The sequence below is a fragment of the Copadichromis virginalis genome, linkage group LG1, assembly GCF_057382275.1.
Source record: "Copadichromis virginalis isolate Kocher_CV1m ecotype Utaka linkage group LG1, C_Virginalis_male_GT1.1, whole genome shotgun sequence".
Taxonomy (NCBI): domain Eukaryota; kingdom Metazoa; phylum Chordata; class Actinopteri; order Cichliformes; family Cichlidae; genus Copadichromis; species Copadichromis virginalis.
In genome coordinates this window covers 3,512,443-3,778,477 of record NC_140618.1, presented here as the reverse complement: position 1 = coordinate 3,778,477, position 266,035 = coordinate 3,512,443, and the positions used below count along the sequence as shown (strand labels likewise).

General features: G+C 43.5%; 6 protein-coding genes, 1 long non-coding RNA gene, 1 other non-coding gene and 1 pseudogene across 16 annotated transcripts; 2 read left to right on the top strand and 7 right to left on the bottom strand.

Annotated features, from left to right (window-relative positions):
• Positions 1-2,882: 2,882 nt before the first annotated feature.
• On the bottom strand, positions 2,883-2,954 carry trnaq-cug (transfer RNA glutamine (anticodon CUG)). The gene has a single exon. It is a non-coding gene; the product is annotated as a tRNA-Gln (tRNA).
• Positions 2,955-6,014: 3,060 nt separating this feature from the next.
• LOC146718155 (calcium and integrin-binding family member 2-like) lies at positions 6,015-12,960 on the bottom strand. Of its 5 annotated transcripts, none has more exons than XR_014923898.1 (7): positions 12,735-12,960; positions 11,158-11,457; positions 10,855-10,889; positions 9,376-9,487; positions 9,104-9,251; positions 7,123-8,501; positions 6,015-6,581 (listed from the first exon to the last, which is right to left on the bottom strand). XR_014923898.1 is itself a non-coding variant. In XM_085478954.1 (7 exons), exons 2-7 carry the CDS (start codon positions 11,206-11,208, stop codon positions 6,560-6,562), a joined length of 564 nt encoding a protein of 187 aa, XP_085335080.1. In that variant the 5' UTR covers positions 11,209-11,457; positions 12,735-12,959; the 3' UTR covers positions 6,015-6,559. The 5 variants fall into 5 exon arrangements, 4 of the variants coding, with proteins under 4 accessions (XP_085335080.1, XP_085334883.1, XP_085334936.1 ...); XM_085478954.1 differs by having other exon boundaries at positions 8,306-8,501; positions 12,735-12,959; XM_085478757.1 differs by having other exon boundaries at positions 6,015-8,501.
• On the top strand, positions 12,444-21,122 carry LOC146718153 (isocitrate dehydrogenase [NAD] subunit alpha, mitochondrial-like). The gene is made up of 11 exons (XM_085478621.1): positions 12,444-12,586; positions 13,710-13,775; positions 13,955-14,038; positions 14,628-14,742; positions 14,835-15,022; positions 17,461-17,594; positions 18,265-18,367; positions 18,661-18,725; positions 18,810-18,894; positions 19,671-19,823; positions 20,669-21,122. Exons 1-11 carry the CDS (start codon positions 12,560-12,562, stop codon positions 20,750-20,752), a joined length of 1,104 nt encoding a protein of 367 aa, XP_085334747.1. The 5' UTR covers positions 12,444-12,559; the 3' UTR covers positions 20,753-21,122.
• Positions 13,710-13,960, bottom strand: LOC146718154 (uncharacterized). Its single transcript, XR_014914811.1, has 2 exons — positions 13,892-13,960; positions 13,710-13,799 (listed from the first exon to the last, which is right to left on the bottom strand). It is a non-coding gene; the product is annotated as an uncharacterized LOC146718154 (long non-coding RNA).
• Positions 21,123-23,158: 2,036 nt separating the features above from the next.
• LOC146718152 (ras-related protein Rab-8B) lies at positions 23,159-38,363 on the top strand. Its single transcript, XM_085478682.1, has 8 exons — positions 23,159-23,479; positions 31,841-31,901; positions 32,037-32,097; positions 32,644-32,721; positions 34,091-34,180; positions 34,457-34,522; positions 34,607-34,657; positions 34,878-38,363. Exons 1-8 carry the CDS (start codon positions 23,356-23,358, stop codon positions 34,965-34,967), a joined length of 621 nt encoding a protein of 206 aa, XP_085334808.1. The 5' UTR covers positions 23,159-23,355; the 3' UTR covers positions 34,968-38,363.
• A 2,001-nt stretch (positions 38,364-40,364) lies between these two features.
• plekhg4 (pleckstrin homology and RhoGEF domain containing G4) lies at positions 40,365-84,952 on the bottom strand. 2 transcript variants are annotated; one of them, XM_085477577.1, is made up of 24 exons: positions 84,852-84,952; positions 63,907-64,104; positions 59,380-62,260; positions 57,177-57,344; positions 56,870-56,993; positions 56,700-56,793; positions 55,431-55,517; positions 55,230-55,346; positions 54,580-54,678; positions 53,583-53,870; positions 52,554-52,676; positions 52,258-52,449; positions 44,248-45,137; positions 43,872-44,121; positions 43,691-43,780; positions 43,375-43,599; positions 42,480-42,650; positions 42,216-42,396; positions 42,026-42,142; positions 41,798-41,939; positions 41,626-41,726; positions 41,348-41,502; positions 41,141-41,203; positions 40,365-40,634 (listed from the first exon to the last, which is right to left on the bottom strand). In XM_085477577.1, the coding sequence occupies exons 1-23, from the start codon at positions 84,852-84,854 to the stop codon at positions 41,165-41,167; spliced, it is 6,735 nt and encodes a 2,244-aa protein (XP_085333703.1). In that variant the 5' UTR covers positions 84,855-84,952; the 3' UTR covers positions 40,365-40,634; positions 41,141-41,164. The 2 variants fall into 2 exon arrangements, with proteins under 2 accessions (XP_085333703.1, XP_085333792.1); XM_085477666.1 differs by having other exon boundaries at positions 61,306-62,260; positions 84,852-84,949.
• A 39,860-nt stretch (positions 84,953-124,812) lies between these two features.
• slc9a5 (solute carrier family 9 member A5) lies at positions 124,813-148,132 on the bottom strand. The gene is made up of 16 exons (XM_085478330.1): positions 147,652-148,132; positions 141,755-142,057; positions 140,636-140,799; positions 138,393-138,471; positions 138,141-138,318; positions 137,703-137,923; positions 137,092-137,294; positions 135,351-135,440; positions 135,200-135,270; positions 134,979-135,105; positions 132,693-132,784; positions 132,417-132,543; positions 132,071-132,220; positions 130,273-130,342; positions 129,982-130,107; positions 124,813-129,213 (listed from the first exon to the last, which is right to left on the bottom strand). The coding sequence occupies exons 1-16, from the start codon at positions 148,004-148,006 to the stop codon at positions 128,597-128,599; spliced, it is 2,973 nt and encodes a 990-aa protein (XP_085334456.1). The 5' UTR covers positions 148,007-148,132; the 3' UTR covers positions 124,813-128,596.
• Positions 148,133-151,000: 2,868 nt separating this feature from the next.
• fhod1 (formin homology 2 domain containing 1) lies at positions 151,001-201,184 on the bottom strand. Of its 3 annotated transcripts, XM_085477790.1 has the most exons (28): positions 200,958-201,184; positions 190,946-191,052; positions 188,118-188,182; positions 173,671-173,738; positions 171,125-171,230; positions 170,118-170,212; positions 169,931-170,042; positions 169,648-169,742; positions 169,427-169,570; positions 168,498-168,967; positions 167,063-167,170; positions 166,387-166,476; positions 165,581-165,607; positions 165,064-165,114; positions 162,424-162,581; positions 162,210-162,266; positions 161,963-162,100; positions 161,675-161,841; positions 160,429-161,025; positions 159,723-159,878; positions 159,441-159,623; positions 159,175-159,294; positions 157,279-157,440; positions 157,009-157,199; positions 156,711-156,903; positions 155,866-156,043; positions 154,937-155,113; positions 151,001-153,442 (listed from the first exon to the last, which is right to left on the bottom strand). In XM_085477790.1, exons 1-28 carry the CDS (start codon positions 201,126-201,128, stop codon positions 153,357-153,359), a joined length of 4,272 nt encoding a protein of 1,423 aa, XP_085333916.1. In that variant the 5' UTR covers positions 201,129-201,184; the 3' UTR covers positions 151,001-153,356. The 3 variants fall into 3 exon arrangements, with proteins under 3 accessions (XP_085333916.1, XP_085334087.1, XP_085334005.1); XM_085477961.1 differs by lacking the exon at positions 167,063-167,170; XM_085477879.1 differs by lacking the exons at positions 165,064-165,114; positions 165,581-165,607.
• Positions 201,185-203,140: 1,956 nt separating this feature from the next.
• Positions 203,141-211,686, bottom strand: LOC146718148 (NACHT, LRR and PYD domains-containing protein 14-like; annotated as a pseudogene). The gene is made up of 8 exons (XR_014921569.1): positions 211,605-211,686; positions 210,695-210,922; positions 208,804-210,586; positions 207,782-207,955; positions 206,932-207,105; positions 205,071-205,396; positions 204,676-204,849; positions 203,141-203,562 (listed from the first exon to the last, which is right to left on the bottom strand). The product of XR_014921569.1 is annotated as an NACHT, LRR and PYD domains-containing protein 14-like (transcript).
• Between the last annotated feature and the right edge of the window lie 54,349 nt (positions 211,687-266,035).

The window sequence follows — 266,035 nt, the reverse complement described above, 5'->3', positions numbered from 1 at the left end:
GAAACTCAACAACACCAAAAGTCCTCAGATGTACATGGGGATGTACAATAGCTGATAATGGGCCCAAGACATTTCTTATGAGACTAACAGTCTTAGTCGCTAAAAATGATAATGTCAAGTTTGTCATGGTTTAGTTTGAGAAAGTTCAAAGACATCCAGCAATTAATATTGTTAAGAAAATCTGAACCTTTCTGCAATGTGCTATCAGCACATGGTTTTAGACAGAGGTAGAACTGTGTATCATCTGCATAAGAGTGATAGGAAATTTGGTGTTTCTGAAAAATAGAGCCTAATGGGAGCATGTATAAGGAGAATAAGACGGGGCCCAGAATAGAGCCCTGAGGTATTCCACAAGTAAGTGTAGCAGGGGAAGAGTTTTGTTGCCCTGCATCAAGGAGTTCTGCTCTCTAAGTAAGAGGCAAACCATTTTAGCAGAACCTTGGATGCCGACGCACGTCTTCAAACGGTTTCATAGGATTGTGTGATCAACAGTGCTGCACTCAGGTCTAAAAGAATTAAAACAGTACTTTTCCAGAGTCAGCAGGGTAAAGGTCCTTTCGCACATAAAAATTAGATGTAAAGGATTTGTAAACAGCTGAATTCTGTCATTATTAACATTTTACACAACCTCCTAATTTTTTTTCATCCATGGTGAAAGATCTACCGTGACATCAAACGAACCCTGGTACGTGTTTGACGGCGCTGACAGTAATATTTGTCTAACTTTTCTGCGCCGTGTTAACACCTCAGCCCAGTCCAACACATCGGTGATGATCCAAATCCAGGTTTTTTGCAAAGAATCACTGCTGCAGATTTATGATCTGCTGGAAGCACCGAAGCCAGCAGAGCCCAGACTGTAAGAGCAGCACACATGTTCAAACACATGAAGTGAGAATGAGCAATGTCTAGATTTTTGGTTTCTTGTAAACGACAGAAGAAGAAGGAGTCGGGCTCAGGTTTGTGAGTCTCAAAGCTTTGTCCCTCGAAGCTGTAGCCACATTTCACTTTGTACTTCTGATATTCATCCCTTACGTTACATTTTTTTTAGCTTTTACACTGCACACATTAAACCGTCTCCTTTTGCATACCAGGGAAACCATATGCTCTGCACTGTGCACTCTTTTTATTTATTTTTGCCAAACGGCTCTTTTGTAAGCTCATTATGACCTCCTCAGTCTGACCTGCAGCTCTATTAAATAGGCCTTTCTCTCCTCTAGGCTGATAAGGTGATTTCGCTTCAGCTCTTAGACTGCTGACAGACTGCTGAGAGCGGACGGTTTGTCCAGTTAGAACTGATTTCCTGCTGATAAATCCAGAGCATGAACTCCTGCATAAATCACCGATGAGGTAACATCAAGGTTGTGTTCAGGTCAGGTTGACCTTGTCCATCCATTCTGCCAGGACTGCAACCCTCTGTGTCATTCCTGCTTTGTTTCCACTAATGAAGGCGATTTAATGAGGACAAACAGAGAGGATCACCCACAGTCTGGCTCAATCTAGACCTCCAAACGTCTGACTGGTGGCCCGAATCCTCACCACTATACAAAGTGAGGGGTCATGTTCAGTTTAAGGGGCAAATTAGGGACAGCAGCTTGAGACATCACTGCTTCTCATTTACAATGTTTAAAATAATGAGCCGTTAACCATGAGAGACATGTGGAACATCAAACATCCCTGCTTTGTTTCTGTGCACATTCTCTTACATTTGTCTTTGTGCATGACTATGAAATGTATGTGATTACTCAAGCTAATCACCTGATCTTAAAAGTTAAAGAAGTGAAGTACTGTGTAAAACTCTTGAGCCACACTTCACTTCTTTATCTTTTGCTTCCAAGGAGCCAGACCCGTCAACAGTTTGGACACACCTTCTCATTTTGTTTATTTTTGTGTTTATTTTTATTGCTTTCTACATTGTAGATACATACTGATGATATCAAATATATGAAGCAAGAATTATGTAGCAAAGAAAAAACTGATAAATAACTCTAAATAAGTCTTTTAGATTCCTGAACCACCCTTAGCTTTGTTGACAGCGCTGCAAACCCTTGGCCTTTTCTCAATGAGCTCCATGATGTAGTCACCTGAAATGGTTCTCACTTCACAGACGCCTTATCACCCACTCACATCCTGGGCCTTTTGACCTCAGTAAATCACACGGCAGGGTGGGACTAGGTTTCACAATGGGTTCACCCGAAACCTTGTCTGATTGTGACCGACACCCATTTTCACACCTTGGCTTGGGTGATTAGGCAGAGGAACAGTGGGGGTCCATGATCCTCTTGGAGACACTCCCATAGGGCTTAAAATCTGGGACTCTCCACCAATTGCTTTTAGGACTGAAGGAGCTTCTCAGATGATCCACCATGCAACATCATCTGGAAAAACCTGACAGAAAACAACTTCTTTTTTTTTAACCATTTTTCAGTGTTTGGGACAAGGACTCCAAACACAGTGCCAGTGCAGTAAAAGCATTCTTGGATATAAAAACAGACAATGGAACATTATCAGCCATGGATTAGCCTCCCCAGAACCTGAAGCTCAACATTATCAAAGCAGTGCGGGATTCAACAAGCCTGTAAATCTATTCCTGAATAAGATTTTTTTTAAATGCTTAACAGAGTTAAGGTTGTGTTGAAGAATAAAGATGGTCATAGAAACCGGACTGCTGCATTTACATTTATATTTGCTCTTTTCAATAAACCACTGCATGTATTTCTTGTATTTCATATCAAAAAGTAAAGATATGAGGTATGAATGTCACCTGGTCCTATGACACTTGCGCACAGGGCTGCGCTTCTACTAACTGCTGTGACTTTATTCAGTCAATTTTATTTTTTATACTTGATGGATTTATTCCTGTGTATCAGGAGAAAAATGAGGGCAGGTTCCACCGAGATTTGAACTCGGATCGCTGGATTCAGAGTCCAGAGTGCTAACCATTACACCATGGAACCACGTGCTTACATCGTCGGAAATTTCATTATTTAAAAGTCGAACAGACATGACCTCCCCGATATGATTTATGTAAGCTGTTGGGAGGATTTTTTTTCGCTGTACAACGATCCGTTTATTTACATACGAATCGTCTATAGATTTCATGTTAAAACCTCAAATCTAGCATCGCCTCTGACGTCACATCCCCCGGATTTTGGACGTAAAGGTTGTATATACAACTGTGAAACGTATTAGTTCCCGGGTCCATCAGCACGGTGGATAAAATCTGACAAAACAAACGAACGAACATGGTTTTGCGACCACACCGGTCACTAATAGTTCGGTCAGTGCTTATTTAATCGTTTTACTGTTTCAGTACAGAAACGTTTGTCAGTAAATCCACCACTCGCCACCAGGTGTCAGTGTAACACAGCAGAACAACTACCTGCAAACAATAAACGGCACAACACAGCCAGCACGGTGTGGAAGGTATCTGTTAGTCATCATTTTTCTTCTTCTTTATATTATTATGTTGTTGATCCGTGGAGTATTTTATTTTATTGCAAATTATTTTTGTCACTTTCTGAGGATGAATTCAACTCCATGTGTTCACTGCTGATTGCACACACGTGATTGCTAAAAACTAGAAGCACTGCTGGATGAATTGTTCTGTGGATGAATTGTGAGTTGGATGTGAAGCGCAGCTCCTGCTAAAATTCTACTGACCTCAGATCAACACTGGTCTCATGTTTCTGTCAGTGAAAACAGGTCGATGTTGTTGCTATCTGCTGATCATCAGCTGCTGTTTCATCCTGCCAACACGTCGATGCTCCTCAGCTTCAGTTACACAACAATCTAATATCACACACTCTCCTCTGTGGTTATTTAAAGTCTGGCAGCGTGTAGTCTGCAGACTTTACCTGCTTCACCTCCAGCATAGACACCACATGGACAACAAAAGCACCTTACTGGTGATAATCCATGTGTATGCGTCCTGTTAGTTTTGAGGTATACTTACAGACTCGGTTTGATTTCAGATGAGTACAGTGATTAGAACTGCGACCTCAGAGCAAGATGGTTCTTTGCTCTCAGGTCCTGGTACCTGCTCTCCGTCTGTTCTCCCACAGTCCTGGCACACCTTCACGGGTTTTTCAAAAGGGAAAAAAAAATCACACTGATAACAAAGAAGTCTTAAGTTGTCTGACCTTGGTGTGAATTTGCTGAGACGTCCACTCCTTTGTGATTGTGTTAATGCACAACGGCAAAATGTCAAAACCTCTGCTTTTATAGAGTTGCTCTAATTTATAGATGATCAGCTAAGTGCATTTGATTAGCAGCATCTTAATTCCAATGGAAGCAGTATGTTTGCTTAGTTTTACACATGACTGCATAGAGTCCTGTTAAAACGTGCCTTTTCACAGGACTGTACTATAAAATAGAAATAAATTCATGTTGTCTCAGCAGGTTGTATTGAAAAACATGATGACAATTTACCCACAAAAATGTTCCTTTGATTTTTTAATGTTTTGTTTTTTAAGTGTTTGAGTTCAAATTAGTTGTTAGTCTGAGGGCATCGGTCAACGATTCAAATTAGAGTGCTACTAAAGTGCTACTACTGCAGCTCCACCTGCTGACACACTAACATTACTGACTTCCTGTTTATTGTTGTTGTGACTCTTCTGACTCAGTATGCTAACCTCACGTTTCTCCACCATCACTGCAGAGAGAGAAACCTCGTTTGGCAAAAATCGACATTTAATCTTTTTGTTATTCTGGTTGAGATTAGCATATGCTGCATAGATCATTACAGACTGGTGGCCTTGCGGGGTGCTCATCCTGCCCTGCGTGCAGTGTGCTGTACCTGTAAATGTCAGGTGTGTCTTGGTGGAGGTTGTGTAATCCAGCAGATGAAGGCTGCTGTGCTGCAGCAGCAGGAACGCCGTGTCTTCACCACAGTTGGCTGCTCATGATAATCAGGACGGATGTGCCTCTGCAGCCTGAACTGAACAGCAGCTGCAGGAGGAGGCGCTTCAGCTTATTCACACCACCCAGAGTTCAAACTCACAGCCAGCTGACTGTACTGTGAAGGAGAGGTGAACTCATCTTGTACCTTCTAGTTTCCCAGTAATTCCAGGCCTCTTAGTACAGACGGATGTCTGAAGCTCCGTCTTTACACATCTATTTCTTATTACTTGAATCACTACAGCCGACTCTGACCCCACAGTTTACAGGAGACCACTAGCAGCTACGCTAACTGATCTGTAGACTGGATCACGTCTCTAGAGGTTAGAACAGGAGTAGTCATTCCTCTATTGTTAGACATGACTGGGTACAGATAATGCAAATGATTCCAGCCAGTAATTCCTCTTGGCTGCTTTTCTGCAGTCCTCGTTCAGAATTTTAGGGGAAAAATCTTTTGAAGACATTTGAGCTGGGTGAACTAGAAGGAAAGTTATAAATAGATTTGTGATAAAATGATTTTTGTGGGGTTTGAATCTTTCGGTGGATTAGCAGAGTATTTAAATCAAAAGTGATAAGTTTGAGATAACGTGTTATCTGCAGGCTCTAAAAGTGTAACGACTGAACGGCCCATCCAAACTGCAGCTCCTCCACCTCCTCCCCCAGCATGACAGTGCTCCCTGTAACCAACAGCCCAGTGAGAGTCCTACTAGGTGAAACTATGCAGTATTGTAAATCATTTCTCATATAAATTGTGCATTAAGAGAAAGGCTTACAGTGAAAGGTGCTTTGAAGTGTCTTCCTGTAGCAGAGCAAACCTTCAGACCTTCAAAGCTGCAGACCAACAGCATTCCTGGACCTCCTCCTGTTCTTCCTCTAGACACTTGATGGTACAAACCAATGTTAAGACCTGATGTGTTTAGCTGCAGGATGAGGAACAGCTCGCGCCCTCGCCTGAACCTGGATCGGTTTTCTCAGACAAGAAGCCTCGTGAAGCATCGAGTGACAGAACAACCTTTTATTTGATTCTAGCCATAAAATATTTTGTCTTGAAAGAGTGAAAGCTGTCATATCAAGTTAGTAGGAGGCAGGAAAAAGTTTTATCAAAGCCAGGAGTGAGATGACAGAGAGAGCCCTTCCATCAACTGAGCTACAGTTTACTATGATTGTCGTTATGCACCAGAATGCTTCACTAAACCAGATGTACAAATTCACCAGCTAGAAGCAATTTACAACATGCACTTTATGGAGAAAGATTGCATAGCTCCTCACTGTTTTGCCCTTTAAAGATGTGCTTTTAAAAAGAATCCAGTTTTGGATGAGGCCTTTCTGAAAAGCACTAAATTCAGAAAAGCCCTGTTCTGTATCCACTGCGGCGCCGTCCTCACAGATGTTTCTCAGAAAATCGGAAACGTCCACAGGGGAGAAGAAAGTCAGCCCTGTCTAAGCTGAGTTCAAACTCCATCCCAGAGAGAGGCTTCATGCAGTAACCGTATCCCCTCTGGAATGACTGCGTGATCGAGACAGTCCAGGTCTCAGGATCTTTCAGGAAAGAAGACTCCCCGCCGGCAGTAGAAAGGACAGGCACTGAGTCGAGCTGGGTCCGAGGTTCAGGTGGAATCGGGGTCGAAGAGAGACGTCTTTCCTCTGCAGGATCTCAGCTGCCTCATATTCGTATGTGGAAATTGCTGAAGACACAAAGCAAGCAGATGTGGGTGACTTCTAGGACTGACTGAATCATCATTAACTGTTTGAACCTCTCAGGCTGTAACTGGATGAAACTGTGAAATTTAGCCTCGTTGTATCAACTGCAGGATGGTAATGGTGCATCTCAGTTGCTGTCAGGAGTCTGTTTTTACTCTTTAAATTAAAACTCTGACAATTATCTTTGCATGTAATGTTTCATAGGATTCACCTCCAGGGCAGAGCGACTGGAAAACATGCTCATGGAAAACATGCTCACTTTGAGCTGCCTCAAACTACTTTACAATGTCGGGTAAATACCCCACAGTGCTACAGAGAAAACTTCCACAATTAGACGACCCCCTATGAGCAAGTACTTGGTGACAATGGGAAGGAAAAAGTCCCTTTTAACAAGAAGAAAACTCTAGCAGAACCGGGCTCAGGGAGGGCCGGCCGGTTGGGGGTCCGCAGCAGGTGCTGCAGAGTCTGTTGTAAGCAGACATAAATGACTGGACGAGCGTAAATGCTGCTATCTGTGCGCCGCACCTTGCAGACGCGCGTTCACGCCGACGTTTATGACAGTCGAGCTGCTCGGCTTTGTGACGTCAGATTAACTGGCCGACCGTAACCAGGGTGACGCGGGAGGTGATGTACCTGCTAGTAAAAACATAATGGCTTTCCAGCTTTCTCTTTTTACAGTTTAACTGCTTCTGTTGCCATAGTAACACCAACCCTTGAGCCCAGTTTCCAGCTATTATCTCTGAGCGGCGGTGCAGTGTGATAGACAAATTAATGACTGAACTCAATGACTTGATAAATGCACCCTCCTCCTCCTCACTCTACTCTTCTTCCCCTTGTCTCTCCCTTCACCCCTCCTCTGTGCTCACTGTGGGACACTGTGATGGATTGCCAGCAGTAAAACTCGTGGGTTTTATCTCTGCAGCTTTATGCAGAGCAGCAGAAGACTCAGCAGCCTGAGTGAGAAACACTCACAGCCAGGATCAGGACCTGGATCAGGACCTGGATCAGGACCTGGATCACAACCATCCTCTGTCCTTTCAGGAGACATCCCACCGGCAGCTTCACGGTGAAGCTTCTCATTGATTTGATGCTGTCCCTTCATGCAGCCCCTCAGTTCAGCCTCAATCGTGAAACAACTGATGTGTGTTGAGCAGCAGATCAAACAAGAACTACAAATATCTTCCAGCGCACAGTAAGACTCATTTAGTAAGTTTGACACCGCTGCATTAGTGGGAGGATCATACTGAGCCGCAGCACAGTCTGTACGGCTGACTGTGAATTAAAAGGCTAAAATAGTGTGTGCCTTTGTGGTGGATGGATGAAAACTGTTGATAACCCTGCAGATCATCGTGTTTTAGTGATACTGCCAGCAGAACAGAAGAAAACTGACCCTAAAGCATATTTTCCTCCAAAAAATGCTGCTTCAAGAGCAGAGAGCACAGAGCTGATGTGTTATGTGACATTATTGTGATGAGCTGGCAACAGCACCCCATGACAGCCTGGAGGGGAAATATAAGAAACAGTCAGACAACAGTCTGAGCAGCAAAAAACACTTTGGACCAATTCCAAACACAGAAATTAAGGATTAAAAAACCAATCACATACTTTTCTAACTTCGCGCTGTCACTGTGGAGGTTTGTGGGAGAGGAGCAGCCACGTCTCTGCCTTACTTTAAAAAATGAACACATAACAGAAGAGATGACGGTACCTCAGAAAGTCAGGAGCCTTGGAGATCATGTTCTCAAAGTCGGCGAATGAGAGCTTGTTGTCTCCGTCGAGGTCGGCCTCCTCGATGGCTTTGTCACACACCAGCGTGACCTCCTCGGGCGTCAGCTCCCCTTTGGTCAGCTTGTTCAGGGTCTTCTCCAGGTCCTCCTTACAGATGAAGTTGTCCCTGTTAAAGTCTGGACCAGATCCCCAACGAGACGACTCAGTACTGGGCTGCCACAAAAACCTGAACTTATTCTACGAATAATCTCCATGTAATCAACAGTAATAACTGCAAATAATGAAATCATTTTGTAAACTATACATTTTCTTAGACTTTATTTAGATTTTTCATATATTATTTTGAGACCATTTAAATCTATTTAGACATTTAATGTTAATTTAGTGACATTTAATTAATATTTAGAAGAATAATTTTTAGACTAATAATAATTATTTAAATTTTTTGATTATTTTGAATGATAATTCTTTTATTCACATATTTTTGGCCATTTTATTTACATTTAGGAGAGATTTGTGTATATTAAATTTTTAGTTTCTTTTAATATTTTTAGAAATTATAATAATCATTTTCCAGGAATTAATAATTTTCTCTTAATTATATACTTACGAAGTTGAAATAATTAATTAAAATAATCTTTTATATAGTCATGCTATTTTTGTTTAAATCGGGAAAACAGCACTTATTCTGAAGCGAGTACTCGCCGAGGCACATTGCTGCCACAGGTGTGTCATCTCAGACCCACCCCGAGCTTCTCCACCTGAAGGCGCACGTTACCGTATATCTTGAAGGCGTAAATGGTCTTGAGCTCTCTGGGTGAAGCTTCGCAGAGGGCAGAAAACATATCGATGAAGTCGCTGAAGCTCAGGTTCCCCTGTCCGTCCTCGGAGAACGTCTCCACGATTCTCTCTCTAAACGGGTTTTCCTGTCAGCACAGACGCAAAACATCACACAGTTGAACATAACGGCCAACAAAAACCGGGATGTGAGACACATTTGTTTTAAAGTCTTGCATCAGCCAGCAGAATTTTGACCTGTACAAACTGTACCTTCAGTTCAGGCATGGTGACGATGAGCGTCATCGGGACTTTGATGTCGGGGTTGTTGGTGTAGTCCAGCGGCACTAAATGTGGCGCCAGCTCACGATATCGAGCGTGTAACCTGCAGCACATTAGAGCAAAGTCAGCAGTTTACACAGGAGTCTAATACATTCACTTTAATAACATTTTACATTCAGGATCCCAAATTTCAGACTGATGAGAGAAAAGCAACAAGTTTCCATCAGTCAGTCAGTGATCAAAGCCTTCCTAACAAAATGATGCAACCTTAAGATAAAAGCTGCTGGAACAAGGAAGGAGAATCTGAAACACGCCGACGCTGTCCGTCTGTAGCTGTAAAGTGTTTGTCTGAGCGACTCCAATCTGCTCATTTCCACCTCTAGAGTTTCAGTCTTGACCTTTATTTATCCCACCCAGGGACTGTTTCTTGAAGGTCACCCCCTCTCATGCCATTTTCTTCTGATTGGTCAACTCGCAGAAGCCTGCTGAAGGGCAGCATCCAGACTTTTTTAGCTTTACTGGCACCAAATGATGGAATCAAAGCATTCAGAGCAATCTGAAGTTTGAGTGTTTGGCTCACAGGGATTTCCTTTAGATACGTTTACTCATTATTTTTCTAAACTGTGCAGGTTTAATATGAAGGTCTAACTCTGGGTCATGTGACAGGAAATACAGGAACGGTGAATCAGCCTACGTTACAAGTCATCTTAAAATAAGTTAAAAAATCCAGTTTTGATGTTTGAAATCAGCTCAGTTAATCTCACTTCAGTCTACTGAACAGTTTCACCTCATACTATGAAAACAGGTGGAGCTGCAGGTCCTGGAGGTGCATAGGTGTGGGTGGAAATTTTGCACAAATTTTTTTCCCAGCATTTTTGTTTCTTCACAACGTCATGACTACACGAGATCTTTCCAGTGCTGAAAAACTCATTTAAGCTCTGTTTAAAGCATGCAACCCAAATCCACTTTAAGCCCACTCAAGTGTCACAATCTGAAGCTAAAATGTGTTTTTTGTTTGGTACAATTCTTCCTGTAACCTTTTCTGAGCATTGGTAACATCCACTTTGATGTAGAGGAACAGAAATACCATCTGTACCATGGATGTTTGATCTGTTTCTAATTACTTATTGGAGAAAACTTCAAAAAGTGCATTTTGAGTAAACTTTGAAGGGTCGTATCACCATGCAGGACAGGTGTGTGAAGCATATAAAGTGTTTCCTTTTGTGCTTCGTTAAAATGAGTCAATCAGCTATTAAAATATACTCCAAGCGCGCTGCGTTCAGTGTGAGTTTAGTAGATCCCAGTACAGTAAAGCCAATCATCAAAACCATTGTGTAAACACATCGCGCCTACAATACACAGCAGGAAAAATAGCCGAGCTGCAGTCGTTCCTCTCCCTCAGTGAGTGATGAAGGTGTAGATTCAAAAAGAAAAGAAGACCAGCAGACTTTCGCCGTGCGCCACACTCACCGCAGGATTTCCTTCCGGGTGAAGAAGGTGCAGTCCTGGGAACAAACAGAGAGACGAAGAAAGTGAGTCAGAGCGGCCAGTCCTCAGGGAGGATCTGCTTTCACCATCAGTCAGCATCTTCACCACTACCACCACCACCATCATCATCATCATCCAGTGCAGCAGGATGCAGAGCCAATCAGCAGCAGGAGGCAGATCTGATGTGGTCTGCGTTCTGCTGAGCCATGAAGGCAGACACCTCTCCACCTTTCACGCCTCTCTGAAGGACATCCAGCTGTCCGCCTCCATCCTGCCCCCCCTCACCTGATACGCCTCCAGCTGTTCCTCGGTGAAGGTTGTCTGCTTGTTGCCCATCTTGGCCGGCGGATCCTCCCATCACACAGCTGCATCACACTCTGAGCTGGCTTTGCATCCGGCAGCAGGTCTGCGCACAGCCGGGACATCCACTCTTCTGATCCGGGTCTCAGTCTGCGAGCCTGATGCTGCTGCTGCTGCTGCTGGTCCCAACGCGGAGGAAAACAGGATTGTGACGCCTCAGAGGACAGGAGGAGGAGGTGCAGGCATCACAGTGCTGCTTTCAGCTGCTGCTTGGAAAACCATGAACTGTAAATGCAGGAAGAAATTCTGGAATTACATCATTAGATTAGTCTGTACGATGACTTTATCAGAATGTTTGTTTATTTTTTGTTTTGTTTATTTTTATGTTAAATAAATTACTTTTTATAACTTTACATCCATCTTTCTTTATTTCAACCACACATTTCTTCGATCTGCTTTCCAGCTTGGGTTCAATCAGCGTAAAAGTTGTAAAACCCATTTTCTTTTTCAACTGATTTTTCATGTATTGTTTGTTTCTTTTCCTTTTATAATAATAAAGTTATGCTAAAATAAATACAGAAATGTATGTTTGCAGATTTTCTTTCTCGAGATGAATGTTAGACTGGCTGTTCTGTGCCATCAGATCTCAGACATCATTTGAACACTAAGCCACAGCTCTGAGCTTAGAGCCACAGGTTCTAAGCTCACAGTAAACAAAGTAAAGTCAATAACAAAAGTGCACGCACACGAGTCTGAGTGTTTTTTTTGCATGCAGGTCTAGAAATTAAAGCTCTGACAGTGGACATCAAGTGTTGGGTAGAGCAGGAGCAGTGGCTCTTTCTCAAAATATAAACCTCAGAATCAAAAAACTACTCAGACACCAGGGGGTAAGTGATGTACACAGGTGTATTTTTCAAATGACATAAATCAAATTCTCTTGTTTCACACAAACATACATTTTGTCCAATAAATAAGTAAAGAAATAAAACTAAGTGAGCAACAAAAAAAAGATATAATAAATAGACATGGCAACCACTAAAAAAAACCAGCCTAATTACAGCAAATAAAAAAACAAAAAAGAAGTGAACAAACTTTTAATATGTTCTAATCACGGTGATGACTGTAGAGTAGCGCCCTTTTGCCTTGTTTGTGTAGATTCGGATCTTCCTAATTGCTCCTGAAGGCAGCACTAATTCTGATGGTGGTGCAGCGTCCAGCAGGTGGCGCCAAAAACAGCCTGTGGCGCCAATGACTCGTACAGCCACAAAACTCTCTCTGAGTGAGTCATCTTGCTCGCACAGGATCTTTATCCCGGCTGGTTTTCGGCAGCAGCTCGGAGTGAGTCATCTCTTCCACAGACGATCTCGGAGAGCTCTTCCTGTGCAGAATGGCAGGCAACGCGTGGAGGTCACTGGTAAGAAGCACCGTGTTTATTCCCGGTTTTAGACCACCAAAGCTCTGTGTGTTACAGATGAACGGGGCTGTGTGTGTGTCCTGAAGCCTGTGTTTGTGACTTTGTCTGTCTTTACGCGCTCTCCGCGTGTTTTTTCGGGCTGATGTACCTTGGTTAGCTCTTAGCCAGGAACCCACGTCCTTCACGTGAACGGAAGCTTCTGGAGCTGACGGAGACGTTTACCCTCGTCTCACCTGTCTAATACAACTTTGACTTTACATATTCCCCTCCGCCAACCTCAATCTGGTTACCTTGACAATACGTCGACCTGTCCCGCTCTTTCTGCTCTTTAGTTCTCTGTGATCCCCAAATCCATACTAGAGTGACGGAGAAACCAACGTCAGCCTCCGTTTAAATTTGCACGAATTTAAGCTCAGTTTAGAGTTTAGATGGAATCATTAGATCGTAGAAGTTAGTTGAAAACATTTCACGAAAAGTGGATATCCTCTGATAACTTCTGCATACATGAAATTCAACATGTAGCTAGTTCATGGTAGACTCAAACTAGGTGTGGCTGCTGAGAAATGTTTGCTTTAACTAATGTGGAGACGAACACCAGACTCCCTTTTTAAATAAAGCAATTTACCTTAAACTCGTACTATGATTAAATTCCAGGTCCCGTTTTAACTGACGGAAAAGATGTCAAATAATGTGAGGCTCCTGAGATAAACTCGGCATTGAAAAAAGTCACCGTAATGTAATAGGCAGTAAAAAATGTGAGAGATATACTACATTATCCAAAAATAATCAGCATACAAAGGATCTACAAAACAGAACAGCGGAAGTGGTGGTAATAATTTTCTCCCTTCTTGTAATTTGTTACTGATGCTTGAATTTAGCCCTAGAACTTAAAGTTTGTACATATAAGCTCCTCAAGTCATTTTTAAATGTTATAATATGAATTATTAGGAGTGTTTCAAGCCTCAGCAGCAAATAATCAAGGTGATTCTTTGCAGTTTTGTTTTACACATCAACAGCAAGTGTTTTCAAACAGCTGAACACAGACTAACCATCATGATCAGGTTGTTTTTGAGCTGCTTTGGTGTGTTTTGTGTTGAGTTGACCTTTACGTCGTCTCTTCCAGCTGACCCAGGCAGTGGGGGTGGCGGTCAGAAAACCGGCTCTGGCTTCAGCCTCCTTTTCAAGAGGGGTGAGTAGATCCACCTCTGCCTTCCTGGGATGCAATCAAAGAGATGCTTTTCGCTTCACAACTCCCAGAAAATCCATTTATAAATAACAGGAAATGTTTTACATGAAAGCAGACACCTTGATCTCGGCTGGACTGTGATCTGCTCCAGCTGTCTGAGTTGTGTCTCTCTGTCTCTGCAGGTGAAGACAGTCACCATGATTCCCGGTGATGGAATCGGTCCAGAGATCTCCGCTGCTGTCATGAAGATCTTTGAAGCAGCAAAGGCAAGTTTGATCAGACTTTAGAGGCCAAATCTGGAAAATGATCTCACCTGAGTCCTCTCAGAGTCAGTGGATTTTTGGAACAGTAACTTTAACATATTTAATAAAGCCATGAAAAAATGTACTTTAATGCTGTGGGTATTTTCTGAGTTATAAGCACCTCGAAGTACATAGCTGGTGCGTTCTAATTTGCCTTGTTTTTTCCACCATTTTTCATCTCTCGTAACTTCTTTAGTTCTTTGTACCCTTCAAGGGTTACCCAAAATACACTTTTTATTTAAGTTTTCTCGAGTAAATGATCAGAATATAGAGCAAACCTTCAGGGGATCCATGCACTTTTCTGTTCCTCTGTGTCGAAGTCCAGGTCTCGAGGCCTGGACTTTGACACCCCTGCGTTAGAGCATTTTGATAAATCTTTAGTGTGTTTTCAGCCCTGAAAATTTCATGTGATATCACCTTTTCTTATAAAGTTATGTGAGCTCAACGTGCTGGAAATAAATAAATACAAAGCACTGCTGGCTATTCTAAGAGGGTCAGGTGGGAGGCACTGATTGGTTTTGGATCAGTTTCTAAATAGAATTTTCCTCTGAAGGCTCCAATCACGTGGGAGGAGAGGAACGTGACGGCGATAAAGGGACCTGGCGGCAGATGGATGATCCCTCCTGACGCCAAAGAGTCCATGGACCGGAGCAAGATCGGTCTGAAAGGTCTGCACGTGTCCGTTACCTTTAGACAGATTTCCTGGAAGATTCCTGCTCGTCAGTGTTTTTTGTTTTTTACATTTTTTTTTCTCCATCAGGACCCCTGAAGACACCCATCGCTGCAGGTCACCCCTCCATGAACCTGCTGCTCAGGAAGACCTTTGACCTGTACGCAAACGTGAGGCCCTGTGTCTCCATCGAGGGCTACAAGACTCCGTACACCGATGTCAACCTGGTCACCATCCGGGAGAACACGGAGGGCGAGTACAGCGGCATCGAACACATGGTGAGTGAACGGAGGCCGAGTGTGCGACAGCTCCAAGCTGAGAGGGTTACAGCGGGCTGTCCTGAGTAATCCTGACAGCTGTGTGAAAGCAGCCGTCACAGGCGATGCACAAACTGCAGACAGAGAGGAGTTCTGCTTAATTTTCTGACACAGTATGTGAAACGTTTGGTAGTGCATTTGTTTAAAGTGCTTCATTTTGTTCTGTTTTTATTTGTGGACTGTGCCAGAGCAGCTTTGCATGATTCACATTTCAAAATAAGCCTCACTTATTCTACACAGTGGCCCTTGCTGCTGCTGTGGTTCATGGAAACAAGCTGTTTTAGCTCCTCCCCTTGTAAGTCAGCTTCCTTCCGATTGGTTGCCCCTCAAAAACAGTGTTTGAACAACAGGTGGGTGGGGCTTCTTTGCCTCAGATAACCATATTAGGGATTTCCTCTGTTGCTGACATCATTCAGAGCCAGGAGTAGAAAAAACTGTGTGAGTTCTTTTGGATCACGGGGGTTACTGTAGGTACACTGAGCTCATTATTAGAAGCTTTGGCCGTTTTTAAGGTGAACATCCACCACTGTTCATCAACAGCTAGCAAGTTTACACTTATTAAGGCTGTGCACCCTGCCAGGATTATCCACACCTGTTCATTTAGGAGCTGCATGGCATCCTTTTGTCCTTCAGCCTGTCAGGGTTTTTTTCTGTATTCAAACAAAAATAATCACCAATGAGCAAATGTGTGCAGGAATCTGTCACAGTGACTGTTGTCCAGTTCTTTAGCGTGTGAGTCAGGATGCTGCTGGAAGCTGTTAGCAGGTGTTGTTATCTGTGTTAACTGGTTGGTCTACCTGCCTCCTCACCTGTTCCCTGCAGGTCAGCTAGCAGCTGCAGGCAGGACGCTCTGCTCCTGTTCGTCTCTCCTGGTAAGAAGGAGGAAGCGGCGCCAGAGTCGTATTCACAGAGCACCTCGTTCCACCTCTGATAGATTCACTTTCATCCCAAAGACACAAACTAAGGACCTGAGACTGTTTCACATTCTGCTCACTGTGCTGCAGACATGATGAGCATGCTAACTATCATCCTGCACTGAGCAGCTCCCTTATTCAGACTGTGGATCCAGGTCTTTAATTCTCTGGACTCCTGATTGGACAGTTAGTTTCTTATGCTGATTAGATCCTTTGATATTTGTTATCAACTCAAGTTTAAAGCACAATCCTCTGAACCTTCAAATATTTCTGCTTCGTTTCAGCCTGTTCTGCTCTCCTTCACCTTTGTAAACATTTGGGCATAGACACACCATAGACAGGTGAATGGAAAGCACAGCAGGCTGAAATAAAGCGGAATGGTCCTTTAAATCTTCTTGGTGCTTCTGGATGTTTTGTGAATACGGCAGAACCACTGCCAGCTTCCTGAAGCTCACCTGTTCACCCACACATTCCCGACGTGGATCCGTCTGCATTCACACTGTCAGCTCAGATCTGGAGACGGTGTTAGCACGAAGCCCAGCAGCAGGGAGAACCTGTTAGCATGAACGCTGGTGTCCGTGTTCAAAGAACGAGGCATCCGAGCAGATCTTCCAGCTGGCAGTGAACGTGTGTGTGTGTGTAAAGTCTCACATCCATCCCCTGGGAACCTCCACCTGTTCTCCGTCTGGTGATTCGTGTCGCCCCTCCTCCTTGTCTCAACTTTTACCCACAGCTGACCTCAGGATGGACTAATAACTGCAGCAGCTGAAACTCTGTAAGGTCAAACCTTATTTGAGAACAAGTTTAACTTGGTAAAGACCTCGAATCTCATGGAAAAGATGTTTGCTAGTGTCCTAGAGGTCTGAAACCTCCCCTTGTATATATCTGATTAATTATGTCCCCAAAACGATGCTTTTATATCTTTGAAAGATTAGGCCTCCCCTCCCTGTGTGCGTCACATACCTCTTGTTTCCTAATCTGGAAACTGTTCCATGTATTTCCACAGAAAAGCTGTGGAGAAGCTTTTTCTGCACCGGCACGGCACCGAAACCTTGACTGAGCACAAAGGTTGAAGCAGCACAGGCTGCAGTTACAGGCTGCAGGAGGGTCTGTTACACTAATTTTCCTCTGCCTGAATTGCAGGGTCTCCTCGACTTCCTGTTTTAAAACGCAGCGTTTAAATCGATCGAACCAGCTGTAACCTTCTATTTTTTGCTCCGTTACCTGTTGGCTAACGCAGCAGACACGCTTCCTGTTGCGTGCATGTGTGTGGAGGCAGGAGGATCCACTATTAGAATTACCCCGTTTTCCACTGATTTCCACTAGTTTGCCAGATGTGTATTCAGCCACATCCATCTTTTCCTTCTGTGTTTCTGGTAATAGGTGCAGTCTCTTGCGTCCCTCCACAGTTTGATTGTTGATTCGATTGTGTTCTGTCCAGCTGTGAGTAACTTCAGTGCGTTTCTTATCTTTTTGTTGCCGTAGATCGTCGACGGTGTTGTTCAGAGCATCAAACTGATCACCGAGAACGCTAGCAGACGCATCGCTGAGTACGCCTTCGAGTACGCCAGGAACAACAAAAGAACGAGCGTGACCGCCGTCCACAAAGCCAACATCATGTGAGTGCAGCCCATCGCCCTGTGTGTCAGTCAGTGAGACCGGAATGTTTAGTCCTCGTGTGCCGAGGAAGAACAAATTCAGAAAACTGATCAGGCAACTCATTTATTCACCAGTGTAAGGTTTGACTTCCTAATCATCAGTAACTGCCAACAAAAGCACTTTATTAGCAGGAAAGAAATGGAGGTGAGGTAGATTCATCCAGTCGGAGGCCCATGGGAGATGGACCAAACCCAAAGTCCATCTCACATGGACAGTGGGCAGCCTGCCTCCAGCGAGGGTTACCACCTGTTGATAGTCAGTCCACAGGTTACTGAGTTTCAGCTTTTAGGACGGGGCACAAGTGCACCTCTGTAAAGGAAAGGGGTCGATTAGAGATAACATACAGAAAGAAGGAGAGTGGAAATAAATGAACAAAGAATAGTTGTTGAAAGCCAAAATCCAAGTAATCACTCCACCTTAGCTTGCACGTCTGAGGGAGAGGAGTGATTAGAGGACTTATTTAATCGAATTACTTCAAACAGTTTGGGGGTTATTATTTATGTTTCCTTTAAATAAAATGTCACCCATGTTTTGTCACTCACACACTCAGACTCTGTCCCTGTCAGGCGTCGTGTTCCCCCGCAGTGCAGATGTTGTGTTGCTGTTGTGTAACTCCGACTCTGTTTGCAGGCGGATGTCAGACGGTCTCTTTCTGAGAAAGTGCCGCGAGGTGGCTGAAAACTACAAAGACATCAAGTTTACCGAGATGTACCTCGACACAGTGTGCCTCAATGTGAGTCCGCCAAACAGTTCAGCAGCCAGATGTTCTGCAGCTGTTTCACAGTCTGCATTTAATGTGTTTACCTCATTAATCCAGACAGTGAAATAATTATGTTTAATGAGTGTGTTCAGAGCTGGATGGACGTGGGGGTTAATTTCAGTATTCAGTAGTATTGCTTTTCCAGAATTCTGACTTTTTTCTCAGAAAGAAAGAAAGATGTGCCCACTTTTTGTTTAGTTTTGTTTCCAGTGGCCCTTATCCTCTTCCGTACTTTCCTGACATGTCCCGATGCTTGTGTTTTCCAGATGGTCCAGGATCCAACCCAGTTTGACGTCCTGGTGATGCCCAACCTGTACGGAGACATCCTGAGGTCAGTGAATTATTCGCTCTGAAACCTGTGTTGCCAATCAGAGGCTGTGATTGGAAGTGCTGAGGTCATGTGACTGTGTTTCAGCGATCTGTGCGCTGGTCTGATCGGAGGCCTCGGCGTCACTCCCAGCGGGAACATCGGCGCCAACGGAGTCGCCATATTCGAATCGGTTTGTATGGCGTTGTCTTTTTTAGTGCCGTGCAGCTTCATCTGAGTTATGATACTTCATCTGTTTTTATTGTGCTTCATACACTGAGTACTTTACTCTTCATGCTGTAGTTTTACTGCACTTGCTTGTTGTTCTGCACAAAAAGCATGTACAATCTTTAAAAGCAGATGCTTTAAAAAGATTAAATATTCTTTTCTGATCTTCTGTAATTTGTTATATGATGTCAGGTGTTCTTAGTCTTTCAACCAATGAGGCAAATGACTCCCTGGGAACAAAAGCTCCATTCCTAGGGATTCATTTACTGCTGGTAGAAGTAGAAATTTAGGGAGGGGGCTCTCACCCCAGAGATGTCACTGTGGTCATTTGGGAATGAGTTTGAGAGTCTGTGCAGTTGCCGGAGTTGTAACCTTACTGTGGACACACACAGTCGTGTCCTTAAAGAGACAGGAGCTACTGAAAATGTCAGTAAAGGGATGAATAAGGATTTAATCTGAACTGTGAATTATGCAGAGCTGCTCCGGTCGAGCCCTGGGGTGAAGTAATGTTGAGCTCCACCTCGACCTGGTACACAGAAAAATCCCATCAGTAAAACTCTTTAAAAGATATTTTTCCCACAAAACTGAATGCTTGGATTGAACTTGTAACAGGCAGTTTTACAGTGTAATTATCTGAGTGTTAACCAGTCCTGTAATCCTGTGACCAAACGTCTGTAATCAGGAGACCTGCAGATTTATTGTTGTTTTGCTGACAAACTAAAATGAATGTTTGTGCTGCAGGTCCACGGCACCGCCCCTGACATCGCCGGCATGGACCTGGCGAACCCCACTGCCCTGTTACTGAGTGCTGTCATGATGCTGCGTCACATGGGTCTGCATGACCATGCCGACAAGATCCAGACGGCCTGTTTTGACACCATCAGAGACAAGAAGGTGAGGCTGAAGTCTCTCCTTGGAGGGCTCCAGTATTTTTGTTCCTTTAAGTCGAAGTTTCAAACAATGAAAGCAGCGTGTCTGTAACTCATTGTGCCAAAAGCTCCGACTGATCCAAACACTGAATTTTTACTCTTGGTTTTGGATGATGACAAAGAAAGGGGAGTGTCTTAGCAGCCCCACCCACCTACCTTCTATTTATGACGGGCAGCCAATCACGAGCAAGGTGGCCTGAAAAGCTCGAGAGAAAGCAGAGAAGCTTAAACAGCATGTATCAGGCGATCTGGTTGGTTTCATCGACGCCCAGAATAAATAGGATTATTTTCAGTTGTGAATCGTCCAAAGCCACTCTAGTGGAGTCTGAGAACCTCTGCTAATGTCATTAATAACAGCTGGAATGATATTGAGGACACCTGAAATGCTCTCAGAGAGAAGCTGCAGTTACTCCAGGACCGCCAGGAAAAAATCTTACACTTACTTTCAGTTGTGCATTCTGGAGGACGACCTCCTTAAAATCACACTTTGTATGATCTTTTTTCTAATGGTTTGTCACACTCCTGTATCTTGGAGCGAAGCAGACGGGAAACATGACACTCTGCTGACAGGACTGCTTTTAATCTGAGTGGAGGCTGCTGGATACTTCCTGTTGAGCTCTTCTGAGATGACAGTTGATACATTGTTACGCCTTAGGAGGCTTATTCAACAGAAGTCAGTTTGAGCACCACCCAGTGGCTGTGGATGGGTCTGCACTTTAGTCCAGGCTGGCTGTCAGCAGCACCACCTGCTGGTTGGAGCAGATTCCTGTGAAATAAGAGCTGCTGCTCACTGATGTGTTTGTGTTTCAGGTTCTGACGAAGGACCTGGGAGGAAGTGCAAAGTGCTCTGAGTTCACAGCTGAGATCTGCCGTCGTGTCCAGGATCTGGGCTGAAGCTGCAGGGGAGAGGCCGCTGTTGGAGGCTCCCCCCCCCCCCCGCCCGCCCACCTATCCTGCTGACTCGTCATATCTCTCTGGAGCTGCTGGCTGTGGAGGGGTGGGGCTTCTGCAGCAAGATCTTGAGTCCTTAACATTCACAGCAAGCGTAACGCACAAGTTTCACCAAGAAGCATGAGATGAGCGTTTCTTACTGTAATATCAGATGAATGACGGTATCAGTGCTTCGTTCCATTCGCATATTCTTTATCGTATTTTTGTAACAGTAGTACTGCGGGTAAAAGGTCCTCTTATTTATTGTTTCCACTTCCTGTTACTGCTTTATTCACTTCTACTCACCCGGATATATAAAAATTCTACAAAGAAAGGTCTCTCCTCTGTTTTGTTTTTCTTTTGCACCTCAGACACTTGGACTCAAACATGCAGCTTTAATGCTTCAAGTTTAGCATCTGCTCTTAACACTCGTTTTTATTTGAAATTATTCAGAAACAGTTTAGCGTATCCTGTTAAAGTCAGAGTGGAACACTGAGCAAACCATCAGGAAACATGGCAGCACCAGAGAGAGGTTCTACTTAACTTCAATAAAGGTGCTTTTTGTAATTACTCTCAATTGGGCTAAATTTCCTAAAGAGGCTTTCTCCCAAGGCCATCACTGCAAACAAGAATGTCCTCATTATGACCTTGTTAAATCAATGCTATGTTGAGTCATTACGACATCTTGTCGTTCAAACTGGGATTATACATTTTAGCATTATTATTACCCAGAGTTGAGATCATTTAATAACCTTGCCCAATTAACCTAAATGAATTGTAAGAGAAATGGCTATAACTCGGTATGTATTGACCTTTTAAACAATACCAGTTTAAGGGGGGGGGGGGGGGGCAGGATCAGCAGCAGCATCAAGAAACTGTTTATTTAAAAACAGAAACCTGTCTTCACTCTTTTCCATACTTTGACCACTTTGTTAGGTACACGTTCTACAGTCTTAATATCCCAGTCCCTGGATTTCTACCAAAAATACTGCTGTCATCGCTCTAAACCAAAGTTGCTGGGCCCCAAATAAGGACAGAAGGGTTACTGCTAAAAATCCAGCTGTGATGAATCGCCATCGCTCCACTGAGACTGTTTCTGATGAGACTTTATCAGAAACAGTATGTGGATCAACTGGAGGGCCAGATGGCTCAAGACTTTTGCAGAGTGGGTGGAGCAGCTTTAATCCAACAACAGGAAGAAACTGAAACTGAACAGAAATAAGTCATGAACATGAAAATGAAACAAGACCTAACCTTGTGATGGAGTCAGTCTGAAAGTCCAGAGACGTTAGAATCATGATCCCTTAGCAAGCACATAATTCATGTTTATAATAATAAACTAAACAGAAACCAATATAAATAACAATATTTATAATTATCACCCTTTCCCTCCCTGCAAATTACGTCATGTGACCCCGCCCCTATTTCCTGGCTGCGTCAAATTGCGGCATACAAACGGGAAAAAGAGCAGTTTTACTTTCAAAATATTATTTGTTTTTACCTGCAGAGCGCAGTGATCGAAATGAAAACTAAACTTTTGAAAACAAAATATAAAAATGTAGATAATTGTGAGTTATTTAATTTAAAACACGAATAACAGAAACATGTTGGAGATTATGTTAAAAAAGGAGCTCAAAACCACTGTATAAAGTCACGGTAAATAATGAATAAAATTAATTAAATAATAAATATCAAACTGAAAAAGAAACAATTTACACATATAATATTTTTATATTTTTCATAAATATTCATAATTTGTTTTTAGAAATCCATAAATATAGAGATCAAAATAAACTTTTATATTCGCTGAATTTCAAGGGTAGTCTTTCACATGGAGCTGTTACACGCATCGTAAATGTTTTTGTGTTAGTACAATGCACACTGCAGATTTGCTTTATTATTATACTCATTTAATTATGTCACAGTCAACACTTAAAAACATTTTTATTACTTAGTTGTAAAGCACATACAAATTGTGAGGCAGAGGGATACAAACGAAAAAAAAATTAAATAGCAAAAATACTTACTATATTATTATTATATAATATTCGGATGAGAGGTGAAACGTCTTCAAGCAACTTAAAGAAGTCCAGACGCTTTTCTTTGCAAGCTCCTTTGATTACTATATTAATTCATTACATTTAGAATAAAGAAATAAATAACCATTACTCTATTTTACTATCATAAACCCCTGCACACACCTATTTGCAAACTACTACTACTACTAAATAATAATAATAATAATAATAATAATTACCTATGATGTTGTTTCTGTTCCAGACTTTATACGTGTGAAATGTTATAATTACTAACGATCATCAATAACGGAGCACGCTGGGAGAGGTTTGCCTTATTGTGAAAAAAAGGGACCGGATGTGGGCGGGGTAGATTCAGGCTAGCTTGCAGCCGGAGCGCTTCCTGCTGCTTGTCGCTGCTCTCAGAGTGGAACCAACACGAAACCAGCGCTCCCAGTGAAGCCAGTCCGCCCAGCAGAAAGGGAGCAGGCCGCAGGTTCCCCGTGAACTCACCGGGACACACGGACGGACCGACGGACGAACGGCGGGAAAATGGCGAAGACGTACGACTACCTGTTCAAGCTGCTGCTCATCGGGGACAGCGGCGTCGGCAAGACCTGCCTGCTGTTCCGGTTCAGCGAGGACGCCTTCAACACCACCTTCATCTCCACCATCGGTGAGTCTTCTCCTCATCACCCTCTTCCCGGTGTACCGGCCGAACGGAGGGCTAGCTCCAGGCCACAAGCTAGCTGACCGGAAAAGTGAAAGTGTTCGGGTGGGGTGGTGTGGAGCATGTGACCTCTGACCCCTCAGAAACATACAGTAGTTGTGAAGTGATGTATCTGTTAACTAATTAGTGATCGAGTATCACTTAATGGAGCATTCCCACGGTTTTTCCCATCCAGTTACTAATACTTATTATCATCAATATCATAAGCAATACTGTCATCAATAATATCAGCGCACGTGTCTAACAAACTCACAATCAGTGTGGTTAAAAACAACTTTATTTAACTTTAGAAAAGAAAAGAAACTCAGATGTTACGAAACGTGTTCTAAATCAAAGGGATTTTTAAGAAGATCCACTAGAATTTTTGTTTGTTTGTTTGTTTTTAAAATGTGGACAAACTTCTAATAGAGTCCGCCTCAGTTTGCTTTGGTTAATCATTTTGTATGACCTTACTGAACAATTTTAAAGGAAAAATAATAATAATAATAACACAAATAGAGAGAACATTTTACCAAACAAAATGAAACTAGTAAACTGACTGAGACCAAACCAAGTGGAGAAATAAAGTAAATACAATTTGAAAATATGAAACTACAAAATTATAATAACTCTGGTTGGACCTATTTTTCATTTACTTTTTTAACATATTGTAAAAAGTAATCATCGCCTACGAAACCAAACTGAAGCTGACGAAAATTTATTTTTTTTGTGATGAGCCCAGAGAAGTACGTCTTTTGTCCACTTATACAAAGTTTTTGATTTCTTTCAATAAACCCCAACTTTACTTTGAGGGGAAAAAATGTTTTGTTTCACTGACAGAAATCACAGCTCATACTTCATGAATCTGATTATTAATTAGACAAAATTTTGCTTTCATAAATCTTCATTTTCAAACAGACATTTTTAGATGAAGTCTAACAGTACTATTTTTTTTTTTTTTTTGAGTAATGCCAAAATCAGAGAGTAAAAGAATAAACGATTCAAAATATTTTTACAGAGTGTAGTTATCCTAAGAATTGTACTTTTAGTTTCCTTTTTGTATACACTATGTGCAGATACCACTGCATTGGGCTCTACGTTTTAGAGCTGATGATGTACATCTGAATGTACAATCATAAAAAGAGTCAAAAATGTACAAAATAGTCATGATTTATTTACGTTTTTTGTAATTATTGTCATTATTTTAATAATTGTCTGTTCTGTCTCCAAAAAATAATAGAAGTAGAATATGTGCCTTTGGGCTCTACATCCTGGGATGAACAGCTGGATAAAATAACAGCTGGACAAAGCAGATCCATGCGATGCTCTCAGATATCTCGGCTTCGGTTTGAAACTTGATGCCACTGGCAGAAAGGCTGCTTCACAGAGAAGAGCGTGCAGTTTGAAACATTAGAAAGATGGCACTGAGTTGCATCATGGGAAATGTAGGCTCCCCTTTTTGTGGTCTAACAGTGAGGATGTGTCCAGCTGTGTTGCTCAGATATAAACCTTCCTGTAGTTAATCTCACAGCAGAGAGTCGGAAACGACAGCAGGAATTGTGACGATCAAATGTGGATGAAAACACGACGGAAACGTCTGTTAATTTATTAGTTTTGTCGATTTTTTTTTTTAATGGAACTTTTATGAGAAAGATTACTAACTTGTAATTCCCTGTTGTTGTGTTTGATTTATTTATATTACTTTTTAGATTTCTTCTTCATATAATGGCAGTAATAAAGCTCCTTTTTTAAATTTGGAGATGGTCGTGAAAAGCAGGTGGATGGAAACAGATCAGCTGCAGCTTTACTGATTTCCTGATCTTTAGTGAAGCAGTGGAGCTAATTAACATCAAAAAGTCCATCGATAAATTGCAGTAAGCAGCTGCATCAGGAAGCAGCTGTGCTGACGTTTATCTGGAGGAAGATGTTCTTACATGAGGCAGGTCAAAGGTCATATGAGGCCCTGGTGACGTCTCACATTGAGCAGGATGCAGTTTAGGCCTTCTGTCTTTGTGTGGACCCTCGGTGGTCCGTGACCGGGACCCTGAATCCTAAAGGTCCTCACAGAGATAGAGAAGCAAGACTGTGTGTGTGTGTGTGTGTGTGTGTGTGTGTGTGTGTGTGTGTGTGTGTGTGTGTGTGTGTTTCCGGTGCGTCAGCGGAGTGTGTCGCTCTGCTGTCTTCCTGGTGGAAACAGGAAGTGGGAGCTGTCTTCTTCTATCTGTCGGCGAGTGTTTAAGTAGTAGGGGGTGTGTTTGTGTCTTTGGTATCACAGTGAGGACATTTTTGGTGGTTCTTCAGGCTCTCCCCACAAGGTCTGAGGATTCAGAGTAAAATCAAATATAAGTGAGTGGTTATACAGAGGCTTAAGAACGTGTGTGCGTGCGCGCGCGTGTGTGTGGGATGGGAGACTGAACTGATAGAAGCTTTTATTTTGGGGGAAAAAAGAAACAAAAGATTGAGGTCATCAAACTGGCTAAAGAGTTAGGTTATTGCTACTCCTATTTATTACTGATTATTTCCTTAACTTGTTTGGTTATTAAACTGCCAGAAAAAGTCTATGTGACGACTTTACATCCCTCAAAACCTCAAAGATTTTCAGCGGACACTCAAAGAGAGCAGCAAAAATGTGTCACGACAGAAGCAGGAAGTTCCTGAGGCCAGAAATATGACGCAGGATTTGGCGAGGTGACGTCGGGTTTAAGTGTGTTGGAGATGGTTCATTAGTGGGTGATGATGTCACATTTTTACTTTGTCCTGGTGGATCTGCACTGACCTGACTTCACCTGTTCGTCTTTAACTTGGAAGTAATAAACATTAAACGGCAGGTAATTTGCTTCATAGCTGACTGAGTGGATGCACAGCTCCGGATCTCTACAATTAAAGTATTTTTACATTATGGTAAATGGTAAATGGTAAATGGTCTGTATTTATATAGCGCTTTTCTTTTATGTCAAAGTATTTGCTGCATTAGCAAAATGAGATACAATTACAGCCGAATCTGATTACCGCATTTATCAGGGTGTCAAATACATGGCTGGGGGCCAGAGCTGGATCGTCAAAAGCTCCGATTGGGCCCCTTGGATGGCTGTGGAAAGTGTGAAACTGGAAGGAGGGCATAAATTTGGCCACAGCTGATGAGGTGTGAGCCTCTGCAGGTCACTGTGTTTAAAGCTGTAGGATGAGTCAGGTGTTACTGGTTTGAATTCTGGTTTTATTTTTGTTCTTTTATTTTTTTGCTCCCTGACAGTTTAACATCAGTCACATTTTAACACAGCTTTCCTTCAAGGCTTTAAATAAACTTTATTTATACAGCCTGTTTCCTGTCACGCTGAGCACTGAAAGATATTTGCTCTGCAGGCCAGCTTCTCAGATTCATAAAGCAGTTTATCTCTCACGCTCTTTGTTATGTGTTTCATTACAGTTTTGTCATCGGCCGCTCTGCTGCCAGTAGACCTGTCCATGTTTCTGATTGGTCAGAATTGGTTAGATTGTTGAAGTCTAGGCTGATTCATCGAGCTGGTAACATCTTTAGCCTGATTGCTGATCTCAGGTTGCTTCATAGTGCGGGCATTCGATTGGTTAGCTATTATCTGAACAGCTGATTGGTGGGTGGACTCTCCTCACAGCTGAGCGTGAGCTGCTGAGCTCTCTGCCGTCTCATTATCTCGGTGTCGCCCTGATTTATTTATTTGATTTGTAAACTGAGGGGTTATTGTCTGTAAATTTCAGGCTTTCCACACAGCGACAACCCTGGTTTTTACAGTGGCACCTGAAGGTGTCATCTTCCTCTCACGGCGCTCCACTCTCTGCTGGGTTGTTCCCAGTTCATTTGCCGGAGCTGCATGAATGTTACATGAGCTCCCACAATCCTCTGCTGCGGCGTTTGGACAGAGGACGCTCTGTGGCTGCTCTGTCAGAGGTCTCGTGAGAGTCAGCTGACCTCTGAGCATGTGTGAGTGTATCTGGCTCTGTGAGGGCCACTTTTGAGGAAGTTGCATTAAAGAGCTGTTTTGAGGGGTCCAGACCTGGTACTAGAGCTCATAGGTCAAAGGTCACCTGCTGCTGCATACAGCAGCTACTCTTTGTGGGATTGCCAGTTACAGTCTTGGATCAATATATAGTTACTGCCTGTATCACAAATTTGACATCACATCCTTTTTCAGGCTGCATTGAGGTGAATTTTAATTGGCTGGAAACGTCATGTGACCACGCTGTAAACTGGTTAAACACAGAAAGTTTTTTTATTAATGCATCTGAAGACTGAACAATAAAAAGTGCACAGAGTGATTGATGATCAGCACTGCCAAAATAACAAAGAAGAAGAAATGAAAACTGTTATTATAGTGATGGAGTCTGGTACAGCCAGTGTGCTTGTCTGTGATGTAAATATGAAGTAGGAGCAGTAAAAACAGGTACGAGCAGAAGCACAAAGGGGGGTTTATGGTGATATTTAGAAGTATTGCTCACTATGATGTGGAGGATTGTCATGTGTGTGTACATACGTTTTTCATCATGCACACAGGAAGGCAGGAAGAAGGTATTAAATGTTATAAAAGGCAGTGATGTTGTGTTTAAGTGCTGCTTTGTGCTGAGTATTTAAACACTGACACTGAGTTACTGGTTTCCTCAGCTCTGATGCAGGCTGTGTGTGTTTGTGCGTGTGCATTCTTCGTGTTGTGTGGACATAAGACTTTACATGTTCTCACCGTGAGGACTTACTTTCCTACTGAGGACACAAAATAAAACCACCACGATGTAAATGTGAGCGCAAATGCTTAGAGTAGGAGCAGGAAATGAACGTGAGTCAACGTGATGTGTGTGTGTGTGTGTGTGTGTGTGTGTGTGTGTGTGTGTGTGTGTGTGTGTGTGTGTTCGTGTGGTATTCATCTTCCTGTTTTTATTTCAGTGAGTGAGCGGTCGCAGACTTCTATAAAGCTCAAACAATGAGCTGATTGTCAGGTTGGTTAGTTAATTGACAAAAACACTCTGAGTTTGTTCTGTAGTTGTTGTGTTTGAGGCAGAAACTTTGCTTCTCATTGTTTTAAAAGGTAATTTTTAACCTCTCTGTCAGAATCGAAGGCATGTGGGCCAAATCCAGACATTCACAAGTTTGAGTCACTTTAGGTTTCTTAAACCCGGCTGTAGGTGCGACTGGCACAGGGATGCAACCGAACTGAGCGAGCTGGCTAACAGCAGGCAGGCTGAAGCTGTGACGGCAGCCTACATGTTTTAGTCAGCAGACAGAAAAGTTTTAAAGTCACAGACGAGAAACTGAAGCTTCAGAAAGCAGCTGAACTGAAAAGAGTCACAACAGAATTGTACCTTCGCTTAAGCTAAAGCTCCACTTTGCAGAGCGTTAAAGGCAAGTTTCAGGGCGGAAGGCCCGGCTGTTTGAAAAACTACGGGGTCAAAGGTCTTTCACTTTTCTTAATTAAATGTTACAAAGGCTAAGGAGCTATTTTGGACTAGTTGAGAGTTTCATGTGTTTCTAAAGCAGCACACAGAGCTTTTCGATTAAATTTAAGCATGTCTGTAAAATATATTTGTCTGAATGTTTTTGCTGGTCGTCTTCTGCTCTTTGGCGAGTTTGTATATTTCAGTGTTTGTCTCTTTTCTGGAGTTTTTGTCCTTTTCTTTGATCATTTTGTGTCTTTTGTAACTTTGGCCATTTTGCATCTTTTTTTCTGGTTTTGTTTCACTCTTAGACAGTTTTGTCTTTTTGCAGTTTCCTTTTTTATTTGGCAGTTCTTCATTATTTTGGGGGTTTTGTTAAAGCTTTAAATACATGTTAATTCTTACTTCCAAAGAAATAAACAGTCTGTAATTCTTCTGGTAGTTTCATTTTAATGGACAGACTTGAAAGATATAAATTGATTTGCATGTCATATTGAGTGAAATAAGTAGTTGATCCCCTACACACCAGCCAGAACTCTGGCTCCTACAACCAATCAATCAGTCACTCAATCACAGACACTCCTGATCTCGTTATGGATATAAACTACACCACCGCGGGCGAGAGCTGTCAAAGGACGTCAGGTACAGGATTGTAGATCTAAACAAGGCTGTAATGCGCTCGGGGAGAAGATGACAGCTGTTGGTGCAATTATTTGTAAATGGTAGAAATATAAAATGACCGTCAGTTGTCCTCAGGAGCTCTATGCGAGGTCTTGCCTCATTGGGTCAGGATGATTATGAGAAAAGTGGTGGATCAGCCCAAAACTACAGGAGCAGCTTGTTAATGCTCTGAAAGCAGTTTGGACCACAGACACCAAGAGCACCATTGATAACACTCTCTGCCATAATGGAGTGAAATGGATGTTTGTCAGAGAACGTAAATGATTCAGAGAAGGGTTGGAGAAAGTGCTGTGGTCGGGTGAAACCAAGGTTGAGCTCTTTGGAATCGGCTGCATCCGCCGTGTTGGAGGAAGAGAAATGCTGAGTACGACCTTTCCCTCTCCTCTCCTTCCCTCAGCCACAACACTGAGGATGGGTTGTTGGTGGGTCTTCCAGCATGACAATGATTCAAAACACACCACCAAGGCAACACAGGAGTTAACAGCATGGAGTGGGCTAACACGAGCCCACTCTAAAGTCTCATCTGACAATGATCAGCTGATGCCTGGGGGACTGTGACATTACTGTTTTGCTTCTTAAAGCAGAATGCTCGATTTATCAGCAGCAGACGAAACTGTTAGCTGCAGCATTATGTTGTGGGTGGAGATGGCGGAGGTCAGTGACCTCGTCCGCTGCATGTTTCCGTAACAGGCAGCAGAAAATGTTTCACTTCCTGGTGAGAGAATAGAAAGAGCTGCTGAAGAATGGAGGGAAGAGGAGAGGTTTAGTCTGAGCCGAAGAAGAGAAGCAAAGAGGAAATCAGCTGACTCATTTTCTGCCTTTGCTCACATTAAATTCAGTTCTCTACTTCCTACATCAGTGGATTCATAAGAGGAGAGATTGAGAAAGACGGCACATGGAGGCATCACTTTGATGGTTGATCATGTTGTAAGCACAGCCACAGCTCCAGCGCTAACATCCCAAAATAAGAAAAGTTGACACCTTTATAAACAGTTAATGTGCCGATGTGTTGCCTTTACGACGCATGGCAACGAAACAAAACACAGCATACACCAAAACCACAACAGGAAGAACTGATGAGTTACAACCTAATAACAGACTCTTCTAGTGTGCCACGATAAAAGAATGTAACACTCTAATAATCAGGCCCGTTGTGACCAGCGACGATACTCAGCGCAGAGAATAAACGTGAGCCGTGTGAGTCTTTACAAAGTGTTGAAACCTGCCCGTGTTCTTCTTCTCTAAAAGGAAACAGAGTAGCGTTTCATTTTTCTGTTTTTGGGGGGAGGGTGGGAGCTTTATTTTGGCGGGTCTGTGCTGCTCTCTTGAATGTTTGGCTCCTCGGTCGTGCGCCTCCTGTTGGTGGCTTTGTGCCACTCTTTGCTGGATTTCTTTGTATTTTATTGGTGGGGTTTTTTTGTTGCTCTTTGGTTGTCTTTTGAGACAATGAAGTCATTAATTGAGAATGTGATGAAAGTTCACTTCTAGCAGGGCTCAGTCCTATCAGTCCAAGACAAAGTTAGTAATTTAACAGTGGGGGAAATAAAAATATTACCTGCTCTCTGCTTAAATCAGCACATCCTTCAAACATGAGACACTTAACCATAGAACGGGTCCATAAGAGCCAGGATGGTTTCATCAGTCATTCACTTCTTGTGTCATTAGTTGTAAGATCAATGGATGAATGAATGAAATCAGTTGCAGCTGATGGTGAAGTGGCGTGAGGAGGGAGGGGTTTGGTTAGAGCTGTAGCCCAGGGATTTGAACCAGCAGCCCAAACAGCTGTGAGCAGGAGGAACCCGAGCTGTCAGGGCTTCACATCCGCAGCTTCTTGGAAGCATTTCTTCTGCTCAGGCAGGAAGAAGTGTTTTTAAAAATATCTTCGACTTCCTCTTTGACCAGGCAGGCACAAACCCAGTCAGCTGACAGATTTAAGACGCAGAAGAGAAACAAACACGCCTCAGCGTTTGTTTTAACCACATGGCCCTGCTAGCAGGGCTTCCTCTGCATCAGACCGCAGTTTTTAAAAGCATAAAACTCCTGCACTCACTGACAGCCGCTTTTATCTTAACTGTTCATTATTCCATCAGTCCTGCTTTTCTGAGTCTGTCGTTGGGCAGAGAATAAGACGGAGTGAGCCCGAGCGCTCTCTGCGTCTGCTCGTGATCGTTGCTATGACGCTTTGGCGTCTCTGGAGCTGTAAATATGTTTGTGTCCGGAGCTTGAAGCTGACCGTTGTTTCTCTTTCAGGAATCGACTTCAAAATCCGAACAATCGAGTTGGATGGAAAGAAAATCAAACTGCAGATCTGGTGAGTGCCACTCTCTGCTCCAACGTCCGTGTGTGAGCTTTGAGAGGAGATGAACCTGAAATCAGGTGTTTTGTTGTGTGGATATTTTTAATGAGCCTCTCAGTGCGGGTGTGTAACAGTGGCTTCTTCCTGCAGGGACACAGCAGGTCAGGAGAGGTTCAGGACCATCACAACGGCCTATTATAGAGGAGCCATGGTAAGACACACCCCCTTCCTGTTACCCCTCTGCTGATGCACAGGTAACGTGTCGGTCACCAGTGAAACAAGCAAGAAAACCTTTATTTATACAGCAAATTTTATTCCAGCTGAAGCACAAACAAACAAAAGGCAATGATAACAGGAAAGACACATTCAAGCTAATCCATAAAGAAATAGAAACCAACAATAGATGAGTAAAACAATAAAAACATGACACCAATAGAAATAAAATGGAAAAACTTGTGAAGCTCAGCATTAGTCCAAATTAAAACCTAAAGTTTAAAACCATTAGAAAAGAAATAACATGATAACTGAGACCATGACTCAATTATCTACTTTAGTTGGATTTAAACTCTGATAATGTGGGAGCACACCTGTACACCTGATTTGCTTCAGTGCCAGGTGATTGGTTGAGACCAGCCACAACCAGGAGGCCTGAGCTGGTTCACATCATGCAGGGCCTTGTTAAAACAAGCTGGTCCTGACCTCAGAAATCAGCTTGCACTTCCTGTGCTGATGTCATTTCCTGTCTTGTGTTCATTAGGGCATCATGCTGGTGTATGACATCACCAACGAGAAGTCCTTCGACAACATCAAGAACTGGATTCGCAATATCGAGGAGGTAGGCCACGCCCCTTTGATGTCACGTGACTTTTGTTATTTTCAGAGCTCACATTGTTCAGTTGGATTTGAAGAGGTCTTCAGGTGAACTCCACACCTGCTCCCGAAGAAATGCTTGTATGACGTCATCACAGAGTCATGTGATCTGTTATATAATGAGACAGATGCTCTCCATCAGATCCGGCTGAGCTTGAGCTGTTTTTGCAACAAAGAATGGGGGAAAATTTCAGTCTCTAGATGCACACCCCAAAAGACTTGCAGCTGTGATTGCAGCGAAAGATGGCTCTACAAAGTAAGGACTCAGGGGAGCTGAATACAGATGCCACACTTTTCAGATTTTTATTTGCTTAAAATTTTGAAAACCATGTTATATTTGTACCACTTCACAATTATGTGCTGCTTTGTGTTGGTTTATCATAGAAAATCTCACCACGTTTGTGGATGTAAGATGACAAAAGAGTATGAATACTTTTTCAAGGCACTGCATAAAGGTTAGGGTGTAATTATATGGAAGCCCGTTTCCGCCACTAAATAAAAACAAAACAGCTAGTATCCATAACTTCGACTTATTAACTCGAAATTTCGAGTTAATAAGTTGAAATTTAGTAAGTAGTTTAGTAAGTACGCCATCCTTTAAGATGGTTGGAAGATGTGACATCCTCATGACTCATTTCTGGACATCAGACCTGCTGAGCTCTCGTTCCTTATGATGTGTGACAGAAGATAAGATCGGTGTTAGTACCGTTACTCGCGCTCACTCTGCAGGGTGACGGAATACGACCGTGTGCGTTCACTTCCACATTACACATCAATTCCAGCTGTAATCAATACTCAGTAATCAGATATTGAGATCCGTGATGAACAGCTGCAGTTATCTCCTGTTTGAGAGGCTGTGGTGTAGGCCCTCCTCACAAACACAGCACACAGAAATGCTCTAAATCCATCAGTTTGCTTTGAGTGTATGTGGTAGAAATGTGCAAACCTGACACGTGTTCAATTTCCATCACTTATCGAGGTCTTTGTGGCAGAGATGCCAAGACCTCCGTCTCCCCGGTCGCCTCCTGCAGCTCTTCTGGGGGGACACCGAGGCGTCCCAACCAGCAGAGAGATGTGATCTGTTTTCTATCCAGTGAATTCTTCTCAGAAAAACAAGAATTCACATTTTTGAGATCACACTTTTTTTTTTTGTTCAAGGATGCAACTAAATAACTTTAATTTATAAATAAAAATTTATTTTCTTGTAAAGCAGTACATTTGAAAATTGAAGGATAACAACAATAATAATTATACTTTAGCGTTAAAAACATGGTGGATTAATCCGTGTGTGTGTGTGTGTGTGTGTGTGTGTGTGTGTGTGTGTGTGTTTTCAGCATGCCTCTGCAGACGTGGAGAAAATGGTTCTGGGAAACAAGTGCGACATGAACGACAAGAGACAAGTGTCCAAGGAGAGAGGAGAGAAGGTCTGAGCCGATCCCTGCAGAGAGCAGGACTCATTCGATCAAACTGAGTGAAAGCAGGAAACCTCCAGGAGATGATATCATCTTATTATTATGCATTTAGGAGCAGACGAGATTTTTACTCTTTGCTTTGCTTCAGGGATTCATTTGCTGACAGTTAGAAACGCTTCACACTGATTTCAGCCTTAATGAGAGAAAACGCTTCTGAACTTATGCTTTAAATGTCACTTCAACCTTTTCTTCTACCTGGGTGTAATCCCTTTCTCTTTGGTTTTCCAGCTCGCCATCGACTACGGGATCAAGTTCCTGGAAACAAGTGCCAAGTCCAGTATCAACGTGGAGGAGGTGAGTCCTGATCCCGATCCGCCGTCTCCTCCGTCAGTCCCGCGCACACGAGGCGACTAATTTCTGTCCCGTTTCCCTTCACAGGGCTTCTACACGCTCGCCCGAGACATCATGGCCAGGCTCAACAGGAAAATGGTGAGTTGAGCAGATTGAGGTCTGCGGAGGCGGCGCTCCGACTCGAGCAGCTGGCTCCAGATATGTAAATGACTTTATCAGCTGAACATGCAGGGGATGAACGTGCCGCTAAAATTAAAGACGGAGTTGGTCACCGTGAGCAGGAGATTGTTAATCGCCATAATCAGCCCCGCTGTGTTCTTATAACTGATGTGACCTTTGACCTCCTTTCTTCCTGCAGAACGACAACAACCCGTCAGGTGGAGGTGGGCCCGTCAAGATCACGGAGCCCCGCTCCAAGAAGAGCCTGTTCAGGTGTTCGCTGCTGTAGGCGGAGCCTCAGCTCAGACCTCCTCCTCCTGCAGCAGGAGCTGAGGAACAACCTGTGGACAGTTTAGAAGCCTGCTGTGACTCCTCCTCCTTTTCTTCTTCTTCTTCTGTTTTCTTGTTGTCTGCTGTCAGCTCAGCAGTTGGAGGCTGAGCCAACGCAGCATCTCAGTGTTTGTTGCAGCGAGAACACGGAGGCGACGATGATGATGATGGCGATGAAGGACAAGGCCGATGACTGTTTGTACCAAAGTGGGTGGGGCTGTGGCTCCGCCCTCTCCTCTGATTTTACGCGTTGAGGATGAAGCATTTAAGGATCAGACATGTAGCAGACTCTTGCAGAGGCTTCAGTCCGACTCTTACAGCAACTGACCAATCACAGACCAGCGGCCTGGACTACGAAGCAGGTAACCAAGGATACGAGGTGCGATTAAAGAGTTCAGCCAGGCGGTAACATTCAGTCCTGAGTCAGTGGGAGTCTAAGAGGTCAGGCGTGGACATCAGCAGCTCCACAATCACCCGCGATGACGGCTGGATCTCGCTCGGGTCTCTGTTCTGTCGGCATCTACAAATCCATCCGTCAGGCTCTCACTTCCTGCCTCCCTCACTCATGAACACACTTCTCCGATGGGGCAGCAACTCATTCCCAAAGAGTCTTCGACCAAATTCAAATCAGAATCAATGTTTTCCATTTTTTAATTTTTATTTTTTTTAATAAACACCGTAACTGAACTTTCCGATCGCACCTCGTATGTCTCATCTTGATCTAATCGTGAAAAGTGGGAACACGGTGGTTGTGAAGCCAAACCAGGTTTTCTGAATCTCTGTGCACAGGTTTACAGCCTCGTGCACCGCCGTCACAAACCCCAAAACCTGGTTAAACCTGAGGTCTCTAAGCCCAGGTCCTGCTTCGTGGTTCAGGCCTGTGTCAGATCGCTTCAGCTAATCTCCTGCACGCCGCCTAAAAATAAGCTGAACTACAGGAACTTACCTGATGTTGGTTATCAGAGGCAAACTGTGCAGGACCTTTGAAAACATCCTGAAATGTGCAGCTTTGTATTTTAGGAAACTTTGCAGGAAATCAGCTGAAAAAATTAAAATAAATATATATAAAAAATATAAATATATATAAAAATGTATAAAATCATTTTCATTTCAATCTTGAATTTCCAACTCAAACATAGGAAGTAAAAGCCCAGTAAGATCGGCGGGCTTCGAACAGACGAGTGGAAATCATAAAAATATTATCGAGTTTTAAATTTTGTGTTCACTAAAATGTCTTAACCTTCATGTGACCTCCAGCCTTCATTTCCTTTCAGAGTTTATTTTAACTAAACAGAACTAATAGTTTTATATTTTATCTTTTTTTTAATGCATCTTTAGTTAATTCTGTTCCTTTAAAACGTCTCTGTGATAAATATGTATGAAAGCAGAGAAAGTCCCTGCGAAGCAGCTTTTTCTTCTCTGTTCAAAGACGCGAAGAAGCTTCTGTTTTTACTTTTGATGCTTTTCTGTGTTTTTGTATTTAGTCGTTTAATAGCACACGTGCTACTTTTATTTTGTACGTTTTCAAAGGAACTGTACAACCTGCGCTTTTATTTTGAAGTGTTTTATTTTCATGTGCAGCTGCTGGTGTTAGATTTCCTCTTTCTGACTCCCGATCGGTTCATTGGCTGAAACTATATATTTATTGTGATTGACAACAACGATTGATTAAATTCGATGAGCACGGCGTGGAAACGTAAAGTCAAACTTTTAGTTTCCTGCAGTTTTCTCTGAAAAGCTGTTTCCGCGGAAGGAGCTCGAGCTCTTAAATTTTTGCAGCCGATATTCTGCGATAACTTTGACCGTCACGACTATCCCAAAACACCCCAAACAACGGCGGGAAGCAAGATGGAAACACGGGATATAAACTGAAGCTACTTTCAGCTTTTTGGAAAGTCCTCGAATTCATATAATCCCTCCTGACTGTTTCCGTGAAGGCAGAGTGAAAACGGAAAGATTTTGTGACGTCTGTCCTGAGCCCGCCAAAAACGAGTGAGGCGCGTTGCCGTTGGTCGTTTTTGTCTGGCTTTAGATGGGTTTCTAGTTTTACAAATATCGTGAAGTATATCAGAAGCAGTGTGTTTTTTATATATTCAAGTACTTCATAAAGACCCTACAATAACAGAAAGCGCCCGTGTGCAAGTGGTGACAGTGGGAAGGAAAAACATCTTTTTAACAGGAAGTACCCTCCAGCAGAACCAGGCTGAGAAAAGACAGCCACCGGTGCCGGTTTAAGTGATTAAATATCCCATTTTTGTCTGAAATATGTCTGTACTCGTTTTTACTGGAGCCTGGTGAGATGCAAGGTGGTATCAGCAAACTTGGCTTACCCCCCTGAGCACTTCCTGCCCAGCTCAAAGCCTGCAGGATCTGTTCCTCCAGTTCCTTCGGAGGAAAAATACTTTCAGTGATTTAGCTTCTGGAAAATTCCTAAAAATTGAATTTTGGCTTGATCCCGAGTTCAGCGGGAACAGACGTTCAGCAGCTGCAGATGAAGCCCGTGTGCAGAAATCAGTGTTACAGCACGTTTGTTTACAGCAGTGCTTTTATTTTACTCCGCTCGGCTTCCTGTCACAGCCACAGACTGTAAATAAAGATGGATGACATGCCGCCTCTTCCTCAGAGTATCCGCCATTCTGGTTTAATGCGGAATAATTCTGACCTCAATCAGAGAAGCTGCCAATCACGGCCACAGACATCAGTTTAAAGCACGCAATCAAAAAACAGTAAGAATGTACTTGGAGGGGGCGGGGTTTGTGACCTGTGTACCACGTTTCCTCACTTCCTGTCATCCATCTTTATGTCCAGTCCGAACGTCTTAAAGATTAATGAAGAGCTGAAGGAGGCGTGCTCGACGTGTTTTTGTACTTTTCAGCACTTTGTAATTCGCTATGCAAAAACCACTTTTTCCTTTTATCAGGAGTTTGTGTTACTGTGCTCTGATTGGTCACACAGGTCGTCAGACGCATCGATGTGTTTGTCAGAGGTCATACTTTTAGTAGGAAACGAGTTTATTTTAAATGTGACTTTCAGATTAAAAGCCTTGTCACTTCAGCACATGGAAAGACGGATGGTTTTAATAAAGTTTTATATTTGGGACTTTGGTGTCGGCTGGGATTGAAAGTTACTGATGAGGGTGAAACAGATGAAGGCTCTGAGGAGGAGCTGGATGTTTTCTTTTTTTAATCTGAATCAAAGAAAAGGGCTGCAGACCAGAGGCTCTTAATGTGAAATTCACAAGACTGATTCAGTAGGTTTCGGTGACCTCTGACCCCATCAGTGTCTTCCGTTTGCTCTGAGATGATTGGAGCGTCGTCGCTGCTTCAGCTGATGAACAATAAACAACTTTCTACCATCTGGTTTGTTTTTCATCTTTAATCGCTCAGCTGCTGCAGCGAGGAGAGGATGCCTCGGGTTCACTGAGGTGATCCGGGCTGAGGCTGAAATGATTTCTCCTACAGCTGTTTGAAACACTCGCCTGACCTCAACGTGTGCAGGACATGTTGGGTTATGTGATGATGAAACTTTGGTGATGCTTATTTAAAATGAGTTTTTACACTACATGTGTAACAGGTACAGTAATTTACTTTTACAGGTGGTAAATGAGATCCTATAGGTGTAACTCTGCATGTCACAGTACGATCAGAAGAGAGGTGCTGTATGATTCTTAAAGTTCACTGGAAAAACAAAAGTCGACATCATCATGAGCTGCCTGATGAGGCTGTTGTGCTGTTGTCTCCGTATTATTCCGTAAAACCTAAAAAGAAATGAATGTGTTTGGCTCCAGGGGCCCGTTCTTCGTACGTCGCTTACTACATCCAAGATCAAATGACACATCCAAGATCAAATCATCGCACTAACCGTGAGCTCGCTAATCCGGTTCCCCGAACACACCTGCTGTTGACGATTACTACAGCTGGACGCAGGAATGTGACATCACTGGGTGTCGTAAAAGGGGCTACGCATCGATAGTAGAAACATTGATCGGCAACCCGCTGATTGGTCGGCGAAAATGTCGAAGGGGCGTGCTCGGTATGTTCCGGCAGCAGGCCAAGAACTCATGAGTGAGGGATTACAGGAGTTTCAGAGTTTAATTAAAACGCAAGAGAACACTGCAAAGGCTGCAAAAGCAAGGAGAGAGGGCTGGCAGAAAGTTGCTGACAAATCAAACTCGTAGGTAATTTAATAATAATAATAATAATAATGGATTGGATTTATATAGCGCTTTCCAAGGCACCCAAAGCGCTTTACGATACCACTATTCATTCACTCCCACATTCACACACTGGTGGAGGCAGCTACGGTTGTAGCCAGGCTGCCATATCGCGCCATCGGCCCCTCTGGCCAACACCAGTAGGCGGTAGGGTAGATCTATCATATGACACTATATTGTCCAATATCATATGGCATTATATTATATTATAATATGTTATATTATATCCCCTTTCACATTAGAGCCACAACAGGACCCACAAGAACATGGGAACAAGTAAAAGTGGAATACAGGAGTATTCTACAGAATGGTAATATTTATCTCTTAGATTGCTTTGCGTCTCTTGGCAAGGTAATACTGGCCTGTAATACTCTGTTAGTTTGTTCATAACAGCAACCAAGAAAAGGGCAGAGGAAAAAAAGACAGGTGGTGGTCCTGCACCCCCTCGTCAACAAGTTGGTTAAGTAAATAATACCCTCACGGGAATATCGATATCTCTCTATGAGCACACTGTCGCGCTGAGCTAAAGGATCCTGTCTGTCCCGCAATATACGCTGAATTCTGAGGACTCTCCTTATCAATCTTGCACCTTCCGCAATGGGTTGGTCGCGTATACGGACAGGACATGGCTGCGACAGACTTCCCGAATCCACCTTCGCTTTTATAGCCGTGGTCTCTCATCTTGATTACACGAAGTAATTTACAATTACTACTCTGAAATATGAATTACATCTGTAATAATCACATACATGTAATAGAATGTTAATAGTTCATTTCCCTTTTTTAGGAAATGACCTGTATGTATCTGTAAAAGGATCAAGTGCTGCATTATCTTTAGTTACATTGATAATATTTATTTATGGTGAAACAGTGGTAAAATATCGCTGTTGCTTTCGTATAAATGAAGCGGACATACCTGCGTGGCCGCGATCTAATCCTGTTTACATAAAGTAAACCTGCTCCCGAGCAGGTTTACGCTTACGGCTCTGTTGCTATGACAGCAAGTCCCGGATGAGCTTCGGGGAACCGACTGATCCAGGATCACGCGAAATCGTCAACAATCTAATCCGGCTAACCTACTTAGCGAGGTACGAAGAACGGGCCCCAGGTCAGCTGATCTCCGAGAGAACACAGAACAGGAAGCATGTGAACAAACTCAGTTTATTATTCAAGTAAAAAGTGGCAGCAGACGCTCAGCTGAGGGTTTATTTACACACATGTACAGACACAAACCTGCCATCCTCACAGCACGCCGGCCCGCCCGCAGACTGACCCTGGGTCAGCATGACAAACGGACGCGGCGGCGAGGAGACGAACTCAAACTGTCCTTATTTACAACACAAATGAAAGCAGCTGTCCGACGTCCGGGTCAAACAGGAGGAAACGCAGAACTGCAGCAGGAAGCAGATGAACCTGCGCACACACACAGACGGATTTAAGGTATGTATGGAGGTCTCGCGCATCACCTCAGAGACATGAGACTGGGGTCATCAGACCAAACAGAGACCAGTCGGTGACCTCCAGCAGACGCTGAAATCGTGTTGTACTCGTTTATATTTTTACCTGGTGATCAGTGTTTTCTTGGGGGCGGGGCTTAGATTAATGCAGATTACTTAAAGGTGACCATCCTGAGCTCACTTAGTCTCTGATCTGTTGCGAACTCATTGTTATAGCTTTTGCTTCATGTGTCAGCCTTTACGTCTGCCTGCATGTCTTTAGAAAGACTCGCATGGTTAAAGTTATCATTAACAGTTTGCTCGGGTTGTATGCCTTTTTTTCTTTTGTTTCCCTTTTTGATTTTTATTCTCATACTTTGCTTTCCCGCTTATTTTCTGCAATAACCCAAAAAGCCGTCAGGGTTTACCCATTTCCAGTTTTCCCCCCAAACACAATCCCTCTGTGAGGACCTGCAGACTTACAGGAACGTCATTCAGGCGAGCTGATCACACGATGGTTGCCGGGCTGATGACTGCAGCTGCTTTCTGAGGACAGACGGAGAACACCATCAACCAAACATTTATAAACTCAGAGAAATTCCCAGAGAATCACCGAGCCGCTCGGAGAGATGACAAACATATTTAAAAATGCTCTAACTCCGCCTCCTTCATGGCGCTGTCTGCACTCACAGCTGAAATGTATGGGCTGTTGAGGTGCTGTTTGCTGGGGGAAGAGGGGGAGGGCTCCTCGGGCAGCGCTTCCTGGAGGTGGGAGGACACGCAGCCGCTGTCGGAGCCAGTAGAGCCGGAGAGGCAGCGAGACGACGAACCTGAACTCTCAGTGGCTGAAGACAGAAAAAAGAAAAAGAAACTGCAGTCAGGCGTTAAAGTGAAGAGGCTGGAGGATTGGGACGAAGATTACTCAAACCTAATCTGAGACTCATGAGTTTAGGTGTGTGCTGACGTACTCATGGAGGGCTGGCTGCTGGTCTCGTGCTCCTGCTCGTCTTCCTCGATGCACGAAGCGCTGAAGGAGCTCTGAGTGGTGGGAGGAGGGGGGATGCTCTGACTGCAGGAGGGAGAGGAGGATGTTATAAAACCAGCACAAGAACCTTTGACAGCAGGACAGGTAAGTCTCACCTGTACATGTGCAGATTGAGCGGTCCCAGCAGGCTGGCTGAAGACGGGCCTAATGCTGCAGGGTCAGAGGTCACCGTTCCCCTTTTAAAAGGATTCGAATGGTCGAAGACGGAGACGGCGATGGACGCCCGCGTTCTGGCACCTGAAGGACCCAATCACCGTTTTACTTTTTGATCATCAGTAACTAACGAGCTAATTGGTGAATTCTAGTGAAAGTCTGAGCGGCACCTCTGCTCTTCATCATGTAGTGAACGGCTCGGTCGCTGATGGCCGCGTCGCTCGGCTGGATGTCCAAGAACGGTTTGTTGCCCACGCCCATCGACACCATCTCCTTCAAACGCATCTCTGCTGGCAGAAAGACAAACGGGTGAGTTGATCTCCGACACCGACGCTCTCCTGAACGCTCCGCCATCCGCACCTTTGTTCCTCGTGGCCTGGGTCCACAGGATTCGGGCGATGTCGTTTGTCCAGGCGTGTTTTGCGTCCGTCGTTGTCGCCTGAAGGATGAAGGTCTGATTCTTGGATGTCCTCCTCCTGAACCAGATCTCAAACTTCAGCCCGCTGTCCCCCGTCGACTCTGTCAGACCAACGTCCGCCGTCTGCAGCACAGGCACACGTTTTCTGCTCAGAAAATTCCTCGCCTCACGGTTGGCGTGGGCTCGCCTGCTCTTGGAGAGCTTACCTTGAAGGAGTGTTTGTAGATGAAGACGTCCAGCCCTCCCTCCATCTTCTTAGGTTTACTGAAGAGGACGAGCTCCTCGAACAGGAAGATGCGACGCTGACATTTCCTCCTCCCACTCCAGACAGTGAACTCGTCCTGCCGGATCAGCTGACCCTGCTCCTTCAGGTTCACCTGCAGGCAGAAGAAGAGCTGATTGGGTTTAATTCCTAAGAGTAGCCGATTTAATTATGTTCATAAGGTCCATCGAAACTTAATTTAAGACGTTGTAGACTTGGGCACGAACGATGACGCTAAAACAGGATTATAAGAAAGTAAAAGACCGTAAAAGCGGCTCTGCTGAGGCTCATGGGACACAGCCCTTAGTTTGGTAATCTGAACACAAAGGAATGGCTGGTCAGGCTTTTTGGAGGCTACCCCCAGCCTCACAGGGAGCTGCAGTCTGCTGGAGGAAGCCTCTGAACTGGCTTCTGGAGTATTTCACAGCATATATGGAAAATAGTTTCTGATACTGTTACGCTGTTTAACTTAAAAGAGCAGAAAACACAAAGAGGGAGCTTTTAACGACACGGTCCGATTTAAACGTCTCACCTTGAGCTCTGTCTTTATCATGAAACCCACAAACACAAACCTCCCATCTTACTGTGGTAATCATGTCCATCAAGGCGGTCGTGTGATTGGTTTTTAGTTGGACTACTAAAAAAGTTTTTCAGGATTTTGGATCCAGAAATTTTTAGGAGACCATCATCAAGGATTTTGAAACAAGTGATCAGTTCCAGAAGTTCTGCTCCTTGAATTTGATTCATGTGTGATGTGGAGGGGACTTTCACCTCAGATCAATATTTCTGGTGAGTCTAGAACACGAGTTTCACCTGAGCTCAGATCAGGCTACACTTACGTCACAGTCTCGAATGGCGTCCATGGCCAACAGGTCGTTTCCATGGCGAAGCTGGAACTTGACCATATTGGTGGCAGACTGCAGTGCCGTAAGCTCCGCCTCTTGTGCCACGCCCACCTCCTTCATGAGGTCAGTGAGGAGCAGCGCGTATTTGCTCATCCTCTGAACGGGCTTCAGCAGGTAGGAGGACAGGTCCATCTTATCGCCCAGCTCCAGCTGCTTCCTCTGCAGGAACGAGGGGGGCAGGGGTTAGTGCGAGTACAAATATGAGGTCACATGAAGGTCAAAGGTCAGAGGTGGTGGTTGTAGTTCTCACTCTGAAGAAGGAGTGTCCGTGATTCGCCAGAAGAGCGTCAGACTTGGGTTTGTTCTTGCTGTAAAGAGCGTACAGACCGAACTGCTCCTGCTGTTCAACACAAACAACAAACACATTCACACAGAGTACATATGAAGTAAGTGTGTGTGTGTGTGTGTGTGTGTGTGTGTCCGTCCCCTACGTGTCTGAGGAAGCAGTGTGGCACTCTGAGCGGATGCTTCGAGCAGGCCTCCAGCTCCTTCAGGAAAAACTGGCTGTGGAAGTCGAGGAGTTTCTCCAGGTTGCCGAAGACGACAGTGCGTTTCCCCCTGAGATCCTGCGGGAGGTCTGCTCGGTCCATCTCAGGGAAGTAGTGATGTATGATGTAACGCAGTGAGCGGACGTACTCGCGCTCCGTGTTCACCATCTCCTCCACAATGTGACGCAGCTTGCTGCGCACGCGCGCACACACACACACACACACACACACACACACACACACACACACACACACACACACAGATGTCAGCAGAGAAGTGTCAGTCTACAAATTCAGTCTGAGAACCAGGATTACCCACCTGCTCCTGGGTCGGGGTTCTCCGGTGGGTGTGCTGGGTGTCCCGGGGCTATGTGGCCCCTGTCCTCCCCAGCTGTGAGAAGGCGTCCTGGGGCAGAGCGTGCGGTCTGCTGCCTCAGTGCTGCTGACCTCCAGACCACGGATGAACACACCCGTGTTTCCTCTGCGCACTGGCTCGCTGAGGGCGCGAGCAGACGGGCTGTAGCGCGACGTCTCCGGGGTGGCGGGGCAGTCGAAACTCTGAGTCTTCCTGAGCTGCTGTCCTCTGCAGGAGAAGGAAGAGGAGGAAGAGGAGAGGGAGAAGGAAGACGACGATGGAGTGAAGCAGGGAGAAGAATCCAGGCGGGGGAGTCTGGGACTGCAGGAAGTGATATCCACACGGTCTGAGGACTCGTCTGAGGAGGAGCTGCGAAAAAGTCGCCGGAGGAGCGGCGTGTGCTGCGGGGTGGGAGGGGAGGCGGAGCCAGCAGGGGTGGAGGTAATGGAAAGAACCGAGGAGGCATTTGTTTTCTCCTCTGGCAGGCGGGAGGAGAGCCAGAGTCCTGACAGAGACTTCCTGGAGGAGATGGAACTCCTGCTGGTGGCAGAGTCAGAGCGGCGCCTGTGGGCGGAGTCACGCGTCTTGAGTGCTGCCTCCATCTTCCTGTCAAACATCTTCTTGGTCTCTTGACACTTTGACCAAGCGAAGCTCCACTGACGAAGGCCTCGCTCGCCCCGCAGTTCACCCGCAGCCACCTTCATTTCCTGAAAACAGGCGTCTGAGATTGGTGGGTGCAGACGCTGGTAGTCCTCCAGGCAGCCAATCACAGCTTGGCATTTGTCTGGCAGTGTGCAGTCCTCCATACTGATCCCAGCTAGGTGACGCATACCCTGCAGCGCCCAGCCATAAGCCTGCAGAGAGAGAGGGGAGAGTCACATGGAAAGGCGCCATTCCACTTCCTGTTAAAATGACTGCAGTTTAGCTGAAGTACAGCAGGGGGCGCTCAGGAGAAAGTCAGACAGCATCAAAAATCTGTCAGAAATTAAATAAGACGACTAACTAAAAACAAAAAAACCCAAACAATCAGCAGTCACGCTGTAGTGCGTGCTCATTGGTTGGTTAAGGACAATAGAAAACACTCTCAGTGGCACCCTGTTCAAAATGATAACTAAACATCAGAACCAGAGCTAAAGCCCAGCAGGAACTTTGTGTCCAGCTGGTTGTGATGGATGAAGGAAACGCTCTCTGAGGCTGCTGCTCGCCCGACGCTTCAAATCAACATTTACAGACGCTGTGACACCCCAGCGCTCAGAGGTGTTTTACTATAACATGAAAAACAATCTGAAACTCAAATATCATCGTTTAAAAAATTCAAAGAGCAGAAGATCTATTTTGTCCAGATGACATGACCTTTGACCCTAGACAGCAGCCCACTGAAGAAATGTTTTTTTTTCTTCGTTTTAATAAATTCAAAAGCAAAAAGACTGAAAAAAGAAAAAGGCAGGAAGTGATGGGGTTACTTTAGCTGGTTATGATGGGAACATTTTAAGTTTCCCCAATCAAGTTGAACACCCACCTTTTCCCCGCCCACTTTTTTTTTTGCGCTAGGGTCACACACAAAGATGCCATGGTGCAGGTCCTCTTCTCACATGGAGGAGGTCCTAAAGGGCCCGCACTAAAACAGCTGATGTAACATGTAAACTTTTAAACCATCTCTCTGAGAAGACGTTTTCCTCGTTTGTTTTCAAAGTGATGATGTTTCCTGGTCCAAGCCGTTCCAGCTTTTCCTTTAAAGCGAGCAGAACTCGGACCCGACACTGAAACATTCAGGGCGTCTCCGTTTTTTCTGTCTGTTCAGACAAACAACAAGAACAGACCGACAATGACGTCACTCTGCAAGTGTGTAGTCAGAGAGCTTTGAAGTGTGAGCTCGTGTTTGTGTGCGCACCACGAAGGAGTCGACCGCCAATCTCCTTTTTGCTGAAGGCTGGAGGGGGAGGAGAGTGTGTGTGTGTGTGTGTGGTAAATTAAAGACCAGAGGCCTCCTGCTTCTCCACTGAAGAATGACTGAATGAGTCTTTACCTTCCTGACATGCAGCTAACATATTACTTCACCACTAAAACAGCAGGAGACACACACGCACACAAGGTCATGTGCAGGTTATTCCAAACTTTTCAAGGCCTGGAGAGGGAAAGTTCAGCAGCACTGACAGCGGGTTGGGTTTGGGCAGGGTGTGGCCAGCAGAGGGCGCTGGAAGCACAGCAGGGTGAGGGTTCACTGTGAGGGTGCAGACACCCTCTTCAGTGCCTGCTGAAAGAAAACAACCCACCAGCATCGCAGAACACTGAGGAGCAGCTCTGACACTTCAGTCTCGGCTGATTTGGTGACAGCGGCGATGGTTTGAGTCTAAACGTGCAAAGCACAGAGGTTTGTGGCACAACAATCATCTGCTGCACGCCTGCCTGAGAAGGTGGAGGTGTGCTCCAACATCTATCTCTACCTACACCAACTCTTCAATCAGTCTTCCCAGAAAGGCTCAAAGAGGAGAAAGTGGTCCAAAAACAGACGGATGTGTCAGTTAATATTTCATTAGATAAGGTCTAATAATAATTCATTCAGACGTCTTCATGAGGTCGACGTAAACAACCAAGGCGGTGACACAGATATGATCCGACAGGACGTGCTAACAATGAAACCATATGGACATCGATGTGGCAGGAGGCTACCGGGTCAGCGCTCTCCAGACCGATTAGCTGCTGATGTGTCCTGATCGCTGCAGCCGCTCACTTCCCACATGCACAAAGGTGTGTGTGTGTGTGTGTGTGTGTGAGAGAGAGGATCGTCACAGCAGTCCTTTATTGTAACTGTACTCTTTATCTTCGATTCTACAACACAACAACTGTGGGTACATTTTAGTTGTCAGCCAGGTTTAATCATTTTATTAAGATCTGATTGGACCACTTTAAATGAAGATGACTTGGGGTGTTTTCAGAGGACCTTTTTATAATGAATAGTTTACCTGCAGAGACCGTGGCAGACAGTGGTTGGACTGTGGAAATGACCAATGTAGATCTCAATATTCTGACTGTATAAAAAGCTTTTCATGAACCCAGATGCTGTGTGTCTTTGGACTATTTCAGCAGCAACAGGCTGGAATGTCTTCCACATGTAGCACACAGCAGGCGCTACTCTGTGGTTTAGGTAGAGAAACACCTGGTCGAGCGTGCAGGAGGCAGCACACATGATGGCCGGCCGTTAGCAGTGATTGTCTGGGACGGTTAGCATTAGCTGCCAGGTTAAAGACTGGAGAATTAACGGTTGGAAACTTGAACACGCGCAGCTTCTTTGGACCAAGTTGTGGGCTGCTGTGCATGTACCATTATTACCAAAGGCTGACCCTCCCTCTACTGGAGGTCTCTTCCTGTTAAAAGAGTGTTCTTCCTCCCTATCATCACCAAGTACTGCTCACAGAGCCCAGTGATCACATGAGCCTCTCTAATATTTAGGATCTTTACACTTCAATATGAAGGTCCTTCAGATAAGTGTTGTAAACTGTTCATATAATAATATGAGGAACAGATTGTTCCTTTGTTTTCGTCTACTTTCATTATTTTAGCATCGTTCACATCGATTTATAAAGTAAGGCTGAAGAAATGTACTGCTTTCCAAGTAAGGAAGCTTTGGATCCAGCGTTACTGGACCATTTCCACTTCACAAACCTGACAACATTTGCTTTTAATCTATTTTCAGGCCTCCGACAATCAATGATCAGAACAGATGCCGATTACGTTTCCGTCGATCAATAAATTGATTATTCGGCCGATTGTTTCAGCTCGCCTCTGGATGTTTCCAAACAAGAGAGGGAGTGAAAACGTGGGGCAGAGAAGAGGAGGACTCTAATTAAAATAACATGTGGTTGTTATGGTGCTGCAGAGGGGGGAGGCAGGAGGGGGAGGAGGGATAAACAGGAGCACACGGGCTGTGGTTTTGGGGACAGTGGCCCTGCAGGACTCCAGGCCTGGAGCCAGTCAACCAAAGAGGAGGAGGGGAAACAGAGGGAGGGCGGAGGAGGCCAAAACCCTCCAAACCATATAAAAGGAGGGGGTAGGGCTCCTTTCCTCCTCCTTCAGAGGAGTAGTGGTGAACCTACTTCAAACGGTTCTGCGGTTCCTGGAGGAGAGCGTTTTGTCTTCAAACTCTTGTTGATGTGAAAGAAGTCTTTTGTTTCACTTTGTTTCTTCACTCTTTGCTCCGTTTCTATATTCTGTGCTTTAATTCTGAAGTCTTCATATAAAAGGAAGAAATGTCAAACAAGGCAGAATCCTCCAATACCAGTGTTTTTATGCCCCGACGTCAGAAACAGCTGTGCCCAGAGCTGTCGTGTTTTCAGGTGTCCATTTGTCCCATTCTTGAGATACTTAAACATGGCAAAAAAAATTACTTGAACTCGAAGATGGAGGGTAAGATTTTCATGGTCAAAGGTCACTGTGAGCTCACAATATTCAAGAATTCAGACACTACCTGACAAACTGTCACACATCGTTTTCGGTGCAAAACGGAAAACTTAAAAACATAAAACTGACAGATGCTGTATCCTGTCCAGATCAGAGGAAACTGATCTCCTTCCTTTCAATATAAAATCACTTATTATAAAAACACATCTACATGCTAGCATGTCATAGCTGACAGAAGGGAACTGCTGCCAGAACGCAGTCGGAGGAACTGATCCGAGGAGGTGTCGACGGTTTGGATCACAGCAGGTACCGACGAGGTTCAGAATGAACCCAATACTGTGTTCGAGTGGTGCGTATTAAATAAATGAGCTGACACATGACCAGATCTGGTGTATCGCCATCCGAGAAGAAACTAGGCAACGTGGTGAAACTATTCTGAAAACGAGCCCACGTGGAGCTGCTAGCGCCTGGCCAAACCTCGCTGCTGTGCTAAAAGCTGTTATTTTTAAAGATTCTTAAAGAGGTAACGGGTGAACTGGAAATGGATCAAAATTATAGAATTCATTATTTTTCCCCAATATCTAATCACGATTAAGTGATTTTACCAAAAATATTTAAAAATAAGTAAATACAAGAAAAAACAAATGTTTTCTCCGAATGCTGCTCATCCCCTCTGAAGAGAAAAGTTGGTATGAATCAAACTGATTTTGGAGACTGAGCTCTGATAGCTGTGGTGGAGCAGCTGGTTTACTGACTGGAAGGTTAAAGTTTCTTTACTGGCTCCTTGAAATGAAATGACAGTGTGTGTAGGTACAGCAGAATAAACCCGTAGCCTGAGATTGCTCCCTTTATCGTCCACCTATGAGCACAGAGCGCTCTGCCAGCTGTTGGAGTTTTTTCCTGCCACTCAGCTGTGAACAATGTGGACACGACAAAGCGGAAAAGGGAACGATGCTGCCGCTGTGACTGCTGTGAAATGGAGCAGACAGCCAGTTTTGTATTTGCTAATACCCATTTCCTTTCCTTTCCTGCAGACTCTAGCTGGAGTCTCCGTCCCCAAAACGCATGACAAGCAAAATTACCTCCGACACACCATCATCGAAACAGACAGCAACCCTGTGTTGCTTTATATGCAAAAAACACGAGTCAGGGTGGGAATGTCACTGAGCCGCAGCAACATGACAACATGCGTGATCTGGAAACGACACGATAACATCTGCAGCAGGTAAACTGGTAACACACACACACGCGCGCAGAAAGAGAGCGAGCAACAAGCAGCGAGAGCAGCTTCAAAGATCTCTCTGCAGTCAAAGTGACGCCAAGTTAACATCAAACGGCTGAAAAACTGCCACACACACACACACGTGCTGATAAAACTTCTCCAAAGCAAACCTCAGCTGTGTGTGTGTTTTTAAAAAACAACAACAAAAAACAGTAAGAAGTGTGTATCGTACCTGTGTGTTCAGCTGAAGCTCTGAAGCCTGAGTGATTCGCGCAGAGAGCAGCATCCTGACCACACACACACACACACACACACACACACACACACACACACACACACAGTGACCCCCCCAAACTTCATCAATGGGCTGAATGGCAGATGGGCGGTCCCAGGAGGAGAGGAGGGGGGGCATCACCACGGCGACAAAGACTTTGTGGTGAAAGGAATGAAAGGGGGATGGAAAGAAAACTTGGCACCGGAGTGATACCTGGACCGACCACACACACACACACACACACGCACACACGCTTCATTCCTGTCTGTGTGTGTCAGGTCAGTACTGCCTGCTTAGTGTATCAGAGAGGAAACTTCAGCACACTGTGTTGTGCAGAATTTGGTGGCGTGACTAAAGCATCCGAACAAACTTCACTGGTGAAAGTTTAAACATCGGTCTGAAACACGTGCCTGCCGACCGGCCGAGCCCACCACTGAGTGAGGCGGCTCGGATCCCCACAGGCTGATGTTTTCACCCACAGAGCAGACATGTCAGGACAGGACAGGAAGTGAGGCTTGAAAAGACTTCCACACAATGAAAAATAATCTTCTTGTCATCGCAATTTCAATTTTTGTTTTCCCCAAATAGAAATCTTCTATGTCTATGTTGCATTTCAACAGAGAGGCTGTTTCTCTCCTTTGGTTTAGTTCAACTTTGCAGCAAACCGAGCGAGTAAAAATGTGTCGGTCCGTCATGTTCATTCGCACGAGCTTATGAGCTATAGCAAAAACCATAATTACTTTGTTGGTAATTGTACGCTTGATTTCTGTACCAACTTATCATGAAGTGTCTTTTTACAGGGAATTTGGGATCATCCTTTCGAAAAACAAATGAAACAAATGAAATGAAAGACAAAGGTCTACGGACGCGCGAGGTCGTCAGAAGGGACTTTGGATGAGCGGCTGTTTTTTTTGAAGAGGCAGCAGGAGGCCCAGCAGCTGCTGCACCTCGGGAGATGATATAGAAAATATAGTTTGTTGCAGGAATGTGGACCATGTAACTTCTTCGGGCTAAGTGTGGCTGGGACCCAATGTGTGTGTGTGTGTGTGTGTGTGTGTGTGTGTGTGTGTGTGTGTGTGTGTGTGTGTGTGTGTGTGTGTGTTGGGATCTGGACAGATCAACTGGATTCTTGATTTTTCAGTTGTCACAGGACTTGTTGCCGCCCCACGTGGAGGAGTTTAAGTATCTCAGGGTCTTTTTCACGAGTGAGAGACTGACAGACTAGATTGGGGTGGTGTCTGTAGTGATGTGGACGCTGTACCGATCTGTTGTGGAGAAGAGGGTAAAAGCAAAGCTGTCGATTTACCGGTCGATCTACGGCCCTGTCCTCATCCTACGCTGTGTACGTCCTAATATGACACGAGTCTGAATCTTTTCTGAAAGAAAACCGAAAGTGCGCCGGAGTTCACACCGTGTCGCTCTTGGTTATGATGTGAACAACGATGGAAGAAACTTTTGTGGTCGGTGCGTTTGTTTTTATAGGATGTCTGAGGGACAACTTCAACTATTTCATGACTGAATTTCAAGAATCTGCACATTATAAAAATATCAGCATGACATAAAAACACACAAACAAACCTACAAGACAGACTCATGTGGACAAAGACCATCACCCCCCTCACACCCCTTTACAAAGAGTCCAGTACACAAAGCAATATTGACACTCTCTCCCCCCTCTTCATCCTCCTGGCCTCAATACAAGCTGTCAGTTTCACTGCAGGGAGACGATATGAGGAGGAGAAGGAGGAGGAGAGACACGACAAACCAGCTGCTCCGATCCACATTCAGCTGTTTTACATGCAGCTAAAATTAGATTTCTGAAGATGGATTAGAAGCTGCTCAGACAGAGCTGACAGGCTTCTCAGATGGTTTAAACCGAGAGACAGTAAAACATGAAAAATCAGAGCACAGCTGGAGCTATAATCAGAAAGAGCAGCAAGTACTGTTCACAACACTGAAATTCACTTTAGCTAATCTCAGAAAGCACCAGATTAAATATAGATTTACACATTTAGATGACTGTGAGGCTCAAACTGCCATTAAAAACCGATCCGATGAGCCACAGCCTCAGTGACTGTACCTGATCTAAGAAGCCGTAGAGTCGGACGGCCCGCTCGATGTTCTGCCCGGTACTGCTGACCCGCTGAGTGAAATCCTGCAGCTGAGCCCAGAAGGAGTGAACTTTGTCCTCGTAAATGTGGAGGTCAGCGGACGGCACATCGTCCCGGCGCTCCAGCCGAGACAGCAGCTCCTTCCCTCGTTTACACTGGTCCTGCACACAGAGGAAACAGACCTCATCCTCTGTGGGGACCAGTGCTAAAAGAAATGTTTGAACGAGTGAGAGAGAGTGTGTGTGTGTGTGTGTGTGTGTCGTACGTATGCCGTTGTGCAGAAGTCCTTGTAGTCCTGCTGTTTTTCATTCAGAAGCACCAGAGAGTCTGCCGGCTCTTCCAGACTCTTCAGACGAACTTCACCAACCTCCTGTAGCCACGTCTTCACCTGACACACACACACACACACACACACACACACACACACACACACACACACACTTCTTAAAAAACCAAACAGAACTCCAGTCGACACTTTTTTTTATGGTTACGAAGTCAAAGAATGACAGAAAAACAAAAAATAAGGCTAAGAAAGGAAAAAGAGAACCAATCAATGCTGCAGCTCTGTCAGCTCGTCTATGCCTGAGGGCCAAATGTCTGACAGTTCATCCACACCCACAAGCAGCAAATCACTCACATATGGATCTACTTTAACCTGAATTACCCATTTATGAAATCCATATATCATCTAATGTTTATTCATTTTCCTAATCATTCATTTGTGAGTGTGCTCAGGGAGGGAAGTGTTTCATCCTGTCAAAGCTTCAGAAGACGAACTCGTTCCAGTTTAACTCCAAACACATAATTGGTGTTTTTCTGTTGATGGTTATTGATCTGATATTAATCTGATGTTATCAGGTAATAATTCGATTGCTTACAGCTTAGAGCGCATATTTCCAAACATGCCTCCATTTCACAAAAAAGATGTAGTAAGTTAAAACCTCCCTACATCTGACAACCACAACTCCACTTTAGTTTTTTCCTCCTACTGACAAGATACAAGACACCAGAGTTCAGGTTAAAAAAAAGAAAAACATCTGAAAATTATATTTTTTTAATGTATTTATTGTGCATTACTTCTTTTGGCCTACTTGCAGTACCTTCACAGCACACCAGGGGGCTGCTGTCCACACTTTGATCACTGGCTAAGAGCGTAACCAAGGAAACAAAGGAGGTGGGAGTGTCTCAGTGTCACTTAGAGTCACGGTTCATCATGAAGTCAACTCCTCACATTAAGACGACACTGATGTAAATGTCAGTATGAACGATGCATACTGAGCGTGCTCAGACTGACCTCGCTGAAACCTTGCTCCAGGTTCCTGAAGTCTGCGATGAAGTTCAGCTCCTGCGTTTTGGAGTTGGACAGCATCACCAGGCGGTGGAGCAGCTCGTCCACCTGCTCGTACAGAGCCGACACTGACTCCACCGCCGCCCGCTGGTCCACCGCCACGCCGACGCTGCTCTCCTCCCTGCGCAGCCACGCCAGCGAGGCGCCGCCCTCCTGCTGGAGCTGCACCAATCGGCTGTCTGCGAGGATGCTGCACATCACTGCCCTGTAGCGGGACAGCAGCAGCTCGGCATCCTGGCAAAGACAGAGAGGTTTGAGCTGGTGTCTGAACCTTTATGTGAGAACAGAGCAAAACCACAAACTGTTCAAGTGAATAAAAACACGCAGAGTGGATTTTAATACTTGTGAAGGGATCAACAGCCTCCTGTTGAAACTGTTCATGTTTTCAATGAGCCCAACTTTTAGACCTCATTTCCAGTTTTATATTAAACCCAATTTGTATAACATAAGAACAGGAAATGATAAACTTTACAAAAGTTTTGAAAAAGTTCTGGAATAGCACCGTGAATTTGGTCAGAGTGCCATTTGCCCAGAAAGGATTAGGAGCACGAGACAGTCTTTCAGTCATCCAATCAGATATCTTAAAAAGACGACTGTATCTCAAACTCCAAGCAGGGAAGATGGTTCAGAGTTCAACTGACTGAGTTGTAGTCCTTAGCTCTCCTAAAGACTACAACCTCCCCCCGATTGTTCTTATATAACTAACAAATTTGTTGTTAATTGGACAGATTTAGGTTCCTAAAGTAAAAATACTGGCTACCCCTCAGCAGACACACCTATGGTATCAATTTGAAGCTCCTCTGCTGCCTCACTCTCGCATGTACAAACTAAGGTGTCCACGCGCGCCCGGCTGGCGGGGTAATCACAGTACCCCGTCGGCCTTTTACAGGTGAGGAGTAGACACAGATCTAGCACTCTCTTTCCATGCCGTATGTGTTTTTACCTCAGCGGTGTTCGGTAAAGGTGTGGATTGCAGCGCGTTGATGCTCTTCTGCAGCAGGCTGATGACGTCCTCACACTGACGGGTCAGCTGCTCCAGTCTCTGAGGGACAAACACACATTTTCATTGTGTGAATCGTTTCCAAAGCCGCACACTTAAACTCACTTATGAAAGAAGAAAAGAAGCTTTAAATAGTCAACTGGAAGGTGAATAAAACCTTCCACTCTACAATACAAACCTCATGTCATTAGCACCCCAGGAATGTGGGACAACCTGTCCAATTATTTTTTAATGAAGCATGCAACGTTTCAGCTGCAGAAAAGCAAAGAGGAGCTGTGAAAGTCCAGAATCAGACATGCCTCACCTGCACCAGCGAGCAGGGATTAACCTGTGCTGACTGATTTGGGTTTGTCGTGACACTGAGACGTCTGTCCAACACGCATCAGTACAAACATGGAATAATAGTCTGAGTCTTATACTCATGTAGGTGAAACAGTTTTCTGATGACTACAAATCATCGAAACACTTAAGAAAGGTTTGACATTGTTCTAACAAACAGACTTCACCGCGTTCGTGTGTTTCACTGTTACACGTCTGCCTTGTTGTTTCTTTTTGACTGTTCATTTTAATCTGTGTGCGAGTTTTACACTGACCAATCTGAAGCTGACCCAGCTGCTCTGACTGAAGATGAAGGATCCTCCAAACTCCACGGGAAGCTGTCGGAGCTCCACGTGTTTCTGGACAGACTTTGGAGAGCTCAGCACCTCCACCTGCACAACAGAAACATCAACGCACACTTTAAAACATACATTCACACAAAGGTGTTTGTGAGCAGCTGCGGTGTAAAGTGTTACCTGTGTAGCTGCAGGTTTGTCCACACGCAGAGATGAGTCCTTGTTAGCAAGGATCAAAACACCGTGGATGGAGACTGGTGTGTCCTCCTGCGCACACGCACACGCACACACACGCACACACACACACACACACACACACGCACACACACACACAAGTTGTTCATGTATTTAGAACAAGAACCAATTGACCACATTTTCAGAGAAAACCACTAAAAACAGAATTAAACTAATAAAATACATCAGGAAACAAAACCGTTCTTAAAACGGGGCTAAAAACTGGAGTCTGGTTGATTTTCAGGTTGTTAGTCTGCTGGGGGTCGAGCTTTTCAGATGTTCTGCTTTCAGGATTTAAAGTTTGATTAATGCTAATAAATTCAGATAGAAATAGCCTGTGAGTCACTGAACCCATATATTAAAGAAAAGCACTGGTAGACAAAGAGTGCTGTTGTTGATGCGTTATACTCACGACCTCTGACCTCTCTGGGTTCAGTCTGTCAGTGAAACCAGCTGACTGGAACTATACAAAGCTGTGTGTGGACTTGTTTCTAATCCATAAACGATAAATTTCAAAAGCAGCAGCAGAGCAGTCCTCCAACCACCGCAGTTTGTAACTAACGCCCCCTGTTGGTCACTGACCAATCAGAGCACATCATTAAGGAGCTCAGTTGGCCTCTGTAACCACACTTCTCTCTTCCTAAGTTTTCCAGTGAGGTGGAGATAAAGTTTACGGGAAAAAAAACTTCTTTTTTTTTAAACTAACTGACTGTCCCCTCGTTCCTGAAGGTCACTGACGATGTTCAGACCTGGATGCCAGAGGGGAGGACAGAGTAAGGATCCATAATCCATTTCCTGTTTGACCAGAAACTAAAAAACTGTGGCTGCACAGAAACCTACAGCTTCAACTTTGATACTTTAAACAGAAACAAGAAATCATGATTGAAAATGTAAAAAACATTCTCAGATTCATGGTCGATCAGAGATAAGAAGGACGACATATTCTGCTCTCTACAAATGTTTCTCCACTATTCACGTTCTGCATGTATTCCTCATCAGGAGCAGCTGCATCATTGTTTTAATAGGAGCTGAGATGCTGTCTCTCACGAGTGCATGTTTCTCTAAATGACTCCTGGAGAATAAAACGACTCTGAGGGGCTGAAACATGAGAGAGACTCCAGAATTAGTAAAGCCACCTTTTCTCGCACGCGCTCAGTCTGCAGCTCCACAGCACAGAGCTCCTGTCTCCAGGTAGCTCAATCATAACCAACTCACCTGCAGCGACCTGAGGGCGGAGTACAGGGCGGGAGAGGGAGCAGCTCCACGGGCATCCACCAACACCGTCAGCCCCGAAGCTAGCACCTCCTTCCTGTTCCATGAAAGAAGTGATATCAGAGGGTGGACAGCACAGAGACCTGGGTAACAACAGTAACAGAGGAGTGTACCTGAGGGTGGAGGTGTAGTAAAGGAGGAGGCGGGGCAGCTCAGTGCTGTCACAGTCCAGGTGGGACCACACGGGGCTCGTGGTGGAGACGGTAAGCAGCGCTCGCCCACCTTTGTCTCTGGTTCCTGCAGGAAGACGCAGCAACTTCATTTACACACAGAAACAATGACTCCAACTCTGAAGTTCAGTCTCTGCTCCACCTGCCCAACTTTATAAACCTCAGGCTGGAGCTTCTGACTGCCCTGATCTTAGTCTAGTCGGGTCTGAGGCCTGAAACTGGTTGGTACATGACGTTTGTGTTTTCTCACCAGGCAGACAAACAGCTCCAGACCTCAGCAGCATACTGTACAGTCTGGACTGGGAGGACTGGGTGACAGGCTGGACTACCCTTGGAACAGCTGCTGGTTGTTCTGTCGGATTCGAACCAGCAGCCAGAGCAACCTCTGACTGGGCAGGACGCAGCTCACTGCAGAGGCCTGTGAAGAGATGCCGAAATGAACCTGTGTTACTTACAGTGTACTGACACAGCAGGCCTGTGAGGCCCAGTTTTCATGTATGACACAGATAATGGACATGTTCTCACAACTAGAAATACTGTGCTGCTGGGGTTCTCTCACAGATGCAAAAAAAAGAAAGAAAGACCATTTATAGTCCAATCTGGCCATCAAGGACATTTTCATTCTGAGATTCAGCTCCGCCGGGTCATGCCTGCTAAATTTCAGGGCTGCGGTTAATGTAGTTAATGAAGAACTTTAACCGTTAACCTCAAAGTGGCAAAACAGCTAAGAACCAGACAAAAGTGTCCTCACTGTCAAGGTCTCCACGTCTGAGGACACAAATACAACAGTGCACGCACGCACGCACGCACGCACACACACTGCCTGAAGACTTTAAACCACGAGTGTCAAACTCCTTCACCGTCCACAAAGAGCTGAATTTGATCTCAAGCACAACCAAAATCATTCCCTTCTTCAGTTTTCAGTTTTTTGTTCACTTAAGTCAAGATGTTGTAAATAAGCTGAAACTGAAGTGACGTACGCCCCTCACCTCACTCCTTTAACATTTAACAGAAGGTATCATCTCTTTTTTTTTCTCTTTTTTCTCATTTAGTGAACTCGAAGAAAAGCAGATGATAAACAGTCTGTAACATCTTAAGATAAACAACAAACTCCAGCAGCAGATCTCAGTTTTTCCACACTACTGGACAGGCATGGAGGCTTCACCTGTAGAGTTTCTAAATCCACAAAACTAGAAATGCCTTCATCTTTCATAGACTATCGCTGGCGTCACTGCAACAGGAACAGCAGGGGATTTTATTGACCAATAAAGTAATTCATAATTTTACACTTTTTTTAAAGCCATCTATTAGGTCCCACTGGATGATATAATTTTGATTTTAAATAAAGAGAGAATGTTTTCAGTTAATTCTCAGAGTCCAAGGCTTCATCAGGGTTTCACAAAGTGCAAGTCAGTCGCAGGTGGGAAACAACCCCTGTGCTGTGGGGTATAACCCACAGGGGGTGCTATAATGAAAAGCAGAAAAGTGTACAAATATTAAAAGTGTGGAAAAACTTAAGTACAATAATATAAATATAAATAAATCATGCAGCTACTAAACAAAACAAAACAAAGTTTTCATGACGTTCATGTCTGAACTAACCAAATTGACCAAACTCAAATTACAAAACAAAATAGTTACGTGCTGATACACACAGACAACGTAGACTCCCTGACACGCACTCTCACCAAACCTAACATGAAGACAGAGGATCTCAGCAGTTCCTGTGGTTATGCTTCCTCTGCATGAGATCTATCCAGGCTTCCGTGATTTTGTTCAGTAAACAAATATATCACCTGTGCATCCTTACTCAGTATGTTACTGTCAAGTGTTGGAGCCTATAAGGCAGCGCTCAGGGCAGCAGAAACTGACCTCTTACTGTTTTAGGTATTCTGGGTGATTTGTTTACATTACGATGCACAGAGTCGTTTTTTAGTTCAAAAGCTTGAGGTCATCAAGACTCTGCTGCATCTGAACACATCGTGATAAATCTGCATATTTTACTATTTGTTAAACAACCGGAGGGATGAGACGTTCAGCTTTCTCTGAACTGAAAGACACTGCAGAGAATTCCCCTTAATGGAGCCTGGAGCGAGAGCACAAGGCACACAACTTCCTGTCTGCTCTTTGGTAACAGAGGCAGAGCAGGCCGAAAAAAAAAGTGAATGGTCCTTTAAATGATCAACGCAGTCGTGTGAAATGTGAGATTTTATAGAAAAAACTGAAAACCTGACACAGACTCGTTCACAAGCTGCTCCTGCAGCCACACAGGTGAGTTAAAACAGGAGGTGAAGTCGAGGGTAGTTTTAGTGAAAGAGATGCAAAGGAAGAACCACTCAGCCAATGAGGAGGAGGAGGATGTGATAAAGGAGGAGAAAGAGTGAGTCTGATGGTCTGTGGGAGGAAAAGCAGGAGAGGAAAATGTACTGAGGAGGAGAAACTGGTTCATGTACCTTCAGTGTGACACTCTGAAGCTCCAGCAGCCTCCTCACAGCTCCACCGCTCCTCTTCTTTTTGGACTTCCTGTCCACTGTTGGACTCCTCAGCTTTTGTCGGAAGCAAGTTTTGATGTGCTGCTGGTGTGGAGACACAGTGCAGTGTTTTACACTCCTCCGCATTATTTTCACCAGTACTGGATTGATCAGATTCTTCTGTGGGTCCCTGAAGTGCACTGCTTTCAGAATAAAAGTCATCGCAATGTGCTTTGTTTTTAGAATAAGAGTCCCCAGGGTCAGGTGTACTTTCAGAATATGTGCTTGCTAAGTGAGAGTCTTCTGTATTATTTTCAGAAGAGCTCTGAGGTTGTGTTTCTTTTTCAGAATTAAAAGTTCCTTGATGTGTTTGCAGTGTGTTGCTTTCACAATAAGAGTCCCTGTGTTGTGTTAGATGTGTGCTGTTTTCAGAAAACAAATCCTTGATCTGCTTGTATCCTGTGCTGGGCCCTTCAGAGCATGTGTGCCGTGTCTGTTTTTCAGAATAAGAGTCCTTGTAATATGGTTCTGTTGCTGTTTTTTCAAAATAACAGCACTCAGTGTGACGCTGTTTATTTTTTTCTGAGTCAGCGTGTCGTTCTCTCGCTGTACTTTCAGAATAATAGTCCGCAAAGTGCGTTTCTGGTGCTGTGTTTTCAGAATACGAGCCCTCAGTGTCTGTTTCTTTTATGTTGCTTTCACAATAAGAGTCTCTTGCCATCTCTTGCTTGTTATTTTCAGAATTAAAGTCACTGGAGTCTGTCTGTTTAGTGTCACTTTCAGAATAAGAGTCTTTGTAATGTGCTTCTCGTACTGTGTTTTCAGAATGAGAGTCCACCGAGTATGTTTCTAGTACTGTGTTTTCAGAATAAGAGTCCTGAATGTGTGGTTGTTTGTTATTTTCAGGATAACAGTCCTCGCAACGTGACTCTGTAGCTATGTTTTCAAAATAAGACTGCTCAGATTTACTTTGTGGTTTGTTGCTTTCAAAATAAGAGTCAACAGCGTGTGCACGCTGTGTGGCATTTTCAGGATATAAGGTTTCTGAGTCTACGTTTTTTATGTTTTCCGAATAGTCCACAGAGTGCGTTTCTGGTGCTGTGTTTTCAGAATAAGAGTGCTCAGTGTGTAGTGGTTGTTTGTTATTTTCAGGATAACAGTCCTTGCAATATGATTCTGTAGCTATTCTTTCAGAATAAGATTCCTCAGAATGTATTTGTGTTTTGCAATTTTCAAAGCAAGAGTTACTGGAGTGCGATTGCTGTGCATCACTTTCAGAATTTGAGGTTTTCACTGGTTTTATGTTTTCAGAATAAGACTCCTCGTAGTATGGTTCTGTAGTTTTGCTTTCAGAATAAGAGCCCTGCCAGTGTTTCTGTTTTGTGTTATTTTCAGAATAAGAGTCTTTATAATCTGTTTCTGTTACCGAGTCGATGGAGTGTGCTTGTTGTGTGTTATTTTTTAAATAAAAGTTTTCAGATTGCTTTTGTTGTGCGTTACTTTCAAAATAAGAGTCTTTATCTGTGTGAACCTCTCCACATCCCTTTTCTTCTTCTGTCTCTCCTCCTCTTGCATCTTCTGTCACCATTTCCTCATCCTCATTTCTTTCTTTACTTTGTTGCACAATCACAACCTGTATCTCCTCCTCGACCTCTACTTCCTCTGGGCCTTCTTCTACCTCATCTTCTCCATCTTCATTCAACTCGTCTTCTCCATCTCCCTCTGTATCTTCACTTTCAGCTTCCTCCTCATCACTTGGGAACTCTTCCTCCTTTGGCACCTCCTCTTCTTCCTCAGCAGCTGAAATTACAGCTTCCTCCTTGTTACTTTGCTCCTCCCCCCCCTCCTCCACGCTCATTTCTGTGCAGGTTTCAGGTTTAGTGTTCAGATTTGTGCCTGTGTCAGTACCTTTTGTTTCTTCCGATTCACAGATGGATGTTCCTGTGACTTCAGGAGGGGCAGAGGAGGAGAAAGGGGTCGGGACCACAGCTTCACGGTGGTCCTGGTGGATGCTCTCTTCCATGAGCCTGCAGGTTGCATCCTCACAGGGCTGCGGGAAGTTGCTGTGTGCGTGAGCAGTGAGTGTGGAAGCAGCAGAGTGTATGTTGGTGGTTTGAGGAGTGTGTGCGGTAGCAGCAGACAGTGTGTGTGTGGTGGTATGTGTACTTGTCCTGGCTCGGTGCTGCAGGCTGATGGACTGGGTTAAAGAGCCTTTCTGTGGGGAGAAGCGAGGAAGCGGGAGCTCCGTCAGCTCCACGTACTCCCCCTCCGAGTCCTCGCCCCCGCTATTTGCTGGTGATTGGTCGGTTTTAGGCGAAGATGGGAGGTGCTTCACATCACTTGAAGAGGTTGCTTCTCTGTTGTTGTCAGATGATGTCTTGATTGCCACATCTTTGCCCTTAATGGAGGGGTCCTGGTCCTCCTTCGGAGCAGCACAGGGCCGACTGATGAATTGTGGGTAGACCAGATCCTCCCAGGGGACCCTAAAGACGTCTCCGTGGGCGGAGAGGAGGCAGCGCTCCAACCTGGATGCTCCGCGCTGCTCCCTCTCCCTGTTGACGGAGTCTAACCAGGCCATGCTAAAGAGCGACTGCAGAGCTACGCCAGACACCTCCTGCTGCTCCACATGATGGCTGCCGGCCGACTTGCTGCACAGGAGCAGGCGCGGTTTTAACGGGATGTCGCCCCTCCAGGAGGCCCTGTGTGCTCGAGGAGGGGGTGGGGCTGCAGAAGGAGAAACCAGCAGGTAGAAGTCTCCTGGACGGAGGAGGCGTGGGTCCAGATGACTGAGCTGAACGACTACCTTCTCGTGGATGCACAAAGGCCAGCCTTCATGACGAAACAGGAAACCACAGTACTGCAGCTGAGGAGAGAAGAGAGCATCCCAGTCAAGACAGAGCGTCATTAAAATCCTGGTTCTGAAGAATATCATCTGTATGGGTGCAAACTAACACCTTCTCCAAATATTGGAACAGAGCAACCACAGAGATTCAATTAAATCTGAGTAAAGTTCCCACCTGATCCCCTCAGAATCAGCTGATTTATCTCTTACAATAACTTTAATCTCTTTAAAGAAATCATGCAAAAGTTTACCTTCATTGTCAAATAACTTGCCCTAAAAGCACACGGGTATAAGTTGCCACTACATCTCTCCATGTGTAACAATGCAAAGCTAAAATCTTGCTAACTTTCAGCATCAGTATCACAGGATACATCATAGTTTTAATAGCAAAACCTGCACTAATTTAACATCTATGGCATAGAGCAGGGGTGTCCAACATGAGGAGCACAGACTCCAACCTGTCCCACTGGAGCATGTTGGAAAAGGTGAAGAAGAGGATAAATTTTGGAATTTCTTTCTTTAATGAAGCGAAATTCCTTTAACAGGTAGAAAAACACATAATTCTGAAATTGCAATGTGTAGTCAAACGTCTTTTCACTGCCACACACAAGAGATTCACTGATCCGACCCACTTAAGATGAAAGTGGGCTCCATGTGGCCCAGGTTGTAAAATCAACTGGACATCCCTGGCACGGAGGAACAGAAACGAGCACTGGAGCACGGAGGGCAGGTGGCTGGTCAAAACACTCCAACAGCTCCATTTTAAAACTTGTGAATTTCACTGTGAAATGAAGAAACCACACTGTTGTATATAACAGTCTCAACATGATGATCAAACAACTTTAGGCCCTGAAGATTTTCAAAGTTCGTGAAGGACACAGAGGATCCACGGATGATCTGTCTGCAGGTTGTTGCACCATCTCCTGTTCAGCTTGTGACAATTTTCTCTGGCGTAAGATTGCCACGTCCCTTTTATTTGGTTTACTAAACTTTAGAGGGGAAACTAAAAGTTCTGCATCTTCATCCGCTATTCAGATCATGCAGTGATCCTGAGACTTCCTTTAAACCCACTCCTCTGTATTCTGAGGGCCTGTGACTTGGAACATTTTGCATAGCCTCATTAACAAAAGTGAAAAAATACAAAAAGTGAAAAAACACAAAAGCTTATTTTGAAGGGCAGGTACTGGTTGATCTGTCATTAATATTTTTTAACAAGAGAACAGTGCTTAAAAGTCCATGTTTGGCAGCTGTGGCACATCTGTATCCACTTAGGCTGCTGTAGCTGCTCAGTTAATGAGTCCCTCAAACAGTCTGACATCTTTCTGTTCATTTACAGTCAAAAGTTGCATCACGAAGAAAAACACGCAAACTAGAGAGCAGCAGAGCCTCCCCAAATCTGACGGGACGTGAACGCCCAGCAGCGAGCACGTGAGCTTTGGAGTCGAACACGTACGACAGGCAGGAACAGACACGAATATTCTGTGAGTCGTTTGATTCAGAAACAGTGATAATCTGTGAGAGATTCCTGTCTGTTCTTGTGTTCACCATCCAAGCTGATGTAACAACAGACTACAGCAGAGGGAATCCACAACAAACAGACACTGAGCGTAAGTTAAGGACGCTTAAAGGTGTGACGAGATTACTCGGGGAAATGCAGAGATACTCACACAGGCATCCTGCTGGAGGTTTTGTAAGAACTGCTTTGCCGGCAGCAGGAAGTGGAGGAGGTAGCGGAGGCCGTCTCCTCGGTAACAGCGCTCCACAACGCTGAGGACCTGACAGAGGACAGTTGGGGATGTGGCTTGGAAGGGTGGGTAGAGGGCTGCCAGAGCCGACTGGATGCACCGGTCCAAAGATTCAGAGTCCTGCAAAGAGTATGAGACGTTTTACTTCAAAGGTAATTTATTTCAGCTGGCAAATCTAAGAGCTCTGCTACACTTTAACAGATGCCACAAATGAGAGTTTCACATTTTCAGATCCCAAAAAAAATCAGACACACTACAGAAGAACCTTTAAACACACAAGGTTTCAATCTTCTTTAATCTGAGCTTCAGACGACACGATAACATCTCAACTGTGGATTGAAGTTGAGAGCTGGTAACAAATTGTCATCACCATCTGAATTTTATGCCTCTGTGCTTATCAAACAATCAATGCTGGCATGTTTTCCTGAAAGGTGGAGATTGCAAAACAGCAATGTCAAACTCACTACCCTGCGTTAAGAGACGGATAATAAAACAGTTGCGCTGACGCTGAAAACAATGTGCAGGCCTAATTCTTTCCAAGTTTACTTTTACTGTGCGCTGTACAGTACAGTATCTGATGCAGACTGACTGTTTTGTTTATTTGTTAGTTTAAGGAAGTCCTCTCTGGCTCCTCTGTCCTGATTTTATCATACTGCTGATAAAAGACGTCTCTCAACCAAATCACTCTATAATGAGCCGCTCAGACCAACAAAAGGTGCTTTCATGGTATTAAAGAATAATCAGTTTCAGCTCATGTGGCCTTAATGCTGGGCTGTGTGTCACAATCAGCAGTAGAACAGCCCAAACTGCAGAGGATACAGGAGAGAACATGTGAGTGTGTGTCTGCAGAACATCCAGCTGTTGTCTTTAAAAACGCCACACCTCTGCATCACATTCCAGAACAGACAACAGCTCCTCTGTTCCCATCTGTTCAGACTGATCAAAGGGACTGATCGGATCGCCTCGGAGACCACAGCAGCTTCCTCTCCCGCTATGACCACACGTCATGCGAGTGTGCTGCACCTCCACAGTCAGCTGTCGTGTGTCCGTAAAGCTGCTCTCACACTCATGTGCTTCCAATTGACACATTTGATTAATGTTTAAGGCCAAGCACAGAAGGCAGGCCCTGGAGGTGTGGCTGGGAGGCCCCGTCTGCAGCGGTAACTGGATCCACTGGTCTGGAAGTAGCGGCGACTGGTCAGGTAAAAATATCCGCACCCCGTCTGGCTCCAGACAGCCCTCTGAGGTGCGTGCGTCCATGCCTCCTCTTTAATTCAACATGTCTAACATTCCAGGCAGAAGCACACTGACTGGCAGCTCCACCCTCAGCGTCGGCTTCACTCACACAGACAAATAAGCTCAGTTTTCCTCCTTTTCCTGTCGTTAACGATCCAGGAGCAGCAGGTCGCCGCTGTGCAGCACCTGAGAAGCACCTGCAGCTACAAACCAGCAAGGAAGCGATAAGAAAATCTAATTTTCAACCAACTCTTCACCGTGAAGAGGAAGTAACACAACAGAGACCATTAAAGATCTGCAGTGGACAGTTATCGGCATTCAGTTTTAAATATTAAAAAAGAAAACCCTTTTCATATTTTCCTGTGTTTTTAGCACCGCCAGGAAGGACGTTTCTATGGAAATAAAGGTGACGCTAACACAGCTCAACACACCAGGGTAAAGTGTGGTGGGATGGAGTGCCAAGTGTCAGAAAAATAAAGGAAAAAGAGGTTTTGGCATGAGTTGAATGAAACCTGCCACGGCCTCTCTTTTTTTTCTTCTTTTAATTGTTTCATGTCAAATGTCTTGCTTTCATAGTCGCTGGAAACCAGGATTGTAACCAAGATTACATTTTGATGAATTGCACAACTATACAGAACTATGCACAGCGTCACTGGAGAGTGGTTTGGGGTGGAGCGCGTTCTTGAATGAACAGTGTAATAGTTCCAGATAGCTGAAATGCCCATCCCTGATAATTAACTGTATTTATAATGAAGTTAAAAACAGGTTTACCAAGTGCTTTACAGCTATACATCCAAGCAAAGTTAAACAAACGCAGCACATTATAAAACAGAAAATACAGAAACTCAGTAATCGAGACTGATACATAACTTGTCGTAAAATACATAAAAAGCTGTTTTATAAGCTTTAAAAGTGGATACGAGGGCAGCTCGTGTGATTATCAGCTGAAGCTTGAAGTGGAGTCTGTCTGTCGCCTGGCCTTCGGGACCAAAGGCAACAGCTGGTCCGAGTCTACAAGGAGGCATGCGAGTTTAATATAAGACTGGGGTTGGGCAACTAATTTTAATGTCATGAGCGATTTTGGCATCCGATGGTTATGAAAACAAGATAATTGCTACAAAAGCTCTCCCTCTCCGGTTTATTTTTGGCATTTTAAGTCTTTATTTGACAGCATTGTGTAGCGAGAGGAAGATACAGAGAGAGGGGGAGGGGCAGCCCGGTGCTGCCCAAGTCCAGTCCAAACCCACGTCCAAAACCATCCTCACCTCCATCCATCCTTATCCTGTCTGAGCAGGACGTTCCAGATATCTCCTCCCAATAATGTTTTCCAGTTCTTCCCAGGGCATCCAAGTTGCTCCCAGACTAGACAAGATATGTAATCTCTCATGAATTGAAGGTCAATCCCGTTGTTTACTCCCAGTTGGGGTTGTTTGGAAAATTTAAGGCTGAGCTCAGTTTGGCTGCTTTTGTCCACCACAGCTCACGAGCACAGTTGAAGGCCGGAACAAAGATCAACTGGCTCCACTTTCTCTTCCCCACAACAGTCTGGTACAATGCCTCATGCTACCTCTACTTACCCATGTCATGCTCCACCATCTCTAGAGATATCTGCACTCCCTTGGTTGGTGCAGCAACGTTCCTCGATTCCCAGAAGGAGCAATCCACCATTTTCCAAGAGAGAAATGTGGCCTCTGACTGAGAGGTGCTGACCCTTATAGCAGTCACTTCTCACTTTGCTACAAACCGCCACATTGCAAGATCAAAGTCACATCCTGATGAACACGTCTTTCATTCACATTTCACTTAAAGTTCTAAATGCTTCGTGTAAAACACGTTCTTAAGTGAAAGCTGCTTCTTGTTTAAGTTTGTGAATACTCAGATTCAAGTACTGACCCAAATAAGCGCATGACTCCTGCTGTAATCAAGCAGTTTTAACATAAATCAGTTGAGATCGTCTCTGGTAGCAGTGCAGGGAGGGGGAAAATGGGAGACATGCTCGCCGTTCTCAGCTGCACACTTCGGCACATTCTGTTGATGATTTCTGGGACCGTTACAGAAATCCAGATCACTGCAGATAACAGCATGACAGAGTTTGTGCATCATCCATGGTCTCTGTGATAAAGGACGCCTTCAGTGTGTCTTCATACTAAACTGATACCATCAGTCACACCGAGTTGCGAAAGAAAATCTACCTTCATTTGTCCTCCAGAGGGCAGAACTCACGAGGCAGGTGCCTTCAGGCGCCAGCATTAAACGACTGGAGACTTACAGGTGACAGTTGTTTAAGTCACAAAAGCTTATGTCATGATTTTTAATGCACCAGCATCTTTTTCTATTGAATGTAAGCACAACATCAGCAGTGAACTCAAGTCCAAGTTCAGTTTAAAGACAACCAGTGTTGACTAAATCATGGATATAATCCTGACAACATAGGTTATTCCTAATTTGCTAATAAATTCATAATAGTTTAATCAGAAAGATGTAAAAACTACAAATATGACAGAATGTGTAACTGAGTGTTTGTGTTTTCTTTTTCACAGCGCAGACAGATGGTGATGTAAGACAGCACCACGATCAACATCAGAGTCTTATTTATCTGCTGTATGAGTCTCAGATGCAGAGATTACGTCACTGCATCACAGCAAAAAAATAAATAAAATAAATTGAACATTATTTTCTGTTTTTCTAAGCAGCTTCTTTAGCGTTTAAATTCTCCTTATTTGACTTTGTCCTGACTGTAAAGTTTGACGCTTCTGTTTATCGCTGTATTTGCGCCGTATTCAAAGCGCCCACAGACCTGTTGAACTGACCCTGCGGTGATGTCACTAACAGTTTCCAGTTGTGTCGTCCTGCTCAGCCAGCGTTCCCCTTCAGCCTCGGCTGAATATTCTGGATGTGAATCAGGCGACAACTGGCAGCCAAATGCAACACTGAGGCCAATATTAGCAGCAGGATATCAGATGACAGCTGGTGCAGGGGGACAGGGGACCGGGGGGGGATTTTTGTGCTGCTGAAAAGCACCGCGGCAGGTTGTGGACGATCATGAGTTTAAAGTGCTGATGCAAACAGAGACCGATCGTAAACACAGCAGCGCTCCAAAAGTTACAACCGGAGTGAAAATAAATGGGCACTGATGGACGTCTCTGCTGACGTGACACTGACACAAAGCTGGCAGCTTCATCAACGACAGAAATTTACAGATTCATCGCTGCACCGCCAAACTTCAGATCGTTTTGTAAACCGTGGACAGTTCGTATTTACGACATTCATATCTTATACTGTCTATGGCCTACAAGTAAGAAAGCACTGTGAAAATACAGCATGCATATGTAAGAGCTATTTGAAAATGTGAAATATAGACATTCTTAACTCATCATAATAAGGCCAGTATGTTAACGTATGTTTAGATCATCTTCTCTGAGGTGCGATGAGCTAATGGTCTCTCCTTTTCTGCATTAGGACTCTTAATATGCATTAATACGTGTTTCAAGAACCAGAAAACCTCAGTGACACAGTCCAGGAGGAGTAAACCCATTAAACATACTTCACATCTTTTATGTTGCGGATATAAACTGTAAACCTACTCTGTTGTGTAACGGCATGAAAAGACTGTAGGAATCACGATGTATATAAAAGCGAGGATTACAGTATTAAGACTGCAGCTCAGGCTTGCTTTGAGAGGGTGAGGAGGATGATGGGAGGGGGCCGCATCAAAGCAGGCTGAGAGAGGTTCCCATGGGAGAAAGAGAGAGGCCACCCACTCTGAATAATAACTTCATTATCCTCAACACACCAGAGTCCTGTGATAAAAACACTGCTTTTACTTTCATTCAGATTTACAGAGTTTCAGTCAGTTCGGCCTCTAATCCGGAGTGCAGCAACAGAAGAGTCTCACTCCTGAGATCACTTCACAACGTAAACACACCAATTAGGAGGAGGTCAGAGGTCAAACCAGTGGGTTTAAGCTCCTTCCTGTGTTGCGCCTCAGGCTGAGCAGTGATATGGATTCAGTGTCAGTGTGAAGAAACAGAAAAACAAGCAGAAATATTGGAGGTCAAAGCCTAAAATAATTGGGCCGACGTGGGACTGAAAGTGAAATTCTGGAGTTTAAGACAAGATTTAAACAAATCGTTTGCCGTCTGACTCACGAGCTCCAGGTGTGTAGGAACAGTGGAGAGATCAAACAGGCAAAGTAAACAGAGATAACTCTGTTACTGAGCTTACTGTACTGAGATTATTTTGGTATTGTGAACCGGAACGGGAGGGACCAGACAAACCTGATCAGCATACCTCATGCATTTCACCACCCCTTTGGATAACACCACGCTACCAAGACAGAGGACAGTGTGTCTGTACAACAGAGACCACGACCAGCTGGAACTGGAGTCCAAAGCTGGTCGCATGAAGAAAAACCACAGGAGCTCTATTACTGCAGATATAGGAACTGAAGGAAAGACATCAACTACCAGGCGTCATTTTACTGACAACCAGCCAATCGCTGGGCTTCACGTTCTTTATAGAGCACACTATAAGTCACTATAAATAACCCACTGTCAATGGCAACAGCATGTAAGCAAGCCAGTAAACATAAACCTGCAGGCAATATGTGGACCAATAAGGAATATTTACACTTAACCAATCATGTGATGCCCCCTCAAGTTTAACAGCTTGTTAGTGACCAAACAGAGTAAGGGAAAAACGATGAGTGGATAGTCTGGTGACCTGTTCAGAGCATGCCCTGCCTCTCACAGTGTGACAGCCCTGAACATATGGCAACAATGGCTGGATGGATAAATATTACACCTACATTATTGTATGCTTAATGTTAAGCAGCTATCTGCAACCAGATGGTCCACGGTTGTTGGGAAATGCCAAAAATCTGTTATTCTCGGTCTGATCTCTTGTTAACAGTATTAGAGTGATATCTCTGATACAAGTAGTGGAAATTAGCTTTCTCCGAAAGGTGGATGGGCTCTGCCTTAGCGATCGGGTGAGCAGTTCAGTCATTCGGGAGGCGTTCAGGGAAGGGCCACCACTCCTCCACATCAAAAGGAGAGGACTAAGCCCGTCACCTCCTGGGTAAGGTGTTCCGGCCAGGCATGTGCTGCCAGTAGGAAGCCCCGGAGTGAAACCAAGGCAATTTGGAGAGCTAACATTTATAGGCTGGCCTCGGAAAGGCTCAACGTTATCGTTAGAAGGAGATGGTGAGATGGAAGTCTGGGCTTCCCTACTGCCCCCACGACCTGACTTTAGATAAGAGGAAGAAAATGGCGGGATGATTTATTGTTTTAGATTTGAACTTTTATTGAAATGGTTGGCATGAACTTTTGAACAGCCTGCATCATTCTCAGTGCACAGCACAAAGCACCATACTTTTCCGTCGCAATGTTTTAGTTTTTCAGATGTTAATTTAACACATTTTAATAATACGTCAACATCTTTTGTTGTAACATGTTTTCAAATCATTTTTAACATTTACGACTGCTCGTCATCTGTCTGGACTATAATGTTGATAATGCACAATGTGAGGTGCCGCACAGTTAAGCAGCATGATTCATTATTGAAAAATGTGTTAAATATAGGGCTGCCACAAACGATTATTTTGATAGTCGACTAGTCACCGATTATTTTTGCGATTAGTCGACTAATCAGATCATCATCCATTGAACGTAAAACTGGCTTATTGCACCAGCAGCATCTGCTCTTATATAACTATCATTAGCTTACAGCTTTAAGTGTTTAAGGTATGTTTCTAATTACTGGTTGCTAGAGCTGGGCGATATGAGATTTTTTCATATCACGATATGTTTTTTTCATTTCAGGCGATAACGATATCTATCACGATATAAGCCAAATAACTATATTTGTAAGATTTAAATGTGCTGTTGCTCACAAGTAAAATGTGAAATAATCAGCAGCTTGTTTTTATTTAAATATTTATTTCCCATAATAAGTTCAACAGGGTAGATGTACTTAAGGAACATGAGACTTTTTCAGATAAATAAAGGCAAATATTGCAAACTACACAAAAGGCAGCCGCTAAAGCGTTTAAGTTTCAAAACAGAACAAACGAAACAGACTAAATTGTCAATTCCACTTAGAAACAAAATATTAATTCAAAAAATAAATCTTAGTTTGTTTTACAGAAGAACAGACAAAACTGACTAACTTTTGTCAATATCAAATAAACTGAGAACTAAAAGGAAATTCTCAGTTACTTTAGTCTGACAAAAGCCGAATGACGAATTAGCGCTTCCAGTCAGAGACTGAGGCTACGTCCACACATACACGGGTATTTTTGAAAACGGAGATTTTCCGTTTTCGTTTTAAAAAATAATCCCGTCCACACATAAAGGCAGAAATGAAGGAAAACGCTGCTATGAACATGCCAAAGCAGCAGGTGGCGCTAGATTCCTAACCGTGCAGAAATGTTGGCCAATCAGAAGTCTAGAAGCCTCGGTGGGAAAAAGTAAACAAAGCTGGGGCATAGAAGCAGAACCGAGTCGTATGTGTGGAGGGACAGTAACTGTGTGTATATGTAAGCATTTAAACACTGCAGAGAGTAGAATTAACAGTATTGTAGAAATTCATTTCACCGAAACAATAACGTGGGGCACAGTGTGACGCATGCACCAGTTTATTGTATTTCCAGACTTGCTTTCGGCACATTTACAGTGCAGCTACTCTGTTTTTTGTCAGACTTGAAATAGCCGAAATACCTTCACACTACGGAACTTCTATGGCTCTTCCGTTCGACAATCTCTCCGGCGTTGGAACCATCATCTGTTTTCTCTTCGGTCACGCTCGGTTGATTTTTCTAGTCGGCACACTCATTTCCTCCATTACCCGCTGGCTGCTTCCCAAACAAACACACGTGCGGCTTGGCACTTGTGCTGTACGTAACAAGTCACGCGACGTGACGCTGCGGCTGTGATTGGTTCGGCTCTGCGCTACTTAATTTGGATTGGCTGTTCTTTTTTTTTTTTTTTTTTTTTAAGAGGACAAGAGCGGCGAGGTCTATCGCGATAGCTTAATTTCTCTATCGAGTAAAAGTTATATCGCGATACATATCGTTATCGTTCTATCGCCCAGCTCTACTGGTTGCTGTGAGACTTTTTTCTGTAGCTACTTCATACTATATTTGAAATGTCCATTCAACCATCACGTTATGCTTTGCTCTCATTCTTCAGATGTTACTCTTTCAGTTTCACTGTTGCTGTCAGTACTTGGTGCCATTTTTAAATGAGCATGTGGATGGAAGAGAAAAGGGCTCCTGTTTAATAATCAGGATGGAGCCTCTGAGATAAACTAATGTAATATCTCAGGTTCAGCTGGTTTTATGAATAGTTAGTGGCAGCCCGTGTCTCCCCTGAGGGTCATGATTCATCCTTCCAACTGTTCGGCTGACTGCTCAGCGGCAAACCAGTTCCTGTTGGGTGTGGAGGAGGAGGAGTCAGCGGCGTGCTGAAACTGTTCACATGTTTAAACAGCCCAGCCACAAAAGGGGGTCACGGTTCCACAAAGCAGAGGTCATGACTGTTTTAGTTACCAATCATGGTAACATGGCATGGGGAGGGAGGAGCTATATAGGCGAGGGACCCACAGGACATATGACCTTTTAACCCCCCCGTTCCAGAGACGTGAACAGTGACAGGCCAGCTGTCAGCTAAAGGAAAAGTAGAGATTTCTGACGGCACAGACCAATTCAACCAGCGACGGAGACGCGCTCAATCCAGATACTGAAAAAGCTGTACCTCATACCAGGCTCAGTCTGTCCAATCAAGGCAGTGATTGAGTAAAACACCCGATTAAGAAAACTGACCTCAAAGGTATCTTTAATGCTAGAGATTTTTCCCTTTCTCCTACATTTCCTTGCAGGGAAAAGCCTGATATGCACTTCTATTGGTCAAAGTCAGCCACATGTGAGGGGCGCAGAAAGGGAACATTGTGATGTTGATATATAAGAAAGCACGAGGTCTCTTAAGTCCTGCTTGCATCAAACAATGTTTTGTGCCACAATAATAAAGTCTATGAAATGATAATAAAAGGATGAAGTGATGTGCGCAGAGGGAAGTAATTATTTAATCCCTGTTGAATTTGTGAGTTTGTTCACTTACAAACTGAGTGAAGGTAACAACTGTTGCTCTCATTTTTTGGACATGGAACAAATAAAATGACCGTCAGTTGCCCTTAGTCTGGAGTATGGCTGGGCTATATCATACCGTTCACGGTAATACCGTTATAACGTTAGGCAACGATAAGAAAATGAAATATCGCGATAGAATATGGGTAAAACACGCATGCGCGGTGCCTTTGTTTTCATACGCACATGGCGGAAAAAGCATGGCGGTGACGCAGAATGAGAAGGGCGAAAGTGGACGGTTGTATGAAACGGATGAACCAGAACTGGTTTGTAAAAATGCTGCAACTTCAGTGGTGTGGAACTGGTTTGGCGTTCGTCCGTCAGATATGCACCAAAGCACTATTTTTGGTAGCGCATGCTAGCGGGCCGTCGTTATTACCGTGTTTTTCGGAAAATAAGGCACACTTAAAATCAATCCTTTGATTTTCTGAAAAAAAATCGACAGTGCCCCTTCCCGTGTGCCTTATGTATGAATTCTGGTTGTGCTTACTGACCTCGAATCTTACGTGGTACACAGCGCTCAGAAATCTGTCAAAACTGTACGTGTTGGCCTCCTTCACTGCATGCAAACAACACTCTGCGCATAAAATAAAAAGATCCTTATTCTCATATCTGCAGCTGTATTTGCACAAGACCACAGTTCAACAACAGCCTCATGCCACTCACATATTTATATCCATTTGATGTGGCTCCCTTACTCCGGACGAACACTATGAAACCTTCAGTGCAGATGGTTTCTGCAGAAACACACAGCCAACAGTTGATCACAACAAAAACACCCACACCACAGACACACACACGTCTGGCAGTTCATGTTGCCGATTGTGGCTGGGAGATAAAAATCAGATGCTATTTTCCTTCTCCTCTGTTGCGCTGCTGCGATGCGGCTAACCACAGGCGGCCCACCCTGATACAAAACACGCTGCTTTTGAAATCAGTGACGATCCTTAACAGAAAAACACCTCGACACGGTAAACTAGACAGATGTTTGATTGTCCCACAGGGATGTGCAGCCTCTGTCACTGTGGCTCCACATCCCTCATCACAGCACAGCGTCAGAGGTCTGTGAAGCCTTTTCAACAGCTTCATGTTATCTGATGACCTCTGGTGAAATGTGGAAATTACAAATGCAGACAACCTCTGTTTCCTTAACGATTACAAATCTAACAGGGCCTGCGGGTCACACAAGTCCCGTGTGAAAATAATAAAGCATGTCTGCATCGGGAAGCTCCACGGTGTCGTTTTTCATCTCCTGCTCCATTCATCAATATTTCCTTTAACCACAAACTGCCTTTTTCTCATTCAGAGACTTGTTTCTGTTTGCTGTGACCTGTTGCAGCTTGTTTAAAGTAGAAGACAATTAAAGTCTCCTCTGCCTGATTGTATCAGACAGATGAGACTTTAATTGTCTAATCTGCAAATGATGAGCAAGAATGAACAGAATGAGCATGCCTTTATTCTGAAAATCCCAGCTGTAAACTCATCATGAGAGGAAAACATGACAGATGAGACGACGTACCAGGCAGCGATCCACAGATAATAGGAAAGGAATGCTACAGATGCACATCCACAATCACACAGAGGAAATCAAAGCCCTCAGCCTCAGGCTCGGAGTCTGCTCAGGTATTCAAAGTCACCATCTAATTGGTAAAATGCCACTTGGTTACCACAGGTGAATATTTTAATCAACAGTGACTATTTGAATTATTTGATGGGATTTTCTGACAGATATAATAAGGCTTGCTGTGTGGTGCACACAGTCCAAGAAGTCAGGTTCAATTCTTCAGAGGAAGTTCCAAAAGCCGATCGAGGCCTACTGCTGCTGCCGGAGTCCGACATGACTCAAAGTGGGAAGGCATCAGGAAGTTAACAGGAGGCAACAAGGGCCAAGAAAGCTGGTAATCAGCTACTGAAAAAGCAAATGCAGATCTGCCAGGTCGTCCACAGCACTCCAATCAAACTGGCATCAAAACAAAGCTTACTCCTAAGCACCGACAGCCAATGAGAGTCCCTCACGCCGACATCACAAGCTGAAACTTCTCTCAACACCTGTTAGCACTGCAAACAGATCTCACACCTGGGAAGAAGTTTTCCAGTTGGTCTGTTTCCAGTGACCTGGAACTCTGTTTTTACCTTCCATGCACTCAAAAAGCACGAAAGGTAAAAACACAAACGGAAATGCTGTTATGCAAGTGGATATGGGACCACCAGCCTAGAGTTTAACTCATACGCTCTGGACACCATTCAGGAAGGCTCCGTTTCAACATTTTGATCTCAATGGAGGAAAAAATAAAACTAGAGAACCGATACCAAGTCATGGAACCAAGCTGATTCTACTGCATGCCTTAGATTATCAGCTCTGTCAGCACTGGCAAGTTTTGTTTACTTTCCTCCACAGTTGTGCATTGCAAAATAATGATGTCATGAGCATATGCATTCATAGTTAAGCCTACCTGGTAATCCGTTTCCTCGCTGCCTTCAGACAGAGAATAATACACCTGCACTGACACTTTAAACCTGCACAGGGCTACTTTTTACCCATAGAAAATTCATTAGAGAAATCAATTACGGGATTGTGGTATCAATAAAATCTCATCAATCTTCTTTCTTGTGATTGTAGCACAAAGGAAGAGAAAAGAAGAAGAGGAAGACCTCAGGTTGTTCTCTGATGAAGCTGCAACTTAAAACTGACAGTCACAATCTGCCACAATAATAATAGCATAAAATGTCACAACAAAGTGACCGTGATGATCCCTCAGGTCAGACGCTGTCAGATTCATGGGAGGCAAACATGTCTGAAAGGGCCTTGTAATGAAATGCAGATTATCAGGAAATGTCTTCAGTTTGACTCTTCAGAACTAAAAGTGTGTTTGTATTGTAGTATACATTATTTAACTAGAGAAGAAGAAACAAAACTCAGACTAACAAAGCCTGAGCAACAAAACTAAACTGGAAGCAGCAAAGACGTGATATAAAATCAGCTAAAGTCAGCGAGGTCCTCGGCTTCAAAGCAAACACTCCTTTCACTTTGCTTTCACACTGCCTGTGGTCTTTGTTTCTGCCTCCTGTGGAGTGTTTTCACAGGAGTTCACACCTTCATGAGGCCAGGCGGCAGCTGAGCCACCATCCATCCCACATGAACACAAACCTTTCTCAAACCTGAAGGGGAACAAAAACGTCTCGGCGTCCGGCGCCACAGCGCTCAGACCGATAGCGTAGAGCCGTGACCTTGACACACAGAGTTTCTAAAACATGAGATTAGATTTGCAAGTTTCTCACAGCGAAGAGCTGACAGGCTGCTCAATGAGCTGAGCTCAGCTGGCTGAGTGGGGAGGACAAAAAGCCCAACTTCAAGGCCCTTTATAGGGGAAAGAGGTAATGGCCGGTCCCTGTGGGACACGATTTGATTTAAGGGCCGAGCTAAACTCAGACCATTGAGAGGATCAGAGGGGCTGCAGGGGTACTCGACGGGGGAAAGTCTAAAGCAAGAAACATCTTCTCCTCAAGAGGAGAAAATCAAAAAGCCAGAAAAACAGTGAGCTGTCCCAAGTACCTGCACACAGTCAGAGCGAAATATTTCAGTTCATCTTCAAACTCAGCCTGAGGTGACTTTTAACAACAGAAGCTGGTCTAGGATTTGGTGTGGACAACCGCATGAAACCTCATGGTTCATCTGTGTATCACATTACAAAACCCCAGTATCCCACATCAAAGGTGTTCCTCATGTTTGCTTCACATGCTAATTATTACTGCAGCAAACTGAGCCAAAACTGAAGCTCAACCTGCAGCATGATGAACACTGCTGCACCCTTAAACCCCAAACTACAGACAGGACATGAAGGAAGTCTGTCTGCAGGATGGGGCGGCTTACGTTCAAGTGGCAGCAGGTAGGACTGTAAACAGAAAAAATGCAGATTAATTGAAAGCCTCTCTCTGATGCGCCGACAATATGTTTTCCCTCAAACGACCTTCAGTGAATTCTGAATGTGTTTCAACTCCAGTGCAGAGAAGCAGCAGATTTCTGAACTCCATTAATCTGCTACTGCAGATTTCTGCAGGTGCTTCCACCATCTTTGACTTTGTTAACTCAAAGATGCCTGCAACAAGCTGCCAACAGTTCTTCATAACACATTGACCCAAAACAGTTTCAGCCACATCTGTCCATCTTAAAGACAAATTATCACCTAGTCATAATTCTGTCACCTCAAAGGTAAAAAGTCACCAAACAAGTCCACAGATACATAATCTGAGTGGATTTAACCTGATATAACAGAGAAGAAACATCTTAACAAAAAAAAAAAAAACAACACAAAAGGGTTTTTTTTCTTTTGTAAATAACTTCACTGAACACAAGAATCCTCGACAAACCAGCTGGTTTAAATAAAGTCATGTAAGGAGTGGATCTAGGACAGCCGTGAGACGTTTGCGCTCAGCATTAAAGCTGCAGCTACTGTAAATACCACCATAAACGCCTTCATGTGGGCTGTTTAAAGTTGCCCAGTTACAGACCAGAAAAGCAGTCATGCTCACTTTATCGCCTTCTGTTTACATTAAATTGGCGGAGGACTCAACTGATGCACCGATTGTAACTCCAACTCCTACGTTTACCTCTGTGCATGCTGCAGACTCATCTCTGCCTCAGCACTGTTATTCATCATTATACATACATAACATTATTATGACTGATTACATCTGTAATGCAGTTGAAGTCTGATTACACCAGTCTGACATTTATAAAAACAGGTTGTAAAAAGTCATTAAAAAGAAGTTTAAAAAGTTTGATACTTGATATACATTATCAAGTATCAAACATACATTCAATTTACCATTTAATTTTTTCTTAAAAGAAATTCCAACACATAGGATCCATATGAAAAAAAAACAAAAAAACAAAACAAAAAACACCTACGATCATTCATAAGTGATAGCGAATATGAGAGCAGACACAGGCCTAGAATCACCAGCTGCAGTCCAAAGTGGTGGAGTTGGAGTCTGTCAGGATGATCAGCATCCTCTCTGGGCAGCTGAATGATATCATGAACTGCCACGACAGCAACCTGCCACAGAGCCTTTAGAGAAAATGCACGACAAGAAAAAGCTGGGACCGGCTGCTCAGCTGTGACTGAACTTTTTAATCAAGTGTTGTTTGGATCCTGCATGATGAATGAAGATAATAAGATGAAGACAAAAATGCTAAAACGAGTAGGGAATTATAGTGCAGTGGACCACCCATGTAAAGTTTGTAAGTGGAAAACAATGAAATGGATCTAATATCCCACATGAGGGACCCTGAAGCTCTCTGCATGTGTGGCAGGATTCACCTCACACTGAAGTAGGTCAGAGAATTTATTGGCCTGGGGGGGAATCTTATTTTACGGGTGTTATATTCAGGTAGCGTGTTCTTCGGTGGAGGGGTGTTTTCCCAGACGGAGTTGAGGGTGAAGGGAGGGGGAAGAGGCTTCATGTTTCAGGCAGGCTGGGGCAGGAAGATGACAGGGTGCTGAGGTACGGTGAGGACCTGCAGGAACACTGGCTCTTTGTGCTGCCTCCTCCGAAGCGCATCGCCGCGGGTCCATCCCAACAACGCAGCACTCAACACCGCGGACGACGACCACTTCCTATCGCTGACGAGTCCCAAGAGATAAAAACATTTCCGGCTGAGCTGCAGCCTGCAGGTTCAAAGGCTGAGCTTTTTTCCTCTGACATCTGACCCGAGAGGCAGCGTGAAAAACAGCTTCCATCAGGCGGTGAAGTGAAGCCCACTGGGTCAGTGTGTTAAACCCGATACGCAAGATGAGCAGCCCGCTCATGGAAACCTCTTCCATCAAATCCTGTTTACTGGAAGCGGATTTCTTTAACCGTTTTAAGAAGTATTACCAAATCTCATGTCATGAAATCTTTTTTTTTTTTTTTTTTTTTTTTTTTTTTTTAAAATCACCCAAACTAATTATCTTGAATTACACTGAGGCTTATCTGTGACATGTTTGTTGTAAGAATGTCAACGATCCATGACCACACCTTGTTTTCTGTCTGTAACCTCCATCAGTGCGAGTCCATTATCTGAGTGCCTCAAACATTCCTGCAGCTTCAAGGCTCTGTAAATCAGAGGCGTTTGGGCTTGTCAAGGGTCTGCTGGGTAAAAAGACGGTGTCGCAGGAAGAGCCTGAACACATCCGCTGATCTTTATATCTCAATTTAACCCGTGTGAGGTCCAAGGCATCAATGACGAGGAGTAACCCTAACCCCACTGTTTGAGAAAAATAAAAAGGCTTTTGGGGAAAAACTGAAATAATTTTTAGTGTGTGTGTTAACTAGGGCTGCCACGATTAGTCGACTAGTCACGATTATGTCGACTATTAAAATCGTCGACGACTAATTTAATAGTCGACGCATCGTTTGAAGCTTTGTAAGATCACAAAGGACGCAGGAATGAGTAGTAGGATTTAAGAGTGTAATAACGGACTGAAACAGAAGATGGCAGCACTGCATGTACAAGGATGCCAGCTGCCGTTAAACCCCGAAGAAGAAGAAGCTGTGTCCCAGAATTCATAGCGCAGCCCAGCGCAGTTGTCAACAATGGCGGCAGCTAGTTAGTTTTAACTTTACTCTTATTATTCTTTCTGGGTCACAAAATAAACTTTTAACATATTTTCAAGCGAGAATGTAGCTGTGTAAACCTCAAATATCTGCTCAGTTTATCAGGACACCACATATTTTCAAAAGCGCTCCGACGTTTTCGGAGACGTCTGTTACCCACTAGCTCGTTAGCTAGCCGGGGGCTAGGTCACTAGAGCCGTGAGAACACCGGACTCCCGGCAAATCGTTTTCAAACCCACCGCCGTCTTTCGCTAGTCAGGTTAAACATATATGAGTCACTTAGATAACTTAAAAATGTTATTGTTTGGCTTTCTTTAGTATTTTATTTGTTCCTGAGTAAATCGGTTTGGCTGAGATTAAAGTTATAGTTTTTGCACAGCTAAAACTGTCAAGCAGACAGCTGATTATCAGAAGTGTGAGACGCTGGAGAATATACTCCGGTGTCCTGTTATATTTTAGAAAGCAAGGAGTTTATTAAACTTCACCGAAACAATCTGCAAATTTCATTAAAAATTAATAAACTACCATCTTGTCTTTATTTTTAGTTAGCACAAACACTTCAAGCTGTAAGCTAATGATAGTTATATAAGACCAGATGCTGCTGGTGCAATAAGCTGTAAGTTTTACGTCCAATGGATGATGATCTGATTAGTCGACTAATCGCAAAAATAATCGGTGACTAGTCGACTATCAAAATAATCGTTTGTGGCAGCCCTAGTGTTAACGGGAACTTTTTCTTTTTTTGCCCCAAATGCTGGGTTGGTTTTCGGGGTTTGGATCAGGGGGTACTGAGCCCTCACCTTAAATCCAGTTAAATAAACACAGCTTATTCCACAGTTGCTCTGAGGAAAAGAGTACATTTATCTCTATCCTAACATCACGTGCAGACCGGCAGAGGTTATGTCAGGCTGTGTGTTGCTTCTGGCACTGTCAGAGCAGCAGTTTGTCAGATGAAAGCTGTGATGTGCTGAGATTAAATGTTTTTATCTTACAGAATAAAAATAATCAATGCAGGAATGTGTTGAATAATGTTAGGCGTTTCTGCTTATTTAATAGGCTGTTTATGGAGATGATGATAAGTGCGCATCACCAAAATCTCAAACACTGATTCGCATCACAGCATAGTGCCATTTGGGTCATCCCAGCAGGGGGTTGATCTGCTAATCACAGAGAGAGGACTGCAGGCCAGGGAGAAAGCAAACTGCTATAAACCCGGTTAGAAACGGGTCATTCATGAGGGACGTTACAGACCAGTATGATGAAACATGATGGCATAACATCACAGTCTGAGTCAGCTGCTGGGGTGAGGACAACTTCAGTTCAGAGACAGGAACACGGAGCAAAACATCTGGAAAACTGACCAAAGATGGCTGTGCTGCGACTGTAGTGTAATTGAAGTGTTTTCTGAGTGATTTTCTGCTTTAAAAACAGTTGAGCAGGACAACCTCCTGTCTGGTGGACTCCTGGTTCTAACTCCTGCAGAACCTTTATGGTTCCCCAACATGCCTGAGCACGTGTTCTTCAGCCTCGCAATATTTCACCTTTGTGTCAAACACACCCAATCACACTCCTCCATGGCAACAACATTTCATCTCTGCTCAGGTGTGTGTGTGATTCAGCCTCCAAAATGTGACTCACTGAAACAACAGCCACACACTTATTTATCTCCATTGTTACCAAGTTGCACTGTGGCAATCGGAGCAGACTGGACATGAGATCCAGGGCCTTATTTTCAAGCCTTCTGGTCATGAAGAGTGACCAATCAGGGCTTTTACTGGATTAAAATGGACCTTTGAAGGGTGACTTATTACGACTGGTCCACATACAGCCAAGGCTGTGTCACATTACCTCACAGAAATCTGTGTATTTTTAGATATTTCATTTAAAATAAATAAAAATCATATATATAACAAAAAAACAAAAAAACACCCAGCACGCCCCTGCGGGCGGTTTTATCCTTCAAGCTCGGGTCCTCTACCAGAGGCCTGGGAGCTTGAGGGTCCTGCGCAGTATCTTAGCTGTTCCCAGGACTGCGCTCTTCTGGACAGAGATCTCCGATGTTGTTCCCGGGATCTGCTGGAGCCACTCGCCTAGCTTGGGAGTCACCGCACCTAGTGCTCCGATTACCACGGGGACCACCGTTACCTTCACCCTCCACATCCTCTCGAGCTCTTCTCTGAGCCCTTGGTATTTCTCCAGCTTCTCGTGTTCCTTCTTCCTGATATTGCTGTCATTGGGAACCGCTACATCGATCACTACGGCCGTCTTCTTCTGTTTGTCTACCACCACTATGTCCGGTTGGTTAGCCACCACCATTTTGTCCGTCTGTATCTGGAAGTCCCACAGGATCTTAGCTCGGTCATTCTCCACCACCCTTGGGGGCATCTCCCATTTTGACCTCGGGACTTCCAGGTTATACTCGGCACAGATGTTCCTGTACACTATGCCGGCCACTTGGTTATGGCGTTCCATGTATGCCTTGCCTGCTAGCATCTTGCACCCTGCTGTTATGTGCTGGATTGTCTCTGGGGCATCTTTACACAGCCTGCACCTGGGGTCTTGCCTGGTGTGAAAAGCCCGCAAAGCATTTCAGTCCATAATAAATCACGATCATTAATTTTGAGTTAATCCAAGCTTCGACAGATGACATTTTACTCAGCAGCTTCTCCTCTAAGACTTACAAACCACAAACAAATCCCAGTGAACCTGATATAAAGCCACTGAATTATAATGTGATTGGAGGAGGAACCCTGCATTCATGCAGACAAGCTTTTAACACCTTTTTTAACACCACTTCATTTACTTCACTGCTGCAGGAAAGCAGGAAGCTCTTAACTCCCTGAAAGAAAGGACTTCTTTAACGTGAAAGTCTTCAGGTTTTGATAAACTAAACTTTTTTACCCTCTGACTTTTGTTCCAGGCATTTTGTTCAGGCAAAGCGATCTGTTTATTACACTTTAATAAAACTGGAAAAACAGGAATGTTGTACAATTTTCTGGCCAGCAGTGAGAAACCTCACAGTGTACAGTGTAATAAGAGCTCACGGGAAAGACAGAGATATCTGTGGCAAACAGTTTTGTGTTGTTACACTTCTTTTCTTTTTACACTTCCCAGGCACTGGGATGTACTGCAGGGAGGGACGCTGCTGTGGCTCTTTGGGAACAAACTGAAGGTCAAACCAACACTGTGAACTTTCACTAAAACTTTGTCTCGCCTTCTTCTGAGTGTGATAAAATGTGCTCCTCGGGTCTGATGTTAGTTAATGAGCCCAGAGTGAACTAAACTACAAAAACACTACAGGTACAAATTTAAGTGTTCTACCATAAAATAAATGATAACCACTCTTCTGTTCACCCCCATATTAAAGCCATCTTTACACACAGACTACAACGTTTCTATAGCATGACACAAACAGGCAGTCAGTTAAATCCATTACGAGGCAGAGATGTTTTTGTGCCATTGCCATCCTGATGTTAGGTGTGACACTAGCTGTGACAAATGAGGGGTAGACAGTGAAGCCGCATGCTTACTGGCTAACGTGTGACTTTAAGTCATTAACCAATGAGCACCACCTGGATAATCCTCCTTCCTAACTGTGAAGGGGCTTCCACACAGGAAGTGAGTCACTAGTAGTGAGTCACTTTGCAGCTCACTCTTTGTTGCTAGCAAGATATTCCTGCAATTTATCTAATCACTTTGTGTTGTGTGGATTGATGGATCGATAGAGCTTGATATAATCTTCATAGCAATGATGAAAATGTATTTTATTTCAAATAATATAATATAATGCATGCATAATGCAAATAAAATTGGTCCTAGCATAGAACCCTGTGGAACTCCATAATTATTCTTGTGTGTGAGGAGGACTCCCATTTACAGTAAGTTTAAGACGTTGTGGCCTTAATGATCTTACTTTGGTAAAAGTCCATCTGATGCTAAATAGTCATAACTGACAGCAATAATAAAACTACAAATCTACTAACAGCTCAGTAAGAAAACCAAACTAGGTTTAAAGCCTATAAGGAAATCCTGAGAGGTGACGCACTGACCACAGGACCAAAACAAACAACCGATTTCAGGAGGAGCTGAGGGACAAAACAGGAGTACAATCCAAACCAGCATCATGACAGCCCACAACATCTAAATGCATTAAACATCACCACATTTTACATTTAACCCCAGGTTTCTCTGAAGGCTAGAGAAAAGCCCTCACGTTATTGCAGCTCTTCATTAAAGACACACAAAGGTCCTGGTATACATAATTTTGGGGGGGTTGTTTGTTTTTTGGTTTTTTATGGAAACCTTCAACCACAAACTGACACTTAAAAACTTTAAAATAAAGATCTGAGAGTTTGGAAAAACACAAGAGGGTGAAGACAGGGACTCCAACTAAATGTGCATCCAAAAAAGCCATTACTGCTGCTTTTATTTACTGCACTTTAGCTGTCTTTGTGAACTGTTACATACTCGTTTTATTGCATTTGTTTTGCTTTTTCAATCATGGACATTTTAAACTGCTGAACCAACAGATGATTCTGCTTTTCTCTGTTTTGCTGCGAGTCTGAACTCAGAACTCAAGAGGTTTGAATTTAGAGGTTTATTTGAGCTGAACACAGACTCTGCTCCAAACCACACACACACAAACACACTCACACACAGTCACGGCAAGGACTTTTTAACTGACTGAACACACACACACACACACACACACACACACACACACACACACACACACACACACAAACACACTCACACACACTCACGGCAAGGACTTTTTAACTGACTGAACACACACACACACACACACACACACACACACACACACACACACACACACACACACACCCCATGTGCTGCAGACTGCTGTTGGAGACTGAGTGTGTGATCTTACCATGTTTGCAGTGTGCTGTCAGTCGCTGTGTATTCCAGTTTAAGACCATTTTAGCTCCTCTCTTCCCGTCTGTCTGTCTGTGTGCCGTGTGTCTCGCCTCCGGTGAGGTCTGATTCACTGCAACTCTCAGTCTAGCCTCTCACATGTTAAGCCCCGCCCACCAGCTGCCAATCATGCATCTCTGGATCCTCCCCCTGCCCTCCTCACCTCACCTCTCTGTCACTCTCTGCTGGCAGAACTTAAGGTACATCAACAAGATTCAAGTTACAAATACTGCAAATAAATAATTTAAATACCAAACAAAGTTAATCCAGTTTCATCACAACCTGCAGAATAAAACCCAGGAAAACCCAACAAGGAGCAGGTGAGGACAGATCCTCTGTCAGGGGAAATCTTGATAGCTCCGAGCAGGTTTATTTTTCTGTATTGTGTTCCTGAGACTTAAAACAGTTTGATTCAAAGAAGCCGTTCTAAACCAATTCCAGCTCATTTTAACTTCCCACACAGTAAAACATGATTTTTAGTGCTGTGTCAATGTGACTTGGACCTTCCTCAGAATGTGACAGGCCTGTTTGCCAGTATTACCAGCTATAAACACAGCACACCGATGAGACAGTGATAACTGTAACACAATATACCAAGCTAACTTTATCTCTTTTAATTTCTTTAGAGTGGACGTGTGTCGTTTTTTTCCCCACTTTAAAACTCTGATAATACAAACAGACGCAGTTTGTTCTAAAGTCTTCTCTTTGTTCTGTATCAGGAAAAAGCTGGTGTCGTTTATCAGCCCCAACTCCATTATGATCAGTTCGGTTTTACTGATAATGGCAGAAACCAACCTTCAGCCTTCATGTATCATTTTACTTCGCACTGAAGAATGATACTGACATTCCTAAGCTGGGCTCTGTATTTGTATTCAGTTACTTGTTTGTCCTGATTTGTCCTTATTTTTGTCTCGTGTCTCTTCATGTTCTGTCCTTGAGGCAAAAAAAAATAAAAATTAAAGGACCTCTTTGTTAAATAAAAGTTTAAAAAAGGTCAATTTTGTTGTGAACAGACATGAAGCAAAGCCCCTGTGAAAAGACTTTCCACTTGTAGCCTTTTGAGCAAAGCCTTTCCCCAGCAAAGAATAGTCACCCAAATCTTATTAAAAAGACTCAGTTTGGTTAATTACTGCATTACTCTAATCACATTACATTTTCCACTCGTGCACTAAAGTAACAAAAGTTACCTATTCAGACACACATTAAGGATGCACTGGGATAACCAGGAGTTCAGCATCTTGCGGCACAGACCGAAGGAAGTGTGGATCAAACTTTCCGACTAACAGACGTCCAACAGCCGCCCCTAAGCTTACAGCACAGTTCCCAGGTGGTCTATGAGCGAGTGCTAAACAGGCAACATCCCACTTTGGTTCCAAGATCAGATAAGATCGAGTGTGCTCAGGATGCCCAAAATTATATTCATATGTTGAATACAGTAAGCCAAGACGGACAATATGCACACTCATTTTCTCAGACGTTGTAGAACGTTTGAGTAACAATGCAAAGAATTTCAGTTACACACACACACACACACGAAAAGATTTGTTTTAGTTCCACCAGCAGGTCAAAGTGTCCACAATGAAAACAACAGACATGCTATTTGTTTTCATGTAAACCCAGAGAAAATGTGTCCAAGAACACGGACGATCAATAAATGCTCTGAAATATTCGGCTGATTTATCAGTCCTGTGATTAATCCTTTTGCTCTCCAGTCTCCTCAAATTTTGGGATGTCTAGTGTTTCTGACAAGTATTCACTGAAATCAGGTATAAAACAGCTGCAGATGAGTCCATCGGCTGACTCCAAGCAGTAACCGAGGGACGCTTGCATCAAAAGTCCTGAAGGATCGTTTTTGGCTCCTGCTGCCACCGAGGCTGAATGTGGTCACTGTTAAAAACATCTGCCTTGTGAATGCACAGTAATGGCTGAACTGAAGGGCACTAGAGGCCTCTGCTGAATCCATTACTGCCCTAACAAGTCCCACATGTGACGCCGCACTGCTAACAGTTTGCCGGCTGGGAACAAAGACCCATACAGAACTGTACTGACTCCCACAGCCTCCAGTCTGAAACAAGTTGATGGTCACAGCTGGAGACAAACAGCTGCTGCTATCATCACAGCAGAGAGACCTCTGAGTTTGGGGTCGGGGGTCAGAGATAATGTATGGCAGTGGGCTAGTGAGATGCTGAAATGGGCCAATGCCTGAAGCAGAGTTCCTGCTGATATAGGTCACCTGATGACAGCTCAGACTGGACCAGAAACCAGCTGATGGTGACAGCGATGAAGGGTTTTCCCAAAGTTCTCAAAGCTCGAGAAGATTAATGAGAGTCATTTTTGCAGTTTCTAAGATGTTAAAGTGACTAAGCCGGTCATGAATGTCACACGATTCAGTTTGATAGTCAGAGAAAATGGAAACACAAAGCCTAAAGCCTGTTTTTAGTGCCTGATATTAGACTCCTGCACAGTGCTCAAACTGTTCACTGAAGCTGGACTCCACAGAGAAGCTGATGCACCACTGAGACCAGCATAGGGTCGAGGGGTTTGTGCTGGTTTCCAGGGTGCTGCTGGGAGTCTGTCTGTGGTTTCCAGGAGCTGCAGAGAAAAACTGCTTTCAGAGCGTCCGTGTGTAGAAAACAGAGACAAACTGGCAAGGTCACAATGGCTGAGGCTCTGAAAGGATGACATGGAGTCCCCCCACCACCAACACTACTACCCGGACGTTTATGATGGGAACACTGGGGACTCTGCCAGGGTCTCCTCGAATTCCCAGCTCTCCCTTCAAATTAGAATTGTGGCGATTGAAGATCTGCTTGTGTCATTCATCATGTATAATCGCAGGCAAATGAAAAACAAAAGACAGAGATGCCAGAGCAGAACCAGCAACGGGCTTTATTTTTAACCTTTCAGTAAAAGAAAAAGTCATCCTTTACTTTGAGGTAACTTTTAAATAATTTGATCCAATCAGAGAACGGTACCCACCTGTTTGTTCTGAGCAGCATTTCCCTACATACAGACTTTACTTGCTCGCTCTTATTTTGAAAGTTGGTAACCAGCCAGCCCTACCCTTTCCAGTGTTTCCCACCAGCAGGCTGATCAGGTTGCTGTTGTGACAGTCTGATATCATTCAGCTGCTCTCCAGAAGATTTTTCTTTACTCGTAGATTAAAAGAGTGCAGCTGGAGACCATAGTTCAGGTTCGGTCTACTCCTACTTAACCTCCAGAGAACAGGTTCGCCTGCTGAGCAGAATACAGTCTACCATCACTACCTGGATCTGGAGTCCATCCATGAACTGACTGAAGAAGCAGTTGAATATTGATCCTCTAGTTATTGTGTGCATATGATTTATTTACACATAAATACACTACAAAAGTTTCCTGTTGACTAATATACTACTCATTTAAACTGGAGAGAAAAGGAAGAAAGAGAAAACAGTTAAAACTGAAGAAAAGGACAAGGTTTACCACCACAAACTATTTCTGCAGGAAACACAAGATCATAACATATCCGAAAGGTGCGCAGGTGGAGGATACAAGCATCTATGCTCTATTAGCCCCACCTTTTTTATAAATGATGAGGGATTTAGGCAGGTCTCACACATATCCCGTTTCCCTGTGTCTTGGAGGAGTATTGCTCAGTTATCTGCTAACAACACAGATCAGGAGACGTGTCAGGATCTGGGGGGCTCCTCTTCTAAACAAATGCCTGAGGGGGGAACAAAACCCCCTCTCAGCCCCTGTTACATAAATGTTCCTGCAGCTTCACTTGTTCTCTCATGTCTGAATAAATGCAGGAACTTCTTTTATGTGAAAGTCCTGGCGGCGATGTGACCTGTAATGTTTCTGCTGCAGCACACAGAGACAGTCAGCGTGAGTCATTCACAGCACAGCAGGCCCCTGTTTAGCAGCTCTGACAGCCCCTCTTATGACCAGAGGCCAAATATCACCAAGTGCCGTGTCTCTACCTAAAATGAACATGAATGTAATCGACACCTGGGTTTTACCAGCAAGTGAGAACAAACGGTTAGGAAACTATAAGGAGGAAAATCTGTGAAAGATTTAAATTTGGGAGGGACCACTTTTAAAAACCGACACACGGTCCACAGTAGGGCTGCGACGATTAGTCGGCTAGTCACGATTACGTCGACTATCAAAATCGTCGACGACTGATTTAATAGTCGACGCGTCGTTTGAAGCTTTGTAAGATCCCAAAAGACGCAGGAATAAGTAGCAGGATTTAAGAGTGTAATAACGGACTGAAACAGAAGATGGCAGCACTGCATGTACAAGGATGCCAGCTGCCGTTAAACCCCGAAGAAGAAGAAGCAGCTCTGTCCCAGAATTCATAGCGCAGCCCAGCTCAGTTTCCAACATTGGTGGCAGCTACTTAGTTTTAATATTACTCTTATTATTCTTTCTGGGTCACAAAATAAACGTTTAACATATTTTCAAGCGAGAATGTAGCTGTGTAAACCTCAAATATCTGCTCAGTTTATCAGGACACCACATATTTTCAAAAGCGCTCCGACGTTTTCGGAGACGTCTGTTACCCACTAGCTCGATAGCTAGCCGGGGGCTAGGCTCACTAGAGCCGGTGAGAACACCGGACTCCCGGCAAATCGTTTTCAAACCCACTGCCGTCTTTCGCTACTCAGGTTAAACATGATATATAAGTCACTTAGATAACTTAAACATGTTATTGTTTGGCTTTTTTAGTATTTTATTTGTTCCTGAGTAAATCGGTTTGGCTGAGATTAAAGTTATAGTTTTTACACAGCTGAATAAACGTCAAGCAGACAGCTGATTATCAGAAGTGTGAGATGCTGGAGAATTTACTCCGGTGTCCTGTTATATTTTAGATAGCAAGGAGTTTATTAAACTTCACCGAGACAATCTGCAAATTTCATTAAAAATTAATAAACTACCATCTTGTCTTTATTTTTAGTTAGCACATACCTTAAACACTTAAAGCTGTAAGCTAATGATAGTCATATAAGAGCAGATGCTGCTGGTGCAATAAGCTGTACGTTTTATGTTCAATGGATGATGATCTGATTAGTCGACTAATCGCAAAAATAATCTGTGACTAGTCGACTATCAAAATAATTGTTTGCGGCAGCCCTAGTCCACAGGAACACTTTCACTGAGTCTCCTCAATGGTGTGGTGCTCGTTCAACTTGATATTTTCATTGTCAGGGAATGGATGAAGAGGCAAGGAAGCAAACAGGAAAAACAGGAAGTCAGTGTATCTGGTTAACCGTTAAATGTTGTCTCTCGGTTGCCTCGGGATGTTAAAGTCCACGAGGACAGCCTGACCTTGAAGGTCAAATCCATGGTGCATAACCTGATGAATTGCCATAGCTGGAAACGCAGTTTTCATAGCCAGAAATGTCCTTCACAGGACATTATAATTATAGTTGTGGGCCACAAGTTTGCCTCTCTTTCGTCCACTTTTGTCTCTAAACAACGTTACTCGGCCTCGCCTCTCCTTCACTGAACACAACTCCCCCTCCTCCCCCATCGCTTCACCTGCAGGCAGCCACAAGATGGACACGGCAAATCTCCGTTAACAAGTTACTGCGCATCGCCCCGTGCGTGGGGCTGGACGGCGTCAACGTGCTAATGAGCTAACCACGCTAACGGCATGCACGGCCTGAAATCCTTTCATTTTCTCAAAAATTGACAGCGCGCCTTATGTATGAATTCTGATGTGCTTGATGACTGCGAACCGATTTTATGTGGAACACGGTGCTCAGCAATCTGTCAAAAAATGTTTCAGTACAACTTTGGTAAGCTACGGAGCTGCACCGCTTGATGGATTGTCGGAGCATTACGGCTACCGAGGAGCCTCGCGGAGTGATACGTACTGTGCTTCAACGTAATATTACCCTACTGTGTGTGTATAAGGACCATAAATGGCACCTGTTAAGAGACATGGTTACGAAGCGGATTTCAAACTCCAGGCTGTCAGTCACGAACTTGGGAACAGAGCAGCTGTGAAATCTGTCTTTGTTATTACGCTCAGCGTCTTTTAGTTTACATTTTGACTGCACAATTGTGAGCTCTTTGTTATGCACAAAACCAACATAGTTTTCTCTTATTTATGGAGCATTATTATTTAATAAATGCTCATAATTTATTTTTGAGTAGTTTTTTTCATGTACATCTATGCTGTATGTTAATAAAAGTGCCCGTGTGACATCTGGGACACAGCTTTGACTAAGAACTCTTTTTGTTCTTACCTTGTGGCTTTAAAAAAAATATCGAGATATATATCTTATATCGCCATCCAGCTAAAAAAATATCGAGATATGAATTTTGGGTCATATCGCCCAGCCCTACCTTCAGGCTTAAGGACAGGAAGCGGCACACAAGACTGACTCACTGGTGGTTTATGCACCAGGCAGGAGAAACCTCACATCTGTGACGCCTCAAATCAAGACTAGTTCAAGTCTGCAGTGATGTGCAAAAACAAAGATGCTTTAGTGGAGTTTCAGAGTAAAAAGACAGTTCAAGATCATCATAACTGGCCCTCTTTAATAACCAACACTAAAATGAAGAGGTATAACATGAAACAACAGTGACACAATTCCACTTTAATTTTAAACTGCACGCATGACCACACCGTGGCCCGGACACAGGAACAGTTATACGCCTACTCCTGCTTACACTTACACAGTCACATTGTTACCGGGCCACACGCCTTCCAGCACACCCTCTCACCTGAGACAAACAGGTGAGCTCAGCAGACCTGCACATGAGCACACAGAGCATCAGTCAGCGTCAGTGACTCATGACCGCAGAGTACACAGCTAAATAAGACTGCATGAATGGGTGTAGAAGCTTTCACTGGATTAGTTGAGACAACATGAACGGGTCAGCAGACGTGGATCAAACAGCTCCACCTCGGGCTTCAACACATTCCTCAGCACTGAAAAAGGTCCTGCACCCCATTCCTCATATTCAACAAAATAAGAATCCACAGTTTTTTCACATTAAGAAAATTTGTGGTTTTCACCTTTGACCAAAGGGAAGAAAACTGTGCAAGAAACTGTCTTCATCCTTTGGTTTACCCAAACCTAAATATATTTACGTATTTATCAAATGGGCAGAAGTGGCAGTAAAATGCAGACTTAAATTAGATACCAATCAAGGACCAACCATGTTAAAAACACTCTCCAAACACTGATTTCGAGCCAGGAAAAGACTAATCGCGGTTATTGACATCAGTCCGAGTCAGACTCCAAGGCATAAAACAGCAGACTGAAGGACTCGAGTGTTGTAGCTTAAGTCTAAACAAACATTTTGCTGGCTGTGCTTTTAATACACGTACAGTAACTGGAGCTCCATCACCTGTGAGTAATTCAGTGCCGACCCATTAACCGTGACCCTGACCCTGTGTATGTGTGCTCGGCCGAAGAATGGTGGTCCACACAATAACAGACAGCTGCTTCAGCACATAATGAGGTTTCTGTGATGGAGACAGTTGATGAATGTTTCCAATGTGACAAACAAACACACCCGATGGAAGGAGAACAAAAGGAAGATTAATGTGAATCCTGTTCAAACACTCCTGTTTCCATCAGGGTTAAATGAATCCTGTTTACCTTCCACATCCCACTCGGCTCCACAGGGCCTGCAGCGCTCAGTCGAACGCTCACAGAAGACGCAGTGCTCACGTGACTGCACAGCATACGGTTTTATTATGTTTTCCTTCAGGCTGTTGCATGAAAATGACATGTTTCTCCAGTTTAAAATCTCATCAGTCACTCACTGAGCTCTGACTCCAGAGCCCCAGCTGCACAAACAGGCCTCAGATTATATTTGCACATTATATTTGCTCCTCTGACATTTTTAAAACCAATTTAAAACCAATTTCAGCTCTTTAGCCTTTCGCTTTAAAAAAAAAAAAAGAAGAAAGAAAGAAAGAACTAACATTTGTTTTATGTCATTTAGCGTGTTCTCTTACTCATTTAGCTGTGCACCACTCAGGTGAACATCTGTTTATTTGAAATGTGAATTTTATCTGTTTACTTTTGCTCATCCGAATTTGAGAGTAAAATATTACTTATTTTATTTAAATTTTCCCTCATTTGAAGTTTTTTTGCAGTTTTGATTTGAGATTAGTTTTCACCTTGATATCCATTTTCTTATACAGTATGTCTTATTTTATATTATTGAAGTACATGCCCTTTTATTAAGCTTTTTATTGTCTTAACTGCTGTGACTAAGGATTTTCCAACTTAAAAAAAAGAATATTGTGTATTTGTTTATTTATTTATTTTAGCAAAAAGCTTTCAACAAAATAAACGTTTTCCATTAGAGCTGTCAGGAGGTTAAAGGACACTCAAACATAACTTTGGGTAATTGTTTTCTTATTTTTATGTCTTTCAGGATCATATGCCACCTACTCGTGGGGAGTAGGTGATGAAAAAAAACTGATCAAAAATCCACAAAGAACATTAAAATTATAAAAGGCAAAACCCTGCAAAGTTGCAAAAAGGTCACCTGATTAATGCAGCAGAAAATCATTAATCTGGTGATTTAGTCCAAAGAGTGGTAAGATAAATATTTGAATTCAAGCTAACTATTTCATGACAGAGCGTGCTCTCAGTGCTCCTGTTTATTTTTTAGGTGATGGCTACACACTAGACCTCTAATATTTAAATATCTTCAGTTTGTCACAGATCAAATTCAAATTAATTTGACTGATTGAACAAGTATTCTTGGTGTGTGGTTATAACTGCAGCAGTAGAATCAAATTCATATAACCAACATTTATATAAATCACCTAATGTATACATGCACATTCCTGGGACAAAGCCAAGTTGTTTGCAGGTTACTCAGTTATTTCGGTAACCTGTGGCTTAACAAGCTGCACATATAAAACCTTTTCCCCCCGCACAGAAGCTATGATGCACTTAAAACATACGGTAAATAAAAGATGACTGATTTCTTACGGTTCAACAAAGAAAAGAGCTTCTGATTCCTTACATGATGACACAAAGCATTATGGGTGCACAGAGAAGGGGAGGAGGTGCTCTGAGGCTTCTGAGGAGGAAATCAAAGGAAGCTGCAGCAGCATGAGTGCAGACTGAAGTTAATATCCGGTTAGTTAGTGAGCGGGTCAGGTAAACTCAAACTATTCAACATACTCATCATGTGTGCAGCAGATCAAACAAAGAGCAGGAGCAGCTCTGCAGCATCTGTGAACATGGTTACTTTTCAACTGATGTAAAGCTAATGATCAATTTGCCCCCAGAGTCAGAGGAGGAGCAGGAAGACAGTTTCCTGTCTGAGAGACTCATTGATTTATACATTAAACACTGACACAGGGGGTCCGTGGGGGTCTGTGGGGGTCTTCAGAGCATTTGAAGTTTGGATACACAGGCCTACTTTTTAATACAGGCCAGGACAAAGAGAAACCTCCAGACTTTTCCCTCATTAGTGGGAGCAGGAGGTGAAGTGAAGGTCGTGGGTGTGACTCGCACTTCATTATACAGCTCAGTGCACATGAAGGGGGGGGGGGGAGGACACCACGGCTAGTATCCAGACAAACCAAAGGCCTGTATACAAATGAACACAGCTTTCAGGTTTCTGCTTTTCCTTCACGTCTCTCATATAGATAGATCTCAATAGATCGATAGATCTCGATAGATCTCGATAGATATATATGGATAGTTCTAGTTCCTGTGTGAAACTGTGGGGATCAACAACTGTAAATATATTATTACAAAGAATGAGCCAATCACAATATTGACAAGCCTGGTTACTATGATCACATTGAGCCAATGAAAGTACTAACAAAAAAAAGGCAAATATTTTAATCTGTTTTCCTAATTTATCATTCCTGCAGCTAAAGACTGCATGAAGTTAAGAGTTTATATATCATGAGACTGTGTGGAATTTTAGCTCTCCGTCACAAAAGCTGTCAGTGTTAAAGTATTACGTACACTTTGAGTCCGTGGATGCTGCCTGTAAACAAAAATGTGAATTTTTCAAACATTTATTTGGGAAAAATGAGACAGAACGCGTCACAACATCTTGAGACATGACTACCAGACACCTAAACTTAAACAAAGAAATGCCTAACTGAAGTTGTTAGATGATGTGACGGTTTGGGGATATTGCAATCATCACACATGGAAGTATTTTTGTCTTCAACCATCAGCTACACTTTTTTTCTTTTTCTTCTTCTTAAATCAGTCTGCAGAAAACTGTTATACTTAAATCAAATAAAAGAATAAAGAATAATAATTTAAATAATGATATCTAAGACTATAGTCTGACTTCCAGCAGTCAGGTTTCCTCTCAGATACTGTGTGTGACACATGAGGCTGGCCAGATAAGATCAGTATCTGCTAAAGGCTACGTCCACACGTACACGGGTATTTTTAGAAACGGAGATTTTACGTTTTCGTTTTAAAAAATAAAAATTGCATGAAATGCGCTTGCAGGAACAAAAACATAATATTCCAGAAGCTTTGCCGATCCGATCAGATGTTCGTAACACTTCCCACATTGAAAAAGACGTCAACACGAACTATCGCATTTCCTGCCTGAAACCGGAAGTGACGTCATTTTCGCGGAAAATGTAGTTTTTTTACTTGTAGGCCTTAAAAGCCTATACTGGTGTTTTCATAAGTCATGTTTGACTTTTCTGAATGGTTTCTGGGATGCTTAGAACTCGAATTGCACTGCTGGAAATAGTTTATTTTGATGCACCTGCTGTTTTCTTTGCAAATTTGCATCATAGGATTTTTTTGTTTTTCCTGCAGTATATAAAAATTGCTGTATCTCCAAAATAAAACTATGAAGACACTCAAAATAAATTTCCTGTTGTTGTAAACTATTTTTTGCAACTTTTTTGTATTTAAAGTTTTGAGGGATACACCTCTTAAATTTCTCCAAGAAATATATGTAAAAAAACAAAAACGATTTTCAATTTTTTTGTAGTTTGTTGCACTTTTTTGCAATTAATGTAATTACTATGGACTTAATACATACATATTATTAAAATATGGGCTATAACAGTTGTATTGATGTATAGCAACTTAAAATGCTCCCACAAATGGCACTACAACATGTAAAAAAAAAAAATATATAAGCTCTGCCGGAGTTGGTTCTATGGTAGGTCTTAAAGGGTTAAATAAATATCGTCAAATAATCGTGATCTCAATTTCAGTGAAAATAATCGTGATTATCATTTTTGCCATAATCGAGCAGCCCTAAATGTCACAGCCTCAAAGACACCAGTACAAAAAAAATAAACACAAAAAACTGCCTTCTACTTATATTTCGTGTATCAGAGAATTCACATTTGTCAACAATTTACAATACAGCTGACGACTAAAAGCATAATTCCCCTATGCTTAAACAGAACTTCACTGTATTTTATTTGAAATTAGAATGGAATTATGCAATTAATAACTACAATAAGGAGGGAACGAGTAGGGCTGGGCCATGTCATACCGTTCACGGTAGAGATGGACCGATCCGATATTACGTATCGGTATCGGTCCGATACTGACCTAAATTACTGGATCGGATATCGGAGAAAAATAAAAAATGTAATCCGATCCATTAATATCACGAAAGCACCTCGCAAAACTTGCAACACGCCGTAACTCACCTCAGAACGTTAGCAGTCGGAGCAGTATGCATCACGTGATAGAGCGGCTGTGGCATGCCGGACCTGTCGGTGGTCTGGATAGCATGTGGAGCTTCGCTAGCAACCTGGCATTTCATCTCCGACAAAGTTATCCCCGAGAGAAGTAAAGCAAGTGTGTAAGTCCATCTCTGAATGTTTGTAAAGCATTCCCACGTTAAGCTTAACGAGCGACTGCCTCTCGCTCTCCGGCTGCTACTTCAATCGTGAAACTGCTTAAATGATCAGCTGATCGGCTTTTCTGTCGCGAGTCCGTATCTCTTGTTTGTTTTTGGCCCACTTTGCACCAGAAAGAGGAAACCAGCGGCTGAACAACAGCAGCACGTTTAAGCTTGATAAGCTGTTGTTAGAATTTATTTAATATTACTTTCTACTCGAGGATCTTTTTCTACGTAGCTGACGCTGGTAACTGTGCAGGGGCGGATCTAGCAAAGTTTAGCCAGGGGGGCCGATAGGGCATGAACAGGGAATAGGGGGCACAAAGATATACTTTTCTTTCTTATTCTCATTTAAAATGTCGAGCTTTTAATAAATAATTATCTGACACCCAAAGTTTTAATTTGATGTAAAATGAATAGAAGTCAATTACTGTATATAGTGACTATTAAGTCTAATATATACCCTAGTAAGCTATAGTACTTTTTACTTTGGGAAGGTACCATCTGTGCAGTCTGCAATTTTGTTGAAGAAAGATGTTGGATCTATTTAATATTTCTTGAAAAATAATTGATTTCTGTGCATTTTTTTTCACACTGCATCAAATTAAGGTTGATTACGTCGATTAAGCATCATGAGGTGGCGCGTGAGGGGTGGTTCCTTATTTTTTATTTATTTCTTTTTGTTGTTGCTGGGAGTTGGAACCCTATTAGTTAGGTTGCTTAATATTTACGCTAAGTACTCTTTAAAATACCAGAATAGGGAGGATGGTGTAGGTCTAAGTTTATTAGATTGATCAGTATTGCTGAACTATGAAATATTTTTTTTGTATACAGGTATAACAGAATAGCTTTAGTGTAGTTGTTGTTTTAAACTTGAGTATGAACTTGCAGACTTGCAAAATGCAGCAAGATATTTTAAAAAACAGTTTTGTTGATTAAAAAACACTATATCGGATTCATATCGGTATCGGCAGATATCCAAATTTATGATATCGGTATCGGTATCGGACATAAAAAAGTGGTATCGTGCCATCTCTAGTTCACGGTAATACCGGTATAACGTTAGGCAATGATAAGAAAATGAAATATTGCGATAGAATATGGGTAAAACGTAAGTAAGTAAAATTTTATTTATATAGCACCTTTCAAGATAAAATCACAAAGTGCTTTACAGAGGCAGAAAACAGACAAAACAAAATAAAATCAACCAAAAGCAAGTTTAAAGGAGCAAAGACAATGACTTCCGTTTTATCAGCATTTAGTTGAAGGTAATTACCAGCCATCCAATCTGCAGGACTGCAAGATTTGGAGCTTAGAAACATCAGGTGGCCTAAAAGAGATCTATAGCTGAATATCATCTGCATAACAATGATATGAAATATCAGAGAAAGAGCTAAGAAGTTGCAGAAGAGGGAGTAAATACAACAAAAAACAATAACGGTTCCAAGACAGAGCCCTGAGGCACCCCAAAGGCAAGAGAGCTGACAGAGGATCTGAACTTAGAGGTAGCCACAGAGAAAGATCGAGTTGACAAATAGGATTTAAACCATTCCAATGTGGTACCCGATACATATATTAAACCACTGGGTGGGTGTAACAAAATAAGATGATCAACAGTGTCAAACGTGCATATGCAGTGCCTTTGTTTTCATACACATATGGCGGAAAAAGCATGGTGGCGACGGAGAATGAGAAGGGCGAAAGAGGATCGTTGTATGAAACATATGAACCAGAATTGGTTTGTAAAAAATGTGCAACCTCAGTGGTGTGGAACTGGTTTGGCTTTCGTCCGTGAGATATGCACCAAAGCACAATTTTTGAAAGCAATGCATGCAAGCAAGCCGTCATTATTACCGTGTTTTTTGGAAAGTCGCTCTTAAAATCCTTTGATTTTCTGAAAAATCGACAGTGCCCCTTATAATCCGGTGTGCCTTATGTATGAATTCTGGTTGTGCTTACTGACCTCGAACCGATTTTATGCGGAACACTGCGCTCAGAAATCTGTCAAAAAATGTTTTAGTACGACTTTGGTAAGCTACGAAGCCGCACCACTTGATGGACTGTCGGAGCATTGCGGGTACCGTAGTCAGGAACCTCGCGGAGTGATTGCACTGTTGAATTTTTATATAGTTTTAATGCACATAAAAACAGCTGCTTGTTTAAGTGAAAATACATTGATATTTTGGTGGGGTTTTTTGTACTAATAAAGTTGCGAAGTTGTAAAGTATTTTGTCTCGCGTCAATTATATCGTCAGTTATATTGTTATCGCAAATTTTCGAATATATATCGTGATAAATATTTTTGGCCATGAAATCACTTTATTTTTAAAAACCTCAGTTACAAACTGAAGAAAACCAGGAAACACATGGTCAGCCTGCAAAGTTGTGCTCTCTGATCCATCACCTCAGCAGCTCTTTAATCAGCACACACACACACACACACACACACACACACACACACACAGGCAAGCACCCACCTGCAGCAGCTTTGCAGCCTCCAGCCAATTACCCCACTCACATTTTTTAACCGCCTCAGTGAGAATTGCTGTGTGCTTCTAACTTTGTGGAGACTTGTGTGAGATGTGATAAATTTGTAACTACAGTTATTCCAGCCCCCACTTTGAGATCTTCAGAGGGCTGTTTGAAGGTTCATCTCAGGGTAAGTTGATGCATTTAGTGAATAAAGGTCTTAGAAAAAATGTTTAACAAGAGCGTGTTTGACTTTTCCTGAAACTGTATTACGGCTTCAGCGTCTGTAAAGAGGAGAGACCAGAGATTGAGGTGCAGATCATCAGTCAGCCTCACACACACCACACAGAAATCCTACAGGAGAGGGCGGTTTGCCTCTGATCCAACATCAGATGGCAGAAACCATTACTGCCACTTCTGTGAGCCAATGAACCAGTGAAACCGACACAACGCTGATGTGCTGTGGATGCATATGAGTTTTATCTTGAGTTTAAAAAAAATAATAATAATATGAGTAAGGAAGGAGCTTTGGTGATGAAGTGGTATGGAGCTCTGGTTAGAGGAAGTTGCACTAATCAATGTGGGACGCGATCACAGTGCGAATGAGGACAGCAGTACTGAGCTTGGAAAGAAAGCGTGCCATCAAGCATGACACTGAAAGCTGGAGTTTGGTGGCACTGAGGAGAACCTCGGATTTTATCACTGCTCAGTTTGAGAAAGTTTTGGAGTAGATTGATACTAAATATGACAGATCCCTAGGGAACACCTGTAGGGATTTGAAAATGTTGAGACGAATTAACCGTTTGGCTCATGGTCTTCTTACTCCTTTGTTTGTTTCTTCTTCTGTTTATTATAATCATGATGTGGTGAACAGCAGCGTTGTGGCATCTTATATGAGAGGTTGCTTTGAGCCATGGATTTAGGGATTGTAATACAAAACAAATGAGACACACATTCATCATACAGTCTTTGAAGATTTCCCCCAGTTTTCCTCAAACTGAATTATCTGCTGCTCTCCGTCTTGAATCGTTTTGTCTTGCTGGCCTTTAGTGTGAGCGCAAACTCACATGTCATGTTACGTGTGTCATAGCAGTGTGGCTATGAAGCTTTTTAATTTCAAAGCACTTTCAATCCCAGCAGTAAATGCCATCTTATTTGCAGACAGGCTGATGCATCAGTGCATTCCTGTTAAACAATTAAAGCTAACTCCCAAGCAATAACAACTAAAACCAGTCGTGCACTTTAGATGCCCTAAATCTAATCTGTAATCACAGTAAGAGCTTGAATCCAAGCAACCGCAAATAAAAACTGGCCAGCCCCCGAGGTGGAGGACGGGGTTGCACTCAACCTCCATTTTGGCTCCTACATGAGGCTGCAGAGCTAATCTCTGCCTGCAATTCTCGGACTGTTCGCGCTGAACGTCTGACACCTCGAACAGCTTCTCCAAAACCACACACTTTCATTTCTGCACCACAGGACAGCAGCTGGATAAAACACAAGCTGCACATCAAAGTGGAAGAAAAGCAGAATATAATAAAGTCAACAAATCAAGATTTGATTTAAAGGCTTTTCCCTTTTTACTCAGTCTGGAATCACTTATGGAAGCTTCTCTCTTCCATCAACATCAATGTTAATGTTGTTTTATGGCTCATAAAAGCTGCACAACACATTTGTTTCTGCTCCAGTTGGACAGGAGAAAAAAAGAAAAAAAAAAGACCCAACAGACTGCAACACAACAGTGAAATCAGCTGTGAAAACTCTTCACACGCACCGCTGGTCACACAAATTAGCACTTTTACCTGTATGGAAAACATCTCTTGCAAAACTTGCCTGACATTCCAGGAATTCCCAGAGCCATAAACTTTGGAGTAAACAGATGTTTTCTTTCAGTTCTTTTCCATTTTGTTCACTGTATTTATCACAGGGAGGGCGACTGATGGCTCCATCTGCCTCGATTCAGGTTTAAACAGTCTTTTAATGTCAACCAGAACAGAAAACATCAACAATTTTACCTGAAAGGGAGGATCTGACATACGTTCCATCAGAAAGAGAGAATTTCATCTGTTTTTACTCATCTGTGGATATATTCAGACATTCTGCAAACAAAGATGAGACTGTAACCGTTCAGCTGTGCTATTCACATATTTCAAACAACATTAAAAACAATCTTTTCCCTTTTTTTGATTGTGAATAAAGCCATCTTGCAGCACACCGACTGGAACTGCAGAACTCCTGGGAGAAGCACGAAAAAGCTGCAGATAAAGCCAGCACAGTGTGCAGAAACAGCAGGAGAAGAAGCAGGCTGACAGCTGAAAGGCACTCACTCACCCTGTGTTTGCAGCACGACGCCCACTCTCCTGCTCTCAGGACAAAGTTAATCCAAACTGAAACTCAAAAACACTCCAGATCTTGAGAGAGTAGCTGAGCTGTGACAGCAGAGCTAGCAGAGCCAGCGAAGCTCCATGCATGTGTTCGCAGAGAAGCTGCCTGACAAAAATCAAGCCTGCAGGCTCATCCAGCTCCACCCCCGGCTCTCTCCCCTCTCTCCCCCTTCTCCATTTGAAGCATGCGAGTCTCTATCAGATTCTCTGGATTTACCAAACAGCTGATAACACACACACACACACACACACACACACACACACACACACACACACACACACACACACACACACGGCCTGAAGGTGCTGGCAGCAGTTAAGAGGACATTCTTGGGACAGTAAATCAAACCTTTAAATAGTACAGCCGAATGCTGCTGAACACCAACACAGAGGGAGAGCTCAAAGAGGCAGCACAGGATTCACACCACAGCTGCTACAAAAGGCTGGATGTGTGAGAGTTTTACAACAAATGAACAAACACATTAAAGCCAAATAAATTCCCACTTTACTGATCCAGACCATCAGCTCCAGGTACATCACCATGCTCAGGCTCTACAGCATGGCTATTCAACTAAGAAGTTAGTTGGGCCAGATTTTCAAACCGAGGAATTTATCTGGGCCAGATATTTTTTTGCAGCCAGTAAGCAGCAGATCATGATCAATTTCAAACCCACACAATTGTATTGAAAAACAAGTAATTTTTTTTTATTCCTTTTTCCCCTGTTAATCTGGTGACCTCACAAATGCACACCAAAAGGTCCATTTAAAAAAGGGGAGCTATAACTAAACTATTTTTTTTTGCACATTTGAAATAATAAAAAAAACATTTTGATAATTCCCTTTCAAATTAAAATAAATATTTTGCTGACCACTCACTTTTCCTGCCATGGATGGAGCCCCATCCGTCACAAGTATACAGACACGCTTCATATCCAGACCATTTTCCTCAAAAAGAGCTGAAATCTTCTCAAACATTATTTCGCCAGCTGTGTGTCCCTCTAACGGTAGCAAGCCGAGCAATTTCCCATCCAAAAAAAACGGACATATATGCACAACTGTGCATTATCAGTTCTGTCTGTGAACCCATCTCCTGCTATAGATATTACATCAGTTTTCCTCAGGTCATCTAACAGCATTTCAAACTCGTTTGACGCCAGAACTTCATCTCTACGAACTGTCTGACAGGGGTACGATTTTTATAGCAGATGTCACACTTACTTTAATTTTTTCGTCACTTATCACCGCATCCACCACAGCCAGCATGCAGTATTTCACTGTTTCAGAATCTGTGAAAGGCCTTTTCTTCTTCGCCAAGAAGCAAACATGAAGGAAAGCTGCTGCAACTCTCTCTTGGACTGTACAGGACCCTCACCATGGTAGTACAACTCCGGTTGTAAGATTATTAAACTCGCAGTTAAACTGTACTTTTGCAGCCCTCTCCTGAGATTGCTCTGGAAAGTTTGTGTAGAAAGTCTGGTGTTTGTCATTGTGGTACAGCAACACACTCACTGCAAATTAAACACATTGGTTTGGCATTTGGATTTGGCGGTAAAATGAATAAGTATTTGTCAGTCCAGGCAGGGTTCATTGTCAATTTTGCGCTTTTGGACTGAGAAAGACATGCTGTTGTCGCATCATATATTACAATGATTGTTTAATATGTTTACATCACAGTGCATTGTGGGTTAAATATTGCTAGGCTACTAGGAGTGTTGCATTCATAGTCTACACTACGCTGTAGGAATTTTTAATTTTTTAAAAATTAATTTTTTGCGTTTTCTCTGTGTTTCTGCCAGGACCACAGGCAGGGCCACTCACAGGTTGCTTCTGGGCCGCATTGGACCCGCGGGCCACCATTTGAATAGGCTTGCTCTACAGCCATGAGATACAAGTTGAATTCAGACCATTTTGATCCTTCAGCATTTTTCTGTAGTGACCATAAAACTGCAGCTTTACCTCATGATCCAAAATAAGCAAAATAACAAATAAACAACTTATCAAAGAAGCAATTTTAAACTTTATCTTCAGGCACTTCGCTACAAGTAGCCGGTCAAAAATAACAAAACAGAAAAAAACAAAAACAAAACACACATCATATGTTCCCATTTCATTATATTAATCAATGAAAATACCAAAGATAGTACAGCTTGACATAAAATAGTATTTCTCCAGAGATTTATAAAATTTTCCAACATTTCTAGACATTACTAAACATGTTTTAAATTCTTGCAGACTGGTGGGAATTCACAAAACAAAAATATTTGAAACCACCTGAATCTTTAAAAGGAAGGGAAGGGCTACACTGAAATGTTAGGGCATTTAATTATTACTAGATTTACTCTAATGAAAGCTGCAGAATCAGGATTTTCTGGGCGAGTGAAGCCAACAGGATCGTTTTTAGAAGGAAAAGTGATTATTTTCAAATCTGTGCTCAGCTATTTTAGAAACTTCACAGTGTTGTGAGCTATTTAAGCGCCCCGAGGGCTCACACATCTGAGGAGAACAGAAAGAAAAACACTCAAACTCGCACCGAGGTGTTTTCATTTCATCAGGCAGCAGCTGCGAGGGATACGGTCAAAAATTCAGTCTGCCGTGTGCGGCGAGAACAAACCGAAATGTTAGACATTCCTGGAGTCCTTGGTCCTGCTACCGTCAGCATCCGGCTGCCTTCATCTTTATAGAAATGAAGCAGCACGACTCGTCATCATCGCCACACAACATTCGGTCCTGAACACTTTGCCACAGAGCTGCTTAGACTCACGATTTTACTCCCTCTGATTACATAGTGCATGATTTTTAATTATAAAATTGCAAATAAATGAATTAGCTTTAATATATTTGTTTATCAAATGGCTGTAATTACAGTAAATAATAGAAACCATGCATTGACATCTGTTATGTAAGGGTTTGCTTTAACTCTATGCAGATCAATCCAGTCTGCGCCTTTTAGAAGAAAAAAAAAAAAAAAAAGTATTTCTAACAGAAATGCTCTCAGTACATAAATGAAGGCGCTGTATCTGAGCTATTAAAGTAAGATTTCAAACAATATACATCAATAAATCTCATAAATCACCAGTTTGATTGTCACAAATATCATTTTTGGGGCTGCTGAACTTGACTAAACTGTCATAAGGAGAGAGGCGGGGTACACCCTGGGCAGGTCGCCAGTCTATAGTAGGGCTGGGCCTAGGGGTGGGCGATATAAACGATATACGGTAGAAACGATATAAATTTGGCCAACGATAGAGATTTTGACTATACCGCTCTATTGCGATAGCGCATGTTGATGATGTCATCAAGCTGCGCCTGTTTTGGTCAAAAGCATCGCAGCGGCTAAAACCATTATCATCTGCAAATTATGCCGGGCGACAGTCACAGCAAAGAGATGAAGCACTTTTGACTTCCGTAACATTGATTCATTAATGTTGAATTCTCTCGCAGCTGTTCTATTCCCATGTTGTTGCAGTATATTAATAACTAACCTTGTATTGTGGATGAATAATCTCATTTGTTGTCCTGACTGAAGTTTGGCCCGTGTATAGCATCCTGCTATGCGATTGCGTTTGTCCTTGACCACCAGAATCCCTCACGTTAACTTTTATCGAGTGGAAAAAAGGTTAGCATTTATCCTCCAGCTTCACTGTGCTAATGTTATGGTAACATAGCTGTGTCGCTAGCAATCACGTAGCACAACATTATATACCAGGTAGTCCAACTTCAGTAACCCTGCAAACGCCACTGCTGTTTAGTTTTCTGTCTTTATTTATGTTGGAAGTGATAACAGAGCTGTACGTTTGAATTAGTTTCAAAAATCTCTCAGTCAGAACATGGTATGTGATGTTTAGGTGGAAACTAGTGAGCTAACTTCCGGTTAACTTCTAACTCCGTTAAATTTAATAACTTCTGTTTTCATGGATGCCTGGATGTTAAACTTAATTGTTACACCTGCTAAAGCAGCAACGCTGATGATTTTATTAAAGATGAAAGAATTCAGACCGTTTTTAACTCTCAGTGTTCGTTTGACTTTGGGACCTGAAGAAGACGGAGTTTTGGACTGGATTGGATTTCTCCGTGAAGCTCCTCACTACAGCAGCCGTAATGCTCTGACAATCCATCAAAACATTTTTTAACAGATTTCTGCAGCCAAAATCGGTTCGAGGTAAGTAAGCACAACCAGAATTCATACATAAAGCACACTCTCGATTTTTGAGAAAATTATATCGCGATATGGATTTTAGGCCATATCGCCCAGCATTAGCTGGGCCATATTATACCGTTAACGGTAATACCGGTACAAGGTAACGATAAGAAAATGAAATATTGCGATAGAATATGGGTAAAACACGCATGCGCAGTGCCTTTGTTTTCATACGCACATGACCGAAAAAGGCAGCGGAGAATAAGAAGGGGGAAAGAGGACTGTTGAGTGAAACGGATGAACCAGAACTGGTTTGTAAAAAATGGTGCAACTTCACTGGTGTGAGTTTGTCCGTCAGATACACAGAAAAGCACATTTTTTTGTAGAACATGCAAGCGGGCCCTCGTTATTGCCGTATTTGTCAGACTAAGGTTCTCGTTAATCTGGGTGTAATCAGGGTCCAAAACCCCGTCCCTTCAGGTCCCAAAGTTAAACGATCACTGCAGCATCACTGAGAGTTAAAAACTGTGTAAATTCTTTCATTCTTAATAAAACGATCAGCGTTGCTGCTTTACAAGGTGTAACTATGAAGATTAACATCCAGGCATCTATGAAAACAGAATTTATTACATTTAACGGAGTTAGAAGCCAGCAGGAAGTTAGCGCAAGTTAGCTCGCTAATTACGCTAGTTACCTAAGCATGATATAGCATGTTCTGACTGAGAGATTTCTGAAAAAAATCAAACGTACAGCTCTGCTATCACTTCCAACATAAATGAAGACAGGAAACTAAACAGCAGTGACGTTTGTAGGGTTACTGAAGTTGGGCTAGCTGGTATATAATGATGTGCTACGTGATCGCTAGCGACACAGCTATGTTAGCATAATATAAACAGTGAAGCTGGAGGATGAACGCAAGCACTTTTCCACTCGATAAAAGTTAACTTGAAGCTTCCTGGTGGTCAGGAACAAATGCAATCGCATGGCAGGATGCTGTAAACGGACCAAACTTCAGTCAGGAGAACAACTGAGATAATCCATCCACAATAGAAGGTTAGTCATTAATATACTGCAACAACATGGGAATAGAGCAGCTGTGATAGAATACAGCATTAATGAATCAATGGTACAGAAGTGGAGGAAGCACGAAGAATGAGTTGAATAAAGTTTGATTTATCTGACTGCTTTGTTTCGCTTAATGTGCCTTATAATCCCGTGCACCTTATGGTCCGAAAAATACGTATTTGACTTTTTTATTTGGCACACTGCAGTATAATGTTGCAAAGCACCTCTTTTTAACTTCAGTGGATAATTATATGTGGTTATGCTCAGGATATTTCTACTGGAAATGCCTTTTGGTTAAACTTTCAGCAAGGAATTTGCATTTGCACTGTTAAATGTTTATATAGCTTTAATGCACATAAATAACAGCAGCTTGTTTAAGTGAAAATAAATGGATAGGGTTTTTTGTGCAAGTTGTGGAGTTGTATTTTGTTTCACAGAAATTATATCGTCAGTTATATTGTTATCGCAAATTTTCAAATATATATCGTGATATATTTTTTTGGCCATATTACCCTGCTCTAGTCTATAGTAGGGCTTCTTTTTTTAACTCAATAAATAAATAGAGTCAATACCAACCAAAATAAAAATACCTGCATGTATACAGAAGTAAATCCCAGTATTTGCACGCGAGTTTACGTGGTCCTCTGCATATGTGAGCTCAGTCTCCAGATGGGTTTAAAACAACAGAAGCAGAACTTCTTTAATCACAAAAATCAGGTGCTGTTGTGAAACTGAAGCATGACAGTAATCATATGAGCACTGACAGAGACAAAAACTGAATAGATAGAAACAAAAATGCAACAGGATACAGGGATGCATCCTCTGTCCTGAGGGTTATTGTTGTCTCCACTAACGCTAAGTGGCAGGTGGTCCTCCTTTAACCTTAAGAGGGTCTTTAGTGGTCTCACAGGGACCCCGCGGTGTCTCCGGGGAAAAGACACGAGGGGAAATCAGATCAAATGAATAAAAAGCAGCACAGGGAGCTCGGTAATGAGCGTATGTTGTAGGTCACAGCTGTGTTCTGCTGCAGTGACTGAGTTAAACACTCTGAGCCTCACAGTGATGCTCAGACCAAAAACAAAAAAAGGGCACAAAACTAACGACAACAGAAGCATCAACTGAAACATCTCAGGGTTTCCACCAGAAAAGATGGAAGCTTCAACCAGCATCACAGGCAATTTAGTGTTGCACACAGTCAGTGCAAGTCTACCAACCTCTGTAATGTTATAAAAACAAGATGAAGACAGCCTATTCCGGCCAGAGATCAGAGTTATTGGACTATTTTAAACATTTTTACACAAGATTTAAGATTGAATAAACTAGAACTTATGTATTCAGTAGTTCAGTAATGTCTTAAATAACCCTTTTCTTCGCCACATGAGGCAAACCGGAGTATTCCTGCAAATAAATATTTCTGATGCCTCTTTTCCTCAAAAGTGCTCCCGTGAGGACTTGGTGGGTCAAGCACAGTCAAAAAGCAGCATGTGGAACCACCGCTCACATAAAGACTGCAGCTTGTAGCTCTTCTATCTAAAGCCCAGCAGAAGTTGACGTAGACCAGAGGCAACGCTGGGCTTCTAATGGACTCACAGCCAAATGCCAGGCACAGTTCAGATAGGAAGATCCAACTTAAATTTAAACATACAAACACCACCTTCATAACAGACTCAGCAGACCCAGACTGGATGAATACATCAAAGGATTAAAGGTTGCAAAGTGCGGACGCACTTCACCAAACACAAAGAAGCAGCTGTGAACTCTGTGGGAGTGTATTCACGTTAAAGAAGCCTGATGTTTAAATATAGCAACAGTCACCATAGCAGGTGTATATCAGACTGGATCGGCGACAGCAAGATTTATGAGCAACGGCTTTTATCTTCCCCTTTCAACTGTATTTACAGCAGGATAATCCTTTAGTGGGTGATGTTCTGTCTGTGGAGACTCGGTCCTCCAGGAAGGAAGCTGCCTGCAGTCTGTTCTCATTTACTGACAACACTCAGACCTCCATGAGACAAAAGCAGCAGCCAGGGTATCAATAACCAGGCACAGGATATCTGCCAATCAAATACTGACATATCAACCTAAGCACCAAAGTTGGTTTTTTGTTGGTTTTTTAGAAGAAACAGTTAGCCCCCAGTTAGCGCATCATTATATGTCAACTAGCCCAATTTCACAAACTTTCTTTCAAACATAGCTGGTATTTAGTTTTATGTTTTTATTTATAGCCAAAGTTATAAGGACTATATGAATTTTTACAGAAATACTTCAGCCAGAACATGGAACATCATCTTTAGCTGTAAACAAGCCAACTTCCTCTTTTTCATAGACACCTGTACTATAAAAGGCACAGTCAGTTGTTTTGTGTTAATTTAATAGAAATTATTGTACTTCGAAAAATACACTGATGAGTGTGTAATTATGTCTTGCAAAAATGGATACATTCTCATGAACTCCAATTGAACTCCATTGAAAAATCAATCAGAGCAACCTATCACATTGTTGCATTTAATGAATTAAGTTTTTGGCATGTTCTAAGACTTTTTCCCCCAATAATTAAATCCAAGCTGTAAGAACCTGTGAATCAACAGGTGGCCGTGGGTTTTAAAATCTTTTTTTCCACGTGGTTGACAGAAAATCAAAGTGTTTGTCACCAACTCTGCTTCATGCTTTGTGTGAGGAATGTGAGGATTCAGCCAAACGGAGTATGAATAAAGAAACATTAACAGGAGGAGGAAGAGGTGGAGTTGATCAAATAAACCCTGCAGCGCTGGCAGAACCAGTGATTAATGACTGCTGGCAGGAGAGTCGGTTTGACTTTCTGTTCAATAAATATAATGACAGCATTAACAAGGCTGGAAGAATGGAAGCAACTTTTGGATCCATTATTGATGGGAGGAGCCCACACAACAGCAACTATTACAGATAAACACAAGTACTACTAAGTACTGGGACTATAAATCATTTTGGTCAATACCGAGATGCTCCTTATTTTACACGCTTAGACTTTTGCTTTGAAACAGTTACTGCAGATTTCCCTGAATCCAAAGTATAATTTAACTGAAGACACTAAATGAACTGTGTCTTTTTAAAGAGTTACAAAAGTAAAGTAAAGAAACTGTAAATGAAACTATACAATTTCTTTTTTTTACCTGATTAAAGTTGAAAGTCATGCAGGATCATTTTCAACAAATACTCCAATTAATCCAATTTAACAGACATCTGTGTATGATGGTGGGATTGTGAGACATCAACAGGCAGATATTGTTTTTGAGTGGATGCTCCAGACGTTGTGGAGCTCTCCTGGTTGACATGCCTTCAGAAAACTGAGTTTCTCTTTTTCAAGATGGAGGACCGCAGGGTGTGTTCCAGCTTCAAAGGGATTGCTATCCAGGCAAACGTCGAAGTCAATCTGGCTGTGGAACACTGGACCAGCTCTTTATCTCAGTTTGCCCAAACAGTGAACTTGGCTTCAGCCAATTCCTGCTGCGGGTTTTCAGGAGTAATATCAGGCTGTTGCTGCAGGTTATTTGCTCCCTTGACAATCATAGTGACAGTTTTTCCTTCTGGCAATAAGTCAACCTGTTTCCATGGAGCGTTGACATCATCAGGTCTGCCCTGTGTCAGTGATGTTTTGGTGCAGCCAAGGGGCAGAAGATGTGCAGTTCAGTTGTTTCAGGGTCTACTGCATTATCTCCTTTTCGTAGGTGATATACTGATAACATGACCAGCTGACACTGAACCACCTGTGATGACAATGAGTCTGAGGACATGGTCAGGTGTTTACTTGAAACCACAAATCCTTTAATCTAGTTCATAATTTCTACTTATGAAAATCAGCAAAGAAACAGATTAAAGAAGCAGGCTAATGTTATGATTTTAACACTTTACTTCTTCGCTGATATCAATCCACCCAAGTCAGCTAATTAAGGTGGAATGAATCTTTTACTGCTGTACGAGAAGAGATAACTGAGATTCCACTCTTGGAGATGGTGGGAAATAAACGCCTTCTCTTATCTTATACTTGCACTGTTTAAGTGTATGAAGTGGGCAACAATCCCGAGTAAAGTACCATTACAGTTCATATAGCACTCCACTGTTCACGTCAAAGCGAACACTGCCTCGATGACGCTCCTTCAAACCCCATCTCCTTCCTGTTGGCAGTAAAAAGGCTCCCTGCCGCCGCTCTTTTCTTGCAGCGACTGCAAATTTTGTCCTGCTGGTCTGTTGTGGTGAGCAGCTTCAGTTCAGTCCTGAACCCCGGCCTTGAAGAGGCCTCTGTGGAGTCTGCCTTGAATCCAAAGCTTTTATGTGTTGGCCAGGCTTCCCCGGAGGGCTCCTTAAAGGCAACACTTTAGCCTGACTGCAGCTTCAATGGCCTCAAAACGGCCCTCTTTTCATGTGACTGCTGAATATGGAGAGAAAAGGAAGAGGGGCAGGAGGGTGAACCGGGTCAGCTTGCTTCACAATCAGTGGCTTAAACCGCCCAGTCCCAGCTCCATTTATAAAGACTCCTAAATATAAAAGCAGTCTCCAAAAGTCAGCAAGGGTTTTCTGTTGTCTCACATACTGCACTTTTCAAAATCGTTTGAACACAATTACACTATAAACCTCAGTAACTGTAAGAAGGGCCGACATCGACTACCAACCGAAACTTAGCTTTATACCACTAAAAGCAGACTAAGTAAGGAAGCCCCACAACTGTAGGCAACCTTTAACGATCTTTCCACAGGCTTTGTTATAACTTGTACGTCTTTTAGATCTTGTTGACCAAAGGTTTTCCCTCCTCTTTCCTGACTCAGCACGAACCAAACTGAGTGATTTTAGGCTCTCTGGGAGTGGAAAAGGTGCACTGCTGCAAAGGAAAAAGCCTGGGCTTGATTTATAATCGCAGACAGCGAAGGCGAGGGGTGAAACTGACTATAAAACCACATGTTGGTTAGTTAACTGTCAATCACAAGCTGTTAGCCACCGAGCTTACCTCCTACTGAGTAAACCCCCAATCTGACTCTAAAAATGGTTGTAATTTATGAATTTCAACATTTATTGAAGTCATATTTAAAATTAACTTCAAGATTTAATTAACTGAACATCTTACAGGGTCACCCAGCTAATCACTCAGCCCTAAAAGAAACTTTTATCAGTCATAAAACAAAATCTTGTGTTCAAAGAGTCTTTCTTACAGGAATTTTGAGAGCGGGTTCTTTGAGTTACTCTGGTTATTAATCCTGGACATGCAACTAAACAACTACATTTGATAACTACATTAGTGTAACACCTCTGAACCTGGTGATAGATAGATATTTCTCTCGTTATGCAATCACACTGCGTTTCATACGTGTGAACAAACACAATGGCATGCAGAGCAGTTTGGACGGGGCGTCCAGCGTGCAGTCACATGTAAAGTGGTGATTATCCAAATAGGCCTGCCTCGGTGGGCCCGTTCTGTGCCCTGTTGTATAATTACTGGTGCCGTGAGAGCTGAGAGGCACAGAGACATCTACAGGATGACAACAAATCTATAAAACAGTACATCTCTCTGCTCTGAGCTGTCCGAGTGACAAAACAGCTCATCGGAGAAGAATGTGAGCAGGTTTTCCACCTCGCAGAACAATTTCACACAGCCAATGAGGAGCAGGGCCAGGCTTGGAGCTAAGCCCTCATAGAATAGCTTCATTCTTGGCCGGCTGGTCCTGGTTCTGTTTCCAAAGAAAGGCAAGGACCTCCCAACTGGGCAGCCACATTCCCCTGTGGCTGAAGGATGGATTACTGACACATTATTTTTACTAACCGGAATAATCGCTGCTCCTTATGTAAAGGAAGACTCACTTACAGCTGCCATCAGATAGTAAATCTAACAATGAATAGTGCCATCTTTAAAGCTATTCTCCATGCACTGCATTTGAATAAACTATTACATAACTTTAGTAGGTCTACTTCTTCAGAAGAGTGTTTTTATTTTAGCTTTTGTGTGGCGAGCACGGCAAATGAATTAGTGTAACTATGGAGCAGGTATCTGTCCACTTTGGTTCACATATTACGGCGGGATAAATCATTTATTGCTGTATGATGATACGTCCCACCAGTGAAGCCTTTCTGTTCTCTTCATGCTGGAAGTGGCTGTCTCATCAGCAGCAGTTATGCTGTGTCGTTTTTATTGTTTCAGCCACATACTGTACATGAAGGAGGGCGGCTGACAATCATCCCACTCTTAATGAGCCATCAGTTTATGTCAATGGCAGCGATCACAGCCTGGTCAGAGCAGGACTAGCAGTTCTCCTACTACTCTCTTACAGCTGCAACTTCTGATTGGCTCAAGAGGTGCTCAGCAAAGAAATATTCCTCCTGGCTCCACTAGATTGTTTGATAAGGCACAGAAGGCTAAGCATAATATTTATAACATCAATCAATTTAATTCCATTTTAAAGAAGAGAAGAAGTGAGCAATTTTGGAATATCAAATATATTCAATATCAACTACACAGGTTACAATCATGTCAATCCACCTGTGTTTTAGTACTGACATATGATGTGATACACATGTGCACACATCACATTTCTGAGGTTTTACTCTAGTATTACTATCTGGAGGCAGTGAGATATAACATTACAGGGATGTTCTAGGACAGCGACAACATCTGGATAAACAGGTACAGTTACTCAAACTTAAAACAAAGACCGCAATGTCCCATAACTCAGGCCAACAAGACACGCCCAGCATCTCCTGCAGACAGTCCACGTCTTCATTGCTTCATTGCGCAGAAGTAAATCATTATTACACTACTGCAGTGTGTTTCTCTTGTTATGGATAAATACTTGGTTAACCTCCTAGGACCTGGCGTCCACATATGTGGACATCACATTTTGGGTTATTTAGACCAAAATACTCAATTTTGCTCTACAAGGGCCTGATATCCTCTTACGAGGCAGCACAGTGGTTAGCACTGTTGGCGCACAGCAAGAAGGTCCTGAGTTCAATTCCACCACCAGGCCAGGGTCAGGACCCAATCAGCCCAAATATCAAAGAGAAATTAAAGATGCATGCCATGGAAGAGTTCGGGTCTTAGGAGGTTAAAGTTCATGATTTCCTATCATTTTTCACCACTTCTTTTCACAGAGAGACATTTTGAGCCATATAAGGTAAAAATGTACAATCTGAGTGGATCTCTAAAAGTTGATTCTGTTCATGAACAGAATCAACTTCTGGAGATTTACTTACCTGGATGACTGAGCATGCATCAAGATGAAATCTGAGTGGATGATGACATTTTTATTTTCCAGACTTTTAAAGAATACATCACAAACAGCAGCTGAGATATCAGTGGGCTCACACTATGCATGTCACAGGCCATGTGCATAAGATTTCAGAAAAGAAGATATGAGTGTGGGAGCTGAAGCGGCTCCATCAGAGAGTCTGAGCGGGCGTGTCCTCCTCATTATACACCCAGCTTCCTCAATCTGCTGATTACAGCTGGCCGGCTGTCTGACAAAACTAACAATTAGCCTCAGATTTACACCCACCAAGCCAGGTGAGACTGCAGGCTTCATAAACAACTACATCCACTTAGCTGCTGAGTAGGCACGGGGAAAGGCAAGCAGGGTTACCCCGCTGACCTGCAACACATAAACATCCATCTCCTCGCCTGCTGGGTAAGGAGAGTCTTATACGCTGCTTCGAGCCCAGGCCTGCAGCTCAGCCGAGCACGGAGTCAGAGCGACGGTCCTGCATACACAGAGCCGTCAGTAATGACAGCACTCTGCTCTCTTCAATTACAATGCATGAATCATCACTTCCTTCAGCCTCAAGCTCTCTCATTAAAACTTTCTACATGTCTAAACACCCAGCCAGGCTTTATATACACAACACCAGGACTATGACATAACAGTGTCAGGCATCTTTATAAACCGGGGCTGAAGCAGGAATCTAGCTTTAATTTATCATTCACCTGGATAACTCTCAGCAATATTTATAAGCATGCATTACTCCAATATTAGGATTCCACAGATCAGGTGTTGGTGACCACATGCTGATTAATCATGTTCGGTTCTACACCGTTCTGTGTTTACTTCACCCAACAGCAGGGTGGCAGCAGTCTGGAGGTTGTTCCCACGTGCTGCACCAGCAGCTTTTCTTTGGTTTTTGGAAGTAAAGGAAGTTTTTTGTTTGTTTTTTTTACTTCCTTAATAAAAACCAAGGGGATAAATTCCTTTATTCAGGAACACTGTACATGTTAGAACCTGTTACTAACAAAGTGATAATAAAGTAACGTGATATTTAATCCCAGTATATTATTACCTATGTTGTCAATACAAAAGTGAGAGTAAGAAACAGTTTGAGCTCAATCTACTGACCCTGAAGGAAAAGTCAAGTGCGACATGATTTTTTAAATCTTGATACAGTATTTTCTATATGTTGATGACACACACCACACTAGTCAGTTTTCATAAATCATAGCACAGCACTGTTCTATGTCAGCCAAGTTGATCTTCAACAGGTTCTTCTCCGTATATCACGGTGAACACACCGTCTTTGCTCTGCTCACCCAGACTCAACACTGGGAGAAAAACTGAGCAGGAAACCTGATTTGTGACAAGGTGTTTAAAACTTTCTCTTTTGTTGTTCTGCTGTCTGATGCAGCAGAATCACTGCCTGCCAGGAAAGCGTCCATCGGCCTGCTGAGGTGTTGGTATGTGCTTTCCCTGGGGCTCAGGCCTTACTAGACTGTTGGAGAAGCCTGATGGAGGGCGAGGCTGTGATTCACAGGATAAACTCTGAGCAACAGCTGAGAGGTTAAAGGAGACGCAGATCTGAGAGCAGTTGTTGTAAAACAGATGTGTCATGCTCCAAGTCTGCGAAACAGGTGGGGTTTCCATTACAGCCCAACTTCCACCTCAGAGACTAAAGCTGCAGAGATAAATGCTGAGGGCTGCTTGTTTTCTTTTAATCATCAGCTGACAGCAGCTGAAGGAGGATTTTTTTTTCCCTTTTTAAACCAAATGCATATCGCGTGAGGTCACTGAAGCCTCCGTGACAGGATAAATCAACAGCAGGACACTTGAAAAGATACGAGGACGAATGACTGTTCTGGAGGTCACTTAAGAAGGAGAGGACAAACGGCTGCTGTGCGCCAAACACAAACACAGTGAACAGGAGCATGTGATTCTTCTTCCTCAGATACAAAGAGATAAAACAGGCAGAGACACTGAAGGATATAAAAAGACTGGAAGACAGTAAATGTTAAAAATGCCAAAGACATGGAATCAGATCCAAACTACATTTGGCAGTGGGTGGGAATCTGACTCTAATCACACTCTTACCTGTGAAATCATTCACCTTGTCCCCACCCCCCAAACACACCTGTACATTTCATAGCATGCAGATGTTTGAGCATGAACTTGACTGAGCTGAAAGTGTCAATTATCTGAGACTACAGTGAGGCAATTCAGTATCAATCTCATAGTATTAATAACCTTAATTTGATGCATGAATGAGGATATGAGCCAAAAATGAGTAAAAACAAAATGAGCCATCATCAGTAACCTTGAGCATTGGTGATCCCCAACATCAACAAACACATGCAGCCCTACTCCACGAACAGCTAGCATCTGTGGCTAATAATGAAACGATTTCATGAATGTGGGAGCAATCCAGCAAACAAACAAACAAACGTGTCCGGCAGCTTTTGCAATCAGAATTATGACCTAAATGCACTGTGATGCCAAACAAGATCAGCTCTGTAAATTCTCTATAGGCTCCCCTTGTTCAGGGTTTATCTGTACATTTCTTCATTTCCATTTGTGCCATTTCAGTTATTACATGGTTATAGTTATACGTGGTATCCAGTAGGGGTGCAACGATATTCGTATCGATATTGAACCGTTCGATACAGTGCTTTCGGTTCGGTACGCATATGTATCGAACAATACAACATTTGTAATTTATTTTATCAACTTTCCTTCTGACGATGCTGTCTGTGTTGAGCGCTCAGTGAATCTGCGTTCGACTACTCCGCCTAGGGTTGACAGTGCAGCCTAGGCGGAGTAGTCGAACGCAGATTCACTGAGCGCTCAACACAGACAGCATCGTCAGAAGGAAGAGCGCAGGGCAAGCTAGCGAGACAGAAGTTAAGCTCTCCTTACAACATGGACCTCCCCCACCCTCATTCAGATCTGGCGTTTGGAATTATTTTGGTTTTCATGTGACGTATGACCCTGAAGGTAAGCGAGTCATGGACTAAAGTAAAACAGTATGTTGGATGTGCCATGCAATGCTCAATTACATGGGTGGGAACTAGTGTGTTAGCGCAGTTAGCTCGTTAACGTGTTGGCCGTCTAGCCCCATGCACGGGGCGATCGGCGGTAGCTCGTTAATGGAGATTTGCCGTGTTGTGGCGTTAAGGTCATTTCAACGAGATTAACCTGAAAGCACTAGTGGGAACACAACGAATATGACTGCACGTTTACGCCGACATCATCCTAGTGCAAAGACAAGTGGAAGCAGAAAAAAACAAGCAAGCATGCTACTAACTTTAGCCGAGTCATTTAGACAGCTGTTTAATATGCTGCTGAGAATATAGCCCAGAAGAAGCGGATAGTATAGCTTTTATTTTGGAAAGAGCCATTTCTCTGTAATAAACTCTCTTTTCCAAAGATGAGTGATTCCTCAATCAGATACAGGGCTCGCAATATCGCTAGCCCAAGTCCCGGGGCTAGCGATTTTTTCAGTCGGGCTACCAAAATCTATCTCTGCCCTGCCCGTCGGGCTATTGTAGGAAGGGAAAATATATGTCAATGCTTTTGCATTCTTTCGGAAATGTAGCTGGGTAATTATGTCATTGGCATCGGTGAGCCACTGTCAATATGTGACATATTGAAATCGCGTTTGAATTTGCGCTTGTTTTTTTGCTTTCACTTTGCAATGTGCGAACTGTGTATAGAGAGCGACAGCACTGATCTGTGAGTGATGATAATTTGCGCACCAATTCCTCTGACATCGTCTTATTAATCGTTAGCTTACTATGCAAACATGACAAGTGAAATCTCCCGCAGCTTAAACATGTGAGAGGTTGATCGCAGAGAATCGCTGAACTTATGTGAGTGCGCGTGTAAAAGCAGCAGGATATATATTTGACTACGATGACCTGGATGACTGAGAACCTTCACAGACAGATATATATTTTAGTTCTGCTGAGCCAAATAAGACAGGTCAGGGTGAAGAAGTGACAGCCAAAGAAAAGCTTACCACAAAACGGAAAAGTTATGACAAATCAGACTATAAGGCAAAAAGAAAGTGCAGCTTTATGGTTTCATGGACAAAAGAATTTCTGTGGCTGCAATATGACGAGCTAAATAACCAGGGCTGCACATAAGTGGTCCGCAGGTGCGCATTTGCTGTCAAAATAAAAAACACGCACAAGGGTTAGGGTTAAATTTAAAAACTGTAATTTTGAGTTAAAATATATATTTATAATTTTAATAAATGACAAATTAAAAAGGCATGAACATTTTTTTTGTATCGAAAAAATATCGAACCGTGACACCAAAGTATCGAACCGACCGAACCGTGAATTTTGTGTATCGTTGCACCCCTAGTATCCAGTATAACAATGGCTATGGCAGGACAGTCTGAATCTGAGGTATACACTACAGAAAGAAAGAAAATGAGGCCGGCCAGCAGGGTAATGCTGTAAACACTTTCCTGATGAGTTTATAGTCTCGGTCGCCGGTTTACAGTCTTACTGAATCCAACTGGATGTTTGTTTTGTACATTCTGGCCTCTGCTAGTGCTCAGAGGACAATAAAGGATGATTGGGGATGATTTACTGTGAGACTGACAGTCCCTCAATTTCTCTGTCAGATCACTCGTCTTTGATTACATAACATAAAGATGGCAGAGGAGGCCAAGTTTTCACTCCTGGACAACACAAAGCGATACGTGATGTCGCTGTAACTATGTCCATCTTTAATTTAATGTCTCTGATGTGAGCGTGACAGTTTTGTAAATGTTAGAGCAATAATCACAGTGAAATGCTACAGATGTACACAGATGCTGAACAACAGAAGAATCCAGACTGAGAGACAGTGACTCTTAAGGTTCCCCCTGTGATGAGTCCAAATGTCTGCAAGTGTCTGTCAGCTGTTTAGACTCTGAAGGCTTCTCCTGGTTTGTGGGTCACATTCAAAAACATTTATCTGGCTCTGAATTCAGCCCAGAATTAAACTAAAGAAACCTTTCATTATAATATAAACAGAATGCCCATCCTTCACCTTTCTGTTTGAAATACTCCAAAATATTGACAAAGAGGCACATCGACGTTTGTCACATGGATTTCTTTCTTTTCCAACTACCAACTATAGTGGAACTGAAATGTGCAGCACTTAACAACAATAAAAAGAAAAAGAAAATCGTACTTTCTGATAGAGACGAAGGTGAGCAGCAACTCTTCAGAGGCAGGAAAACATTACAGTTGGTGGATAATGAAAACAGTTTTATTAATCCTTAATCACAGATATAAGGTCTTTAAACTGCTGTACACTCACAGGGCTTTCCTGCTTGGAACGGGTGTTTGATGGTGTCAACAGTCTCCCTGTTATTTGTGGCTAGTAATAAAGAGATTGCACATAAAGCCCACATATACAAAACACTTAGCTGTGATCCATCTTTGGCAATTATTGTAAATATTACAAGAATCACTTTCGGTGTCACACAGAATGCAAGGGGTTAGAATGAAACGGTGAAATCTGACCGATTTACAACTTAAAGCACTCATAAATATTGTGTTTTACATCTGATTGCCTCAAGGCCTTAATACATCCTCCACACGATGCACTTGAACATATAAAAATGATGAGCACCTCCTTCATTGACTTTGGAGTGTTTTATCAACCTTTTTACATCTGTGGTGTTCCTGGTCATAAGTTACCGCCATAGGAAATGAATGGGAATCCACTCAACAACCACAGCCCCCCCTCCAGCCACCCCCCACCGGCCCCTGACCGGCCCACTGAAGGACCAAATGAAAGACCCACTTTACGACCTACTGAACAACCCACTAAGCAACCCATTGATCCACCCACTGAACTGAATTAAGTGGTGAAAAATGTTTGTTGTGCTAATTTAAGACCTGTTAAAACAGAATGGTCAATTTTGACCGGAAGACTAAAGTAAGGGGGTGGGGTGCACAGAATTGGAGGGTTAAATATTAAAAAGCTGAAGAACATCATTATTAGTTGACTACTGATAAAAAAAATGCTAGTTTTCATCTTTGCTGTCTCTAGTAAACTTTTTTCTCATAAATTTATGACCTATAAATCCCCCCCAAAAAAAATCGCACATAAACAAACTGAAAAAAGCAGACCTACGCTTGAGACAGGTTAAATCCTACCATTAAAACCACCTGTACCATCTGCACTCATTTTGGACCTTAGACAGTACAAAAGTTGGACTCAAAACATAAACAATGCAGCTAAGCTGTCCAAGTTACAGCTGATCTGCAGTTTTATGTGACATTATGAATATTTTTGGTATATTATTTGTATCTACCAGGTATCACAATTAACAGCCAAAGCAACTGTTCCTTAACCACCCAACTAGGGCTGCTCAATTAATCGAATTTTAATCACGATTACGATCTGGGCTTTCAACGATCATTAAAAATGACTGAGCCGATTATTAGCCCCTCCCTCATTTATCCGCGACACCTTAAAGGCCGGTCCGTGAAAATATTGTCGGGCATAAACCGGTCCGTGGCGCAAAAAAGGGTGGAGACCGCTGATTAAGAGGACCCGAGGGAAGCTCGGAAAGCTAAGCAGAAGTTATTTGGAGAGTGACTGCCTTGGTTGAAAAGAGAGTTTAAAAAAAAAAAAAAAAAAAAACTTCAGTGGTGTTGCACACTATTTTATATTATTTTTTTAAAGTCATTGTTAACCCTTTAAAGCCGGTCAGAGCAGCACGCTCCGTTTTGCGTAACTATTTTTAAATCCCTGTAGAACCTGAACCGTGTAAGCTAGCGCAATAATTTGTTTTGCATATGAAACCGGAGGAGTTGTACTTACATCTTATGCCATCAGCTTGTCCTCGGTCACGGTTTCCTTCCACATATAGCTTTGCAAAAATTGCATAAAAAGCGCTTGCAGGAACAAAAACATAATATTCCAGAAACACGCTTTGCCGATCCGATCAGCTGTTCGTAACACTTCCCACAGTAAAATGATGCACATGCTGTTTTCTTTGCAAATTTGCATCATAGGATTGTTTTTTGTTTTTCCTGCAGTATATAAAAATTGCTGTATCTCCAAAATAAAACTATGAAGACACTCAAAATAAATTTCCTGTTGTTGTAAACTATTTTTTGCAACTTTATTGTATTTAAAGTTTTGAGGGATAAACCTCTTAAATTTCTCCAAGTAGAAATATATGTAAACAAAACAAAAGCGATTTTCAATTTTTTTTGTAGTTTATTGCACTTTTTTGCTAATTTATGTAATTACTATGGACTTAATGCAGACATATTATTAAAATATGGGCTATAACAGTTGTATTGATGTATAGCAACTTGAAATGCTCCCACAAATGGCACTACAGCATGTAAAAAAATAATAATAATAATATAAGCTCTGGTGGACTTGGTTCCATAGTAGGTCTTAAAGGGTTAAATAAATATCGTCAAATAATCGTGATCTCAATTTCAGTGAAAATAATCGTGATTATCATTATCATTTTTGCCATAATCGAGCAGCCCTACACCCAACTTCCCAAAGTTCAACGTGCTCCTCCTAACTGTAGGGAGTAATTACAGCCAGTCGTCCACCCACTAAACACTGTTCCTACAGTATGTTTAAGGCGCAGGGCGTGCTGCTGCAGAGCTCACAGTTACACAACATGCAGCTCGAGGCTAAACTCTGGAAAGACATAATGAAAATCAGACAGGTTTACTGAAGGAGCTGAAAGTTACATCTGCAGGCCATCATAGAGCACAGAAAACTACAACTGAATACCGTCACACACAATCATCAGGCCCTGAAGGCAAAACTGTTACTTCCAAACACACCGCTAATGACTGTTATCCAACTTTAACCTGACATGGTATAAGATAGTGACACACACTGTCAATCCTGAGATCAAATCCAGAAGTTAGTGAAGAGACTTGATTATAAAAGGACTTAAAGTTTAAGCATTCAATAAAATAAAATGTCAGGAGTTTGTTTTTGTCTTTTATGAGAGAGACTAAATCCCTGCATGGCTTCCAAAAGTCCATTTACTGCTACAAGTATCAATGACAAAAGTTGTATAATTACCTATATTATTCATAACTAAATTTATTTTTTAAAATTAAAACAAAACAAAACATAAATTCAGACTTGTGAAAGCTTTATTCCATTTCTTAAAACTAAAGAGAGAGAGGCGCACGAGGCTAATTTCAGCTTAAAGGAAGCTAGCAAGAGTTAGCCAAACCGCCAAATACGTTAAACAACCGTTTGAATTACGAACTTCCGGTCAGGACTCTATCAGGCAGAAAACACAAAAATCTTCACCTCACGGCCACTGAGGAGCTGTCTCCATATTTAAGGACATACCCATCCTCCATTTAGGCTAACAAATTAGCTAACAGGTGTGGCTAATGTCAGGGAGTCAGGTTCAGCTTGAAACCGACCCTGGTGCGCGGTATCCGGTTGTGTGTGTGTGTCCACACTCACCACTGTTTGGAGTTCTTCCTTCAGCCAGGATTCAGGAACACTTGTCCTGCTTCAGCGCTTCATCACAAATCATCCTTCCAAATATATCCACAGGAGACCTACTTTCACCCCTTCACCTGCATGGCGTCTGCACTGTGCGTGCTCGCTCCACAGCGCCCTCTGCAGTCACGCAGCGTGCTGTGCTGAGCTGCATGTTTCAAGTAAAGGAAGAGCCAGGGTACAAACAGCTAAATTCAAATACCATGCACACCGTGCTTACTCATGCTACTCTCCATGAACTGTAGGAGGTATGACACAAAGTGGTTAGCGTACAGTACCACAGACACTGGTTGTATTTATTTTTTATTTGTAGTTTTCTATAAGGGTGTAAGAGGTCAGACTGAATTGGTCTGTTCAGGTCCTCAGGCTATATTTTGTATCTATTTCATGTCAAACAAGCAACAGCAGAAACTTTTCATTTATCAGTTTCATGAACTCGCTCATTGTTAAAGGGGAAAGAGCAACGATTCATTTGGTAAGGCATTACTGTTCATAGACAAGGTGAAGGAGCAGTGCTGATCAGTTCACCTGATATGTCTGAGAAAACACTCATTAATCTCTACCAAAGACAGATTTTCACTTTAAATTGGATGAAACAAGAGGTCATATGTCATATCAAGCTCATGTTAAAATAATAAAGAAAGCCTGCTTTACATGATGAGACTTTTCTGCTTATTTAAAGTAGGGAATAGTTTTGATGGATATAAAAAGTAAGACTGTGTTGAAAAACACAACAATTCTGTTTAAGGCACTGCTTATTTAAATAGTTTTGTGAATTTTGTGAAATCGGCTGATATTTTCTGTTTGACTTTGTAAAAAGTTTGAATTCATTTTTATGTTCGTTCAACTCAAATTCAAATTTGAACTTTTCCTTTTTAGGCTGCAAGACTGAATAAAAACAAGCTGTTCTAACTTTAAATTTCACACTTTTTAATTTCATCTGTTTGTAGTTTTTGCTGCACGTTAAATGACGTCTGCAGAGGTGAACTACAAAGCGAGCTGCATTCAGAGATAATCTGATTATCAGTCTCCTCGTCAAGACCTTGTTTGTGTACATACCAGCAGATCTGGCAGCAAATCAGGAACAACAAAAGTAAAGAGAAATATTTGTACAGTTTCAGCACGGCCAGATGAATGCATGTCGGTTCTTGTTTCAACATGATGCATACAGTACGTGCTGTAAGGCTTTGTTCAGAAGCACTGATACCATACAGCTCAACGGGTTTACATTTACACACAGCCCCTGGCTTGTTACAGCTATAACAAGCCAGGTATTTAACTTGGTAAATACCTGGCTCTGGTATTTAACTCTGACGCTTTTAAATGTTGAAAATACTCCTGAACCTTCTGAAATTAACTAAAGTTGTCGGCCCAATCTGAAGAAACAAAAACTATGAGTTTAACTGCCAAAAATATCTACTGTGTATTGTCCTGAAGAGATACCGACAGAAGCTAAAGAAGGGCTGAACTGTACTATGAGTGTAATACGGGTTTGTACCACAAGATGGTGCTGTGAGTGAACACAGCTTTATTTTAAATGGAAGGTCAGGAGAAGGGTTAAATTGAGCTGAATCAATAATTAAATCTGATTGGAAGTTTCATACAAAGTACGAATGAGTTCATTTTCATGTGCTGCAGTCTAGCACACACTCTGTCTGCCAGCTTAGGGTATGTAGCTGTATTTTCCAGAGAGGGGATGTTTGCCTTCTTTGCATCCATCATAGTAAAAGTCCTGCAAATGAAAAATCCTTCACAAGACCAGAGGTATTCTAAACCTACCGAGCGACATTAATGATGAAAATGTCAGAAGTGAAAAACTTCCCAGAGTATCGAATGTTTTACTGCTGTAACTGAAACCAGCAGAAAGAACATAAAGCACTGAAACTCTGGGGTGGAGCCGACTTTTAGTCCAGTACTGCACCGTTTGAGAACACTTCAAATTATGTTTACTTTACTAACATTTATTTTAGTGATGTCTGATATTCTGAAGGAGAACTGTAAAATAAATGTCAAGTAAAAATATAACATTTCGTCTTAAATGAGATGGAGCAGAAGGATAAAGTAGCATAAATTACTGTGTATTATAGTATTTCTGTGCACTGCTAAGGTACATTACAGTGTACAGGTGTAGTTTAAAAACATCTGTCCACTGATTGGTGGTTGCATTCTGAGGGCGTTTTAGGTTCTGTTACTCTGCACAGGTCTTGAGTAACAGTATCAGACGTAATGAAGCAAGTTTCCCTCAGACATTAAAAGTAAAGCATCAAAAGAGTAAAGCAGGTAGAATAAAGAAGCACGGAGACAGGTGGGCTCATTCAGAAAAACACTCCTCACATTTATTGACTCTTGGATCTCTGGGCCGAAGCCAAAGCTAACACACATTTGGCACAAAGACAGACACGATTCATTGGATTTTTCCAAACAACGGCCCGAATCACAGGCCTAACAGACGAAGACCTGCCGCTGTGCAGAACGTTCCCCTGTCTCAGAGATTCAGGCATCACTGCGGCAATGATCGACTGGACACGGCGAGGTCATCCCCTCGCATCCACCGCATCAGCTCCAGGTTCAAGTATGTTTACAGTGCGAAGACCTCTCTACAAGCAGCGACATGTTTCCTGTTATCACGGCTGCACCACGAGGCGACAGCAGAGACGAAGCAGATCACAGCAGCCTGCTGCAGCCACTCAGCGTGCACTTCACTCTGTCTTAATTCAGGTCTTTGCACTTCAGTTATTTACACATGCGCTGCTACTTTGTGTTAGCTTTTTCGAGGGGTAGCTTCAGCCTAACATGCAACGAGGAAGGAAAAAGAACAGAAGAAAGACCAAAATGTCTGGTTTGTGCTTGGGATGCCAACTTTACCTGTGTGAAGTTACAAAAACAGGATGCCACAAAAAATATGTATCGGTCGTTTTAAAGCAAAGCTGATTAATTTTTGAATCAAAATATTACAGGATTCTGAGATGTTCTCAGGCGCTTTGTTTTAAACGAAGGACAAAATAAAAATGTGTCAGTTCAGCGAGCTGGAACAGGCGTTGGCGTGTTTACTGAGGTTGAGATGTTGACATTTCTGTGAGTCAGGTGGCTTTGCAAAGACTTTTATTTACTCTGAATGTCTTAAATCCTGCACTCTAGTAAAATGAAAAACCTAACAGCAGCTATACTGTTAGGCAGGGAGTTTCAACTTAAAGATCAATAAACTGAAAATGAAAATTCTTTGGAAAATAAAGAAACTGTAACCTTCTTCCATCCTGCAGCTTCCTGTGTGACACTCACAGAGTTTTATAATTAGCTCACTCCGGCTGAAATGTTTTGAAGTGCAGGTCAAAGATTGATGTCGCTTCTGGGTCTGAAAAGTGAAGCCAGTGCAGAGCGTATTATTTCTAATGGCCAGCAGGGGGCGTCTCCTCTAATTGTAAAAACAAAACCCTATATTTGGATTTGTATGTATATGATTATTCTATATTTATTTCCTGATGAGTGCATCGTCTAAAACTCTGGTTTCAAGTTTTACTGAATACAACACGATGTTCATTTTGGAAATTATGGTCCCCTTTAAACTAAAACAGAGGATAAAGCCGGCTATGATTTACGGCACAGCTCTCTTGCGACTGTCAGAGCCACCTCAGCCCGAGGCTTCAAACACGATGCTGTCTTTTATATACAGTCTATGGAGCATCAGCACTGTGGAGAACAGTGAGATCTCATGTCAGTTTTTTGTTCTGTGTGCTTTCTGGATCGAGAGGCCGACGGGACTTTGAGGGTGAAGCTGAGCGGCTGCAGATGCTGCAGATTTGTGATCGGCTGACAGAGTAAAAGCAGCTCGATGAGACGTTAAGGCAAAAAAACATTCTTTGGCAAAACAAGAGAAAACTAAAGAAACATCACACAAACATGTTTGCCTGCTGGTGGGATAAGAACGTGCGGACGGCCCGGAGACTGTTGTCCACCTCTACACACACACACGCACAAACACGCACACACACACGCACACACACACACACGCACACACACACACACACACACACACACACACAGAGAGAAACACATGCAGTAAGACATGAACACTGAATCAACACACAGCTGAACACAGACACGACAGAGTAAGGCAGTTACAGACGGACGCACGCCATAGATATGTTCATTATGCTTGTTATTACACACTTTGGTCATTTAAAATAAACTATTCTGTAGATTTTATATGTCTGCAGTTTTACAAAATACATTTTCAGATTTTTACGGTTTACGAGCAGCTTTGACAGAATAAATACACACATTCAGATTCGGAGCAAAGCAAAGAACTCTGTCAGAAAAGCTTCTATCAGCTCAGGTTAAAGGGTGGCAGCAGGTGGAGGCCTTAACACTAGCATCCCCTCTGTGCAGCAGCGCCCCCTGCTGCTGTCTGCAGTTGGGTTTTACAATCTGCACCAGAAAATTTGCCTCAACCAGCAACTGATTAAAGGACATTTAAAGGGAAAAACAACCTCTGAATTTGTGAAGGTATTTGATTAGTAACAAATCAACATTAAACAGGTAAAATCAGGCCCAAGTCAGCAGCTGCAGAGAGGGGTTTGAATGCACTTTGCTACAACCAAGGACCAAGGATTATTTTTATTGTTTTATTCATAATCTGTGATTATATTGCACTCACTATGTCACTTATAACTCCTTCACTTTGTAATAAACTACATAAAATATGAAATTGTCCTCCAACTTGTAATCAAATGGACTTTGTTAATGTCCATCTGCAGCAAGAATATGCTGATACGTGATTACGTAGTCATAAATTGCAGATTTGATCAATAACACACAGATTTTCCTACGCAGACCTACAGCAGAGCAGCAGCGAGACTGAGAGCTGATTCTGTCCATGAGGCCACACAGAGATCAGACGGTTCACGTACAGACTCAAACAGACAGTGAAAGGATCAACTAAAGAAGTTTGTCTGCAGGACTTTCTGACAGAAAGACAAAGGCCACTTTGACTTCACGGCCCTGGTCGTGCTTTTAAAGTTACTTATAACTCTCTCCCTGTTTGCCATCCACTCTCAGACATCAGGATAAATAAAGCTGGCAAACATGTTTATGAGAGAGAAGAGCTGACAGGAAGCTGCATATTTAATCTTTACTAGAACGCTGATGTTTAAGGTGCCTCGGTTTTATGCCCACTGTGAGGACATCCATCTGTGGTGCTAGCGGTAGAGCTTTGTCTGATAATCACTGGGTTGGCAGGTTGATTCTAGGCTTGAGTACCTCCGGATGGTGAACAGATAGTTAGTGTTTTGTGGCCTCTCCACTTTTAAAATGAATCAGAAAGCTTTGAAGGGAAACTTCTCTTGGCTCTGGACTTAGATGTTGATTAGCCTGCCACTAAAAATAGCTCCAAATAAATACACTATGTCCTCCTGTTTATCTGATAAAACTACAGAGAGCTTTCTGAAGGAATTACCAAACCTTTTCAGAAAGCTTTAAGGCTTCAGCACTGGGCTCAGAGCTGAGAGCCGCAGACTGAGAAGAAACGATCCTGATGAAACAGCAGCAGGAACTCAGCTAATTCACTCAATCATGTCCAAAAACTACAACCACGTGGAGCTTTGGAGTACCATCAGTCTGACCCCTTTACCCTGCTTTGAGGTCAAAAGACAAAACTCTGCATTTTTGAGGAAAATGAAAAGGCTAAAGAAGCGGAGACAGGAAGCTGAAAGCCACGAGAGACACATAAACACACAGCTGCTTTGAGTCTGAACATGAGATCTGATAAAATCTGTAACATCACACCGTTCACCTGCCTAACAGTCACCTGAATCTGAACACCTGTCTGCACCTGTGTCGGCTGGTGACGCGCAGATCAAAAGCAGCAGGTGACCTCTGACCTCTGCAGGTTGGTCACATGGAGCTCAGGCTACAGGAGAGAAGATCGGACCTGCTAAGAGGTGCAGCTGTGGGAGGATGGATGATGAGCTAGTTTCCTATTGGACGGCCTAACAGGAAGCACATCACCTGATGTCTGTGAGTATCCTGAAGCTGCTGATTGGTGGAGTCCAGCCCTGCTCTGCAGGTGGCTGATGTTCCACTGATCTGGCATCTGCTGTTACAGTTGGGTGGGGCCTCTGCTGTGAGGCTCAGGAGGGGGCGATGTCACCAGGCTCCTCAGGTACACACAGGGGGTCCTCCTCCTCCCAGAGCCAGGGGCGGAGCTAGGTGGCGGAGGTGGAGGCGGCAATGGCCCGGGGGGCTTCAGGGAAGACATGAGCGGCTGCATCTCCGCAGCCACTCCCCCTTCCACGTCCTCTTCTTCTTCCTCCTCCTCCTTCTTCTTGTCTGGGAAGAGGAACGAGCCCTGAGACACCTGAGGTCCGATGGAGAAAGTGCTGCCCGCTGCGCTGCCGGGTGGCGTGTAGGAAGCTGGGCGGGGTCCACCCAGCCTGAAGAGGGCGCTCACCCGTGGGTGGATGGGCTCAGCAGGGGCCGGTGGGGAAGAGATGCTCTCCAGAGAGGAGATGCTCTGGTTCCAGGCCTGCTGGAGGTCCACTGGGATGATCTTTGTGGCCTCCAAAGACACGCAGGGGGGAGGCGAGCCCAGACTGCCTTTCCACGGCAAATGACTGTCCTCACTGGTTGGTGAGGAGGGTGCGGGTGGTGGTGAGGGCGGTGCAGGTGGTGGTGGTGGTAGTAGCGGAATTTGACACCCTTCCAGAGCTGCTGGCACTGAAGGATGAGACACAACAGGGGGATAGTTACTGAGCAGCGAGGCTTGAAAGACTTAAAGGTTCACACTCTGAGAAAAGGAGGAGATTCTGATTCTGCTTTTAGTTAGTCATGTGACTTTAATCAGACGTTCACCTCAGGGACTGCAAATCAAAGATGGATGTAGCTTCTGGATCCAATAAGTAAAGCCAAGACTGAAGTGCCCAAAATCTGCAGTCTTCCTAGCAGCCAGCAGGGGGCGACCCCTCTGTTTTCTACAAGAAGTCTGGCTCAGATAAAGTCTATGAGAACATGTCCCTAAAACTCACTTAATCTGTTAGCTCAGTAAACACTTCCTGATCACTTCACAGCTTTATTTGCCTGTTCAGTTCATTTTGTGAATGCAACATGATTTTAATTTTGTAATTTATGGTCCAAGGGCCGCTGTCCTGCAGGTTTTAGATGTGTCCTTGGTCCAACACAGCTGATTTAAATGTCTAAATGACCTCCTCAACATGTCTTGTAATGTCCTGGTAATGAAATAATCATTTGATTCAGTTGTGTTGACCCAGGGTGAGATCTAAAACCTGCAGGACACCGGCCCTTGAGGCCTGGAGTTGCCCACCCCTGCTTTAAAGCATGTCTTCCTTCGGATTAATAAGTTGCTACATTATGAGCTTACTGTGTCCCTCTGTCTGCCACTCCACTCCTCACTTATTACATCCAGATTCACACACACAAGAGAGTTTGAGGTCCACTGAGTTTTTGAGTGACACAGTGACGTTTTACCCGATTTGGGTCGCTGCTTTGGCGTCTCGGCCTTCCGAGCTATGAAGGTGATCCCGACGTCTTCGTCTTTCTCTGGATCTGAATGTTCAGCTTTGTCCTCCGTCTCCACGGGAACAACCACCGGATCTGAACACAAAGACAGAGAATCACGTCTGCTGATAGGTGGAGACATTAAAATCCTCTCTGATGGCAGAGGAATCTTTCCTTAGACGTTCAGAGCAGATGTGTGGATGCGTTGGTAAGTAGAAAGAGCCCGCTGAGGCTGCAGCGCGCTCTCTTTATTTGCGTTACCTTTGTCCTGCCAGCTGACGTTACGTCTGGGTTTATCGCTGCCGTCCTCCTTGACGTCGGATCCTCGCCGCTGTTGAAAGGGGAGAGAGCAAACGCAGTGAGCCACAACAGGAAGCAGCCGGCCTTCAATCAGCAGTCCTTCGTGACAGACAGCGGTAAAAGCCTCTGCGCTGTAATCCACCAACCGTTTCACAGTCTCAAATGTCATGTTACAGTTAAACAGACTGACGCAGGGATCCATGTGCACGTTTAGACATCTTTGTGAGGACAGAAAATTGGATTGCTACTATACTTGTGGGGACAAAGTGCCCGTCCCCACAAGTTTAAGACTCAAAATCTCTTTAAAACCTTTAAACGTTGTCTCTCTCTTTCATCTTCCAGCTGCGTCACTCAGTATGAAACGTTTACAAAAGTCTAAAATATAGATTTCCTTGGACCCGTCCAACGACCGATCCACCACGTGTCCATAGTAATCTGCGGACCGCACCGTGTCATTTAGAGGGCTGTTAGTGGTAAAATGGGATTCTTTGTGAAAACAGGTTCACTCCAGAATGTCTTTTTCTTTCTTTGTTTTTAAGAAATAATCCAGTCATTTTCTGTCCGTCTGGTTCTTTCTGTTTACTGAGCTTTCCGCACAGGTAGTCCGCTGCATCATGCCTGCATAAATAAAGCTGAATGAATAACTCGCACCTCCATAATCAGCTTCGCCCACACGACACAAACAGAGAAATTTCGCCATCCAGCTGATCCGTCAGCCTCTCTGTGATATTATGGACCTGAGCTGGAAACTAGCAGGACTTTACTGAGCTTACAGAAGATATACACCCAATAAAAATGCTCGATTTGGAGCAACGGTGAGAACAGATGCAGGTACTGCATGATGTGCACTTTAAGTCCCAAAACAAGCCCAGTGAGAGCAGAGCAAAGCCAAGCTTTAAACAACTGATGGGGTGATCGTGGCTCAAGAGTTGGGAGTTCGCCTTGTAATCGGAAGGTTATGGTTCTCGGTCGTTGTGTCCTTGGGCAAGACGCTTCACCAGTTGCCTACTGGTGGTGGTCAGAGGGCCCGGTGGCGCCAGTGTTCGGCAGCCTCGCCTCTGTCAGTGCGCCCCAGGGTGGCTGTGGCTACAACGTAGCTGCCATCACCAGTGTGTGAATGTGTGTGTGGATGACTGGATGTGTAAAGTGCTATACAAATACAGGCCATTTACCATAACCGATCAGTGCACAATGAGACTCACTCATTTCACAACACAATGACACTGTTTGTCTTCATAATCTTTACGCATAAAAATTTTGCTGTGACACCAAAGGAAACATTTTCCAGCTACAGTACAGTAGATGTAGAAGTAGAAACACTTTATGAAGTACATCTACTGTACTGTATTTTCCTCCATCATCATCATCATCATCAGGAGTCATCTGATCGTTCCAGATCCATTCAGTCCAAACAGAGCAGGTCATGGGTTTTCTCTTGATTTAAAAAAAAATACATTGTTCAGAGCATGCTCAGAAAAGTGATTCTTAATCTCAAGCATTTCACTTCCTGGTTCATTAAAGGTGAAAAAAAAATCCCAACCAAACTAGACAACCGCAAAAACCAGTCTGTAACGACAGCTGTTATTTCAGCATCACAATCATTCTGTTTAACAAGAAAGACCGAGGACCCTGGGACCGACTAAATGCTGGAACAGTCTAAAAGCTGTTCCTAAAAAACTGGCGTCTGGTGCACTAAGCAGAACTTTATGTTTTCTCTGGACTTTGGTTAAAGCTTGTTTCGGTGACTGATGCGTCTCACCTTTTTCAGGCTGCGTTCCTTCTTGTGGCGTTTGTATCGGGTGGATTTGAAGGTCTCCATGCGGCTCCTCATGTTCCTCTGAAACACCTCCCGGTCCTGGCGCTCCTGCTCCCCCAGCGGCATGAAGTGACGACTGTAGTGGGACTGATACTGAACACAGAGGACACCAGCCTCAGCCTCACGCACTCAAACACATTTCATTTCCCAGTGAGACCTGCTCCCCTGTCCTGATCTTCTTTAAAGATCTCAATAATGACTTTAAAGACCCTGAAACATCTTGAGTGCCCTCCAACACAATCTCCACAACTTTAAGAAACCTTGGGGCTCCAAGAAGGGAAAAACTTACCCGTCTCCTGGGTTTGTACAGGTTTCCAGCGAGGACATGGTGCGTCTCCATGTCCTCCTCCACTTTGGCTCCAGGAATGTTATCGATGACCTGGAGGTCCAGACACACACCGCTGCCGTTCTCACGTCTGGAACAGACAAACATCAGCGAGCATTCAGGCCAGTCAGAACTGAAAAGCTCACAAAGAGTTTGATAATTCACTTATCAAAGGGCACAGGGTGAAACCTGAAACTTTTATGAGTCCGGCAGGGCAGATTTTGCAGTCATGTGACTCACAGATAGTTTGTGACGTTGGTGACTTCGGGGAACGAGGCTCTGCTGGCCATCGAGGGCAGAGACAGTCTGGCTGAGGTCAGGACGTTCCCACCCTACACACACACACACACACACACACACACACACACACACACACACACACACACACACACACACACACACACACACACTCTTCAAAACATGTCTTACTGCAGGTGCACTACTTACAAATCACCTGGTGGTACAGTTTGGTGGTTCAAACGAAGCGGTGACCTCCACAAAATCAAATGAAACCAACAGCGAAGCACCAAAACTTGCAGTTCCTTTAATGACCACCAGAGGCCCCAGCACTCAGTCAGTCATAAACAGTATTCAATCTGAGACCCTCCCCATTTGTTACAACCCACAGTTAATGTTATTGTAAACATGTTTGTGGTTTTCTGACAGGCAAAGGGACATTTCACCCTGAAGTCAAATTAACAGGAGCCACCTGAGGAATTCCAAGCATGTCCCACTGGGAGGAAGCTCCAGGGTAGACCCAGAGTGGATATTCCCACCTGTTGTGCTGTTTATCCATCAAACTAAAAGTCTGTTTCCAGAAATGCTGACCTGGTTTCTAAGAAGTTTTCTGTAGGAAAAATGATAAAGTTACTGAATTTTTAAATGCTGCGTATGGATTTTTAGCGGTGGAGATTTTTGTGCTCTCCTAAAAACATATGATGGATCGTCATATAATAAAAAGGCTGTCTCGTTCCTGTTTTCCTCATAAATCTGGTCCAGGGGTTTTCCTCGTCTCAGCTGGTGGGCTGATAAATAAAACTCACCTCTGCTCTGACTCTAATGTCGGCCTCACGGGGGGACTGAGCGTTAGCCTGGAGGCCCCTCACTGTGTTTCAGGCTGATTTATTAAAACGCTCAGCTTGTGCAGGTGCGGGTCAGACTGTTTGTGTTTCACTCTGCTGACCAGGAAAGTTCACAGTCGTGAAAGGAGACGCCAACAAGTCCAAAATCAGAGCCAGCTCAGTCTGAGAACACTGAGACAGAATTTAAAGGAAGGACCTTAAAACTGGAAAATTTTCAAAGCCATAAAAGAGACGATTTCATGTCTTTTCACAGGCAATTTATCTCCAAAGGTGGGAAACTCTTTTGTCAGAGAGGTCAGTGTAGTTATTCTTCTTCTTCTTTCAGCTGGTTCCTTCAGGGGTCACCACAGCAGATCATCTGCCTCCATGTCACACATTCCCAGCATCCTCTTCTGTCACACCCACGCTCTGCACATCCTCCTCCTCTGAAGTCTTCCTCTTTTCCTCCTGCCTGTTAGCTCCATCTCCATCCTCCTTATATATCGCTCTCCCTGCTCTGCCTCTGTCTCTGATGTACTCATTTATAATCCTGGTCCAGCTCGGCCTCCATCTCCAAACCACACATCACAGCAGGTCTCACTGCCATCCTGTAAACCTTCGCTTTCACACTTGCTGCTGTCTTCTGTCACAACTCAACTCTGACACTCGTCTCCACCCACTCCACCCTGCCTGCACTCTCTTCTTCACCTCTCTCAAGCACCGTCCTCTCTGTTAATCACAGCGTTAAACTAGAACAGGAAATTTTTTTTATAAAAAAGCAAGTAGAGCAGAATGAAATAAAACAGAATAATACAAAATATAGTGTGTCAATAAGTAAAAGCTAAATAAAATAATACAATGAAAGATAACATTCCTGAATGAAATAAAAGTTCATAGAAAAAAAATCATTTTCTAAATATTTTCAAATTATATTTTCAAAGTAAAAACAAATGATGCTGTTTTCTTAATGCGTCTGGATTTGTACGAACTGATGCTCAGGGATCGACGAGTCTCTGTCATATTTTGAATGTTTCTAAAGTGTCGTCTTCCTCCTACACACAGCAAACCTCTGTCAGCTTCACACTGAAGCCTACTGACTCTAATTCTTGGTTTAGTTCTCCACCTGGTGGCTTTCAGAGGAACTGACAGAGACGGGACGTCATCGCTCATCGGTCCATGAAATATGCAAGTCACTGTCAGCAGAGAGGGATTATACCTCGTCGTTTACGGGCACGTGTGTGGTTCTCTTTATGAATCTGGTCCCTTTCATTTTCATTTTCTGAAAGTTTTCAGTGTTGGCAAAACCAAAAGCCATAACTGACTTTCATACATGTTATTGATATAAAACTACGATAGATGTAAAGCTGACACGCTTTAAAACTCTCTCGATGTGACAGTGAAGGACTTGCTGGCTGCTTTCCTTCTTTACACTTAATGTTAGTAATGCTTGGATGGTTTTTCCGACCTGGTCGATGACGCTGATGGCGTCTCTGATGTTGATCTTCTGATAAGCCTCCCACAGTTCACTCTTCCTGTAGACGGACTTCCTCAGCAGCAGCTTACTCAGGTAGTTCTTGTCAAACTGCTCCCACCTGAGCTCAGACAGGGCGACAGGTATGAAACACTTTGTCTCTGCAGCTTCCTCTGATGTTGCTGTAACATTGCAGTGATGTCGGGGACACTCACTTGTCTCTCCAGTGGTGATATCCCTGCAGTCCTGCGATGTCCTCCACCGCAGTCAGAATGTGGTCGAAGGCCTGGAGACAAAACATTAATGAGAAGGGCGACGGTGAAGAAGGTGAAGAAGAAGAGGAAAGGGGGAAGAAAAAGAAGTCACCCTCTCGTGGATCTCCTCGTTGATGGTAGGCTTCCTGTTGGTGGCACGAGGAACTTTGAGCCACTTCACCAGCGGTTTGATGGTCAGACCCTGATGACGAGAGAAGAGTCTCAGAGAGCTTCTGGTCAAAAGTATGTGGACACCTCCCCCAGGACCTTCTCTATTGCTAAAGTCGTGATGGCACTTCCAGTCTAGCATTTTAATCTCAAAGAGACATTTACCATCGAGGTGGCAGCAAACCCACCAAAACAGAGCCATCTATCTTCGCTGTACACGCGTCTGAATCCATTAAAAGTGGATTTACCAGCACTGGATTCTCCTGTGATGGAAGATTTAGTGGAATTTTCTTTTGCTTTTCTAAATATTCCTGAGCCTTGTAGCAGTGTTTTTGCCTTCTGGTGCTTCTTTTTGTACATATTAGATGAATTTAATGTATACTTTATTGATCCCTGTGGGGAAATTCCTCTCTGGATTTAACCCATTCACTCTATATAAGTATAAGCACTGATTCTACGACATTACAGTGGAGCTAAAACTGGTGCAATGTAGCCCTGCCTCATGTCTCAGCCCCCCAGAAGACTCACAGCCTCTGAAGCAGTGTTCCAGTTTCTTCTACTGTTTCTCTAAAACAGCTCATGAACTTGAGAAGTGATTTGGTCATAATCCAGAGATGAGTCAGCGTTATCCACGTCTAAGTCACGTTTTCGTTATTATCTAAGTGATAAACCATCATCTGTTGCACTCAGACGGTAACTCATTAACAGAAGACATTTGTGGGAATCACCACCGTCTGCTGAGGTCCGTGATTCATGATGGGAATCAAAGGTCCTTCAGCCTCAACGTCAACTCATGACTTACACCAAAGTATACTCTTTAGATTTAGTGTTTAGAATAGAACAGAATAGACTAAACAGACGCTAACTCAGTTGGCTGCTTCTGATTCCAGGGGATCCTTTTAGCTGGAAATGCTTATTCTATCTAAATTAAGATGATATCAAACACATGCATGTGTGATTAACACCTAAGATGATGGAAGGATGAATCTGTGAGTCTTCCTAACAGCCTGAAGCAGACACAGTTAATGCTGGGTCCTCATTTTGATTGGTTGCTTTGCAGTTGACTCCGTTGGGTGACTTATAATGATGGTGAGAAGGCCTTAAATGGGTTTTTTTGGAACCCAAAAACAATTCCTGTTTGTTATCTGCAGAGGCTTCGAAGCACACTGAGTGCAGCATGAAGGACAGGGATGGTTGGACCTGCTGCTAAAGTCTGTTTCACTAAAACTTCCAAAAAATCCACGTAAGAAATAAGGTATCAGCCGAGTCCGACTTTCCTCCAATTTCCTCGATAATTTCACCACTGAATGTGAAATTAAAGGCCACTTTATAACATCGACAAACTCGTTTCTGTTTTTTTAAAACACTTAACTTGTGACAGATTCCAGGTCTGACACAGATCAACAAGCGAGTCAAATTTCAGTCAGTCAGCAGCCAGTTAGTGAGAAAAACAGAAAAATGGCTGAAGCGAACAGACGCTAATCGGTCAAATTTAAGGGGGGAGGGGAGCAGGGCAACCTCAGGTCGCCCTTTAGCCACGCCCCTGCTCCCATCTGTGCAGAATAGTGTAACTCACTGGTGTCAAACTAAATTTAATCTGTGTAAAAGTCACGGCGTGGGTCACCTGACCTCACTCGTTTGCTCGTCTGTCTTTCAGGGAGGGCGCTGAACGCCGTCATTCCTACCTGAAACATGACGGTGAAGAAGACGACCACGATCGTCGTTGCGACGAAGTAATCCTTGGCTTTGACTTGCTCGCCGTCTAGCAGTACCACCAGGGCGAACGCCACTGCTCCTCGAAGGCCGCCATATGACATCACCACCTGGTCAATCTTCTCCAGTGGCACGAGGCGGAAGCGGTTCAGGACCCAGGTCTGACCAACCACACCTGGAGAAGAAAGGACGACAGTTTCACCTTTGTGCTGCATGAAATATCTTAATTTAAGGGTGGAGAAGATTCGACATATTTTCTGGATTCAATTTAAATTCTGCGCGCCTCCTTTCAGCAGGGAGAGGTGGAGCAGGAGGGGGAAAAGCCTTAAAGGTTAAAAAGGAGGTTTTTCTCTGTCTGATACGAGTGTGACATTTGAGCGTGCTCAGTTAAAGATCAGCCATGCAAAAGGTCACCGCAGGAAAAGCAAACAGAAAAGGACAAAGCTGGTTTATTCCATCAGCGATCATCGAGCAGATGCTCCGTATTTTTCTGCTTTTCCGTGAAGCCGCCGTCTCCTCGCACTCTGAAACATATCCTAGTAAGATGCTGAACTATTTTAAGACACGATGGAAACCGACTGACCGACAGCTCTGAAAATTAAGATGAAGACGAGGGTGCAGGACACCAGGCCCGTGTCCCAGGCCCACTTTGACTTGTCCACAGCTGAGATGCCCAGGAAGATGAAGATGATGGTCTCTGCGATGCTGGCCAGAGTCTTCATGGTGTACTTCACCGTGGTTCGAGACTTCTGGGAAATGTTGGCCTCCACATATTTGTTGGCCCCGATGCCACAAAAGGTCATGCTGAGATGTGACAAAAAGACAAAGTGAGACATGCTGTAAAACTTAAAATCAGACCAGAGTTGATACAAAAGATGGATGGAAATGTTTTTGTTTTTGCAACCAGAGAAGTCGCCATCTGCTGATGATCAGAAAGAATGCAGATTTGCAACACCTTAGACCCAGAACCCGCTCCATCTGTTGTACACTGGTAGTTCTGATTTATAGAGGATGGACTTACGACAGGATGGCGGACAGGGAGAAGAGCTCGGCGGTCAGGTAGGCCAAGTAGACCATCAGGAAGACGAGGAGCGGCTCGATGATCCGGACTTTCTTGGTGAAGCGAGTGATGAAACCCAAGATGACGGCAAAGATCAGACCCACCATAGTCCCCCCGATACTGACGATGAGGAAGGAGGCTGCAGGAGAGGAGGAGGACGTAAGTCACAGGACTCAGGTTTAAGTCAAAGTTTGATCCTTTCTGTGGACTCACCGACTCCTTTGAAGTAATCTGCTGTCTGCACATTCTCTGCTCCCACTTCCACAAAGGAAATGTAGACTTTATATAAAACCTGCAGAACACAGACAGGTTTAGACTGTAGGTGTTTGGAGGTCTGAGCCCACGGACGGTCTAATGTTTAGTGATCTGCGTCTCGGGAAAATCAGTTAAAGTGCAGGTGCTTAATAGCACCACAAGGTGGAGCCTCATTCTTTTTTTGTTATTTGGAGCTGGAGCGCTCACAGGCTAACAGAGGTCATCATGTATGACCAGGCAGCAACCTTTGACCCCGGGGCTGATAAATGAAGCCATCATGAGGTGATAAAAACTGTAGTTCCTTGAGTGGCCACTTGAGGCTGACTTCAAAAAGAGTCATTCCCCCAACAAACGGTTTCCATTTATAGCTAATTATTTTGTTTTGTTGTTTTTTGTATCTCACCTGTATAGATTTTGTTCACATTTAAGGACTGGCAGCCTCAGCCGGCGGTTCTCTGCTCAGCCTCACCTCAACTTAATTAAGTTTTTAATATACTCAGTGTCTCAGCAGTGTGGAGGTTCACACGTATTGCTTCACACGCAAAAGATTCCAGATTTGAAAGCAGGAGGTGACACAGAGCAGCCTCAGGGGTCACAGGCTGCTGCACTCCGAGTGTCAGCCCCGTGGGAAGGTTGTGTCAGGTGGGGCACGTGCTGCAAAAAATCTGCTCCCAATTATTGCAGCTTCATTTTCTGCGGCTTCCCTTTGGGAAACCTCTCAAGAAGTCTGTGCTGCAGTTTCTGTGATTTAAACTCTAATACAATCAAGATGAAGAAACATGTTGTTGCTGTTCTGTTCACTGCCAGGTCACCTCTGTACGGTGCATTTTTGAACGTACTGCCCAACACTAGTGATAACCAGCTGGATATCAGCTCACTTCACTGGGTTATATTGCTTTCTTTTTTATTGTCCTGCAGTGGAAACCCCCTCCCTGCTTTTCAAACACTGATTTCATGTCCTCTGCTCTCTAAGCTGATTCACACAGTATGAATCTCCACTTTATACCCACAAATAATCATTTCACAGCAGGAATTCCAGGCATTCTTACTGTTTACAGGACCTTAATGTGCTGCGTGACAACAGTAAATTATGGCGTGCGGCTTCGGGGAAGCATGCAGCACTCAGCTGAGCCTGAACAGTAATAACTGTGATGTGAAGCGATTGAGCAGCAGTAGTGAGCGGCCAGCCTGAGAAAATGAACTCCTTCCTTCGTCCTGTGCTTGCAGGTCATGGCTGCAGTGCTCCCACACTTTGGATTTTTCCATTTCTTGGTGGGATTAGCTCAGATTCGGAGTGCTGCTGAGGATTAGACAGTTGCAGTGTTAATCTCCTCACAACTGATTAATCTCAGCTTTCTCAAACAGTAAATGTGAGAAAATGTGAAGGTTCTGCTCTTCTGTCCTGGTCTGTGTTCATCACACAGCTCTGCTGCTCCGATTCACCAGATTCTGTCTCTTCTCTGTCTCTCTTGATGTGGAGTAACATCGTAAATCAGCGGACCTGCTGCCGCTCAGACCGGCACCAGCACCCACACTCGACCTTTCACTGCCACCATCACTTCATACAAATGCAACAAGTGAAGTATGAAGGAAACGATATGTTCGCACAAACACGGCCCACAGTGCGTCCTTGTGTGCTAGTCATTGTTGACCTTGTAAGCCGCTCTGTTGCCACAGCAACACACCTGACATGATGAGGCATGTGTGAGAGCGTATGTGTGTGTGTGTGTGTGCAGCTCTGCCTTAACATATCATGTGTTTCTGTGCTGGTTTTACACCTACTGTGGGGACGTACGTCTGTTTGCTCAATTGCTCAATTTTAAGATGTGTTTTGAACAGGAAAATACTGTGTGGAGATGCACGTGTGTGTTGTTTATTTTTTATTGTAATTTAAGTTAGAAAATATGACCTTTGATATCAAGAACTGTTTTGCAAATGTGTCAGCAGAGATTTCACAGACTAAAAAGAAAGAAAAACACATACATACAGAAAATAAGTTTACACATGTATCAGAGTTTCTGGTGATATAATCATGATATAAAAACTTGTATTATTATTGGAGTCTTTCAGGATTGGGTGATAAGTTACAATTTTAACACCATCAGTAACAATAACCAGCTGGTGATTGTTATTGACTCATGTGTGCGTGCCACTTTCCATCCCCCGTCCCTTGTGCCTGACGGACTGTGTGTGGTTCTCACCACGGTGACGGCGTCGTTGACCAGTGACTCTCCAAACACGATGATGAAGAGCGTTTCATTGACGTGAACCTCCTCGAACACGGCCAGCACCGCCACGGGGTCGACGGCTGAGATCAAGGCGCCGAACAGCAGGAAGTCCAACATTTCGGCCTGCACGTGCTCATCTGCAGGGACACGCGGGAAATATGAAGAGACGGGACAACACAACAATAACAGGAAGTTTCCAGTTTTAAACGAAGCAACTTTAACATTTTAAAGGAAATTATTCTGCGCCACTGGTTCTCAGATGGTCGGCGAACTCTGTCAGTACTGTGTTTGCAATGATTACGAAATCTATCACAAACCAGTGAAGACAACAGAGAGTTCAGAAGAGAGTGCAGGTAGGGTGGAGTGGGTGGAGATGAGTGTCGGGGGTGATTTGTGACAAAAGGATAGCAGCAAGAGTGAAAGAGGAAGACCTCAGAGAGAACATGCAGGGGGCTGTTGTGACAGAGGAGGAGACGGAGGCAGGTGAGCTTCTGTGGGGAAGGAGAGGTGATATGTGTTTGTTTATTCGCTGTCATATATAAATCGTGCTCAAGAGTAGGAAGCATAACCACGACCATGATATACATGACCAAAGTAAGTAATGAGGTCAGAACACGTCTAAAAAAACCTGTGAGAAACGAAGAGTTAAAGGAAGAGGAGGTACAGCGGCTCGTTTCAGACAGAGGATGGACCGGAGGGACACACCGAAGCCCAACATGACAACATAAATAAGGACTATGTTGAAATTTGGATTACGGAAAGCTGCTCTCACTGAGTCCAGAAAATAACAATAAAGGTGGAAATGAGCACCATGAATCTCCTTTAGAGGCACTTAATGTACTGTAAATTTACTGCTGTGTGTTTGTCCTGAACAAATGCTGTTCGCTGGCACATTTAACTCAAATTTATTCACAAGTTATTTCTGTTTCCTGGAAAGAGGCGCTGCCTTAAAGACTAAACTCAGAGAACAACAAACTGATTGCTGTAAAGAGCTCGGATTGAGGGCAGACTATAAATTTACACAGAGGTGGGGCTATGCAGGACTGCAGATGCACACCTGTGACCTATGACCCCTGCACCCACAGCACTGACCTATGAACCCCAGCAGTTTGGCAGCGTACAGGGAGAACCCAGTGCAGAAGGCGTTCCACAGCGTTCCCACCACAGCGTATGTCAGGATGGCTCCCAGGTTGTCGAAGAAGAGCCTGGCCGGCATGAAGTATCCGGCATCACCCACGATGGTCGGCAGCAGGAAGAGGAAGAAGAGGCTGGGCTCTAGCTGGTATAGCTGCTTCTTATTGGCTATGAGGACGACCCCGCCCAGGACCAGACCCAGCAGAATCAGCATGCAGCTCTCTGGGACCACGGTGGTGAAGCGCTGGGAGAAGTGGAACACTGCAGGACAAGATGCACCGATTACAAAACAAGGCATGAAAAAGTTTGCATGACTTCGTTAAGTTTAATTATTTATCTGCTTTTCTTAATTTACCTTCTCTACCTTCTGTTTCCTGCAACAGCTCCTCTTTGTTCCTTCTGCTACTAAATCCTATGTCAGCTCTATTTTTCTCCACCTGCTTGGCTCCACAAACATCTGACTCTGCAGCTCCTGACTCGTACTTCATTTTAGTCAGGTCTGCAGGTGTGAACACGGACATGTGTCGCACGTGTGCTGAGATGTGAGGAGGCAATTATTTGCTCTCTGAATTGTTGATATTTTTGCATTTGATGAAACACATAAACAAAAATCAGCGCTGCCATTGTAGCCTTGGACATGCAGTTAGGAATCCATCAAGGCCTGCGGTGAGTCACAACAAGACACACACACACACGCTGGTGATGCTCCTCATAAATCAGGACACAGGGAAAAAACATCAAAGCCTGAACGAACATACTGTGTGCGTCTGTTTCCATGATGATTCATTTACACCAATCAGAAGGCTCTGCTCCATCAGCCAGGGCTGGATCACCATCCAGACAAACTGGGAGTCAGAGGAGCCTCTGACTTCCTCGTTATCATTTCAGTCGACATAATTTGATCAGCTGAAGCAGAATGAAGCAGAACTACAACTGATCCTACAAGTCAGACGAACCCAGAACCTTCAACTGCATCATCATCATCATCATCATCATCATCATCATCATCATCATCATCGTGCTTCCTGAACATTCTGCAGACTTTGATACTGAACTTTTCCAACTGAAATAAGTCTTTTTAAACAGGGTAACTCTGCATTTTACTTAAGCTGGTCATCGGGATCAATGCGCCGTGTTCTCCGTGACCATGGATAACAGCGCTGGGTCATCCTCACACTGAATTCTCCACATACACACATGGAGCATCAGCTGTTTGCAGCTTTTAACTAGAATAAAATAACAAAACATGAACAAAACTTTAAATTTCATGTGTGAATGAGCTTTCTGCCTGACTCACATATATGAACGGATATGTGTGTGACGCTCTTACAGAAAGCAGTTCAGTTACATGGTGTACTCGTACACGACTCTGTGCTCTGGATAACAGATAGCAGAGGAGGCACAACAAGAGGAGCGATACAGTCCTTCAGCTCACTGTAAAGAGCGTTGCAGAACTTTTCTAATTTTTCTAACCAACATCATAAGATAACGTCTGTCGATCTTTGAGCTTCTGGGTTTGTGTCTTAACACTTTAAAACCTGAACCATGAAATAATTACTTAGTTTGTCAAACAGAGTGTTAAATTAAACTTTCTGACAATTTAATTAACTATTTATGGAAGCCCGTTTCCGCCACTAAATAAAAACAAAACAGCTAGTATCCATAACTCAAAATTTCGAGTTATTTTTCTCGAAATTTCGACCGTGGTCATATTTTTTATATGCTATGCTCAATAAACTAACTGCTGTGCATTCAATGAACACATTTAATAAACTATAATTAACAAATAAAATGTAATAAAATAACAATGCAGCCCATAAATGTTGAGTAAAGAAAGAACTCGTTGTCTGATCAACATCAGTCTGAAATAAAATCCTAGATTTTGGTGCTTGACGCTTCATTGCTTGTTTCAAGAGAAGCATGTTTAATATTTGCTTTGTACAGTAGTACACACACACACACACACACACACACACACACACACACACACACAGCCGAACCACCTACACACCAGACGCACAGCGAGGACAAAAAACACTGAGAACATTCAGCTGCTCAACATGACGTCCAGACATGGCCATTTATACACCACACATCCAAAGCAGCTCTGAAAACAGAGACTGACAGCGTCTGAGTCTGATTCCTCAGAGCTGCAGAGCTCCACCATTAAAACTCATCCCTGAGGCTTGTCTAAGGAGCTTGGAAAGAAAAGCGTCTGGACTTCTTTAGGTTAGGTCCAGCTTTTCTTTCCAAGCTCCTTAGACTACGATGACCTGGATGACTGAGAACCTTCACAGACATCGCTGAGGCTTCATCACCATCAAGCTACACACATACGGTGGTTTATTCTGACTCACTGCAACATGAATCGCCCTTCTGCCAAATAAAATCTAGAGCAACAAACACTGATTCATCCACTGCAGAAAATAGTCCCCAAAATGGTCTATTAACTCCTAAATGATAGTGAACAGTCTCTTAAAGAAATGACTGAGCCTAAAGTTTATATATCTGTTATGGAGGTTTGACTTTTGAAGATCAAAAGCTTAAAAGTTTTAGCTTTAAGAATGTTAAAAGACACCAGGAAAGAGCACATTTGTCTGAGACCGTCTTCAGTGTCGGATTAACCCACCCGTGGCGCTCTGTGAGCCTGGAAGAATCTCACAGTGACAGGAAACGGGGAATTTAACAGTAGATGCTTGTGTTCGGCTTTAACAACAGGAAGAACACGCAAGAGATCACCAGACCTGCTGATTTATGTCTAAATGATCTGAATGTGTGCAGCCAGCTAGAACAGAGCCACAGTGTGTGTCTGTGTGCACGCATGTGTGTGTCACTAACATTACCACATTAGTAAGCAGTATGTATAGCATGTGCGTATTATTGTCTTGCAGTGCAGTGACTCACCAGCAGCTTGGGAAGTATTTATGTCAACAGGTATTCCTCATGTTGTGGGGACTTAAATGTGCAATCATGCTATGGGGACGAGTCATTTTAACAGGGACGAAAGCGTCAAATTTTTAAGGTGAATGCAGCATTTAATGTTCGAGATTGTCTCCAGGAAGTGAATGAGAGTCATGGAAACATGGCTGTGTGTGTGTGTACCTGTTCAGACGTCTTTGTGAGGACCAAAAATTGGAACCTTACTATACTTATGGGGACCAACAGTCTGTCCTCACGAGTTTGAAGACATTTTTGAGATTCAAAACGTGGTTTTAGTGTCAGGGTTACAATTAGGTTATGCTTAGGTTTAGGCATTCATTTCGAAGGTTAAGGTCAGAGTTATTGTAAGCGGCTAGGGTAAGTGTTATGTCAATTAGATGTCCTCACTAAGATATCAAAACGAGAATGTGTGTGTGTCAGTTAAAGTCCTGCTGCTCTGAAACGTTCTGAAACACTGAAGCTTTCGAGGATCGAGGTTCAAAGGTTTCTTTGTTCTTTTCACATTTTAATACTACATAAAGTTTATTGTTCATTACTATTAATGTTTAGCAGACGTGGCCAGTTCTTGGCTGATGAACAGACTCATCAACCCACTCATCCAAGCACACACGCCACATAAGCGACCTCTTACTCTACCTACAGGGACTCCTTCAGTTGTGTCAAGATGGAGACATCTTGGGGAAACTGGGGTCTCCTCCGGGATATGGACCCGGGACCTCAAGAAACCCAAAGATTAAGGATCATTCCTCTACGCTCTTCTTTCATCTACTCCTGTGCTTGTTGCTCCCTGTCAGTGGGACCCTTTCCAGCTGAAAGTGGGCTCTAACAAGATGCTGAGGTGCTGGGGTAGCACCGGTTCAACAGGATGCAGCTGATATTGAGCGGGTAGTAAGCTACTTGCCCCACAGGTTCAGGTTTCGCCAACTAAACTACTCTGTTGTGGAGAAAAGAAGCACTCACTTTAATATTGGGCTTTGAAACTCTTTGAAGTGTATTTAGGCAGCAGTGGGAGTCCTCTTGTGGTATATGCCAACCACAATCCTCTTATTTTTGCACACTGTAGAGAACACAGATCAGCACATGATGAGAAGGTGCTCATTTTAACAGCTCTGCCAGCTGGATGTCCAACATTATGTCTGTTTAGTTTTTTTTTTATTTTGGGAGTTTTCTTCTTCAGTTCTCTTAAAAGTGCTTTTTAGGTACCAAGCTGCTGAGAACAGAATTGGTGAAGGTAATCTTAGTATCTTCATAAATACATTTGTTAGTCTTAATGACTGAAGTAACAGCTGGTGTCACTTTTGCTATCTAATCATAACAAAACAAAACCAGCCATATTTCAGACAGAAAGGGTGCAGGTCGAAGCAACAGCTTCGGTACACCTACCCCTCATATTACACAGTTTAACCAACCGTGAAGTGATTGCTACGAGTCATTACGTAGAAGAGTCAGATAAAAATTTATGTCCAGAAACAGACATCAATAGCTGAAACGTGCTGTCAATGTTAAAAACTGTTAAATTTGAACATTTACAGTGATGCAAAACCAACAAATACCACCAATACTACTGATAATAATAAATGTTATACTTAATATTATGTTGTACAGCACTGATTTATTGTTGTGGCCTCATTTATCTGGAGTCTTAATTTCTTTTTATGAAAACAATATAATGACTGATTCTGTTCATGTTTTATTCACTAAATATGATTTTCTTATTTTGAACTTGGTGATATCTCAGTTTTCTGATCTCGCTTCTTTTTATGACCTCCATTTATCGTCTAATCTAATCCCCAAGAAACTAAATGTGTTTTATTACTTCGACAACTTGTTTATCATGTGAAGATTAGTTTTATTTCTGTCTTCTGTCTGGGTGGCTCATTTTTAAACTAAGCGAATAATCAGAAATAATCAGATAGATATAAATAAAAGTTGTTCAACACTGGATTAATTAACATGAAAAGAAGGCACTGTATGGAAGGCCTCAGGTTTGACGATTTCCTTTGGGTTTCTGTAATATTACTTAGAAATCCAACCTTTATTAAAAATGTACACAGAAGAAGAACATTTCATATGCAACCAAAATCTTAAAAAGCTCAGTTATTTTAGTTTGTACAGATGCCATTTGATTAAACTTGGTCTTTTATCGAGTTGTTCAGCATGTACAGTGACTGATAAAGATTTCATAGGAGAACTGTGAGGCTAAAACCAGCAGTTAGTTCTTCCTCCTTATCTAAAACTCCAATCATTACTTTCAAACTCAGAAAATATTTTAAACTCTTGTTTTGTCGATTACAAAAGTGTTCATTATCAGAGAAAACTATAAAAGAAGGAAATTATCCCAAGCTGAGTAGGAGACCCCACTGGGGCATACTGCTAAAATAGCGTGGTCACTTGTTGGTTAATATTATTAGTAAAATATTACAATTATTGGCAGTTATAAGTGTCTTCGTTTTAAAAAAGAAAATATTTGTTACTTATTTTTTCAACCATTTAATGAATTAAGCCATCAGCTCAAAGTCACCATCAGTAATGAGCCTAATTCTTCTTTTAAAGTTGTTCTAAAAACCCTGGTAACAATCAAACAAAAAAAAAATCATTTACTTTTGCTTTTCTCTACCATTTTTTAAAATTATTATTATTATTTTGGTAGCTGACAATAATCAGGGTTAGAAACATCACCAATGATTTAGACATCAGTGTTTACTATATCAAAAATGGGGTGGGTTCGGGGGGCCCAGCAGGAACTTTGTGGCCCGTGGCTCCGCAGCAGGTGAGTCCGGCAGTGGCTGCAGCCATTCCCTGACTCTCATTAATAAACTTCCAGTCTGGTTCCAGCTGCAGTAAGGAGACCAGTGAAGTTCCAGTCTGTGTACTGGTGCCGGGAAACAAACACACACAAACACACACACACTTACAGATCTTGGCCACGCTGGCCACCAGTAGCCAGATGGCGATGATGTACGGGGTCTGGACGTAGCTCCACTCCCACTGGACCACCCGGTACCCGCCGCCGTGATGATGATCATGCTCCCCTGCGTCTTCCTCCTTTCCGGTGCCGGTCGGCTCCTCTGCAGCGGACCGGGCCAAGGCGACGCCGGGCGCCCCGTATTCCGCCCCGGGCTGCGGGAGGAGGAGCGGCGGGGCGGAGGGAGAGGCGGGGACCGGTGGAGAGAAGCCGAGCCCCGGCCCCCGGAGCGACGGAGCGCCCGTCCCGGGCAGGTCGGCGGCGGCGGCCGGCAGCAGGAGCAGCATCAGTCCGAGCGGCAGCATCTCGTCCCCGGAGCTCAGCGGGCGGACATCCTCCGAGTCTTTATATACACACCGGGACACGGAGAGGACGCGGAGCGAGGCCGGGAGCCGGTTTACAACATCAACAACACACACGCGCGCGCATGGACCCACGCTCACACACACTCAGACTCCGGTAAGACACGGAGGAGGGGACACCGGAGCCGGCATGTGACCCGCCCAGTCCCCCTTTAAAGAGACGGAGACACTGCAGGTGAAGCTCTCCTGCTGACTGACTCACAGCTGATGCTCGGTACCGATCGGCTATGACGTCACACATCAATACTGCTCGGCGTGACGTCAGATTTTCAGTTCATTGACATGTTTGAACTTTGCAAACATCTGGTGATTGTAACTGCTCCTTCTTTGGGAGGATTACTGAGGAGGAGCCATGTTTCTGGAGAAACATGGTGAAGGGGCAGAGCCAGCTTGGGGGGGGGGAACACTGAATGAGAAGACATGAGGTCACATCTGGGTCATTCTCCAGCAGAAGGAAAAACTATATGAAGATTTAATAAATGTATGAACAGATGTGATCATCTTGTAAAACCAGAACATGAACAAGTTAAACTACAGTCCTCACCCAAAACAGCACAGTGTAAAGCAGGCTCATGATTAAATGACAGCCTCCTGAAACAGACTGTATATAGAAGATGGGAGTGATAATCGTGTCAACTCGCTGGTCAGTAAAGTCCAAGGAGTAGATGCGACTCGGGCACACTGCTATGGAGGACCACAAGAGCCGCACACATGGAAATAAAGAATTCTGTGCTTAAATAAATTGTACAATAAATTATGCATTTGTAAATTCACTATTTACAGAATTCTTTATTTCCATGTGTGTGGCTCTTGTGGTCGTCCATACGCCGCACCCTGCATAGCAGGAGCTTTTTCACAATGAGGCCGCCACAACCAGAGGCACTAATTAAAGCAGAGAACGAGAGTGTTCACCCGAGCCGTAGCTAAAAGCCTGGACCCGAGCTGGAAGGGAAAGACTCTCGCCCCATTTAAAAGAAAACAAAAAGCAGTGGTCAGTCTGAGAAAATAAGTAGAATTTTATCATTTTTCCATTTCACACAATACAGTGGAAATACACAAAACCTCCACACAGAGCAGGGATGTCAAACTCGTTTTACATCACGGGCCTGGTTTGGGCTTTAAATGGCCCAGACCAGTGAAGCTTCTCTGTCTGGGAATGCAAAGAAGTTTAACTGCACATTTAATTCCCGCGATATCTTAATATAAGGAAGAAAAAAAAGAAAAGAAATGCATACCACTCAGTTTTGCTACAAGATAAAGAAATCTGTCAGCACGAGTCTTTGGGCTTAAAAGTAAAATTACAGAAAAGTTTCTGGGAGCTCACCGAAACCTGTTAATGATTGTCGATGAAATATTTTGTAGTATTGTAGTAAACCCCCCAAACAAACAGACTGTAAAACCTGCAAAATATAGTTCAAAACCCAAAGTTTATGTCCTTCTTCAGTCTTTGCTGGGCCGATTCTGCCCCCCGGGCTTTATGTTTCACACCACTGAAGTAGAGATTGAAGAGGGGTGGAGATTAAAAAATACTTTGAACTTTCAGACGTTTTCATACCAGGAACAGAAACCAATCAATCGCGGCTGATACAAGAGAAAACATTTTATTCATTACAACCATGAAACTTGGGTTAGACCATACACACATCAGGAAAGTGTTTAATGAGGTTTTAAATCACCAGATTAAAGAATCTGTTTCCCCTCAGGCTTCTTTTTGTAACCTCAGTTTCTTTAACACACAAGCTTTGGCTGTCCATCTTCTATCTACAGTCTTTGGTTTGCAGCTTCATATTGCTGCTGTTAAGGTTCAAAATTGAGGAGGGAGAGTACAAACCACCCTTGGTTCAGAAGCTCTTGGTCAAACAATGATTTTTAATGAATACACACGTGTGGGAAGACAACTCTGTACGCAGACAGCAAGTGATCTTCAACTTAATCAAAGCATAAACAGATTTTTATAGCATCAGGGTTTGATTTACTGACGCCCCTTCATACGTCACAGACAGGATATATACATACGTCAAATCAACACCACAATGACTTTTAAGACAGAACATCATCTTCTATTTTCATGGCCGGCACTTCCTTTCTACCTTTCAGTTCCTCTTTCTTGCCGAGATGACAAGGACGGTTCCTCTTTTACCGAGACACTTTCGCAGTTCCAATCCAGACATGACTAATCTCTCTCTCCTCTAAATAAATCTAACTCATGTGTGTGTGTCACGACCTCACATGCTCTCTGTGTCACCTCTTCACCTGTTGCACTTCTGACCTTTCACTAGACCAGAGGCTCACTGAGACTATGTGTATGTCTTCTACTAAATAAATGTTTTAACCAAGAACCTCTACTAAAACCTTAATATGAAATGACCTGATATATAAGTGTTTTGTAAGCATGTATTGCAATTCCTTCTATGTTCTAGTTTTCCCTCAGCATGTATCACCTGAACAGTCATGTCAGTGAAGCTTAAGACCTTTAAAGAACCTGAACATCAACTCAAATAAGCACAGATATGCATTGTGTACACAATAGTTATAACTGCATCTGAAATACAAAATTAACATCATCATAAACATCTTAAAGCTATCTGTTACATTGTTAAAGCAATGATCATACTGCAGATTATATTATTAATGCAATGGTAATAATGATGATTATTTAACAATAGCAGTAAAATAATTTCCCTGCTCCACACTGCATTGTTGAATGCGTCATTCCAGCGTGCTGAAAACCCACAGAGGCTGCTGTAAGTGTTGGAGAGCAGCTGTTTAGCATGCAGAGTGGAAAAGGAAGGCGTTGCTTTAATCTGTGGGAAATGAAGGGTGTGGAGCCACTGCAGGTGTAGTGGGTGGATGTCCAGTGGAAGAATATAACATGAGGCACGAGGAACGTGACAATATTGTTGTGTGGAGTGAATGAACAGACTGCAAACACGTCTCTCTTCTTAAAAATCTTTATTAATTATACAAGCGACACATTCAACCATCCATTTAATATTTTTATAAAATGTTCGTCTTGCTCTTTAAGTTAAAACAAAGTCGTCATCTGTTTGTGAATGAAAAAAAAAAAAAATATGTGAAGAAGCTTTTCACACAAACTGACCTGAAGTCAGCCGCAGAAAGAAACCATAAAAACACCTCAGAGTGCCAAAAACACCAAGACCGACGCACACTGTTAGTCCTGTAATCACACACACACACACACACACACACACACACACACACACACACACACACACACACACACACAGATGTTTGTACCACGTAAGTGATTTTAGGTTTTAATCCAACTTTTTTTTTTTAACATGTGTGATTAAAATTTTCCAAACTGAGCATTAATCGGTTTGAAGACCACGCCTCCACGAGGGCCCGAGTCCGTGTGACCACGCCTTCCAGTCCGTGCCATGTGTTTTGACCTGATGAGCCCACGTTCACCTTGAATTTAAATAAAACTATACAACTGTCAAGTTTTTAAACAGACCACCTTTGTGCCGTTTGTGACGCTGCAACAGCAAACTCTGCAAACTCTTCAACTCTGTGCAGGTCGGAGTGCAATTCAGCTTCAGGATGACAAATCTAACAAGAATCTGACCTTTTATTTGCAACGTATTCCTCAGATAATCCTCAGAACAGCCACTAAATGGACCTTGCTGTTTGATAATTATGTCAGCTGAGCTTTCTATGAAGTACATTTGCCTCCAAATCCATCAAACACACTTTCACTTACTTAGGAAAACAGGTTTAAAATTGTAATTTTATTATGATATTTTCTAAAGTCTCACAGTCTCCGGGTTTAAAGTTAAAACAGACCAGTTAATGAGCTAAACGTGAGGATATTTCACACACTTCAATAAGTTAAATATATTCACCAGCCTGTCGTTTCTATTGAATTTTAAAGTTTATCCTCTGAGGGAGGAAACTCGCAGCCATTTCTGCTGAACTCTCAGACTCTTCCTGATCCTTCGCTGACAGTTTTTGGCTGTGAAATAAAGAATTTGAGGCCATCCAGTAACGAACCTTTAACAGAAGAGTCCATCCTGTGGAATACGACAGTAAAAATAAAGCTTAGCTTTGCATAAAAACTGGACATGCAGAGAACTGGAGCCTGGATCACCTGACAGCAGCGGTAAAGCCCACCAATTAAAAATGTTTTATGTGCCGGATGACTTCTTTCCCTCGATTTCATTTTTGAGGACGGGCGTTTGGACGTGGCCAGTAAAACTAACTCGGACTGCTCCCATGCCAGTTTCACTCATGATGTCATGTTCAGACTCAAGCGCATCATCTCACTGTTCTCTCTGGCATTAAATCTGCATCCACCTTTGCAGACGTGCTCCGAAACTACACACTGTTGTGGCTCCCTTATTATATACTTTTTAAACTTAAATTTAGGAAAAGTTCATATTAAGAACAGCTGTGAAATTTTATTCCCAGTTTATAATTTAAGGAGCGAAACTGTTCCTTCACATCGCTGATGGTCTGTTTACACGCGCTCTAAAGATTATGGTAACACTCCAGTCCAGCAGGTGGCGGTAACGCAGAAGACTGAACAACAAAAATGAGCAGGTACAAGCGACGCGTGTCGGAGAGGCCATGCTCGACTTAAAGCAAACACACAGACTATAAACTGGGGACTTCCCAAAGTTATCTTAAAGTCAGTGAAAATGTAACAAAATACCAAAAGTTTCAATTTAAACTAATCACCAAAAAACCCAGAAACAACTTTCAAAACAACAAACCGCCGGCCTTCTAAAACAGCCGGGGTGGCGTGCCCGAGCGTGCCACGTGTTCAAAACCCAGAAACTGTTTTGAGATCTCGATGAGCTCGAGCCGAGAGTCAGACAGGAAGAGACACACAGACAGTGACACTTCAGAGCCAGCGGCGATTCAAGTTAAAACAAACATGGGAGCAGTTCGAGAGGTCGAAGGCTTTGCTGTGCTTCTGCTCGCATTTCATTTATCCGACTCTCACACTTTCAGTTCTGGACGGACACCTGACAACGACACCTTAAACTCATTTCTCAGTAAGACCGCAGCTCTGTGTCCAGATTTCCTCGTGAGCATCTAAATGTTTCAAAGCTGCAGGAAACCAGTAAAAATCTGTCACGCGGGAAAAATTCTTCTCACAACTATTTCTACAGCAAAGTGTCCGAACAGCTGCGGCAGATGTGCCGGTGGAGGAGTCTCCAAATGCAGAGCGCACGTCTCCCGACGTCTGCTGGAGCCGCTCAGCTGGTCTGGGTTCAGTCTCTGTAATCAATAGTTCGCCGATTTATCGATCAGCTGCAGTCGCAGCTCAGACTCTGTCTCCTGCCGTCTTGTTGTTGAGTCCCAGAGCCTGAACCACGTCCACACTGAGGCCGCTCTTCAGAGTCCTCCTCACTGAAACACACAGAAACAACGTCAGCATTACAGGAAGCTGGGGCTCAACTTTCTTCTTCATTGATTTTGATTCTTTTCACAAAACTCTTCAGAAAATCTTCAGCCCAAAAATAAAAAGTTTAAAATATCTCCTGCCTACGTCTTAGAACAGACCAAAGAGGAGGCTCGGGTGGACCAGCGACTCCCCGCTTCTGCCTGATAACAACTATTTTACTTGGAAGAAGAAAAAAAACCAGCCATTTATCTGCTCCTAGAAGAGAACGCTTCAGGAACTCGTTCCTACAGGTCTTCATAACACGTCTTTCTGTGCTATTCCACACATATTTCTCTATTATACCATCTTTCAGCCTTTTTCTCAGATTTATAGCATAAATGTACTAATTACTCATGTAATCTGCACTAGTTTCTTGCACAGTGTCAGTTTTAGTCATGCAAATGTAAATAATCATCATCATCATCATCATCTCCTCGAATCTGAGAAGCCAGAAGCTGCAGATTTGTGCGTCTTTTGCTTTAAAACACCTCGTGAAGGTCAAACACTCCAAAAATGTTCCAATCAAAGATTGCAGTTTATCGCACTGCCGCCAAGTTACTTAGAAATGAGTCTGCAGCCTGCGAGCAGCAGTTCATCGTGTCCTGCGCTCAGCAGTAGGATGATGATGATTATCTGCTGCTGTGGACAGATTTACTGAGGAAGTGCAAACAGTGATATGAAGCTGCACAGATATCAGCTTGTTTTGGACACACAGCTGCTGTTGTGTCTCCACGCAGTCTGAACCAGACTGAAGCTCAGAGGACTCGACCTTCAGCAGGACGGGTCCCTAAACCTTAAATAACACAGCAGGGGAACGTGAGGGGCAGCCGCTTCCCCTCGCTCAGGTTTCGCTTTTCAGGTCGTCCTTTGGAAAGCAGCGTTGCGTTCGTCAGTTTAAACTGTGAGTGGAAAAAAGTGACTAAAGTAAAACAAAAAGAAGCTTTGAAGAATTCTCAAAAGCAAAAATTTAAACATGAGTGAAACCGTCTTCAGCTGTGTTTGACCAAAATCATAAAATTCACTAAAATTAAATAAACAAATACATAAACGTGAAAGATTTAAAAAAGAAAAAAAAGAAATGTGGTTTTTCTTCCGGGTGCCCCTCAGCAGGCTTCTGAAAGTTAGCCAGTTAGAAGAAAGCACGTATGGAGGGCGGAGCTTAAAGAGACAGGCGCTCATTTCAGACAGATGATGAACTACATGAGACTCATTTAAATGAAAATGCTGATTTTAAGCCAATAGACTGCTTTTGCAGAAATGCACCCTGGGAGTTGAAGTCACATAAAGCCTCGACTACACTCTGTTAGGGACGGCTGGAGACCCGAAGGCTCAGCAAAGCCAACACAGCCTAAATGCTCCGCCCACAAGTCTGCAAGGTCACAAAAAATTAGGCACGTCCTCGCACTCACCATCTGATGACGTCACAGGGAATCAATATTAAGAAGTAAATTCATACTCACGGGACTTCCTATTCAGTCGGGACCGCTTGCGGTTCTTGGGGCTGGACGATCTGCCGGAGGGATTCTGGGTAACAGACTTGACGAGTCGGTCCATGATCTCATCTGTGGCGTCGTCCTGGGAGCTCGTCTCGTCTTCTTTGGCTAAAGACATCTTGGGCGGCTCCACCCGGCCGAAACCTGAGGACCAGAACCGGAACATTAGCCACGAGCAGGAACGCGATAAGGAGCAGGGCGAGGGCGCCTGGGTGTTCCCATCCCCAGCTGCTCGAACTGGTTCAGGGTTTAGTAGTATTTATCCCAATTTTCTAACTTTCGGCTTAATTTCAGTGTGACGCAGCATCTGCCAGACTCACTAGACATCCGAATATTTAACAGTAAAAACGAAATTAATTCAGAGCGTGCCGAAACAATCGCTCATTACGTTAGTTTATAAATGGAGTCATTATGTTGATGGAAATGTTCGGAAAAGAAAACTTTTTTTCATTTTAACCAACCAGAGTAACTCTGAATGAGCCCTGAAGGACGTTTCTACAGCGTCCGGTGGAGCGGCGCCGGCCGCTGATGGCTCTACTCAGATTTAAGCAAAAGAAAATGATTTCACTTTTTTCTCTGCAGCTCCAGCAGAGGTGAAAATATTCAATTTTTCATGCTTTCCAATAAAAAAGAAAAAGCTGATTTAGCGTGTCTGAGTTCAAATCACGACGCAGTCACATTTTTCTGCGTCCTCACTCCGATGACATCAAAATGTGGGGAATGTCGTGCTGCAGACCGGATCTCTATGTCTGATTTTACTGGTTGAACACTCATTTCTAGCAAAAGCAGCACGAGCCTGACGGCCTTAAAGTTAAACTGATGCCGGAGGTGAACGTGGCGCTGACAGTCAGTTATTGTGGGAGTCGTGTGGAGGTGAAGAAAGCTGCTGGTCTTACTGCGGACGGCTCGGGAGCGCCTCAGGCCTCTCTGATCACAGTTCAGGGTGCTGCTGCGACTGATCAGCAGGTTCTTCATGTTCTCATGCTCCTCCTCCTGATCTTGGTCTGCCTCCGCTGCCATAGAAACGGGGGACGGGCTGTCCGGACGTGACACCGCCCCTGAAAACTTCTCCGTCTGAGCACGGGAGAAAGAGGATAAGCCCACTTTAGAATATAATATCTGTAAACAGTGATTTAATCTCTAGATTGTAAATGTTTTCATTTTATTCCTCTCTGTTCAACAGTGAATTCTGGTGGCATCCTCTAAGGATCGAAGAAGCGTCACAAACTGCAGTTCCTCGAGTGGCCACTGGAGGCATACTCCAAAAGTGAGTCACTCCCCATAGACTTCCATGTTAAAATATCCAACTTTACAGCAGAGTTAAACGCATTTACAGCCTGCTGCAGAAAAATGTTTTGGTCTGTGAAGCTGATTTCCTCCTTTGCAATAATCACACAGGCAGTAAACTGATTTATACCTCGTCCATTTGAATTTAATTAAAGCCTGAAGATGGAGGCGTGGCGGCTCTGATTGAGAGGTGTGTTTGCAGTGGTTTAAATTGTACTGAAAGATCATCCGAGAAGTTCAGTGAGATTCAACCATTATGTGAATCTGCTATTTAAAAACTACAAACCTGGGAAGCTAGAAGTCTGTGGGCTTTGGTGCCGTTCTCTAATTAATACAAATATTTGATATTCTATGTAGATAACGGTGTTAACTGATTGGCACTGGCTTAAATCAAGTAACTCAGATTTTGTGATTCTGTTGCCGCTGACCTCTGACATGCAGGGGAGAGTCTTACCTCGGTGATCATCTTTCCTCGCGTCTTGGTGCGCTCTCGGTGAACTGCGCGTTTCCGTTTGATGGTGAGCACTCGCTCTCTGGTGGTGCGATATTCCAGAGCGAACTCGCTGATGATCCGACAGAAATTTGTCACCTTGACGTCTCTGACCGAAGAAGACGGCTGACCCAGGAACAGCAGGAAGGAGTGGAACCTGGAGGAGGAGGTCAGTGCATCATCGTGCCGAGGACAGTGTGTGTGTGTGTGTGTGTGTGTGTGTGTGTGTGTGTGTGTGTGTGCGCGCATGCTGATGTGTCACCTGTTGATGACTCTCCTGTGGACGACCTTCAGGATGATGATCCTCTGCGTGCAGTCCTTCAGGAAGTCCGTTAGTTTGTTCTTCAGCGCCGCTTTGGTTTCATGTTTGGCCACCACCTTCAGGTTGTCCCATGATGCTTTGCAGCGTCTCTCAAGCTGGACCAGGTTCTCCGATAGCAGCTCAAAGTCCACCTGGAGAAAAAAGTAAACTAGTCAGCACCAGGCGATTTTACATCAGGGCGGCGTGAAGGTGAGAAGGACTGAACTGTACTTTGGCCGAGCGGGTGATGGCGGGGATCTCAGAGTAGATGTCAGAGGATTCTGGGTAATTTTCCACCACCAGGTTACAGGTGTGATGAAGCAGAGACCGACGGTGAACCGTGTCCTTCACCTCCACCACTTTCTCCAGGTAACTCAGCTCAAAGCCTTTAGCCTGCGCACACACATGCACACACGCACACACAGATTCAGAGGACGACGTTTGATCTCCGCCTGAAATCTCCAATCTTGACTCTTTGTTTAGAGGAATAACAAACTGGCCCTTGCTGTCAGAGATACGTTTGGATGTAAACAAAGCACCGTGCACGTGTTTGAGATTCTTACCCATCACAGAGGCGTCTCATTGGCCAGATCTAAGATCCCAGACGAACTACCGCTTGAAGACACGCAACCATGGTAACCAAACCCCACCCATGACATGATCCAAGTAATGATTAGCACATGTGAAAAGTACACTACACCCAGTAAAGTAAAGATACTTGAACTAATAGATCATCACCATCCAGCAGTGTCTGTTGTGACACAGGTCACTACTGCATTGCATTGTGGGATATTATATTACAACATTCCCACAGAAATAGCTTGGACGTGGTGTAGTGTCCAGCAAAACAGCCCTGCAGCGCTCTAACTGTTCTTTGTGACTTCAGCGAGGTCAAACAGCTGGGATCACTTCCTGGGATCTGTTTTTCTGACTCCACTGATTTATCAATGATAAATTAGTACATCAGAGGATTTGAATAAATACATATGTGCAGGTTTTTTAAAGGCCTGATTCAGAGTGCCAGCACGTGGAAATAAAGCTTAAATCAAGCTCTTTCAACCTGATTTTATCTCACTTTTAATAACGTGCAAATATATAAACACAAATGAAAGCTTCAGCCGAAAGTCCGTTTGAGAGCACAAACCTCCCTCTTGACACAGTACTGCAAAATCTGAGCTTTCCCTTTAGAAATGTAAAATGCTGCTGTGTATTTATTCTAGCTTGGTTTGCTAGTCTGTAACCTTTACAGTTTAAACTGTGCTGTCATGATGATGAGGAAGATGGCGACGACATCCTAACAGCGCCTTCAATCCCCTTCTGTTAGGGCAGCAAACACGATGCACAGCCTCTGGAACAGCCCTGCTGTGGTTTATGTTCAGTTCTCTTTGATGTGATAAAGTGAGGAGGACAGCAGCTGTTAGCAGACCTGCTGCTACATCCTTTTTAATCAGCCATTCAATATTTTAAGCCCTGGTTCGTTTACTGTCACAGATCATAAAACTCTTCCTAAACACCGATGTATTCAGTTTTTATAAAGAAGTCGGGGAATAAACATCTGCTTCCATCTTCCTGTGAGTAACCGTGCATACAGCCTGTCTGTGAACAGCAGGGTGCAGTGAAGGAAACGTGAGGCTGTGGCTCTCGTGTTGTGTAGCAGCTGCTGTCGGCTCAGATTGAAGCACCGCTGACCTCCCTGCTGCTGACTGGCTGCAGTCAGAGTGCTGTCACATGTCGCTGAACCACCAGGGAAAAGTGTTTTTAACCTGACAACCACACTACTCTGTGCAGCAGCTGTTCAGTTTATTTGGATACGTCTGGAATATGTTATCACTGCCTGCTGCAGCAGTAAAATCCCTCATATGCAAGTATGTTTACTTTAATGACGTTAGAAAAACTCACGTGCAGTTTGTACACCATGGAGAGATTCACATTTCCTGCTGCGAGAGTTGAGTTTCTACACCTCTTGTCATGTGTGTGTTTGTCTATTTAGACAGCTTTGTGGGTACAGTTAGGATTGTGTTAGGGTGAGGCTGAGGGTTAGGCTGAGCGGCTAGGGAAAGCATTATGTCCTCACTAGGATATCAAACTAGAATGTGCGTGCGTGCGTGGGGTTGGGTCCCTCCTCACGTTGGAGCTGTTGAGGAAGTTTCCGATGGCGAGCAGCGTCGCCAGGATTCTCCTGAAGGTCTGATTGGAGGCGAGCTGCTCCATGCCGAGCTTCAGGTCAAACAGCGGTTCGGCTATCTCCTGCAGGGGCGACACAGTCACAGGCTCAGCATTGCAGTATAACAGCCTAACTATAATCAGATCCAGTTTTTCTGTAATCTTGCTGAGCTGAACTCAGGTGACTTTCAGGTGTAAATCTTCTAATGATCTGCAATCAGCTCGCTTACCTTCTCCAGAGCCTCGTAGTTCAGTTTGAAGGCCCAGAGCTGAAGGCGGGGGGTCAGGCCATTGATGGAGGCCAGGGTGAGCAGGAACTGCTCTGCTGTGCCCAGAGGGAGGTCGGGATTGGCGAGCTGAGCCTCCTGGATCTTCTGCTTCTCCTCCTCTGTGGGGGTCATGGTCAGGATCTTCTGCTCAGGACAGAGAGAGGGCCCATAGCGTTAAAGTTGAAGATGAAACAGCAGATGGATCAGACTGTGATCCGTCCGCACACAGGAAGTCACCCCTACCTCGATGCCCTCTTTGCTAATGGCGAACTCGTCGAAGCTGAGAATGGCCGACTTGATGACGTGGATCGCTGGCAGGACGGTCATACCGATGTTGATGGCGTTACTCCTCTTTGAGTCCAGAACCAGAATCTCAGTCTTCTTGGTCTCCGGTCCTTTCTGCACACAAGCGACATGTTAGAAACGCGACGAGTGCGACAGTTTTCCTGCTCAATAATTCCTCCTCCAGCTTTGGAAGAGAGCCGCTCGAGCGCGACTAGCAGTGTCAGCGCTTCCTGTGATGTCATAAAGTTACACAGTAACACTTCTTAACAATCATCACTTTTAATGGTAAACTGATAATTGGTTAAACTAAACACACTGATCATGTTCATTTTCTGTTTAGTATTCACTGCTTGTTTAATTTGTGGTTTGAGTTGAAACATTAAGTGTAAAAGTGAAGGGATTTTACAGCCCGCTGGAGCCCCCTGGTGGTCAAACTGTGGCAGACCGCTTTAAATGAGCTCGTATGTGTTTGACATTGGATACTCTTTCTGCAGCCCGCCTTTTTACAGCCTCTCGAGTGCATCTCATTTTGCTCTCTGTGGGTCTCAGGCAGGGTTTTAACCCTGGAGAACCCATGGGGTCAAATTTGACCCAATGGGGTCGGCTCTGACCCCATGGGTTCTCCAGGGTTACGTTTTTTTAAGAGAATCTATCATCCACCCACCTTGGTTACAGGGAGCTCCTTGCCTTTGGACTCAAACAGATGCTCGAGGCGGGCGGTGTCCACCGCCACCTTATCCAGAGACGCCCACACCGTCCCCCGACCGAAGCGACACTTCTTCGGTCCGTCTGCCTGCTTCAGCTCCTTCCAGAACAGCTTCACCGTCTTCTTCTTCTTCTGAGAGGCCTCAAGAAGAGGAGGAGGGGGGACACCTGGTGGAGGTGGAGGAGGAGGGGGTGCGAGGCCTCCTGGTGGAGGAGGTGGAGGAGGGGGTGCAAGACCTCCCGGTAGAGGAGGTGGAGGAGGAGGGGGAGGAGCCCCCGGCATGCCAGGAGGGGGAGGAGGAGGGGGAGGGATTCCAGAGAGGGTGAAGGATGAAGCGGAGCTGTCGAAGGTGTCTATGTCCAGGACGTCGATGTCCTCCTCGTCCAGCAGGTCAGAAAAGTCCAGGTCCTTGATGCGTAGGGTGGCGGCGCTCGGCTGCAGCTGGTCCCAGGCGTCGTTGGAGCTGCCGGGGCCTAGCGGGGTCATCTGGGTGGTGTCCAGACTGGCGGCGTGCGCCTCGGTGTCGATGCTGCTCTGGTGCCGGATGTAACGCTTCTGATGGTGGATGGAGACACATTTATCAGCTTTACGTTCAACCTTCAAACTGCACACATGAGCCAAAACATGATGCGGCCCCGCAACTCCACCTGCTCTTTAGCACCAACGTGAAGCCAGCGGGCCTCAAACTGGAGCCACTGATGCAGGCGGGTGTGGGAGGGGCTACAACAAGAAAGCAGCACCACTTTAATAAAACAGAGGAGCTGCAGAAGCATGCTCTCTGTTATTATTGCATGTCATGACTTGTAGAATAAATTTCATGAACAGCAAACGCTGATTTGTTCTGCTCGCCATGAACGTCGTGTCTCAGAAATGACCTCAGCACTCGTTACAGGAACTCTGCTGAGCTCCTCACGACATTTCAGAGAATCTCTAGAGTCCTGTTGGAGAAGTTCAGCTCCTCACCTGAATGTTCTCATAGACCCAAGAAACTCTACTTATCCAGACCATCAGGTTTTGGCTCATGCCTGTACAGTAACTCGGTGCATCAACTAAAACCCGATTCACTTTAAAGATAGATGCAGATAAGTGACTAAAGAACGAAGGATAAACCGAGTACAGAAACACTGCTTTTAAAAACCTGCGGATCCGCAGAGAAGAAGAAGAAAAACATCTGCAGACAGAATAACGTCCTTCATGTTCTGACCTGTTCTTCAGCCAGTCGGGCTCGTGCCGCCTGCGTTGAGCCTTCCAGACTCTCCAGCTCTGCCCTGCGGGAGGCGCTGCTCTCGTTGGAGGTGGAGGACTCTGCCGAGCGCGCTTTGAAGCTGGACAGACGCTCAGTCACACGACCCCGAGCAGCCACATCGTCACCTGATGGGAAAGGGAACGAAATCACAAAAGAACAGAAGAACGTTTTTGCAACTTTATTTATTGTCATAATATTAATAAAGTCTGGGATGTGCAGCGAGCTGCAGAAAAGCAGCTCTCTCACCAGGCACGAAGCTCCTCTCTTCTTCATTGGTGTCTGCAGCTGCAGAGGGGCTCATGGGTCCCGTCTTTGAGTAGAGCATGTCGAGCATGAACTTTGTGTCGTTGGATAACGTGCTGCCCTGTCGCTGCACAAGCGGTGCTGCAGACAAAAACACTGGTTTTTAAGTTTATGCCAACAGACTGATTCAGGAGAAGATGTGTCCTGCAGTTCCTGTCTCTGCCTGTAGAGGGCAGCTGTAGGCTCTCACCTGGGTCATCCTGGGAGTCTGAATGTCCGTTTGTTTCCAAACTGCTTGATGTTGAGTCTGAACACACACACACGAAGCAGAAGAGTGGCTGTCAGCTCACACATTCACTTAATCTGGAGTCACAGGAGCAGCATTAACACCATCACACAGTAACAGAACCACGTGTACATCAGGAGGCTGTGTGCAGCTCTGTGACTGTAATGTGAAGCTTTACCGTGACGTGACGGCACTTCGGCTGCGCCCTCGTCCGCTGTCCCCTCCAAAGTTGACGTTACGGCATCATCAAGTGAGGGCAACTTAATCTCGCTCAAGTCTTTAGTTTTTCGCTTCCTCTGCCACTGTTGGGCAGCCAGGATGCGCAGGAAGGCGTCTCTGAGAAAAGAGAGAGAGGAGAGGGGGGAAGGGATTAGACCTGATCCCAGACTTCGAGGCTGCTTTGAGGAGCCGGGAGGCAAACTCTGGACTTCTCGCGTCAAGTTAAAGAGGACCTTTTCAGTCTCTTCTCTTATTTCCCCGTCTTCTTCTGATCGTTGCACTTTTGGACGATCATATTAAACAAAGGTTTGGCCAAAGTTTCAAGTAAATAGGTCAACATATTTAAAAGCTCAGGTGCTACTTATGGAGGTTTGCCAATCAGGAGGCAAATTTAAGTGGAAAAGGTCCCCCTTAAGTTACTTTAATACCGAATCATCGCAGTCAAACTGATCTCAGATTCATTTTTATTCTCAACTGCAAACCAAACCAGATTAAACACCAGCAATTAGACTCCACCCAGAGTTACAAAAGACAAAACCAAACCAAACTCAGGACCGGAGGACGCGGTCAGCCCCACCACCAGCAACACACTCCTCCCCCCACATCCGCAGCACTGAAACATCCCACCGGTGCAGATTTATGACTTTAATATGTCAGGATTTGGACGGACCGCTGAGCCGCGGAGCCAACAAACACACACAAACCCAAACACATAATTTTTATATGGTGTTTTTATTATTCAGATGTTCTTGGCCACCAAAGAATCTCTTCTCATTTCAGCGTTCAGAGGTCCGCGCTAATTTAACATTTTCTAGTTAATTTTATGAAATGAGACGCTCTTTGGTCACATGAGGGGGTCAGTGTGGATGCATGGTAATCATAATGTGTCTGTTTGTGACAGCGTGCAGTTTCCTCATCGATGACTGGTTCTACAAAAAAAAAAAAAAGAAAAAAAAAAAGCTGTGAGTAGGAGAGACTCACAAAACGATTGGTCCCAAAGTTGGAGCCGGCGATGGGCTCCTCTAAGAAAAGTCATATTTAGATAAAAGTGGAGCAGAAGCAGGAGACGCTTCTGAAAAGTCCAAACCACCTTCCAAACATGACCGACTGTGTTACTGCTGAAAACAGGGCCGTGTGGGCTGTTTTCTCACTCTTTGTGGTTGTTTTGCATCTTTTATCTGAGGTCACTTCGTACAGAGACACGGGGGTCCTTGGTTATCGCTGCCCATCCACGCCTGTAGTCACTTTGAAAGCATAAAGAGTATTTTGTAACGTTTCCGTAGAATGTGCAGAAACTTTGCATTAGTTACATATTCAGACAGAAATATTATTATATCATCTTTGATTAGTTTAAAGTCTTTAATAGTGGCAGAGATTTGGAGGCGGCTTAAGAGGTTTCTCTCAGCCAAGTGGAGAGAAACACTTCTTATGTGAGAAATTGTTTTTACACAAGTTTTAGCTGCAAGCATACTGAAAAGTATGCTATACCATGTATATCAATACACATGTAGTTAGCTTATTTGTACCAGTACAGTGCAGTACAGTGGAGTGGAGAGCGGTACTTTTGGAGATGGAGCGGGTCCAGGTCCGGGGGACCGCAGAGCTGCCGGGTTCGGCTCTGCGATCGACGATCTGGGCTTCACGTCTGTGTTTAGTGGCTGCAGCTGCCTCCCAAAAATCACACAGCTACATTTTTGCTTCACTTTATGAGTTTCTATTGTTCTGGTCTGAACCACAGGAGGACAACAGATCCAGACCAGGACCAGGACCAAGAGAAAACTACAGCAGGGTTTGTGTGCTGGGAAATAGATAATCTACATTTAGCACAGAGATACTGGAGGCTTTGCTTGTGCTTCTCATTTGTGTGAGACTTGAGCTGAGAACATTAGAGACGGCACCACTTTGAGCTTCTTTGATCCGTTGCTGCACATCCTGCTGCAAAATGTGACCCCGCAGCAGCTAAAGACCCTGACATGCACACAGACTGCATGTAACATGTGACAATGCATGAATGCATCCAACGCATGTTTCCATGCTACATCCCGCTGCTACAAACAAGCTTCAGCTTTCTTTGAAGGAATCCATGTCCATCTACTCTGAGCGTTTCCTTTTACAGTGCTGCTTTCTCTCTTTGGTCAGTCGACACAGAACGGCAGCCATCGTTGGCTGAAAGATCACGACGAGACCGTGCACGGCGTCATTACACCGAACGACATCGGCACGATTCTTTCACGCCGGTCGCCTCGTTTGAAAACCCAAAATGACATAAAAGCAGCAGCCTTAAATCTGCATTAAGGGAGTTTAAATGTCACTCAGACAGCGTCATAACACACAACCCAACCCACTGAGGTGATGCAGTCCAACCAACACACACATACACACACACACACACACACACACACACGCACACACACGCGTGAGTTACCGTCACTTTGAATCACATGAATTAATCACTTCCTGTTGACTCACCTTTACTCCAAACTACAAAGAGTCCTAAAGTTGATTTCAGTGATGACACACACAACCCAAACACAATCACCAGAGCCCGACAACCATCCCTGCAACTCCCAGCATGCAGTGGGGCTGCACCAGTACTTACTCAAACTTCCTCAGCACCGGCTTGTCCTGATTTACATTACAGTCAATTGGGCTGTAGAGACACAATACACATCTGAGCATGACACACGCACACACACACACACACGCACACCAGCAGGCTTTCATCATCCTGTTCAGGCAGCAGTTGCATGCTGGTAACCGGCTACTTTAACGTAAAACCTGCTGACAGGTGCTCAGCTGCATAAAAACCCTTAAAGGAGCCCCTTCAAAGTCAGACCTCTGTATCTGTGGCCCAGCTTCTAACAATGAGACAATCCAGAGAATCACGTAAAAAAGCAGAAACCGAAACCAAACAAATAGAGCCTGAAAAGAAAAGTGTTCAGCACAGAGATGAATGAGGTCAGTTAAAGGTTCCCCTCCCTTATCGAAGCACCTGAATCCAGCCTGATGTACAAAAGTGTTACTAGTCAAAGACTCATTTTATGCAGCTGAACACCAGACTGACGACTACAGACACACAGGACGATGAGGAGGAGCAGGAGGAGACGTGTACTTACCAGAGGAGCTCCTCATCCTCCCCAGAGCTGGGAGAGGAATAAAAGGAGACGGGGAAAAAAAAAAAAAAAAAAAAGGAGCAGGAATTTTGGAGGAGAGACAAACAGACAACACATTATAATGTTATAACTGAAAGAGGAAGTGCGCCGAGAGTAAAGAGTAATAACGGCGAGAGCGAAGACGCTGCGGCTGAACTTTTTACCGTCTGCAGCCCTTCTTACTGCATCGTCACAGTTTTTATCAAACTGAAAATCAGAGCCAAAAATCATCTTTGACAAAAAAAAACTAAAAGAAAAGGTAACGAGACAACAACAACTTAAACATGGAAGAAAAAGTTCAACTAAAATGATCCAAAAAGATAAAAACGTCAGATTTTAAAAGATCGCAATAAAGATGATAACAGATAAGATAAAGAAACAGTCCTAAAAAAGTATCGTTTTAGAAAGAAATAAAAACAACGTCAGGAAATTATCCAGGAAAACTGACATAATCCATCTCAAAATAATAATTACATTTTCCATAAAATTATCTGGATGCTCTATACACGGGATTGAACAGGAAAACATCAGCCAGGAATTTAAACACAGAATATAATCAAGTTTTTATAAAAGAAAAATAATGAAGGTCACAGATTAAAATAACCCACAAAGTTCCAGAACAACGCTGGACCATTTAAAAGGCTAAACCTGATCCCTCCTGCAGTGATGACCCTGCACAGCGATGCCAGAGACGCGTGGTTTAACCGTCCGTTAAACAAACAAACAGAAAAAACAGAGCGCCCCCCCCAAAAATCAACTGATTCACTTACTTCGCTTTAGTTTTGGGCTCCGTCTTGTTGTCGAGCTGCTGCAGATTCGACTGGGAATTCTCGCGCAGAGAGAGATCTGGCGAGGATGGACTGTAACACACACACACACACACAGAAGAGAGTGAGACTGCTTTAAAAACATTGCTCTCTGCCAGTTCATTCCACCACTGCTGTGTGTGTGTGTGTGTGTGTGTGTGTGTGTGTGTGTGTGTGTGTGTGTGTGTGTTGCTCCACGTCTGCAGCGACCATCAAGAAAATCAGTGCTACTGTCAGCGTCTGGCTGGTCAGTGAGGAACATGTGACCAGATGTTAGATGAACCCTTAATGAGTTCCTGTTACAGCAGGTTTTTCACAGAGCTGTGTGGACAGCAGAGTGGATGTGAGTAAGACTGAAAGCTAAAAGTTCAGCTACACCAGTTTACACAATAGTTGCCTTAAGCTTGTGTGGTATGAGAAATATACATGATAGTGAGAAACGCATGTTATTGGTCTGTGATTTTGCAACAAAACGTAAAATAAATAATGACAGTGATTGTGAATCCTAAAGGGACTGAAGGCATGGCAGCGGACAGAGTGCTGCAGGGAGCACGAGCATGACTGCAGAGTGTTTGTTAGTCGACAGCAGACAGGCAGGAGTCCTGGTTGCAGGTTTGAGGTCGGTCTCAGTGCTACAGACCTGCAGTCGGCCCGATGCTCCTCAGAGATGGAGCTGGTTTTGGAGAAGAACCTGGACTTCCTGCTTAGACCCAGAGACGACATGTGGTGGCTGAGGAAAGAGCGACTCCTAGTGGTCAAGATGCAGGACAGCACAGCGAGGGAGAGAGAGAGAGGGGAGGGAATCGGTGGTTAAATCAGAGACAGAACCGACACCAAGACACCCAGATGAGGGGGGAAAAAAAACAAAAAACCCCAAACAGAAAAAGAGCCCGAGATAAGAGGAAGAAAAAACATAACCAGAGGTGAGAGAAGGCGTCCACGGTGGTGTGATTTGTTGAAAATCACCACAACTGGAAAATCCTCCTGATTATTCTGCCATCATGACAATAATCACCTTTAAAAATATTTACACCCGTTTTTAAAATCAAACCAGTCACTTAACTAAAACAAGAAAACTTAGAATGTTTAGGCCAGCGGTGGGGATCTCCAGGCCTCGAGGGCCGGTGTCCTGCAGGTTTTAGATCTCACCCTGGGTCAGCACACCTCAATCACATGATTAGGCCTCTGGAGAACTTCAAGACATGTTGAGGAAGTCATTTAGACATTTAAATCAGCTGTGTTGGATCAAGGACACATCTAAAACCTGCAGGACACCGGCCCTCGAGGCCTGCAGTTTCTCCAGGCGGTGGTACATGTTCAAATAAGGACCACATGAAGAACAGGATGCAACGTTTCCCAGCAAAACATTCCTCTGCAGTGACAGGATCGCTGCTCCTCACGTCAGCTGTTTTCAGTGTTTCTGTTGTTATGGCTGATTGGTGTTTAGATTATAATATAGATCATGACGGTTTCACGAACTCGAACAAGTCTTGGTTGTGAACCCAGAATGACTGAAACCAGTTTCCCCTCCGGCTCTGCAATGACTAAAACACGAGTAACATTCAACCTGCTGGCGTCCCTTTAAACGCCCGTTTCTGCAGAGGCCAAACACGAGCAGAAAGGTTTACCCGCTGAGGACAAACATTCCTGCTGATTGAACTCACAGAAAAGCTGCTTCCAAACAAAACACGCCCCCCGTCTCCCCCCCTCCTCGCTCCGTCTGTCGGGCTAAACTTGGTAAACTGAGCAGCGGGAGAAGGCGACGGCGCAGACCACAGCACCCGAGGGAGACGCAGTCTGACCGCTGCCTCCGATTAACAGCCGACACGGCGTTTGACCTGCAGGAGAGTCACGATTGCAGGAAGGACTTCAGGTCGTTTCCTCCCACAAACCTGCAGAAAAGCACGCTTGCACATCTGAACCTCCGCTACTGCCTCAATTTCAGGTTTCTACTTGGGCTCCGTTTAGCGAAACGTCTGGAGCTGTTGAATGTTATACTAGCTCTCACTGATTCGTCTAATTGATTATTAATGATCAGAATCAGGAGGTAAAGGTCACGAGCAGAGTGAACTCACGGGCTTGGCGGCGTTTTTGTTCCCTGCTCCGTGTCCACGGTGCCGTTGGGGGACATGTGGGGCGGCAGCGGAGATTCTGTCCGGGATCCGGACGGACTGGAGGAGGAGCTGCTGTGCTCGGAGGCCAGCGGGGACGAGGCCCTGCTGCCGAGACCTGCCGTGGGGCTTGGGGAGGAGATGACCGGGGAGACGGTGGGAGACGCAGCGGGGGAGACTGTGGGAGACGCAGCGGGGGAGGTGGCTGGTGACACTGAGGAGTTGACAGAAGATGACAAGAAGAGGGTAGGAGTGGTTGGGGCGGTGGAGGGAGATGAGGACGTGGGCGAGGTGCGGGCGTTGAGAAGATTCTGACTGGACAAGTGGCGGCGGCCCCTCGATCCGTCCTGCTCGCCGGTCGCCAACTTTCGTCTCTCTTTACGTAGGAGGGGGGAGGAGTCATCCACCTCACCGTCTTCGTACTTCAGAGTATTCTGCACACACGCACACACACACAGAAAGACTGAGCATGCTCTAAGATCCCTCATATAAGGGGTAACAGAAGTCACATGACTGAATGATGATGTGCTGGTTACAGATGTGCGGCTCATAAATCCAATGCTTCTCATATTAGCGCCATAAATCCTGCGATTGCTGCTCGTTACACACTGAAGCGGCATCACTGTGCACACACATCCTAAATCTCGCCGTATCAGCACTCAATGTTGGGATGTTGTGCAAAATGCAAATAAAGCCGAGATGGAGCCACGATTTTTTATTGATAACAGTAAATGTTTTTAAAGGTTGAACTACAGCAGGGCAGCTGTAGCACTCAGGACCTGCTGGCAGGGCGCTTTCACCGAGAGACTTTCACTGAAAAAGACGTCTGTTTGGAGGCAGCACGTGTTCCTCAAAAATGGAAATGTATTTAAATCCCCGTTTCTCGTCGTTACCTCGTATATGGTGAACTGCGTCCGCAGGTCTGGCTCCGTCCCCTTGTTGTTCATGTGTTTGCGGATGACGGCCTCCATCCCCAGCAGCTCCAGCTTGTCCGTCACATCGTAGAACGAGTCCTGGTCCGGGAGCGCCACCAGAGTCTGAGAAGCACACGGAGGAGTGAGTTTGTACTTCCCAACTTCTGACCTTCTCGCTTACATTTGGAAATTTTGCTTACCTTGTTGATGAGTGTCATGGCAAACACGAGCAGCTCCGTGTCGGCGCCGTTCCTCTCCTCCAGGACCTCCATCATATAACTCCATGGCTTCGCAGCTGCCAGACACACACAAAAACACGTGATCATCATACGGCTGAGCACCTGGTGAAGCTACCCACGTCACATTCAGGGCATCCGTCTAGGAAGAGGTGATAGGTCACATGGAGCAGCTAATGAGAGTAAACGTTACAGACACGTTATATGTGATCTTACATAAAACCATCATCTGCGTTTTTGTGCGCACCTCTCTGTCCAGCCACGGTGTTGACGGCTCTGATGAGCAGAGGACTGTTGGACTCCGAGTACTCCACGAAGACGATGAGCAACTTCAGGGCAGTTTTCACCACCAGGCGAGACTAAAACAGAAAAACGTGTTGAGTGTTTGACCAGCAGGTGGCGTCGCACCACTGCTCTGAGGTCCGAGGACTCACCGAACTTCCCGTCAGCGTGTACAGCCACTGCACCGTCTCGTTGTGGTTGATCACTCCGTTCATGCCGTCCACAAACAGCATGATCTGACTGAGAGCTGAGGACACACAGACCGATGCATGAGCGCTGGCGTTTCCACAGGAGGCTCCAGCAGCTGCAGACTATAATCTGCAGCGCTGACTCAGCTTTCTGTGGGTTTGCTGGACTTGTGAAGCCGAAGCTCCATTTCCATTCTGACCGAACACGAGAGCATGCGCCGATCTGAGCACGCGGCCCCAGGTCTGCGCTTCTGCGCTGGCGCCGTCGGCACGTTCCTAGCGAAAGCGCCAAGTTTCACTGCTGCCACTGTTTGCGTTCCTGTCATTTGGGTGAAATTGTGCCTGCTGGGCAGAAAGTGCTGCAGCTGACACAATAATTTACACATTTGTGCTTCTGGGCTTGTTTTTCCTTTTCCAGTTATACTAAAAGCTTCCAGCTGATCCAAAATGCTGTAATTCAAAGTAACCTCAGTAAGCTTTACAGCAAATCTCACCATTAAAAAACACACAACACACATCTAAACTTTGCATCAACTGAACCAATATTCAAGTTCGTCTACTATAACCTTCTGATATTAAATTAAACTAAATCAATTTTCCTGTTAAACTGAAGCTGGTGTTAATGTTCGTGTGTCACTGTAGATCTCCTAAACGCCCGAGCAGGTGGATTACCTGCAGGATTATGAGCTGCGTTAGACCAAAAACTAAATAGTCCTACAGTTAAACACAAACCTTCACATCAGGCACGTTCACTGAGTGAATATCTGCTTCAGACAGGCTTCTCACAGATCTGTGTTCAGCCATGTGACAGCTCAGGCACGATGAAGTTAGAGGAGCGTTTTTGGGATTTACAAATGCTTTTTCGCCTTATGTGATTGACCTCTGTGCTCTGAGCATCTCTGCGCACACGCAAACATTCAAAGGTTTCACAGCCTCCCTTTAATCCTCAGTCAGAGTCGGTGGAGTCTCACCTCTCAGGATGTAGTTCTGGTAGTTGTGGTCGGCCTCCGCCCCGACTTTAATGAAACACGTCAGCCCGTCAGAGGCCACGAACTCTGGAACCAGGTCTTTATCATCCTACAGACAGAAAAGACTCGTTTAGGAGACCGTTCCAGCCGGTGTTACAGAGACAGAGCTCCTGCTGCAGAGGCAGTCACACTGCAGCTTGTTTTTAATACTGAAGTGAAGTCAGACCTTTGTTCCCTGAGGTTAGCCTGCAAGGCAGCGGCTCCTCACAGGTAACAACAGCTCGCACAGACAGAAGCATGAAGCAACACATTAATATGTCAACAGTTAATCTCAAGAACTTCAGGCCAGTTTATGTGCTGACCTTCAGAGTCTGTCGTTTCACAGATATGGCTCATGTGACTTGTGCTGTATGTGTTTATATTATCTTTGCTGATGGATTAATATAGAAACAGGATGTCCCCGCAGCTGCTTCTCAGGGTGAAGCCAGTTTCTCATATAATCAAACTCATATAATAATCAAATATTTCCTCATATTTTGCCTTTGAAATGCCAGTGCTGCAGCGTGGGGAAGGCAAGTGTGGGAACGTGGTGTTGAAGTGTATTGTTATGCCTCGAAGTGGCCTCGAGCAGTAAGAAGCCACTCGCTGATGAACTTTGATCAGGAACACCAAACTCGGCTCCTGCAGTCACTTGTTTTCCTAACGTGTGCGTTCTTGTGAGTCTGACTTTGTGTCAGAGTCAGCTGCAGTTACAACATTCATGCCAACGGCCACTGAAGAAATCTGAAGACTGTCTCATAATTACCAGATATTACAGGAACCAGCAGCAGTGTGACCTGTGTGACCCATTTCCTTTAATCATGCAGGATAAACAGATCCGAGAGGGTTGTTCGAATTTTTGTTTGAAGCTTTAAACAGCTGGTTTGCATTTAAGACGTTTTTACATCATCGTTAGCCAAAGACACTACATCAGGTGGCTGCCATTAATTATTTCCACTTTTAGAGGAGATTCTTTTTTCTAATGTTAATCAGAATAAACCTAAAAAAATCTACGTAGCAACCAGAGAAACTAAAACTACAGCCACAGAGCAAACAACAGGTGCAGGCGTCTCCCAGGCTCTAGCTCAGACTACTAGACTAGTCTCCAACCTTTTTTGCGCCACGGACCGGTTTATGCCCGACAATATTTTCATGGACCGGCCTTTAAGGTGTCACGGATAAATACAACAAAATAAAACCAGTACCAGTACTGAAAAAAAGAAGATTTATTTATAACACACGTAAAAAGACCCAGGAAAACATAAAAACGATGACAAAAATAACGCTGAAAACCGATAAAAACCCTGAAAACCATACATTTCAGACCTGAGCCTCAACTCTCGCGGCCGGTACCAAAGACTCATGGACCAGTACCGGTCCGAGGCCCGGGGGTTGGGGACCGCTGTACTAGACGAATGCAATCAAGACCTCAGCTGAAAAGTAGTACAGTATTTTTTGGACTATAAGGCACATTAAGCGAAACAAAACAGTCAACTTTACTCAACTTGTTCTTCTTGCTTCCTCCACTTCTGTACCATTGATTCATTAATGCTGAATTCTCTGGCAGCTGCTCTGTTCCCATGTTGTTGCAGTATATGAATGACTAACCTCGTATTGTGGATGGATTATCTCAGTTGTTCTCCTGACTGAAGTCTGGTCCGTTTAAAGCATCCTGCCATGCCATTGCATTTGTCCCTAACCATCGGGAACCCTCGAGTTCACTTTTATCCAGTGGAAAAGCGTTAGTTCATCCTCCAGCTTCACTGCGTTTATGTTATGCTAACATAGCTGTGTCGCTAGCGATCACGTAGCACATCATTATATACCAGCTAGCCCAACTTCAGTAACCCTACAAATGTCACTGCTGTTTAGTTTTCTGTCTTCATTTATGTTGGAAGTGATAACAGAGCTGTACGTTTGAATTTTTTCAGAAATCTCTCAGTCAGAACATGCTATATCATGTTTAGGTAACTAGCGAGCTAACTTCCTGCTAACATCTAACTCCGTTAAATTGAATAAATTCTGTTTTCATGGATGCCTGGATGTTAAACTTAATTGTTACACCTGGTAGAGCAGAACGCTGATCATTTTATTAAAGACAAAAGAAATTGCACAGGTTTTACCTTTCAGTGATGCTGCAGTGTTTTGGACTTGAAAGGATGGAGTTTAGGACCCAGATTACTCTGGGAGACTCCTGACTATGGTAGCTGTAGTGCTCTGACAATCCATCAAGCAGTGCAGCTTCGTAGCTTACCAAAGACTTACCAAAACATTTTTTGACAGATTGTTAAGCACCGTGTAGCACATAAAATCGGTTCTAGGTCAGTGAGCACAACCAGAATTCATACATAAGGTGCACCGGATTATAAGGCGCACTGTCGATTTTTGAGAAAATGAAAGGATTTTAAGTGCGCCTTATAGTGCGGAAAACACGGTAAAATCATTTCACGTGAGTGTAAGCTGAGCTGTGCTTAAACGAGAAGTAAAGTTCTGACAGGTGAGCGTGTTACCTGGAAGAGCTGTTTGAGAGAGAAGAGGGACCGCCGGAGTTCTGGACCCTGGGAGTTGTAAAGTTTCTCTGAAACACAAGGACAGATGCAGGAAGTCACTTCATAACCAGTGGTGACATAAAAACGTCAATACTGTGGAAGTACCACAAGCCTGACTTCAAGTTTTAAGCACAGCACTTAGTACTTAACCTAACTTAACCTACAAAGCTTCCCTTAAACAGAGGATGGAGATGGGGGGGGCTAAAAACAACAATTTCCAGTTTTTTTACCCCCTACCACAGCCTCTGATTTTCTCAGTATCAATGGTATGTTTGAAATGTAGCCGTTCAGAAGAAAAGGCTCATTTCTGATGACACAACAGTTGACCTCTGTTAAAAAATTGGCATTTAAAGGAAGATACAAACAATCAATTGTTACACAGTGAAAATGCAATGAAAAATAACCATAATGAGTTATTATGAGTTTAAGTGAATCTAAACCAAAATATCGTTCAAATATCATCAATTGCACAAAATCCTCAAACACTCCTTTTACTTTCATTTAAACACAGTGAATCTCTGCAGAGAGCTGAGCAGGAATGACTGATTTCCACTTAGATGAACATTAAGCGTCTTTACTGCTCTTAAACACAGACTACACCTGTGCAGGTGATGTGCACGTACAGATCTCTTTAATCCAGGAGGAGTGGTGCAGGTTTCTGAAATTTGAGTCAGGTCAGATCAGGACTCTCAGGTCCACGACAACACAAACACGAGCAATCAGAAAACAAACAAACCTGCAGTTCATCAAACAAACAGCAGGTGGTGCAAAGAAGCTACAGCAGAGGAGACCACACTCATTAAAAAGCTCAATTAAAATGTGCGTTTTCTGACTCCATTTCCACTGCTCAGTGCACCAACCACAAGCATCTTACAACCAGAATGAATGAGTGAGCCCCTGCAGTTTCAGTTGCATGCTCTGCCTTTAAGCACACTTTGGAATTTCTGTGTGAAACTTGACATTCTGCCCGTGTTAGCCAGTAACTGCTGTTTCAGTTGTAAACAGCACTCAGTCTATAGGAGTGAGCTTGCACTAGTCTCTGCTCAGTTTCATGGTCATGGTCGGTCAGCGACACTGTCATCCACCTGTATGCAAAGCTCCACCAAGGCTCAAATTTTCCTCCACGACAGATGCAAATGGCGTCAAAAAGCATCAAACTGATGTCTCACAATTTTTCGTTACCTTCTTCTGTGAATTTATGAAACTGTAACACAAAAATTAAAGATCAAAGTCAATATCTGGCTCTGAATCAGCTACAATGTAACCAAGACAGACTTCTCAGAAAATTTCATGCAAATCGCTTCATAATCCTAATTACAAACAAGCTGAACCAATCCCGTGTCCTCTTTGGTGACACCAATGACCCCATAAATCTGTGTTCTGACCTTGTTTTGGGGAGCCGGGAGAGGACTTCCTTTCTACTTTTTATTTATTTTTTTAATCTCCCATTAGATGGAGCCTTAGCTTTTTTCTTACAGCAGAACCATAATTAATATGTTCAGGTTTTACTGGTTTCCAGAGTCTGACTGGACCACTGCAGGTTGTGGAAACACTGCCCCCTGTCCTGCAGGCGGCCTCGTAACCACGTGTGAGCCTTCAGGCTCAGGCCTCTTGAGACTGGCACCAAAAATGAGTCAATCCCCACAGACTCCCAAAAAAATCCAACTTCAGCATTAAAAGGCATATTTATAGCCTGGTACAAAATAAATGCATAGTTTCCACTTTAATCACAACAGGACCTTTTTAAAAACACCTGTTTTGGTCAAATCTTAAATTTAAGGGCTTGGCTGCTTTGATTGTGCCGCCGTGATGATACAGGGAGCTGTAACTGCTACACCTCTGAACCGGGCCTCCACACCATGTTTTAGGAACAATTATCTGACAATAACTCTGCTTTCTGTTACAGCTCGTCTAAGAAGTTTGTGCTTCGGTCTCGCATGCACCTGAGAGCTGCGTGCATCTGTTATATACCAGTCAGACACTTTTGGTTGCAATGCGATTTGTGTGTCCACTCAGAGTACTGACCTTAAAGGTCAACACTGTCTGGGACATTAGAAACGTATCAGCATCGTGCTCAGAGACGTCTCCTCTATTCCTCAAGAGCTCTGGGAAATAATCTCAATCTGATGCTGAAGCTAAATAAACTGGAGACAGTTTGAGTGAAAGTAGAGAAACAGAACTGATTATAAGAGTTCATGAGAAACTGACTCTGGAACACAAATCAAAGCAAGGAAAAAAAAAAAAAGAGGGATATGAAACAGAAATAAATAGAAACACGCAGTAACCAGGGCCTATCGCAGAGGGAGGAAGTCACGGGAGGTGTACGTCGCTACAGCCACATAAACATAAATCACTCCTGAATGGCCCGCGATCACCAGCAGCCGCTCGTACACAAATACTGACTGATCGATTTTATACAAGTGTGATTGGCTGGCAGCTATGACATCTAACCAAAACAAGGAATTTCAGTGTTTACACGTCAGACAGTTAAGAGCCTCTTTAATGATGAGGGATGTTTGCATGTTATCAAAACACAATCGTGCACAGAGTTCTCTTCAGACGGAGACGGATGTCAGGTGGACGAGCGTGGAGAGACACATTTCCTCCATCGCCCTCGGCGCTACAGTGACGCCAGCCCTGCAGAAATAACAGGGGCTTAATAGAAACTTGTGACGAACAGCTTTGCAGCCTGATGTTAAACGGCTGGAGAAATATTTCAGCGGACGGCGTGACATTTCTAAATCTGACAGAGCCATCCAGAAAAGCTGCTCGTCAGCACGATCAGAAGAAAGCGTCGCAGGAGCGATTCCCGACACCTGCAGGGAAAGTGAGGACACACACCTGCAACGGCCACTTTCATCGGTTTGCATCTGCACTGAGTTTGTACGATGTAATAGCCAGCCTGCAGTTGGCATGGCAACAATCACAACAAGAAGACAGAGGATGTTGTGTGTTTGTTGCGAGTCCTGGTTTTAAGATGGTGACAGAGTTGACAGTGGGGTTTCCACCAGAAATATTATGAAGCTTTGAAAGCTTCTACCAGCTACCAGCACTACTTCGACTAAACTGCTTAATTTAAAGGTGAAAATCTGCTTTCAGTCACATCTTAATTGATTTAAAAAAAAAAATAAAAAAAAAATAAAAAAATCCACTATGCAGGTGTCCAAAAGGCAAAAATGGCCACAAAATCTTGGACATGACTGTAATTCGGGCCTATTTTCTGTTGCGGATGCGTACAGATATAGAAGATAAACCTGAATGGTCACGCTCAGGGGGCATCTCTTATCTTAGCTCCTGTCTCTTTAAGGCGACACATGAAAAGCTCCAGCTGTTCTGATTGGTCAGCTGGTTACAGCATACTGTGACCCTGATTTCTTTAGGAGCTGCTGGTTGGTAACCAACGTGCACGATGATAGGAGAATCAGAGCCAGGACAAGTAACACCTCCTGTAGAAGTCCCTCTGTTACTCGGTCACCGATCTCTGATGGTTTGCAGTGGGATGATTTGTTCTTCCCCAAACTTTGCTCCTGTGTCTCACATTAAAGCTGCAGCTGGTGTGTTCGTCTTTCAGAGGCTCAACTGAAACTCCTCAGTGGGCAGAGGCGACTTATCATTTCAAACTAAATTACAGCTGACAGATGAATAGTTGGTGATATTTCAGACAAACAGAGTGAGGGAGATTACAGAGGTGCAGACACAGGCAGGCGGGGGGAGGGGGCCGCTGCTGGGTTCCTGTCAGCGGACACGAACACAAATAAAGCTCAATCTGAGGAGCTTTACCAACGTCCGCCCCGACGGCCTCCTGCAGCTCTGAGGCTTAAAACAAAGGCTCCAATCAGCCCAGAGTCAGTCTGCACATCTGGGATGACAAAGATGGAGCTGAATGGAAACAAGTCCTAAAATATTTCACAACCGCTCCAGTGTTTCACCACAGAGCCAAAAATAAAAAAGATGACGTCAGAGGGGTGAGTGTTCGCTTCACCACAGAGTCACAGGAGCCACTCTAGCTCCAGTTTGCTGAGGGAACCAATACTGGTCTAGCTCTCGAAGACTGGAGTTGGACACCCCTGCCCATCAATAATACAAAGAATAACCCAACAATCAAATAACCCCCTATGAGCAAAGACTCTGGTGACAGTGGGAATGAAAAACTCCCTTTTAACAGGAAGAAACCTCCAGCAGAACCAGGCTCAGGGAGGGGCGGGGCCATCTGAAGTGACTGGTTGGGGTGAGAGAAGGAAGACATGCTGTGGAACAGAGGCAGAGATGAATAATAACTGATGATTACATGCAGAGTGGTGTGTAAGCTCATAGAGTGAAAAAGAAACAGTGCATCATGGGAAGCCGCCAGCAGCCTACACATATTGCAGCATAAGTAAGGGAGGATTCAGGGTCACGTGATCCAGGCTGTGCTCTCACCTATGTGTGCGTTCAATACTTTTAATTATGTACTACAAATATTAGAAGATGTGTCATATTTTTAATGACTGGCTGAGGAAGACCATGAAAATCAGACGCCGCCCTGTGTCACAGCTCAGGCCCAACATGCTCCTGTACTTGATCCCACCAACAATATGTTAGCCTAATGCTGAAGACGCAGAGTGGGGAGCAGCAGGCTGGAGGCGTACTAAGAGCATGAATCCTGAACTCAGAGAGTCAGCAGTGAAAGCCAGGCTTGTTTACTGACACAGCGAGCTGCAGTTCTGTAGCTCACATTAAGACTCAGGTAATATTCTGACCCGGGTCAGACTGGGCTGTCCGCCCTCTGGAAGCACTGCACTTCACCGCTGCAGACCATTAACATTAGCATCCTGGCGGGAAACATCTTAACCTGGTTCGGGAACAGCACCATGCAGGACAGACGAGCTCTACAGAGGGTTGTGCGGTCAGCTGAGCGCACCATCCGCTCCGAGCTCCCTGACCTGCACTCAATCTACAGCAGGCGGTGCTGGACCAAGGCCAGGAAGATGGTGAAGGACCTCAGCCATCCCAACAACAGACTGTTCTCTCTGCTGAGGTCAGGAAAGCGATTCCACTCCCTGAAGACCAACACAGAGAGACTGAGGAGGAGCTTATTCATAGCCTTTCTTTAGGTCACGAGCAGTTGTCCAAGCATTTCACTACATATCGTACTGTGTATGACTGTGTACGTGACAAATAAAATTTGAATTTGAAATTTGAAGATAACCATCAGGCGGCTGCCTGCACAGTTACATGGAAACCCAAAATCAAACACGCGCAGTAAGAAAAATGTGGAAGACTCCGGCAACTTGAGTCAAATACAGTCCAACCGCCTCTCCCACAAAGCTGCAGTCACACCTGAGTGCAGTCAGACCTGCAAGCCTCTACAGACTCGCTTACCCTGTCAGTGACCTTGAAACCTGCCCGGCGACACGAACAGGATCAACGGGAAGTCACAGCCCCTGGTCATTTTTCGCATTAGTATTCCCCCCCCCCCCCAACAACAACAACAACCAAGTAACTTAAGCCACACAACTTCCACCCAGAAAACACTTGACCTGTAATGTGCTGATCTCCGTTCCTGGCAGTAATAAATAACACTTTTAAGCAACGTTACTGTGGATCTACCCGACACGCAGCTGGTAGATCCACAGTCAGATATTTAAGGATGGGAAAAAAAGAAAGAAAAAAAAAAGCAAAGCAGGCTGCAGGTTTTAATTATCTGTTCATTTAAAAAGCTGGTCAGCTTTAGCTCCCAACAAACAACAAATACTTCCTGCAAATACTAACAGAAGAATACAACCCCGCCAAAATAAAGCCAACAATCAATGCCTTGCGATGATTGATGGGATGCATTTAATCCTGCTTATTTTCTCTACATTTCTATTTTTGGCACTCCGCTAGAATAACTTCATGACTGAGTTACAGCTAAAAATCCCAAAATATCATGGAGCCCGTTTGAGTAACCAGCAGTTTCTTTCTCTCACGTTTGCTCTGTTTACTATCCAGAATCAGTACTTAATATTTCCTTCTATTATGGAGCAAAAGTATTGATCTGTTATAGCAACAAGGAAGTGGTTCCACCTCTAATTATATCTTTCTACTTCCTGTCTGCACAGGAAATGAGGTTGTGTCCCGCTATATAGAGAGACATTTCCTGCCTGCACCTGTAGTTTATCACACATATAAACAGCTTTCCATCACATTTCTAACGTGATGAAGAGATGAAGGAGCGAACTGGAACAGTTCTCCTGCACTGACCTCAGATCAGCCCTTTAAACCTGCTGAGCTAACAAACAGCTACGACTTGTGAGCCATTTAATGCTGCATGCCATTTAGCTCCAAAGACTTTTGAAGGCGTTTTTAATCTGATGTGTGCAGTGGACACGGTCCTGCTTTGGACCTGAGTTTAAAGAACCGTTCAGTCTGCTGTATTCAGCTTTCGTGTGTATCTGCAACTGTTGCAGCGCTTCGATGTAACGAAGCACACGACATGCTGTGTATCAGGTGAAAATGTGTGAGCTCCTCGTAGCTTATCCAAGATTATTTGTTGTCACTGAGAACGTCAGCACCTGTTGACAGCAGCTCAAGATAAAACGCTTAAAGTTACTTCTGTCTCTCAGAGGACCGCGAGTCACTCAGACACCCATCTTTGACCCAAGATGGCCACCAGACAGCCACAGTTTCACTGCCGCGGCCGAGCACCGAGGAGGGAACGTGCCGGGATTATAGAGAGCTATAACTGCTCTATGATGCAGCGCAGACGCAGCTGCTGAAATTCCTCCGTCCTGACTGAACTCCCACACTTAGACTGCGTGAAGGGCAAAGGATTCATGTTGCTTTTCCACCAAGATCAGACCAACTCGTTCTGACAAACAGAAAATCATTTCAAGTCTGTTTCACCCTCACGCTGGCAGCAGGGAAATAAATAAACAGGTGAAATACAAAAAAAACAAAACAAAAAATAAATTAAAATCAGCTGACCCACTGGTTTGCTTACATCCGTCTGACCTGATGTGAAACTTACTGAGAACCTCAGACACATTTCAGCTCTTATTTTGTTGGATTTTATTTACAAAAAAAAAAAAAAAAAAAAAGCATTTTAAGAGTTGAATGTAAGAACTACAGAACCGTCTCACTGGATGTCTGTTGGTTTTTAGCTACAAACTATTCACATTGTTTTATATGATCGTGAGGTTTAGACTGAAACAGCAGACTGGAAACATTATTTACAACTTTATGAATCAAATTTAAGGTTTAATATTCTTGAAGTCTTTAAGAAGTCAGACATGTTAATATGAGGCCAAATCTGAAGCTTGATTTATAGCACTGCTTTAAATCTACAGTCCAGCCTGATGTGCAGATTCACAGAGACATCAGTGCAATGCAGACTGTAACTGTGGGTCTGTCTAGTAGTAATATGAACATGGTATAATGATAATGTAAAATGACTAAGTCTCTGTGGAACAAGCTGTAACTGACAGGCTTGCTGTCTGGTCTGTCCTGAAGTCCCGAATTTTACAAAACATATTCTATCATTTGGAAAAGTTCTTTTCATGTATTTGTGTGATTACGGCACTTTGGAGCAGAGGCAGTGTTGCAGTCTCCGGTTCACATCCCGTGCTCTTTCACATTAGCATGCTGGATTCCCTGCTGAGGCTCCAATTTGCTGTGCACCACGTCGGCTTTAGTAACTTCTCAAAAATGGCACATTTGGTTTGACGGTCATTCAGCAGTCCAGCTGAAGCAGTGAGTCGGGTCCCTTTCACAGAAGTTTGTCTTGTTTTTGTTTCCTTCAGCTGCTTTTGTTTGATTTTCTCTGTTTATTCCCTGGTAAATGTCACCTTCCTCCCTGTGAATCAGGCCCACTGAAGTGTTAATCAGTGCATCTGCATGAATGCGGATACAGCAGGCCAGAACCACGGATCTGAAGAACTGCATTCACTAACGACCATCAGAGTCTTCTTTGAGTCGAAGGAAACGTCAGACAGGCAGAGGGACACAATGGGAAGAGGTCAAACGGTGCTTTCGGTGTGTTGACGTTTTTCTCCGGCAGCAGCGAGCAGATGCAGCAGAGCATGAGCGATTCTTGTTCTGTGTAAATAAAGCTTGTTTACATCCGTCTGTCGGAGACAAAAACACATTTCTAGAGATTTATTTTTCAAGCGTTCCTCATAAATAAAGCCCATCAGACTGCAACAGCAGGGCCCTCGTTGAGCTGATTAACGAGCATGATAGCGATGACTGAAACAGAGGGACACTGGGAAGGATTCCTGTGTTTGTCCTGTGGAGACAGGAAGTGAGCTACATTATCTCAGCGTGGTATTTCCTGTTAGTGTGAGCGTTGCTAATTGAGTCCAAGCCCAAAAGGGAAGAAGCTAACTAAAATCTTCAAAAGCATAATTTACTATAAAAAGTATCAATATAAGCAAAGGCATGTGATCTCAGAGAAGCCATGATTGTAGTTTTCTCCTGACTGCATGGCGTGGAGCTCACGCTGAACACGATTCAAATAACTTTGCTTAAACTAGAAGAAAAGGATTTCCCCGAGAGACAATCAGCTCGTCAATCAGCTGGAAGGAGTCAAATAATTGTGTTTAGCTTCTTGAAAATAAGATTTAATGCTTTTTTGGTCCCACGTGACAGGTAACTGAACATTTTTGGGTTTTGGAAACAGGGACACGTTCCTAATTTTTTAACTTACCGGTAGTATAGACAAAAGATCCAACAAGGAAGTAAAGACGGGAGTTTAATGAATTTAATGGGCAAACTGAGATGATATCAGGCTAACATTCACTTCTGGGATGGTTTTAGCTTTGCAGATGTGAAGATTTGATGTTTTTCATTTGCCATTGTTTTTTCTGATGACTGGGTGGACTGAGTGGCACTTTATTCTATTTCTGACATCGACAAAGACTCTTTGCAAGAAGGAAACAATGGCTGGTTGCAAACCTCAGAGTATATTTAGAGCTGACACAGCCCAGACTCTGTTTGAAATGTACAATTATTATGAAATAAACATTTTATTTTTAAGTGACATATCTGCTGATTTTTTTCCCCCTCTGAATCTTTGATGCTTTTTCATTTTCCTCTCACAAAGTCAAAGACGTCATCTTGGACTTTACAGAGAAGCAGTTTTAGAAGATTTGGTAATAAACAAAATGTGATCTGAACTCATGATCAGGAACGCCAAGTAAGTGTGTCAACATCCAAGCAGCCGCCACAAAGCAGGGAAGGAAGCACAGTCAGTGCATTATTGATGACATCATCACGCCGCGAGCCAACAGGACACACAGACAGACACACAGCATTGCTGGAAAAAATGGCACCATGAGCTTCATGTAGAGTCTTGTCAGGATGTGACTTTAAGGTTCAGGTTGAGACAGGTGACCAAAAAGAAACACATACATGTTTTTACCTGCAAGTTTTACAGTAGTTGGCAAACTTAAACCTGAATCTGTGTCTAACCTAAACCCTGAAACCAGGTCTGAACCCTCCGAGGGTCCCAGTGGAAGGACGTGGCATCCTCGTAATGTGTTAATCTCCTCCTGTGGGCTTCAAACTGATCCCAGAACAGTCGTGTTGCAGTGCTATTTTACTTCATAAAGAAGCAGATAAAGAAATGGATCATTTTCAGTCTAATAAGACTGGTTCTACAGAGAGAAACAAAAGGTAAGCTCTGTGAGCTATCCGTCCTCGCTGGAGTGACAATCACAAACAAATCACAGCGAGGGTTCCAAGGAGTACACATTCTGGGAAATCCCCTCCGGAGCAGGAAGGGTGGGGTCATGCCAGGCAGCACGGGAAGGAGGAAGGGAATAAGTGGCTGACAGCGGGAACTCTGGGAAAGTTCAGCATTTCCCAGGAGAGAAGATTCTGACCAACTGAAGTCAGACCTCAGCAGCTACCAGAGAAACGGACACTGATCTCAACAAACACATGGAAACCTCCAACAACCCAAGTCTGAAGCTGTTCACAGGATCCTGAGATTCAAAGACACACAATAACAAAGAGATGCATAACAATTAAAGAGACACAAACGGAAAAAGCTAAGTGTAGTTGATGAATCTCAGGGCTCCTCTGTGTCATTTAACAGCCACTGGATCCTCTGAGATCGTTTCACACTCGGCCTGCAGAACCTGATTGTTTCAAAAACGCCTTAAAGGAAATGAAAATGACAAATTTGGAGTCAGAATAATGCAAAACAAAGACGACAGAGAGACGCACTGGTCTTCTGAACAGAACTACTCCATCTACAGGTGGAAGCTTTTTGAAGAATGCATTTTAATGATGAGTTTATGGCAAAACACAGTGCCACTAAACACAGTTATGTGTAGTTTATGAGTGCGATTGTCTCAGGATGTCCTCTGGGTCATTTGACTGGAACACAGTCTCTCCCGTTTCTCACTCTGCCTGCAGAACTTTCCAGCATTGTTTCAAAACTCTTAAAGAAAATGAAAGCGAAGGCTTTCTACCTCCGGCTCCGTCCTTTCTGACGCTGGCGTGTCCAGCTGCTGCGAGCAGCAACACCACAGGCGCAGATAAGGGCAGAAAAGGGCTAAAAATAAAAACCCCAAAACCAGAGTGGAGCTTTGGTCTGCTGGGATGAAAACAGCTACAAACACAGAAGTGTTCAGTGAACCGCCGAGAGGCTCGGAAGACCATTTTAAACAACCCTCGTGCCCAAAGCCAAGACACAGTCAGCAACAATAAATAATCAGCCACACGCAGAGCAAGAGTGCAGATGAGGTGAATCCGCTCAGTTTGAGCTGCTTCACGTTGTCTGTATTCACTGGTGTACACCACTCTGGAAAGGTTTTAAGTAACAACCACAGGGAGGCTTTTAGACCGCGACGTGAACGCAAACACGCAACTAAATTTCCATTTACACCACATCAGGATCGAACTGTAGAAATAAATAATAAAAATATATATAATAATAATAATAATTTGCATTGATATAGCGCTTTTCGGGGCCCTCAAAGCACTTTACAATACCACTATTCATTCACTCTCACATTCACACACTGGTGGAGGCAGCTACGGTTGTAGCCACAGCTGCCCTGGGGCAGACTGACAGAAGCGAGGCTGCCATATTGCACCATCGGCCCCTCTGACCATCACCAGTAGGCAACAGGTGAAGTGTCTTGCCAAAGGACACAACGACCGAGCCGGGGATCGAACCGGCAACCTTCCGATTACAAGACGAGCGCCCAACTCTTTGACGATACCCACAGATTTATTTTACACAAACTGCTCTGGTGTATAAACAGACACTGTCCTTATTTTAACATGGACAACCCCCGCCTAATATGCATTTACTTCTTTGCATATACGTCATTCTCATATTGAAATATTGACGTCCGTAATATCGTCCTCAGGAAGTTCTCTTAAAGACAGTGGAGCCAAAACTGCTTATTTCAGACAGAATGAACTGATAGGTTCAGTATAAAATAAAGTTTTATTTTATTTTATTTATGAGTAGCAAAGTATGCAAAGCTACTATATACTAGTCAGCGACTAAAAATATAAAGCTGGAAACCGGGACAACGGGTCCCCAAATGTGTTCCTGACAGACAGACAGCAAATACAACAAAGTGACCAACAATAAAAGCAGGTGGTGCAGATCTCTTATACATGTCCTTATATGCCCTCATTTAATGTTCATGTTTCTTTTTTCCACTTGAAAACCAGAAAGTGAGAGCCAATCAGAAAGTTAATTTAAAGTGGGCGGGGCTAAACTGGCTCATTTCAGACAAAGGATGAACTCCGAGCAAGGCCCAATGTAAGATGATTAAGGAGGATTATGATCTGCGACTCATGCAGAGCTATTCTAGTAGGGCCCTCTAATAGCGTTACATAAATGACTTCCTGTTTGACTCACAATTAAACAACATGACTAAGAAGAAAAAGCCAGCTGGTGTCCAGAGATGAGACTCATTAACCTGCAGAACCCAGAGAGCCGGTCTTTAAACGATCAGCAGCAGGCTGAAGCACTTTAAACCGCGCTCTCCGTTTATAAACAACAACAAACAATAGAGTATAAATAGATCACTCAGCCTCTTTGTTTACAAACAATAAAAAGTTAAATATTTGCAGGCTCTGCCCCTCGCTGAGCTCCTCGGGGATTTCTGATGATTACCAGTCATGAGCCGGTCTATGAGCCGTTCAGCACGCAGCCACACCCAGCATGCACCTGCTGCAGCCCGGTGGCTGTGTTTGATTTGGATCCATCAGTGTGTGCACCGGATGGTGCGCTGGCAGCGATTAATTAGAGGAAGGCACAACAGTTTCTTTAAACTTATGCCAAGCTAATGCCTCAAAATGTGCCTTCCTTTACTCTGTGCTTGCCCCCCCACCACATCCTGATAGTCCGCGCCAGGTCGTCTTTAAGTCTGCGAGTAGGTGTGTCACTTCCATCACGGTGCTGACAGATGAGAAACCTTAAAGTTTAAAACTTATAATATCTGATAGCTTTGAGGAAAATAAAACAAACAGGTTTGATCATGCTGACCACCAACAGGAACAGCAGGCTTCATATTACAGGTCTCATGCTTAGGTCTGCTCCACGTGACTGTGGAGGTTTAAAACTGGTACAACAACACCCCTGACAGAGGTCAGAGGTCACAGAAGGAATATAACCAGACACGCAGTGAGTAGAGGAAACGAGAGCAAAGGGAAGCTTTTAGAGATGGCATGAAAAGGTAAATCAAAGCACAGGATGTACAGAAAGTGCTAATACTGCCGTGACTGATAACTGATTCGCTTCACCTCGCGCTTTCCCAGTGAGCTCAGATGTAAACTGGTTTATGTGAAAACATTTAAATAAATCAGAGGGGTAGACTGATGTTCAACACAGCCAGGCTCTCCTTGTGTTAGCTGGCTCGACAAAACCTAAAATCATATTTGAGATAACGGTGCGATGATAGTGGTTATCATCTTTCTCTGCTAATCCCTGCATCCTGGGTGGCTGTAGCCCAGGAGGCGGAGCAGGTCATCTGCTAATCAGAAGGTTGGTGGGTTGATTTGATCCAGTCTGCGTGCCAAATATCCTTGGACAAGATACTAACCCAGAGTTACTACAAATGTGTGAATGTTAGATAGAAAGCACTGGCATAGAAAAAGTCTATAAAGAACATAAAAATAAAAATGTAACACTGCTGCAAATAAGACGAGAGGTTCATACTGCAGAAAATCATCAATCTGGTGATTACAGAGTTGCACAGAGCAGATAAAAAAAAAAACCTTTTAATTCGAGGCAAACACTCGCACTGGTGACGGCTAAAACTTAATATTTAAATGGATCCAGTTTAAACTTGCTGTCCTGCAGCCTAATACAGGAGATGACTGCACAGGTGTTCCTGATGGTTTCTGTGATTTCAGCAGCGTGAAAGCGATGAAGAGTTTAATTTTATGCACAGAATAAGTATCAGAACATTTAAATACTTCCTGCATCACCAACTCCGTACATGCACAGCTCACTGACAAGTTTGCAGTCTAAGTTTATAGCTGGTGCCATGTTAGTAAGGTACAGGTGAAATGGAAAGCCTGAAGATAACCTGATGCCAACCAGCTCCTGCATTCAGCGCGAGTTACCACAGGGATCTAAGACGGTAAAAACCACAGAAAGCTCCGACTTTAACCTCGACAGCATTACTCTCGCTTGTCAAATACACTCCTCGGGACTGAAACGAGACAAGCAGGAGCCACGACTTCATTCAGTTTCTGAAGATGAAATCGGCGATAAACGAGGCTGCTGTGAGGAAACCGCTGGATGAAATGAGTGATATCATCAGGAGATCCACAATATTTCCTAACATAGTCCTGACACTCTTCAACATGCCCGCGCTCCTCCTCCTGTTGTAAACGTAACCAGGACGAGTCCGGACAGGAGCTCGTCTTCTCAAGCCGATCTGTTTCCATGGAAACCTCAATGGGAGATTTTTTTCTGGTCTTAAAAATTCTGCAGTGTCAGACTTTAGTTGGAGCTCGCCTGAAGTGAGAAGAGTCATGCTAATCCTGTCTTACTCACATTCACAGCAGTGAGCTCCCTGTGGGGTCAGTCTGCAGGAAACTACATTTCCCAAAATGCACTTAAAACCATGAAGCTTTTAAAGACTTTCAGCCTTCCAGCAGCCTGCTCAGAGGACACCTCTGATCCCTGTAAACAAGCTTCAGAGGAGCTACTGCTAACCTTTCCCGATGTTCAGCACCTTCAACAAATAAAACAACAGCCGAGTAAAACTCTAAACCTGAGCTCCACTTCATGTGGAGAAAGTAACCGCTGTATTTTCTAAGCTGCAGACTCAGAGGGAGGAAATCCTCCCAGCTGAGTGCAACACGTCACCGTGGTGGAAGATGGCGAGAGTTTCCCCTGAGTCATCACTCCTGTGCTGCAGGAGAGGACGGAGGGAAAAAGTAAAGCAGAAGACTGAGGACATAATTACCCAGGATGGAGTGAACACGAACAGAGAGCTGAGTCCTCAGAATCAGGATGGGCTTCCTTCCTTTCCTGTGGAAAAATAAGAAACCGTTTGAGTTCAGAACAAAAAACAGTCACGACTCAGAGTTCAGGTTCAGTCAGAGCAGCCAGCTCCGTGACAGACATCTAACCAGATTAACTTTTGTGTAATCGAATCATCGTACGAGAGGGACATGGCACTCAAAGAGTCCCGAGTTGGCATATTTGAGAGAACACAGAGTCAGTAAAGACGATGGAAGAAGAACCTCCAAAGTGGGTTTTATCAGATCTGAGTGCAGTTTTCACAAAGACTTGCTTCTACAAGGAGTCCTGATCCACTGTCAGTGTGATCAGTGTGTGCAGACAGCTGGTCTGAGGTGATCCCAGAACAGCTAAGTTTCCACATACAGTCAGACTGCGGCATGCTGGGATTAGAGTATGGAAAGAACGACAGCATGAAGGTATGGAAAGAATGAGAGCGAGAAAGAAGGAGAAACGGGAGAAGGGAAGATGTAAAGGTGGGCGTGTTTGTCTGGAGGCTAAAAGAGGAATACGTTTTTCAGACGCTCTTACAGCATCGCACAGAGTTTACACTGCTGGACACACACAGTCACCAAGCAGCTATAATGTGTTTCAGTTCCACATCACTGAAATGAATGTGATTCTTCACAGAAAGAAGATCCAGTCTGAGGCCTGGATTTGAACCCAGATACTCCAGCTTCCTCCCACAGTCCAAAGACCTGCATCGGGCTAGGAAGACCAACCATAGGTGTGCAGGGTTATCTGTGCACTTTAGTCCTGTGACAGACTGACCTGTCCAGGGTGTCCTGGGCCTCCTGCCCTGTGACAGCTATGATAGGCTCAACCGCCTCCTAACCCTGAATGGGATAAGTGGAAGAAAACTTATCCCACTAATTCTACTTCTTTTACTCCTTTTATGCATTATTTTGATTATTCATATTTCTATTACCTCTACCAAGGAAGTTGTGTTTTTGGTGCTCCTGTCTGTAGACACGAAGTTTTGATCGGTGACGAGCGGGGTCATGTTAACAATTGATTAAAAAAATGGCTTCCATCCCCCGAGGTCTTTGTGGTTAACTTCATGATTTATTGGCTGAAAATTTACGACAACTTACAAGCGTGCTGTCTGTTGGCAACATGTGAAAAGTATAAATTTAAAATATCACCTTCAAGGTCAACAGATGGATCCGAAGGTCAAAGCGATGATGCCATACAGAGTGATTTAAACCCATGTTTCTGACTCAGACAACGTTTACATGCACAGGGATTCTAAATATCATTCTGGACCTCTGAGCTTCAGATGTATATTTTAAAATTGTTATTATTTTTATATAAAATAAAATAGCAATCATCTTTAATAATTAAATTTAAAATGGTACTTCCTGTGATCTCACTTTCACATTTCACACCTGCCTTTTTTAACCCCCCAGAATGTTTTACACCTTTAAAGACAGTGTTGGCAAGAGTGTATAGTATATACAGCATAAGCTCAAATTATTCCAGTGCATCTTAGCTGATGTCACAATTGGGCATCATCGTTATACTCTGAGGCACGTACGTTTTCGGGCAGCCGGTCAGTATGAAGCTGCCGCCTGCAGCGAGCAAAGCGTTTAAAGCGCCCGACGACAAAAACTGTTTTCACTTATTTATCACTAAACGTTGTGGAGATACAGAAATTCTTTTATTGCTGCCATATAATCTGCATCATTATAACTGCATTGATAACATTCTTTACAGCATTATTTCATGTAATAATATTTCTCACAGTATTGATACTGCATTACAGTTGTTTATTGAAGATGTTCATATGAGGATCCTTCCATTATGTTAACTTTTATTACAAGTACGGTTGGAAGTATTTTATACACATTGCATATCTGTGCTTACTTTGAGTTGATGTTCGGTTCATTAAGGGTTTTAAGCTTCACTGGCGTGACTTTCCAGGTGATACATGCTGAGGGAAACTAGAACATAGAAGGATAACTGCAATGCATGCTTACAGTACATGTATATAATTTAGGAACGTGTCAGGCCTGAGGCCTTAACCCATTTGGAGTCTTACTATATTTTACTTTACTTGGCAACAGATGATCAGAGTCAATAATCAGCCTCAGAGACCCTGAGGGCTTGAAGTTTTATTACCTTGTATGGAAGGTGTTACAGAAAAGAGAAGTTCTATGTCTGCTTATAGCTATTAAAGACGTACAAGATGTACGATTAACTGTGACTAATGTTGCGTGTACCCCACTGCTTTATAAGTGTCCACCACATGCATTTTGGTCAGAAGACATATGTTGATGTTTTCTCCGGGCTGTTTGATTGCACTTTTCTGGGGCCTCCGTGGTTTGTGACACTGCTCTGCATTGATCGATTTCGCGACAACGTGTAAACAACTTTTACTAAACAATCAATGTTACACATGTACTATATGAACATAATTAAAATGAATAATAACAATAGTACTTTAAATTACATAAAGTGTATTATAATGAGTAATGGTAAACTACTATTGTTTTACAATAAGGATAAAAATGTGCTTTGTCTTTATTTTAACTTGGCTATTTTTCCCCATATAATTTTTTATTTTATTTTAATACTTGAGTATGTTGTTGACAGCGTTCGTCTTGGTCTGTGTGGGTCCAGTGCTTCTTTTCTCTGTTTGTGGGGTTACAAGGACGGCATGTCTCTGCATGACATGTTTGGCTGCAGTCATGTTCCCAATAAACACAAACACACACACACACACACACACACACACACACACACACACACACACACTAAAGCTTTTCTTACGCCACATCTTCGTAGAAGCTCTCCAGCTCGTCTCGCTGCTCAGCCAGAGAAGAGTCCAGGTCCAGATAGTTTCCACTGGGAGACAGCTGGAGGGTGCAGTCTTCCAGCTGATGGACACACAGACAGAGACATATGTGAAGATCAAGTTTAACCAATGCTGAATCACGACAGAGCGCAGCTGTGAACAGATTTGTTTGTGTGTGAAAAGCCGAGGCAGAGCGAGGGACACCGATCTCTGGTGTCAGTAGAAACCGATCCTGCAGCCGCTGCTGCAAACAAACAAAACTGACTCGACCGGTTTAGCCGATGAGGTCTGTGGATCTTTGCCTCTATATTCATGTGGGAGAAAGTAATCTGCCCGGATACTGGCTAATCTGGATGAGTCTCACACTAAAGCTGCACCCAGATTTCTAAAGGATCATCCAGCCTCATAAAGCTGAAGACATTTTGAGATTTGGTAACTAATGCGAGGACACCTGCTGTCCGAATAAATCACAGACTGAAAACAGTCACATTTATGGCAAATACAACAAGATGCAACAATCCTCCAATATCAGGAGTCACACTTTATGCAAAAACTCACCAAAATTTAAGCCACCAACTTCAATTAGCTGATCAATAACAGATTTTCTGGACGATTGATTCATGCATTTATTTACAGCACAGTGTAGGACAGCTGTAGATCCGATGCTTGGCTGCAACTTCTATTTTGTGTCAACTCTAAAGCCACAGGACAAGAAAAACTCCTGACGTTGATTTACTCCAGGATCACATCGATCCATGTTGTCCTGCGTCAGAGAGAAATGCCATTTATACTTCAATATATTTATTATATTCTTGTTAAAAACAATGGAGTCCCGGTGTATCAATGTAATGTAATGAGACACAATGCTGTCAGATTCAACAGCGGCAGAAAACACTCGACTGTTGTGCCGATGCTTTAGCTCAAACAAATGCGATTCCTCCACCGTCGTTTCTGCACAACGCCCGATTTTACTGAATTTACATGACATGTAAATCTTCTGGCTGACTGGAAAAATAAAGACAAAGCGAATTATCAAGAATTAACCACGACCATTATAAAGCAGGACCGTATAACAACTCTATTGTACTTGTATATAAATAATTCATAACAATGGGCATCTCAGGACACTTTATATTATAGGAAGGTACCGATCCAACATCGTTCAACAGACGTAGTGGTTCAGTGGGAGAAACGTTTCATCACTGATCCGAGTGCTTTGTTCAGTCTCAGCTGACTGCAGGTTTCCAACCTTATAAACAGGACATTCGCACAATGACTGAAACCAGCCCCTCACTTGGCTCAGTGACGAAACGTTTCTCCCACTGAAAACGTTACGTCTGGATGAACAGAATCAACTTTTTGGGATTTATTTACCTGGATGATTGAGTACGCTTCAAGACATTATTCAACACAACTCCTTTAGTTACGCGCCTAGAGGAGCGTAAGTAAAGGAGAGTTTAGGGCAGGGGTGGGCAATCTCAGTCCACGAGGGCCAGTGTCCCTGCAGGTTTTAGATGTGTCCTCGAACCAACACAGCAGATTTAAATGGCTAAATTAGCTCCTCAACATGTCCTGAAGTTCTCCAGAGGCCTGGTAACGAACTAATCCTGTGATTCAGGTGTGTTGACCCAAGGTGAGATCTAAAACCTGCAGGGACACCGGCCCTCGTGGACTGATATTGCCCACCCCTGGTTTAGCTTCCTATTCTACTTTTCATCACTAAGAACCACAAGAAAGCCCACAGTCTGAAACTGAACAGCCATGTAGGGAAATGTAGGAATAATATGACGCTAATAGGTCTTTAATATTACCGTTTCATAACTCACGAGTAGTTTTCCAGAATGTAAATGATAACATTAGAGACACGGGAGGTTTCTAATTTTTTATAGTAAGCAGTCATGCATATTTGTTTAATGTGTTTGTTGAAGGAGACACTGATTAAAGTGACTCAAAGGTTCCTTGCAGTGTTAACAGAGGCCAGTGTAATGCCATCAGATTAGTCAATGTGTTTCTGAGGTTAAATACAGTAACTTCAATTTAATCTGAGTTTAGCAGCAGGAAACAGGAGTCATCTCGCCCTTTGTCTTTAAAACATGACTGCAATTTAACTGACTCGTGTATCTGGTTGTATTGCTAAATATAACTAGGCATTACCTGCAGAACAATGGAAATGCACGCAGTGCTTTCATGTTATACATTCTTCCCTTTGGCAGTGAAAATAATTGGTCCCAGCACAGAACCCTGGGGAACTCCATGACTAACCTCTGAGTGAAGAAGGCGCGCCATCCAAATAACTTGGATTTTTATTATTGAAACTGGAACACATTCAGAAAAATCCATGTAATCTGTAATAAAACCGACTGCTTCATGCAAACAAAGTTGGTTTAGGCTGAGAGAAGCTAATTAGTAACCTTCGCTGCTGTAAATGTTTTACAGTCATTTCTAAAACTGGAGCTGGTGTGTGACATTTGTGCTGTTGGATAATCGTACAGTTATTCAGCCGTCGTACCGTCAGCAGTAAAACATGAATGCTGCTCGCGTCAGACGTTATTCTTTTTATTTTAGAAATGGCTGTTTAACCCCTCCCTCCTTTTGTATCTGTGGTTTCTATACTTTCACTGATTTTATTTACATGTGACAGAAAGTTGCTTTAAAAAACCGATCCAACAGGTCACACACGCTCTGGGTTTTCTGGGGCAGTATGCAACAGGAATGTGTTTTTTACTCTCTCAAACAGTAAACAGGGTCTGATCCACATCAGCTTCATGTCTATTTATAGCCGCCCTGCTCGGCCTGGCAGCATGTTTGTAGCAGAGCCATGGCCAGGTACAATAATCAGTTATCAAACACATCAGGTCTGCTTTTGAGTGCCAGACTCTAGACCTGCAGGTCCACATTCTTCCTCTCCAACAACACAGATCCTTCCCGTCAGCCTGGAGCTGCACGGAGGAGGCGGAGGAGGCTCACCTCCACATTTTTAACTGATGGTGTAACTGCAGGTCACGTGGTTGTTCGTGGATTTACATTTTCTTCGCTATAATTTTCAGTAAGGATTTAAAGAAGACAGTGACCATAAAAGCAGCTCCAAACATCCCTCTGACTCAATCTGCACATTTTCAGGTTTAACTAATCTTACATCTGAGTCTACAAAAACCTTCCTTTTCTGTGAAAAGTTTGTTGAGTTTGCACTCACATTTTATACCGAGTAGTCTAAGGAGCTGGGGAAAAAAGCATCTGGACTGCTTTAAGTTTCTTGAAGACGTTTCATCCAAGAAGCTTCTTTAGTTCTAAAACCAATTGGTTGCAAATCCCAGATTATTAAGGCCTACTGGGAGTGTCCCTAAGAGGGTTGTTGACCGACTATTGATCATCTGAGTCAGGTGTGGAAATGGGTGTAGGTCATTATCAGCCAAGGTTTCAGGCTAACCCATAGTGAGACCACGCCCCACCCTGTCATGTGATCTATTGAGAACAAATGGCCCAGGATGCGAGTGGGCGTTAAGGCGTCTGGGAAGGATCTCAAAACTGGATTATAGATGGCACAGTGGGTGTCATAAGCCCCGCCCTCTGTTCAAAGATGGTTGTTCACAGTGGACATAGATGCTTCTTTCACTCCTCTTTCAAACCATCTGTCTTCTCTGTCCAAAATGTAAACATTGGTATCCTCAAAAGAGTGACCTTTGACCTTTATGTGCAAACTGAAGAAGCTGCTTCTCGCATGAGAGGTGAAATGTCTTCAAGAAACTTCAGTCCAGTCGCTTTTCTTTCCAAGCTCCTTAGATCACCAAGACCTGGATACTAAGAACCTTCAGACTGAGAGCTTTTCTAGTCTTACCGACCACTCAAGGCGCTTTAACACCAAGTCACATTTGAACCACAGAGCACATCTACCTCACATGGTAATCTAGAATCTCCAGTTAAGCTAACAAGTGTTTGGACCGTAGGAGGAAGCTGGAGTACAGACACAGGAAGCACACACCGACTCTCCATCTCACCAGGATTCTGCCCAAATAAAGGAGTTCGGCTGTGAGTGTTAGTATTTTACGGTGATCTCCATGAAGTGGGGACAAAATGGTTAAAAATGTTTTTTAACCTAACATCTTAGAGTGGACAGGAATGGCTTAAACACATACGCACGTTGTGGCGCCTTCCTCCTCCAACTTCCCCCCCTCTTGGTCCTCATTGATTAGCATCCTATTGACCCACTGGGTCAAAATGTAGATGCTTCCGTTATGCAGAACTGTGTCATCACTGTATTTATTATTTTGCAAAACCAAACAGGAAAGGTTGAAGAACACTCCACCTTTTCTAATTTGAATCAGCTGGATTAGATGCCCTGCTACAAACTCTGAGGACAGAGACGGTAACCGTGCAAAGGATTCACTCCGAGCACGAGTGTGTGTTCTTGGGCTGCACAATTAGTCAAATCTAAATCTCAATCACAATTTTGGCTTCCCACAATTAAACTAAATACTAAAAAGCGTGCTCTGACAGCTGTTCCCTTTTCCAGTCTGTATGAGTAACAAATGTTAAAAGACAGATTTACAACATCCTGTCAAAACAAACATCAAATGTCTGACACAGCAGGAAGTGAAGAGCTTGCCTCCTGAAGGGGATCATCATCCATTGTTTGGAATTACTTCAGATTTGGGGCAAGTGACGTTAACCTGGAAAGAATCACATACAAAGAGTGCTGCAGAGTTGTAACACAAATAACACACAACTGCCTGAAAACACAATGCAGTGGTTGCAAATGCACCTCGTCCAACATCAGCTCGGACGAGTCTGTACAGTGCATCGGCCTATCAGCGCATCCATCCAGCTCCCACCAGCCAATCACATTTGACTTGATTCTAGATAAGAGTCCAGTAAACACGGGGAGTAACGAAGGCTTTGGGAAGATGTTGAGCTGATTGGACGCCTGATACGTTATCCTCTCTCTGTTCATTTGTGGCAACAGCTGACAGGGGAAATTAGAAGAGGCCCCTCAGCTGTTTTGTTCACATTCATCGTGCAGGTACAACAAATGGAGTGAAACCTTTACCAGGACACGCTCTCATGCCAGGTCAATAAACACCTCGTCTGTCTGCAAAGAAGTTCTAATTGACAGGAACGTACCATGACAGAAAAGTGAAAGTGGTGCCCGGATGACTTTGTGTTTTATTTCATTTATGAATTGTATTAGAGCAGTCGTCTGTCTGAACTGGTTTGGTTGAGGAGAAAGAGGAGAAGGCGAGACGTCACGCACTGCCTAAACTAAATGAAGTATTTCCAGTAATGACAAAACATATGTGGAGAATCTTGTGCCGTGTGTGCTGAATGCAAGACAGGACAAACTCAGACGGTTTCCCGCGACACTGTCCGGAGATCATGTGCAAACAGCTTTACACTCGATTTAAATAAACACTGCTGCTAATTTACTTTGATCCTCTTTAAAGCCGACACTGAGCGTATGAAACAAAACTCATCAACAGACTGTTTGTGCAACTGCTGCCTACAAATTTTAGGAAGGAAAAGCCTGTTCAGCTCTTATCAACACATTGCTCTTAGTATTACATCCGTCCATGCATCCATCCGAGCTTATCTGCTGTTTACAGGTCCCACCCTTTTCCTCCAAAAACCAGGCAGTGAAGCAGGAGGACGACGATGAAATAGAACCAGCTTCGTGCAGCACAGTAGATGTAATGGCTGTGTACCATTCTCACTATCTCACTGAATCTATCAAGGAGGCAGGGAGCTGCCTCAGGTCGAGCCCTGGGGCAAGATGGGAACAATTAGGGGGTCAGTGGAGGAATGTAATCTATAGGGACTAGCGTTCTCTGGTGCTTATCTGATGCTCGAAATTCCAGCCGGGCTCCGGCCGCCTCGCGGCAGGCTGGTGTCGGGCTCACATGATGGCTATGAATCTTTGAAACAGAACTTCCTTTTTTAGAAAGTGAGAAATCAGCACTAGTGTTTCACAGAAACAGTGCAGAACATGTTCAAACAAAGACTGCTGAGCAATGATTGCTTCATCCTTCTTTTAATAACTGCAGAGGGAAAAAGAGCAAAATGTGACGTCAATAAGATGGATGAAGGCAAAACTTTAAATCATACCGCTGTAACTTTTCAACTATTAGCAATAATACATATCTGAAAGTCTGTACCTGGCAGCTCACACGGATATTTCTATTGTTTTTGTGCGCAGCGCTGTAACGTCTCACCTTCCAAACCCAAATCACTATTGAATGCTCGTAGTTACTGTAGTCTGATTACTGTCTAAAGCGGCACAGTTACATTTCTTCTACATTCTTTTGAGCATTAATGGAAACATGAGGAGTTTCTCAGTTTGAACAAGTGTGGCTCTAAAGCCTCCATCAGCTCCTAGAAGTTACGGGTCCCGTTTCCTTGTCTGCAGCTATGACCACGGTAGCTCGAGGCTGAAGCTTGTGAGAGCTTTTGATCGCTTGAGAGCTGGAAATTTTTCCTGGAAAACTACTTGTGCATTTATGGCAGTCGGGTTAAGACAGATGAGGGAACCATCAGTAAATTGCTCTTGTGACGCTGACTGGATGGACTAACCATTAAAACACATCTTCAGATATGTCATCGTCATGCTTCGGTTTCACTGTTAAAGCTGTGTTTGCACTGCAGGGACTAGGAGGCTTTGGAAGAGCTCAGTGTGTTTCCACTGCCGGGACTCTGTTCTTCACTGGCAAAGAAACCGCTTTACAAAATAAATGTCTGAGGGAATTATTATCTTAAGGTTCTGGAACTTTTTGGGTCAGCCTTGCAGCTCGAAACGCTCCTGATTGGTGCTCACCACTATTATTAAAAATAAAAAATATGTAGTTGTTGCTAATGCGTTTGTTTACTATGCTGTGGCCTTAGAGCAGCATGCCAAACATGGACTGAAAATAAGGTGTAGTAGAGTCGTGCACAAAAATGACATGTGTGACTCATCTGGAGCACAAATGCAGAGAACTAAAGGCCAAAGGTGAACAAGGCTCCTGGGACTAAAGGTTGTGAGTACACTGGGTTTCATGGCAACTTCCATTCTTTTGTGTTAACACCAGATGAAACAAGGTCTAAATTAAGCGCCAAGTTTTACCTCCAAATAATTCCTGATCCAACTTTCTTTCATAAGTACATGCAGCTTCCTGCCAGGGCTTGCAGCTCTGAACATTTCTGACTGGTTCAGTTATTTGGAGTTTTTTCAACTATTTTTTCAAAGACCATTAAAATAAAAAAAAAAAACAAAAAACAAAAAACAAAAAAAAAAAAAAACTAAAACTACAACATGGAGTTACAAAAGACAGATGGAAATGACCACACAGTCCAAGCTTCATTAGGCTGTAACAGTGAAGAAGAAATGCACGGGTACAGACAGTTGTGAGCAGCTCTTGGTGTGTGAAAATAATGCAACTTTAATTCAATTCCAATTAAATGCAGTGGAACTTTATATAGCATCAAACAACACCTCAAGGTGCTTTATTTTTAAAAGGTAAAGACCCTAAAACAATAGAGAGAAAACTGGCAACCCATTATGAGCACGCATTTGGCGACTGTGGGAAGGAAAAACTCCCTTTTAACAGGAAGAAACCATCAGCAGAACCGGGCTCAGGGTTCTGCTGCGAATAAAATACTTATTATAAATACCTGTGAAAAAAAAACCCTTTAAAAATTAAATAAAGACAGAATGTGAAGGAAAAAGATGCTTGTTTATGTACAAGGCTGCACTTTAGTGTAATACCACTTTTCACCACAAGGTCGTAAAACGAGTGTATCTCTTTTAACCAAACACGTAACTAAGAAGACATAAGGGTCTGGAAAAAAGGCTGCGCTAAAATAAATAAATAAATATTTGACTTGTAATAAACTCCTCCTGACAGTGGACTAATTAAAACGTGCAGAGTGTCATTACAAAAGGCAGCTTTAAAAACAGCCCTTGCTTTTCTTGATAAGTCAGGTAAATAATAACGTTCTCAAGGAGCTTTAGTACGAGTGAAATCAAAGATGGCAACTTTAGCTTCTTGGAAATTTTGTGGAAATTAGGTTCGTGTACAGCGGTTGTCATGAAAACCATCCAGCCTCAGAGAAATCGCTGCTCTGAAGTTAGCCTGTAAGTTTCCACAGCTTCATAATGTCAGACAGTCCCACAACACTGGCACCATCAGGGCTCACTGAATTATAACACTGCTGCTAATCTTCATTTAACAGGCTGCAATTAAAAGCTTCTTGTATTACAGCCCATCGTAAACTCTGTAGCCAAAAGTCATTTAGATGTTTCTGACAGTCGCCCATTAAAATTAAGCTCATTTCATTTTGACGCTTAAACCAGACGCCGCTTTTGTCAGCAATGTTACGCAATCACTTTATTGTGCCGTGTACTTCAGACCATCAGAACTGTGGAATGTGTGCTTACATGTAACATGACTAACTGCAGTGTAACAGCATGCTGACATAATGCTGAGTGAACCTGAGTGACATGACGCTGCAGTCACTTCCTGTTTGGAAAAACAGACTCCTTAGCACAAAGAAGCATCATTAGTCACCCAAGCAACAGGAAACAGGACCACGAAGCTTATTCCGCTTTTCCAAACAACGACGCATTAAATTCACCATTTTCAGCCACATTTTCAGCTCCCTGACAGAATGGACCATTGAGAAGCGGAGCAACACGACTTCTCACAATAATTTCATGAGGCAAAACTGCACATACATAGCTTCAAAGGGCAGGAAGACTACTTCTTCATTTTGAATCAATCCAGTTTTATTTATACAGTCCCTGTTCACAACAATCACCTGCAGACACTTCCCAGTGATACAAATGTTCAGAAGATCCAGTATGAGCAGCACTTTGTGACAGTGGGGAGGAAGAACTTCCTTTAAACAGGAAGAGACCCTTAAGGTCTGCCTCCCATTCTACTTTCAGAAAAGCAGGAACCACAAGTAAGCCTGCAGGCTGAATAATATTATTCTGAGGTCTTTACAATATGACACGGCCTGATCATTCGGTTTGAGAGGGAAATAATAGGACACAAGTCCCCCCACAGCTTTCAGGCATTAAATGAAGATGACATAAAATGGTCTTTTTGATGAAAGACAAACGATTTGGTCTTAAACCCGTGATGGACACAGAGTCAGCAGGGTTCACCCTTTAGGGAAGATAACCAAGTGTACAAAATGTTGTTGACATTTCAGTCTGAGCGCACAGGGTGCTGAGTGTTTTGGTTTTTTCCTTTGAGACTTCCCGGTGGGGTCATTCAGGTCTACCTTCTGTCCCCGAAATAAACCTGGAGTTACAGTTCGTTAATTTAACCTTTTCCACTTAGCTTACCTTCACTGCACCTGCACTTATTCAGTTCCTAACCTTTCATCTTTCTGAAGGCACATTATGCAGTTTTATATTGCCTTCTGCCCCTTTTCCATCTCGATTAAACAGACGGCTTTATTTTGTCTCAGGGTGCTGCTGAATGCCTCTGCTGTGAAAATAACCCTGCAGTGACGTTAAGCCTTATTGATTATGTTCTGATCGATTCTGAATCCCTGACAGAGAAAGGGGGCTTGGGACTAAGGAAAAAGCTCTCACGTGGAAAATCAGACTGAAAAAAGAGAAACGGATATAAGTCTAATTAAAACGTTTTCTACTTTAATGAGGAGCAGGTCGATAAAGTCCTGTTTCTCTTACACGTGTATTGATTTCAGTATTAAATGTGTAAAAGGAATAACAGCTGCTATCCTGTTGAACGACTCGCGTTTCGGCTCCAACTCGGACGCACCAGGCTGTATGATTTTAAAGTCCGGTGTGTGTTTCTGGACTGCAGCAAACATCATAAACGCCTCTTTGACACTTGAAAACTGTCGCCTGCCTCGGATAATTCGAGGCATTTAAAACTTATTCCCACCCCAGCCTCTCTGTCCGGTCCGGTTTCGCAGGTTTCCCCGTAAAGGTTTAAGCTCCCCGGCAGGACTGGCGTTAACCAGGTAGTCCCGTCAGTGACCCACCTTCAGCGGCGGCTCCAGCAGCTTGTGGATCCCGGCGATCTGCTCGCTGAGCGGCAGGTTCTCTTCCAGGTTCACCGTCGGAGGTCTCCGAGGTTCGGGGAAGTTTGTGCAGATAAACGGATCCGAGTCCTCCAAGTACTGGACCCGGCAGACGATGGAGGCCATGGCCATGCGCCCGTGACCCGACTGCGGCTGTAAAAGTGCGAGCTGTCGGCGAAGGTCCGTCCTCCGCTGGAAGCAACTTTAAATGAGAGGAGAAAGTTTCAGCTCCAGATATAAAGCCGCCACACTCACTTCCGGCGCCTTCAAAGTAAAACTAAAGTGTAAAAGAAAAAGACATGATTCAAAAGAACACTTTATTGATGATGAGATTATTTCTTATTTATTTCTTATTTTCATCAGATCTGGATTAGGTTATAGGTCATATTTCTTAGTGCATATCAGTGAACTCACCCTCCAATCTGCTCAGATCACCCAAAGTTACCCTTATGAGATCACACTAAAAGACCACGTTTTTTTACTTAGATTGAGGCATTTGAATGGTACTTTTATTCTAATAAAAATTAAACACAAAGGTCTGACAAAGTATACTTCAAGATAATCAGATAGCAATACAATACCCACTTCAGGAAAATCCTAATCTCAGTATTCACTGACCGTTAGTTGGACTAGTCACTGATAACTTGTGTTCTTGTTTGCAGCAAATGCTGCATTTTTTATGCAGACTGGTGGTTTTTGGTGTCAACCAGAAAATAGTCCACCAGGCTGTGCCAGAGACCATCATAAGGTTTAGGATGTCACTGCGGGGTGGCACGCTCTCTGTGCGATTGGCTCAGTCTGTCATGAAAGTGATGGCGAGGACTGAACGTCTATGATCGGTCGGTATTTAGACAAGCACAGAGGTTCTGTCAGATTGATCACATGTCCTCTATGCTGAGTATGAGCCGAGTATTGGCTTCTGTATGTGGCAGAACATACGGTGAACTGCTTTTAAACTTCATTCATGTTAGTCAAGCTTTTCAGCAAGTTTTAAAAAGTTATCTGCACATTAAAAAATGTTTATTGATTCTTTGTGAAGGCAGGTTATGTGACAGAAGCTGAGCACATGTGGTATTGTAGTTTATGTTGGTTGCATATAAGAAAACATATGTAACCAATCAAACTGTCACGGGCAGAGCTGATGGATGAGCATGCAGCTCCTGGAGCCTCGGGGTGCAGTGTGTTAGGCTGCTAATCCAGATTTTGCGGCGAACTTTTATTTACTAACCGCTCCATCCTCACGAGGCCCGTCAGCAGAGCCGTTTGTTGATCAGCAGCGTCCTCTGGTGGATGACTGACTGTAGTACAAAGATTTTCAATGACACATTAATGCTTGTTGTTCTTCTAGCCAGCTTAAAGAGTGATGCCGAAAAGTGTCATTAGGAAATTAAAAAAATATACACCTGCAAACACCTGCGCTTTTTCTCTGTCATAAAAACTGCTTAAATCCCCACAAAGAACTTGGACTCACTTTCTTAACCCCTAGGGATACAGATGTATAAATGTTCAAATATCAAATACTTCAGCAAAAAAAAAAAAAAAAAAAAAAAAAAAACATGACAGAAAAAATAAAAATAAAAGAAATATCCTTTCAGAATATTTCTTTTTACATTTCATGTGGCTGAAGTTAATGCAAAAAAAAAAAAAAAAAAAAAAAAAAATCAGAATACTTTATTAATCCCTAAGGAAATGATGTAAAGCTACACACAACCTACATATGCACACTGTCATAGTCAATCTGACATCCCAGGTATAATCTTACCATAATCATTGTAGCGTAAATATGTATGTCTGTTCCCTAACTCCTGCTAGAGGCATCAATCAAGCTGGATTAAACTTTATCAACATCTATGAAGCTTTTAGGAATTATTTTTATGTCACTCACATGCTTACAAGTTATATAAATTATGTGCAGTAGCTGATCTTAAAACAAATGGCAACATTACATCTATGTTAAGCAGTTTTTAGCGCAATGGGACTTTGAGACAATTGTGACTAAATGTCAGACAGTGATGCTAACAGTGCCTGTAACCCATCACTTTGTCTTATACAGTGAGTATGTAGATGAAGAGAAGAAGAACAATAAATACATGTTTATTATTCATTTATTTGCTGTTTATGAACAGAAATTTTCATCACCTGATCATATACAGTATTATAATGAAAATAAAAGAAATAAATTATAAATGATCATACATGTCCATCTTTTTATACATGAGCAAAGCAAAGAAGCACTGCTGGCCTGGCAAACACACAGGGTGCTTCTTGTATGATACAATGATATCATGGGTATAATTACAGTTTATCCTTCCATGGTGGAGTTCACATGGTTGGCTCTACATTGTCTACATTTTGCACTGCAGCACTCATAGTTTTATGCGTTTCTTCCGATTCTTATATCAGTGACTGATGGGTGGAGCTCTACTTGACACACCACATCCCAGTAACATGGAACAGTGAGAGACTCTATGCACAAACTGCTGCTGCTTCGACCTCTGTGGATCTGTGGACTCAGTTCATCTTCTCTCAGCACATGCATTACCCCATTTACCAAAATGGCAGCCATCTGTGGAGAGAAAAAGAAACACTGAATAAGTGTTTATGTGCAGCACATCCAGTATAAAATACAGCAGAGGTTCAGATCTCTTCAGAGCAGCAGTGGAGAGGCTGTGCAGTGTAGCTAGCACTCTCTTAGTTCTTCATGTTAACATGTTGGTGTGAACATGCTGAGCTTGAGGCTCACAGACCTGCAGATGCTTTTAGCATCAAGTCTAATCAACTGAGCACCCCACAGGCTTCATTACTGCAGAAATTTGTTAGGGCCAGCAGCCCCCGGTGGCACCTCCTCTCTCCATGCTGGTCCTCGGGGATTCCATTGTCAGGAACGTGCGGATGAGGGGGGCGCTCACGCTGTCGTTCCCGGGAGCCACCGTTGTTGACATAGTGGACAGAATTCACAACATCCTGGCGTCCCACCCACAGGCCAACCGGCTCATCATCCACATCGGCACCAATGACATCCCCAAACAGCAATCTGAGCTGCTGAAGTTGGACTTCCTCCAACTCTTCAGCCTCCTTGGTCAGTTGCAGGTGAGTGCTTTTATCTCCGGGCCCACCCCCACAGAGGGATAGGCAGTTTCAGCCGGCTGCTCAGCCTTAACACCTGGCTTTCCTCTGCCTGTGTCTCCCACGGTGTGGGTTTTATTAACAATTTTGATACCTTCTGGGAGAGGAGGCATCTTTTTGGGGCAGACGGGCTCCACCTCAACGCCTGGGGACGCTGTTTGCTGTCCGCCAATTTGGCATTTGGCGTACAGCACTCCCGCACACGGCCCTGTCATTACCCCAAACTGACATTTCCTGCTGATCTGTCCACCACTGACTGATGTCCCCTGGTCCCAGTCCTATATTTGTTCCGCTTTTAACAGTAATACACAAAACTCTGGACTTGGACCTCTCTCGGACACAACAAAAGCAACTGTCTGGTTATCAACTTAAACACAAGACCACAGCAAGCTTCTGGTTGAATGTGACTGCTTGACATAAGTTATTATCACTGTTCTCCTCTCAGTTGTACTCATGAAAGCCTGCAGGTTTACAGGAAATGCCGAAGGGTTGATACTAACTTCAGTTCAGTGTTCCTGAAAACCGCGTGGACCGACTACCATCGTTTACTGACCTCAGAATCTCCAGTAAACAATGCAGACTCTTCATGAGATTAGACAGCTGCTTAACTCCTGAATCCTCCAGGATGTTGTGACCCAGGTCCAGATGTCTCAGATGGGAGGGGTTGGACTTCAAAGATGAGCCCAGATAAGAACAACTGGTTTCCGACAATTCACAGCCCCTTAATCTGAGTAAAGAATAAAATGTGGAGATAAAATAATTGATAATCCAACCAGATGTGTTCAGGTTCTAAATGTGCAGCTCAAGAATAATTATTCCTAACCAATAAGCTTTTTTTTTTTCTAGCTTTCTGTAATTATGGACTGTTATCTTATCAGCTTCTATCCACTTAATCCAGATGTCCTTACATAAGGATAATGGATGCAACAGATAAAAAAGTAAACTGACCTCAGAGTTTCAAGCCTACAGTGTGAACTCTCCACAAGGCTAGCAAGCTGTTTCACTCCTGAATCCTGCAGCTTGTTGTCACTCGTGTCCAGATGTTTCAGATGGGAGGTGTTGGACTTCAGAGCTGAGACTTCATATCATATTCATCCTAGTGTACAACTAAAACATGGTGTCTAACCTCAGAGTCTCCAGTCTGCATTGTGGACTCTTGAGAAAACCACACAGGTGCTTCACTCCCGTCCAGAAGCTTCAGATAGGAGTGGATTGCATTCAGAGCTTCAGCCAGGGAAGAACAGCTGGTCCTTGACAAATTGCACCGAATCAGTCTGAATAAGAAAAAAAATTATATACATTAAAATCACAGATAATTTGATCCAGGGTTTTCAGGTTTTACATGTGCATATTTACAGCATTACTGTAGTGACCCAAATCAAACTCTTCATCAAATGGCCACTGAACCTTTATTATGCCAAGTACATTTTCCAAACTAAATTTGGAAGGAAGTGTATGAACAAACAAATAAAAGCTGGTTCTGGGTCAGTTCCATTCAAAGAAAATAAACAACATAGGCCCATAGGTCCCCAACTGGTTGTGGCAGATGGCCGCCCCTCCCTGAGCCTGGTTTCTTCCTGTTAAAAGGGAGTTCTTCCTTCCCACTCTTGCCAAAGAGCTTGCACAAAGGAGGTCATATGATTGTTGGGGTTTTCTCTGTTTTCTTTGTATTATTGTAGCGTCTTTACCTTACAATATAAAATTCTGCAAGGCAACTGTTGTTGTGATTTGCCTCTATATAAACAAACAAAATGGAACTGAATTGAACTGAATCAATTATGACTTAAAATTAGGGCATCCACTGTGTAAGACATTTTTTGCATTGCTCTTCTGAGTATTATTTGAAGTATCACAATAATAGTATACTGGGATGCCAACCTTGCAAGAGTATGGAAAAAAAGGAAAACAATAAAACAGTCGAGGTGACAAAGCTCAGTGTGTAAAGCAGTAGTATGAAAGGTCGTGAAAACAGACACTATACTGGCTGCAATGAACATCTTAAAGGAGTTTTTCATTAAAAAAAATATCAGGATTATGGCACCATAGCAGAAATGAAAAAGGAGATAAGGGATTATTCTGAAAGGGTGAATAAGCCAACCTGCAAATGTATTCAGCAGAAGATGAAATTACTTGTTGTTACCAAACAAAACTTATTATTTAATAACGTAATAATGTGTTTAACTTGTAGAGAAGATAACAAGTGTATAACATTGGGCTAGTAAAGCGAATACCCCTCAGAGAACACTAACAATAAATTTCTCAACCGCAGAGATAAGCTTGTAACAGTCACAATGGTGTGGTGTCTCTTTAAGACAATTTAAGGTCAGAAATATGCGCCACTGCCCTCTGTGGAGTATGAGAGCAATGTGCTAGCACGTGAGAGTGTGGACAGACACGGACTTTATATGTTTTACCCCTCTAACAATTTGCAACGTTACGGGTTGTAGAAACACTGTGCTTCATGTATGATAAACAGTAGCCGTTAGACTGGGCCTTGTAAGGTTGATTAAGAGAGTGTGCATTAAAGGACAAGCACTGTGGAATTCCCAGTACCAGTGTGGTCGTGAGTTTTTCTGACTGTCCTGCTAAGTGTTTCTACCTCTCCTCTCAACCACTGAGTACAACCCATGTTAGGCACAGTAATTAATTTAATTTGTACAGTGTGCTAATGAATGTTATAAACCTTCTTTATAAGCTCCTCTTTGAGGAGCAGACAGTCATTTGGACTTCAATACAAATAAAATGAAAATTAGTTTTTAGACAAAACTTTGAACAAATTCTGCAGACAGACCAAGATTTTGAATTTTACCTCAGAGTCTCCAGTCTACACTCCGGGCTTTCTAGAAAACCACACAGCTGCTTCACTCCTGAGTCCTGCAGCATGTTGTCACTCAGATCCAGATGTTTCAGATGTGATGGGTTGAACTTCAGAGCTGAGCCAAGAGATGCACAACTGAACTCTGACAACCTGCAGCCCTTCAATCTAAAGTAAGAATAACAAGAATCAAGAATCCAGTTATTGCACAAACATTTACATTTTTAATTGTGCAGTTCAGTATTACTATAAATAACCAGTAAGATTTCCATAAATGAGTAGAGTGACCTTGTCCTTTTGCAATTGTGGTTCAAACTCCTGAACAATAACTCATGTCAACATAGATCAACAAACATGCTGCTGTCCTCAGTCAAGTCTCATAGCAAAATTAGTATCAGCTCACACATAAAAGCTGTATATATTACATATGATATATGTAGGCATTTGTCAGGCTAAAAAAATCTATCAGAAAAATAGTAGAACCTTTAGGTGTGGCCACATTAACAATCTGATATATTGTTAAAAATGACATGATGCAATTTTCAGCTCAGCAATAGCAAAAATTCCTGGAAAACCACAGAAGAGTGGATACTGATAGAATTCTTTCCCTGGTGAAGAAGATATGACTCACAACATTTACCCAAGTCAAGAACATCCTCAAAGCGTATCTTTGTCAAAGTCTACACTCAAGAGATGCCTTCTATGTACAATGTACAAATAAAATTTACAACAGGGTGCAAACCACTGGTTATATTTAAGAACAGGAAGACCAGATTAGACTGCCATAACACACAAAACTTGGCCATTGGCCCAAATCTTATTAAACTAAAGTCTGTGACCTGACCTCAGGTGCTCCAGTCTACAGTTTGGATTCTCCAATGCAGCAGACAGATGCTTCACTCCGGAATCTTGCAGTTCATTGTAACTCAGGTCCAGCTGTGTGAGATGGGATGGGCTGGACTTCAGAGCTGAGGCCACAACTTCACAGTGAGTCTCTGAGAGTCTGCAGCCACAAAGTCTGTAAGGACAAACATTACCCTTTAGATCTACTTTACACATTTGATGACAGTTGAACATATCCCACTAACATGTCAGCTTATCTTCTTTCTTTTAATTATTTTAATAATTGTTTAGCTTTAATCTGCAGAAGGGACTTAAGTTGCATTCAGGCTGTGCACAGTTTGTTTACATGACCTGATTCTGCAATTGGCTCCAAAAAGTTATCATCTGGATCCAAATAACATTTTTACTGGCCACTGTGTTAATGTGATTTTTGTACTGGGTTACTCATTAAACAATTCCAGTTGTGAACGATTATCTTTGTTTGCTGCAAGAGTCATGTATAAATTTAGGATGGAATTTAAATGTTTTTCAGACCTTTGGTTAATGGTGTTCTCTGTGACAGACTTGTGCTTAGCATACACATGGGTTCTTTCTTTTTAAACCACAGAAGTCATTTAGAGACCCGTGATGTAAACAAAGCATGTGAAATTGATAGTTAATATTAGATACTTACGTTCAAAGAGGGGAAATGGGTTACCATATGTTTTGTAGATAATCAAAATCTGATGATTTTTAAATACTTGTAGGATGCTGAAATAGACTAAGCTGATAGATGTTAATCTGTCTGTGAATGGCGCTGGAGGCCATTGATCAATGGTCATGACAATTAATGATCATGAAACTGACCTCATTGTTAGTCAGTGGTGTTATTTTGCTCATTGTGCAAATGTACTGTTTAGTACACTACGTCCAGATGGAATTCCCTTACCTGGATGATTATATCATCAGGACGATATAAAAAAAAATGAACCTACTTTGAATTATACTGTCTGAATTGTTAATGTTAATCACATTTGGACTCACCCAGCCCTTTTACTGTTCCTCACAGCTGGGCTCAGTCTCCGTTTTCCTTTCTCTGATGCATTGTATTTCCTCAGATCCAACTCATCCCGAACCTCCTCTGACATCTGCAGCATGTAGGCCAAAGCTGAACAGTGGATGTCAGAGAGTTTCTTATCTGATCTGTTCTTTGACTTGAGGAACTCTTGGATCTCCTAATGGACAGAGATTTTTCATCTCCATCAAACAGTGAAAGATGTTAATGCTTCTGTCAGGAGACATTTCATCACTGTTCATCTCATTCAGATTGTTCATGACTATTTGAACATTTTTTAGACTGTTCTCCGTCCGACCCAGCAGACCTCCTAAGAGTCTCTGGTTGGACTCCAGAGAGAAGCCATGAAGGAAGCTAACAAACATGTCCAGGTGGCCATTTTTACTTTGAAGGGATTTTTTCATGACTCTCTGTAGAAAGACATCCATAGATGGGGAGCTGTTTTTGTATTCGCAATCTCTCTCCAGGAAGTCCTGGAGCACTTCTGTCTTTCTGTGGGTGAAACTGTAGAACAGATAGACTGCAGCCAGGAAGTCTTGAATGCTCAGATGAACAAAGCAGTAGGCTGCTTTCTTGAAGATCTCACACTCTCGTTTGAAGATCTCTGTACAAACTCCAGAGTACACCGAGGCTTCTGTGACATCCAGCCCACACTGCTCCAGGTGTTCTTGGTAGAAAAGGATATTTCCTTTCTCCAGATGTTGAAACGCCAGCTTTCCCAGCTTCAGGAGAACTTCCTTGTCAGCCTCTGTCTGCTCCTGTGGACTCGTCTTATGTCCCTCGTGGTACTTGTTCTTCTTCCTTTTTGTCTGAACCAGCAGGAAGTATGAGTACATGTCAGTCAGGGTCTTGGGCAGCTCTCCTCTCTGCTCTGTAGTCAACATGTGCTCCAGAACTGTAGCAGGGATCCAGCACACATGATGTGGAGGCTCCTGGATGTCTTCATGTGGGAGATGATTCTGGACAGCTCTTCATCACTGAATCTCCTCCTGAAGTACTCCTCCTTCTGGGCATCAGTGAAGCCTCGTACTTCTGTTACCCTGTCAACACATGTAGGAGGGATCTGATTGGCTGCTGCAGGTCGGGGAGTTATCCAGACAAGAGCCGAGGGAAGCAGATTCCCCTGGATGAGGTTTGTCAGCAGCTGGCTGACTGATGACTTCTCTGTGACATCAGACAGCAGCTTCCTGTTGGTGAAATCCAATGAAAGTCTGCTTTCATCCAGGCCGTCAAAGATGAACAAAAGTTTACAGACAGCCAGCTTCTCTGCTGTGACCTTCTGTAATGTTGGATGGAAAACATGGAGCAGCTCCAGAAGACTGTACTGCTCATCTCTGATCAGGTTCAGCTCCCTGAATGAAAGCAGAACCACAACACTGACATGTTGGTTCTCCAAGCCCTCTGCCCAGTCCAGAGTGAACTTCTGCACTGAGAAGGTTTTTCCAACACCAGCGACGCCGTTCATCAGAACCCCTCTGATGGGTCTCTGTTGGTCAGGTAAGGCTTTAAAGATGTCGTGACACCTGACTGGAGTGTCATCAAGAGCCTCCATCTTGGAAGCTGTCTCCAGCTGCATCACCTCATGTTGGGTATGAACCTCTTCACTCTGTCCCTCTGTGATGTAGAGCTCAGTGTAGCTCCTGCTGAGGAGGGTTCTACTTCCTGTTTCATAACTTCCTTCAGTCACACGTTCGCATCTCCTCCTCAGACTGATCTTATGTTCATCTAAAACCTCCTGCAGACCAACATCTGCTGAAAGACAGAAAATCAATGAGACTAAAGAGAAAAAAAACTCCTACATAACACAAGAAGTCGAGTTTTCAGAAATGAGTCTATCAGCAGACAGATGTTCAATCGTACTTTGCACTTTGGGTTCACTGGCTGTCTGCCGTTTAGCTTCTGTTGTGGGGATTTTTCCACACTGGGAACAGAAGAAGTCTCCTGATGAAGCACACTGGTCCCAGTATGAACAGACACACTGTTTGCAGAACCAGTGTCCACAGCTGGTGAAGACCGGATCCTTCAGGACGTCCTGACACAAAGCACAGCAGGACAGCTGCTCCTCGAACATTGCTTGTCTTCTTCGCTCTGGACACAAACGAAAAATTATTCCATTTACTGATAAAATACATAGTCAAAAACAAAAGTTTAATACCAGCGCTGGCTTACAGGGAAAATATTGTTTTTTAAATAAAAACATAAAATGAAATTATAACAATAATAGTAACGTATAGACAGAGGGCTGGATCCTGTATCCTGGGTTTTGCTCTGTGCCTGGCACGTGTTCCTGTTACTGGACACTGGGGACAATTTTCAATGAGCAGATTTCATGTGCAGATAGATTCCTTCACTCTGAACAGAGCTGTACAGTAAAAGCTTTAAAAAGTGTTCATTCAGTCTGTAACCCAATCTCAGCATCACAGGAGCATGTGTTGTATTAATGATCCATCCAATCATCAAACACAGACACATGTTATAAAGAAGCTGAACGGACAAGGTAAGCGACTCATGTTGTAACTGACGTCAGACGCCAGAGATTTTGGTGGAAAATTAAAGCAAATGGTAGTTTAGATCTGAACAAATTCATTTAAGCTTCAGTATTACCAAATACACTTATCAATTGTCTTATAACTAACACTATTTGTCTAAATAATCTCCAACACCCTGGAGAACAACGAGGAGAGTTTAGAGACTCTCCAAGATTATATTGATCAGTGCTTTCAGGATCTTGTGATGAAGAAGGCCCAGTGTGCAGCTTCCCCGGCCAAACCTGAGACGCCGTCGTCGAAAAGACAACGCCCGGCAGATTCCCCCGGCTCAACATCGCCAGCCGGCAAAGATATTGCCGACATACTGGAGTCAATCGACAAGCGATTGTCCAGTTTCGACGCAAGGCTGTCCTTGGTGGAGATTCTTCACCGAGAATTTAAATGCTTGCGAGAATCCCTGGAGTACAGCCAGCAGCAGGTGGAAACGCTTGCTGCTGAAAATGCCACGCTAAGGGAGTCGGTGAAATGTCTCACAGATAATGTTACCCAGCTCAATAGAGAAAATAAAAAAATAAAAGAAACCGTTATCGATCTACAAGCTCGTAGCATGCGTGATAATCTGGTATTTTCTGGTATTCCAGAAGCTGCTGGAGAGGACGCGGAGACCACGGTAAAAAGCTTCATCAAAATCCACCTGAAGCTGCCGGAGGACACTGTGAAGAACATTGTCTTCGATCGGGTACATCGCCTCGGCCCCATTCGGGCTACGGCCGGGAGACCACGTCCTATCGTGGCCAAATTCGGCCACTTCAAACAAAAGCATCATGTGAAAAGCCGCGGCAGGGAATTAAAAGGAACGGACTTCAGCGTGAACGACCAGTTCCCCAAAGAGATCTTGGAACGACGCAGGGTCCTCTTCCCAATCCGACGCGGCTTCATCCAGAAGGGCTCCCGCGCTGTCATCGCTGTGGACCAGCTGTACGTGGACGGACAGCTCCACCGCGACCCCAACATCACTCCGTGGCTGTATTAACCTCACACCAGATAAGAATCAGCTACACCATTTCCCTATCCACTCACACTAACTTGCATTAACATCTGTTTAACTTACCAGCATCAAATCGCATCTTAAAGTGTGATTTCATAGCAGAATTAACACCGTCACTCTCCGTCAGTGATTTAATTGGAATGTTTACGTTTTGTTTTTGTTTGTTTTTTTCTCGTTTTTTTTCCCTCTCTTTTCCCTCTCTTGGTTTTATGCTGCTCACCCCTGTCCTTGGTTTCTTTCTTTATTCCTTTCACTGCCTCGATCACCTGCTTCGACACTCATCCACAAACATCCTTTATTTCGACACATACACACCATGCGCTCAACGGCAGCACATTTTACTTCAGTCAGAAGTAAAATGTCGTTTAGGATACACACACTTAAGCCAAGCCTACTCATATTAGTAACTATGCATACACAAAGTCAGACTCAGGGAGCATCTCGCCACACATTTTTTCTCTCTCTCCTTCTCTTTATTTATGAACAAGTGACGTATTCTCTCCACCTGTCTAAGCGACGCACACAGCATACATCCCTAGTTATACACAAACATCTATGGGTACACTGAGGTTCATTACATGGAATATAAATGGAGCTGGCTCCAGAGTAAAGAGGTTAAAAATATTTAACCAACTCAAAAAACTACAGGCGGATGTTGTCCTTTTACAAGAGACCCACAGACCTCTTAGAGGTTCGAATGAACTTAAAACACCTGAGTTTCCTAATGTGTTCTCAGCTTGTTATAATTCTAGACAAAGGGGAGTAGCAATTTTAATACATAAAAATATTAATTTCACAGTACTCGATACAGTTATAGATCCAGAGGGCAGATTCTTAATCATTAAACTATCTATACTTGATAAAAAGCTATGCATTGCAAGTGTATATGGTCCAAATGTTGATGATCCCTCATTCTTTCACGGTTTTTTCAGTGCACTCTCTGAACACTTAGATGGCACACTTGTTCTTGGAGGCGACCTCAACCTTGGACTAAATGAAGACATGGATAGGCTCAATACAGCGGGAACTCAGCGTAATTGGCAGTCCACAAATATAATCAAACAGTATATGAGCGACTTTGGTCTTTGCGATGCATGGCGCTCCCTTCACCCCACCAGTAAGGAATATACTTTTTTCTCACATGTCCATCACTCCTACTCTCGTCTGGATTATTTTTTGGTCAGCAGCTCACTGCTGAACGACATTTCAGACACTGAGATTCATCCTATAGCTGTCAGCGATCATGGTCCTATATCTTTAACACTAATGCACAAGAATAATACTACGCCAAGAAAAAACTGGAGATTTAATATATCACTACTTAAAGATGAAGACTTTATTAAATATTTTAAAAAAGAGTGGACTTCATATTTGGACTATAATGACACTCCCGAAACATCAGCTTCTGTTCTATGGGAAGCAGGGAAAGCTGTGATGAGAGGTAAAATAATCTCTTTCTCATCACATAAAAAGAAAAAAGAAAACAAAAATATTCAGGAATTAGAAAAAAACATCAAATCACTAGAAGAAGCCTACGCGTCCCACCAAGATCAGGAAACATTGAACAAAATACGCAAAACAAAACTAGAATTAAATGAGATAATTGATAAAAAAACAAAATTCTTAGTACAAAGACTACGCCTACAAAATTATGAACATGGTAATAAATCCGGTCAATTTCTAGCAAACCAGCTAAAAATAAATAAAGAAAAAACAACTATATGTGCTGTTCAAGATTCATCTGGGAACACAATATATGACCCGATACAAATAAACAACATTTTAAGGGATTTCTATAAAACGTTGTATTCACCACAAATAAACCCATCTAAAAAAGAAATTGATCAGTTTTTGGACAACATAACTCTTCCAAAATTATTGGACACTCAAGCAATGGCACTGGATTCACCACTGACGCCAGGTGAACTCCAGGAAGTGCTGATAAGTATGCCTAATAATAAGGCTCCAGGTCCAGACGGCTTTCCTGCAGAATTCTACAAAGAATTCTGGTCGATTCTAGCACCAGTTTTCTACAGAACGTTGTTGGAAATTAAAGAAAAGGGCAGACTTCCATCAAATATGAATTCTGCAAACATTAGTCTCCTGCTAAAACCAGGCAAAGACCCTGTATATCCCTCAAGCTATCGTCCAATATCCCTTATAAATGCAGACCTTAAAATAATCTGCAAAGCTCTCTCAAAGAGACTGGAGAAAATAACCCCCCTCTTAATTCATCCTGACCAAACTGGTTTCATAAAAGGTAGGCACTCATCAACAAATACACGTAGATTACTTAATTTGATAGACTACTCATACAGTAAAAACCTAGAAACTACAATATTCTCTTTAGACGCAGAAAAAGCATTTGACAGAGTTAACTGGAAATTTCTATTTGCAACTTTACACAAATTTGGTTTTGGATCCTCTTTCATAAACTGGATAAGAATATTATACAATTCCCCAACAGCTTGTGTCAGAACAAATGACCAGACATCCTCCAGCTTCTGTCTCCTGAGGGGCACCAGACAGGGATGCCCACTCTCCCCTTCACTGTTTGCAATTTTTATTGAACCACTAGCAGCAGCATTTAGACAGGCTACAACAATTAAGGGCATAAAATGCAAGAACGTGGAACATAAAATCAGCCTTTATGCGGATGATGTGTTACTCTTTCTCCAAAATTCACAAACCAATATCTCTGGGGTGATTGAATTGATAAACTCTTTTGCAAGAATATCAGATTACTCAATTAACTGGTCAAAATCTACAGTCCTACCGATTAATTGCTCCCTCCATAATTCCTCTTCTACACCACTGCAATCGGGAAATATAAAATATTTAGGTATTAATGTTTCTCCCAAGCTTGCAGATCTGACTAAATTAAACCATATCCCACTTTTAAAGAAGGTAGAAGATGATCTGGCTAGATGGAAATGTCTACCCATATCACTCATGGGAAGGGTTGCCGCTATAAAAATGATGGTCTTACCAAAAATAAATTATTTATTCTCAATGATCCCAACTAAACCGCCACAAGATTGGTTCAGATCTCTAGATTCATGTATGTCCAAATTCCTTTGGAAAAATAAACCCCCACGTATAAGCTTAAAAACACTACAAAAGACCAAGGATAAAGGAGGACTAGAACTGCCTAACTTTCAGCACTACTTCTTAGCCAACAGGCTTCAGTTTATCTCAGGATGGCTAAAACACACCCTCTTAGATGAACCTTGGCTAGATGTAGAACAAGCACTTTGCAATAATCTAGAGATCTCAGACCTACCATTTATCAGCTCAAACATCCAACGACATGAATGCTTTAAAAGCATCAACATCAGCTCTTCTCTGACAGCATGGTGGGAGTTTCTAAAATTGACGGCGTCTTCATTAATCCCATGCAAACGTACACCTATCTGGAACAACCCTGACATATTACAAAACAATAATATGATAAACTTTTCAGATTGGAGTGGTAAAGGAATCAAATATTTAGAACATATACTAGAAGGAACAGAATTTATTTCATTTGACAGACTAGTTACACAATATGGGATCAACAAGAAAAGATTTTTAGAATATCAACAAATTAAATCCATAGTAAAAAAAGAAATTTAAACCGGGTCAAGTTGAACTACAAACACCACCAAGTGTGGTTCAATTTCTTACTCTTAAAACCCCCAAATTACTATCCAAAATATACAGAATGCTTTCTAAAACGGATGAATCAATATCACTTCCTATTGCAAAATGGGAAGCGGATTTATCAGTTAACTTAGACCTAAACTTCTGGTCTCAGATTTGCTTAAAGACCTTTCATCTAATTAGAAATCCCAGTCTTCAATTAATTCAATACAAAATATTACATAGAGTGCACTATACAGGTCATCGGATGTTCAAGATGGGCTTTACGTCTACCAACAACTGCTCACACTGCCAAACCAATTCACCGGACAATTATATCCACGCTCTTTGGTTCTGTCCACCAGTTCAGAAGTTTTGGCACGAGATATGTGAAGACTTATCGAAGTGTCTGAAATGTAACATTCCAACCTCCCCCTTAGTGTGTTTGTTGGGCAGCTTAGATAATGTCACTACAGAAAAGAATATCGCCCATATGGTTTTCACTGCCCTATGCATAGCCAAGAAAACAGTCCTCATGAACTGGAAAAATAAAAATAATCTTAATTCTAACCAATATAGAAATTATCTATTAGATTACATTAGTCTTGATACAGCCTCTGCCACCACATCAGATCAATTGCTCCGGGCCCCTTTGATCAGCTCCATCACCTAGTGGGGGTGGGGGGGTCATAGTTTGGTCCTGCCTTCACTGTTGTGATTGGTGTGGGGGTAGGGACAGGCTTAGGGCGTCGGGGGGTTCCCCGGAGGCATCTTCCTTGGGGGGCTCAACCCGGGGTAGCGGTCATGTCCGGTTAGGGGCTCTGTTGGCTCTCAGGTGACTGTTTCCTCGCGGCTGCGTGCAGCGGGGCTAGGGGAGGGTCTGTGCTGACGGACGTGGGTTACTGACCTGGTAGCCTGGCTGCCCCTGGGTGGGTCCGGGATGGGCGTGAGGTTCTGGGGGCGCTCCGTCTCTGGGCTGGGGCCCGGGCCGGGCCTCGGGGGCTTGGGTCCTGGTTGGTGTGTTGCCGGGGTTGTGGGCGGGTGGGTGCATGGGGGCCCAGCCCTGGAGCAGGGTGCCGCCGGTGCATCGAGCCACCTGTGGGGCTCTTCAACTGGTGGGGAAGATTGTCACATCTTGCAGGAGCTTTCCTCTCCTCAGGGGCTCTCTCTGCAGGAGGGGGAGATACAGGAGAGGTGGAGGAAGATCTCAGCCTGGGTGTTTATTGTCTTATGTAGTCTGGAAGAAGAGTGGATGGTGGGGTGGGTGCAGTTTTCTCTGTGGTGGGGTTGGGTGGACTGTCCCGGGCTCTGTGGGGCCGGGAGGCGCTGCTGCGCTGGGGCCCCGGTCTGGATGGGCCTGGGCCCCCTTTCCCTGGCGGGTCGCGGAGTATGGGGGTGCCTACTGGGGTCAGCGGGGGAGCTGGCCCCAGGGAGGGGTCACTTGCCCCTCCCCTCCTTCCCTCCCCATCTCCAGCTGCCTCCCTCTTCCCACTCCACCACAACCACCCACACATGCAGGACCTTGGAGTAGGGGTATGTCACCAGGGTGCAGAGGAGGCTACCCCCCCCCCCCCCCCCCCCGTCCCCTTCTGGCTGCCTCTGCCTCAATTTTATCCCACAACTTAGACATTCACATTACTCACACTCGCATTACACATACATATAGGATCTTGGGGGTGGGCACGATACACGGAGTCCAAAGTACCATCAGGGTGTACACCCCACCCCTGGCATCGTTGCCCACCTCTCAATGTTAAATACACGTAGACATTGAGGGCTAGCAGGAGGGACCATGCGCTTACCTGCTGCTCTCTGGCAGGTAGCTCCATGCCCTCCTGGGTTTTAAATGCACCTTAGAACACACATGCATCAACATTACAATGAGCGGGTGGAGGGAGGTTTGGAGTCTTCTCTCACCCCCATTCTCTGCGACCTGCTGGAGCGGGGGGGCTAGGAGGAGGAGTTGGCCGTCCGACTGCGGTCTGGAGTGTGGGGCCTCCCTGCTGCTGCGGAGTCGGGGCGGTCTGCCTCCCCCCACCGCAGGGAAAAGGGTAACACCACCTGGGTCTGGGTGCAGTTCCCCCCTCCAGGGGCAAGGGCACCTAGACCCGGTTTGTAGAGTACGCTTGGGTGTGATCGTGTGTACAGCGTCTCTTTATGTCTGTCTCCACGTTGGTTGAGTGTGGAGTAAGTGCATATGAGAGCATGAGGGTGGGAATGGATGTTTGTATATGTGTGTGCCTGTATTTCTGTCTATATGTCAGGTTGGGTGTCAGGCGCCACCTCTCTGGGGACATCTTAGGCCCTCCAAGGTTTGGAGGCCTATCTCCCCCTACCACCACTTCCCCTGCCAGTGGCGGACTCCCTCAGACATCGGTGCGTTGGTGGTTCTTTGTGTCCGGGGATGGGCGTCCAGGTACACACCGGCTCACTCCTTGGCGGCCGCTTATCGGGGCCTGGAGCCTGGGGCTCGCTCGGGCCACTTCGGAGGTGGGGTGCCCCCGGCCTCTCGGCCTGGGGCTCGGTCACTCAGGCACAGCTGGCTGCCGGCGGAGCTCACGGGCGCATCACTGCAACCCCCCCTGGCTTCTGCTCCGCGGCTGCTGAGTGACCCCTCATCTGGGACTCTCCTCAGCTCTTTCCGGGACAGTGGCGCGGCTGCCCCTCTGTTGGTCTTCCTTGGTCTCTTGTGTTCTGGGGGCCTCTGGATGTCTGGAGTTTTGATCTCCTCCATACCTGCTTCATGCCCTGGAGGACGGGGCTGTGGCCCCCCCACACCCTCTAGCAGATCATTACATGAAGGAACCTTTAAAAAAAAACAAAAAAAACAAGCGCGTCCATGCTCACAGGTGTACACACGGGTGATCACACCCACAAACTACACCCTTTTTGGCTCCTATCTCAAAGCACACTGTGTTCTGTTGATCTTATGTGCTGCACAATAATGTTTAACATTTAGTATTTACTGTCATATTCCCATATATCATTGTGATGTTGTTTATTCTATTACTCTTGTTCTCTTCTGCTTGTTTTCTTTTTTCTTTCTCAGCAGGTGATCCAGGTGATTGATATATGCATTTTTTTTCTCTGCCCGTTCTGTTGGTTTTTGTCTTTTGCCCTTCTCCCCCGTCCCTCTTCTCAGCTGTTTCTCTTTCCCTCTTTCTTTCTCCCCTTCTTTCCTCCAGTCAAGTCTGTCCCGTATTCAGTAAGTGAAAATAAAATGAACAATAAAAGGTGAATCAAATGGACCATTACGGCAAAGCTGGGATGGTCAATTTGGTAAAGTAAATCCGTTGGGCATCTTTCTTTGCCTTTAGACAACAATTCTGATGGCAAAAGAGCCAAACGGGACAGGCAAAAAAAAAAAAAAAAAAAAAAAGAAGCTGAACATTCAGATGTCTCTGAAATCTGAGCAAATCAGGTGGCTGCATCCCAATTTTTTTCTTTAAAGTGAAAATTTTAATGCTAAAATGTATGTAAGAGACTAGATTTGAAAGAAAACATCTTCTATCCATCCATCCATCCATCCATCTTCTTCCGCTTATCCAGGGCTGGGTTGTGGGGGCAGCAGCCTAAGCAGAGAATCCCAGACCTCCCTCTCCCCAGCCACCTCCTCCAGCTTATCCGGGGGAACACCAAGGCGTTCCCAGGCCAGCTGAGAGATATAATCTCTCCAGCGTGTCCTGGGTCTGCCCCGGGGCCTCCTCCTTGTGGGACATGCCTGGAACACCTCACCCAGGAGGCGCCCAGGAGGCATCCTTGTCAGATGCCCGAACCACCTCAGCTGGCTCCTTTCGATGTGGAGGAGCAGCGGCTCTACTCTGAGCCCCTCCCGGATGGCTGAACTCCTCACCCTATCTCTAAGGGAGAGGCCAGCCACCCTTCGGAGGAAGCTCATTTCCACCGCTTGTATCCACAATCTCGTTCTTTCAGTCACTACCCACAGCTCATGACCATAGGTGAGGGTAGGGACGTAGATCGACCGGTAAATTGAGAGCTTTGTTTTTACGCTTGGCTGTCTCTTCACCACGACGGACCGGTACAGCGTCCACATCACTGCAGCCGCAGCACCGGCCCATCTGTTGATCTCTGGCTCCCTTCTGTACCTTGTAAAAGTAGCCTTAATAAGATGTTGTTGTCAATAAGGACCACCATCGCTGTGAAATGCTCCCAGTTTTAATTCAGGATTATTTAAGTGTCACTGATCTAATATATCACTCAGGCAATCTTCCTCATAGATACATGCAGAACAAGTTGGTTTAAAGGAGAGACAGTCACTTACTTTATGTCTGATAGAGGTTCATTACTGAAGTTTAAAGGCACTCCTTTGGACCTATTACTCTTCATAGATAAACACTTGTACTGCTTACTGGAGACTCTGGTGGAGCCTCATCTTCCCCCAGATCACTCATCTCCAGTCAGTCTGAGAGGAAAACCAGCAAAGGTTCATTTTACAGAGACAGAAATGAAAAACACCAGAAAACCACGAGAAAAGTCGTGCATATTAATCTTTCATTGGTTTTATTTAATATTCACGTGTCCTAATTTGTCGTTGGAGAAATTGCTAATTTTTTCTTTTAGCTGAATGTTTAGTGGGTGGTGACGTCACTGCTGTTCGTAAAGGCCCTGCAGTATCAAAGATGAAATAAGGAAACTATATACCGTATATATATATATATATTTCATGTCACTTTATTATTTCTCAGATTATTCTATTATTCTATTCTAACACGGCATAAATAAATACACAATAACACTCACCTCGTTGTCCTTCTGTTGTGTAGACTGTAAAATAGAGTCTGAGCTCATAAACCCTTCACTTTCACTTTCAACCTAACATTACCCCGCCCCGAGACAACGTCACAGATGTGTGACATCAGCTTCTTACAGAGAGATGAGCGCCTGTATTCGACTGAATACTACAAAAATGAATCTAAATAAATAAGCGTGAAAGGATGATACTTGGCATCACACACAGACCTCAGACCTCCGTGATTCTACACACATAACCACAGCTGCTGATGCTGGATATAAAGTGTCATGGTGGTTAGCTGTGGTTTGCAGTAATGACCAACAGAATGTGAAGAATACGTGGAAATATGAGGATGAGCTGTTGCTGATGTGACAGGAAGCCAAGAAATGGGGAAACGTTTGTAACTCAGTCCAACAAACTCATTTATGAAGTGAAATATGCTGCAGCTGCTGTTTGCTGTAATAGTAGAGTAAAGTAAAGCTTTTGTGGATCTGAACATCGCCTACAATTCCAGGTGCTGCCATTTGGCCTGTCACTTGGACCAAGACTCAGGTGGTCTCATCAGGTGTAGGCTCCTCCCCCTTTACATCCTTCTGTTTTGAAAACAGTTACAAGCTGCTGTGGAATGTCAAAGCTAAAAATAAAAATTAAAAAACACTGGATACTGGCATATAAACTATATTAAATAAATTTCAAACAGAAAGAAGCACAAACGAGTGCAAACTACGCAGAGAACAGTATCTGTGCTCACTTTGCTGTTCTTTGTTTCTGTTGAACATCTGTCGATGGATTAGGCCTTCCACGGCTGGATGATCTCAGCCCAGTGAGTGTTGATCTAAAGATCACTCCCCCAGGAGCCACTTAATTAAAAAAAATATGTAATCAGTGAGTGAGAAGAGTCAGCTGATCCAGATTCGTCCCATTCATTCTGGAATTCTTCTGACTTTTCAGTCTATGTCTGAACCCTAACTTTATTACAGGCGTGTATGTATTTATAACCTGTTTATTATCACTGTAATCCATTGCACTGTGCATGTCTTTTATTGGTGTTTAATTCAAAAAATGCTGTATTGTTTTTGTGTAACTGGGTGAAGCTTCTTTTGACGGCTTCCTTATTCACAAAGGGTCACCACAGTGTGCAGTTCCATATGTTTAAGCTGGATGACGCTGAGTTTGGGATCTTTCACTTTATAGGTGAACGTGTGAATCACTACAAATGACAAAGTTTAATCTTGTTTCTCTGTTTTTTAAAATTTTTATTATTCTGAGGATGCTGCTTTCTGATACCTTCTACAACATGTCTCAGTGCTCCAAAAGCAGCAAAATCTAAATAAATACAAAAATGTGAAAAAGTGGAGTTTGTGTTTGTTCCAGCAGGTGGCAGTGTTTCTGCACATTTCAGTGGTTGACAGCTTGCAGCGTGATTGCATAAGAAAAGTGATGAAACTGGTTGAAACACACACACACACACACACACACACACACACACACACACACACACACACACACACACACACAAGGACTTTGGTTATTTTAACTCGACTGTCAGTCAGTCAGTCACAGCAAGCAGTGACCCATGAAGGGACACTCACCTGGGTCTGAAAAACGTCCCCAGTGAAACTTGTTTCCAGACAACCTCTGCTCACATCTGTCCAGTCAGTGAAAACATCATTTGATCATATCATGGAGTGACTAGTTAGGAGGAGGACAGATGAGGAAATAAATAAGAATGAGAAATACTGTAAGTAGGAAGGGAAGCAAAAGACCAGAGTAAGGAAGGAATGAAGAGGTATGAAGGATGCAGTGAAGAGTATGAGGAGGTAAGGGAAGAAAATAATCAGAAAGGGGAAAGACGTATAAGAAATGGAAGGAAAGTAATGAGGACGAGGAGTTATTATGTAGAAGCTGGTCTATAAATAGTTGTGCTTTTTACCCTCCCCTGTTTCCTCTTCTCTCTCTCACTTAACTAACCTTTGACCTCTGAAACTAAAAAAGACAAACTGGCCCTGACAAATTGGCCTGTTGTGGTTTTGGCTCTGCGGTGCTGGTTACTAGCTCTGACTCCATCAGCACAGCTGTTTCTCATTGGCTGCTTCTTGCTGAATTTCTCTGAGCTCCTTCCAGCTACACTGCAACACACAGTCACACTGGGAATACACCAGTTCAGCCGCAGACCGGTGTACTGGTAATGCAGCACTCCCAGAGGATCAGGTTTCTCTGTCTCTTTGGGATATGCTTGTTTGTCTGTTCTGGTTCCCATTCTCTTTGTTTTCTGTGCTAAAATCAGCCAGGTGTGTTCAGGTGTGTTTCTGTCCAGTGTGGTGCACTGACAGAGGAGAGCTAACTGAGCTGCTCAGCTCACTGAACCTTCTACATCCAACATTTGGCTCCATTTTTTAGGAGGCAACAGTTAGATGTGAGAGAAATTTTTGTCTTTTATTAGTCAGTTACTCATTATTGATTTTGGGTAACCGAGCCTGTGGAGTGCACTCAGGGACAGGATGCAGCTTGCTACATAGAGAGAGCTGAGTGTAAAAGCAAAGCTCTCAATTTACCAGTCGATCTACGTCCCTACCCTCACCTATGGCCACGAGCTGTGGGTAGTGACCGAAAGAACGATATTGTGGATACAAGGAAATGAGCTTCCTCCGAAGGGTGGCTGGCCTCTCACTTAGAGATAGGGTGAGGAGTTCAGCCATCCGGGAGGGGCTCAGAGTAGAGCCACTGCTCCTCCACATCGAAAGGAGCCAGCTGAGGTGGTTTGGACATCTGACAAGGATGCCTCCTGGGTGCCTCCTGGGTGAGGTGTTCCAGGCATGTCCCACAAGGAGGAGGCCCCGGGGCAGACCCAGGACACGCTGGAGAGATTATATCTCCCGGATAAGCTAGAGGAGGAGGCTGGGGAGAGGGAGGTCTGGGCTTCTCTGCTTAGGCTTCTGCCTCCGCGACCCAGCCCCGGATAAAGCGGAAGAAGATGGATGGATGGATGGATGGAGAAACTAATCTAAAGGTTCACAGGAGAGTGTACGAAAGAGGCAGGAGAGGAGGATGAAGAAGGAAAAGAGCTGAGGAGAGTACGTTGTGTATAAACGTGATCCTCGAAATCTGTAGATGACTATCTTAAGATCTAAGTAAGACACGGACTTCGGGATGAGCCCGAAGCAGATCTGAGATGATGAAATTTACATTACTCATAACTTTGTGGTATTCTCTGAGTTTAAGCAATCAGCCTCAAAGCTCCACGTTGCAGTTTTTCACGGCCACTTTGAGGCATCTACTTTTTCTTCTTCCTCCAAAACAAGCCGTGAAAAAAGTTTAACAGTGTTCATTCCTGAACACCAAGAACGAGGCTGGTGTTGTGTTTAAAAAAAGGCACATTAAGAAAATGAAGTTAAATGGCCTCCTTGCAGGAGCCACTTTCATAATTGCGCTCCGCGATATGTACGTTGTGCGCCGCCGACTACTAACTGACCCTCCTGAGGTGCAACAATGACAGTGATCCACATACTGTTTTTATATCATCTCACCTCTGATCTGAGTTTCTGCTCTGTGATTGAAAACAATATCAGGCCTTCCCATGTGGAGTTTGCATGTTCTCCCCGTGTTTGCGTGGGTTCTCTCCGGGTACTCTGGCTTCCTCCCACCGTCCAAACACATGCAGCTAGTGGGGTTACGTTAATACATGATTCTAACTTGTCCACAGGTGTGATAGGAGTGTGACTGGTTGTCAGTGTTGGGGAGTAATGGAATACATGTTACGCGTTACGTATTTAAAATACAAAACATGAGTAACTGTATTCTGTTACAGTTACCATTTAAAAAGGTGATATTCAGAATACAGTTACTTTGTTGAAATAAATGGATTACACGGTGGTATTTTCCTGTTTCATATGTTAGGCTATTCCTCGCCAGTGGAAACAAAACAAAACACACATTAAAAGCCTCTAATGCCTGTGTCTCAATCTCGCGGCACGTCACCTCTACTTGCAGCCGCATAATGACGTGAAGAAATATTTTTTTAAATTATTCACAAAAATAATTTGAAGGCAACAGGCAGAGTGTTACAGGCATAGCCCTAAAGAATGTAGCCTCATGGGCAGTGTAGCCCAGCTGTAAGTAAGCTGTTAAGACTCGACTGTACACTTTTTTCGTGTTTTCCTCTGAAACAATACGTTCGGTTGGAGCAGCCTTTCAACGCCTCGCTCTGTCTCTCGTTAGCAAACTTGACCCAGACAACAAAGCAAAGCTAGTTTTTGGTTATGAGCCCGACACGAACCCGACGTATTAGCCAGAGGTCCCTTTACTACGGTTTGGAGCCGCGGACCTGTTTTATATACGTGTGGAATAGTTTTCTACACGAGATCACTGCAAAAAGTGCAGCCTTACCTAATGTCCACCTACTGTTACTCATTTATATTAAGATTTAAACATCTAGTTGGTGTTGGTATGGCGAGTAACCTTCAGTAAAAGTAATAAATCACACAGCAATAGTACATTCATGTAGCTGTAAAAAGCATGACAACATATTAAGTAATCCAAAGTATTCAGAATACGTTACTTTCATTGAGTAACGTAACGGAATACGTTACAAAATACATTTTGGGGCATGTAATCTGTAATCTGTAGTGGGATACATTTTAAAAGTAACCTTCCCAGCACTGCTGGTTGTCTGTCTCTGTGTGTTAGAGACAGACTGGCGACCTGTCCAGGGTGTCCCCCGCCTCTCACCCTATTACAGGCTCCACCCCCTCCCGTGACCCTGACAAGGACAAGTGGAGGAGAAGGAGATATGTATCGTGTGTTAGCTCCAGAAACGTTTTCTTTCAGTCTTGGTTATTTTTTCTCATCTCCCTTTTAGTTCGTGCTCTTTTTTTTCTTCTTCTTCTTTTTAAAATATTGCGGGTAAAATTGTTTATTCTGTCAGAATCAGCCTGAGAAACGAAAATCTGCTAAAAAAGTGCTGATTTGCATGTTTATGCAAAACAATGACTAATTACTAAACATTGTGGAACACCGTAAACTGTATTTTTATAGAGCTTCTACGTTTCGAGGTTGTTATAGCAGATGGAGTAATAGACGTAATTATACTGAAAAGTTTTTCTAATATTTTGCCCACTCCATTAACATAGAATAATGGGAGTTTATAACAAACACAACTATTGTGTTTGGATTACACAACTGTACAGGTGTTCCTAATAAAGTGATCAGCGAGTGTAAATTCAGTGTTTGTGCAGTGATTTTCGGCCGGTGGGCACTGAAACGCTTCCTTGTGTATTGAAACTTTAATCTGTTGGTGCCGTCCGTGTTTGCTCAGCACGTCGGATTTGCTCACGGCATCACTGTTGTTTTTGGCAGCAGATTATCAGCTGCTGAACACTGAAGTGTCCTTAAACGCCCCACACATGGAATTTCATAACAGCTCCTGCTTGCCAAATCAACACAGAAGCATCAGAAAGTGACATAAACACAAACACACACTAAGCACAAAAAAGGAAAACCGACATGAACCCAACTGTAAATATTTCCATGCTGAATGTGGGGTTTTCAATATGAGAAGGGTCTTTGTTCAAAGTTTGAACACCACAGTTATTTATGTATGTTTTCAGTGCAGTTTTTCAATCAGCAAGAAAACTTCATGTTTAGGTGGAAAAAGGCGAGTCCATCGAAGTCTGGTCAGGACGCAGATCACTTTTTATTTTAAATAACTTCACAGCAGGGCAGTGGCGTTGGTGGACGAACGCACCCACCAAATACTTTTCTTATCATTAGTTTTATAAAACACTCCAGTCAACATTTTGACACTGATAATGCAGTAAAGGTTACCATGATTACTGACGAAGTTACTGCTTTGGGATTTTCCTGAAAGGCTTTTACAGCGTGACACATGACAGGAGCGGAAACTATCCAGCTGTGCATGAAGGACTGAAATGCTCCAAGTGGCCTGCAGGGGGCAACATCTATCCACCGTGTGCTTCGAGTCAGACACGAAACCATCACGTTTCAGCTGATACTGTGGGCTTTCCACTGTACCACTTTATCATTTAACATAATTACATTTAAATGCACTTCTTGTAAAAGTGCATTGAAAGCTTCATTCTGAAACGTTTTGGCTGTAACAGCAAGCGTTTGTTCTGCCATGTTTCCCATTTGAGGAGTAATATGAGAAGGAGCACCTCCTGGCTGTAGGAGATGGAAAGCTCCTGCCAGCCGTCTATAGTGATCCTCTAGTTGTTCACCCATCAAGAACCTAGTGTTGGTAAATGGTGCAACTCCTTAGATCATCATCATCATGTGTAATTTAGCTTTGTGTAATACTGAACGCTCTGAGGTAGTTGTTACTTAATTATGTTCAGGCAGGCTCTGAAATCTAACTCAGACACTGACCTCAGCACTAGCCCACATCAGCTGAGGGCTCCATGCAAACACTCCAAACGTAGACCCAACATATGGCACGCTATTAGAGCTGCTTTAGCCAGCCTATAGCTTTTACAGCTCTGCAAGCAACTCTTCAACCTACCGCCACCCCAACTCCTCCTTTCACGCTCTGTCATGTCAGCTGTCACCTCTTCTCAGCAGAGCCACACCATAAAATATAAATGAGTACAGATCGAAATGACATCCCAGTGGTCCTGACTGACGAGGCAACTCGAGCGCCAACATACAGAGTTATGCTCCAATATGGTGCTTTATTGAAATGACTGATTTTCTCAAATGACAGTGCTGTTGTGCATCTCTGCCTGCTCTTTCAGCCCTTACACACACCTGTTACCGCTGTTGGCTCCTGCCTAATATATCCATGTGTATCATATCAGCAAAGCACGAAGAGCTCAGAGCCTAGATGCCAGATTTTTACTGTATTCTGCTGCTGTGACAAATCAGCCATTCCACTCACAAGTTTCTGACTGAATTTGAAAGTTCCTGCAATGACTGCAGAGCTTGAGCGGAGTCTGCTGATGGTTCCATTGAGGTTCGAGCTCTCATTTAGGAACTATCTTTTGGGAGAATGCTCTGCATCGCTCCAGAAGGGTTTCACAGACATCATATAGTTACAAAACATGCTGGACTGAGCAGGCTTGAAACATGCTTTGGCTGTGTTAAACGAGTGTTTGGATTGGTGCGCCAGGACGGCTCAGAGCGATGGGGTCACAGATCGCAGTGTTGAGAAAACTGATGCAAGAATCGAGATGCATGATAGATACAGAGCGGTCTCTGGTCAGCTTCTCTTTGCCTCGTCCTCTTGCAATCAGCTTCATTAACCTCCAGCATCCATTAGCCTGAGCCAGCAGTTTCAGCCAAATCACCCCACGAGCAAGAAACGACACATCAGCTCGCCAGCTGTTTCACAACTTCTGCATCAGCCTGGTTTCTAGAGAGAAGTTAAAAATACACACAGAATGATCAGATAAACGGACCAAGCACAGTCCAGCGTCATCTTATGCAAGCTGTGCTGAGCAGTGGGGAGGACAGGAGGAGTGATGAACAGCCTGCAAGCTCTGGAAGGACCCCCTCATAACGCACCCCCCTCCACCCACAGAGGCCCTGAGTGCTGAGGGGGACATTCAGTCCAAAATACCATCGTAAGCCTGTGAGCCATGTGGAAATGCATCCGTCCATTCACATGTTATTTTCTTAACCACTGTCCAATTCAGGCTCACGAGTTTGCTGGAGTCTATCGCAGCTGTAGAGCACTCAGGGTTAACAAACAGAGACAGGTAAACATTTGAGCTTACATTCACACCTGGAGTACCTGACAGGAACCAGGTGGCCAGTGGCTTTGAACCCAGAGGAGGGAACATGCTAACCACCTCACTTGGTCCTGGACCTCTGATCCAGAGTTTGGGTTTGCACCAAACATCTGACTTATGATTAATAATTATTCTCTGATTTGATTATAATCTCAGTCTTTGAATCGTTGATTTAGAGCAGCAGTCCCCAACCTTTTTTACGCCACGGACCGGTTTAATGTCAGACAATATTTTCACGGACCAGCCTTTAAGGTGTCAAGACAAAAACGGTGGTATTTTTTAAATATAATAATAAACATGAATTCACTGTGTAATTGTGTAACTTTATTAGCAGCGTTTCAATAGTCCGTTGTTCTTATAACATAATAGAAGCCGTTCCAGTTCTCTAAATACTAAGGACAGGAGCCCCAATGCTTCCTTTATTACCTCCTTTAGCAAAGGATACACCAGAGCATCCTTTATGAAAGGAGAGGAGAAAATGCCGTCCGATAATTCAAAGTGGCACACATCATGTAAATGTTAATTATAAGTGCTTTTTCCATCATAACTGCAGAAATAAAAACTATGTCTTGTTGAGTTGCTGCCCATGAAGAACACAGTTCTATATACACTCGAGATTCTTTTCTAGATGAACTGATCAGTTCTGTAAAATAAGTAAATCAAGAATATCATAAATGTAATTTTAATTCATGTCAGTTGGATAAGTGATGGTTGGAGGGAATTTTGCGCACGGAGGATCCACTGATCACAGTAGGTATAAATATATAAAATCCTATTTAATTTTAGGACAATAACATGTATTTCATACTTTTGACTATCGAACAGATTTACTAACCTCAGGAAATCATTGTGATGTCATAGTGTGCCTCAGGAGGGAGCGTGAGGGAGAGCGGGGCAGGCCTGCTAGCCAAAATAATCCAGCTCAGGTTTCACACAAGTGTTTCTCTCTGAAAACAATTCAGATAAATGAGAGGAGGATGAAGCAAAATCAATCTGCTTTTAATATAAGAAGCAACTCTGCTGATAGAAATCAGGCCTCAGGTGCAGCGCAGGATTTAATCAGAGGATTGCAAACTGTTCCACCCTATAAACCTGAGATCTGTGTGGTGAGCTGACCCGTACAAAGCATTATTCACCATCAGATCCCGAGTCCTCCACGTGTTAGAGAAAACACTGTCACTGTGCCACGTGTGCAAATTTTAAATAGCACGTTGCAACATTCAGGCATTAAACTAACAGACTAACACGGATTCATTCATAGCTGCATTTCTGAGTACAGATATTCTACATTAATCCTTACAGATTCAGCAGAGGAAAGCCTGTCGCTGTGCGCACTGCTGAGAAAAAGAAGTGAATTTCTGCTCTGTATTACTGAGAAGCAACCTGCGGGATTCACCTCTGAGCACTCAGCGAGAGGACTGAGTGCAGAGTCTCAGGACAGTTTCGATAACATTGTTGTCGTTCTGATAATATCTCCCTCTTCTAAAAGTACGCACTCCTAGTAGCAAATACCACAACAGGCAAAACAGGATTTTTTTTCATCGTCAGTTTGTGCAATTCGCAGTAAATTGTGAGCCACAGGCTTTTTAATTCACATTTGTGTGACTCGCTCTCCTGAAAGGGAAACTCTAACAAGTATATTTGCCACAAGGCCATCTGCACAAATACTCCTGCTCACAGCTTTCAGTCACAAACTGACACTGAGCCTCTCCGCTAAGTCAAAGAAGGCTTTTGGTAGACCCGGCCCTAAACCTCCCTTCTTCCTTAAATTTCCAACCTTTGGAACGAGGCGATGTTTTTCTCTGACTGTTCTCGTTTACATGACCTGTTTAAAACAACAGAGTTAGAACAGACTGTGGTGAAGTAAGATGTGGTGAAGAACTAAAAGAAATTACAGATAATTTTGGTTTAACACAAATGATCAGTGATCCCACTACAATAACAAATTGCTCTGGAACTCTAATAGACCTGGTGTTTTCTAACAAACTGGACAGAATGATAACAACATAGAACTTTTTGACTAGCTTGTCTGACCACAATGCAATATTCTTCTCTAGAAAGCTGACTAAAAAGCGACTGAGATGTGTCAGTAAAAGCATGAATATAAAAAAAACCATTTATTCCAAATAGTCAAGAACAACATTTAATGGCAGCTCTAAATAATTTTGATTGGACTAGCATACTATCCTATGATGACACTAATAAATGTTGTGATCTATTATACTCTGCTATTAAAGGGGTCTTGCCACAGTTTCAGAAAGACAGACACTAAAGAAACGAGTTTATTCCTTGCTTTGGATTAATATGGAGTCTAAACAGCTTATGAGACTCAGAGACCAGTTACTTAAAAAATCGTTACAATCTGGATAAATGCTGATCGATTACATTTTATATCTCCAAGGAATAAAGTCACGCAAACTTTGAGAAATTTTTTCATGACTGTAATTAATAGTGCCAAAGAAAACTGTAAGCTAATTTGGGAAAATATTAACAAACTCCTTGGTAACAGTAAGCATAATGCTGATAAAGACCTTGAACTTAAATTTGCCAATGAACTGGTATCAGAGCCTCTCAGCCTCGCTACTAAATTAAATGATTTTTTCCAAAGTACCATTAATGAAATTGCACAAATGTGTTCTAATTCTTGTGACCCTCAACAAAATATTGGGAATGCCGACACCAAAGAGGATGTTTCTTCTCAAGATTTAAAGTTCAATATTCAGAAAATTACAGAAAATGAGGTAGAAAATATAATCTCTAAATTAAGAAGTTCTAAAGCAAGGGATGAGTTTGGATTTGATACCAATTTCTTGAAGTATTATAAATCTTGTCTTTTGGTGCCTGTGACCCATCTTATTAATTTATCAATGACGCAGGCAGTCGTTCCTCTGAGTTGGAAGGTGGCAAAAGTTACACCAATTTATAAATCGGGTGATAAATCAGACCCTGCTAACTATCAACCTATTAGCATACTCCCTATCTTTTCAAAGATAGCAGAAAAGTGGGTTGCTAATTCTATCATTGAACATCTTAATCACTCCAATCCGGGTTTGCACCCTATGCAATTCAGATTTCTCACTCTTCATTCAACTGAAACGGCTGTCTGTGTTTCTGTTGAGAGAGTGAAATCTTACTTAGACAAGCGCAGTTATGTTGCGGCTGTTTTTCTTGATTTCAAGCGTGTGTTTGACACTGAATCATCTTAAGCTCTTGTCTAGACTGTCGACATTTAACTTTAGTAATCACACCGTTAAATGGATACAGTCTTATCTATCAGATAGAAAACAATGCGTGCAAATAAAGAATAGTAAGTCACCCTATCTTTACTGTGCGCAAGGTGTCCCTCAGGGTTCAATTCTAGGCCCCCTGTTATTTTCACTTTATGTAAATGCCTTGCCCAATGTGTGCAAAAATGTGGACACGATTATGCATGCTGATGATACGGTAATTTTTGCGCAAGCCAAAACTGCTGATGATGCAGCCCATCAGCTTTCATTGGCATTACATGATTTACAAACATGGCAGAATGACTCATGCCTGTGCCTTAATGTTAAAAAGACCGTATCAATGTTTTTTAGTAAACCTAAATCAACCGTGGCTGCAGTAAAAGTTTGCTTGGGTGCACAAGAACTAATTAATGTTGAGGAATTTAAGTATTTGGGAGTGCTACTAGACTTTTAAATTATCCTTTAAAAACACGTTAAAAAAGTAGTGAAAACTGTGAATGTTAACATACAGAACTTTAGACATATCTGCACATTATTAACAGACAGCAGTGATTACATTCCTGCACTCTATGATACTGGCTCATATTGAATACTATACGAGTTTTGCTGCTATTGGGCCAATCGAAGTGTGCTACAAAAGAGCATTGAAAATATTAGATAAAAAACCTTTTTCACATCACCATTGTCAAATTTTCGATAAATACAAATTTCTAAATTTTACTAATTTCAAATTACTTAAATCTGCCTGTCTAATATACAAAGTTATACATGGTCTGGCGCCTCCACCAGTCAGTGATTTTATTAAACAAAAGTCCAGCAGTGTTGCCGGGTGTCGACTGACTCGAGCCACCGTTAGAGGTGATTGTGAACTGGCATTCAGACGGACCACCTTTTCACAGAATGCTCTGTCATATCAGGGAGTGAGCTTCTGGAAAAGTCTTCCACTGTCAGTGAGGGAAGTACAAGTCTCCTCATCTTTAAGAGTCACTTAAAAGGGCGGCTGAGGGACACACAAACATGTGATCATGTTTAATAATCATGTTTTATATTGGACGTGAAAAAGAGTTAGTGTATTACAAAAAGGGAAACAACTATTAGTGTAATGGGTCAGTGCAATATCAGGACTGTCATGGTCCGGGTGAGTAAGGGGTTTTTCCACTCCGCTGGGCTCCACCTTCAGGCAGAGACTCCAATCAGCTTCCACACCTGGTTCCAATCAAGTCACCAGCATATACGACCAGCATTCACAACAGACCTCTGCCAGATTTTCTGCTAACTCACGTTAGTGCTAGGCCGCCAAGCCCTTGCGAGAGCCGTTAACTACTGCTTTTCTCCTCACTGTGTTTTCTTTGTCATAGGACCCACCTGACAGTCGCACTTCCCAAGCCAAACTACTCACATCTCTGCCTGAACGCTGGTTCTGTCATCTGGTTGCTTCCTTTCCATCATTGGACTACACCTGCCTGCCTCCCTGCCAAGTCCCTCACTCCAAGTATATTCTGGATCCTCTCTGGACGCTCCTCACCCGGAACCCCTTGGCCACCCCCTCCTTGCATGACACTTTAACCTGCAACGCGTAAGCCCTAACTACCATAGTCTAATCCTTCAGCTGTGATTCACTAGACTGCCACTGACTACTTGTCTCCTCTCATTATAGTGACTGCGTGCCTCCATCCAAGCCGCTGCCCCTTTTTCCATTCCCAGGATCCATCCATGAAATCTAGCACCTAGTCATAGCACTCAGAGTTTCATGTTCATAGTTTGGCCTCACAGTTCTCCGTTCATAGCATTCTCCGTTCATAGCATTCATAGTTTCCTGCTTTGTAAGGTAACTAGGCACTGTAAATAAAGCACTGTGTTCACGCCCATTTTGCCTCCCTCTGTGTCTGCATTTGAGTCCACACCCACAGCCTGGCCCTCTCGGCCCTAACAAGGACAGTCAGCGCATGTGCAATACTGTGCGTTATAATTGATGTGTTTCCGTTATTGTCATCTATATTGTCCTCTGTGTCCACTCTTCTTGTCATTGTTTGTTCTAGTATAATGTGATCACTGTTTTTGTCACATGACCTGTAAATAGTGTCTCTGTATGTTTTTACTAACTTGTGTTTAACACCAACCTGCCAGAGGGTCTGCGGATGGAAATTAGTCCAAGGCTATAATCTGGCATATTTACATTTCTTAAAATGTTAATTAATATGCATTGCCCCTCTTTCTAAATAAAATAAAATAAAGATGCACACTTTGTAGTCTTCTGCACATTGTAGTGTTAACACAGCAGACATGCCGGTGTTCATTGCTAAGCACAGACTAGTGCAAAGCTGTTCCAGGTCTGTAGAACACCGACCTTCTCTTTTCCTAACTCCTTCTCAATTCTCCTACCCACCTTTCCTTGACCTCGGTGACGTTTTCATCAAGGCCAGAGAGATTAGGAAAAAGAGACAGCAAGGTGAGACGACACTACAGAGTGCACGAGGAGAGTGCGTTCCAAAAATCCGTCCCGTGTTCTCCTATTTACTTCCTGGCCCCATTTCTGTGTGTATTTCTTAACTTTGTTTCCAATAAAGCAATAAAGCCGTTTACATCTGCAACCTGCGTCCCTCACGACGACCTGTGACAGTTTCCAGTTTGTTTACAGGCTGAATCTGGAAGTTTTGGCTGTGCACACTTTGATAGCTTTGAGCTTTTTCAACTTGTAATTTATAGCCGTGGCCACTTAACTAACCATTACATTTATTTGATTACTATTCAACCAAATGCTTACAGTTCTGGTATAATTCCAGCCTGGCCGCTCAGCACGATCTCTGGGTGAAGCTCCAGTACTTCACAACACAGCTTAGACTCTTAAGCCCTTGGTAGCTAATTTCTAAGCTTCTTCAATTAAATTCAAATCAATTCGTACAGTGCCAGTTCAGTGCTTTGCACTGTAAGGGGAAGACACCATGTACAGTGATAAAGAGAAAACCAAAACCATCAATTGAGCCCCATTCAGCAAGCACTTGGCAACAGTGGGAAGAAAAAAACTCCACAAGATGACACGGTTATTTTTATGTGTGTGTTTGTGACAAGTGGAATTTCCATTATCTCTTTGACTGATGGCTGCTTTTGAATGAGCGCTGCTGCTGAACCATAGAGGACGCATTTTTCCATTGTGATGATGTAGAGAGTTCGCACCTATGATCTGTGATCAGATCTAAAAACAGGCAGGAAAAACACCGTGTCCGTTCACACTTAAGATGAGTGCGGACCTGCTCTGGTCTGAGGCCAGGAATGCTCTGGCTGCAGGTTTAAAACAACACGCAGTGACAGACGGCAGGTTTTCACGGCTCTGCGGTGGCTGTAAATCTCTCACTTAACAAGACCATTATTGATAAAACACAGACCAGTACCGACAGGAAAATCTCACACAGGTGAGTCTATGTCATCCTGCAGGTGCACTGTGTTATTTTAAGATCTGAGGATAAATATTTTACCTACAAATATTTAATTACTAGATTATTATGGCGACTCCAGCGGCCTGACTACACAACAAAACCTGCTGTCAGCCTCATAATATCTTCACTAACAGCAGATTAGTGAATAGAAAACAGCATTATGCTTCCCTCACTTTTCCTTCATTGTACATGAAACTCGACAAAAATTGTGGTCACTAAAGAATGAATGAACGTCACCATGCCGGTGAGAAGAAATGGTCAGAAACGTCATAAAACAGAGAAAAACTGCATCCATCTTTAAGTTTAGGTTGGTGCTGTGCTGACACATGCACGCAGCAGATGTTGGGTAAGACACACTGGGTGTTTTACGATTTTGGATTAAGCTGCTAAAGAAGCTCGTGTGGGGTGGCTGTGGCTCAGGAAGTAGAGCAGGTCGATGGTTCAAAAGCACTGGCATGCAGATCGGCTCCTCCAGTCTGCACGCCAAATATCCCGAGACAAGATACAACCCCACTAACTCTGTGTTCATCAGAGTGTGAATGCTTGATAGAAAACACTTAAGCATAGAAAAAAGGACTTGCATGAAAGGGTGCTAAAGGGTGAATGCATGCTGTATAAAGCGCTCAGGTAGAATAGCACTATGTGAGAACCAGTTCATTTAGAAGAAGCACAAGTTGCGCGGAAAAAATAACTAAATACTTAAGAGAGGTGTACCAAGGAAACTAAAGTCACCAGACAAAACCGTGACTGACTGGATTTAATTAATGTGGTGGATCTGCGGATGATGGGGTCCTGCTGGCGCGGTCGAGACATGACCTCCAGCTTGGATGGGGAGGTTTCGGGGCAAAGGTCTCTGAATGATCTACAATTCTACCCTCACCTGTGACCATGAGCTCTGGATAGGGACTGAAAGAATGAGACCGCAGAGACAAGGGACAGAAATGAGCTTCCTCTGGGCGGTGTCAGGGCTCACAGTTCAAGACAGGGTGAGGAGATTGGCTCAAAGTGGAGTCACTGCACCTCCCCAGTGAAAGAAGAAGATTATCTGAGATTATCTGAGATGTGGATGTCTCCCAGGTGTTTTGGTCCTGGAGGAAACCCAAATGTTTTAATTTCTGATGCATAAAACTGATCAAGTCCTTTAAATTGGTGTCTTCTAAATAGGGTTTGTCTCTGCCCTGCTTCAGATAATAAAGTAAATCATCCACAGCAGACATCATCCACATAAAGACAAGACGAACCCACATTTTTTTCTGGCAAACATGCAATAATATAGCTTTAATGTCGCAGAATTAAAGAATGGGTTTATTATATTATCTATTCAAGTTTTTGTTGTGATTTCACCACGTTAATCTCAGAGATTTTGCTACGTCGGGAACGCCTACCTCCCCCACAGACTGAAATCCAGTCCGACTTGCTGGAGCATCAATTTTTTTTCCATTCTTACCTACAACTTAATACCTGAACTACAGGTATGTTTTTATTGTCTAGTTTTGTTTCTAGTTTTAAGAGCTGCCAAACAATCAGAATCGAATATTAATGTGACAGTCGGCTGCCAGATTTCCGCAACTTTTGATGATGTTCTTATCTAAACAGCCCGCGGCTTCGTACGATGCTGTGGAGCTCTCAGTCACCAGCAGAGCCAGATTTGTTCTCAACCAGGCTGAATAATGGCAGGATGCCTGGACAATCAGAGGTTATGCAACAGGCGGCTCCCATGCTGCCTGGTCCGACCTGAACCTGCACAACCTCCAGTGTGCAGGCAGCTGGAGGAGGGCTCGCAGCTTCTCCTTCCATAAGTAGAGTCAAAGGTCAGTGAGGAGATGTGTGTGTGCGTGTGTGATATGTCAACAAAGTATTTATATGACTTATTTTTGTTCTTCATGAGAAGATGCCACAGCCTGGGGGAGATTTGATTACAAGCAGCAGCATGCTTCCCGTCCCTGTGAAGGCCGCGAGCTGTTGGCAGGAGTCAGGTGTGATTGTTTCAACCTGTGTGCGGCGCAGGAGGGGGAGACTGGATTGAAAACTACACTTATTGTGGGTCTTTGTCCTGAAACAGAATAAATGCACTTGCTGAGTAAGGCCTCACGTAAAAACACTCAAGTTTAGCTGATGAAAAAGTTCCTGGGACCAGGCTGCTGATCTCTCACTCAAGACAAGTACAACCAAAATCAGGAAGAAATCACACACGAAACAGCTTCAATTGTATTTTTGTCCATTTCGTCATTATGCCTGTAAACACGGCTGAACCGTGTATATTCAAGAACCAGAAGTGCTATCACTCTAAGAAAAACACCGAGCTGCGTTTACAGTAAGTATCCCTGTTGGATGAACACTGTTTGTTTGTTTTTAAAGAGAAAGGATAAGCGGAAGAGGATGCCTGCATGGATGGAAACTACTTTGCATATTTCCAGCTCCATGTTTTTATTCTCAGAATCTACTAGAGTGGCTTTGCATGATTCAGTCCAAAAATAATGGTTACTTATCCAGATCCTGACTTTTGTACAGACCCTCAGCTCATCATGAAACCATTTTAGGTCCTTTCCCTTTAAACCTACCTTCTCCTTATTGGCTGGCCCTTAAAAATCAGAAAGTTTGAAAAGGAGGTGGGTGGGATGTTTTTGCTCACAGCCACATTTATTGCTTATCCTTAATATGAGGAACCACTATTTTAAGAGTATGAAAGTCCATAAGAAGTAATAATAATAATAATAATAATGGATTGGATTGATATAGCGCTTTTCAAGGCACCCAAAGCGCTTTACAATACCACTATTCATTCACTCTCACATTCATACACTGGTGGAGGCAGCTACAGTTGTAGCCACAGCTGCCCTGGGGCAGACTGACAGAAGCGAGGCTGCCATATCCCAGTCCCAGTTAATGATGCATCTACAGTTGCTCTTGAACTTGTTGGACCTTCCATTAGTTTGATCCAGGAAAGATGCTCATTGAGTGGAAAAACCACCGGCATTCCCTCAGAGTGAAAAGATTCATTACAGTTCAGTTTTATCTATTTAGCACCAATCAGTAATTAATTACTGATTACCCCCCAAAACAGTAATCCCGTTACTTTACTGATTACTTATTTTCAAAAGTAATTAATTACTTAGATACTTAGTTACTTTTTAAAAACACGATTTACAACCTGAGTAGGTGATAAAGAGATCTTTAAGCCCAATTCTACTTTTTCTGCATAATCTATCATACAAAATGTAATCAAATGGAAAAGTCCCTTTTTAAAATTTGTTTTTGTTTTAATCTTTTAACTTTATGCATCAAGCAAAAATGTAATTATCTGCAACATTCTAACTGGAAGAAATTTGTTTAACATTTAAACCTATTTTCTGCACATTCCAGCACACAATATATATATATATATATATATATATATATATATATATATATATATATATATATATATATATATATGTATATAGTGTTTACACTCAGTCAAAGACTAGCGGTCCTTTTGCCCTATTTTCACCTGTAAAGCAGGAGTGGGGTAGGCGGAGGTTTACCCTGTACCGCGGTCAGTTGAACAGTCCGCGAGTTTCTCTGTGAGTTTCCCATCACGTCGTAGCTACTCGGTGCTTGTTGGAAGTTTAGGGGTTTTTTTCGCTGTAAAAAGAAGTTTTCTTCCCACGCACGGCGGACACTAATGTTTTTGTCACTTTTTATGGAATCAAACTCAAAGTAAGGTCAGTACTTCCACGCTTTAAATGCTGCACGCTCATACTCTCTCCCACAATCGATATATGATCCATTGTTGATCTGCACACAGCTGTTGTCACGAACGTCGCACTCGCTTACGTCACTGTCATGAGACATTCTCGCAAAAAATCACGGTTTTAGTAACGCAGTAACGCAGCGTTCCTACGGGAAAGTAACGGTAATCTAATTACCGTTTTTGCAATAGTAATCCCTTACTTTACTCATTACTTGAAAAAAGTAATCGGATTACAGTAACGCGTTACTGCCCATCTCTGGTAAAGACCCTACAATAATACACAGAAAACCCCAACAATCAGCATGAGTGACGGGGAAAGGAAGAACTCCCTCAGAAGACACCTCAGCAGAACCAGGGTCATAGAGGGGTGAGGGGAGGAAGACGAGACAAAGACAAAGAGATGAATAATAACTAAGGGTTAAATATTGTGCAAATGAATGAAGACAGACCTTCATATTTGATTAATGTGCATCATCTGGCTTCATGCATGAATATGGCTGGTATCATTCGCAATAACAGTAATAATATTGCTTAAGGAAGGAACTTATTATGTAAAAAGTTTGGTCCCAGATCGGAGTTGTAGCTACAATAGACAAGGTTGTTTGAGAAAGTCATTCTGAGCTGCTGGATAAATGTTGCTGATCAGAATGAGACGAGTCTGTGGCTCGGTCTAACATTCCCGCTGCTTTTAAGACAAATTACTTACTCTACTGCAGTAATACTGCAAAGGGCACATTAATACTGCACGTGTACAGTAACACTGCAGCGTCGTACTGTAATACGGTACTGGCCTTCAGTGCTGGTGGTCCCCGCAGCAGCAGCAGCGGTGGTGCAATTGGCACCTCGCTCCAAATATTGAACAACTCTGCGGGGACTCGAGGCCTCGACCCTGGCAGCACGTGTTAAACTGACTCTCGGTAGGCCACCACTCAGAGGGGGTCGCTTGATGCTAAGCCACCTTCCCCCCACATCCACAGCCAATCAGAGAACAAAACAACTGGGTGAGGGGTGGCGGTCGGCCCGCTGCTGTTGCTCAACTGGGCCTCCCTCCTCCTCCGTTCCACGACACCTGGGGCCAGCTCCTGCACTCCAGCGTCCTCTCCAGCGTGTAGCTGAGCACGCCTGTGTTTCCCTCCTACTCTGCACATGCCAAGCTGCCTGATGTGCGTTTCTGGCGCCGCTCGTTGCCTCCATGCTCCCCGGAGGAGTTTCAAAATTAGTTGATGCAACAAGCAGCACCATTGAGTGAACGGACAGACAGAAGTACAATGATTAATGAAGTACCATTGACAAAGTGTGAGTGTGTTTTGTGTGTTTGTGAGCAGTTCAGCTGAGGTTTTTGTAATTTAAATGATTGCAGCTTTTTTGTAAATTATACTGGCCAATAACAGCGCCGGACACTGGATCACTGCACGTCAGATGTCCCACAAAGAGCGCATCAGCAGGCAGGATAAATAAATCAAGTCCTTCGCCTTTTTAAAAAATGTAAACTCCCCTTATTTTGCAGGACATCCACAACATGTCAGTAATGCTGACCAGTGTAAACCCGCTTGTGCTAAAGACAGCATATATCACACATGGGCAAAGTTGAGCCCGTGTGTGATGTGGACATCAATCACTTTTCAAAAACTAAATCCAAGCATCACTTCCTAGATTTTATCTACTGTTCTGATTTTATCTGTTTTGATTTTATATACTGTTGTTTGTTTGTTTGTTAATTAGTTAGTTAGTTTATTTGCTTGTTTTAATCAATTTTAAATCATGCTTTTTATTTGTTCTTGTTTCTAATGTCTCTGTAAAGCACTTTGAATCACCTTGTTGTTGAATTGTGCTATACAAATAAACTTGCCTTGCCTTGCCTTGCCTAGCAAATTAATGGGTAGACACAATCCTTGCTTCAGTGCATTAATAATTGCAGGAGCCTTGATGCAGTTTGTGGAGCTTACATGATTAACATAATTTGGGTTAATGATTGGGGACTATAAAGTTATGGCCAGTGATGGGAATAACGACGTTACAAGTAACGGCGTTACTTTTTTCAGTAACGAGTAATCGAACTAATTACTATTCCTAGACCTGCCTGCATACCTTCTCCGCATGAGGCCAGACATTGTCATGCACCAGAAGGAACCTGGTACCCACTGCACCAGTGTAGGGTCTGACAGTTGCTCCAAGGATTTCATCCTGATACCTGATGGCAGTCAAGGCGCCATTGCCTTTAGAGGTCTGTGTGTCCCTCCATGGATATGCCTCCCCAGACCAACACCGACCCACCACTAAACTGGTGAATGATGTTACAGGTAGAAATACATTCTCCACGGCTTCTCAAGACCCTTTCTCGTCTGTCACATGTCCTCAGGGTGAACCTGTAGAAAACACTGGGCACCAGTGGTCATCCTGCCAATTCTGGTATTCAATGGCAAATCCCAATCAAGGTCCACAGTACTGGGCACAGGGCCCACTAGAGAATGTTGGACCCTCAGGCCACCTTCATGATGTCTGTTTCTGATCAGTTGGTTGGAGAAATTCAAACCAGTGACCTGCTGGAGGTCTTTTTGTAGCTCTGGCAGTGCTTATCCTGGGCTGCTTTTGCACAAAGGACCAGAGACCAGTCCTGCTGACAGGTTAAGGGCCTTCTACGGCCCTGTCCAGCTCTCTTAAAGTAACTGCCTGTCTCCTTGAATCTCCTCCATGCCCTTGAGACTTCGCTGAGAGACACAGCAAACTTTATGACAATGGCACATATTGATATTGCCTGATAATTTGTTACTAGGATTAGGGGTGCAACGATACACAAAATTCACGGTTCGGTTCGATACTTTGGTGTCACGGTTCGATATTTTTTTGATACAAAAAAAAATGTTCATGCCTTTTTAATTTGTCATTTATTAAAATTATAAATATATATTTTAACTCAAAAGTACAGTTTTTAAATTTAATATTGCTGAAACAACAAAGTAATACAAAAATAAATCTGATTGAGGAATCACTCATCTTTGGAAAAGAGAGTTTATTACAGAGAAATGTCTCTTTCCAAAATAAAAGATACACTATCCGCTTCTTCTGGGCTATATTCTCAGCAGCATATTAAACATATCAGGTCCCCATAAGGAGAATCCTGTGCTAACGGCTGTCTAAATGACTCGGGTAAAGTTTGTAGCATGCGTGCTTGTTGTTTTTGTCTGCTTCCACTTGTCTTTGCACTAGGATGATGTCGGAGTAAATGTGCAGTCATATTCGTTGTGTTCCCACTAGTGCTGTCAGCGTTAATCTGAAATGACCTTAACGCCACAACACGGCAAATCTCCGTTAATGAGCTACCGCGGATCGCCCCGTGCATGGGGCTGGACGGCCAACACGTTAACGAGCTAACTGCGCTAACGCACTAGTTCCCACCAATGTAATTGAGCATTGCGTGGCACATCCGACATACCGTTTTACTTTTGTCCATGACGCGCTTACCTTCAGGGTCATACGTCACATGAAGACCAAGATAGTTCCAAACGCCAGATCTGAATGAGGGTGGGGGAGGTTCAATTTACCATGTTGCAACGAGCTTAACTTCTGTCTCGCTAGCTTGCCCTGCGCTCAGTGAATCTGCGTTCGACTACTCCGCCTAGGCTGTACTGTCGAGTGCAGATCCACTGAGATCTCAACACAGACAGCATCGTCAGAAGAAAAGTTGATAAAGTAAATTAAAAATTTTGTATTGTTCGATACATATGCGTACCGAACCGAAAGCACTGTATCGAACGGTTCAATATCGATACGAGTATCGTTGCACCCCTAATCAGGATGTCCTAAAAAATCCCCGGGAAGCCTTCAGTGATCCAAAATGCGCTGGCTCTCTTCCAGAGTGTGTCTTTTGTTTTTTCTTCCTCCCCTCACCTCCACCGGTTGTGGCAGATGGCCCCGCCCCTCCCTGAGCCCAGTTCTTCTGGAGCTTTCTTCCTGTTAAAAGGGAGTTTTCTCTTCCCTGTGTTGCCAAATGCTTGCTCATAGGCCGTCACCTAATTTTCTGGGGGGTTTCTCTGTTTTCTCTGTATTGTATGGTCTTTACCTTACAATACAGAGGTAAATACAATACTTTAGTGCATCTATTGTTCATGCAGCGCCAAATCACAACAACAGTCGCCTCAAGGTGCTTTATATTGTAAGGTAGACCCTACAATAATACATACAGAGAAAAATCCAACAATCATATGACCCCCTATCAGTGTTGGGGAGTAACGGAATACATGTACCGCCGTTACGTATTTAGAATACAAAATATGAGTAACTGTATTCCGTTACAGTTACCGTTTAAAAAGGTGGTATTCAGAATACAGTTACTTTGTTGAAATAAATGGATTACACTGCGGTACTTTCCTGTTTCATTTTGTCGCGGGTCAGGACTGTTTGGGTTTGTTTGACAGCTACGTTCTTTCGTTCCAGGCGGCAGCGTTAAGGTTGCCATGGTTACAGGGTGACGCTCTCTCTCTCTCTGCGACTGTGTGTTTCCTGGGTGAGAGAGCGCCTTTTCGTTGTTGTTGTTGTGCTAAGCTAACAGGCAGAATGCTACAAGCATAGCTCTAAAGAATGTAGCATCATGGGCAGTGTAGTCCGTGCTGCAGGGAGAATGGACTGCCATACACGTTATGTGTCTGTGAGCGCGAGGAGGGAGAAAAAGGCGAGTGGAAAGGTACGAGTTGTCGTCGAGCAGAAACGGGAGCTGGAAGCATGTAAATATAATAATAACCACTGCAGCCAAGAAGAGTGTCTGACGAGCCCAGCTGTAAGTAAGCTGTTAAGACTCGACTGTACACCGTGTTCGTGTTTTCCTCCGAAAACAATAAGTTCCGTTGGAGCAGCCTTTCAACGCCTCTCTCTGTCTCTCGCAAGAAAAGTTGACCCACACAACAAAGTAAAGCTATTTTTCGGCTATGAGCCGACAGGGACCCTGCCGTATTAGTCAGAGGTCCCTTTACTACAGTTCGGAGTCGCGGACCTTCAGTAATAGTAATAAATCACACAGCAATAGGACATTCACGTTGTTGTAAAAAGCACGATAATATATTAAGTAATCCAAAGTATTCAGAATACGTTACTCTCATTGAGTAACGTAACGGAATACGTTACAGAATACATTTTGGGGCATGTATTCTGTATTCTGTAACAGAATACATTTTAAAAGTAACCTTCCCAACACTGCCCCCTATGAGCAAGCACTTTAGTGACAGTGGGAAGGAAAAATGCCCCTTTAACATGAAGAAACCTCCAGCAAAAGCAAGCTGAAAGTGACTAATAACTCTGCTACTTAACTGACCAGATCAATATTCCAGAATTTTAATTGTCTTGATGCTATACTCTGATAAAAACAAGTAGACTTGAATCTCAATAATATGAAGAACTAAATTGAAGCAACAGCTCCCATTTACATGTGGTATTAGCAAGTTATCTGTGTTTTGATCCATTTAATCTGCATTCATCTAAACAACTCAAACACAGCTGAAAAAAACAGAACCATGGGATAATGTAAGATTCTAGAGAAACAAGAAACAACCAAAATATTAAGTACATTTAAACCCAAGAGGAAACTAACATTTGGACACCTCAAAACTCTGGGTCAGAGACCCTGGACCACGACACAAAATTCCTTTAAAGAAGTGTCTCTTTTCCCGAGAATTCACTTGGTTTCCATTCTGAGATAGTCATGTGGGAGGGATTTGATTAACATGAAACTGAAATGACATAAAATGACTTGTAATATAATAACTGCAAGAAGAGAAGCAGGGATATATGAAAGGAACATTTGGCATTCGTGGTTCCTGTGGCCGAGATCCTGCTTGTCTGCATCAGGATACAGATAACTTGATGTCACGTGTAAATGTGAGGACGGGGGGGGGGGGTGTCTGATCACCACTATGGCTCAAACTGTAGCGATCACCTTTGTTTGAAGCTTAAAATGTTTTTGCTTTCCACAATTTTCTCTTATTGGAGCACAGCCCAGTGTGAACTGCTGGTGGGGTGGTGGAGGGTATGTATGGCTTTGTATGATTCATGAGTTTCCACGCTGACTGCAGTGCTCCCATGATGCTCTAAATTCTGCCTGACAGGCTTTCCCGCCTCATACATGAATAAACTTCTGCTTCCCGTGAATATTTTGGCAAAAAAAAGCATTGCTGGCGTGAATGCCAGCAAAATACACGAGCTTCAGGATCACTGGCTTCAGTTCACTGCCCAGAAGATGCTCTGTTTCCTAAAGGGAGGCCAAACATTCTCCATAGCAAGAAGTTCTTTCTGGACGCTTGATTTGATGGCGAGGCCTGCGACCATTCACTGTGCTCAGATGCTTTCTGAGGAACACCTGCGTGAAACTATATTTTGCTAAAAAAATTTACCCTTCAGCCAGTGGTTCTCATTCAAGCCAGATGTAGCTTAAAATCATAACATAGCATGAAATGCCCAAGGCTGTCCAAGGTTGTGAATTTACACTTACTGAGCGCTTTATTAGGAACAGCATAACACTGGCTGCATTTTCCTCTGTGTTCTTGATGAGATTTTGGAAACCTTCCTTCAGAAATCTGCTTCTTGACACGATCCCTCACATCATTTGTGCAGATTTGTCAGCTGCATATTCATGCTGCCAGTCAGCCTTTCCACAGCATCCCAAAGGTGTTCTACTGGATTCAGATCAGGGGAAGGCCACCGAAGTCCATTTAACCAGCTTGACTTTTCCAGAGAGGCACAAACCATTTTCCCCAGGAGACGTAAACTGTGGCCATAAACATGCTCAGGTTGATGGGTCCAGATATTTGAAGCGGTCAGCAGCAGCACTAAGACGGAAACTAACAGTGGTGATTTTTCTTAAGAACCCTCTTTGGTCCAGCCCTAACCTAGCCTTGTGTTTTTGATAATGAAAAACATTCTTCTAAAGACTCCAAGATGATTTTCAAAAGCCAGAGAAAAGAGCTGTATTTTGGTAGTAAAGTGTGGACATGCCACAAAACATATCCACACTGCTGAAGCAGCAACAGCAGCAGCCTGGAGTGGCGATACGACGCAGGCTGGCTATGAGGATTCTCACCTGTTACCTGCAGCCTAAGCAGGAATGGCGGTTCATTGTATCGGGCTTCAGCTGTCCAGTTTCCTGTCATCTTCTACAAAGTTTAATCTGAAACGGTTTTCTGCTGTTCAGCGGATTCCATCTCGAGATTTGTGTTCAGCTGTTTTTCATGACACTTGCAAAAAGCGGTTCACTGAGTTAGTGCTGCCTTTTTATCAGCTCCAAGCCGTCTGACCTCTGTTCCTCTCCTCAGTAAGTTGTTTCCTCACTGAATAGTTTTGGTTTTTCACCACACTGAGTAAACTCTGGGGACACTTATGGTGAAAAATCCATAAGATCAGCAGCTTCCAAAACACTCAGACCAGCTGCCTGACACCACTGTCCACACCTCGGGTGTGGATAGTCACGAAGCACATAACCAGCAGCAGCTGGCTGATTGTATCGCTGCCCTGTTTCCTTTAACATGTACAATACTCAGCTTGGTGCGCTACAGTATCCATTTTTATTAAGTCAATATAGCAAAAAAGGTCTTCAAAGACTCATTTTGTTGTCACTGAAAACTAAGCTGCATATAAGAAACGATGTGCAGCACTGAGCAGAGCTCGAGTTTGTTTCTAAACGTCATCTGTTTAGAAACCAACTCGGCTTAAACTGCTTCGTTTAGGATGTTTTGCTCGCTCGTTTCTGTTCCTTCATTTTTAAGATTAATGGTAGCACGAGTCTCCACATGCTTGTAATTGAATTAAGTTCCTCTCTGCTCTTTTGGCTTTAATTTACTGTCTTTTTATAATGACTTTAAGTCCCTCATATGTAATAATTCATGTTTAATTGATCTGCAACTAATCCAATAGAATAAATCACAGACTTCACAGTCTGACGTGGCGCTCTCTTATCGAGCTGCAGTCCTAATGACTGTGAGTGCATGTGATTTTATCCATCGTGGTTTAACACGATGCCATGGCTGCAAACTGCACAGGTGTCTGATGAAACACTGGTGGGAGATTAAAACTCTGGACAATCAGTAATCAGCACTTTGATGAGCAGTGCAGTTGCAATCGTGTTTGTTAAACATGCACTGTGCAGAGATGCGGTGACCTGATAAATTCAACATGTGCTCTGAATGAGGAAATCATGGTGACGGCGCCGTTTAAAGCCTTGTTCTCACTTTTCAGGGAGGCAATACCCTGATATTACAGAGCTGCAGCTGTTGTCTGTCTGCACGAGACTCTCACTGGGATACTGCCCATCTTACTTGATTTGTATAGTTGTCTGCAGCTCTATTATCCCCACACGTCCCCACAGGTTTCCAACCACAGTCCAAAGCTTGCAGGTGACAAGAAAACCTGCCGTCCAGCACAGAGATCCCCGAGAGTCTGGTTGTGTTTTATTTATATTGTTCAAGTACACATTAGGACTTTATGTAGTTCAATTTTCTGTTACTAAATATTATATACATATAATACAGGGGCATCACAACAAAGAATCTCCACATGATTTTTGGCCTTCTTGGTGTACATCCCATTTCTCCTCCCCTGTAGAAAACATCATGGGTTGTGATTACTGCAGGAGAGACCCTCAAGTCCCTTGTGCAGGACAAACCTTTTGACTGAACTCTCAGCGGGTCCCTCCTGAGGGTGTGGCTAAAGTTAGGGTGGGTTGAGTCAGTGTGGAGTTTATGTTGTCCAAAGAAATGCAGGAAATTTGAAACTGGCTTTAGGAGGCGATACGAGTCTGTGGCTGTCTGTATATTCGACCTTTCACTCACTGACCCCAGCTGGATAAGAGGAGAGGGTATGATGGGGGTGAGAGGACGTAAGTGCGGGACGCAGAGGGAGATGAAGTCAACAAAAAAGCAAACCGTTAAAAGTTGTAATAAAACATAAGAAACACAAAGGGTGCACAAAAACAGCACTACATGGAAATCTGCAGTGTTTTAACAGATGACATGAAAAGAAAACATGCGACTACAATAAACACACACGCAGCATATTAAACAAGAAGAGGTGGAAACAATTAAGGGCAGGCAGACACTCTCAAAGGAGTGAAGTCACAGACTACACAAAAGACATGACTTATTACCAGTGTTGGTCAAGTTACTTGAAAAAAGTAATCAGTAACTAATTACTGATTACTTCCCAAAAAAAAGTAATCCCGTTACTTTACTGATTACTTATTTTCAAAAGTAATTAATTACTTAGTTACTTTTTAAAAACACGATTTACAACCTGAAGAGGTGATAAAGCGATAGATCTTTCAGCCCAATTCTACTTTTTCTGCATAATCCATCATACAAAATGTAATCAAATGGAAAAGTCTCTTTTTAAAACTTGTTTTATTAGTTTTAATCTTTTAAATTTATGCATCAAGCAAAAATGTAATTATCTGCAACATTCTCTGACTGGAAGAAATTTGTTTAACATTTAAACCTATTTTCTGCAAGTAAAACACAGCAGAAAATAAATAAAGTCAAAGACTCAGCGGTCCTGTTGCTCTATTTTCACCTGTAAAGCAGGAGTTGGGTAGGCGGAGGTTTACCCTGGTGCAGGTGTGCAGCGGTCAGTGGAAGAATCCGCGAGTTTCTCTGTGAGTTTCCCATCACGTCGTAGCTACTCGGTGCTTGCTCGGAAGTTTAGGGGTTTTTTCACTGTAAAAAGAAGTTTTCTTCCCACGCACAGCGGACACTAATGTTTTTGTCACTTTTTATGGAATCAAACTCAAAGTAAGGTCAGTACTTCCACGCTTTAAACGCTGCACGCTCATACTCTCTCTGCACTCGATATATGATCCACTGTTGATCTGCACACAGCTGTTGTCACGAACGTCGCACTCGCTTACGTCACAGTCATGAGACATTCTCGCAAAAAATCACGGTTTTAGTAACGCAGTAACGCAGCGTTCCTACGGGAAAGTAACAGTAATCTAATTACCGTTTTTGCAATAGTAATCCCTTACTTTACTCATTACTCGAAAAAAGTAATCTGGGGACACCAGGTAAATATGAACAGAACCTCAAGTATGAGAATCAAAACTCAACAAACGGTAACAGTAAAGCAGCTGTAACCAGACTGACTGAGACTTTTCATCATGGCTGAAAGTTCAGCGCAACTGCTGTGTCATTACAGATTGTGTATGTCTGCTATTCACCCTCTAACTTCTGCCTTTTCACACTTAAAGTCAAAATATTCTGTCAGCGATAAATACTCGGTCCTCGCTCTCCTCTGTGCCACCTTTCCTCCTGGAAACGCCCCTGGTCCGTCCTTAGAGGCTCTTGGGTTGCACGACCGACCCGAGAGCCAACAGAAGTGGCCGACTGCCACTGGCAGCCCTCCTTCCGACGCATGCCGACAAATGAAATGTTTCCAGCAGCCGTCTGTCGCAGCAGACGCATAAAAAATGAGTGACTCCAGTTTAATGGTGACAAAGGTCAGACAGCGTGGTACGATGACAGCGTGCTGCGCAGCCTTCCTCTGCCAGGTCTGCAGATAACGCCAGCAGAGCTGAAATTGTGCAGATCAGTCTCAGATCAGTCTTATCTTTGAGCCATCAGCCCGTGTTTAATTTGTGAGCTGCTGTGATGAAAGGGAGGGTGGATTGAGCAACACTGCCCAGGCCTTAAAGCTGCTGTCAAACCTGGCTGCCAGAAACGGTTTCATAACCAAACCTGACCACAGCGGACTGCTCGCCGAGGCTCAGGCACTCGGTAACCCGGAAAGCTTCAGCAGACTGAGATTAACTCATCGCTGGTTCGAAGAGAGAGGCCCTTCTGGTCCACACAGGGGATCAGATTCTCTTCAAAGAGGAGAGCTTTCCTCAAACGTGTCGCCACAACGCCGATGACACTACAACAAGAAACCTGAGACACAGTTTTAAATCTTAAACAATAATTAACAAGCAAAAAAAACAAAGAACATATAAATTGCACATAGCATCACATATATGCTGTTATTATTTTTAAAAATCCATAAATCATGAGAGAGAGACATGGACAGGGTTTGGACTAAAGTCACCAAATATCGATTGGCTGGACTGGAGCGTCTGCAGGGTCAGAGGTCAAAGCTGAAACCAAAGTCCAGGTAGGAAGAGGAGCAGAGCGAGCGCTCGGGTGGACCGGTCGGCCAATCAGAGCGCAGGAGCAGCTTCACCCAGTCCGATCCTTCGCCTGGCTCTGGGATGACTGTACTTGGATGCCGTCCATTTCTCTATCCGTCATCGCCGGGGTCGCCGCCATCTCAGGCAGGCAGCCAGCCCGATTGGCTCACCCGAGGTGTAGAGGAGCGAGGAGGACACGTGAACACCACGCTTCCACTGTTGCTCAAAGGTCCCTAGGCAGTCATTTACCCCCCCAACCCCTCCTCCTTTCTCCCCTACAGACAGACTCACTGGTCTCTGCTGTACAAAGGTGAGACAGCTTCAACACACACACTCATGCGTCTTCGCCTGCGTGACTTCAGCTGCCAAGATTTAAACGATTTAAGTAATCTGTTTTTTTTTTCACGATTAAAGTATTTTCTGCATCAGCGAGTAAAACGCAGCCACCTGCTGAACAGCCCACACCTCAAGACCTCGTTGTCTTTTGTGTGTCCACTTCATGCCGCAGACACAGTTTTAGAGTTGATCTAAAACTCTTTATTTTCTGTCATATATGGGATTGTGGTCGGTTCAGCTTCAGATCACATTTTGGTTGCTTCAGTAACGAGCTGATGTCAGATGACAGATTTATTGATCTGGAACAAACAGCGCGTCCACTGAGTGCAGGCAGGTTAGATCACAATCACAGGGTGCTGCCATAGCCTGTATATAAAAGCTGAATGTAGCCACCGTGTTATCGCTCATTCGCGAGGTCATGTTGTTTTGTTTTCACCATCGCCAGCTCTTCTTTGACTCCAACATGGACTCTGAAACTAGTGACAGAGACTTGAGTGTTTTGGCTTTGTGCGTGTGAGAAACAGAAGATATGGTTCTGTTTTATTTCATTATGAGCATTTCTGTGCCATTTGTTCCCGTTCGGGTCACGCTTCTACTCCCCGCCTCAGTTGCAGCGGCTGGGAAAAATGAGGATCATACATTGGAGCAAAAAGGTCAAGCGTCCTGTGGCTCCACCCACAGAAATACATCCTTTCATGATTCTGTTTTTAATCTTACTGAAGGCAAAGAACAAAAAATGGCTCCTGGGATTTGAAAATTACAGATTACAAAACAAAATCATTCCACAAGCCTGAGCTGAAAATGGCTGTTTGGACTGAAAACAATGTGTTATTGTTGTCAGTTTCCTAGCAACAGCTTTTACACCGTACCTTGTTATTTGCTTGTTTTTTGCACAAAGCTTCACAGCAGGCTTTTATTTAACACATCTCACTGTGGAAGCACAGCAGGATCGGTTATCTCACACTTCTTTGCAGGATTGAAGAGAAGCGTTTCCATAACATATTTATGGCCGTAAACACGAAGCTGCTTTGACAGTCTGAGCTCATCTGTGAGCAGTGAATCATGTGACTTCATCAGCAACGTGTCAGACTTCTGTACCTGTTGCTCTTGCTAGCTGCAGCGGTAGACTCTGCTGCCAGGCCGCAGCCCCTGAGTTATGGTTCGCTTTAATTGGACCCAGCAACAGAGACGCTCAGCGAACTGAACCAATTACCTCCAGACCCATAATTCATCTGTGCAGCAGCAGATTTCTCGACATGTTCAAACTTCAGCCCCACAGTTACAGTACAGGGCGGGGACCCACCAGAGGGCCAAAACCAGATCAGGCACTACCGGACTATTTCCACCGCGTTTACTGAAGATATTTCTGCTGCACGAAAGATTGGCAAGTTACAGATCTGGTTCCTTAAACGCTGGGTATCTGCTCCAATTTCTGCTCAGTTTTATTTTAGATTATCGATTCAAAGCAATCATCTCAAGGTACTTTACACTGTAAAGTAGCCTCACACTAATTTAAGCAAATTCTTATTAAAGGAGATGTTTTTGTACGTTCTGCGTGAACCTGCGAGAAATTCAAGACAACTTCAAGAAATGTAACAACGGTACAGAAAGACATCAACAAGGAGGTTTACAACGAGTCCAAAGAAACACGGTGCAACTAAGAAGCAAAGTAATCAGAAAGACACAAAAGAGATGCAAAAACAATCTTTTAATTTGGTTAAACTAAAAGACGCCACAGTATTCGATTCCACTGTTTAACCCAAGGAGTTCATGGGTAAAATGCAAATCTGTTCATACGACTGCTTCAGGTTTTTAAATGCTCTGCAGCAGCCTGCACAAATGTAAAAGAACGATTTAATTTCATGTTAATCCATTTTTAGTGCTGCACCTGTGACGCCTGCTCAGGCGTCCTCGGATGAACTTCCACTGTCCTCTGTGGGAGATTAGAGAAAGTCAACAGGACAGTATCCATTTTCCTGGTCAGCTGCCCAGCAACACCACCCTTTCCTCTCTAAGAAGGGAAGGCAAATTGATTTGTGGAGCACTTTCCACAGTTTTTTTTTTTAATTTAGAAAAGGAAGGCAAATAATTAAAATCATCTGGATGTATGCCAAAACGCGAAAAGGTCTTGAGTTAACTTTGAAGGTTTTAATTAAGAGTAAAAGCAATTTTTAACAAATTAAAAATAACAACGTGGAAAAGATTTGGAGCAGAACTCGACTTTTCTGGGTGTGTGTTCAGACGTGTGGAGGATAATAACCTTGAGAGATGGTGGGATGCTGTATCGGACTGACCATCATTTCTACACGCATGTCTGCGCTTTATTTCAACACCACTGAGCTTCCACAAAGAAGCAAAGGAAAAAATTCCTGAAAAAACATAATCTTCTTGAATTCGGCTGCACCCCGACCTGCTCCAGCAGCCGCTCTCTGTCAGAGGCCCCCGATAGGCTCCAAGACCACAGTTTTTAACTGTTTGTGTTAGAGGTCAAACTCATTGCAGGAGACAAATTGGCCCATAACGATCTCCTCCTAATGACACTAACACCCCCCTGGGTTAATCATTGCACAGACGCTCTGCGCCTGTGAGGAGCTGCGGAGGTCAAAGTTCAATGGTTTGTCTGAGAGGAACAGCTTCACCCTCAGCCCACTTCAGAGGCCAGTATCAGGTCACAGAGTACACCCAGTGTGGGTTTGCACATGCTCAGTGGCTGCCATCAGGCACGTGTGAATACAGTGTAAATAAAGGAACGTGCAATCGCTGTAGGGGGCAGGGGTCACCGTGCAGATCCTTCAAAATTACAGAAAGCTCAGTCATTTCTCTCTAAACTGGAGTCTTTTTTTATTCGCCTGGCTCAGACTTGTGTTTGCATTTGCACACAAACAGGAAGTCGTCACCTGGCGTTCACAGTGTTTTCCTGACTACTGCGCAAAGGTTCGGGCCTTCTCAGAATCATCCTGCAGCTAATCAACCAGTCCGTGCCTCCATCACAATCACAAAAAATAACTAAATGAATCTATCTGAGTTCTTCAAGACACTCTGAATCCAGCCAGAACGTCAGTGGCAATGATTCCCTTACATTCCCCTAGCCCAGTGCATGTAGCCACGTTAGTGTGAAGGCAAGTATCAGGGTTATCCTGATACTTGCTAGGAGGACGTGAATGACAAATACGTAACAGTCACATGGACAAAAGGCTGCACGTTTCAATCACTCAATCAGTGAGTGTTGGCTGACCATCTTTCCACATGTGGTCCTGGGTAATAAATATTTCTAATTCTAAAGTTATCGTCTGCTTGAACCTTGTAGCAAGGGGAAACTTGTGTACATGAATAATTTGATTCTTTTATTGAAACATTTCAGTTTGTGAACAAATTAAACTGAAAGATTATCTGACTCAAACTGAACTAACTGATCGGCGCTGGCACGGCTTCATCATGCTAAGATACTGTAAGGAGGCAGAGAGGTGACGGCAGCACACCTTTCTTGCTCTGTAACAGATACTGACTGTGTCACGTAATCGCTGCGTGCCAGGCGCAGATGCAGGACTCAGGAGACAGGGAAGCGCTTTGGTGCCAGTAACTCACAGGGAGAAAAACCCCCCAAAATCTACATATTAGGAAACTCACAGCAAGGAGACACAACAGGGACAAAGTGACAAAAGACAAGGGGAGACTCAGACTATACACAGTGGTGAAAAAGTGTTTGCCGCCTTCCTGATTTCCTAGTTTTTGGCATGTTTGCCACTTTAATGTTTCAGATGATCAAACAAATTTAAATATTAGACAAAGATAACACGAGTAAACACAAAATCGAGTTTCTAAATGAAGGAGTTTATTATTAAGGGGGAAACAATCCAAACCTACATGGCCCTGTGTGAAACAGTGAATGCTTCCTAAACCTAATAACTGGTTGGGCCACCCTTATCAGCAACAACTGCAATCAAACGTTTGCTATAACTGGCAATGAGTCTTTTACAGCACTGTGCAGGAATTTTGTCCCACTCATCTTTGCAGAATTGCTGTAATTCAGCCACATTGGAGGGTTTTAGAGCATGAACTACCTTTTTAAGGTCGTGTCACAGCAACTCAATTGGATTCAGGTCAGGACTTTGACTAGGCAACTGCAAAGTCTTCGTTTTGTTTTTCTTCAGCCGTTCAGAGGTGGGCTTGCTGTGTTTCAGACTATTGCCCTGCTGCAGAACCCAAGCGGGCTTCAACTTGAGGTCACGAGCAGATGGCCGGACATTCTCCTTCAGGATATTTTGATCGACGGCAGATTTCACGGTTCCATTTACCACAGCAAGTCTTCCAGAACAGCAGAACAGCCCCAGACCATCACACTATCACCTCCAGATTTTATCGTTGGTATCATGTTCCTTTTCTGCCAGCTGTAACGGGACAATTACCTTCCAAAAAGTTCAACTTTTGTCTTGTCAGTCCAAAGAGCATTTTCCCAAAAGTCTCTGGGATCATCAGGATGTTTTCTGGCAAAACTGAGACAAGCCTTTATTTTCCTTTAGCTCAGCGGTGGTTTTCGTCTTGGAAGTCTGCCATGCAGGCCATGGGGACCGGGCAACAATGGCCTGCATGGCAGACTTCCAAGACGCCGGAACGAGACTAGAACAGAACAGACACACAGTGAACTATAACTGACCCAAAGCTGAACTAGAAGCACAGGTAACAAAAACTTGTGTGTGAGTGTCACTCAGATTTACCCTCACATGCACTCAGAAAATAACAAATGTCCACATTTCTGAGCTGTATTGAAGTCTTCAGGAGAGGTCAGCGTGTACAAAGGAGGTTGCGGTGCAGTCCAGGACGCTGGCAGCAGTTGCTACACATTGATACTGGATGGTAAAATCAGACATTTGAGATCAAATATCAAAATATTTGCAACAAACCCGACGTTTTAATGTTTGTAATGCAGATGTAATTATTTAATTCCTATAGGAGGCAGGGCTGTTAATCTGTTGTGTCCAGTTTATCTCTTTTATTTGAAACTGAATATTTTGGGGTTTTGAAGTGCTCAAACCAGGAAACCTGAAGACCTTGGTCCTGGCCTTTCAGAGTGCTGGCAGCAGGTTAATCATTAACAAAACCATTTTTTGTGGCTCCAAATGAATTTGACTGTATCAGACAACAAACCAATTTGTTCTTATCACCATGACGTGTTTTAGTACATTTGGTCTCATTCAGATTATTGCTGGGATAAAAAGCTCCACATAAAGCTGTCTGGTGATGTCACCATGCTGATTCAGATATTGATCTCTGAGCTAATTGCTCATGTGGACCAGACTGTACCTGCTGCCAGGTGAGCAGGAGAAGTAGGCCAGTGTCTCTTTATCTTTGTGTAAAGACAATGTGTCCTATCACAGATGGAAATTACTGCGATACAGCACACAGGAAAAACAAAGCAGCAGCCTGACAGCTATTGTCCACATGGCTGCCTTTGTGTGTGTATCCAGGGCACTGCAGCGCTATCTTTGGAATTAATATTTAGACTGCAGAGACCAGAACAGCTCTGAATAGAGCAGGACCTGCAGAGCAGCCAGGGCTTCACCCCAGCCTCTGTTTACTCTGATTAATTATTCTCTGAAGGAGGCAGCAGCTCACGCACAAGCCTGCTGCCTCACTGGGCTGCACGTAAATCAGAAGAGAATGCAATAATCCGCGAATGACTCAAACTGTGTTTTTTAATGAAAAACAGTCGTGAGCTACAAATGTCTTTTTTTTTTTTTTAAAAACAATATATCCTCAGTATGATTTTGATGCAAGCACCACATGACAAAAAGTTGGTTCAGGGCATGTGTTGCAGCAATTCTTCTTTTAACACTTCTTGCTTGATATAGGATTTCAGTTGCTTAACAGATCAGGGCCTCATTTGTTGTATATTTTTATTTCATAACATCCCAGCGGGTGACAAGTCTGGACCACAGGAGGGCCAGTTTAGCATCAGGACTCTTCTGCTACAGAGACGTGCTGTTGTTAGACGTGCAGAACGTGGTTTGGAAATTTGCAAGGCAGTCAGTGAAAGGGACATTGTAAGGCTGGCAGCAAGCGTTGCTCCAAATATTTTAAATAGAGGTCCAGGACAGACACACAGCTTTATTAATTAATAAAAGAAGTTTAGGCTTCATAGGGTACAGTGTCTTTAATAACTGAGACATAATCATAGTTGTGGTGTTGATTAAATATTGCGTTACTGCCAGCAATATTATTAGTTAGTTGTATGCATCTTAAACAGGTGATAATGATGCCATCAGATATGTTAAAGTGATCCAGGATATGTGCACCAATCCCAGGACATGGACCTGCATGGTATTGTCCCGGTCTCTCCTCTTTGGTCTGCAGGATATGGTTCCACACACCTGGTGACACTTTTCTGCTTTGCCGTTTACTGTAAATTAGCGTAACTCCAGCAGAAGCATCTACAGTATGTAGAATATCTATTTGTCTCACATGCATAATAACTGTAATGGTTCCAGTGAGGATTAGGACAGCAGAGGGACAGAGAGTAAAATCTAAAAATCTAATATGGATGGAAATCAGACGCAGGAAAGAAAAACAAACAAGAAAAAACCAAGTTAACAAATAAGAAAAACAGAAGGACCACTAACAGGATGACCTGGGAAGTGACAATGTAAAATGGGATTCTTTATATACTGAGAAGCCTGAATGAATAACTGAACACAGGTGGTACTAATGAGGAGGGAGCAGACTGTCACACAGGAGGGAAAACTGACATAGAGAGGAGGGGGCAGGAGTGCAGTGTGACCAGGAGAAATTATATTATTATTATTTATATCGCACCAAATCGTAACAACAGTTGCCTCAAAGTGTTCATACTGTCAGGTAAATTCAAATTCAAATTCAAATTCAAATTTTTTATTTGTCACGTACACAGTCATACACAGTACGATATGTAGTGAAATGCTTGGACAACTGCTCGTGACCTAAAGAAAACAAAAAAAGAAAAGGCTATGAATAAGATAGGAAATAAATATGAAAAATTAAAAAGGGTAAATTTAACTAGGAAGGAATAAAATATAAATTAAGGTTAAAAATGAAATAACTGTACAACACAAATTAGAATGAAGGGTAAATTTAACTGGGAAGAATAAGATAAAGATAAATATATAAATTAAAGTTGAAAATAAAATAACTGTACAACAAAATACACAATACACAATATAGAACTATATAAGAATGTATGAAGAAATCTAAATATAAATAAATATATACACAATAACAGCAGCTGTACAAGTATTAACTGGAAATGAAGAATATAGTGACCAGTGTTGTGCAAAACCAAAGTCCAGAAAGTCCAGTGTGTGTGTAAGAACCATATGTGTGGGTCAGTACTGTGTGGTGGTGTGATTGAGAGACCGTATCGCCTGCGGGAAGAAGCTCCTCCTCAGTCTCTCTGTGTTGGTCTTCAGGGAGCGGAATCGCTTTCCTGACCTCAGCAGAGAGAACAGTCTGTTGTTGGGATGGCTGAGGTCCTTCACCATCTTCCTGGCCTTGGTCCAGCACCGCCTGCTGTAGATTGAGTGCAGGTCAGGGAGCTCGGAGCGGATGGTGCGCTCAGCTGACCGCACAACCCTCTGTAGAGCTCGTCTGTCCTGCATGGTGCTGTTCCCGAACCAGGTTAAGATGTTTCCCGCCAGGATGCTCTCTATGGTGCACGAGTAAAAGTTCCTGAGCACCTTGGAGGGCAGTTGGAAGTCTCTCAAGCGTCTGAGGTGGTAGAGACGCTGACGGGCCTTTTTCACCACGGTGTTGATGTGACAGGACCATGACAGGTCCTGCGTGATGTGAACTCCGAGGTATTTGAAGCTGTCCACTCTCTCCACTGGGCACTCGTTGATGACGGGGGTCTGGTAGTTCCTCTCCTGCTTAGTGCTGAAGTCCACTATCAGCTCCTTTGTCTTACTGACGTTTAGAAGGAGGTTGTTCCTCTGGCACCAGTTCTCCAGATTCCTAATCTCCTTCAGGTAGGCCGTAATGACCCTGCAATAATACAAAGACTACCCCAACAATCAGACGAGCCCTGTAAGCTAACACTTGGCGACTGTGAGAAGGAAAAACTTCCTTTTAACAGGAAGAAACCTAGGAGAACCACGCTCAGGGCAGCGCAGCAATCTTCCATGAGTGGTTGGGGTGAGGATGAATGAATGAGTGAATGAATGAAGACCTAATGAATGGTTCAAAATAGTTTGAGTTGTGGTAATTAACTACACAGAAAAAAGTCAAAACATTCATTCGGTCATATGAACTACAGTAAATTAGATGCTTACAGGATTCTTACTCATGTCTGTAGTTAGTGCCGTTCTGCCCGAGGGGCTTCTGCCTTTCAGTGCTGATGTTGAGAAATGTTCTTGACCATTGTGGCCACATAACGCCTCCTCATTGTTATATCTGAAAGAGTCATCCTCGCTGGGATTCTATTTTTAGCATCCTGATCCTGTTGCTAATTAGCATCTCTATTTGAAAGACATTCAACCAGGTGTTTTTCTTTATTATTGCAAAACCTCTGCAGTCTTTACTTGCACCCTCACCCAAACTTCTTTGGAAATGCGTTGCTGGCTTGATATCGAACATATCTTCTTCCAAAAATAATAAAATGTCTCACTTTCAACATGTTATTTGCTGTCTTTGTAAAAGTTACAATTAAATGAAGGGTTTGACAGTTATTGCATTTTTATATATGTTTAGCACAATTTCTCAACTTATTCTGAAAAAGATGTTGGATGTGATGTCGTTGTTCCCCACGGCCCAATCATTTTAATGCTACAGTCATTAAAAAACACCAAGTAATAGACGATGGTCCAGTTATGACCCAGCAGCCTAGAAATGATCACTCAAACCGCTCCCTCTGCAATGAACCAGTGGTGTTGCCTTACAGCTGCATCACACTAATATACAGTTTGAATTACAGGTTGTATTGTGTGAGTTAAGGCAGAAGCAAGGGTTAAATGGTGGAAGTTAAAAAGGAGGAATGTTGCTCAGAGTTCAGACAGGAGTTGGTAGGAAAGAGTTACCAGATTACTGGGAAAGTACGACTGCAGAGGTGTAGGAAACTGCCAAGAAGGTGTTTGGTGTATCCTCTGCACAGAAGGAGAGACAACAAGCAGACTTGGTGGTGGGATGAGAAAAGAAGCAAAGGCTTGCAAAGAAGGGGTTAGTAAAAGTGGGATAGACAGGGAGCTAAAGAAGTAGACAGTACTGGGAGAAGAGGCTAGGACTGCAACAAACCAGAGACTTGAGAAAGACTCAATTAGCCAGGCAGAGACATCGAGCTGCATAGTATGTGCAGCAAGTTAAGATGGTTAAGGGTAGAGATAGAAATATAACAATGAAGAAAGTGTGAGCACATGGAAGAAGCTCTTTGAGAAGGTGATGAATGCAGAAAATGGGAAAGAGTAGGACAGATGGAGGAAAGTTAGTGAATCAGGTGGAGAGAATACATTGGAACTAACATTGGAAGCAATGGAGAGGATGAAGAGGGGAAAGACGGTTGGTTTGTCTTGATGACACCTGTGGTGCTAAGGAGATGTCTAGGAGAGAGCAGTGGACAGGACAGTGGACTTTTTAATGATGGCGCAGGACGTTTATGAGCACTGCAAGACAGAAGGGCGGTGTGACAGAGAAGGATGCTGGGATACGGTGAGACGGAGGCAGATGATCCACTGTGGCGACAACTAACAGGAACAGACTGTGTGTTTTCTGAGCCTGGCTGAGGCTCACAGCGAGCGCTGCTGTGACACGTGGCTTGAAGATAAAATTACCTACACGCCAATTCTCATTTCCACAGTTATAGAGTGAACTCCAACACTGGCCACTTATTGGCCAATCCAACTAGGATTAGCTAATCCAACCCCCAGAGGACCGAGAAGGAAGGAAGCGAACAGTCTGTGCTTATGAACATAATAAATTAGATTTACAGTAAGATTAAACTTCGACCAGAGGGAATCCCACTGAAGGGAAATATTAATGTGTCCTTTAAAAGAAAACACGGCCTGATTTGATTTGGGCTGGCTCACACTCAGAGCGGCGATGATGTCGGCTTTGAAAATATTAAAATGAAAACACGCACAGTTGAATATTGGACTCATGGGGATAAACTCTGTCTCACTTCAGCGAGGGCTTATCACACAAACAAAGGATGTTTGTACTTCAGGTCTTGTGAGGATCTCAAACCTGAAACTTTAGTCAAACATGGTTCCTGAACCCTAAAACCAAGTCTGAACCCACTAACCTGCCACCTTTAGTAATCTGTCACACACTGAGGACAGACACAGTGTCCTCACAAGGTCCAGAACTCCAGCAGGTCCTCACAGAGATATGTGTGCGCACACACTGAGCGTGATGGGGGATTTCTGGTCTCAGTTGTTGTCCAGCTCTCAGGGAGTGTTTCCAGTTCGTGTTCCTCCTCCTGTGTGGAGGAGCGCTGAGAAACAGCACAGGCCTCTGAGTCAGCCCTGTGTTCCTGCAGCGATCACACGCTGCACACATGTAACTGTAAATGAATGCAGTTTGATCCAACAGGCGGGCCATTAACATGCATCTGTAGTAGGAATGCAGACCCCTGCAGGAAACGCCTCGTGGATGGAACTACTCATACAAAGCATAAGCATCAATATTAAATAGCTTATTTCTGCAGGTTGCACTTGAAGTGTGCATGAACACACTGAGCAGAGTTTGAGCAGAAATGCCAAAATACAAGAAAAGGGGGACACTGTGTGTTTCATCGAGCGGTCGTTTGGGAACATCGAGCTGAACCTCGGTCAGGAGCCGTAGACTCTCTGAGCTCCGTTTGGAGAGGTGAGAGGACGTGAACTGCAAACGTCTCCGGTATCTTTCTCAGCACGAGAGAACATTCCCATCACTGTAGCTCACTGACACGGAGCTCAGCCCCGCACTGAGCGTTTATCTTGTTTATGAGTTGTGAAACCTGGAATAAATCAGCAGCGTGGAGAGCTGCGCTGCCAAGCTCCCAGTGACGTTATCAACCTCCACCATGAATCAGAAACAAGGGAGGTGTTACTCCTCCTTCTCTCCACTCACTTAATTCATCCTGACAAGCGAAGCCCGAACTTGTCAATCACGCTGACCCTGATTGCTTACAGATATCTGGAGGTTTGACAGCATTCTGCGAGCTGCGGCCTTGTGATCGATAGTCGGTATAAACAGCTTCACCTTCACCCTCCTCCACCTCCTCATAAACACGTCTTCTGACCCTCAGGAGGTTTATGTGCTTTGTGCTCGACCCACAGAGAGACTGGCTTGAGTTGTGCATCCATCAGCTTCAGTTCATTTGCCAAACTTAAACTCATCACATATATACGAAGGGGTGCACATAAGTGGTCCACAGGTGTGCATGGGCTGTCAAAATAAAAGACGCGCACCAGATAAGAAGTTGCAACGTGCGTTTGCGTACATAAAAAGGCAGTGTTTTTGTCTGCTAGAGTGGGATTTTCACGGCACATTCTGCACCGCATCTCTGTGCGTTCATCATTTGTTTGAAGCCAGCTCACCTCCTGCAACCACTGTTCTGAGAATACGCGCTTCTTTTGCGGTTCGGACTCCTTCTGACATTTCTGTGGAGGTGGAGGAACACCAAAGTTGCTTAAAGGAGCTTGCTTCGTCTTTAAGAGTTCTAAACAAATGTCTGTCCTCCTCCAAAAAATCTTATGTACGCAAACACGCGTTGCAACTTCTTTTTTTTTTTGCCTGTCCCATTTGGTTCTTTAACCGTCAGAATTGTTGTCTGAAGACCAACAAGGATACCCAATGGCTTTACTTTGCCAAATGGATCATCACGGCCTTGCCGTATTGGTCCATTTGATCGACCTTTGTTGTTATTATTTATTTTATTTTATTTTCAGTTGTTACAGACGGGACAGACATCCTTTAATGTTCATGTATATACAGGGGTGCACACAAGTGGTCTGCAGGTGCGCATGGGCTGTCAAAATAAAAGACGCGCACCTGCAGACCACTTATGTGCACCCCTGTATATACATGAACATTAAAGGATTCAGGTGATTGTTGGAGTTGACGGTTTCTTCTATTAGGCTCGATGTCGTTATGTTACCTGAGTCGTTTTCATCCTCTCCACACTCATAATTACACCCGAGTTCTCCTGATTGTGCAAATATCATGTTAAACGCTGTTTCAGAACTGAACATAGAGATGGAGCTGTGAGGCAGGTCGAAACGAGGAGGACCTCAGAGGAGGTTCATGGATGTAGTGAAGTAGGATTGATGTGACAGAGGAGGATGCTGGGAGAGGAGGAGATGGAGGCAGATGTCCCGCTGTGGTGACAACGAAAGGGAACAGCTGGAAGAAGAAGTAGAAGAAGAACTTTATTCTCCTGTGATGTTTGTAGAGCGGTGTTGGAGCTTCTTTGAGTTCGGTCTTCAGATTGGCCACTTGTGTTGAATAATGAAAGTATTTTTAGCTCTGCACTCCGGACCGATGGAGCGCTCTGCCTGCATACATGCAGCTAAAAGCATATATGTATTTTTTAATGTAGAAAAAAGTTACGTTGAAACTAAGCACACCATTGTTGTTCTTGTGACATTACCAATAAGTCTGATGTGTCACTTCTAAATGGCCACCATGGTCACCACCCATCTTGAGGAGTTTGCCCCCTCACATATACTAATGTGCCACAAACAGGACTTTAATATCACCAACCATTCCCATGTTATTACAGTGTATCCATATAAATGGCCCACCCTGTAGATTAATACTTGTACTGCTTTTAATCATGTTTTACTTATTGTGCAGTTTTTGCTTCTAATTAGGGTTAATGTTTTTTCTTGTATACTTTTTATGATTTCTAATTTTTATATTTTACTGTCTAACTACCATTTTCTATTCTAAATTTTGCATTTTGTATCAGTCTTTTTTTATAAAGCACTTTTTGACTCCTTTTTGTGAAATGTTCTGTATCTATAAATATGGCTCGCACGCTCAAATATGAGAAAAATACTGAGTTTAACGCTGTAATAGTTTCACAGGAGAGAGGACCCAAGTGCACGATACTAGAAGCAGAGTTAAAGTACAACAATCTAATTCTTTAATCCAGGGTGGGGTCACACACGGCGAGGCAGTCAGCGAGCCAAACAAACCAGGTCCAGATAAAGTCCAAGAGGTCATGGAGGGGAGATTAACTTGGAACTTGAGGGAAATAACAAAAATTCACAAGGAAACCAAGAAACAGAAACCCGGAGACAGCTCGAAGGCTTGACTGCAGCAGCAGGGCAATCTGCCCACTGGTGAATGCTACACAGGAGGTGTGCTGTAAATATGGGGGGGTGGCTGACTGGCAAATCAAAGACAGATGATACAAAAAAGGAGGGAAATGGAGCACAGGTGGAGTTAAAAATGCCAGGAATAAAAAAAGAGAAAAGCAAGGCAGTAAAATAAAACAGGAAATGATTTCATCATAGACAAAACAACAAGTCCCAAACACGATGAACATTTATAACTATTTTATAAGGTCGAGATGTGTTTGGGTAGCGTGAGCGCGTGAGTTAGAAAGCAGGTGATGCTTGGAAGCGTGAGAGTTGGCAGCGATGCGTCGGAAAGCAAAGTCAGACTGGGTGAAGGGAGTTAACTGGTTTCACGGATTAAACAAAACCAGTTTCAGTTTCAGGACAAACACTCAGCAGAGCAGCGGCAACCTCTGACCTCTGCTTCACATATCTCCCTGTCAGGAGAGGCAGCACAGCGCCGAGTCAGCAAAAGACACGAGGGGAGAAACATGATGAACAGTGAGAGGAGTCATAGTAAGGCCCCCACCCTCTCCACTCACCACTTCTGAGGATATTACGCTGACTTACATTCGTCTCCTGCAGACTTAACCTTTAAGCATTACTTCACCCAAAATTTAATGTGATTTTTGTCCCTAGAGGGAGGCCAGGTCCTCACAACTGCACAAACTGTTTCATGGCCCCACAATGTCATTTAAACAAGCGCACACAAGAACACAAGGGAAACCTTTTGGAGCTCCTTAATTATTTATTGTAGTTCTGTTAACTTCAGATGTTTACATTCTTCTCCATCACCATCAGAAGCTTTCTGATTCATACTGCTGCAAGATCATGAGCACAAACGTCAAACTGGATCCCCACAGAGCCCTGATCTCATCATCATGCAGTCAGGCTGGATTACATAAAGACACAGAAGAGCTGTACAGGTTCTCCAAGGTGCTCCAAAACGAGCTCAACACTGAACAAAGTCCAGACTGAAACCGAGATCAGACTAAAACCACGTTTGGACCATTCTCACCAGGGCGCCGGTTTAGACGTAATAGAGCATCAGTCTCATTTGTTTTCTGTTTTAGAGCTGTTTGTTTCTCTAGTAACAGAAACCAGGACCTGGTGGGGGGCAGGAAACTTACTGGTCGATGCCCGCCCACTGTTTGGTCTCCTGCTTGAGATTTTATCTTCTTTCTGTTTTCTTTTATTCATTGGGTTTTCTTTGGCCCAACGCCGAGCTTCTCTCTCCATATTCTGCTCAGCTTGTTCTGCTCTACAATGTCTTCTCCACTTCACTCTTTTTTCTCCATCTTTACTTATTTTCTTATGTTTTCCTGCTTTAATAAATTTTCAGTGTTACATTATGAGAATTAAATGCTGTGACTGCAGGGAGAAACTGTTTGGGATATGCATATATATATATATGCATATCCTTGTGAGAACCATTTATGTCCTCTTTAATGGACATTTGGTTTTGGTCCATATCATCTGACTTATTTGAGTTACCTTAAGAGGAAACTCTGGCCTTTCCAATGATGTCTCATGTGTTTGGGTGGCCTCTTTTAGCTCCAAATAGACAGGACATCGCAAAAAAAGTTAAACTGAAAGATACTCTGAAGGAGTTTACCTGTGGAAGGAGCACGCGGTTAGATCCATAGACTATAGGTTCTCATCATTTTAGTGTTTTAAAAGTTGAGCGCTCATCCTGCAGCAGTCACATGGTAGGTGTGCCTTAAAGTAGATATTGCTGTATCATCCTTTTTGACTCTAAAAAGGATCAGATTTTACAAAATAAACTTTATTTTGTGTTAGAACAGACTTTAAATTAGCGATTGAGACCGTAAACTTATCAAGAAAGTTTTACTAAGCTCAAAGAGCGAGGGGGCAGTGGGGTCATTTTCTCTTAGAAGTCAAAACAGCTGATTTTGTTCCTGCAGGCTGTTAGAAACAAAGCAGGTTTAAGGGATTTGTGAATTGGTTTCACTTGCATCCTTTTCATACATGTGTCTGCATTTTTGTGCATGCTGCTATAAAAGCTGCACAGGAATGCTTTGGGAGGATCAACAAACTCTGCCCAGCCTCCAAAATACACCCATCCATTTTCTTTTGCTCACTGTCATGGCAGGCCAGAGGGGGATTCAGCCTATCCCAGATACTCAGCTCAGCTGTCACATGGCAAGTCAGACTGTTGGCCACAAGGCTAACACAGAGAGACAAACAACCATTTACAACTGTTGGCAATCACCACTTAACCTACTGCATGTCTGCACGACTCTGGGAAGAACCCGGAGGAAAGATGAAAGATGAAAACCAACACAAAAAAGCGATCACCATTATGATTCTGCTTTAAAGACTTGAACAGGTAGAAAGGGAGGCTGCAGCCTGACTGCTTGTTACCTGTAGTTCAGGG

Excerpts from the sequence above, each read along its gene's own strand:
- LOC146718155 (XM_085478757.1), bottom strand. The coding sequence starts at position 11,208 with ATGGGCAACAAGCAGACAACCTTCACCGAGGAACAGCTGGAGGCGTAT. Across the intron at positions 10,890-11,157 it reads AACAGCTGGAGGCGTATCAG|GACTGCACCTTCTTCACCCG; the intron begins GTGAGGGGGGGC and ends GTTTGTTCCCAG. Across the intron at positions 8,502-9,103 it reads TTACGCCTTCAAGATATACG|ACTTTAACAGGGACAACTTC; the intron begins GTAACGTGCGCC and ends GATCTGGTCCAG.
- LOC146718152 (XM_085478682.1), top strand. The coding sequence starts at position 23,356 with ATGGCGAAGACGTACGACTACCTGTTCAAGCTGCTGCTCATCGGGGAC. Across the intron at positions 32,722-34,090 it reads GGATTCGCAATATCGAGGAG|CATGCCTCTGCAGACGTGGA; the intron begins GTAGGCCACGCC and ends GTGTGTTTTCAG. Across the intron at positions 34,181-34,456 it reads CCAAGGAGAGAGGAGAGAAG|CTCGCCATCGACTACGGGAT; the intron begins GTCTGAGCCGAT and ends TTGGTTTTCCAG.
- slc9a5 (XM_085478330.1), bottom strand. The coding sequence starts at position 148,006 with ATGCTGCCGCTCGGACTGATGCTGCTCCTGCTGCCGGCCGCCGCCGCC. Across the intron at positions 138,319-138,392 it reads AGATTACTTCAAAGGAGTCG|CCTCCTTCCTCATCGTCAGT; the intron begins GTGAGTCCACAG and ends CCTCTCCTGCAG. Across the intron at positions 137,295-137,702 it reads CTTAATTTTCAGAGCTGTCG|GTGTGGTTGGTCAGACCTGG; the intron begins GTCAGTCGGTTT and ends TTTCTTCTCCAG.
- LOC146718153 (XM_085478621.1), top strand. The coding sequence starts at position 12,560 with ATGGCAGGCAACGCGTGGAGGTCACTG. Across the intron at positions 18,726-18,809 it reads CTGTACGGAGACATCCTGAG|CGATCTGTGCGCTGGTCTGA; the intron begins GTCAGTGAATTA and ends ACTGTGTTTCAG. Across the intron at positions 19,824-20,668 it reads ACACCATCAGAGACAAGAAG|GTTCTGACGAAGGACCTGGG; the intron begins GTGAGGCTGAAG and ends TTTGTGTTTCAG.
- plekhg4 (XM_085477577.1), bottom strand. Across the intron at positions 54,679-55,229 it reads GCTGGGTCAGCTTCAGATTG|AGACTGGAGCAGCTGACCCG; the intron begins GTCAGTGTAAAA and ends TTTGTCCCTCAG. Across the intron at positions 43,600-43,690 it reads ACGGACACTCCTTCTTCAGA|AGGAAGCAGCTGGAGCTGGG; the intron begins GTGAGAACTACA and ends TCGTTCCTGCAG.
- fhod1 (XM_085477790.1), bottom strand. The coding sequence starts at position 201,128 with ATGGCCATGGCCTCCATCGTCTGCCGGGTCCAGTACTTGGAGGACTCG. Across the intron at positions 169,743-169,930 it reads CACCGTGGCTGGACAGAGAG|CTGCGAAGCCATGGAGTTAT; the intron begins GTGCGCACAAAA and ends TGTGTCTGGCAG. Across the intron at positions 169,571-169,647 it reads CCATGACACTCATCAACAAG|ACTCTGGTGGCGCTCCCGGA; the intron begins GTAAGCAAAATT and ends TGTGCTTCTCAG.